Below are 288,358 nucleotides of genomic sequence, written 5' to 3' on the forward strand. Positions count from 1 at the left end.
TGATGTATCTGACCCCAGGAATGTGTCAATAAAGTTTCCCCTTCCTGGGACAATGAATTCACGGTGTTCTTATTTCATTTTCCAGGAGTTTATAATCAATCTGAAACTTCTGGTGTCCCCAGGTCTCTACTGTAAACTTCAACTAAACAATAAAAAATTAAACATTTGCAAATATAAAGGAAAATTGGATTAATTTGCAGGTTGGCTTTTGTCACTGTCCCATTAATCATTAATATCATCCGATTTGATGAGTATCTTTCTACTAAACTCCGTCCGAACAGGCCTTGTTAGGTCCAACGGTACCGACCGACCGCCGTGTCAGCCTCAGACCACAGACGCCACTGGATGCAGAGATGGAAGGGCATGTGGTCAGCGCACCGCTCTCCCGGGCGTATGTCAGTTTACGAGACCAGAGACGCTGCTTCTCAATCAAGTAGCTCTTCAGTTTGCCTCACAAGGGCTGAGTGCCTCCCGCTTGCCAACAGCGCTCGGCAGACCGTATGGTCACCCATCCAACTGCTAGCCCAGCCCGACAGCGCTGAACTTCGGTGCTCTGTCGGGAACCGGTGTTACCACTGCGGCAAGGCTGCTGGCATGATTATCTTTCATCAAACATATTATTATAAAATCATTTTTAAATACCGTGGCCTACATTACACGACAGATCAGCTTCCAGCCTTTTCAAAGTGAATACATTCCCAGACTGTCTAACACACACTGTTACTCTCTTCAAGAAATAACCTCTCTGACCAACATCTGTGGTCTGAAGAACAGACTTACAAAGGATATGGTTGTATCAATACTACAGAGGTTGAGTACATTTATCAAATTCGCAACTTCATTCACATTTGAGGGCAAAACTTCTTGAAAATCGTCGTGGCATATAACAGTGTCCCCTTTCAGCGCTAATAACAACGCAAATGCTGAATCGCACAGTCTGAACGTCGTACCTACACACTGAGATGATAAAAGTAATGAGATATCTTCTAATATCGTGTCGGACCTTCTTTTTCCCGGCATAATGTAGCACCTCGACGTGGGTTGGGCTCAACAAGTCGTTGGAAGCTCCTGCAGAAATATTGTACCATGCTGCTTCTACAGCCATCCATAATGGTGAAAGTGTTGCCGGTGCAGTATTTTGTGCACGAACTGACCTCCTTGTTATGTCCCACAAATGTTCGATTGGATTCTGGATGGCCAAATCATTCGATCGAACTGTCCAGAATGTTCCCCAAAACAGTCGCGGACAACTGTGGCCCAGTCACATGGCGCATTATCCATAAAGGAATCCATCGTTGTTCGGTAACGTGAGGTCCATGAATGGACGCATATGGTCTCCCAGTAGCCGAATGTAACCATCTCCGGTCAATGATCGATTCAATTCCATGCAAACACAATCCACAGCATTATGGAGCCATCACCAGATTGCACAGTGCCCTGTTGACAACTTTGTGGGGTCTTAGAACCCTACCATCAGTTACAACCAACTGAAATCGGGGCTCATTGACCAGGCCACGGTTTTCCAGTCGGCTAGGATCCATCCGATATGGTCACAATACCAGGAGAGGCACCGTAGGCGATGTCGTGCTGTTAGCAAAGGCACTCATATTGGTCGTCTGCTGCATTTCGTCGCACTGACCTAACGGATACGTTCGTCCAAGGCCTCACAATAATTTCTGCCGTTATTTCGCGTAGTGTTGCGTGTATGTTAGCACTGACACTTGTACGCAAACGGCGCTGCTCTCGGTCGTTAAGCGAAGGCCGTCGGCTACTGCGTTGTCCATGGTGAGACGTAATGTGTGAAATCTGGTATCCTCGGCACACTCTTGCCCCTGTGGATCTCGGAATATTGAATACCTTGACGATTTCTGAAACGGAACATCCCATGAATGTAGCTCCAACTACCATCCCGCTTTCAAAGCCTGTTAATTCTCGTCGAGCAGCCATGATCACGTCGGCAACCTTTTCTCATGAATCAGGTGAGTACAGATGACAGACCCGCCAATGCACTGCCTTTTACACCTTGTATTCGCGATACTACCGCCGTCTGTACATGTTCATTTCGCTATCCCATGTTTTCTATCACTTCACCGTAAAGTTGTTTATTCGTACGGTAAATGCTTTTCCCTCTACACTGGCTCAAAGTGACAAAAGTTTAAATATAACCTTTCTGTACGCATCACAAGCAAAATTCCAGTTTTCATTGAAAATATAAGTTCTTCGTTATCGACGTTTTTAAAAGATGGTTAACAAATATTTTATTTAAAAAATACAAATTAATTTTTTAAAGCTTTGTGTGCTTGATATTTCACGTAAACGGTCATACTCACGCTCCTTCGTTTCAAAACTTACTTCGGACCAGAATCGAACCCAGGTCACCCATGCGGCAGGTGAGCATTCCATCAAAGAGATACGTGGTCCGTCTAAACATTGCCCTTGCGGTAGTAAACTAAATGCTCTCAGAAGGCTTGAACGTCGATTTTCTCGATAATGTTTGAAAGTTGCATTGACCTGCTGTGGCGGACTGATATTTGAGTTCTGAATTTCATGTACTATAAATTAAAAAAAGTTATAAAAACCCATCGTCGTGTGGTCTACTTGAGGGGTCTGATTGTTGTCAACAAACATTCGAAGAGACCAAATGTACTGTGAAGGCTGTTATCAGTATGCCCAACTGATTTAAAAGGGATCCAAAAGAGATGCTAGTCGGGCGCTAATGACCATAGCAGTTTTGCGCCCTAAAACCAAAACAAAAAAAAAAAGAGATACTAGAATAGACTCCATTGTTAGATGCTTCTGTCCGACAGACACTTTCTTCTCCAAGGATGAGATGTCCTATAATATGACGCTACAACTCATTGAAGAATAAAAATAGGAAAAGTAAGTAAAATTTTTGATACTGTCATCTTCAAAATCTGATCTTACCGTAAGCCAACTGTTACAGAGCTAGGACGTTGAAAATGATCTGCAGGTTTTATACGTATTAACACCAAGATTTTATTGATTTACCTTCGTGAATTATTTCTAAATTTGTGGTCAGGCCTTTTATAGTACAGAAATGTGTTTGAGAAATGCGTGTGTTGTATTTTTTACGTTCAGTGAGACCCATTAGCAGGGACTTCAAGAAAATTTTATTCACATTGAAATCTGACTTGTATAGAGAGTACTTTGCTACGTTCGTATTTCAAACAAATGAAATTAACTTGCTGAATCATTTATGTAGAATAATTTTTGTAAGTTACTGCCATGAAGTGAACTGAAATTCAGCTCCTGGCTCTTATAGACAAAAATCATTTAATGCCTGTAGTTTAGAACCTAATCTGGTTTAAACCGAACGAATATGAATGCACTGGGCTTATTCCTTGAAAAGATTTATCTCTAACCTTAATGTGAATTTACCGATTGAAATAAGCCCTGAAAGTGAGATCTTTCAAGCCTGACTTGAAATTATATGCAACGGATATTCTCTGCATACCTGTCCCGCATCTCTTGGTCTCGTACAGCGACAAATTTACCTCGTGCGCTGAAAGAAAACACATTTGCATATCTCTGTGTGCAATGGGTATAGCTCAGTCTGTTGCAAATAAGGAGAGACTGTGACCGTGGAAAATATAGACTGAAGGTTACGGAAAGTTATGCTCGGGGTGTGTAAAATCAGTAACAAGAATTTGAAATAAATCTATGTTGAGATGGAAATTGCATAGACAATGGGATTCCAACGACAGACACTGTAAGTCTACACACGGCCAAATACTAAAGGCACACAATGCTTGACCGTGTGTTACTGAAAATACAAGCCTCGCAAACTTACACATTAATTATAATTACAAAAGACACCGAAAGACGCAATTAGAAGGAGAATAAAAAGCTACCAAGAAAGGATATAGGAAGCAAGAACCTACACGTGGTCCGGAACATAGGCTGAATTAACAGTTGGCTGTTACGCACGTCAAGATGAAAGCCAACTCATCGGGATTCCACGACCATAATACACTCAGAATATAAGTTTAATTTTCACTGACAACTAACACAAATAAGCATGATCAAAGGAGATAATGGACCTGTGAAAGGTACAATTGATCAACGACATAGCCCCGTGTGTTTGCAAAACGTTGCTTACGACAAGACTATAACGATAATAAGTGTGAAGTATGTCATGATTACCACCAATAGCTGCTGATAAACTTTCATTACTTAATAATTTTTTTCGGTCCCGTGACAAACGTCATATTAGACGATATGAAATCATTGAGGTCTGTTAATGAAAGCCATTTATTTTCACAGCACAGCACATCGAAGCACTTGTTTTCTCACAGCCGGTTTTAAAATAAAACCTGTACATTGTTGTTGAAATACATATACACCCCATGTCCGTCTGAATATTTGTTAGAGCATCGTGTTAAAATTTGAAGTAAATTATTCAAGAACTTTTCATGATTTTTGGAAACAGTGTTAAACACCATTTTGACTATATTTATTAGTATAAAACAAAGAAGCACCGTCCGCACAGGCCTTAAACGCCCAATGGAACCGACGGGCCCCCGTGTCAGATACGGAGGGGCATGTGGCCAGCACACCACTCTCCTGGCCATTGTCAGTTTCCTGACCGGTGGCGCTACTCCTCAATAAAGCAACTCCTCACTTGGCCTCACAAGGGTTAAGTGAACCCCAGTTGCGTACAGCACTCAGCAGACCCAGACAGTGACCCATCCAGATGCTAGCCAAGCACGACAGCGCTTAACTTCGGTGATCAGACGGGAACCGATGCGACCCACCACTGCGGCAAGGCCGTTGGCATATATTAGTACAGGCAGATATATGTATTCATGTATTAAAAATTTGTATCCTATGTCTGTCTGTTTATTAGAGTCCCACATAGCAATTCCAAGTAAACTGGTCAAAAATTTTTCGAGATTTTTGTAAATAACTTTTCCCTCAATATATATTAAATATATATCAATATATTACACAAATTTAAAAAAAAAATAGCCTTTATCCACCCGAATATTTATTAGAGTATCATGTAAAAATTTTACGTAAATTGGTCAAGAACTTTTCGAGATTTTTAGTAACAGTCTTGTCCTTATATGGTGGTATAGATAAATTCGTAAATAAGAGTTGGATCAAAGGCCCTATGAAACATGTCTACAAATAATGAAGGTTTTCATTATCAACTCAACTGCTTGCAACGTCCTAAGTGGGTCCTCTCGGCCTAAAAATGGTTCAAATGGTTCTGAGCACTATGGGACTTAATTTCTGAGGACATCAGTCGCCTAGAACTCAGAACTACTCAAATCTAACTTAACCAAAGGACATCACAAACATCCATGCCCGAGACAGGATTCGAACCTGCGACCGTAGCGGTCGCGCGGTTCCAGACTGTAGCGCCTAGAACCGCTCGGCCACTCCGGCCGGCTTCTCGGCCGCACACTCACTAGGCAAGTGTGTGCTTACATAAAGGCTATACCTACGTTTCTGGTAGCTTTTGTTGACGTGACATTCCCTCACCAACTTCATCGAAGAGCCGTGCATTTAGTGCTTCAGGCATATAGACAGTGTCAGGGTGTCTTTGTTTCAACGAATATTTCGTCTGCTGAAAGCTGTGATGCAAGTCCTTGGTCACATTCTACAATTTTTATCGCCTCACCGTTCCTTCTATTATAAAACTGACCATTCTTTGATGTTTTAAGATGTGTCCTATCAGCCAGACTCCTCTGTTAGTCGTTTTGTGCTATAAATTTCTTGCTCTTTTCTGCTCAATTCTGCTCAGTCATTACTCATTCGTTATTCAATCTACGTATCTAATCTCCAGTATTCATCTATACCACCACATATCAAAAGCTTCTATTCTCTTGTTGTGTGAGTTGCCTATCGTCCTTGTTTCACTTCCATACAACGTTACACGCCAGACAAATACCTTCACAAGAGACTTCATAAAACTGATACTTATTTTAGAGTTTAAAAATTTCCTCTTTCTCACATACGCTTATTTTGCTATTGCCAATCTGCTCTTGATATCTTCACTGCTTCGGCAAACGTCAGATAATTTGCAGCTCAGATAGCAAAACTCATCTACTACTTTTAGTGTCAATCTAATTCGCTCAGAATTGCCAACTTCGTTTAAAAATATTTACACTACTGGCCATTAAAATTGCTACACCACGAAGATGACGTGCTACAGACGCGAAATTTAACCGACAGTGATATGCAAATGATTAGCTTTTCAGAGGATTCACACAAGGTTGGCGCCGGTGGCGACACCTACAACGTGCTGACACGAGGAAAGTTTCCAACCGATTTCTTATACACAAACAGCAGTTGACCGGCGTTGCCTGGTGAAAAAATCGCGTTTCCGACTTTGATAAAGGTGGGATTGTAGCCTATCGCGATTGCTGTTTATCGTATCGCGACATTGCTGCTCGCGTTGGTCGAGATCCAATGACTGTTAGCAGAATATGGTTCAAGAGGGTAATACGGAACGCCGTGCAGGATCCCAACGGCCTCGTATCACTAGCAGTCGAGATGACAGGTATCTAATCCGCATGGCTCTAACGCATCGTGCAGCCACGTCTCGATCCCTGAGTCAACAGATGGGGACGTTTGCGAGACAACTACCATCTGCACGAACAGTTCGACGATGTTTGCAGCAGCATGGACTATCAGCTCGGAGACCATGGCTGCGGTTATCCCTGACGCTGCATCACAGACAGGAGCGCCTGCGATGGTGTACTCAACGACGAACTTGGGTGCACGAATGGCAAAACGTCATTTTTTCGGTTGAATCCAGGTTCTGTTTACAGCATCATGATGGTCGCATCCGTGTTTGGCGACATCGCGGTGAACGCACACTGGAAGCGTGTATTCGTCATCGCCATACTGGCGTATCACCCGGCGTGATGGTATGGGGTGCCATTGGTTACACGTCTCGGTCACCTCTTGTTCGCATTGACGGCACTTTGAACAGTGGACGTTCCATTTCAGATGTGTTACGACCCGTGACTCTACCCTTCATTCGATCCCTGCGAAAACATACATTTCAGCAGGATAATGCACGATCGCACGTCGCAGGGCCTGTACGGACCTTTCGACTGCTGCCCTGGCCAGCACGTTCTCCAGATCTCTCAGCAATTGAAAACGTCTGGTCAATGGTGGCCGAGCAACTGATTCGTCACAATACGCCACTCTTGATGAACCTGTGGTATCGTGTTGAAGTTGCATGGGCAGCTGTACCTGTAAACGCCAGCCAAGCTCTGTTTGACTCAATGCCAAGGCGTATCAAGGCCGTTATTACGGCCAGAGATTGTTGTTCTGGGTATTGGTTTCTCAGGATCTATACACCTAAATTGTATGAAAATATAATCACATTTCAGTTCTAGTATAATATATTTGTCCAATGAATACCCTTTTATCATCTGCATTTCTTCTTCGTGTAGCAATTTTAATGGCCAGTTGTGTATTACTTTCTTGATTTGTGAGAGTTATTACTGGTGTACAGTTAAATTTTTTTAAATTTATTCAGCAAAAAGAAAGTATTTTCCAAGTATGCTACGCCTTTGACACACTTGGTTACCCATGTGGGTACTCTAGTTGATTTCTCCCCCAGTTCTCACGCAGATTTGTTGCTCAAGTCGTGTTGTAGTTCACTGTGCGTGACAGCAGGTGGCTGGGGAAACGTATCGGCTCAAATAACAAAAGCTTTACTGCGCCGAGTTGTGGCGGCTATTAGTGCGGACGGTTTGGGTGATTTGCCGTCGGCCACCGCGAGTGTGGCCAGTTGGAAAGTCTGGCCAATTAGGAGACGCGTCAAAGGGCACGGCGGCAGGCGGCCGGTGAAAGGCACCCCCGCGAGTGGCGTAGCGCACCGCGGCCGGGCCCCGCCGGTGACCCGGCCCGCGTCTGCCGTGTCGCATCGCTTTCACGCTCCCGTGCGCTTTGCCGCTCTGCGCTGCGCCGCGGGACGCGTCTATCCGGGACACGCGGTCGTCGACTCATCCCGCTGTACGACGCCGACGCGCGCCAACATCACTCAGCAGGTTTTCAGACGCACCATACGTACCAAGTGCGACGCTGACATAAAAATACTGATTTTGTGTGAATTGGGAGAAATATCGTGTGTTAGAGTTTTGGCGTTTGTTACTTCTTGCGTTTCTAAGATACTGCATGTTTTTAGGTTTAGGACATACACCGAAGCTCCAAAGGCACTGGTTTAGGCATGCGTATTCAAATAGAGACATAAGTAAACAGGCAAAATACGGCGCTGCGGTCGGCAACGCCTATACCGGGTGGTCCATTGATAGTGACCGGGTCAAATATCTCACGAAATAAGCGTCAAACGAAAAAACTACAAAGAACGAAACTAGTCTCGCTTGAAGGGGTAAACAAGATGGCTCTATGGTTGGCCCGCTAGATGGCGCTGCCGTAGGTCAAACGGATATCAACTGCGTTTTTTAAAAATAGGAGCCCCCATTTTTATTACATATTCGTGTAGTTCGTAAAGAAATATGAATGTTTTAGTTGGACCACTTTTTTCGCTTTGTGATAGATGGCGCTGTAATAGTCACAAACATATGGCTCACAATTTTAGACGAACAGTTGGTAACAGGTAGGTTTTTTAAATTAAAATACAGAACGTAGGTACGTTTGAACATTTTATTTCGGAAGTTCCAATGTGATCCTTTGTGAACTTATCATTTCTGAGAACGCATGCTGATAGAGCGTGATTACCTGTAAATACCACATTAATGCAATAAATGCTCGAAATGATGTCCGTCAACCTCAATGCATTTCTCAACAGCAAGTAGCTCGCCTTCGCTAATGTTCGCACATGCATTGACAATGCGCTGACGCATGTTGTCAGGCGTTGTCGGTGGATCACGATAGCAAATATGCTTAAACTTTCCCCACAGAAAGAAATCCGGGGACGTCAGATCCGGTGAACGTGCGGGCCATGGTATGGTGCTTCGACGACCAATCCATCTGTCATGAAATATGCTATTCAGTAGCGCTTTAACTGCACACGAGCTATGTGCCGGACATCCATCATGCTGGAAGTACATCGCCATTTTGTCATGCAGAAAAACATCTTGTAGCAACATCGGTAGAACATTACGTAGGAAATCCGCATACATTGCACCATTTAGATTGCCATCGATAAAATCGGGGCCAATTATCCTTCCTCCCATAATGCCGCACCATATATTTACTCGCCAAGGTCGCTGATGTTCCACTTGTCGCAGTCATCGTGTATTTTCCGTTCCCCAATAGTGCACATTATGCCGGTTTACGTTACCGCTGTTGGTGAATGACGTTTCGTCGCTAAATAGAACGCGTGCAAAAAATCTTTCATCGTCCCGTAATTTTTCTTGTGCCCAGTGGCAGAACTGTACACGTCGTTGAAAGTCGTTGCCATGCTATTCCTGGTGCATAGCCGGCCGCGGTGGTCTCGCGGTTCAAGGCGCGCAGTCCGGAACCGCGCGACTGCTACGGTCGCAGGTTCGAGTCCTGCCTCGGGCATGGATGTGTGTGATGTCCTTAGGTTATTTAGGTTTAACTAGTTCTAAGTTCTAGGGGACTGATGACCTAAGATGTTAAGTCCCATAGTGCTCAGAGCCATTTGAACCTGGTGCATAGAAATATGGTACGGGTGTAATCGATGTTGATGTAGCATTCTCAACATCGACGTTTTTGAGATTCCCAATTCTCGCCCAATTTGTCTGGTACTGATGTGCGGATTAGCCGCGACATCAGCTAAAACACCTACTTGGGCATCATCATTCGTTGCACGTCGTGGTTGACGTTTCACATGTGGTTGAACTCTTCCTCTTTCCTTCAATAACGTAACTATCCGGCGAACGGTCCGGACTGTCGTCCAGGATACCGAGCAGCATACATAGCACACGCCCGTTGGGCATTTTGATCACAATAGCCATACATCAACACGATATCGACTTTTGCCGCAATTGGTAAACGGTCAATTTTAACACGGGTAATGTATCACGAAGCAATTACCGTCCGCAATGGCGGAATGTTACATGATGTCACGTACTTATACGTTTGTCACTATTACAGCGTCATCTATCACAAAGCGAAAAAAGTGGTCCAACAAAAACATTCATATTTCCTTACGTACTACATGAATATGTAACAAAAAATGGGGGTTCCTATTTAAAAAAAACTCAGTTGACGTCCGTTTGACCCATGGCAGCGCCATCTAGCGAGACAACCATAGCGCATTCTGGTTTCCCCTTCAAGCTAGACGAGTTTCGTTCTTTGTAGTTTTTTCGTTTGATGCTTATTTCGTGAGATATTTAGCCCGGTCACTATCAGTGGACCACCCTGTATAATACAACAAGTGCCTGGCGCAGTTGTCTGATCGGTTACTGCTGTTGCAATGGCAGGTTATCAAGATTTAAGTCAGTTTGAACGTGGTGTTACAGTCGGCGCACGAGCAATGGGACACAGCGTCTTCGAGGTAGCAATGAAGTGGGCATTTTCCTGTACGACAATTTCACGAGTGTACCTTGAATATCAGGAATCCGGTAAAACATCAAATCTCCGACATCGCTGCGGCCGGAAAAAGATCCTGCAAGAGCGGGACCAATGACGGCTGAAGAGAATCGTTCATCGAGAGAGAAGGGCAAGCCTTCCGCAGATTGCTGCAGATTTCAATGCTCGGCCTTCAACAAGTGCGAACCATTCAACGAAACATAATCGATTTGGGCTTTCGGAGCTGAAGACCCACTCATGTACTCTTGATGACTGCACAACACAAAGTTTCACACCTCGCCTAGGCCCGTCAACACCGACATTGGACTGCTGATAACTGGAATCATGTTACTTGGTCGGACGAGTCTCGTTTCAAATTGTATTGAGTGGATGGACGTGTTCGGGCATGGAGACAACCTCATGAATCCATGGATCCTGCATATTAGCAGGGGACCGTTCAAGATTGTGGAGGCTCTGTAATTGTGGGGGGCGTGTGCAGTTGCAGTGATATGGGACCCCTGATGCGTCTAGATACGACTCCGACAGGTGACACGTACGTAAGGATCCTGTATGATCACCTGCATCCATTCGTGTACATTGTGCATTCCTTCGGACTTGGGCAATTCCAGCAGGACAATGCGAAACCCACACGTCCAGAATTGCTACAGAGTGGCTCCAGGAACACTCTGAGTTTAAACACTTCCGATGGCCACCAAACTCCCCAGAGACGAACATTATTGAACATGTCTGGGATGCATTGCAATGTGGTTTCAGAAGAGAGATGTCCACCCCATCGTACTCTTGCGGATTTATGGACAGCCCTGCAGGATTCAGTGTGTCATTTGCCTCCGGCACTACTTCAGACATTAGTTGAGTCCATGCCACGTCGTGTTGCGGTGCTTATGCGTGCTCGAGGGGGCGCTACACGATATTAGGCAGACGTACCAGTTTCTTTGGCTCTTCAGTGTATTAGCGAGAAAGGGAAAGTACCTTGTTACTGTGTATTCTTGGTTCTTAACTGTTATTTTGTTTGTTTGCTTTCTTTGAATTTTCAGCTAATTTGTCTGTTATATACGTCTGCATCTGCATATACACACTCTACAAACCACTGTGAAGTGCATAGCATAGGGTACTTGGGGTGGTACGACAAGTTTCTTCCGGTCCTAGTAGGGCACGGAGCACGGGGAAAGTGACTGTTTCCACGCTGTAATCGGTCTACTTTTGTCCTCAAGGAAACGATGCAAAGGGTACAGAAAAATATGTCAAGATTTTTCGCTTAATATTTTTTCTTGAAATTTTGTAAGTAGGCATCGCGGGATAGTTTGCGTCTATTTTCGACAGTCTGCAGTTTCTTGTTTTTCAACATTTCCGTGACGCTCTGCGAGGGTCAAACAAACCAGTGATGGCGATTCGTGCTTCCATTCACTCCATACGCTCAATATCCCCTCTTAGTTGGGTCCCACACACTTGAGTAGTATTCTAGGAAGGGACGCACGAGTGATTTGCAAGTATCCTCCTTTGTAGATTGCATTGTTCCGTACCCTGCCAGTAAACGGAAGTATGTCACCTGTATTACCTACCACAGAGCCTATGCAGTCATTTCAATGCATAGTCCTACAAATTGACCCAAGTATTTGTACGAGTTGGGTGATTCCAGTGGTGAATCACTGGTTTGTAGTCATAGGCTACTACGTTTTCTTTTTCGTTTTTTGAAGCGCATCATTTTACATTTCTGTATATTTAAAGCAAGTAGGAAACCTCTGTACCACTTCGAAACCTTATCTACATATGACTGTATATTTTGCAGCATTTTTTCAGACAAATATTCATTACAGATAGCTGCATGATGTTTCACAATTTTGAGGGTGCTGTTAATATCGTTTCTCAGGTCGTTAATATACGATGTGCTATCTAAAAGTTCCCGGAAAGAATGTATGGCTGGTGAAGCCTAGTCAGTACGACGAAACGTCGCCATACTTTTAGATTTAGTGGCTCAAGGGATTTCATGATATGTGGTCGTGTTGAAGTTTTATGCGCATTTCCTCATTTTCGTGTGTTGCATGTCTTGCGAAACTGACGATGGCGAGTGTCTGAGAACAATGTGTGTCCATAAACTTTTGTTTCAGACGCGGAAAGATCGCTACATAAACACTTGGCATGTTGAAGCAAGCGTTTGGGGAAGATGCTTCAGGTAACAGTCAAACTTTCGACTATTTAAACGTTTTCAAGATGGCAGAGCATCGTTTCACGTTGATCCCCATTCATAAAGGCCGCCAGCCACCAGTACTCCTGAAAATGTCACTGCTGTTGAGAATATGGTGTCGGAAGATCGCTGGCAGACCTTTCATGACGTATGCAATGTTGTTGGGTTGCCTTATGGGACGTGTCAGAGGATTTTTTCGGACGAAAGTGACATACGAGCGATTGGTTTCTCCATCACGACAGTGCGAGGTCACACACACTGCCCTGGTCACCCTTGAATTTCTGGCGAAAAACAAAATCACAGTTGTTCCTCACAGCGACCTTCACCCCAATCTGGCACCGAGTGATTTTTTTTATTCCCCAGAATGAAATTTAGATTAAAAAGCCGAAGATGTCACACAACTGAGGAGATTTAAACAGAACCGCAAGTGGTACTCCACAGGCTCACGAAAAATCCTTTTCAAGGAGCTTACAGTTTATGAAAAAAGTTGGAATTCATATGACCGATGTTTTCGGAATCCACACTGACTACGGCTGGTCCCGGCGGGGGTTAGAGTCCTCCCTCGGGCATGGGTGTGTGTGTGTGTGTGTGTGTGTCCTTAGGATAATTTAGGTTAAGTAGTGTGTAAGCTTAGGGACTGATGACCTTAGCAGTTAAGTCCCATAAGATTTCACACACACACTGACTAGATTGGGGGAAGTGATTCTTTTCGATAGTCACCCTTAACCCTCCACCCCCCCCCCCCGCCCCGCTTCCCCGCCGAGGGGACTACTTTGGAGGAGATGATGATAAATAAGATCCACGTAAACTAAAATTTTATTTACTACTAGACTTCATCGACCCATGACTTTCTAGACGTCATGTTCAAAAAAGCAGCAAGTTAGTATTCACAAGACCGATGTTTTCGGAGTCCACACTGACTGGATTAGGGGAAGTGATTCTTTTCTATATACCTCATCACGTTTTACCTTTTTACAGGGTTCTACAACAGATACGCATCAGTTGCACGGTACTTTTGTGGATAATTTCTGTTGCCCTTCTCGTAGACGGGTGACACTTGTGCTTTTTTTTATTCACTGGGGTTCGTTTTTGTTCAACCGATGGTTAAAATGAGAGCTAAAAATGGTTCAAATGGCTCTGAGCACTATGGGACTTAACATCTGAGGTCCTCAGTCCGCTAGAACTTAGAACTACTTAAACCTAATTAACCTAAGGACATCACACATATCCATGCCCGAGGCAGGATTCGAACCTGCGACCGAATCGATCACGCGGCTCCAGAGTGAAGCGCCTAGAACCGCACGGCCACACCGGCCGGCAAAATGAGAGCTAACTCGGCTATAAATACTTTACAGAAGTAAGCATATGCATACTTTAATTGAAAATAATAAAAATGTTTATGATTGTAAGCTCTTGGTCCTGCAATTTTTAAAGCGCTGTAAATAATAGATCATTGACATAAAACTGTGTATCTTTTCGGACGTGTGAAGAAAGCACTCGGCGTGATTCTGATTCAGTAAAGCATTGTCTAATGTATGCTATTTATCTTTGCGAACTAATGCAACAATATAAAGTACACTGACGAGAGAGATTATTTACATTTTCATTGATAACAAAGCCTACTTGAAAGTAATTTGTTGGTAAGCCCTCCCACCAGTCCATGTAGACCGAAACCTTCGGAGAACCTGAGTACTCCCAAAGTATAACACCTATTCGTTTGAATTAATTTTGATTATAACTGTTGTTTTTGCAATCTTATTTTATGTTCCTTTCACTAATTGTGAGTTTAGTCACAGTATAAGTTTACAATATATTTGCCTGTCACGCATCAACGCATTTAGCTGAATGTCTGAGGCATGCTGTAGTCTTTAATCAATTAAGAAACGGTACTATTCTCATTATTTCTTGCCAGACGTTGCAGAGGCATGTTTCCCCCTTCCACCACGAAGCATAACATAAATCAGGCTTTCTCAACCGATTTTCACGAATTTTTTTCTGTCTATAGATCTAAGCTTTATAAGTTTATAATAAGATCTGTTTTATTTTTTACAATCAGCAATAATAATTTATAATCAGTTTCGAGGCGGTCTGCACGAGCTAGCGCCTACAACGATGTGTAACTCTCACGTCTGTTTGCTGTTAACTCAAGGTACGGTAAAAGTACACTGATATCGAAAATTAAAACAAAATTTTACAAGGTTTCGTTTTTGTTTTGCCACAAAACTGTATAATCAGGTGGTAGTAAAGTAAGAACAATACAAAGAATACACGACTTAAACAACTGCAACATGCATAGCGGTAGACAAAAATGTTCTTGGATTTTTGCAACTTAACGAATTTGCAAACACATTCCAACAACTGGTTACTGCGCTGAGTATAGCGTGTGACTACCTGTGGCTGCAATACAGGCCTGACATGGTGTGGATGATGCTGTCCCTCTCATCTTCAGGCCATTCTCCCTGCAGTGCTGCTCGCAAGTCTTTGAGAGTGGTTGGCGAATGTTGACGTGATGCAACCCGTGTCCCCAGAGCATCCCAGACATGCTCTATGAGATTCAAAAAGGGAGAGCGAGAAGGCAACGCCATCCGTACAGTATCTTCCGTTTCTAAGAAAACATCAACCATGTGTGCTCTATGAAGTCGAGCATTGTCGTTCAGCAATACGAAGTCTGGGCCCACAGCACCTCGCTACAAACGCACAGGAGGTTCCAAGATCTCGTCACGATACATGACGGCTGTTAAACATTGGAGATTCAACGGGACAATTTCATGAAGAGGTTTTTGGATGGACAACATAATTCCTTCCCACACCATTAGGGATCATCCTCGATAAAAGTCTCTTTCGACAATGGTTGGGTTCAAAAAAATGGCTCTGAGCACTATGGGACTTAACATCTGAGGTCGTCAGTCCCCTAGAACTTAGAACTACTTAAACCTAACTAACCTAAGGACATCACACACACCAATGCCCGAGGCAGGGTTCGAACCTGCGACCGTAGCGGTAGCGCGGTTCGAGACTGAAGCGCCTAGAACCGCTCAGCCACTTCGGCCGGCAATGGTTGGGTCCCGAAATCGTGTTCCACGTTCCCTCGAGATGTGAATCCGTCGAGAATCACTGCCCAGGCCAAATCAGGATTATATGTGAAAAGAACGTTGGCCCACTGTTCTAACATCCAGGTGGCATGTTGACGGTTCCACTCTATACGTTCCCTTCTGTGAAGACGCGTCTGAGGTACACATAAAGCAGGTCTCCGAAAATAAAGGCCACACTGCCGAAGCTTTCTGTACACCGTTTCCCTCAGGTCCAGTGGATGCTGAGAGGTCAGATGCCAATTGCCGTGCAGTACTAAGGCGGTTCAGCCGTGCCCTTACAGCCAAATAACGGTTCTCTCTTTCTGATGTTGCACGTGGTCGCCCGTGCCTTGGTCTTCGGGTTGTTTTGATCTCTGTAAACTGTTGCCACATCCGAAAAGCAACAGAACGATTCACATTAAGCCACCGGGACTCATCAGTTTGCGACTGTCCCTTTCCGTGGTTCTCCACCACAGAGAGCCTGATAGGCGTCTTCTCTGTGCCATACTGCACCGTCTGTGACTGCGTATACAGCGATTGTGGATGTGAGACTACCCGGAAAACACTATCCCGTTTGATAGGTGTTCTGACTTCATCGTTAAGGTGGTTTTCCGTTGACTAGAATGCCGTTTTCCCTGCAGAACACGATCGTATGGACGCCTGCCGTCAGTTTGTATGACTACATAGTGAATTAGACACAGGATGGGGAAACAGTGGTTTGTTGCTTTGATTTTGGATACCAGTGTATTTGACAGAGATGGAAAACAAGAGTACGAGCTCCCTGCTAACTTGCTCAGTTTTAATGTAAGCAGTATTGATTGTGCAGCTGAGATGATAGTTCAAAACTCAGTGTTCATGACATCATCAGTTAGTGCTTAATGTAGTGAAATAAAATTTTACTATACGTTACCTTATCACCATCATCTTCTTCTTCTTCTTCTTTTCATTAGCGTTCAACCCGTGTAGACAGGCTCTGTTGTACTTGATTTTTGCCAATTTTATTTAAATTTGCGGTGCAGATGCCCTTAGTATCTGTGAATTATGTAAACTTTGCTCTGTTTGTGGCTGTATGTTAAATGTTTGTGTGACATATGCTCGTAGGCGGAAAGTGAGATCCTTGCAGTTCAGTGCTACAGGTCACGCACTGTCTTCGTGGTTTCAAAAATTTGGTGTGATGTGTTATTAATCTTCTAGCGACACCCTCAGCAAAAATCTCCACTTTGATTCAGTATCTGCATGAAAGGCATAAACCTGGAGGTTATGACCGAACGGATGTCTTGATAAACTTCTTCTTTCGCAGTGGTAATTTGCCACGTGCTGTGTCCAGCATGTTAATTTGCGGAACATTAAGTGTACGATATTTACCAGCTGGTCTAGTTGTTACGTTTCATAAGAGTAGAGCATTCTGTGGTCATGTTCGTGATTAAGGGCAACTTCGTATTTTTTTTCTTTTTTGCATGTTCCTGGTGGACAGTTACGTTGTTACTGCCTATATTAGCATTTATATCGGGAAAATTTCACTTTTTTTACCCTAAGTTTGATCTCTGAGTAAAACAGTACTTCATAGTAAATATGTTTGTCTGAACTGAAATTATGGAGACAACATAAAACACTTTTGAGACAGCAGTGTATTTTTTATTTTATTTGTAGACCTGAAATAGCACTGACGTCGTTTAGTATGCTTTTTCATCACGGAGTCTAAGATCGATGGAAGCTACCGAAGACATGCACAGATTTCACAGAAGAATGTCTTTCGAACACAAGACACAACAGCAGGTTCGTTGGCATACTGCGTTCCGTAATGTGTGTTTAAGTCTGCTCCTATAAAATGAGAATAGAAACCTGTAATCTGTATTTTTGCAGGTGTGCTCGCAAAAATCGTATCTTGTATGTTACAAATTTTAAATTGAGAAAAGTAAGCACACGTAAACTTTCATTAGTTCTTTTAATGTTCCTAATGGCAGCATGTTAACGACACTAGAGATACTGACTTGAGTGAAGCATTGGAGTTAAAGGATTCGCAAAGCTCATCCGATCAATTACATATTCTTCCCTTACTTGTTGATGATGCTTATACAGGTGAAGATTTTCCAGTAGTAGAGCAAGGCGAATGTATTTTGAGTCTCTGTTAATTTTCATGAAATTTCATGTGTCTTTTGTTTTCTAAGTTTCATTTATCATTCTCTTAGACAAGCTGTGAATCATTTCTCTGCAGGCAGCTACGTCTGGTCGAGTACAGTAATGCAGATGGACCTGCACAATAAACTTTCACACTTACCTTTGCAAATGAATCAGCGTTGCTGCCAGAAATTGAAGTATCACACCTACCTCTCATAGCCTATATGTGAATGTTTAAAATCTGTACATCGCAGTTTTTCCCTACCTGTTATTATACAAAATTTCACTATTTTACTTAGACATAAATTATAGTAGCCCATCGAAAGAACTCTGGGAGTATGTATTTTTGTGTTGTGGTTCTAACACATAAAATAAAACACAGATGTTCAAATGAAAGAACTCTGTGAAACGTGGACTGGAGACAGAATCAGAGATTTTATTGTTCAATCTTTTGTTACCTCCTGGAAAACTGTCTAGGAATTACCTCAGAATATAAGCAGAAATTTAAAGTTGAAGTAAGAATCATGTGGACTGCAAATGTTCAATGTACAGTTTATTTGGTGACTGAATATCACAATTTTAATATAGATAAAAAGCGAAACAACAATAAACAATTTACTGCGTCAAAGTAGAACTTATTCTACAAACAATATTTACAATACAATAACATTATTTGTTGCTAAATATCATGAACAAGCAGGTATAATTGTCAGATAGTCTTTAGACTAAACTCAAACAATAACAGCAAAAATATTTACTCAGACTGGCCATAAGTCCCATAGTAACTTTCTTCACATAATTAAATCTTTTCACCAGATTTGTGACATTAATTAACTTTGACTATAACAAAACCCAGAAGTGTTTCACTTACGGCATTCCGCTGTCATAGAAATCAACAACATGATATCACAAAATTTCACCAACCTCAGACATACGACAATGAGATCATTCCTTCATTGATTTTATTTGAAATGTTGGTCAGGTTCAGCTGTTTGAAAAAAAAATAGTTTATAATATTTCGACCTGTTAGATAAGTTATGAATTAGACCTTCCACTAGCAGTGCTCAGAGACTAAAATGAAGCACTGAAAAATGAGACTGACTCGGACAGTGTTTACTGTGACACGGGAAACATAAGAGGGTTGGGTTATAAACAGAAATTCCAGTTGATATCTTAGTGAATTTCACTTATTAGTGCGGCGGAACCACCGTAAAACGAAACAAAAGGTTACATGCTTGTCTTCAGCTGTCTTCCCACAGGTAAAACAGTTCATTGGTGTCTTGCTTGAGGCGTACAATTCAGTTTTCAACGATTTGTAACTTTTTGTAATTGACCGGCATGTAACAGCTGTGAGCAGAAGAACGCTGTTATGAGCAACATTTCTCGATGTACGATTCCGTAAATTTTAAAGATAAAGAATGTTAAACGAACCATACCATAATTAATTCGTGGGAAAGGTTACTGAATAATGACACTTGTTTTCTTCATTTTCTTCAATGGACAAATTGTATGGAAGTAAACATAGCTGAAAGGTTAAAATACATACGAGATTTGTGAAACATTAATCACGACTACGCATTTTATTGTAACTAGCAATATTCTTATGCTCAAAATATCGATCAACTGTGACAGTCAACGCTTAATTCCAAGTTCTGTACACTCTTTTGATGTTTCGATTTATAGTCAGTGAGTGTAAAATAAAAGTCTAAACAGCGAATTAGGTTGTGGGATCGACATGTTACAACGTAGTTATGTAATTCATCACTCAGTCCGTGTCTGCAGCTTCCAAGGGACAAAACATGCTATAATTTTCTACAGAACTGCACTGTTTATTTCTGAGCTGTTTATCGCCACAACTAAGTGTACAGATTTCCTATTCCTAAAGACGTACAAGTACATTTGTGTACAGGATGTAGGGAGGTAAGTGTCGAAAAGAGGAATGATCTCATATCCTGGCTGTCTGCATCTGCTTTCGATTGAAACACGGTGTATAGAACACCTGAAGAGATGATCTGCGATTTACTTGATGTTCATTATCGATAGTGACAGCGACGCTTCCGTGGCTTTTTCAGCAAAGCCAATTCTAGGACGGGAAGTTTCGTTTACGTTACGTATTCCGAAGTGCGACATCAAAAGACGTCTTCGTGTCGTCTGTTAGCTACAATGAGCAACAGTGACTCCGTTCCAACTTGGAAGTGGCAATTACCAGTGAATCTGAACAGACGATACGTTTTCAAGCATGAATTGAGAAATTAAAAATAATTGTCTTTGCAAGAGGTGGAAAGATAGTTTGTGACACTAGTCCCTTGGCTTTAGATAATGTTTGCATATGAGGTCATACAGGAATTCACGAACTATTAGAGTGTGTCGATAACTCGAATCGTCTTTGGACATGAAGCTACTTTGTTTTCAGTGACAAGCAGCTGTATACAAAGGCATCTGAGACTGTGTACAGCCGTGGTACACAAACACCTAAGGCAGGTTGTTCGGGGCTGTGCCGCGTCACGCTTTGGTCGTGAGATCGATGGGCGTGGCACGGTGCGCCAGCGAGGCGTGGCCCTCCGCGTCGTCGACGTCTGCGCCGCAGCCGTGCGACAGCCCCGAGTCGGAGCGGTGGCCGTCGGCGTCGCCGTCTCCGTCGGCGTCGCCTTCGTCGTCCTCGTCGGCGCCGTCTCCGCCACTTCCCTTGCTGCCGCTGAACCCTCCCGGCGACAGCGACCGCCGCTCTTCGGCTCGTATGCGGCAGCCCTTCATCGACAAGTCCATCGGGTTCTCCTGCTCCTGATCGGAGAGCAGCAGCGAAGGAGAGTGGTGCGACGACGAGCCGTCATCTTCGTTGGCGTCGTCGTCGGCGTCGACGTCACTGCCCGTGGCGCCTCTCGGCGTAGACGGCGGGGAGACCCTCTGGGACTGCAGGATGGCGTCCAGGAAGAACCTCTTGCCGGCCGCGGCGTCGATGGTGTTATTGTTGAGAGTGGAGGCGTGCGTCGTCGGCATTTTGGGCATTCCGGCGTGGTGGCCGTGCTGCTTGTGCTGGCCCGCCGGAGGGTAGACGTATCCGCCGTGCGTCGGGAACAGGAAGGGCGCGCCTGCCGCTCCCGCACCGGCGAACGCCGACGGCTGCAAGAAGGCGGCGGCTGCCGCGGCGGCAGCGTGCGGGAACACCGAAGGCGCCAGAGACGCCAACGTCGCGAACGGCAGCGGAACGAACATTCCGTCCTTGTGCGCTGCCGGGGACGCCGACTCCTTGAAGAGGCTCGCTGTCCGCGAAGCCAGCCGCTGGTCGCTCACCTCCACCGACGAATCGGAGTTGTGTGACTCCGGGGAACTGATGGACGGCGACGTCGAATTCTTGTACTCGTCCAGACCCAGAAGCATGAGGTCTTCCTTGGCCCGCTGGTGGTGGTGGTGCGACATGGCTGCAGCCAGCTGGTGGTGTAATCGCGGGTCAAAATGAGGGTGGTTGCCGGGCTGGGCTTGATGGTGGCCGAGTATCCCCAACGCAGATGGATGCGGGGGCGACCTCTGCTGCCTCCCCACCTGCTGCTGGTGGAGGTGGTTCTGCTGCTGCTGCTGCTGTTGTTGTTGCTGCTGCTGTTCTTGCAGTAGGCAGTGTATCTTGAACCAATTGGAGCGCCGGCCGTAGCGGGAGCCGCTCTTGGACATGCCCACTAGCAGGCACTTGCGCAGGCGACACGCCTTGCAGGATGTGCGGTTCTTCTTGTTGATCACGCACTCCCCGTTGTTCTTGCACTCGGAGATAGAGCCGAGGTTATTGTATGACCGTCCGAAGAAAGACTGAAAAGAGAAATATCGAAATTAAAACTAAAGGAATAACTCAAAAGAAACAAATAGTAAATAGTGGTAAACTGAACTTGTTAAAACTGCAATCAGCAATTAACTGATGATTTATTCACAGTACTGGCTGGACTGCGTTAAACTAGCGTCTTCAGGTGATATATAACGTCACATAGGTTAGCACAAGGAGACACCTCCAACATTCGTAACCCCATGAAAAGGGTAAGTAGTCAGCAAATAATAAACGGCAGGTTCAAATGGTTCAAATGGCTCTGAGCACTATGGGACTCAACTTCTGAGGTCATCAGTCCCCTAGAACTTAGAACTACATAAACCTAACTAACCTAAGGACATCACACACATACATGTCCGAGGCAGGATACGAACCTGCGACCGCAGCGGTCGCGCGGTTCCAGACTGTAGCGCCTAGAACCGCTTGGCCACTCCGGCCGGCTTAACGGCAAGTCATTGGCGCAAATAGTGCAGGGGTGAGGCACAATAACAAACTATTCGGGACGCAGGAATGAGCATATCAAATAGCAGGAGACCCGATTTATAACGACAAACGCTCTATTTGATTGTCGCGAGGGTAAAGCAGTGACGGCAGTGTGCAGTATACTGGCGGGGATCGCCTTAAGACCGGAGGCGCTTGTGAACACCGATCACAGTGAAACTCGTGGTCTGAATAAATTGTCAGTTAACAGCTGTTTTCGGTTTTATTCAAGTTCAGTTTAACATAAATGTCATCGTATGTGGCTGACCATGCTGTAGAACTGTATGTAAAATAGTGAATAACGCATCTTACTAAATATCAAAAGCATAAGCAATAACATATTAACAAGTGGAAATTATAATCAAGATTAACAGTATCTAGTTACATAAAAGCCTATTAGTAAGTCTGTGAAAGATTTCAGAATTTCGCTAGGCATAAAGAGTACTCTCGAAGATTTAATAACGTTCACTATTGTTAGTGTAGCTGACTCTCTTTGCCCCTAAGAAACAACAGCAGTCAATACGGCCTTCAGTAAATGTGTCAAGCAGTTAACAGTTCTGGAATAGCTAAGAACTTCGTCGGTTGTGAGCGTGTAGCCTCAGTTTCGAGCAGAATTCCGGTAGAGAACACCTGTTTTCAATAATATAAAATTACAACACGTAGGCTGTTTGTATATAACTACACGGCTGAGTTATGGTGTACTGTGGTGGCAGTCTTTATTAAAACGAGGCTTGGAGACATTTGGATGACTTCAAATGGGGAAGAATTTTCGGGAACTGGATGAAGGACGAAATTTGACGGGTGTAACCCAGGAGTTTGGTATTGCTGACAGCATTGTTTCAAATGCATTGGGAGCATTCCGAACCAAAGTCACTACTGCTCGAAGGAGAGGGGGCAGTCGAACACGGCCAACACCAGCACGTGACCGCAGCACTGTGCAATAGGCAAGAAGGGACCCAGGTCAAACGGCCGTAGCAGTTGCAACAATATTTAACAGGACTGCAAGGCGCACAGCCTCACACTCTACAGTGGCACGGCGACTGCATCGTAGTGTCCTCTTTGTCTGGCGATCACTACACGGTCTTCCGTTGACATCCGTACATCGGCGGCACCGATTCCAATGGTACCAAGAGCATAGGAACCGGACCAACGAGGAGTGAATGCGCGTGCTCTTCTAGGATGAGAGCAGATTCAGTCTGAGAAGTGATTCTGGACGTGCCCTCACATGACGAGAGGTGAGATCGCGTAATGTACGCAGAGACATTGTCCAACTTGATCGTTTTGGTGGTCCAGGTGTTATGGTCTGAGCAGGCATAATCTTACAAGGGCGTACTGACCTCCAAATCTTTCAACACGACACACACACACCAGCCGACGTTGTTGTGACGCTGTGCTCCTTCCCCAAATGCGTCTTTTCAGGGTCACATTCGGTCCTTACTTCATTTAAATGGATGACAATGCCCGACTGCATCAAAAAATGTGGATGGAGGAGCTCTTGGAACGAGACGATATTCGGCGAATGGACTGTCCTCTCCGCTCCCTGACTTAAATCTCATCAAGCACATGAAACATTCATTCGATAGAGGTCTAGCCGCACGTTTACATGTTCCAATGACGATCGAGCAGTTGTGAAACATACCTGTGGAGGGGTGGAACACTCTACATCAATAATAAATACAAGTGTTATTTATGTTCGTATCACTGCATACTTCTTTCAGTTACCTTCTGTACTGTACTGTACTATACTGTAGCAATTCTTTCCATGTATGGTCCAAGTTTCATCGAGTCACGTTCCTTGCGAAAATTACTTTCGTTCTTAAGTTTAGTAACTAGTCTCAAAAACACATGTCCTGACAGAGTGAATTAATGTAACACAGACTGATGGAGAACATATTGAATAGCGAAACACAACGAAACTGAATAGGACTCAAGCAGCCATTTACGATATAAGATGCAACTAATCGCAAAGTAACATTTACGTCATCCCGTCTGATGGGTTGCGTATGAAACAAACATAAAAAGGTAGAATCTCTCTGTGCTTACTAGCTGAATTGTTGAAGAACATGCGTTAGATAAAAGACAGAAACAAAACATCAGAGAACAGTTTTCATTGTACATAGAACAGACTGGAAAAGCGTAGGGGAATTGAAAATAAGCACAGAGGATAAAAATTAGTCAGACATCACGCTTACACCGTCTAACACCGACTCTATCCTAGCTAATGGCCTCACCTCGGTGAGGAAGAGACTCCAGAAGTTTCTTCACCTACCAATGGACGGAATGTAAAGTGATGGTTTCATCTGTTGTTCCAAATATCTGTAGATAGCTTTCCTGAGTTAAATAATTAAATAGTCGTATAACGTGACTGTCTGGGAGTTCCTCAAGAGGGATGTCCAGCTGCCTAGTAGAAGTCTTTCAATTGGTCCCTACTTCAGTGCTTTGCATACACTATGTGATCAAAAGCACCGGGACACCTGGCTGAAAATAACTTACAAGTTCGTGGCGCCCTCCACTGTTAATGCTGGTATCCAGTACGGTGTTGGCCCACCCTTAGCCTTGATGACAGCTTCCATTCTCGCAGGCATATGTTCAATCAGGCGCTGGAAGGTTTCTTAGGGAATGGCAACCCATTCTTCACAGAGTGTTGCACTGAGGAGAGGTATCGATGTCGGTCGGTGAGGCCTGCCACGAAGTTGCCGTTTCAAAAAATCCCAAAGGTTTTCTGTAAGTTTCAGGTCAAGACTCTGTGCAGGCCAGTCCATTACAGGGATGTTATTGTCGTGTTACCACTCCGCCACTGGCCCTGCGTTATGAACAGGTGCTCGATCGTATTGGAATATCTCCATTCCCGAACTGCTCTTCAACAGTGGAAAGCAAGAAGGTGCTTAAAACATCAATGTAGGCCTGTGCTGTGATAGTGCCTCTCCATAACACCACCGCCTCCGAATTTTACTGTTGGCACTACACACGCTGGCAGATGACGTTCACCGGGCTTTCGCCATACCCACACCCTGCCATTGGATCGCCACATTGTGTACCGTGATTCGTCGCGCCACACAACGTTTCTCCACTGTTCAATCGTCCAATGTTTACGCTTCTTACACCAAGTGAGGCGTTGTTTGGAATTTACCGGTGTGACGTGTGGCTTGTGAACAGCCGCTCGACCATGAAATCCAAGTTTTATCACTTCATACATAACTGTCATAGTACTTGCAGTGGATCCTGATGCAGTTTGGAATCCCAGTGTGATGGTATGGATAGATGTCTGCCTATTACACATTACGACCCTCTTCAACTGTCGGCGGTCTCTTGTCAGTCAACAGACGAGGTCGGCCTGTACGGCCGGCCGAAGTGGCCGTGCGGTTAAAGGCGCTGCAGTCTGGAACCGCAAGACCGTTACGGTCGCAGGTTCGAATCCTGCCTCGGGCATGGATGTTTGTGATGTCCTTAGGTTAGTTAGGTTTAACTAGTTCTAAGTTCTAGGGGACTAATAACCTCAGCAGTTGAGTCCCATAGTGCTCAGAGCCATTTGAACCATTTTTTTCGGCCTGTACGCTTTTGTGCTGTACGTATCCCTCGACGTTTCCACTTCACTCTCACATCGGAAACAGTGTACTTAGGGATGTTTAGGAGTGTGGAAATCTCGTGTACAGACGTATGGCACAAGTGACACCCAATCACCTGACCACGTTCGAAGCCCGTGAGTTCCACGGAGCGCCCCATTCTGTTCTCTCACAATATCTGATGACTACTGAGCTCTCTGATATGGACTACCTGGCAGTAGGTGGCAACACAATCCACATAATATAAAAAACGTATGTTTTGTGGGTGTCCGGATACTTTTGTTCACGAAGTGTATATCTAACCCACCCCAGTAATCCTAGTAGGTAAAGTAGACCTACAACTTAACGTGGAATCTGAATTACGTATTGTTCCCGATCCTGGAATTTGTCCACATCATTGAGAGCTGAAGACTAGGTAAATTCAAGCAGATTATCAAGGTGAGTTGTGGCGCAGTAACTATCTTATTACATCTGATGTCAGGTTACACATCCGGTGCCACTTGAACAATTAATATTAAAGGTCATCCCCACTCTCCTCCCCCTGGGGAACCACTTGATAAAGGTCACTCAAAGGAACGCTCCCCACAAACAACTTAGGCAACCGTGCGAGTTATGTCAAGGCCATGATGTAACTCGATACTGGTCACATGATATAAAATTGGCGGGAAACATTTCCCTCTCTCTCTTAGCCAATGGAAGCACAATAATACGGGGGACCACTATCGAGTTACATGATAGACTTGAATAAAACTCGCACTATTACTTAAGATGTGTGAAGAGTTTCTCCGGGTGACCTTGTTCAATTCCCAGTGGTTGCCTGGGGTGAGGTGAGTGGAGTTTGGCTTAGAATAAAAGTCGCCCAAGTGGGTACCCTAGCCCTGGATGTGTAACCTGACACCTTATGTGATAAGATCGTCATCTGCACCAGAACTCATCTTGATAACATACAAGTGTAGAGTGAAGAATTTCGACCTCTGGCAGGAATTCAGCCCATCGACCTGAACGAAGCAGTCGAAGCGTGATGGGTGCTTGAGTGTCTGTCATACCAGAAACATAGGGTGTAGCCTATTGTACACGGAAGTTAACATTTCGGAAGACGAAAACGTCCACAGCGTAATTATGAATGTGTGGAAGGAACGAGGCCACTTGGTCATGAAGAATACTGAGATCTTTCTCATGATTAAGGAACCTGAAGCAGCGAGAGCAACTCATACTACAAATCGCTCATAACACCTTACACATAGTGTAAGTTAAAACCTTCATGCGACCGTCGCTGCACTATACGCTTTGCGCTTTTTGAAAATGGCCTGTGTTGCTACATGTTGGGTCGCTCTACACACTTCCAGTCAGCTACTGTCAGTGTCGTTTACCCCACCGAAGAAGTTCAGTTTTGTAAGCTACTGTGAACAAAGGCCTTTTACGATGTACCCACCCCGGATGTCCATCGAAAGCTTTTCCCTTGACAGAGTTTGCGCGGAAACAGGATTAGTCACTGATAGCAGCAACGTATAACGAATCAGAAAGCGATAATCTCTGCTGATTAGGATCTTTACTACAACCACTATTCGCACGCCGTGTTACATAACTGCCAGTGGTGCAACACTCGTTTTAGACACGTTCTTAATGTACACAATAAATATCAATTGTAAATCGTCTCAAAAGGAAAGCTTCTGGGGAAAAAAGTTTCGCGGTTCAGAACTTCTAGAAAATACAGGATGTTTATAGATGAATATCGGGGTTTTAACGCTTTATAAGATTTATTACATTAAACTTACAGTTATAAATGATACGTCCACTTTCATACACCAACAAAGCGGACAACTTTATTCTCTGTGTGATCATAGTCAGGACCAGACACGATGGCTCCTATCAGCCAGTCTGACACGTCTCCACGTCGAGCAGTCTTGTTGCACTGAACCCAAAACTTCACTGCCACAATTTAAGTCGACTTAAGTGGGTCCCATGGCTGGATGGTACCACTTACATAGCACTCACAACGCTTGGAGTGACCACTGTGCTCTTTTAAAGATCGTACAAATATTACGTCCGGTCAGCTCAGCTTACTAAAGATATTCCCGGAAGCTCCCATTTGAAGCCCTGTGGTAAGAGGAAGACCAGGTTGCGACAAGGAGGGGGCCCGTGCGTGCCGCTGCAGCGGTAGAAAGCTACCGCTGGAGCAAGCAGCGCCTGCTTCGATGGGATGGGCTGGGCTGGGCTGCGTCTCACAGACCGGCCGCGTCTTTCGCAACGCCCGAGACAATACGGTAAGCCACGCGCCGGAAACGGCGCATCGCCGCTACGGCTTTTGTTCTGCGGCCCTTGCCCACTTTCGCGGGTCTGTAGCGATCTTAGCCCATAGTCGAGTTGTCCTCATTCTCAAAACTCCGCGGTAACTGTGCCCGTAAAGGGTCATCAGATTTCATATCTGCTTTGTGAAGAACGTCGAAGGGCTCTGTATAAAAGTATACTGTTTCATATTCATACACGTTGGCCAGTCACCACCTGTCAATAGCCTGAATAACCGCACATTTTTGCAGTGCAGACCGCTGTGAGATGTACAGGAAGAGAGTCACTGTGGTGCTGTGAGGTACCGACAGTGATGTGGAGCCATGTGGACTCCTGTGCTGTGGCCAGCTGCGCTATGTTTCTCGGTTGAGGATCCATGGCGCGAACAGACCGATCGAGGTGGTCCAACAGACTGAGTCTGGGTAGTTTGTTGACCAGGGGATACGGTAAACTGATCCTGTTTTCTTGAATAGAATCACTCGGGGCCCCAAGTTAGACGCCATCATTCGATGGTTGAATCGAATCCTTACTTTGTCATGATTTAACTCCATAATATATTACGGAGACTTCTGAATTTTATCTCAGAACATTTGTTCAAATGGCTCTGAGCACTATGGGACTTAACAACTGAGGTCATCAGTCCCCTAGAACTTAGAACTGCTTAAACCTAACTAACTTAAGGACATCACACACATTCGTGCCCGAGGCAGGATTCGAACCAACGACCGCAGCGGTTGCGCGGTTCCAGAGTGAAGCGCCTAGAACCGCTCGGCCACAGTGGCCGGCTAGAAAATTGGTGCGTGCTCTCGTGTTCGGGAAATGTTTTCTGTTTGGTCTTCTCCTCCTCTCGGATAAATCCTACCTTAGGACCGATGCCACCCTGATAACATGAATTTAGACACGAAGAAGTGTTATTTGGCATAAAATCTGTTGTTTCTTATTACTTCTCAAATTCGTGTTTTCCGCTCTGTGTACACTACCGCACATCTTCTTAATTTATGAGTGAAATTGTTCCTTAGCACCCTGAATTTCAGTATACCAAATTACTTAGATATAAATGTTTACTTTTTAGTGCATCGGAGATTTTTCAGCAATTTCGTTTCTTAGGCATCGATTCAACAACTGAGCCATCAGGTAAAATTCCATACTGGCGCACATTTGTTGAAACTTGTAAGGTGAGTAACTGAACTTTACGTCTTATGTTTCGGACGGCCGCTCAGAGACGGTTCCATCGTCATAGAGCATGTATAATCATGTGATACTACTGGAACTCGACCCACACAGCCACTCTCACTTGATGCCGTGAAGCATCGGTTCATTCGTGTTAAGATTCATTACCGTGACGCATCACAATTGTCCTTAATAGGCCTGCTTTAACCCACTAAGGTAACTGGTTTCGTCAGATATAACTAGCAACTTCGCCACTTTCTGTAGACCGTGGAAAAATTGATATTACGTAGTAAAGTGTACTTGACACTTGTACTGAATGAGAAATATCGAGTGGCTCCCAGTCTAGTGCAAGTACGAGGGCGTGCTGGAAAATAATGCCTCCCATTTTTCTCTGAAAATTCTTAACGCTTTTTGAAAAAATCAAACGCTATTAACATTCTACATCTTTATTCTTCATCTATACAAATTTCCAGCCCTCTACCGCTAGAGGGCTCCGAATTCTAGCACGTAGCATGGCAGTGTGTGACGTGACTGTGTCGGTGCGTGAGGAGCAGCAGGCTGTAATCGAGCTTCTAATTCGGAGAGTTCGCCCGGACGTGGAGGAGCCTGTCCTTCAGCGCGACAGGAACCAGAACAAACACGAGCGCTGCGACATCTGCAACCATCCGCCGCCTTGGGTTCCTTGGGTTCTCCACCACATAGTCCCGACTCGGCGCCAACTGATTTTTATCTGTTTTCAAAACTTAAAGAACAGCTTCGATGATTATGAAGCGGTGCAAGCAGAAGTGAGGTTATTTCTCCGTCAAAAATATCAATCATTCTACAGTGACGGTATCAACAAAGCGCTCTCTCGTTGGGAGAAATGTGCTCTTAGCCAGGGTGACTATCTTGAGAAATAATTGTGTAGACAGGAAGAATAAAAATGTGGAAGGTTAATAAAGTTTGTTTTATTTAAAAAGTTTGAAGAGCTATCCACAAAGAAATCGGAGGCATTACTTTTCAGCACGCTCTCTAGTTCGATTTGATACCAATTCGGCAGCTTGCGTTTTACTGTCGCTTCTTATTTACAAAATATCATTTAACAGCATGAAGCCGAGCGGACCATGTTACAAGTCTTGCATGACTCAATACGGTCATTGTTGACTGAACCCAGGACCTTCGTGTCAGGAACCTGTAGCTCACGGATCCAAGCCATGTGATAGACTGGTAATCGAACTTGGCCAAGTTCCACTGAACAGATGTATTTTCTAGAAGTTCTGAACCGCGAAGCTTTTTTCCCCCCAGAAGCTTTCCTTTTGAGACGATTTACAATTGGTGTTCATTGTGTATACTAAGAACGCGACACTCGAAACAGATATGGTGACATCGCAGCGGGATTTGAGAATATTTGTGAGTTATGGATAGGGTATCATGAAACAGACGCCATGTACGACTTGCGTATAGCGTTCGTGTGCTGACTGGCAGGCACATTTGACAGCCGTTCGTTAGCGGCTTTCACGCGAGCTGATCGAACGACAGGCTATTCTGCTGTACTGACGGGCAGTCGCATTGCTTTCCGTTGTTATACGAGAATATTTGTAAGAAAACGTACCTTCTCTTTTGGTTTTATAGCGTAATTCGTTAGTGGTTAACAGCTTTGAGGGTGTATATTTCCATGTTCTGTTTACTCGTGTGGAAGGATACGTATGCTATGGCCAGCTGTAGGAATTAGAAGTACTTCCACTACGCACAGGGAACTTATCGACTGAAAGAATACGGGAGTGTTTTCGCTGTAAGGCGAACTCAGGTACAAACTGCTTTTGAGAACTTGGCGTTGTATCCTGAGTCGTGTTCTATGTTATATCTGTCATCCATTCCACAGTCAATTAGGTTCCCTGAAATTTCGTTGTGGACTACTTGCCCGATCTTTCTATGACATGAATAAGTTGTTCTCTCTTGCTTGTCTGCACTATTATCAATCGGACAACAACGAAGGAGTAAAAATCTTCAATAAGGCCGTAGAAAAATTTTAGAGAATTAAGTTTTTTTCACTCTTAAACATTTCTGCGCATTTCCTTCTTCCAAAAAAAGCCTCGGAAACTGTCCGACATTGAGATCATTATTATTGGTAGATTTTGTTAAGATATAGGAACAACACGTAACACTGCCGTGTTCTGTAAACAGTTTTCTGTATAAGGAATTGCACTATGGAACAATCTTCCTCAAAAAATCAGAGAATTAAATTCCTTCGAAACTTCAAAAGCCAGTTAATGGCCCATCTTTTATCGCAATAGCCATATCTCCCATATACTAGTCTACAACTCACTCTCGGCGGCGATCCCCCTTTCCCCACATTTTTTCCCTGCTCCATGTTAGCAGAGTTCTTCATTTAAATTCTGTTCTTTCCTGACAGCCACAGTTGCTGTCATTTCAGTTTTCTCTTCTTTTTTTATCTCTTCAGCTTTATAATGCTAAACAAGTACTCAAATGTGCTGTTCTAATGTATATCGTTCTTAATGCCCTTCACGATTGTTATCATTATTATTATTATCAGTGTCAACTATTATTTTCATTATCATTATTATTATTATTATTGTTGTCAATTAATGTTGTCATTATTAATGTCAGTTATTATTCTTGTATTCTTCTTCTTGTTCTTGTTCTTATTATTATTATTACTATTATTAGTATTTCTGTGAATGTTTTTGTAATGTCTCAGGTATGTGTTGTCCTTGATCAGGTGTAAGACAGGGCTATAGGCTCTAATCTGATTGGGCTAAATAAGCAGTAAATAAAAAAATAAAATAGAATGTAGTTATATTAAGGACACAACTGGCAGTAAAGAGGTGAATCGTACTGAAAAGTGTACTATACTATAACATTTATCAACATCAATACAGTAATCTGACATCCACAGTTGGGCAAAATCTCCCTACAGACTTCAGTTACGGGCTTCCATGGGTATCTCCATGTTTCCTTCCGCTATACAGCAATATTATCGTCTAATAACATCAAATTAGACGCACTGTCCTATAGTATTCGTATTATTTTCAAATATTTTAACTTAGCGATGTGCTGTGGAGAGCATTAGAGAAGAACAGGGTACAAATTTCCGTCCGCTATTCAGCTTTAAGTTTACTATCGTTGCAGGCAGATCTCACGATGATTCTTTCAATGAGGCGACAGCCGATTCTTCTTCCGGTCTTCTCTCATCTGAGACCATAGTACTCCAACACAACATACCTGTCACATGGCGCAGCCTACATCTAGGGCCCAGGAAATCGTTTCTTGCTCCTGACGTGCAGGCTGCCCTGGAAAGCAGGTTGATTTAGTACGCCGATACAGTTTCCACACAATATGACTGATCGTTTCTTGCGCCTGACCTTTAGGCTGCCCTGCAAAGCAGGTTGATTTGGTAGGCCGATGCAGTTCCCACACAATGTAACAGACGTGCGGGGGAACCTATACGCAAGGGGCTGAAAAACACATTTTTTCACATCTCGGCTCTGTTGAAACTAGAAGATTTTGGCCCTCGCATTGCTGATACTCTTGAGGCTTTTGTTTCTGTGGCAAATTTAGTTGAAATCGATAGAGAGGTGGCATTATATAAGGAAGGGCAGGGGCATGGAGAAAATTACAATTGAAAATTGGCTCACGAATACTGACAGCTTGGAAAATGCCACACTATTGGAAAAGCATGTAATCAGGTCACCTGCGGAGTGGAAATATAGATATGGATCTAAATGCATGCCGGTTGAAGGTGTGCGTCAGAGCCCAGAAGGGCCTCCTCCCACCGTGTGTATGTCTCCCAATGCCTCAGAACACAGGGCCAGCGTGCACTCTGCGTTGTAGCACCGAAACCTCATGTCCAGAGTTATCGTTTCAGCTCACACACGATTTTGACGCGTAACAGGGACTCGCAAAGCAGACATGTGTGCCTCCACATACGACGTGGGGTGGGACGCAGTGTCGCTCCGGTGGTTGCTGACGCGTGGCGCGGCTCTCTCCGGCTGAATGGCGCGCCGTATTCTCGGGGATTTCTCCGGCCACGGGGTAAGGTCAGCCCCGCCAGAGAAACCAATCTGGCCGCCGAGCCGCGCAGCCTGTCGCAACGCGGGCGCTGAGTCACGCTCTTCCTTCCGGGAGCAGCAAGGTGCCACCCGCACCTCCGATCCGCTGTGAGCGCCGCACTGCCCTCAGCTTGCGTAAGGCCCTCCCTTTCCGTAAGTTCACTGAGCGTGTGACGGTCCGATGTATTCCCAGTGTGCGAGGGTAGTCAAAAAGCTAGTCTGGAAACATCCCCAAGGCTGTGGCTAAGCCATGTCACCGCAATATCCTTTCTTCCAGGAGTGCTAGTTCTGCGAGGTATGCAGAAGAGCTTCTGTGAAGTTTGGAAGGTAGGAGACGAGGTAATGGCAGAATTGAAGCTGTGAGGACAAGTCGTGAGTCGTGCTTGGTTAGCTCAGATGGTAGAGCACTTGCCCGCGAAAGGCAAAGGTCTCGAGTTCGAGTGTCGGTCCGGCAGACAGTTTTAATTTGCCAGGAAGTTTCATATCAGCGCACACTTCTCTGCAGAGTGAAAATCTCATATCTGAACATACTCTTAAAAAGCTTTCGACACTTTCTACTAGATAGTTTGTATACCAGTTCATTGGCAACCGTAACGGTCCTGTCATACTTCCTTTGGGTACTCTACATCTACATCTACATCCATACTCCGCAAGCCTCCTGACAGTGTGTGGCGGAGGGTACCCTGAGTACCTCTATCGGTTCTCCCTTATATTCCAGTCTCGTATTGTTCGTGGAAAGAAGGATTGTCGGTATGCTTCTGTGTGGGCTCTAATCTCTCTGATTTTATCCTCATGGTCTCTTCGCGAGATATACGTAGGAGTATTCCATACGTTATATTTACATCCGTCGATATTGTGCAGTTAAGAGGGACGTATTGAGTGCTATCTGCATGTCTTGAATCCAGTCGCAAATCTGGTTCTATATTCGGTAAGCGCAGTGCGGGTTGGTGTCAAATGCCTTCATGAAGTCAAATAAAAGTGCTCTAACTGTAAGGAGAGAGTTTGTCCGACTTGGTAAACTTCTGTAAGCTGATGCACTTAGTGACTAGACATGTTTCCTTCCTTTTTCTCGTATTACGTGTTCACGGGTATCGAAGTTTTTATTTATGTATACCACAGACATGACTAGCATACGGACAAGGAAGGAAACGCGCGTTTTAATAGAGTTAACGTAGGAATTTTACGTGTGTCCATTTTCGAGAACGAACTGTATGGTTTAAGAGCCAAAATAAAGCCGACAAATGCCGCTGCAGAGCGCTGAGAATCCAAAATCACCTTAACCAGCTCGTCCCGTGTGCCGACGGCTTAACCAAAACAAAGCGTCTCAGTCCCATAGATAAAGTGAAGTATCGCGCAGTAAATGTCTGCTGTATTCGAAAGGGAACAATGCTGCAAAATTCCACGCTTTGGTAGCTGTGTCCGGCAATAATGCCCAGAGTTCTCAAACAAACCTGAAAGACAGAGGACAAAATGACAGACCATCTCTCTGTGAAGACCCGGGAATCGCTAGGGGAGATCTTGATGCTCGAAGATCGGCGTTTCAGAATGGAGGCTATAACGTGAAAAGTGAAAATCAGTCGCGGATCAGTTTTCAACATCTAACACGACTTTCTTTTAACGTGGAGTAGGTCGACATCAACTGGATTCCGCTATTTTCGTCGTCCCCGTTCATCCTGTACGGATTGAGCAAGATGGTACAGTGGTTAGCTCAGTGGGCTCACATTCGGGAGGTCGACGGTTAAATTCCGCGTTCGGCCATTCAGATTTAGGCTTCCAATGATTTCCCTAAATCGCTCCACTGCAAGGGCACCCTTAATTGGCTGCCCCATTCCTCAATCAGTGCGAGTTTATGCTCCGTCTCTGATGACCTCGATGTCGGCGGGACATTATCGTATTTTGCCTCATCGCTCCTTATTGTCTTGACAGGCCATTCACTGATCTATTCCTCTTTCCTTGGACGAAGAAACAGTTGCTGGGCAACCGTTTCCAGAGCAAAGGTGATATGTTTTTCGAGGTGAAATGTTCCCTGGACAGACGAAGGGCAGGTATCTTATACCACGGTCTCCGCTACAGACACGGTTGGGAAAAATTGCGTGAAGAATGCTTAGAGAAGAACTGAATCCATTACCTAGTTCCAGAGTCACTGTCTGATTTTATTATTGGTGATAATTAAAACTTTGACTACCTAGTATAAAAGATCTGGAGCCCTCTAAAGGATCTGGACTTCTTCACACAAACATCACTGATATAGATGATACAGTATCTATATCTACATCTACATCCAATTGATTACTCTGTAACTCACAATAATGTGCCTGGAGAGGGTTCGTCGAACCACCTCAAGCTATTTGTCCACCGTTCCAATTCTCGAACAGCGCACAGGAAAAACGAACTTTTAAGTCGTTCCTGCGAGCTCTGATTTCTCTTATTTTATTGTGATCATAATTTCTCCCTATGTAGGTAGGCGACAATAAACTATTTTCGCATTCGGCAGAGTAATTTGGAGATTGGAATTTCACAAGAAGATGCTGCCGCAACTAAAAATGCCTTTGTTTTATTGATTCGCATACCAATTTATGTATCTTATGCATGGCACTCTCTCCCTTGTTTCGCGATAGTTCAAAACTATCTGCCCTTCTCTGAATTTTTTTCGATCTCTTTCGTCAATCCTAATTGATGTGGATACGATATCGTGCAGCAATACTCCAGAAGAGGACGGGCAAGGGTAGTGCAGGCAGTATCTTTAGTAGACATGTTACATTTTCTAAATGTTCTGCCAATAAATGGCAATCTGTGGTTAGCTTTCCCCACAACATTACCTATCTGACCGTTCCAATTTAGCCGGCCGGGGTGGCCGAGCGGTTCTAGGCTCTACGGTATGGAGCCGCGACACCGTTACGGTCGCAGGTTCGAATCCTGCCTCGGGCATGGATGTGTGTGATGTCCTTAGGTTAGTTAGGTTTAAGTGGTTCTAAGTTCTAGGGGACTGATGACCTTAGAAGTTAAGTCCCATAGTGCTCAGAGCCATTTGAACCATTTTTTCGTTCCAATTTAAGTTATTCGTCATTGTAATCCCTAAGTATTTAGTTGAATTCCTGCTTTCAGATTTGTATGATTTATCGTGTAACCGAAATTTAATGGACTGCTTTTAGGATTCATGTGTATTTCTTCACTGACAAGTTTCGTAACGTACATATATCTTGTCTAAGTCATTTTGCAACTGGTTTTGATCATCTGATGACTTAACAAGACGACAAATGACAGTATCATCTGCAAATAATCTAAGAGAGCTGCTCAGATTGTTTCCTAAATCTTTTACGTAGATCAGGAACAACAGAGGACCTATAACACTTTCTTGGGGAACGCCAAATATCATTTCTGTTTTACTGGATAGCTTCCCGTCAGTTATTATGAACTGTGAACTTTATGACAGGAAGTCGCAAGTCCAGTCGCACAACCGAGACGATATTCCGTAGCCACATAATTTGATTAGAAGCCCCTTATGAGGAACGGTGTCGAAAGCTTTCTGGAAATCTAAAACTTTGGAATCAGTTTGACATTCCCGGTCGGTAGCACTCATTACTTCGTGAGAATAAAGTGCTATTATTTTTAATTTACTAATTTATTTAACCTGATTAGGGCCATCAAGTCCTCTCTTATATCGGACCGGTGTTTCACACATACAGCATAATTTCCATCATACTTACCTAACAAATAACAATTTTAATATGACAAACAGTGCTGTGAATGTATGCAGTGACAATGTGAATAAATAACACTGACTATGAACTAATAAAGTTAATACTAGTAGTACTTGTGATTCTGCAGCAGTTGCTACTAATGGTAATTACAGTAATAATTGAAATTGATAATAATAATGGCAGTAATGACAGTAACGATGGTGTCACATATAAGAAGAATTTATAGGTATACAAAATAGATTTTTTCTGAAGCAGTCAGTTCTGGGGAACGGAAATTTAAGGAGACTGCATCAGCTATGAAAGCTGGTAAACGAGAAAGATCTGGTTGGAAAGAAGGTTGTACACAGGTAACGTGTGCGTAAAGGGGATTGTTACTTTAGTAGTTGTGCCATGAACTGCCTTCTGAAGCTGGAAATATTATTCAGTTCCCTAATTTAATGCGGAAGGTTATTCCAGAGTCGGGTTCCTGCTACTGGGAAGGACTTCGAGAAAGTGGCTGAACGATGAATAAGAGACAGAAAGGATTTTGCTCTGATGGAAACGGATGTTTCTGCCATGTTGTTCAGACAAGAGCTTTAAGGTCGAGAAGAGATGTGAGGAACAGTGTATGTTGATAAGACAATACAGAAGACAAAGGGTATGGAAATCTCTGCTCTTGTATGCAAGCATCTAAGATAACCGTGCATATGAACGTGAAATATGGTCAAAGAGTCGAACATCGCAGATATAACGAACACAGGCATTCATAACTAGTTCCAGGCGCGGCGAGCTTTGCTGAGAAAGACCTTGCAGGACAACATCGCTGTAATCAGTAACTGGAAGTATAAGTATTTGTACAAGTTTCTTTCTCAGATCAAGAGGGAAGAGCTGTTTATATTTTTCTGGGTCATGAAGAGATGCTGATGTCTTCTTGCTTAGTCCGATTTATAATGGGTGGGAGACAGGAAAAATGCCCGTTATTTAGTGACTCAGAACGGAGACATCTGAGTGTTCTGATTTACTATCGAGAGCAGGGCAGCTAATTCAGTCCAGAAAGAACCAAAGAATAAAGATATTGTTTAAAATCAGAACAGCTATTTAATTAGTACTAAAGAGTGCATTTTCCCCCTAGAGTCTTGCGTTTGGCGAGCTGTTGACAGATCTGACTATACATAAGCTGATTACACTATCCAGAAATGAACACGCTCCAGAAACTTCTTTCTCATTTCTTCCTATCCCGAAGAAGTGCCCATAGTAAGAATTGAGAACTGCCAACAGCTGCGTTCATCTTTACCGTGAGATACCTACCACGATTATAGCGCGGAGATAACATACAATAACCCCATTGTATTCTACAGAATGAGAACAAAAGATACAGAGGGTCGTAATGTTTGGCCTTCAGTCACAAAATTACTAATGGGCGTCTTATCGTCGAAAGCATCTTCTCCACTTTACCGGTGCAAACTGCTTATATATAAAGTGGCCAGTTGTTAGTAGCAATAGTGCACTTACGATTCCGAGCAAACTTCATTCCGTATATAGACAGTTCATGGATTCTGGGAATCGAGATCTCAACGATTTTTGCCTGTTATTGCGCCCCCAAGGGGCTGAAGACCTTAGTATGTGACAAATTTCAACTTGATACATCTACCTATCCCCGAGAAAGAAGGGTCTTAACAGACAGACGGACAAATAGTCTACCGAAAAATGACATGAAAGTTTGATAACAAATGACAATTTTTTCGTGTGATATAATTACAAATTAACAATTTCCGCACTTTTCCTTCGTTTGTGTTGCGAAATAGTGCTTCTCGCCAAACCATGATTCTAGGTTAACGCGAAGTACCCTATAGGTTTTGATGAGTGAGTTAGCGAATATCAAAATATGTGACATAAATGGCCGTATCTTTCGACTGGACTGACTTAGAAGCTTACAATTATTGCGCAGTCAAAGATTCATAAACCTTCGTATGTGCCATAAATTTTAGCTTGACATGTCGATCCTTTCCGTAGAAAAAAGGGGCTAAACAGACGAACAACACAGTCATCTTCTAAGGCTTCTGTTCTTATTGAGGTACGTCACCTTAAAAAGACATGAGCGAACGGACAAAGCATAAGGCTTAATGCCGAATTAGTTAATAGAAGCTATAAAAATAAAATAAAATTATCGGAAATATGTGGAGAAGTAGAGACCATATTTTCAAATGTTATAGTTACAATTTATTTCAGCTGCCGTATTACAGGTAGAGTAAACGGCGGGACGCACAAGTTTTACTTTCTTCTTCTCCGTAATTAGTTTTAATTTATGCGTGGCAGTATTGATATCGTGAAACTCACCTTGCAACCCTCGCAGGTGAAGGCGCCGAAGTGGAAACCAGCCGCAGGCTCGCCGCACACCTTGCACTGCTGGTTCATCTGCAACAACACAGATGGCTCTGCGTTACACTCCGCGCAACAGCTGCCCTCTGCAGGCGGTCGGTGCTTGTAGGCACCAATCAAATGTCGGAAACACACACCTGCCCTCGTAGTTTTCGTTCCTTTTGCAAACGGCGCGTCTTTTATTTCGCACTTGCTGATGACTACAGAAAGCACCATTTCGAGGAAGCATGTCGCTAGAGTTACAACTCAAGACGCTGCAGATTGCGAGGCATCCTCAACTCTTCCTCGTAGTTCGAGTTTTCCGTGACTGTGGTACAAACATATAGGACATAGGTTCACCTTGAATATAAAGCTCTTTTTTATTCCTGTCTGTCACTGATGTTTTTCCGCAATGACCTACGACCCGTATCTTCTGCAAGCGTAAACATGTCAGTCTCGAGCAGAATATACGCTTCCAACGCAATGAGAAACAATACGGACTTGGATGACAGAGGTGACAAGCACGAAGGCGTAGCTCTAGAAGAAAATCATAGCACTGGAAGTGGCTAATATTCTGAATAATAGCTGAATTCTTTTCCGTCGAAACAGTACATCAAGGTTTTCTCGTTTACGAATAGTACATTAATTGTACTTCCTACAATTCCGTTTCGCGCGTTTACAGCAGAACTACATATTTTCTGTAAAAGAATTGGAAGGAGGGAAGAAAATTTAAGTTCCCGCCGACTGCGACGTCAGCAGAGACGCAGCACAATCTCGGATTGGGAAACGAAAGTAAATCGACCGTGTTCTCTCTGAAGGAACCATGTGTGGCACTTGCCTCGCACGGTTTTAGGGGGGCTATGATTATCGGCATGGCTGGACGGGGATATGAATCTCTGTCCTCCCAAATGCGAATCTAGTGTCTTTATCACTGCGCCATCCGATTCGATCATTTGGCGATGGAGCAAAATGATTGATGTGATGTGTGACTGTCTAATAATATCATTTGTGCAATCACGAGAGATACATTGGAAGCAGATGTTAGTAAATATAGAAGAGGATTCTAGACACCAGTGTTCGGATGAAACGTCCAGGAATTTGGAAACAAACTTCTTATTTATCAAAGAACTCTAGCAACGACTGAATGGGATTCTACTAAAGCGCAGAGTGCCGAGGTCGACGGGAAATGCTGCTTCTTCAGCAACCTCTATACGACTTGGGTTTGGTTGGCAGGCTGCTCATGGGACATTATGCCTCTTCTTTGGCAGCAAGGCAGTTTCGTTGCTACACTGTAGCCAAGGCGGATAAGAAGATTGACAGAGCATTCGCAAAATCTATTCAGTGTCCCTTCTTCGTACTGCTTTCAAACTTAGTTTTATTGATTTTATTAAGGGTTTTCTCAGTCGTTCTCTTTTTCTGTTTGATATTTTTAAGATTCAGTGTCTAGTACAATTATTAATTCAGGAACTAAACAATTTTCCTGACTACTTCATGTACTCTCAGACTTATTACCGAATGAGTTTTATCTTAAATGGCAATTTCAGAATCGCCGCTCTCACATTAAGTTCTGTAGATGCCCATGGTATGGTTAGTGATGCCGTAGGAGGAACGTCGGTGGAAGTTCAGTCTAACAAGAAAGACGAAAATGGATTTTCTATTGCTCTCACCTTAGACCACATCAGTATGAGCTTTCATGTTACTGAGTGAATTTTTACTTGCTTTTAGGGTGCCCAGAGAGCATCGTGTAGATGGTAATTATAAGGTGCGGTAAAACGTTTCTGTTTGAGGGCGATGCTGCTAGCGTCTTCAGGTGATATACAGAGGGGTCCAAAAAAACGTATCCACTGTTTAAAAGTCCATAACTGGCAAACTAATTGTCGGAGTTGTCTCATCTTTGGTAGTGTAATAGTTTGTAGTTCCGGCAATCGCCACACAAGCGGTGTATTGCGTTGTTTTGTTTCTTTCAGATGATAGTCGCCAGTTAGTGTTTTGTTCTTAGTTGCACCTAGTTAGTCGAGTAAACATGGCTAGCGCAAGGCTTACATTCGAGGAAAGGAAGTCAGTTTTGAAGTGGTACTTTAAGTACGAAAACATTAATGAGGTTCAACGGTAATGGCGAAATGAGTATCAAACAGAGCCACCGACGCGTTTAACGATTCGTCGCATTCGAGACAAATTTGAAGCCGACGGCTGTGATAAAGATGTACACAAACAACAACAGTGTGCCCATGAAACTGGAGTGAGTCGCTCAAGTGTTCGGTGAATTTTGAAGACAGCAAAGTGGAAGTGCTACATCCCACGATTGCTACACGCAATGAACGAGGACGACCCAGATCGAAGAATGGAGTACTGCGAGTGGTTTACTAACATGGTGCGCAACAATGAAGAGTCTGCAGAGATTATTGTGTGGTCTGATGAGGCACAGTTCAAACTCAATGGTACAGTAAATCGTCACAACTGCATCTACTGGGCCGCCGAAAATCCGAACGTCCATGTAGACAAAGCCGTGAATCTGCCAGGAGTAAATGTGTGGAGTGGGTTGTCTTATCGGGGCTTGATTGGGCCATTCTTCTTTGACGGCACAGTTACCGGTGAGGTGTACTTTCAGAAGCTTGAGACATCCATTTTACCTACTATGCGATACTTGTATGGAGACGGAAGAGAACAAGATGGTGCCCCAGCCCACTACGAAAATCGTGTTAGGGCGTATCTCGACGAAAATCTACCAGGAAGATGGATAGGCCATAGAGGTGCTGTGGAGTATCCACCACGTTCCCCAGACCCAGCTCCTCTGGACCTTTACCTGTGGGGAACACTAAAGGACGTCGTTTATCGACAAAAGCCACGCACATTGGACGAACTTCGAGAATCCATCGTACATTCATGTGCAAATATCGAACTGAACACGTTGCAGTCAGTAGTTCGTGCTGCAGTTCGGCGGCATCGTTTGTGCGTGGATGTTAATGGTGACCATTTCGAACACCTACAGTGATATCTTTAAGTTGGACTTTAAGCTACATTTTCACCAAAAATGATACAATTCCGTCAAATAGTTTGCAAGTTATGGATTTTTAAACTGTGGATACATTTTTTTTACCCCTCTGTATATGCAACGTAACGCGACTCTGTTGGGGGTATACAAGCGCCGACATGTAGGCAAAAGATTCGTGTGTGATTCGTGCCCTTCCAGCGTGCGTGCGGTAAATGCGGGAACGTGAACTATGGCAACGTTATTACCAAATGCTTCCACACACAGCCAACGTGCTGTTATTCTTTCGTGGCTGCCGAAGGACAAAGAAATCCGTCGCAGAATAAAGAATATGTATGGGGCAGTATGTCAGTCTAAAAACACCATTGTGAAATGGGTGCTGCTGCTTCGTGATAACGCGCGTCCCCATATCGCAAATGTCTTAATGCAAAAGTTACGCCGATTCAAGTGGGAGGCACTCGAGCACCCGTCCTATAACCTTGATCTCTCCCCATGCGATTTTATCACGCTTTAAGTCCCTTAAAGAACACCTTGGCTCTGAGCACTTTTACTATGAGGGTATCTTCAGGCGGGTGTATCGGTGGGATGATTGTGTGTTCACGGCGATTTCGCCTGATTGGCATACCGATTCGAGACCGCACTGCCTACAAACGGGAACTTTTTGATCGCCCCTATATGAAGTCATGAATAAATACACATTTTGGCCGGCCGTTGTGGCCGAGCGGTTCTAGGCGCTTCAGTCTGGAACCGCGAGACCGCTACGGTCGCACGTTCGAATCCTGCCTCGGGCATGGATGTGTGTGATGTCCTTAGGTTAGTTAGGTTTAAGTACTAAGTTCTACGGGACTGATGACCTCAGGTGTTAAGTCCCATAGTGCTCAGAGCCATTTGAACCACTTTTTTGAAATACGCATTTTGATGTGTAGTGCGATACAGACACGAGTAGCTGCTGACGCAAATACATAGGCTTGAAGATGATACGGGGATATCTAAATCAGTCACACTGTAAAAATGTACAACTGTGATTTGAAAACGAACGGTATACAAGAATTTTATAAACATAAAAACAATTTATGTTCTGTGGCAAGACATACACAGAGAGTATAGTATTCATGTAGCAAATTACACATTCATTGCATCTTTTCTTTCAATGGTGGTCCGCGTCTTGTTCCACTATTTCGACTGTGGTCAGCTTTGCGGGCTGTCACCTAATTAGGGGATTGATTACAAAAGTAAAAACTGTCAGGTTATAATACTTGGAAGCAATATGATATGGAACGAAAACGTGATGGCAGAGGTTATGAAGCTGAATTGAATAATAGGTTTAATAGGTGGGTACCGGGATAGTGCAGTGCATATGTTAAGGAGAAGACATTTGAGCCGCCAGCTAGAATACTACTTCAGTATGTAGGGTACATAACAAGAAAGCTTGACATTAGTCAAAGAAGTTCTTCTGTGATGCATTACTACGATCGATATTCCTCATACAGGTGTAAAAGATGTACTCGGAGAAATTAAATAGTAATCGCTGGAAAATGAACAGATGTTAGCAGGAAGCCTTGTTGGGTAAATGTTCAAATGTGTGTGAATTCCTAAGGGACCAAACTGCTGAGGTCATCGGTCCCTAGACTTACACACTATTTAAACTAACTTATGCTAAGAACAACACACACACCCATGCCCGAGGGAGGATTCGAACCTGTGGCGAGAGCGGCTGCGCAGTCCGCGACAGGGCGCCTCAAACCTCGCGGCCAATCCGCGCGGCTTGTTGGCTAAATTTAGAGGACTGGTATTCGAAGTAGACAGTGCAACAGTTCCACTGCCTCTGTCGTATCGGAAGCACTAGGACGTGGAAAGAGCGACTGGCGCGCATACCGAGACATTGTTCCTTGTGTCCCTGTGCGCGAATGAAATAGAACCGCAAATGACTCGTGGTGGTGGACAGTACCCCTGCCGCCTGCGCAGCCTCGTGGTTAGCGTTTCTCACTCGTATCCTAGGAGTCTCCATTCCATTCCCCTGAGTTTTCTCTGCGAATGGCAGGGGACAAGGCGAGCAGTTGTTGTCTCCGGTCACGTTACTCTGTTATTTGCAACTGTGGAGCAGGTTAAATAAATAAGTTCTGACATCAAGATTCTTGTCGCCAAAGAAGCGTCCGGTTGAAATCACTCACTGCGGTGTTACTCGAAGAAGATAATTCCCATGCTCTATTTCTCTCTGAACTTGGAGGTTCAGTTTTCCATGTGGGTCGGTGACAACCCTGTGTCCGTGGGTGTTGCGTTCACCTCGGTCGTCACGTGAGTGCGTTCCTCTGTTGACGCAACGCACGAGACCAAAGAGGAAGTTTCTCAGCCTAGCAGTGAAAGAAAGTGTTTGTTGTTCTTAAAAAGATACTTAATTCTCAACGTATTAACTTTTCATGTGTTTGAATACAGTCCGGTGTTTCTTCAGTGAGTTATTTTCATCAATGATGAGTGATTTTATCATGTACAGAAAATGGGTGTCTAAGGACCCCCTAACTTATTAACAGGACAAAGCAAATTCCTGCCAAAAGTTTCCTTAGTCGTGCGAATGGCTCTGAGCACTATGGGACTTAACTTCTAAGGTCATCAGTCCGCTAGAACTTAGAACTACTTAAACCTAACTAACCTAAGGACATCACACACATCCATGCCCGAGGCAGGATTCGAACCTGCTACCGTAGCGGTCACGTGGTTCCAGACTGTAGCGCCTTTAACCGCTTGGCCACACCGGCCGGCAGTCGTGCGAATAACTGAAAGCGTGGAGGCGTCATATTTGCTGTACAGGAAGGAAATTTGAACAGTTAAAAAATTTTGTCGTAGTTCATTATCCGGGGAAATGTACAGGTATATTAATCTTTGTTCCCATGGCTATTTGGAGATATGGCTGAAGGTTCTACGTCAGAAGCCACACCTATTGTGTCTGTTGGCCAGTTTGGGAACGACATCTTAAATAGTTTTTAGCAGCCTTGTCCCTGGATGCCGTCACTATTCCGCACAGATGGCCAACGCGCTTCAAAACCTGGGCAAAATAGAAATGGAAAAAGATTGGTGTTACGACTTCAGTCGCGCGAAATCTTATGTAGATAGCACTAGTCCACAGTTGTCCAATGCTGAGGTGGCATTTCAGCAACAAGTGGAAATGATACGTGCCGTGACAGCTGCGGGTAAACAGTAGAGCGGACAGCGACACATTTTTTTAGATACTTTTCGTGTGGCCTGTTTAATATGTGGTAATGGTCCTTCCCAGGTGTCAAGGTAAATATAAATTGTCAGCACTCCTGAAGGTATGTTTACGACATTTTTAACAGGTGTAATCACGTGTTACTACTTAAAACTAAACTACTACCAATATTATCCGAAATTTTTGGCTACAAAATTTCCTCTGCGTGGCTCCACTGTTATAAGTGTCTCTTCTGCTACCTTCGTAGTATAACCAACGAGTATAAATGCATCATCTGTGAGCGAATGTTTGCACATTTATAGTGGACGGTCAATTTATTCCATGCGGCGGTGCCACACAGTAAAAATGGGTCCCACATATTACAGTTATCTCATAAATCATTATTTGTACAAAAAAATCATTATGGTTTTCTGGAGAACTCTTGGGGAGCTATTCAGAACAGCCCCCTCCCTTTTTTTTTAAGGCATTGAAATTTTCCCGAGTACTATGCAGCAAATGTGTCAAGAACTCTGAAAAAAATGTATGTTTCTCGAAAGTCGGGTGTCTTCGTGACCGAGTTCACAATATTCTGAAGTATCGCCAATACCGACATCAGCCCCCATAGTTTTGGTGCACGGAACTGTCGCAATCGAAGCTGCACCGTTGCCGATTGGTCGGTCATCTGAAGATGTGGAAGAAGCTCGGGATGAGGAGATCCGGCGCCTCCCATTCCCGTGAGGAAACGATGCATGACCCATCTTTGGATTCAACCCATCTTTGGATTCACTTATCTCGAGATCCCACAAAATGAGAATTAAAGATACGTATATAGACGCCACCTAAGGTAAAAGATCTGCTTTTCGAACCATATCCCAGTGGACAGACCGACAGTGACCCTTGTGATAGAGATAATGACACAAGCGACGAATGTGTCTACTGTTTCGATTGAAAAATGTGATATGTCGAATAAAACGTTTCAGTGTGGCAATTTCGACTTTTAACTCGTCATGAGCGACCCCGCAATACTGTATACCCGACGTTTTAAGGCGTGTACGCAGTAGGCCAACGAGAGCGAGCTGGATATTCGGCCGAACGTTGGTCGCCAATGTATTGCCGTTAGGCTTCTCGTCCACACGAAACGACGGGCTTGCGTAGAAGGCATTGGGTCTTGTGAAATCACGCTGGCTCTGATAACTTGCCGACGCCGCCTCACGCCGCCTCCTTTTGTTATTGTCATGAAGTAGCATTTTAATTAGAATTTCACCGGCCGATATTATGAGGGAGGAAGAGGATTTAGCAGTCGTCACACGTGCAGCGTTTATTTTACTCCTTGCAGACCTGATCGTCAAAGAAATGAGATGAAGAAACGACGCCGGTGGACGGCCTCTCATTAATAAAGTTTGGACCACTGTGGTGGGACAAAATTAATATCTATATTGAAGCTGAACTGGAATATGGGCTGTTTCATAACTTTTTTCCTAATGAATTTAGAATTGTTACTGAATTGTGGAGGCCCTAAAATTTCCACTTTTCCTAGAGCTGGACCAACAGCAGAAAGTTAATAATCATTCCCAATTTTGTTTTTTTCTCTTTGTGGTTCAAGGCGAAAAGACGTCAATAAAGACACCAATTCCTTTGCCGTATCGTGGATATCACTTTCTAGTAACTACATTATTCCCCGCCAAGCATCTGGTCTTTCCACTTTGTTTTTATAACCACAGTACCTAGGGGCCCATAGATATTCCCCTTCACGATAAAACTCTTTTGCTTTAATGCTGTCTCCATGTTCCACTCTATACCCCAGTGTAGTGACAGGAGGCATTGCCTGCAGAAGAAACAACGACTGCTGAAATTAAGTTTATCAGGACTGCCACAGTCAGTATGTTTTGCTGACTGGTTTTTCTCTTTAATTTAAAAGGGATCTACTGTACTTTAAACTATAAATTCTAGAGTTTCTGATGATGCTCTTGTTAAATTAAAGAGCGGAAGCGATCAAGCAAACGTAATAAGTGCGACTTGTGCCTGTCCTGGAAGACTTAAATGCAGACCCATGCTACACACAACAAATCGCTATTGAATCAACGAACATTCGAGCTGGCGTCCAACGATTTGATGTTACCGCCAATAGACCGAACCGCAACGAAGGCGAACTGTTTCGTTGGGACGGCCGGGGTGGCCTAGCGGTTCTAGGCGCTACAGTCTGGAACCGCGTGACCACTATGGTCGCAGGTTCGAATCCTGCCTCGGGCATGGATGTGTGTGATATCCTTAGCTTAGTTAGGTTTAAGTAGTTCTAAGTTCTAAGGGACTGATGACCTTAGGAGTTAAGTCCCATAGTGCTCAGAGCCATTTGATCCATTTTGTTTCGTTGGTTGCGATTTGCCTCCTGTACGCATCTTCACACACGAAGCAAGTCTCGGCCGTCGAAACAGTTGGCTGCGGTTCGTTGGCCTATAGCGAACGCGCCATAACTCGAATCCGGGAAACTTAAAATTTTTGATCCGCCATGTTCGAGCCGCCATTTTCAATTTTATAATTCTGGCACTGGATTCGTAATCAGCGACCTCAATGATCTTAATAGTACACAGTTTCATAATACATCATGTTGATTTTTCTGTTACGTCCAGGTTTTGAAGCGAGTTGGCCCATTGTGCACAGGCCCTAACAATTTTCACATGCTCTCGAGCACACACACAGTAAGCAGTGGAACGTCGATAGCCGCGTAGCCTGCTAACTGTGCCGGGTCACTACTAGAACCACCACCGCCTCCACGCAGGCTGTCGCGCGCCGCGCGTCCGTAACTAGACCAGGGGTGTCCAACTCGTGGTCCGAGAGCTGCATGCGGCCTAAGGCAAGTATCAGGGCGGCCCAAGAAGTGAGCATCTATCACACGATAGGGTAAAAAAAAAATCCATAAAATTCCGTTTATGAAACTTCCTGGCAGATTAAATCTGTGTGCCGGACCGATACTCGTACTCGGGACCTTTGCCTTTCGCGGGCAAGTGCTCTACCAACTGAGCTACCCAAGCACGACTCACGCCCCGTCCTCACAGCTTTAATTCCGCCAGTGCCTCGTCTCATACCTTCCAAACTTCAGAGAAGCTCTCCTGCGAACCTTGCAGAACTAGCACTCCTGAAAGAAAGGATATTGCGGAGACATGACCTAACCACAGCCTGGGGGATGTTTCCAGAATGAGATTTCCACTCTGCAGCGGTGTGTGCGCTGATATGAAACTTCCTGGCAGATTAAAACTGTGTGCCGGACCGAGTCTCGAACTCGGGACCTTTGCCTTTCGCGGGGACGTGCTCTACCAACTGAGTTCTGCAAGGTTCGCAGGAGAGCTTCTGTAAAGCTTGGAAGGTAGGAGACGAGATACTGACAGAAGTAAGGCTGCGAGGACGGGGCGTGAGGCGTGCTTGCGTAGCTCAGTTGGTAGAGCACTTGCCCACGAAAGGCGAAGCTCCCGAGTTCGGGTCTCGCTCCGGCACACAGTATTAATCTGCCAGGAAGTTTCATATCAGCGCACACTCCGCTACAGTGTGGAAATCTCATTCTGGAAATTCCGTTTACGTAAAGTTACGATAAATTGAATACTTTCAGATCTGAAAATCCCGTCACACGATGCTGTTCTCTCATGTTCTTTCACTGTTGCCCAGGTGAACTAAAAGTTTGGGAACCCCCAAAGTAGACTGTGCGACCCGGAGTTGGCGAACTTCTGCTGCTGCGCCTGCTCTGTGAGAACACGCGAAAACGCCGCGCCGGCCGCCCACGAAGCCGCGGCCGCCTCGCCTCGGTCATTGTTGTTATATAGTCCGCCCTGGCTGCCAGAACAGAGGACAGCAATTTCGCGGTTTCGTAACCGGCCACGGACGACGAGACAGCGGCGGCCGCCTTCTTCCCACGGTAATAGCGATGTGATTTACGTAACGCGGCGTCTGGTGCTCAGCATCAGCGCGCATCATAAGCCGGTGAAAGCATTTAAATGTATTTTCTTGCGCATCCCCCCCGCGCTTCCCCCTCCGCCGCCCTCGACAGTCACCATTACGACCGTGCCGGGTAATGTGGTTTATAATTCCAGGCGGTGCGGCGCGGGCGGCGCGCGGCCAGGCCTCTGCGGCGCGTCGGATTATTTGAACGGGCTCGCGAGGTACCAGTTTTTGTGCTCGCGCCCGTAACATATTCGCTCGGCCGCTCTCCTGGGTTAGTCACAGCTAATCTTCACTCGCCGGACGCCGCGCATAAAAACAATTGAGGCTCACGGCGCCTCGCCGCGTGTTTATCCGGCGGGTGAGATATGGCAGGCGGCGGCGGAATTTATTCTCCGCTCTTCTCTCTCTCTCCCTCTCTTTTTCTCTGTCTCCCCTCCCTCGCCTCTGCTCACCTCACGCTCCTTATGCATGTAAAAATTATTCACGGGCGGCAACGAGCGCTCTTTAAAAATTATTTTTTGGGGACTCGTCGGTCGTAATGTCGTCGCGTTTATACTGCGTTTCTGTTCTCTCCGCCGGCGCAGTCGTCTCGCCGCCTCATTACGTATGCCAACGCTGGTATGCGCGCCCCGGCTCGAGATTAATGAATTCGAGCGGTCAGCGCGTGTACGACAGGGGCTGCCGAGGAGCACTCTCGCAGAAATAAGCTGAACTTGTACGTAATTGCTATCAGCATCCGTAACTTGTCCGAGCTTCCGGAATCTAAAAATTTGTTAAACGTATGTTAGTAGTCACTGCTGGAACCTACATTATAAGACGAGACTCCGCACTTATTAAAATACATATTTAAATTTCCCCTAACAGGCTTGTTACGGCTTAAATTCCAAAGCAAACAGTAGCCTGAATAATGGAATTGTACAAGCAGCAGCTTTAATGACTGCTGGTCTGCTCTTCGCTTTACTATAATGTGTAAACATAGCGGCGCGGGCGAAGCTTGCAATTTCTTAATATGGGGCGAAAGAGCACTGCTGGACTGACTCGTTTTCACGTCGCTGTGGGTTCTCGCTCTTGGAATCTAAAGAGGGTTCTGAAAAATTATGTGTGTGTGCGTTTACAACATTTGCGGCCGAGAGAGCTGGAATATTCTATGCTTGCACATCAATCGCTATGAATCTTATTTTATCCATAATGATTTCAGAACACGACAGCCGCACCGTGAATATCACTCAAGGAAAAACTGCAATCTGCCACACTTTTTCAATTAATGATCTATTTCATCGTACCTAATTTCGGGTCTGGAGCCATCTTTAGACTGCAGCGAGGATTTTTCAAACAAATTTCACACTATTTGGTCTAACTCACGGTCAACATGTCACCTATGAATGATGTGGAGTCCTATGCTGTAATGTATGAAGCAAAATTCCTCGATATAAAAAAGTAATATTTGTGCGAGAAATCTGACGATGGGACCAGGCCCGAGTTACGGGAAATAAATAATTCATTCCAAAAGAGTGGCTGGCTGCAGGTTTTTCTTCTGTAAAATCTTTGATTGTGCTGATTTTGTCATGTCAAAGGTGTACATATTAGGGCAGATGGTTATAAAAGATGTACATATGAAAGATGTACATATCACGTCAAATACAGATTGCTTGCTTTATATTTGACAATTTGTTTGAAACGTTTAGCACTATGAACATCTTTGTGTGGCTGAACAAATGAGTGATACTTCTTCTTTGGCTACCAGAGGTCGTAGTATTATTGAGTAGAGCTTGGGCGAGCAAGGAAGTCGGAAGCAGTTGTCGACCGGAGAGGAAGAGAGAGTGTTGTGTCATTGGACAGTGAGGAGCTCGAATGGTGGACGAACCGTACAGAGAACGGAGATGCTACCTGACGGATAACTAGGACAGAGAATGATTTAAGAGGCATTTAGAGAGAGACGGCATATTTGGAATAAAGGTAATTTACTTTCAATTTATTGTGCTAAAAGCGTTAGCCGAGTAGTTATTGTAACATGAAGATTTCATTGCATCTAGCAATACATATATATTGGTATCCAGGCCGACCGCTGTGACCGAGCGGTTCTAGGCGCTTCAGTCTGGAACCGCGCGAACGCTACGGTCGCAGGTTTGAATCCTGCCTTGGGCATGGATGTGTGTGATGTCCTTAGATTAGTTAGGTTTAAGTAGTTCTAAGTTCTGTGGGACTGCTGACCTCAGATGTTATGTCCCATAGTACTCAGAGCCATTTGTTGGTATCCAGGGCGAATTATCAGTAATATGTTCAGTATTATAAGTAGCTTTCTCTCTCTATTGTTAGTTAAAGTACTTCTTTAAAAGGATTCAGTATAATTTCGACATATTTTCCTATTCATTTGTAAATAAAAATGGTTCAAATGGCTCTGAGCACTATGGGACTTAACTTCTAAGGTCATCAGTCCCCTAGAACGTAGATCTACCTAAACCTAACTAACCTAAGGACATCAGACACATCCATGTCCGAGGCAGGATTCGAACCTGAGACCGTACCGGTCGCGCGGTTCCAGACTGTAGCGCCTAGAACCGCTCGGCCACCCCTGCGGGCCATTTGTAAATATTTCATGAATCTATTAAGTAAGAGATGTAGGCCTATACACTGTGCTTGGCAAAATGGTGCTATCCAAAACCGTTGCCAAGGCAACTTTGATGCCCCACGGGCCGTAGATGACATGGATGAGCGACGACTGCAAGGATGAGTACGGGCGAACAGAACTGTTGAGTAACTGAGCAACCAGATGAACCACGGGGCTACGAACAGTGTCTCGTCAACGACCGTTCAGCCAACGTCGCTGCGTACGGGCCTTAGCAACAGGCACCTGGTTCGTTGTGCACCGATGCAGACTGCTGTTCATCGGCGAAGAAGGCTGGACTTTGCGCGCTAATTCCGTAACTAGAGGTCCACTGAGCGGCAACAGGTGGTGCTTCCAGTAAGAAATTTGGAGTTTTATGGGGTTGTTTGGTTAAGGAGACAAGACAGCGAGGTCGTCGGTCTCGTCGGATTAGGGAAGGACGGGGAAGGAAGTCGGCCGTGCCCTTTCAAAGGAACCATCCCGGCATTTGCCTGGAGCGATTTAGGGAAATCACGGAAACCCTAAATCAGAATGGCGGGACGCGGGATTGAACCGTCGTCCTCCCGACTGCGAGTCCAGTGTCCGAGCCACTGTGGGAATTTTATGGTAAGTTCCTATGGGAACAAATAGCTAAGGCCATCAGTCCCTAGACTTACACACTACTTAATGTAATTTAAACTAACTTACGCTAAGGACAACACCCACATCCATGCCCGAGGGGAGACTCGAATCTCCGACGTGGGGGCCGCGTGAACCGTGACAAGGAGCCCGAGACCGTGCGGCTACCCCGCGCGGCGGGGTTCCAGATTAATAACTTTTTGTGCTCCATTGGACAGATGTCCATTAACGTGTACGGTCTGAAAGCAAACACGCTACAATAATCGTCGAAAGTGTCCAGGCCGGAGGATGGAGCGTTACGGATCTGGTAGGCACAATGGATCAACACAAGCATGCATCTATGCTTCGGGACCACGCGGTTAGTTTTTCCTTGTCACGATGGCATCTACTGGCAGGAAATAGCAACGTGTCACACAGCTCCCAGTACACATACATAGTCCGAAAGGCCCCAGGATGAGTTTACTTACTCCCCTGGCTACTAAACTCACCAGGCTGGAACCCAGTCGAGTATGCGTGGGACCGCCTTGATCGGGCTGTTCGAGCCATGAAACCTCAACAGATAAACCTAGCGCAGCTTGCCACGGCATTGGTGTGGCTCCACCGTCCGTGTCGGTATCTTCCGGAAGCTCACTGACTCTCTTCCTGTATTCTCCACAGCGGTGCTCCAAAAGATGGTTATTCAGATTTTTGACAGGTGGTCACAGTAGTGGGACTGTGCAGTGTAGCTATGGTGATGTACTGATGTGTAGCGTAGTTCTACTTATATGTTAAGTTAAAAAGTGACAGTTTGTCATTTGGCGAATCCAATGGATTGGATGTCATGAAAATGAAATTAATTTTGCTACAGCGCGTATTCTACATTTGTAATGTCAATGCGTGGTTTATGTCTACCATTTCGATGCTCAACTTGAGTCAAAGCAGACGGGTAATATCAATAGGTTCAATATCTCCAGTGCTTATTTCACAATTTTAATGAAATTAATTTCAGAATTGACTGGGAATTAAACGGCGGCGCTCCAGACACGTGGAAAGGTAGCGCGTTGCAGAAGCCGGCCTGTTTCCAAATGACAGCGTCGAAGTCGGTCTGTTTCCAAATGACGGCGTCGAAGGCCGGGAAACTGGAGCGTGAGGCGCCGGCGGAACGCCCGAGGCTGCCGTCGCAACCGGCGTTGCGCAAAGGGCGCAGGGCTGGCCCCGGCAGGCTGCCGCCTACCTGCTCATCACGACGTGTGCGCCACGGGGCGCGGGACCGTTCCTCGGTGGACCCCACGGGACTGCAGTCTTAAGCCGTCGGCACACGGACCGTGCATCCGAACGTTGAGCGTTGAGCGTGCCGAGTTTCTGACGCCATTGCGTTGAATGGCACGTTCAGGAGTCTTTCCCAACGTGCAGAGCAATATCTAGCATGTCAGGTATCCCGAGCGTGCGTCTGAGCTTTGACCAATCAGATGGTACAACGCCACCTACGTCACACGCACACCTTCTCCCTTCAGCACAGAACTGTAAGGCGCCATTTTGGCATTCGGTTCAAGCCTACACGTATATATGTCGTTTCTGAGAACCAGCAAATTGAGAATCAATCGAAAACCTATTGTTAACTGCGTGATTCGTTGCAATAAAATGATGAGAGACATCATATTCGTGGCAAAAGAATTATTGTAACTTGCGTATTATCAGAGTATATCATTTGAAGGTAGCGACACACTGAGGATCCACGAAAAAACACATTGTTCTTGGTACAATTTGTTATAATTAAATTTCAGTTAGTAACCTAGTTACGATTAAAGCTTTTAGCAAGTGGTAAGATCTTATAAGAGGGGGCTGAAGCAATTGTTCTCACTGTAGCGTAGTGAGTAGCGTTGATGAATCAAGATCTGATGATTGTTCGCATCTCGCTAAATCTAAGTATTTTTTTCATAATATTCGCTTATATAATAGGTTCTGATGCTTTATTGTTAGTTTAATGTAAGTATATACTACAATTATTGATGTTATGAAAATATAAGATCACCTTTTTTTGAGGAGTAAGTTCGTTCGATTGGCTTAATCTACAGGACAGCTTGCGCTACTTGTATAAATATATTTTGTTCCTTTTTCGTTTGAGTTTCGTGATTTACATATTGTAAAGTTTCCGCTACTGGGTAGGAACAGTGATCAACTAAGAATGACTTTAGGGTTTTACTAAAATGTGGGGAAGATAAAATAGTGTTTATCTTATGTGGATAAATATTGCAAATTTGTGACCCACTGTTTGTAATGGAACTTTTATGCGCCTGTGTTCTCATTGATTGGAGATGGTACTTTCCTTTTTGTCTTAAAACATGTACATCGATATTGAAGTTTTAATTTGTGTATATTGCATATAGAACAACGTGACTAGGATATGAACAATGGAGGGAATGTGTGCTTTAATAGAGCTAACGTGGGAATTTTATGCAGCCTGTTGAGTAAACAGTGTGATTTACGAACTAGAAACATCCCACAATTGCCGCTGGAGTGCGTTGCGATCGCGTATACCACGTTGGGGCCCACGTACCGTATGCACAAGTCGCATCATCCCTGAAAGTTCAGCAGCACGTTGAACTTGGCACACACAACGTTAACGTTCTACAGCACGGTTCGTGTGCCGACGGCTTTACTGTACAGCACAAGACGCGAACGCGGGCGTGGACGTGGTTTCCAACGCGGTTGGTGAGCGCGGTACGTTCTTGGCTAAGCGATCTGTGACCGAAGCGCTCTCCGCCGGCACCTGTCGACCACCTGTGACGTACCACACACTCAGATTTTGTTTCCGAAATATATGCCTCAACTTCATTAGCTAACGTCGAAGAGGGACAGAGAAAACATTGTGAAGGCGTCAACGGATTTAAAGGCGCTTGGCTTGTTGAAAACAGAGCTTTGACAAAAATCCCATTTCTTACGAGAAATTTTTTCTGGGGCAAAGATTTTCGAACTTTTACGAGGATTTAAAATCTGACGCGGAATCAAAATCAGGCCTGAAAATTTCAGGAACAGACTCAGCAACATTATCGAAGTTTGTAGTTCTAACTTACTTGGCTCTGTCATCTTAGGAGTTTTATCTCAAATTGATGAGTGTAGATGCACGCATTTATTGATCGAATAATACGTCTGGAGAGATGATTTTCGAACTTTTACGAGAATTTAAAATCTGACAAGGAATCAAAATCAGGCCTGTAAATTTCAAGAACAGACTCAGCAACATTATCGAAGTTTGTAGTTCTAACCTACCTGGCTCTGTCATCTTAGGGATTTTATCTCAAATTTTCGCTTATAACTGATGAGTGGAGCTGCACGCATTTATTGATCGAATAATACGTCTGCAGAGATTTGAATTCTTATTTATATCTTTGCGCTTACAGACATGGCAGGACGCCTAATCACGGGCGTAGTATTTTCTTGTTATTATTGCTGATCGTATCAAAAACGAAGCCGTTTTATTCTTTTTTTAATAAGAGTTTTGGTTTGACGATACCTTGAAAAGTCAGTTTTGTAGCACGCAATCTCTTTCTTTCTCCCCCCCCCCCCCCCCCCCCCGCCCTCCAGAACTGTTGAGTAACTCCAGCGTGTACTCCTACGTGATCCCCTTTTTCAAGATTATTTATGGTCGGATGCCCTTTCTGACGTCGCAGTCGTCAACGCAGCCTTAGGGAGGGAAGTCGTGTGTACTGGCAAATTGTTGATGAGGTGGAGGAAGACAATAGCAAACCAGACTCACAAGGACCGTGTAGAAAGAATAGTATGGTTTGGTCCCACGTTGTTCAAACGCTTTGGTACTTGTGCAGCGTGTACTCCTACGTGATCCCCCTTTTTCAAGATTATTTATGGTCGGATGCCCTTTCTGACGTCGCAGTCGTCAACGCAACCTTAGGGAGGGAAGTCGTGTGTACTGGCAAATTGTTGATGAGGTGGAGGAAGACAATAGCAAACCAGACTCACAAGGACCGTGTAGAAAGAATAGTATGGTTTGGTCCCACGTTGTTCAAACGCTTTGGTACTTGTGCAATAATTGAGACACTACTGGGAAGATGGCAATGTGGCTTATAAAGTTTTCTACATGTGTTCTCCTATAGCGAATTTTAGTGAAATTAAAGAACTTGAGCCTTAGAACTTGTTCGTACGAATAATACTCTATTTTGAAAGAAACACATGTGTACTCAAAGTTCTTGCAAGAAGGACGACAGAGCAGTGCATTGGAAGGGAAGTGTTTACAGGGTAAACAATTATACTGACAGATTTCCAGAGGTTGTTCAGGGACAGTTTCGGAGTATTTTTGTTACAGAAAATTTGATCTCATTACCGAGTAATATTGTAATTATCTTTTATTCGGTTTGTTGCTGTGTTAACACCTTCACAACACTGGTAAAAGCATGTCATGTTCAATCATCGAAATTTGCAACACAAAGCACAGAGTAAAGCAACGATCCACAGGCGTAAATGTACTGTGATGTGGCTGCCGTCGCTGAAGGAGTATTGTTATCCTGCTGTTCCACTGCACTCAGTGAACACATACATGAGGTTCACATCGGCCGGCCAGTTCTTCGTCAGTACAGTGTTCACCTATCCACAGTGCTGTATATCACTGTTAACATAAAACCTACACTAAGAGGAAAACGAACGCGAGAAGTACCGAAGGCAAACTTGAGGTCGAAGAGTGGACTGGACATTTCTATTGTCAACAGCAAGATATGCGACTGAACAGAGTAAGTTTGTTTCCATCGACATTTGCATTGTTGTATAGATATTTTTAGGTCTGTATGAAGATAATTGGGGGATAATAAATCATACAAAATGCAGTTCCTCTGTAAATAAACAATGGAGGCGGCGAGTCCCTTGTACAAAAATGTTCAGAAAATATCCCTCAACAACAGTTAAAATTTTATCAGAGTCTGGGTACATCATGTATCCTATAGTGCAAAATCTAGTATTCTAAAATAATTAATGGTAGGTGCAACCGGCATGCCACTAGCATCGCATATCACAAGTAGGGTAAATTTCATAGATGTCTGTGTCTCATTAGACAGACATATTAAGATGCGGCTGATGTTATTTAAAGATCAAAATTGCGCTTGATCAGGCAACGCAATACCCGCGTATCTGCCAAGGGATATTTCCATGGATCTCGTGTCACACATTCAGCGCTCGCAACGTCTTTTGGGAAACACAGGAAACGCGAAATGCATACGCCATGAAACAAACCGAGGAGAGAGATTCTCCTGGTGCTGTACGAAACCGGCATCAGACAATGGCTGGCGCAATTAAGTCGGGTTTGCGCCACCGATCACCGCGGAGGGGAAGCCTTCTTTATTATTTTTGCTCTTGCTCGCCAATAGGGGGAATAAGCAGCAGCAGCAGCGGCGGGGCTGGCGGAGTCTTCCTTCCTGCGTTGCGTAAATAGGCGGACTGGCTAGCGGCTGCGCAACTGCGGCACTGTGGTCGGACGTGCTCCGACGCACACTCAGTCCGCTCCTGTGGCTGAGTGACAAGTGACAGACACCCTGCCCGAAAACCTACGAGGAGGGGGGCATTGTCAAATTCGACATAATCTCTTCCGCCTGGGTAAAATTCACGGGAATGGTTGTCACATCCGAAGATCTCAGCAAGTGACAACAGACTGGCCGTGAAATGATAATCGGTGCAGGACCCACGGGCCGTGTCATAACGAACATTGCGCATGAATTCGGTTGTCAACTATATGCAGCATCGTAGGTACACTGTTTGCATACGCACATAGGACGACCGCAAGTGTCTGACGAAGCGCAGTTCACGTGGCCACCGCTTACAGGGCGATCGACGGACTATTGAGAGTCTGATCGTCGTCGATTTGAATGTGAGGCGTCAGAAACCGATTCCTACAAGAGTTGTACGGAGGAACATACAGAGCATAGAATTCAGTGCCTGCCGTTAACTTTTGGCCATTTGGAGTATTTCCAGCATCCGAAGACCTGCATCTACGTCAATACTCCGCAAGCCATCTGATGGCGTGTGGCGGAGGGTACCTCTGATACATCTAACTGGCCCCAACACTCTCCATGTTCCATTTGCTAATGGCACGTGGGAAAAATGATTGTCGATAAGTCTCTGTATTTGCTCTAATTTCTCGAATTTTCTTGTTGTGGTCATTTCGCGGGACGTTTATGGGAGGAAATAGTATACTGTCATTCGGGAGGACGACGGTTCAATACCACGTCCGGCCATCCTGATTTAGGTTTTCCGTGATTTCCCTAAATGCCGGGATGGTTCCTTTCAAAGGGTACGGCCGACTTCCTTCCCCGTCCTTCCCTAACCCGATGAGACCGATGATCTCGCTGTCTGGTCTCCTTCCCCAAACAACCCAACCCCAAGTATGCTGTCCGACTCTTCCGGAAAGTACGCTCTCGAAAATTTCAATAATAAACCTCTCGGTGATGCACAACGCCTCTCTTGTAGCGTGTGCACTGGAGTTTGTTGAGCATCTCCGTAACGCTCTCTCGTCCATTAAACGGTCTCTTCTTTCCCTTCTTCCTACCTCGTAAGGTTCACACAGTGAAGAACAGTACCCAAGGATCGGTCGAACAAGCGAATTATGGATGACTGAAAAATAAAGGCTCCGCATTTTTTATTCTGGTCTCAAGACCAGTGTTACATGACGTGCTTATTATTCTATCGCCTTCCGCGCTTCACTGACACAAGCTGCAACCCTCTTCTGCTAGAGGGCTCCTAGTTGTAGCTTGTAACATGGCGATGAGTCGGTAACTACGTCGGTGTAGTGCGAGACTCCCACAAAACTGAAAGCACGAATTCGAAGCGTTCGTCCGCACATGGAGCACCCTCTCATTGAGCATGACAATGCCAGACCACACACGAGCGCTGCGATGTCTCCAACAATCCGACGGCCCTGGTTCACTATCAACAATCATCCTCCATAGAGTCCGACTTGACCACGTCGGATTTTCATCTGTTCCCAAAACTTAAGGAACACCTTCTAGGACCTCATTTAATAGTGATGAATCGGTGCAGGCAGAGATGAGGTTGTGGGTCGGTCAAAAAAGTCAAACATTCTACAGTGGTGGTATCAACAAATTGGTCACTCGCTGGGAGAAATGTGTTCGTCGGTGTGTTTCTTGACAGGGTGATTATGTTGAGAAATAATTATGTACGCACGAAGAATAAAGATTTAGGATGTCAATACAGTCAGTACAGGGAGGCCTCCGAAATTTTTTTTTTAAATAAAACTGTATTGACATCCTAAATCTTTATTGGTTCAAATGGCTCTGAGCACTATGGGATTTAACATCTGAGGTCATCAGTCTCCTCGAACCTAGAACTACTTAAACCTAACTAACCTAAGGACATCACACACATCCATGCCCGAGGCAGAATTCGAACCTGCGACCGTAGCGGTCTCACGGTTCCAGACTGTAGCGCCTAGAACCGCTCAGCCACTTCAGCTGGCTAAATCTTTATTATTCGTGCGTAGATAATTATTTTTCAACATAATTCTACTAATGAATCTAGGTCTGGCAACTGCTTTTCCTACTGTTTATGTGCTCATTCCGCTTAAGGTCGTAATTTATGTAATAGTACTTTATTACGTCCAATATCTCCTAAAAATACAATATTCACGTTACCGGTTCCAGCACTTGATTGCAGTCTGCAGCTCTGATTAATTCGCAAACAGTTTCGTCGTGGTTATAACAAACTTGTTATCGAATTAACAACATCTGATGATGGCAATCAAGTGCTGAAGGCGGCAATGCGAACGTATTTTTAAGCGATATTGGACGTAATAAATCATCCCATCGACATTTTAAATGTCACATACCTCCGTTTAGCAAAATGTTAACTTTTAAACAGCTTTATTACTATTCTACCGATCGCATGAAAGGTTTAGCCTCACATCGTCTTCGACTTTTCCTATACAGCAACAGATCTCTATAAATCAGAAAACGAAGCCTAACTATTCAATCTCACTAAAACTTTCGCGGGTCCGTCTCCCTCTATTCATATTTTACAGATGGCGAACGTTTCGTACAGTCGTGCGAGTGGCTATCACAGTTGAGTACTTAAATGCATCATCATGCCATAGTGGCCGAGCGGTTCTAGGCGCTTCAGTCTGGAACCGCGCTACCGCTACGGTCGCAGGTTCGAATCCTGCCTCGGGCATGGATGTGTGTGATGTCCTTAGGTTAGTTAGGTTTAAGTAGTTCTAAGTTCTATTGGACTGATGACCTCAGATGTTAAGTCCCATAGTGTTCAGAGCCATTTGAACCATTTGAACTTAAATGCATCATACCGATGAAATCCAACTATCGGTAGTAGGTCTATATAACAAAATGAGGGCAATATCATATACCCGGAAAAGATTTACTCAGAATTTCTAATTGTACATCAGCCTGCAATACTTAAAAGTAGCGCTATACATATGCATAGAATCATTTTAATGAATTTGAGGTAGAAGTTACAAGACAAATTAATAACTATAGCTACAAACTTTAGGTAAATGATTCATGTCAACGTTTTGTGAAGATATTTAGTAATGTTTCTTCACAATCCGATTTAAAAACAATCATTTATTTTTCTATTCCTTTAGCTCATGAAATTGTAGTCATGAAAGGTCGAATCTGGTCATGACTCTAAATATGAAATCAAGAAATGAATAAAGTATTATGAAAGACTTCATTACTTATTGATCTTCCTATGTCTCAGTCACTATTGCGAACGCGACAAATTGTTGCCAGGTCTGTAGGTAAGCAAAATGGATTGGTTCTCATCGGGTCATAATCTACAGTAAAGTTGTCTTCCAGAAGTGCAAGAATAAACAGTTTATTAGTCAATCAGCGGTATCGTGGATATCGACAGATGGCCAATAATGACCTAAAGTGGCCATAGTAAGGGCTGACCAATGAATGCCGCAATACTAGCTAGCATAATGATAACCAGTTCAACGCCAAAATATTTTTTTCTCAAAATAGGGTTTTTATAGCTAATCATAGTGAACGATAGATATTGAATATTTCCATTATACAGGATCTGTGGGAACCGGAACTAGCTGCTGTAATGTCGAGACAATTCCGACTTAGTTGCTCTCATTATAAATGCAAAAATGCAGAGTAGTTAACAGTGCTCAACGTAGCGAAATCGAGGTTTATTAAGTTTCACTGGTTGTCCCACCTTAAACGTGTGTTCGATTTTATTAATACGCCCTTTGTCGTGGTAGTGTTCTTTTTTGCTTCGTAGTGCGAACTACAAAGGATACAGTGCTTTCAATCTATGCTTAAACACAGTGAGGTCACACAAATCTCTCACCATTTTTCAGTCCTAATACATACAAGCACCGCGTCTTTTCCAGACCTAATAATTATGGACTGTATATGTGCTACAGAATGTTAACAGTGATGACAACAGCACGTATGCAGGACGCTCTTTTAATATTTTTTGATGCATTGTGTTCAAAATGGGCATACAATGCTAAAGGAAATAGCAGCCGACTCAATTACAAAATACTTTATACTAACACTGTGGTAATTAGCAGCTAATAATATAAGAAAAATATCTATGTTCGTCTACCTTCAGGTGCCATAGGGTCTAAATATGTTGTTGTTGTTGTGGTCTTCAGTCCTGAGACTGGTTTGATGCAGCTCTCCATGCTACTCTATCCTGTGCAAGCTTCTTCATCTCCCAGTACCTACTGCAACCTACATCCTTCTGAATCTGCTTGGTGTATTCATCTCTGGGTCTCCCTCTACGATTATTACCCTCCACGCTGCCCTCCAATACTAAATTGGTGATCCCTTGATGCCTCAGAACATGTCCTACCAACCGATCCCTTCTTCTGGTCAAGTTGTGACACAAACTTCTCTTCTCCCCTATCCTATTCAATACTTCCTCATTAGTTATGTGATCTATCCATCTAATCTTCAGCATTCTTCTGTAGCACCACATTTCGAAAGCTTCTATTCTCTTCTTGTCCAAACTATTTATCGTCCATGTTTCACTTCCATACATGGATACACTCCATACAAATACTTTCAGAAATACTCAGAATACTCGATGTTAACAAATTTCTCTTCTTCAGAAACGCTTACCTTCCCATTGCCAGTCTACATTTTATATCCTCTCTACTTCGACCATCATCAGTTATTTTGCTCCCCAAATAGCAAAACTCATTTACTACTTTAAGTGTCTCATTTCCTAATCTAATACCCTCAACATCACCCGACTTAATTCGACTACATTCCATTATCCTCGTTTTGCTTTTGTTTAAAATGGCTCTGAGCACTATGGGACTTAACTTCCAAGGTCACCAGTCCCCTAGAACTTAGAACTACTTAAACCTAACTAACCTAAGGACATCACTCACACCCATGCCCGAGGCAGGATTCGAACCTGCGACCGTAGCGGTCGCGCGGTTCCAGACTATAGCGCTTAGAACCGCTCGGCCACTCCGGCCGGTTTTGCTTTTGTTGATGTTCATCTTATATCCTCCCTTCAAGACACCATCCATTCCGTTCAACAGCTCTTCCAAGTCCTTTTCTGTCTCTGACAGAATTACAATGTCATCGGCGATCCTCAAAGTTTTTATTTCTTCTCCGTGGATTTTAATACCTACTCCGAATTTTTCTTTTGTTTCCTTCACTGCTTGCTCAATATACAGATTGAATAACACCAGGGAGAGGCTACAACCCTGTCTCACTCCCTTCCCATCCACTGCTTCCCTTTCATGCCCTTCAACTCTTATAACTGCCATTTGGTTTCTATACAAATTGTAAATAGCCTTTCGCTCCCTATATTTTACCCCTGCCACCTTCAGAATTTGAAAGAGAGTATTCCAATCAACATTGTCAAAAGCTTTCTCTAAGTCTACAAATGCTAGAAACGTAGGTTTGCCTTTCCTTAATCTAGCTTCTAAGATAAGTCGAAGGGTCAGTATTGCCTCACGTGTTCCAACATTTCTACGGAATCCAAACTGATCTTCCCCAAGGTCGGCTTCTACCAGTTTTTCCATTCGTCTGAAAGGAATTCGCGTTAGTATTTTGCAGCCGTGACTTGTTAAACTGATAGTTCGGTAATTTTCACATCTGTCAACACCTGCTGTCTTTGGGATTGGGATTATTATATTCTTCTTGAAGTCTGAGGGTATTTTGCCTGTCTCATACATCTTGCTCACCAGATGGTAGAGGTTTGACAGGACTGGCTCTCCCAAGGCCGTCAGTAGTTCTAATGGAATGTTGTCTACTCCCGGAGCCTTGTTTCGACTCAGGTCTTTCAGTGCTGTGTCAAACTCTTTACGCAGTATCATATCTCCCATTTCATCTTCATCCATTTCCATAATATTGTCCTCAAGTACATCGCCCTTGTATAGACCCTCTATATACTCCTTCCACCTTTCTGCTTTCCCTTCTTTGCTTAGAACTGGGTTTCCGTCTGAGATCTTGATATTCATGCAAGTGGTTCTCTTTTCTCCAAAGGTCTCATTAATTTTCCTGTAGGCAGTATATATCTTACCCCTAGTGAGATAAGCCTCTACATCCTTACATTTGTCCTCTAGCCATCCCTGCTTAGCCATTTTGCAATTCCTGTCGATCTCATTTTTGAGACGTTTGTATTCCTTTTTGCGTGCTTCATTTACTGCATTTTTATATTTTCTCCTTTCATCAATTAAATTCAGTATTTCTTCTGTTACTCAAGGATTTCTACTAGCCCTCGTCTTTTTACCTACTTGATCCTCTGCTGCCTTCACTACTTCGTCCCTCAAAGCTACCCATTCTTCTTCTACTGTATTTCTTTCCCCCATTCCTGCCATTTGTTCCCTTACGCTCTCCCTGAAACTCTGTACAACCTCTGGTTTAGTCAGTTTATCCAGGTCCCATCTCCTTAAATTCCCACCTTTTTGCAGTTTCTTCAGTTTTAATCTACATTTCATAACCAATAGATTGTGGTCAGAGTCCACATCTGCCCCTGTAAATGTCTTACAATTTAAAACCTGGTTCCTATAATCTATCTGATACCTTTTAGTATCTCCAGGGTTCTTCCATGTATACAACCTTCTTTCATGATTCTTGAACCAAGTGTTAGCTCTGATTAAGTTATGCTCTGCACAAAATTCTACCAGGCGGCTTCCTCTTTCATTTCTTACCGCCAATCCATATTCACCTACTACGTATCCTTCTCTCCCTTTTCCTACTACCGAATTCCAGTCACCCATAACTATTAAAATTTCGTCTCCCTTCACTATCTGAATAATTTCTTTTATTTCGTCATACATTTCTTCAATTTCTTCGTCATGTGCAGAGCTAGTTGGCATATAAACTTGTACTACTGTAGTAGGCGTGGGCTTCGTGTCTATCTTGGCCAAAGTAATGCGTTCACTATGCTGTTTGTAGTAGCTTACCCGCATTCCTACTTTTTTTATTCATTATTAAACCTACTCCTGCATTACCCCTATTTGACTTTGTATTTATAACCCTGTATTCGCCTGACCAAAAGTCTTGTTGCTCCTGCCACCAAACTTCACTAATTCCCACTATATCTAACTTTAACCTATCCATTTCCCTTTTAAAATTTTCTATCCTACCTGCCCGATTAAGGGATCTGACATTCCACGCTCTGATCCGTAGAACGCCAGTTTTCTTTCTCCTGATAGCTACGTCCTCTTGAGTAGTCCCCGCCCGGAGATCCGATGGTTCAAATGGCTCTGAGCACTATGGGACTCAACTGCTGTGGTCATCAGTCCCCTAGAACTTAGAACTACTTAAACCTAACTAACCTAAGGACATCACACACAGCCATGCCCGAGGCAGGATTCGAACCTGCGACCGTAGCAGTCGCACGGTTCCGGACTGCGCGCCTAGAACCGCGAGACCACCGCGGCCGGCTCCGGAGATCCGAATGGGGGACTATTTTACTTCCGGAATATTTTACCCAAGAGGACGCCATCATCATTAACCATACAGTAAAGCTGCATGCCCTCGGGAAAAATTACGGCCGTAGTTTCCCCTTGCTTTCAACCGTTCGCAGTACCAGCACAGCAAGGCCGTTTTGGTTAGTGTGACAAGGCCAGATCAGTCAATCATCCAGACTGTTGCCCCTGCAACTACTGAAAAGGCTGCTGCCCCTCTTCAGGAACCACGCGTTTGTCTGGCCTCTCAACAGATACCCCTCCGTTGTGGCTGCACCTACGGTACGGCTATCTGTTCGCTGAGGCACGCAAGCCTCCCCACCAACGGCAAGGTCCATGGCTCATGGAGGGGGGTCTAAATATAGCCTCCCTTTTATCTTTACCTCCATTGGTTTTCTAGCTTTTTCCACTGATTTTACAGCCTCTGTTTTGTACTTCAGTCTTCAACGTCACTTTACTTTCCTCTTATTCATTTATTTCTCCAAAGTGTGTTTTCAATCTCTTGTTACCAAAAATGTACGGTGACTTTGCCTTTCTTTACGTATCGTCATACTTTTCCTTTACCTTTTCTGTCACATAACTGTCATTTCTCGGGCTGAAGAAAAAACTTTTAATTTCCTGAAGTTCATTATTTTTCTCCCCTGTTGTATCTATATGTCGTGTATCACTTGGTCGTGTCTCTGTGAGTAGCCAGGTTTCGATTCTTACCAGTATAACAACTAGCACTTGACAGAGAAACAGTAAGGAATCTGCATTCGGTGTAAGCGTTTGACATGACTTACTGAGGAAGTGTTTTTTAAGAACACTCGCATTGCACACTTCAGAATGTACCGCTGTATTTGCTGTTTTTTTTTTTATAAAAGAAACACTAAAACCATAAAAAAATGAGAATTCGGTTTAAGCGTGGCAAAATGCCACCACAAGTTACTCACTGCCATAATACAAACACACATGAATCTACATTTGTTTTGCGCCCTGTAACACGCATCCTACAGCCTGCTCATTCTCCGTTGGTCAATGGACCGCCTCCCTTCAGGCGCTGGACATCAAAACTACGCTGCTAGGCGGTCAGCGCCAAAGACGCAGCACCTCTGAGGCGAAAGATAATGGAAGCCAGCCGAGTAAGCTGCACTGCGCCACGTATTGCGGGATTATCGAATCACCATTCTTCAGGCGTGCCCTAGGCTTCACGCAGGATCCGCTCCGACGGCATCTCTGGATTAAGCCGTTTACTGTACTTACCGCTACATGCGGACTTCTCCGTAACAGTACAGCAACAAGCAATGGAAGTCTTACTCGGATTGTGGCTGAGTCAACGCAGTTAACGTTTTCGCATAAACGAAGCAACAGATAGTGACAAGTGAAACATAACATTATTAAAGAAGTGATGCCTTCCCTATGGTTTTTTAAGAGGTACAAAGCTCCGAAAGTAACCGAATGAATTGTTAACTCAAAGAAATGTAATGTAAACAATCAATGTTCTTTATTTTCTTTGCTTTCAGTTGCAGAAAAAGTTTTATTTGAGTGAAAATCCATAGAGTGTTCACGTAAGTAATATCTCGCTTACTAGCGAGCATCTAACGATTGCGTTATTTTCTGATGATTACAGGGACGGTGTTTCCACTCCTTTATCTTTGCTGTCATAATTCGTCCTGATTTGCTATTCTTCGCTTATGGTTTTAAGCTGATGGCACTGATGAAAACTACCATTTTCATGTTAAAATGCAATGTTAAAAATTAAGTCTGCCTACGAACAGACTTCCGCTCTGTTACGTGCCTTTTGCGTCGATAGACGGTAAGATTAGAGGGACATACGATTAACATACCTATCTGAAGGTCGTCAAACCGAAGACACTGTTTCTCCTCCTCGGTTGTTCTCAGCGGCTACGTTTCACCCTCTCACCAAGCAATATTCCTGTGGATCCAGCATGGATCTTTGTATGACAATCACACGCTGAAGAAGGGAGGGAAGAAGATAAGTGTTTAACACGCCGACGACGACGAGGTCATTAGAAACGAAGCACAAACTCGGATTAGGAAAGAGTAGGAAAGGAAATCGGCCGCCCTCTTTCGAAGGAATAGTCTCGTCATTTGTCTTGCGCGATTTAGGAAATTAAAGGAAAACCTAAATCTGGATGGCATCCTCCTCCCAAATGCGAGTCCAGTGTGCTAAGTACAGCACCATCTCGCACGATCATACAGGACTGTACGCTGTTGCAATAGTTCGTAGCGTTTTTCCATGAATTTAATAAATACAACAGATACACAAAACAGAGATTTAGTCATCAGTAATGTGTTCTCCTTCACTATTTACAACAGTCTGCCAACGCCTGTGTAACTTTTAGATTCCGCGATTGTGCAAATTAGGTGGTTATGTGGCGAAGAAATCGTGGAGGCATTTTCGGAGCGCATTTTCATTCGGAAAGGAAGATCGTTGAAGGTTGTTCGACAGAGAGCAGAAAAGGTGAAAATTTGAGGACACAAGGTCAGGTGAATAAGGTGGGTGCGGAATGACTTCCCAACCCATCTCCCGTATAGTGTTTTATGTCAGTGTAGCAGAATGTGGGCGGGCTTTATCGTGGAGTAGCATCACTTCACGTAGTCTTTCTGGTCGCTATTCATGGATTGTTCTTGCAGAATATCTCAGTTTCTGACAATAAATGTCAGTACTGATGCTTAAACCTCGGAGAAGCAATTCGTAGTACGCCACGCCGTCGCTGTTCCACCAGATGCGCAATATTATCTTTTCTGGATGCGCGTGGGTCGTTGTACGGGAGTTGTTTTTCTTGGGCTCAACCATTGCTTTCTTTACCTTACGTCACCAGTAACGATACAGGATGGAATTGTCGCTGTTGTTCACGATCCAATTGATGATGAGCAAGCAGGTACCCTCGTATAGCCGGACGATGGTTTTTGTGATTTTTGGCTTAGAGGATGCGGAACTCATACACCCGATTTTTGAACCTTCCCCATTGCATGTAATGTCGCACGATGGTGGAATAATCCCAATTCATCACATTTGCCAGTTCGCGTGTACAATGACGTGGATCATTATGGATTAATGCGTTTAAATGATCTTCATCAAACACCCAAGATTTTCCTGAACGTGGGGAGACACAAATGTCAAAACGATCCTCCTCAAAACGGGCAAACCATTTTCTGTCGTCCAATGTTAATATTCCCATACACAGCGCAAATCTTTCTGGCTGCCTCCGCTGGTGCCACAACTCTATTGAACTCAGTCAGAAGAATACGTTGGAAACGTTCTGATTTCTCCACATTGCTTTGTTTTATTGCTCACCTGAAATTACGTTATCTCTGATAGTGGATTTGTTCAAGTCGGATTGCATGTACACCTTTTTATGGTTATACAGCAAGTGACCTGCAAAGTATTCGCAATAATTTGCTTAGAGAGTTATTAATTTTGGAAACAATTTTCTGAGAGTAGTAGTGGCGTGCGATCTGTACTTGCGTTTTCCATCCTGTCATGAAATAGTGGTGTGTTTTGTTGTTGCTCGATTCTAATTATATACAGCTATTTGTCTCGCCTTTGCACTTCGTCCTCACCTGGTGTCATAAATTTTCACACACAGAACGAAGTTTGGGAGGAAACTTAATGTCGCCATACTCATCGAGAGTCGCTGTGCTGTTGTCGCCGCTGTCTTGTTTTCTTGTTTTGTTTTTGTCCAGTACTGTGCTAATTTTGAATGTTTTCGTGAAGCGTCTACTAGGAGAGAAATTTATTTGATTGTATGTATGTGTGTGTGCGTGTGTGTGTGTGTGTGTGTGTGTGTGTGTGTGTGTGTGTGTGTGTGTGTGTGTATCTATGTAAGTATGTATGAGTGTTTTTGGGAGAGAGAGACAGAGAAGGACAGAGAGAGAGAGAGAGATAGTTGAGGGGAGGAGAAAGTTGATAAGATGATGTGTGGCGTGTATGAATAAACGAAGATGTTTGATGCACTATTTTTTCTTTGAGGTAGTGTCTTTGTGTAATTAATTAAGTGTTGCAAACGGTGTTTTTGCTGCATAGTATTATGTATTCGTTCAGAACTTTCTTTCCTTGTATTACTGTTTTTGTATGTCTTACTTCTCCTCTATTGTATGCACATAGTACAGATTTTTGATTTCTCTGAGAACCTTGAGATCAATTTCTATATTACTTGGCTGATGGATTTTCTCTGTGAGATAATATGCAAAAGTGGAGTGCGTACGTCAGTTCTTAAAACTCTGCGGTGCTTGGAATACATAGTTTTTAAGTTCTTTCTTGATCACCAAACGTATGATATATGAACATTGAAACAGATAGAATGAATTTTTAATCTGCAGCGGAGCGTGCGCTAATATGAAGCTCCGTGTCAGATTAAAACTGTGTGCCGGACTGGGACTTGAAACCATGACCTTTACATTCAACGGGGATCTACTCTACCAGTTGAGATACCCAAACACGACTCACGACCCGTCGACAGCGCTTTACTTTCGCCAGTAGCTTATCACCTACCTTCCCAACTAAACAAAAGTTAAAAAATTTATTAGTAGTTGCGGATTCTTTTGACGTCAGTTGTGTTATGTATCGTAATATTACCTATTGGTGACACGGGTTTCCCGCCTATTGCGGGCAGTCCCCTTAAACATCTGGGCTTCCCGTGCACGCTTCCCGGTTCGACTGAAAACTCCGTATGCCGCACTGTCTACGTTCCTACTACTCGTAACGTTATTTAGATTCCCGCAAAAAGGTTAATGAGACAATCGTGTTCAATGTTAGTGTTATTATCGTCGTTTAACATAAATTCTCGTGAAACTTCCTGGCAGATTAAAACTGTGTGCCGGACCGAGACTCGAACTCGGGACCTTTGCCTTTCGCGGGCAAGTGCTCTACCAGGTAGAGCACTTGCCCGCGAAAGGCAAAGGTCCCGAGTTATAGTCTTGGTCCGGCACACAGTTTTAATCTGCCAGGAAGTTTCATATCAGCGCACACTCCGCTGCAGAGTGAAAATCTCATTCTATAAATACTCGTGTATACCTTGCGGGACTAGCATTGCTGGAAGGAAGGATATTGCGGAGACATGGCTTAGCCACAGCCTGGGGATGGTTTCTACAATTAATTTTCAGTCCGCACCGGAGACTGCGCGGATATGAAACTTCCTGGCTGAGTAAAACTGTGTGCCAGACTGGGACTCGAACCTGGGACGTAGGAGATGAGGTCTTGTTGGAAGTAAAGCTGTGAGTACGGGTTGTGAATCTTGCTTCGGTAGCTTAGTCGGCACAGCACTTGCCTGCAAGAAGCAAAGGTTCCAGGTTCGACTCCCGCCTTGGCACCCAGTATTATCCTGCTAGGATAAAAATGACGTTGTCATTAAAAACAGATAGGTAACATCGATCAGAAGACCTTTCGACATCCAGTTTTCTGTATAAGTACAAGCCGCGATATGAGTCAGAACTGACAGCGGAATAATCGAATCGTTCTCCCACGTCCGGCTGGTGGTTCACGATTTCGGAATCGGTGCAAAGTGGACCGCAACGCGCTGCCGTAATGCTCGCGCTTTCGAAAATTTTCCGGAGCGCCGTCGAGGTGACAGCCGAGTTCGTCCCGTTATGCGCGCGCCGCGAAAGCCAGCCACTCAGCCTCCATGGCGTCTCCCGCATGATTGAATCGACCGCAGGCAGCGCCGTATGGCAGGCGGCCGCCCGACCTCACGCCGCGAGGGGGCAAAAACCGGGAGGAAAGCCGGCGGGAAACAATACCGGCCGCTAACAGTCCTTTCTCCCCGCGGCCGGCCGCTAAATTGTGTGCCCACCGAGGCTCGGTGCGCTCACCCAGTGTCAAAGCTCGCCTCGCTCTAAAGTGGCGGTGATGCGGTTGCGGCCTGCGGCACCATTCCAGTTCCTGCTCGCGGTGGTCCTCCCACGCGCACGCGCGCGGACTCCGAGGGATTTTACGAAATTGCGCGGTGGCCGACTCGGTTGTAAGTGCGCGCGCTTCCCGGGTATTTCCCTTTAACGACACACTGCGCCCGCGTTGTAACCGCAGCACTCGGCTTAACGCAATACAAGCACCGCATTAGGCGCGCAGGCGATGGTGCCATTAGCTGATACACTTGGACGGGCGCCGCTAACAACCGGCCAGCGCGGGAAAGGTTAATTTAAGGTCTCGCGAGTCCGGCCCGGCGCCGCGCTACGCCTCGGCCTTATCCTATTAATATATTCCACCACAAGAGCTCGTAAGTGCGTAATCTGATTCGCCGCCCGACGTACGTGCCCGCGCACTTGCAAGTTATCGAAATTAAAAGGATTCGTGCTCGAACCGTTTCCGTCACAAGTGGTCGTGCGGCTCTGTCTAACGCGTTAATGGTGACCTCGACTCAGGTAACTGAACACAAGAATCGCTTGTGTTTTATACTGTAACACAGTATCATGACACTGAGAATTTCGAAAGTTACTAACAATTTTAGGGGATTGGCGCTCTGATCACGTGGAAAGTTTATCGTGCGTCTCTCGTCCAGCGCAGAGTCCCAAGCGACTGGACAAAAAGCGGGTGACTCCTGCATGCAACAAGTGCAAAAGAGCTGACCAGTAAAACTACAGACCAATATCCTTAACATCGGTTTGCTGCAAAATTCTCGAACACAGTTCCCTTTCGAATACAATAACTCTCCTTGAGACAGAAAAGCTTCTTCAGTTGAAACTTCCGGGCTGAGAGGCTGTGGTCGATGTATAAAATTTCCACCTAACTTTTCGTCTTCATCTGAGGGAGACATCTTCTGAGGTCATCCGGCTACTGCAGTTTCAACTGAAGTCAATACCGGCCGTGAAAGCCTACATTGTATGAGAAAAGCTTCTGTCCACAAATCGGCGCGGATTCAAAAAACATCGTTCCTGCGAAACTCAGCTTGCCCTCTACTCGCACGATATCCTCTGAAACATGGATGAAGCGCAGCAGGCAGATACAGTATCCTTAGATTTCCGAAAAGCGTTTGACACAGTGCTATACTGCAAGCATACGAAATGAATTCCCAGATACGTGAGTGGCTCGAATACTTCTTAAGTAACAGAGCTCAGCACATTGTCCTCGACAGCGAGTTTTCATCGGAGATCAGGGTATCGTCTGGAGTACTCCTGGGAAGTGTGATAGGACTGCTGTTATATTCTGTGCACATAAATCATCTGGCTGACAAGGTGAGCGGCAATCAGCGACTGTTTGCTGGTGACGCCGAGCTGTACGGGAAGCTATCGTCGTTGACTGGCTGTAGGAGGATACAAGATGATTTAGACAAAATTTCTGTTGATATTGTGAATGCCAGCTAGCTCTAATCATAACGTAAGTTAACGCACATGTCTAGGCGAAACAAATCTGTAATTTTCGGGTACAGAATTAATGGTGTGCTGTTTGACACAGTCACTTCGATTAAATATCTAACGTTTCAGAGCGATATGAAATGCAACGAACATGTAAGGATTGTAGTAGGGAAGGCGAATGGTCTACTTCGGTTTGTTGGGAGAATTTTAGGAAAGTGTGGGTCATCTGTAAAGGAGGCCGCATATACGACACTAGTGCGACCCATTCTTGAGTACTGCTCGTTTGTTTGTAATGCGCACCAGTTCGGCTTATAGGAAGACATCGAATATTTCAGAAGCGGGCTGCTAGATTACTTATCGGTAGGTTCGAGCAACACGCAGATATTATGGAGATGCCTCGAAATCTCAAACGGGAATTCCTAGAGGGAAGACGACATCCTTTTCGAAGAACGCTAATGAAAAAAAAAATTGAGAACTGGCAAGTGAAGCTGAACGCAGAACGATTCCACTGTCGCAAACGTACGTTTCGCTTAAGGATCACGAAGATAAGAGAAATTAAGACTCATACGGAGATACACAGAAAGTCTTTTTACCCTCGCGCTGTTTGCGAATGGAACAGTAAAGTAAATGACTAGTAGTGGTACAGGGTACCCTCCGCCATGCACTATTCGGTGGCTTGCAGAAAGTACAGACAGCTCGGGAATCTAGTTCCTATAGCTCAAAGGCTTAATTGCAAGTTGCACGATAGTGACATCTTTAAATAGGACGCTACGCAAGGCGGAAGCTTTACTTCGCCTTCTGAGGCTCCAATTGAAAGCATGATACCATGAAAGAATAGCTACGATGACATACGTACCGCCACTATGATACAGTCCGAAAACTCTGTATCATTGTTTCGTACCGAATAATGGATTAGAAGAAGGTATCCAGTTTTAAGGATGTACACACTGTGTCAAGCGTGAAGCAATTTTAGAAATGTGAAAGATGTAAATGACTTCACCATGTGACGACATCCACCCTACGGGACTTGGGTCGATGATAATAAAGACTAAAATGCTATTCATTTGTCGGGTCTAGAGATTTTGTTGTTCTGTTTAATTCATGGTGGTTGCTGAGAATGTGGCTGTTGAGAATGAAGTCGTTTCCATGCCCTGGGGTAGTATAATTAGTCTCATGTCGACGCGATGTTTACAGCCAAGTTAATAGTCCGCAGGCCGCCTTACGGGCTGTGCCGGAGGGGACTTCGTATACCACTTGTCACTTTCTCCTTTTCCTCTTCCAGGAAGACTACTGGTAAGACACTGTATGAGCTAGTAGCTCGCTAGTTTTGCCTTAGTGATATTTTTGCGACATTTATACAGGGAAAGGAATATATTGGTTGACTTTACCAGGAGTGCGCGTCCTCGGCCGTTTATCAGTAAAGCACGCCTTTCTTATAGCATCTGCCACTGGCGTTGGCCACTTTCTCGTTTCCTAAACGAACCCTTTTCGAATCCCACTGCTTTCTTCAGTTCTTCTCAAGACAACATTACACCAAATAGTAGACTTGTCCATACAGAGACGACTGGAAGTTGTTTTGAATGCCAACGGATTCCCCACATCGTGTTAGTGGTGGTGTTTCCGTATTTTTGTCCAACCCCTGTACAGATCAGGTGCTTTTTGACCCGCTGAAGGCGTACAGCTTTATGTGGTGTTGTGAGCTACGGTCTCATGAGGGCAAGTTCCCTTCATAATGTTCACTCGGAAACTGGTTGAGACGGACCTGCGTTCAATGACAACAGCAGTCCTGTCAGATTTCAAATCGAGTGTCATTGGCAGAGCGTGGCATGCGTCTCAGTACAAGTAGACACGTTGGACATCAACAAATCAGGCAAGTTCATTCACGGTGTGGCCATGGACAAGTCTAAACATGATAATTCCTTTCTGACATTCTGTCACGGCTCCACATCAACTCATCTCACTGCGCTGATTTCCATACAACTGGGACGTTCACACCGCTTCACTGCCGTGGCTTACGTCAGCGTTATAGGATCGCGTGGCCACCTAGCATCTACAGCGCTCCAAAACGACCATAGGCCCCTTTTTTTATCAAACGAGGGTAAGTCATCTGTTTTCATACTTGAAGACGTGACGTCTACGGGCATCGTGACCACTTTTAATGTACTGAAGAAGGAGAACACTATTTGCGTCACTTAGCATGTTTATTCTGGCAACTGGCACGACCATTTTGCAGATCATCTTCAGAACCTCAAACTGCTGACGAACTGCGATTCGTAGTAATTAGATACGAGTGGATCAACCCCACAACTTATAGATCACGATTTAAAGATATTTATTTATTTATTTAGTACACAGTATTATACGGATGAGCCAGAAGTCGCGATCGGAAATGTTTAATGTTACTGCATTGAAATAAGAAGCAACATGAAAGATAAACAGGAACATAAACGACTCCCTAGCTCTAGTAGAAACTGTACTTAACAGAAAAAGGTACACGCAGAAAAGGAATAACAAAGAAACGAACGTTCTTACATACGTCTTACAAATTTCAAACTCACTCTGCATGCTGACCATCACTTAATCCATTGATGCTACCGGCTCGAAGTGAATGGTAATCTTTCTTCAACTAAATACGCATCGAGCTTCTGGGAATGTTCATCTCCGTCGACCGCTTCCCTGTCTATATTTCTGGTGAACGAAGAACTGACGTATTTAAGCGTTCAGGTACCTCATTATCGTTGTTATATTTCCTGGGTCTTCCACTGCGTGGTGCATCTGTCACAGACCCAGTTGCAAAAGCATTTCTTTCCAGTTCAAGCCTCCTCTGGAACTTCTTCCTTGAAATGATATTTTAGAAAAGTTTTCTCTAATTTCATCATATGTCTCACCCCTTCGTTTCTTTTCATGCAACCATACGGTAAGAAGAAGAGATTCTTCTGTTCGGAATTTGCTTGTATTCAACATTATAACACAATTGATTGCAATAGTATCAACTCGTTAACAAAACAGATAGCGACCGCATGCTGTAGTAATTGCCAGAGCCGCGCGGAGTGGCCGCGCGGTTTGAGGCGCCATGTCACGGACTGCGCGGCCCCTCCCGCCGGAGGTTCGAGTCCTCTCTCGGGCATGGGTGTATGTGTTGTTCTTAGCATAAGTTAAAGTAGTGTGTAAGACCAGGGACCGATGACCTAAGCAGTTTGGTCCCTTAGGCATTCACCCCCACCCCCCACCCACACACACATATGCCAGAACCACAAGTAAAAAAACACGATCATATGTGATTTTTTCATGGCGTGACGTTTCCATATTGATGTATGTGGTGTCACTGCCAGACACCACACTTGCTAGGTGGTAGCTTAAATCGGCCGCGGTCCATTAGTACATGTCGGACCCGCGTGTCGCCACTGTGTGATCGCAGACCGAGCGCCACCACACGGCAGGTCTCGAGAGACGTACGAGAACTCGACCCAGTTGTACGACGACGTTGCTAGCGACTATACGGCCGAAGCCTTTGCTCTCATTTGCCGAGAGACAGTTAGAATAGCCTTCAGCTAAGTTAATGGCTACGATTTAGCAAGGCGCCAATTGTAACAGTGCATGTATCTTACGAGTCTCATTTGTATAGTCAAGAGAGATGTACCACAAGGAGTGATTAAAAGTTAAGTATATTCCAAGGCTACGTATTTTCTTTATAGCAATCATAAAGTATCCTGTTCCAGACTTGACGCCAGTCGGCGTGTGTGTACGCGTGCCTTTCGGCTTCCTTCTCAGTGTGGCGTAGCGAGCTTGTTACGCCACAACAATGTAACCAAGAAACTGTATGTTAAATTACTTTAAAACTTTCCGACCATGGTTTCTGGCCCACCCTGTACATGCAGATAGGGTTACAGACTCAATAAACAGAAAGAACGTAAAAGTATTAAAGAACTTCCAATTTTCACAAGCAATACAGATATAAAAGAAACTATATATGTCGGCGTCAAGGGATCCAACACGTTCCAGCGCCGGTGCAGATGCCTCCGGAACGTCAGTCAATTTTCCGTTACAAGAACGCAAAGGATACTTGCTGCGATAATGCTGTCCGCATTGCCTCGGTGCGGCCCAGTCACAGCTCGGAGATGTTACTTTTATGTCACGCCCAATGCGCATCCGGTTCAGAGCCGCATACTGGGTTCGATTTAATTCAGTTGCCGAAGTGTTGGGGGTTGTAGCTCTGGAACCATTATCAACAGCGCAAATTATAAAATAGTCTCTTGGCCGTCTTACACGCCACTGCACAAAATTACCAGCACTTTTCACAAACAACAGCCTTCTAGAAGACGCCTTCTACCCGATCATGATGGTTAGCCATCGGAACGCCTAGTGGATAAAACAAATTTTCGTGACAGACGCAGAATTATTTGTTTTGTCATTTAAGTGACAGTCGCAGTCCTCAGACCGTAATGTGGTTAAATTTCCTCGCTGCACTATGTATTCCGAGTGAGAAGGTTCTGTAAAATTTGAGAAGGTTATGTAAAATTAAATATTGGCATAAATATGCACTTGTATAGCTTTTATATACAGGGTGATTCAAAAAGAATACCACAACTTTAGGAATTTAAAACTCTGCAACGACAAAAGGCAGAGCTAAGCACTATCTGTCGGCGAATTAAGGGAGCTATAAAGTTTCATTTAGTTGTACATTTGTTCGCTTGAGGCGCTGTTGACTAGGCGTCAGCGTCAGTTGATGCTAAGATGGCGACCGCTCAACAGAAAGCTTTTTGTGTTATTGAGTACGGCAGAAGTGAATCGACGACAGTTGTTCAGCGTGCATTTCGAACGAAGTATGGTGTTAAACCTCCTGATCGGTGGTGTATTAAACGTTGGTATAAACAGTTTACAGAGAATGGGTGTTTGTGCAAAGGGAAAAGTTCTGGACGGCCGAGAACGAGTGATGAAAATGTAGCACGCATCCAGCAAGCATTTGTTTGCAGCCCAGGAAAATCGACTCGCAGAGCTAGCAGAGAGCTGCAAATTCCACAATCAGCTGTATGGAGAGTCCTACGAAAAAGGTTAGTTATGAAACCTTATCGAGGCGATGGATCGGCCGCCAGGCAGCCCGTGACAGAGCACTTCACCACTGGCCTCCAAGAAGCCCTGATCTTACCCCCTGCGATTTTTTCTTATGGGGGTATGTTAAGGATATGGTGTTTCGGCCACCTCTCCCAGCCACCATTGATGATTTGAAACGAGAAATAACAGCAGCTATCCAAACTGTTACGCCTGATATGCTACAGAGAGTGTGGAACGAGTTGGAGTATCGGGTTGATATTGCTCGTGTGCCTGGAGGGGGCCATATTGAACATCTCTGAACTTGTTTTTGAGTGAAAAAAAACCTTTTTAAATACTCTTTGTAATGATGTATAACAGAAGGTTATATTATGTTTCTTTCATTAAATACACATTTTTAAAGTTGTGGTATTCTTTTTCAATCACCCTGTATATTATCGTTTTCAACAACTGACAAGCGTCGAAGGATTGCTATGTATGTAGACATTCCAGGTTCCACGAGATGCATTTTACCTGTGCATGTTTTTACTTGTGACTAACCTGTTTGTAGTTTTATTTTTGCCGCGCGGGATTAGCCGAGCGGTCTAAGGCGCTGTTGTCATGGACTGTGCGGCTGATTATGGCGGAGATTCGAGTCCTCCCTCGGGCATGGGTGTGTGTGTTTGACCTTAGGATAATTTAGGTTAAGTAGTGTGTAAGCTTAGGGACTGATGACCTTAGCAGTTAAGTCCCATATGATTTCACACACATTTGAGCATTTTTCTTTTTGACATACCTGTGTGGAATGTGCAATTTACTCCCCACTAAAATGTTAACATTACATGAATAATAAACGCACAATAGAACGTGACATACAACCAAAAACGTTTTTAAAGATCTTAAGATGACAGTCTTACCTGTCGAAACCGGTCAATACAAAACAGTTTCGAACGCGATCTTGACTATAAAAAATTTCTTTAATTAGTAATGAATGTAATAGGTATTTGTACGGTCGTATCACTTTCTCTTCTTTCATTACGAGTGGCGTTCAGTAAGTAATGCTATACATTTTTTCTCCAAATTTAGGTTGAAAAAATGCGGAATTCATTGTGGAACATCGTGGGATATTGAAAATAAACAATTTTTTTCAGCCTTCAGTTGCAAGGTAATTTTTACTCGTTTATGCATTTCAGTGAGTAATATATGTCCGTATGTGGTTTAATTTATAGGTTCTGAAGAAGATTCCATTACTGGAATCGAAACCTAGGTAAACGAGTAAAAATTACCTTGCAACTGAAGGCTGAAAAAAATTGTTTATTTTCTATACACATACGGTTGCTGACGCGCTGCATTATGTTAAAGATTCGTGGAATATTCCCGATTCGTCCGTATAGTTTCATGAAATTCCGATAGGTGGCAACGCTACAAGTATCCCTCAAAATGGCGTCTGTAACGGAGATGCATTCCAAGCACTGAGTTTCTTTTGGTCGAAAACCAGAGCATTGCAGATATTCAGTGGTGCTTGCTGAATGTCTAAGGAGACCCAACAGTGAACGAAAGCTCGATAAGTCGTTGGACGAGACGTCTGCCATCGTTGCGACAAAGCCGCTCAAACCTGCCCGATCTCTCGGCCAGCCACATGCAGCTGTGACTCCTGCAATCTTGGAACGTACGGACACTCTCATTCGAGGTGATCGACAGATCACAATCAAATACCTCGCTGCGCAACTGGATGTCACTCTTGGTAGTGCTGACACACCCGTCCACCATTTGGGGTGCTCACAGGTGCGTGCCTGCTGCATTCCTCGCCTTCTAACAGAAGACCATAAAGAGCAACGAAAGACCATCTGTGTGGAATTGCTTGCGCATTACGAGGCTCGTCGTGACAATTTTTTGTCGGTTATCGCCACAAGCGACGAAAAATGGATTCATCACTTCGAACAGGAAACAAAGCAGAAATCCATGGAGTGGCATCACACCACCTCTCCTCCGAAGAAGAAGTTAAGAGCCGCACACTCAGCCGGCAAAGTCATGGCGGCCGTCTTCTGAGACTCTGAAGGGATTATTCTGTTCGATGTCCCCTTAAGGTGCAACGATCAACTGAGGCGCCGGCCGCAGTGACCGAGCGGTTCTAGGCGCTTCAGTCCGGAACCGCGCGACCGCTACGGTCGCAGGTTCGAATCCTGCCTCGGGCATGGATGTGTGTGATGGCCTTAGGTTAGTTAGGTTTAAGTAGTTCTAAGTTCTAGGGGACTGATGACCACAGATGTTAAGTCCCATAGTGCTCAGAGCCATTTTTGACCAACTGAGGTGTATTGTGCTATCATTAGGAAATTGAAGAAACGACTCCAGCGTATTAGTCACCACAATAAATTCAAACGCATTTCTCCTTCCCAATGACAACGCAATGCCTCACTTAAGTCTGTGCATCCCAATAGAGCTCACAATATTTCAGTGGATAGTTTTTTCTCATCCACCCTACATCCTGGATCTGGCGCCTTACGACTTTCACCTGTTTGGCCCAGTAAAGAATGCATTCCGCGGGAAGCGGTACGTGGGTGATGGGGAAATCATCGATGCAGCAAGACGTTGGCAGCGACGTCGACCGGTAGAATGGTACCATGCGGACATACAGGCCCTCACAGTAAGGTGGCGCAGGGGCGTCGCACTGCACGGAGATTATGTTGAAAAACAGGGTTTTGTGGCGAGAAGAGTGATGAATAGTATGGTGTGTTGAATAAAACAACCTGATTTCAGGAAAAAATGTGTAACGTTACTTACTGAACGCCTGTCGTACGTATCGGTCTGAGAATGACCTGTAACCAAGGTAAAGGCAAAGATAAATAAAGATAAACTGAAATTTCCTGGCAAATTAAAACTGTGTGCCGGACCGAGGTTCGAAATTGGGACCTTTGCCTTTCGCGGGCAAGTGCTCTACCACCTGAGCTACCCAACCACGACTCACGCCCCGTCCTCACAGCCGTACTTCTGCGAGTACCTCGTCTCCTACCTTCCAAACGTTACATCCCGCAGGCTGTGGCTAAGCCATGTCTCTGCAGTATCCTTTCTTTCAGGAATGCTAGTTCTGCAAGGTTCGCAGGAGAGCTTCTCTGAAGTTTGGAAGGTAGGAGACGAGGTACTGGCAGAAGTACGGCTGTGAGGACGGGGCGCGAGTCGTGCTTGGGTAGCTCAGTTCGTAGAGCACTTGCCCGCGAAAGGCAAAGGTCCCGAGTTCGAGTCTCGGTCCGGCACACAGTTTTAATCTGCCAGGAAGTTTCATATCAGCGCACACTCCACTGCAGAGTGAAAATCTCATTCTGGAAAGATAAACTGTGACCCACACGAAATTTGCCTTTATTCAGCATGGGCCAAAGTTTCCCCAAATTACAGAGCCGACATCATCTTAAAATCTTAAATGTAGAGTAGCCTGCAGGATGTTTAGTGCCCATCCCGTTAACTTTCTCGCGGCGACTATGTTTGCATGGAAGGAACATTTACACGCATGAGCAACATAGCGACTGCAAAACTGAGAACAATCGCCGGCAGTCATACGAGAGAGTTCGTTGGTTTCGCAAGAGGGGCAAAGAGGGCAGGGGGGGAGGAGAGGGGGGGCGGAGGCAAAACGATGTAGAGGACAAGTTGCGATACAGCTGTCTCATCGTAAGGGGCGAGCGAGCAGCGCGCTGGCCGGCCCCTCGACCCGGCGGCGCCTATCCCGCGGCGTAATAAAGGCGCTAATTGTTGCGGAGGCTGCGCCGTTGTTTGCAGTAGGCGCGGGACGGGCGGGCGCTCGCCACCTGCGCCCCTTGTGCAACGCAACGCGCGAGCCCAAATGTCGCAGCCGCCGGGGCACGGAATGTCATCGGGGCCGGGCAGACGCATCGCTGTCTCCGTGAAAGGCGGGCCGTGAGATACCGGCTATTAGCGCCCGCCGTGACTCTCGGCTTTCACTCTCCTGCTCCCGCAGCGTGCACGCTGCCGTTTGCTTTGACACGCCTCGCTTCTCCTACAAATGTGAGCATCCGCCTGTATCAAAGCAGTCGGGTCGGCAGGGAGCACAGGAACGGCGTGCCACCAGACGGGGATCCGCCGCCTTTCGAATCTTCCAGGTCGCGCTCTGATTACTGTAACCTTCCTCCTCGCTGCAAGGGGAACTACGGCCGCTTCGCGTGGCGCGTGTCTGTCGCAATGGGACTCCACCGTACGTCGAGCAGCGGAGTTAGGACCTCCTCGTCCACCACATCTGCTCAGATGTGTGTCCGGTAGGCATTAATACACTGACGGAAGAATATCGCAACACCAACAAGGAGTTGTGCGACCCTCCGCCACACACCGTCAGGTGGCTTGCGGAGTATGGACGTAGATGTAAAAGAAAGTTGGTACGCGTATTTCCATATGTGAAAGATGGTGTCTATTCCAAGTTCGTGCCAGCTACTTGCGCCACTATGGAGACGCAAATCAGGTTTGCTTTAAATACGCGCTATAACAAAAGAAAAAAAAATGGATCAAATGGCTCTGAGCACTATGGGACTTAAAATCTGTGGTCATCAGTCCCCTAGAACTTAGAACTACTTAAACCTAACTAACCTAAGGACATCACACACATCCATGCCCGAGGCAGGATTCGAACCTGCGACCGTAGAGATCACGCGGTTCGGGACTGAAACGCCTAGAACCGCACGGCCACACCGGCCGGCCGCGCTATAACAATCATGTGCTTTAGTTACCTTTGAGATTGGACCCGCCAGGGGAGCCGAGAGCGCTAATGCGCTGCTTCCTGCACTCGGGTAGGCGCGCCGGCCCCGGATCGAATCCGCCCGGCGGATTAACGACGAGGGCCGGTATGCCGGCCAGCCTCGATGTGGTTTTTAGGTGGTTTTCCACATCCCGCTAGGTGAATACCGGGTTGTTCCCCAAGTTCCGCCTCAGTTACACGACTCACAGACATTTGAAAACGTTCGCACTATTTCATGACTTACACTAGATGTAGACAGCTGGGGTACACTACTTCTGTCCCGGGGGGTTCGAGGTGGCGTCAGGAAGGGCATCCGGCCATCCTCTGCAATTAACACTGCCAAATCCGTCATAACAAAGCCGACCCCGCGTTGGAGCGGGACAAAGGTCCCGAGAAAGAAAAAACAAGTTACCTTTGAGATTGAACTGGTGAGTTGATGATAACTGTTCTGATAAAAGCTGGTTCTGCTTCAGTGCCAGTGATGGCCCTGTGTTAGTTAGAAGAAGGCCAGTTGAGGGTTTGCAACCAACCCGTTTGCGTGCTAAATACACTGGACGTGGAGTTATTGTCTGGTGTGCGATTTCGTATGAAAGAGGAGCACCCTCGTGCTTAACCCATGCACCCTGACTGCCAGATTGTACGTCAATCTGGTAATACGATCTGTTGTGCTGTCGTTCATGAACAGAATTCCAGGGAGTGTTTTCCAACTGGATAATGCTCGTCCAATACCGCTGTTGTAACCCAACATGCCCTACAAAGAGTCGACACGTTGCCTTGGCCTCCTCGATCACGAGATCTGTCTCCAGTGGAGCACATATAGGACGTCATCGGACCACAACTCCAACGCCATCCACAACCAGCATTAACCGCCCCTGCGGCGACTGGCCAAAACTGACATCTGGCACCTGTGTAACACAATGTATGCATGTTTGCATCCTTGCATTCAACATTCTGGCGGCTACATCGGTTATTAATGTACCAGCATTCCACATGTGTAATGGCTACGATCCTACAATGTTAACCACTTAAATATGTTACGTAGACAAATAAATCCCCGGAATTTCATTACTCTGCATTAATTATTTGTTTGGTGTTGTGATTTTTTTCCGTTAGTGTATGAGGTATGTCCACACTCCGCCTTTATGGCGGATTTAACTCTTCTGGGTTACTTTCTGTGAGGTGTCTGAATGTCTGTGGAGGAATGACAGCCAGTTCTTCAAAAGAGCCGAAACCAGAGAAGGTAGTGGTGCTGGACACTGGTCTCTGGAGTGAAGTCTACGTTCTAACTCATCCCAAAGGTGTTCCACTGTGTTCAGGCCAGCGGTCAGGCCAGCCCATTTGAGGAGTGTTATTGTCCACAAAGCACAGCCTGCTTTATTACAGGGCGTACTGTTATGTTGATACAAACTACCATTGTTCCCGAACTGCTCCTCCATTGTAGGCAGTACGGAATTATGGAAATATGTTCGTATCAGTCTATATTTAGCGCTATAAGAGGACCACGCCATAACGACGAAAAACACTCCCATACTGTAACAAACCTCCTCCGTACTTCTCTATTGGCCCTACATATAATGACAGGTAACGTTGTCTTGGAATTCACCAAATCCAAGCCCTTCCATTGGAATCCCACAGGGTAGCACGTTACATCTCATTCACCTGTTAAAATAAAATGACAGGCCGAAGCGGGGATACATGAGATTGGTAGCTGCCGCCTTATTACAAGATTTTTTAGTGGAAGACTAAAACGAAGTGTTAAACAGAAACAGGACTATCACAGTGTAATAAACTACCATGATATGTGGTTCCATAGAAACATCAGTCATTGTGTTGCAGCTAAGACCTGTAACAAGTGCTGGAACGAATTGCGAAAATTAAAAAATTAAAAATATTACTAAGATTGCATGCAGAGCTGAGAAGCTCTGGCACAAGTATCACAGCCGACGCTGGTAAATGACTTTGGCCAGATTTATTGATAAGTGTGGAATTCCTCGCCGATCGCGACGTTATTAGTAGCAGGAAAGAATGCAGTTAGAAAGGAAGATAAAACAAAGCATCAATTTTATATGAAGCCTTTGAATACATCTTATAAGTGGTTTTATTGGTTACATGCGTTCAGAGAACTTCTTCTCATATGCAGTAATGTAATTTTTCCAGACAAGACGTCGGTTATTCTGTAAGTCCCCGTCTTTAACGCCGTTTTCTGGAGCATGAAATCGAACCGAGTCAAGGTACGGCTCTCTTTGTTAAGGAAACCTGCGGTTTACGGTTGAAGGGTCTGGAAGGCTTTCACACGCTTCTGGTCAGTATTGTTCTGAAATTATTTATTAAATGTCCGGGCAGCAAAGCATTGTATGAAATCAGGAAGAGTAGATGAAAACACGTTGCAGACATCTGAAGTGGATATATGAATATCGATGTATGTGGATGCGACATCTGTTGAGGCATCGAGGACTTAGTACTCGGCAAGAGAGCTTTTAGAAGTTTTCTACGCTTGTTTGGTTGTTTTCTTTTTTAATCACAACGGACACATGAACAATCATTAATTAAATACTAAATTAGAATATATTCTTAGCTGTGGCTGCAAGGAAAATTAGCAACATGTGTTGTAACTAATGATAAATATGAATTGAAAATAGTATGTAATATGAGCTTTCTGTTTATAATTCTCGTGTTATTTAATCCAATCTCTGTCTTGACATTTATTTTATTTACGACGATAGCAAACAGTTGATACATGATAACATGCTAAGAAACAGAAAACTACTTCATAAACAAATTAAAAATTGTTGGGAAACAGAATAAAGCCTTATGTCGTTTCTAATTGTCTTCAAACATGTTTCTAAGCAATGTGTAGGAACGAAGGTGTGACAATGTAATTAAAAAGAAAAATTTCTTTGAAGAGCTGGTTCGTCGTTTTATAAATAGGTAGTAGGTGATCAGATGATCTACAAGGAAGTAAACACTATGCTATTGCTGAAATTTGACAGATGACAACAATGAGAATATTACTGGCTTTTTAAGAGTGCATCTGCAAAGATCACACATGGGTATGAGGCACTGATAAAGAGTGGTGGTCGTATTTTGGAGGATACAGGTAATATAGATTTCCCTTCTCTTTGGTGTTGTAGAGGCCAGTCCCCAAATCTTTGCTATATCGTCAGTATAGGCCAAGCGAAAAACAGCTCTACCTGTAATGACAGTAATTCGATATTTGAGAATACTGCTTTGTTCTATCAGAACAGAATCTACAGAAAAGAAAGAGTAAGCCATGGCTGCAATTTTAGGACAGACGACACTAACCAGAAAACTGAAAACTTCAGCAGGGTATATCATCTGGAAAGAATGTCACACATGAACATTAGTGGTTTTTAAAAGAAAGGAAAAAATCCTAACGCTGTCTGAAGTGCAATTGTGAGGTAAGGCAAGTATAACGTCAAACATACAAGCGGATAGGAAGTAGGTAGGCATATGTATGAGGCTTTAATCACTGCTTAAGATGTAGCTGGGCTAGAATGTCTAGGAAAGCTTTCAAAACTTTTACAACTAACGAAAAACAGCTTTTACAGCAGCATTTTTAAACAGTTCGATCTGTTATTATGTTTGCTTTCCTTATGAAGCGTTGAAGCAATACGAAGTACCCAGGTCTTCACTTGGCAAAACGACAGTAAAAATAGTAAAAAACACTGAACCTGCAACGAGGTCATGCTGGTGTTTAAAATGGCTATATGCCATGAAAAAACAGCAATTAATTCCAGAAGTTTTAATCACCGAGTCAACAGAGAATGGTCATAATTTTAGGTTGCGAGCGGAGTAACACGGTAACGCGTAAAAGGCCAACGAAGATTCGCGAGGTCCCCGATGTCGTCTTATGCTTTAGCAGAGGCAACAACTCTTTTTCGTTTCACCCAGACCGCAAATCTGAATTTCTTCCGTGAGTATATGCGACCTGCTTCCATAAAGTCCCGACCTTTCGCCGCTCACTGAAATTAATTTGTGGAAATGTCATAGTTTACAGCCGCATAGGTAGAAAGTGGGAAACTACTCCAAAGCGAAACATTACAAGCCGCGGAACAGGTTCCCAGTAACTAATGGATATTATAGTAGTCACGTCGTGTCCGGACAATATGTCGGTGATTTACCGCCTGGGATTCCCTGTGCGACTCGTCGGCGCGGGGGCAGATCAAAGTCTGGCAGTCTGCGTAAGCCACACGTGGCTCGAGAAATCCAGGTCCGCCTGGCATTTTTACATTCGTGTGGACGTTGAGTCTCTTCCCTGCTGTAAGCACACACGCCTCATTCGTGTGCTGTGCACTAGCTTGTGACTTTTGAGCAGGAGAAAAGGGGGAGGCCGTTTCTACAGGCACTCAGATGTCATTTCAAAATCCAGTGAGGAACTAGTGTACTAATTATGTGCGCATTTACGAGGGGTAGTCAATCCGAAAAAATAAAGTTACGTGATTAATGTGTTGTTTGTCTGTAGGTAGATGTCAGCTGTCTAGGCACACTTTGAAATCTCGCCACAGCCCGATGCAGGTGCCAAATCAAAATGAGCCAACCCATCTCCGATTTCTCGCTTGGCCGTGCCATTTTATTTTGCTTCATACAGCGATGTGCTATATGTGTGGCGCGCGAATTTTAATGTGTACCAAGACTGGAAATATGTAGCCGTAGATAAACAAATAAATAATTACATAAACTCATTTTTCCAGACGATAACTGATACTCTATTACTACCGCTCGTATACCTCAAATGACAAAGGAAGTATTTCATTTTACAATACGAAGTAGTGCACTGATTATCATTTGAATGAGGAGATGTTCAGGGGCAAATTATTCTCTTCAAAATTCATCCCTAAAGAGCGATATCGTCTCACACTTTTCAATTGGAATGAGTTCGTTTTGTCGCAGATTGCATACTGTATCTTCGACATTAGTCCTCCAGCGATATACAGTCAATCTAATCACGGGCTATAACACAAGAGCGTGCTAAAAAGTAATGCCACCGAAATTTTTATGTGAAAACTGTCAATTACTTTTAAATAAAAAATCGCTATTAATATCCTGCATCTTTATTCTTCACGTCTACGTATTTGCAGCCGTCTGACGCTAAAGAGCTCCGAACAAGCGTGTAACATGGCGGTGTGTAAAATACATATGGCGGTACGTGACAAATAGTCTGCTGTAATCGAGTTTTTTATTCGAAGAGTTCGTCCAAACAAGGAGCATCCTCTCCTTCAGCATGACAGCTCCAGCCCACACACAACAACATGACACATGCGACAGTCCAACAGTCCGACTTACCACATGGAAGGAAAATCTGTAACGCAACCGTCTGTGTGTGGCCTGTTTATAATTACGTATTATTTATATTTTAGGAAAATTAATCTGTAAAAAACACACAACATGTCATAAAGAAAGCGTGTAAACCGTCTGAGGATGAATCACAACGATTCGAAACCGGTAACGGTGCCCTTTGAATAAAGGAACTAAATTTGTGGCTGGTTGCTGTCCTAACACCATTATTTGTCTTCAAACAACAGCCACGGTCTCCATCATGTCATCATGTGACAAAATTGCGTTATAGAGAACGAAAAGCAGAAAATAAGGTGACAATTACAATGATACAGGAATACTTCAGCGCATATCGAGCAAATCATCGACATCACTCTTTGACACACATGCCAACATTTTGACAGTGACAACGTTGATTAACAACGAACTAATATAGTTACGATCATTCTGTTCCGACCAAAGTTGCTTCCCTTCGCTGTGAAGTAAATGTCGGATCTGCAAGACCTGTGTATGTTCTGAACTGTATGTAGTACCATTCTACAAACCCACATACATTTACAATACTCATTAGATATATAACGTATTTTAGAATTATTGACATGTGGTATAAATCATTTTTGAAAAAAAAATAAAGAAAAAGAAACTGATGTCTGCCTGACTATGACATACTGTCTAAACTAGTTTTTAGCAGGTTTGTGGTGTTTGTACTTAAAAATGTCTTTTCTAGTTTTGCTTCATACGTCTGGTTTGATACTGACCTCCATCTCTTGCAATCTTAAATAGTTCTGTTCTTCTCCGCATGTCTTCTACAGCAATTCGTTCAGCATATACTATTTTTCTCCACCTGGCACATGGCGGAGGTCTGTGAAGCTTGCCTGAGAGGGGGTGCACAAGTAATACGCAGCTTCTTCGATCCTTGTGACGCTACAAATTTTCATCGCTGTCGGAGGAGAGCTGGATACACATGCGAAAGTTCCTAATAGGTGAGCACCTTCACTTGGACCTTGGCCTGCACGGCAGTGCGTGATTCCTACATCTGCTTCCATCGCTGCTTTCCATAATAAAAGACTAAGTTAGCATTTTGCTGCCTCAACGGTTACCTTCACGGTAGCCTCTAGCAGCAGCACTGAGACAGGTGGCGGGGTGGAGTACGGCGATTCAAATCCCTGTCCAGACATCCAAATTTAGGTTTTCGTGATCTTCCTCAGTTACTTAAAGCGAATGCAGGCATGACTTATTTGATGTGTCACGTACGATTTCTTCGCCGATCCTTCCCCAATACGAGCTTGTGCTCCACCTGAATGACACTGTCGTCAGCGGTATGTAATCTTCCTTCTTCCACTGGCGCCGGCCTGACTCATCCTAGATGCCACAACAAATCCCTTAAACCTAAGCGTTTCCTACAATATTCTTTCGTCACCTGTTCTTCCCTTCACACAAGCTTCTGTCTACAAATCAGCACCGACTTAGGAAGCATCGTTCGTACGAAACGCAATCTGCTCTTTTCTCGGACGATATCTTACGAATCACGGATGGGGAACCACCAGCAGATTCCACATTCCTAGATTTCCGGAAGGTGTTTGACCCGGTGCTTAGCTGCAGACTGTTAACAAAGGTCAGAGTGTACGGAATAGGTTCCCAGGTATGCGAGTGTTTGAAGACTTGTTAACATAGCCCAGTATCGTGTTCTGGACGGCTAGTGCTCATCAGGCACGAGGATATAGTCAGAACCGCACCAAGGAAGTGTGGCAGGACCGTTACTGCTCTCACTGATCGAGACGGGGCAGTAGACTCGTATTCGGGAGGGCGGCTGTTCATATACCCGGCTGATCATCCAGGTTAAGATTTTCCGTGGTTTCCTTCGTTCGCTCCAGGCAAATGCCGAGGTGGTTCCTTTGAAAAGGCACGGCCTGTTTCATTCTCCATCCTTTCGTAATCCGAGCTTGTTTTTAACGGCTGCGCTGTCGGTGGGACGTATTCTTCATTCCGTTTTTTCGCCGTTGTTTTCTATGTACATGATTGATCGGCAGTCTGCGACCGTTAGCTGATGACTCAGACTTTCTACAGTATTTCGTGTGATGATTGACACCTTGCTCCAAGTACAGAAAAATGTAAGATGGGTAGCTTACAAAACACTCGTTTGATCAAAAATTGAATATTTCTCGTCAGTCTGGGATCCACACCAGACAGGATTGATAAAGGAAATAAAGAAGACCCAAAGAAGTGCAGTACGTTCCTCCTGTTAAAGATTCATTTGGTAAGTGCGGAAGCGTCACGGAGATACTCTGCTAACTCCAGTGGTAGACGCTGTAGGAGAGGCGTTCTGCATCACTGTATGGTCAACCGTTAAAATTCCGAGACTGTACGTTCCTAGAAGTGTCAGCCAGTGTATTGATTCTTCCTGCGTGTATCTTGCGAAAAGACCATGAACATAAAATTGTAGAGGTTCGAGCCCACACAGGGGGTTAGCAGCAACTGTTCTACCCGTCAGCCATTCACAACCGAAGCGGAAGAGATGAGGGGGGGGGGGGGGAGGGGAAGTGACAGTAGACTACAAAGATCATTCGCCACAAACCGAAAGGTGGCTTTGTCCGGCCACGTAACTTTTAACTCCTTTCTGTAGCACTTTTTGCGGTTTCCTATGTCCATTTCAATGCAACAGGTGCGGCCTTTATCCTAAACGCTGATGTTATGATTGAAATTCTGTTTGTATCATTCAGCTTGGGTGAAACACTGCTTTCAAAGGGCGTGACTAAAGATCCCCTATTAAACATAATGTTTCTGGCTAAAAATACGATACTGTTGTCATGCATGTATATCTAAGTAATGTTAACTTTCCGTTGCTGCACGGAGTCCATCCGAAAAACTAAAAGTTCGAATTCCAAGGAACGAACAAATGCCCTAGATTGTTACCGTCCATTTTAATTTTGAATTCGTTTTAAAACATTACGTAACATTTTATACAGTACAATAAAATAACAAATTGACGTAGATGTTTAAAATGTTCTCGAGCTTCCAGCCGCGTCAGGTGGTTAAGTACCCTGGGCCATTTTCAAGTGGTGAGTGTAATGCGGTTGTTGCTGCGGTACTTAGATAACCGCCTGTGACGTCATTGGTGCCCACTGCTACAGTACCATAAATGGTAAGTTTTCGTTGCGTACTTACCACGCCCGCTTCAACCTTCCGGTGGCCGGGTCCCAAGCTGCGCTTAGACACATATCGCCCGTCTTTATTGACGGTGTTGATTGAAAAAAATATCAGTCGCTTCTTTTAAAGCGCTATCCCAGAAGCCATTCGTCCTTTTAATAATAGATGTTTCGTCGAATGCAACACGGTGTCCGTTTTCCAGAGAATTTTATGCTACTGTAGGCGTAAACACCTAATTACACAATGGTCGAGGAGCATTCGGTCGGAAGCTTGTGGGTGTTCAACCACTTGGCGTGGATGGAAGCTCGTGACAATGTTAGAAGTATATACAGGGTGTTAGGGGTACGGATATTGTGATCATTGGTACCTTAATATGTTCCCACTCCAGTGTGTTAATTATTTCTTCTCTGCGTGTAACCGTCTTCCCACAAATAGGTCATATAATTTACTGTCTGATGTTTTATGCATGATTGTAATTGCGGCATTATGTGGACTACATCTGTCAGTAGAGACCAATCGTTTTGTACCCATGTGTCCACACTTCAACACCAGTTCTCATGACCAGGGGAAAATAAGTATTAATAGGTTGCTCTTGCCACAGCTACTTGGAGGTACGAATCAATCTAAAAACATACTAGCCCTAAAATCTATAATTATTAGTCTTCAAAAGAAGTAAATGCTGTTGTAATGTTGTTCAGTACACGGTCCTCGGTCACCAATGAAAAACATCTGCACTTATACCGCTAACCCTGCATATCGCCTTGAAACCATGGATTCTTACATGAATTAGACTTGACTTTCTATATATTAATTTAATACCTAAGGGGAAATTTAATAAATAGGTTGATTTAGCTGTATCGTTACTGCATTGGAAAAACGTCGTTCTTCTTCTCATCCTTATCCCACGGCTCGCATTTGACTGGCCTACAGTATTTGGGAGCAAGCATCAGGTACGCGCTGCTGCGGACGCCATGTTGCTGGAGAGGCAGAGTAGAGCAGAGTAGAACGGCCCAGCCTCCAGACTCCAGCTTCCAGCCACGTGGGCGGTTCCCGCAAATATTTGCGCCGCCACTTTGCGTGCGGCGCGTGGGCACCGGGCGAGCAAACAGCGCGCACCCCTGCCTAATGTATTTCCCTGCCCAGTAACGGGCCTTTCCGTTCCGCGCATTTCTTCCTCGTTACACGCTTACTTGCGGTGGGTGTGCCCGTGTGGATTTTTGTGTGAATTCTGTGCCTGTCCCGGGAATTGAGACATCGTGCGCGTCGAGCGTGATCGGTGTTATCGTATAACGTGCGCGTCGAGCGTGTTCGGTGTTATCGTATAACGTGCCGCAGGACTACGGGACTAGAATATGCACGAAGGGTTCTGTTCCGTATCTAGAAATTGTTCCGCTATTCGGTACACGAGGCACTTAGTCTAGATACCTGGCTCGATTCTCACTTGCTAAAGTAGTTTTCTCAGCATTTTCTTTTCGGTAACTGGGAAGAAATGTGAAGTTCTGAATTTAAAAAATCTTTTATCGATTCATTGTCCGCCTGCTTAGCTGGGTGGTAAAGTGCTTGCCTCCCATGCACTGGGTCCGGTTTCGATTCCCGGCCGTGTCGGAGATTTTCTGCGCTCGGGCACTGGTTGTTGTGTTGTCCTCATCATCATTTCATCCTCCTCACCGGCCTCAAGTCGCCCAAAGTGGCACCGACTGAAATAAGACTTCCGCTTGGCGGCCAAACTCGACTGGGACATCTCGGCCAACAATGTCGTACTATCATTTCATTTATTATTTCATCAATTCATTGGCCTTCGGGACATGCACATACAGCCATCTCGATGCAACATCCAGTCCCCGACCGGAGAAAATCTCCAACCCCTTCGGTTAGTATGTCGTAGTGCAACTCTCGAGGTGGACGAATAAGGTTATTTCAGCGTTCTGTGAAGGGACCTTTTGATGTTCAACTGTCCAGTAGAGGGAAACGCTGAGACTGACGACGCAAATAACGCTATTCGAGAGAAGTTGACTATGAGCTACCATTGCGTTTCAACGTTTCCCTTCCGTGCTCACCAGAATAAATCCAATGAAGTGGCAGTATGACAGTAGCGCAGGAAGAAAATCTTATTTCCTATCTGACTTTTTTTCTTTTTCTTTTTTTTTTTTTTTACTTCTCGGTGTCACTTTCTGTTTATAGCACATACAGCGTATGAAGCATTCCAAAAATTTCCATTTGACAGCGTCTCTGCAGCGTATATGCAACCCAGCACGACTGCAATGCGGGTACACAAGTACTGACATGTAGGCGAGGAGTGTGAGCCGTGGCGACTGAAGCTGGTTGTACTCCACTTGCGTCGCTGATATCGACGCTCGTTTGGTCTTGTATCTCTGACTGTTCCGTCTTTGGTTTTCCGGCTTGGCTTGTGGCCGGGGTCTCTCTCCGGTTGGCGTTCAACGAGGTAACATGTTTTGAAGGCAGGCCCTCGTCTCGATCCGCTGTGCCTGGGCCTGGCCGTCCTCGCCATTTTGCCGCGGGCTGGGTGTACGGTGCTGATTAGTCGACGCGTTTGCGTGCGAAACGGTGGCGGGTCCGTCATATCATGCTGGACATCTTCTCATCATGTAACTGGAAGTATGAAACGTATGAGTCATATTCTGCTGTTAACCTGTGAAGATTTGTGAAACTTATGGTAGCATGTCGTATCTACTGGAGATCAGTTAAGGATGGTTTTGAATAAGAGAGTGTTATACGGAACTTACGAAGTCCAAGGCTTCGAAGTGTTGTTTCCGCGGAGCGGAGTATAATTATTTCGGCAAATGAAAAGGGAAATTTGATGTAGTATGTTAATTACTGTGCTCTTCGCCCAGTTTTGGTTTTAGACTTTCTTTTAATATGAAGGGCAGAGCTTTTGTTAAGTCAGTGTAATTTTAATTGTTCTTTTAGTCGGTAAATGTCTCAATTTGGTTTTCAGTTATGTTACAGACAGTCACGTAGTTAGTAAGCCTTGTATGGTCTTGGAAAAGGTGAATCACGAGTTGAATATGTCTGCAGCGTGTATTATTTGCTATTGCAGAAATGGTCTGGTATGTGGGTAAGATGGGGTTTGTCGCCTTGGCGGGCGGGCTGAGATCATGTGTGTGTTCGGCGTGTTTTCTGCGCTGGCTTGCAGCATGATCATCTTAGAAATTGCTTGGCGGTTGCTTTCTACTCGTTTGTTCCGAGTACCACCGTGTATAAGCTGCGCTTCCATCCCGCCTGTCCTCCGGGACGGAGGAGATCTTTTCATAAATAACTCAAGCTTAATCATTAGTGTTGTGTAAATTTTGGTTACGTAAGCAATGAACTCGATAGTGTGCTTATGGTGGTGACTGTCTCTGATCCTTTTGCAATCAGATCTAATTATTATCTTTAAAATACTGTTTGTTATATTAATTCATGAAGTTTGGAGAAGGACAAGCGTCCGAAAGTTAAAAACTTGATCTTTGGTAATTCCATGTGTATCTTTTTTTTTTTAAAGGGGGAGGCGGTTATCATTAGTTGTATATTTACTTAAGAGGACAAAGGTCCGAATTAAATTTTTATATTGTTATTCGGTTTCCGTAATTCTGTAATAATGAAATTTGTTCTTTAGTTGAAATTAAAATTATGTTCAAATGGCTCTGAGCACTATGGGACTTAACATCTATGGTCATCAGTCCCCTAGAACTTAGAACTACTTAAACCTAACTAACCTATGGACATCACACAACACCCAGTCATCACGAGGCAGAGAAAATCCCTGACCCCGCCGGGAATCGAACCCGGGAACCCGGGCGTGGGAAGCGCGAACGCTACCGCACGACCACGAGCTGCGGACTAAAATTATGTACCAACCACAAGTTTGTCCATCAGCAAAGACCCCTAGCTTCCTATCTCCTTTGAGTAGCTGTGGTTAAACTGGAATGTTGGTTTCTCTAGTGCGTAACTTGAGCAGTTCCACAGCTTTTTGATCGCCACTTATATTTACCTAGAAGTATGAGCTAATCGCTTCAATAGTGAGCGCCTTTGTCAGCTATTGAATGGTACTGTCTGGCTACAAACTAGTGTTAAGTGTTAAGGATAGTTAGCTTAACTAGCTAATATCAAGGGCAACTGACTCCCGTCTTGCAATCAAAACTGCCAAAAACTTAGCAGTTGCGCTTAAATTAAATACTGGAGCATGTTAAGTTCATCGCTATCTAATTTCGTTAAATGAGCCGATCGACAATGAAAAATAGTTTTACAGCACTGTGAGGAAGACTGCATTGGCGTACGAGAGTTCTGAAAGGAATTATTTGTGAATGACCCCCCCCCCCCAGACGATGTATCTATCGCATTTCTAGCAATTTCACGTTGTTTGTTACTGTTAACAGAAAGTAAATTGCAGCAGGGAAATTACATCCAATAAAGATGTCTTGTTCAGGGATCTATTCCGGAATTCCCCTACATAGATGAGCTACGAGACGGCTAGAAATTTTCATCCGGTGGAATATCAGATAACGGTGGTAAGTCTACCCTTACATTAAGTCCGTCGCCTGTCAACGATGTTGCCAATTGTGCAACAGAAAATACAGTCCGGCCATTAACTTCAGCGTCCTACGAGAATTTTAAGTGCCAGATTTAGTTTAGAATCCTCCTAATATAAGTCCAGTCTCTCTAGAGACAATCCCGAACTGAGGATGTCTGGCACTAAACGCTTTCTTGTAAGCAAAGTACCGTTTTATTTCTCTTCTTCCAGTTATCGCCTTTTACTTCGTTACACTGATGAGTAGGCACGCGGTAACCACTCGTAGCGAACTGGGTCTTCTTACTGATACAGTACCCCTCTTTAACCATTCCTATCATATCTACCATAGTCTCCTCTCGTTATGTTGTATGTTGCACCGACCATTCATAATAAGATGGAATAGATGGCAACAGTGCAAAGAAGGAAGCTAAATTCTTACATGGATAGACTTCTTCGAAGGATTTGGGAAAATCAGTTCGCGATATCTAGAGTATCTGCTGGGTTGGCCCAAGTTGGCAACGGCTTTCACTGAGGTACCATCGAGGCAATCGACTCGCATGAGTGAAGCAACATGACAACAAACCAGGCATTTAAACCCCGCTTCCGTTGAACATGTCCCCCGCGTCTTAATTACCACGCCGTCTCGCTTTTGCGGTAGACGTAGTGGATGTTTCGGCTGCAATTTGCACCAGATTTGACGTGGTTTCAACGCCATCACCAAAGGAAATTTGTATGTCGATAATGTTTTGAGTCCGATGAACAGGTTATAGCAACGGTGGCTATTTTCTAGGTATCCCTGAACTTACCTAATGTGAAACGCTGCATGAAGCGTATACTGTATATTGCTAAATAGCTAATGGTGCATGCTTTCATTTGCTGGTTGTCTATGTAACGGCTTACAGGGGCAATGAATTTTAATTTTCTGTACTTCGTATGATTATTGACGGATTTACAAATTTAAAATGCTACCATCGTATTCTCATTAAGATGTGTAATCTTTTGTTAAAGCTTTACCACAGCAAGACAAGTATTATAGTTAGAACCTGTTTGTATGTTTTGAGCAGCGTAACTGACGGCGCGCAGATTCATCCAGTAAGTGATGACGAGAGCACCTAGCACCTTCCAGCAAACTGTACGCACAATTTCGGACCTGTTGGAAATATTTTCTCACTGACGCCCCCACAAAACGATGAAAAGAAAAAAGTTTATACATTTTCGTTGCTACATTTTCACTCTGCATGCGGTTAACCTTCAGCATCAGGCATGACGTTTTAATTTATTACTTCTTTACCACCAACACTACTCGCAACACATTATGCAGACAGTATCTACATGAATCACTGAATATACCTGCAAAATTACATCCCTGTACGAAACATAGTAGAGAGATACGACGTTTTATATATGGGATTTTGATTATTTACTGCCACGAACTTAAATGAAAACTATGCAAAAAAATTAATGTACTTTGTACCTATGAAAAGCGCAGTCTGCCTCTGTCAGACCGAGAGGTTTTCACCTTGTCATCGCAACAATAGTACTGTGCGATAGCCGACACAGAAAGCCGAACGCTTTCGTTCCATATAACGCTGAACCACTTTTACGTAAGATTTCTCTCTCGACGTATTTTCCCATAACCGAGATATATTCTCGCAGCCACGTTGCGTAACAGCAAGTCAGCGGAACGGCCGGGAGCCACGCGGGGGAAAACAGCTGAGCGCGTATTTCCGGACACGCGGCCGCAGCGATACGTGCGGTGACGGAGGGGGGTAGGTGGGGAAGATGTGGGGTGGGGAGGGGGTGCATGCTCTACTGCCTTCTGCTCCCCTCCGTGTGCTATCAGACCCCGGCAATCCCAAAAATACAAAGAGCCGAATGAGATATCCTAATTAACGCACAAGAAGCCGAAAGCTCTTAAGTCGACCATAATGGATACTTCGAGCCGCTAAAGAAAGAGGAGACTGCAGACAGTGAACAAAGAAATAAGTGTCATGTGAAAATATGAATGTGTCAAGTAAGCGGATTCAGAGGGCGATCTCTCAACAGTTTAGAGACCAAGTCCGGGCATAGGTCGGGTCATAACTTTGTTCTAAAAAGACCGCGCACGAGTATAGGTGGGCCCACGATTTTCTTGACACGTGAGCCACCTGTCGTTCGAAAACTGGACAGATTTCGTATGGGAACAATTTATGGACGTCACACGACGTGCTCCTTGACTGGTGCTGCCTTCTGTTGTAAGTTTCTAGAATTATTTATAAAAAAAGCATTAGTGAAGGTAAGTGAATGGAAGTGAAATCAGGACTTTTAAATCTTAAGTTCTTCATTTCTTCAAATGTGCCCCGCCTCAGCCTGTCAGGCTCACTGGACATGCACCCTTATGCACCAGAAAAACCCAATCGGTACTTTGAAGGGCCGAGTAAAATCTCCAGGCTGTTGTTTGGTGTGCAGTGTCTTAATACGACTCTTTTGCCAAACTGTTAATGCTAACCATTATGTTCAGAAACTGTTTTATGCATATGTGGACCAACTCATAGAAGAGGAATGACTGTATAGATATTTTCGGCAAGACGGAGCGTCAACACATAGCGCTTTGACAATTTTGTCAGAGTGCAAGAAGTGTTCGGTGAGAAGAGAATAATCAGCAGACGCAGCGCAATCTGCTGGCCACCTGGATCACCCAATCTTTCTCCCTGTGACTTTTAGCCATGGGACAACTTCAAACGACTCTCATCCACTGGAAGAGCTGCAGCCGGCTGGAGTGGCCGTGCGGTTCTAGGCGCTACAGTCTGGTGCCGAGCGACCGCTACGGTCGCAGGTTCGAATCCTGCCTCGGGCATGGATGTGTGTGATGTCCTTAGGTTAGTTAGGTTTAATTAGTTCTAAGTTCTAGGCGACTGATGACCTCAGGAGTTAAGTCGCATAGTGCTCAGAGTCATTTTTTTGAAGAGCTGCAGCAGAACACTGAAAACATTATTGCTGCTGCCCCTGTGGCAGAATTGCTACACATGCCTCACAGTCTGATAAATCGAGTACAGCACTTCATCTAGGTCAACGGTGACCATTTCCAGCCGCGCGGTCTCAGGCGTCTTGTGGCGGTCTGCGCGGCTCCCCCCGTCGGAGGTTCGAGTCCTCCCTCGGGCATGGGTGTGTGTGTTGTCCTTAGCGTAAGTTAGTTTAAGTTAGACTAAGTAGTGCGTAAGCTTAGTGACCGATGACCTCAGCAGTTTGGTCCCGTAAGACCTTACCACAAATTTCCAATTCGACCATTTCCAGCACCTTTCGTGCTGCCCATTAACACAGATCAATCCCACCTCGCCTTATCGTAAATATTTCAAGGGCCGGTTTTGTTTTGCACAACCTTTGCGTTGTTGTATCCCGTTGACTTAACCCGTTCCGTGTCCACGGCAGCGTGCGACCGTCCCCCACTGGCTTGCAGCTAAGACGGTAAACAAGTGTTTGGAACAGGATGAAGTGAAACGAACGATTTTTTCAGCAGCTGTCACCTGAGCGCAAGTTGTGGCAGGAAACAGCATTATCTCTTTAATCGACGTACTCTGAGCGGTCGATGTGACTGCGCTTGGCTGTGATATACGCTGGTCATCTCGTCAACTGAGCAGGTTCGTGAAGAACGAATGCCGACATGCAACAGCGCTACAAGGGCATTTATGGTACCACGAGTTTCTCTAAAAGAAGCACCCACGTTAATATTCAATAACATTATTCGTAGTCTCGCGTAAACAACCTGTTGCGACGACTCTCCACGAGTTTGAACTTTGCCCTCTGGACGAACGGCAGTATTTGTCACAAGCACTGGGCACCGCACTCACGATGAAGAGACTGGAATATGCTAATACGCGATAATCATGATTATGCGAAATACACACAGGCTTACGTGTGGAGTCCCATACAAGTAAATGCACTTCTGAAGCTATATGAAAGTGGAAGGGGTGTACCGCTATTCCTTAACAACATCTTACTGTGCAGTTGGAGAAGATGTACCTTGTACGCTCTATGCGACATTTATGTGCTGTATTTAAGTGAAATATGGACATTAAACCGGTGTGGAATTCGGTCATGCGTTGCGTTACAGCGGTTGCGTGCAGTAATAGGAGGAGTATTTTGTGACACTTGCTCGATTTGTTGTAATAAGATTTCCTCCTCAATCGTAGAGCTACTGCGCGTTTTCGTCCACCCATAATTCTCCCGATACCAGCCTGACTGAAGTGCGTCACAGGTGAACAGTGACCATCGAAGATTCATGTTGTACAACCTACTCCAAACTTCTGAACATTAGGGTCGTGTATAAAGCCTTCTATCTCTCTAGAGATACCTTAGAATTCAGAAGCACGGTAGTGCTAACTGGCGGTTTCTTTTTAATGCGACCACCTACGATAAATGTCAAACTCGGGTGCACCACAATTATGTTCCTCGGCGTTCTGTAGAGTGACAATTACACTGTGCCGAATTTTTCAGCAGCTGGTTAGTGATACTGATATTCTTTTTAGATTTCGATTATGTGTCTGAAACTTGTGATGCCACATCGAGTGAAAAAGTCGTGTTGTGGGATTAACCTTGAAGTCATTCGCGATTGACTTGTTGTATAAACCGGTCGGTCTGTTTTTCGCGTCAGTGCACGATAAAATCCGATCTTCCGACAATATCCACGTCAAGAAGGCAGCTGACTGTTGAAAAAGTAATGCAATCACACTTTCGTAACTGATGTATTGAGCACCACTACTTTTTTTTTAATGAAACTGCCGCCATTTGAGTAAGTTCTTTATTATTCACCTGTTTCTCGCTATTGCGATTTGGGCTTTATATCCATTATCAGGTGCCAAGGTGAAAAACAGTAATTAAATATCCGACATGTCTGATAGTTAATGGCTTTTTCACCTTTGCATTGGGTGATGCCTATAAAGACAGAATCGAGATAGTGTGAAATAAACGAATAATAAAATAACTTAGAGTAAAATAGCGGCAACTTCATTAAAAAAATACACTGTGACTTTGGTCGCCATCGAAAGAGAAATCATTAACTACTATTTCGTCATTCCTCCGGCATTTAATTACTTCCCTGACGAATGTAATGGTCGATATTATCGAAAGCTCAAATTTTCGTAGGGCATTAATGCGATAGGTACACCGAGTGGTTTATATAATATTTTTTGGTATTGCTAACTTCAACGGACAGTTATTTTTGTAAAAACTAAATCCCACGATTGAGTTGACGAGCTAAAATAAATTAATCAAACTAAATTTAAAAATTGTGGCAAACATAAGAACTCTATCGACGGAAGGAAATTCGAGGCTAGTAAGACAGTCGTATCTCTTTGTACTCTTTGGAACTAATTTGTTAAGAATGACGAAGCCGACATTGTGACACCAACCGTTAGAGGATTTTCACCACAGTGGACAAGGGCGTTAGCCCAACCGTTCATACAGAGTCCAGTTGCTAGAAGCATTTACCATTCTCGGCCCCACTTGGAATGGATGACCTCATCGGCAGCTGACCGCACTCTGCTGTCTTGACGACCGGTTATGCCGCGGGCCACAACAGAAGGACTTGAACTACGTGGTTATCCAACATGTCAACACGGAGTAATGATGGTATTGCGGTTTTTTCGGCCGCTCATTGTAACATATTACAACTAAAAGCCATCAGTACAACTGTATAAAATGTACTCGGTGCACGTTTCGAGTTAAACCTCAGTGAAAATCGGAGCATTCGATTCTTCTGGCAGCAGTTACGTGTGTCAAACTATTCGAACCATTTCCCACAACTGTACCGAACATCGTGGCATATAAAGTACAGAAATCTAGAAAAATCTTGTGTTGCTGAAGACAGCCTAAGTAAAAGCACAAAATATTGTATGAACAGACTGGGATTCCAGCACTCACTTATGACTTCAAGCATCAGTTATAAAAGGGGCTGGAGGAATTAGAATGTGGATAAAGAATTTTAACAGAGGTACGGAATTCGGACTCCGATGCATGTGAGAGTACCTTCTTGTGTATCTTTCTTTCTCAATTCTTCAGGAGCAGGGTGAGTCACTTCAGAACTTCGTCTTTTCTTTTTCAGCCAAATATCTCAGCAGGCTGGGAGTGGGGCAGAGTAGATCCCAACTGCCAAAACTTGCGAGAAAATTTTCAGTCATGCAGTCGCCTTAAGGCCCAAGGGATGCCTTCCGAAATCCTCTATTAGCCTGGAAGACTGGAACTATTTTAATTTACTTATCTCAGGTACCATACACAGGAGAACCATATACGTCGTGATGGAAACAAAGACTCTACGAGTGACGTTTTGTCGTTGGCGCCAATGTAATCTCTGGTAGGGTGGCACTACTACATCAGTCAAATCTCTTTGATTCCTTTACTTCTTCGACAGTTAATTGCTTTCCTGGTTCTGACAATGGTGGATACTGTCGGAATCTCAGATTTTCATCGAGAATTAAAGCAACAGACGCAACAGGAACTTTTAATACAACAAACCCGTCGCCAAAGACTTTGCACACGATGAAGCGCTGCACCGCTACGATACAAATAAAGTTGGTGATTTTAGTGATGGAAAAAGAGCTACATCTGGTAAAACCCATAACGTGACTATGGTATATCTACTTCTATCCACCTAGGAGGGGATGAGGTTCTCCTTAAGGCGTCCTCTCACGCGACGTGAAAACGCACTTGGACGAGAAGCTGGTGACGTCACAGCGTGGAATTCCTCGTTCAGCTACACTGTGGAGCGTAAAATAAAGAATCTGGCATGCCAAATTTTTGCCTCGTGGAGAGGAACGTGGCCAATGAGATGCGACATAGTTCTACGTCACAAGTGGAACTTACGAGCCGCCATATTGCATTGACTTAAATTACGTTTTTTTTTTGGGTTTTATCTATCGTAGAGTACGTGGTATGAATATCAGCTGTTTCAAAGCAACAGAAAATTGTGGATCTCTCGAAAACATGTCATTATAGCTACGATTTGTTATAATAAAATGAGAGGAAACTACATATCGGCAGGTAAACGCTCCCTATATTTGTCGTTCTTACTGTTATAAAATACGGTACACCAGACTTACCAGATTTTTGAGAAAATATTAACAACAAAAATTTAACTTCTTTATCAGATGAGGGAGCATCTTGTCACACTTCGTTATCATGTAAGTAAAAGTTCCGCGAGCAATGGTCGTTACGTAGTCGGTTCAGGTATAATACGAATTGTATACGCCTGTAGTCGAAACTTGGAGGATACATTTCGTGTGACAGGTGACACGTAACGTGTACCATGATGCCTTGTAACAGCAGTTCCAACTGTTTATGCTCTTCTCGCTCGTATTTCCACACAATAGCGCCTGCGAACTGAATACCGATCGTTTTGATGTCTTCGAGTCGTAGCATGCTGTTTTGTGCTTATTTATTTCAGTAAACAGAAAGTGTCCATTACGTTATAGAAACTTTTTTTTGATAATCCTGTGAGACGATATCAATGCTCAGTGTCCCTCTCTTCTTTCACCCGTCAGTCCTTTTCTCCCTCCAGAAAAAAAAAAAAACAAAAGTACCACAGCACTGGGGTTCAGTTGGGGGAGACGAAAGTGAATCTGCATATTTTTCGTCACGTCTAAATATCCTTCATTTTTTTAAAAACTGGAAGTGGTTTACAGTTAACCAAAAAGCGGATCTATCAGTAAAACACAAAGAACAAAAGAAATACTAATTCATTAGTGTTAGTTGTTCTGATAAAAATATTTGTAGTCGACATGAATCTTTCTACTTGAACACGGAATGTGAGTGGATATTACTAACGTAGTCGCACATAAATGTACCTCGAGGTTGTTTGCGGATGACGCTGTTGTGTGTAGAGATGTCGGAAAGCTAGAAAATTGTAACAAAATGCAGGAAGACCTGAACAGAATCGATGCTTCGTGTTGGGATTGGCAGTTAACCTTAAATATAAACTAAAGTAACGAATTTAGCATAAAAAGACTGCAAGATCCTTTATGATTGATTAGATGATTGTCAACCACTGGACACTGACCATTCCATTAGATGTCTGAGCGTATGTGCGCGGAGAAATTTAAAGGGAACGACTGCAAATTAGTAGGGGAGCAAGATGCCAGATTGAGGTTAAACGGCAGAACCCTCTGAAGTGTAGTCCATTCGCTCTGGAGGCAGCCTGCAAACCTCTTAGTCCGACCCACATCTTAGTGTATCTCCTCTGTCTAGGATCTTTACTAGATACGATCATCAAAGGTACTAGAGAAACGTTTGTCGTCAACAGTTCGTGTAGTAATCACGAAAGCGTCACGAAAATACTGAGCCATTTCCAGAGCCTTTGAGGATAATGGTCTTATTTATTGATGAAAATCCGACAGCATACGTTTCTAGAATAGTTAAAATATATCGCGGCGGTCTTTTCGCGCACCACTTATGGTTGTAATAGGTGAGGGGGAAGTATCCGCCACACAACGTGAGATGACTTGCGCAGTGTAAATGTAGATTCAGATACTGTGCGCTACACAATATACGTTAACTCTTTAATGAAAATGAACAGAAGGACAACAAATTGAATAGCGAGCCACAGCTAACACGTCATCGTATGGATGATTCCTGAAAGCGACAGCTACCCATTTCGGATCCAGGATTTCGAGTTCGTCTGCTACCGACGTAAGATAGGCTGAGCATTGTGATAGCATCTGGAAGAACAGCAGAGACATGCTGAGTAATCTCATAGCACCAGGCTCACAGTCTGCCTACATAGTTGGAATTTAGTAGACAGAATTCTCTTCGTAACTTTCTTCCTTTCCCTTGGTTTCACGAACTTTCACGTTTTTGATGAAGCAACTATCAACTTTACTGAACTTTTCCATATGAAATATTCCAATAAATAAGTACGGTTTAAACAAAACAAAGAATTATTAATTGTTGGTAGAACAAGACTGCGAGAGGCTTGTCTACAACCCCTGTATCAAAATAGATGACACTTCTGCTATTGGCTTCATTCCTAAACTAAACGTTATTTCACTAATTTTGTGCATTTACTAGTGTTTCATGATTTTCATGTGAAACTAAAACTATTTAACATGGACAACTATGCTATTATTACAAAATGTGTCTGACAGAAGCACATAAACCGGTCACAAACTTTACTGTGGGTGCTTAGAAAGAGTTTCCATCTGTTTCGGAGTTTTTAAATTCAAATTCTTGTTCTTATACGTATTAAAGAATCGCTTTGCTGACTGTTAATGTAGAAATCAGCATTTAGATTACCAGGATATAATTTGCGTGTAGATTTCACTTGGGCGTCGTTTCAGTATGTAATCTTAGAATAATCTGCAATTCAGGACATCATTAGTGACCATATTTTTTATTATTTTTATTTATTGATCTGATTATTTTGCCAGAATTAGGCACATCTAGCCCTCTCTGACACCTGTTTCGGCATTGTACATATTTTACATGTTTCCACAATGACATATAATTAAGTTATAAAAAGACACTGTGAAATATACCGGTCGGGGTTATACTCTCTAATAAAAGTAATGGTACAGTCACTAATACTTCAGTTAGGCCTCTAAGTACGTGTCAGCAAACCTGGCATTTTTTCCGGACATTTATACAACTGGCGGGATTGGTGTTGTGGTGTTTTTCTTAAGTTTTGTTCTTTCAGGTGCGTATATGTGTAGCCTACTAATTTGGCCCCAGTCTTCCATTCCGATCCTCCATTTTCTTTGTAACTAGATGTTAGATTAGGAAGAGATAAGTGTCTCTTTTTAGATCCCGTACCTCAGTCGATAAAAACGGGACCCTTACGGGGTCGCATTGTTGTCCATTTGTCTGTCTCTCTGTTAAGAGCCCTTTTTCTCAGGAACGGTAGAGGTATCGAGTTGAAATGTATGTCAAATACTGAGCTCTACGGCGTAAAAAATTTAAGTATTGAAGCGAATGCAATCAAAAGATTTGGCCATCTATGTCACATTTTCATACTCGCAAGCTCATTCATCAAAACGTACAGACGAGCTGTTTATAATCATAATTAAGTTTGTACGGAACACGCATGGCGCGTGTCCTACTCACGCTTGTCTCTCTCTCTCTCTCTTTTTTTTTTTTTTTTTTTTTTTTTTTTTTTTTTTACAATTGAAACTGCGTAATACAATAGTGACTGTATGGTAATTGTCCTTAATCTTGTAGTTTAATATTTAAAAAAATCACACGTTTATGATCCGGTTTGGATTACTCACTGATCATGTAGGTGCAGGAAATATATGAATCAATAAATAAGATTCATTGGTAACTATTGTACAATTCATCTCAATTTCTTTTCATTTTAATTAACATATTTTTCAAGTTTCATTATAACGAACACCAAATTTTCTTGTCGTCTTAGAACTATATCTCTAGAACTGGGATTTCTCTCCTACCGCTCTGCGCAATAAACACACGTTGTTTAATTCGAGTACATGCCGATGGTTACAGGGTTTCTCTGGTAGTTGTGACTTGATCAGTTCACCAGGAGTCTTGAATAGAAAAGTGAAAAGCGTGTAGACTGCTTGCAAAATAATAGGCGAGAATAATAAAGTAGGCGACAAATAATAATTATTCCGTGCTAAAAATTTAGCATCTGGTGCCAACTTCTCTTCCATTGGCATGGAAGCAAGAATACGCAAAACAGTTTTACTTAAGACGCGACATTGACACTTTGCGTGGCAACGGTGGTGTGTAGTGTCTTTGAATGTGAGAAACGTGTCCAATTCGGCGCTTGAACTCATGATGTATATCTCTCCTTCCTGTCGTTATCACGTCATAACGTGTCCGCTGCTTTTACAGATTTAACAAATTTATTTTGTTTTATGCCCGAGAGTACTTTTTCTACGCCACAGTCACCAATCATCGCAAGGGAGGGAAGTCGTGTGCGCCGTCTGATAATGTTTGTGTAACATGTGTTCTAAGGCGGACATTGGGGAGCTTCGCAGAATTTGTCTAAATGAACGGTGATAACCACCTAAAAGATGGACTCTGGTGTTGGCTGGCGTACTAGACCAAAGGCCATTGGTCCACCGTGCAGATTCGCTTCGGGGCTGGTTCTTCTCTCTGTTTTGGGACCTAACGAGCTGCGCGTTACGCTATACGAGCAGGTCAGTCTTCCAGAGCCTATTGTAACAACATTGTATTGAATTAAGGACCGATCGATCATATAATGAGTCAGATGAGTCTCTTATCAAAATATTTACAGGTAGACAAATTTTTAGATTTATATACAGGATGTTTCAGAATTACACCGACAAACTTCGAGGAGATGTAGAAGGTGTGTTAAGGAACAAGATGAGGATATGCACCTGTTTCCAGAAACGCGATCCAACGACGCTACAGAATATCAAAGTTACAGACACCGGCGCCTGTATATGTATGTGTATAAACGGTGATTCCGTGATGAAGTTACACACTTTCAGGGATGATGGAGAAGCAAAGTGTATCAATTTGAGGAAAGCGACCATGGTGCGGAAACGAACTAGTCGAAAGTTATAAGAAAAAACGTTCTGCCACACCTGGCAATGGAATACATTTGCCGGTACTGTTGTTGCTAAGACTGTTGTTGCTAAGACTGTAGGGTAGGCAACTTTCAGAGCTGGTAGTGTGGACCACAATAAGAAAAAAAATCCAGTAAACATGGGGTCTAAAATACATATCTGAGGAGCCATGAGCAGTGGGTCATCTTCGCTACTGTGAAGCATCTCCTCTATTGCGCAAATGCCCATAGCTCTTAAGGTATACATTTTGGAGCCCGTGTTTACTGGCCACTTTTTCTTGTTTTAGTCCGCACTACCACGTCTGAAAGTTGCCTATCCTACAGTCTTAACAATAACAATACCGTTACATGTATTCCAGGGTGAGACGTATCAGAGCGAAATGGTTCAAATGGCTCTGAGCACTATGGGACTTAACTTCTGAGGTCATCAGTCCCCTAGAACTTAGAACTACTTAAACCTAACTAACGTAAGGACATCACACGCATCCATGCTCGAGGCAGGATTCGAACCTGCGACCGGAGCGGTCACGCGGTTCCACACTGTAGCGCCTAGAACCGCTCGGTCACCTCGGCAAGCTATCAGAGCGATATTCGTTTACAATATTCGACTCGTTCTTTTCCGGACCAGGGTCCCTTACCTCAAATTGATACATTTATACTTCTCTATCTTCCCTGAAAGTTAGTAACATCATCACAGAGTCACCCTATATATATACACATATCTACAGGCGCTGCTGCCTATTTCTGTGACACGCTGTAGATTCAGTGGATGACGTTGCCGGGCACGGGTTCCTATTCTTTGTTCCCGATGACACATTCTACATCTCCGCGAAGTTTTTACGTGTGATTTTGAAACATCCTGTATAGGTGCGTTATCAGATGGGGCTATGGATATAGGTTACGTTTAGTTTTTATGAAGCGGAAACGCAGTAGAAAAAAGAACCCATGCTAACCACTGGGTGAAAGAAATACTCTAGCGACCAAATGGCTTGGCACTCACTGATGGTATGTATGTATTCAAGTAACACATACAGAACTCGGAACGTTTACGAAACTGTTTGCAGTGTTTGGTGTGACGAGTACGTGTTAGTTGGGAAGGAGGCAAAGCAAATACCGCGCAGAACACATTTCCGCGTTCGCTTCGCGATGTCCGCCGTCGGAACCAGAAATTCGTTTAGCGACCCTCCTTGGCAGCGGTGAGCGCCTTATCTATTGACTGGCTGTAAACAAACGCCGCGGGGGGAAATGAGGTTAAAAATGCAATTAAAGTTGTTGGCGCGTCAACAAAAGGCTTCTGCCGTGTGAGTTATGGCGCGTTTAATATTCGCGTGCCCTTATCGACGGACTGATTTATAGAGGGGAGCGTATTTTAATGCTTCGGACGGCATCGTAAAATCGACGGCACTAAAGTGCGGGTCCAGGCCGCGGAGCGGCGGCCGGCGAGAAGGGGGGAACAGTTTTTCAGCCGTCTTCTAAAAGTCGAATTATTGTCAGAACGTCTGTTTCGACATTTCGACGTCGTATATTACCGCGTTTCGTAAGGGCTCAAAGGGGAAACAGCCGGGAGAGGACTATCGCTACGTCGACGTTACCCATTCCACACACACACACACACACATCACACACATAGACACACACACACCTCGCAACCCAATTTTCGCAGAATATCGACCGCTGTGCGAGGCACTATTCCAGTAATATACGACACGGCGGTTCACTCACACCCCGTCTCCCCTCATTGTTCTCCCTATGCTTTTTTTTTGCGACTGTCTTAAGCCTCCTCTCTCTCTCTCTCTCTCTCCCTCTTTCTTTCTTACAGGTATACGCCTTGTCCTGCCACTTACGCGTTAGGAGATTGTATCGTATGCTTTACGCTTTCTTCGCCATCAAATTGATTCGGAGCACCATGGCGGGGCGAGGAAACGCTTCGATCTTCACGAGTCGGCACCCCTCCTCCGTCCCCTCGCACCACTCCTCGCTGCCCCTGCCGCCTCACTCCCCCCTCCCCCTCCCCCTCTCCCCCCTCCTGCTCCGCCGCCCCCGCAAATGCCGGCGCCTTGCTCTCTGAGATGAGATCTGTCTCGCTGCTCTATTGTGCAGATAATCGGTTGGCGCTCCCCGAACGATTACGAGATACGCGTGCAACAGTTCCCGGTACGATAATGGGTTGAAACCCGGCCGCGCGGCGCGCGGCTGCGCCTCGCCGCCGTGAAGTGAACTGTAACTGCTGCCTTTTGTTTCTTTAAATATGTACCGCTGTCCGGACCGCCGGACCGCCCGCCCGCCGGCCGTGGGAATGGGTCGCGGAAGTGAGGTGAGGTGTGCGGAGCGCGCGCGCCACTGACCCGAGGCCGAGCGCCCCCCGCGTGCGCCGACACGGCGCCGCTTCGATCCTCGGCGGCCGTTAAGTGACTGCCACACCGGGAGCACCTCTCGCTCCCGAGGCGTGCGTTCCAGACTCGCCGAGACACGGAGCTTCACACGCGAAGCACTAAACAGTCGATACTACACCGAAGCGCCGAAGAAAGTGGTATAGGCATGCCTATTCAAATAGAGAGGCGTCCGCAGCTCGTGGTCTCGCGGTAGCGTTCTCGCTTCCCGAGCACGGGGTCCCGGGTTCGATTCCCGGCGCTGTCAGGGATTTTTCCTGCCTCGTTATGACTGGGTGTTGTTGTGTCGTCTTCATCATCATCATTCATCCACATTACGGTCGGAGGAAAGCAATGGCAAACCACCTCCACTAGGACCTTGCCTAGTAAGGCGGCGCGGGTCTCCCACGTCGCTCCCCTACGCTCATCATCATAAGAGGCAGAAAATGGCGCTGCCTGCGAAGCATTCAACGAAACATCAACGATATGGGCTTTAGAAACCGAAGGCCCACTCGTGTACCCTTCATGACTGAACTGCGACGAAGCTTTACGTCTCGCCTGGGCCCGTCAACACCGACATTGGACTGTTGATGACCGGAAACATGTTGCCTGGACGGGCGAGTCTCGTTTCAAATTGTATCGAGCAGATGGACGTGTACGAGTATGGAGACAACCTCAAGAATCCATGGACCCTGCATGTCAGTCTGGTGAAGGCTCTGTAATGCTGTGCTGCGTGTGCTTTTGGAGTGATATGGGACCCCTGATACGTCTTGATACGACTCTCACAGGTGACACGTACGTAATCATCCTGTCTGGTCACCTGCGTCCATTCATGTCCATTGTGCATACCGACGGACTTGCAAAATTCCAGCAGAACAGTATGAATCTCACACGCCCAGAATTGCTACCAATCCAGAAAGCCTATAGATAATGTATAAACTGATAGCAATAGGGACAGAAATTCGCATAAAACCCTTAAAACCCACATGTGTGTGTGTGTGGGGGGGGGGGGATAATTCTTCAGTTGTAATGGACATTGCATTGGCGTTAAGAAAAGAGCCACCAGAATGCTCGATAGAAATAATTCCTTGAAACGATACTACTGGAGTATACACATTATTTTAACAGCAATGAAACACTGCACAGCCGGCCTGTGTGGCCGAGAGGTTCTAGGCGCTTCAGTCTGGAACCGAGCGACCGCTACGGTCGCAGGTTTGAATCTTGCCTCGGACATGAATGTATGTGATGTCCTTAGGTTAGCTAGGTTTAAGTAGTTGTAAGTTCTAGGGGACTGATGACCTCAGATGTTAAGTCCCATAGTGATCAGAGCCATTTGAACCACACACTGCACAGCAGAACTACGACGTAGGAAGTGAAATGGCGAAGGAGAAAATGAAAAGATATAGCAAAAATTGCATGAAGCAGAAGAGTTTGCATAAAGCCATAGAATGAAACTAACAATTTCCTGTGATATGCTGGTGATAAATATCTATGAAAAATGATGCAGCGTCTCGTCGACATCAGAGACAGTTTAGAGATTGGATCAGACAAGGGTGAGCAGAAATACTGCATCGGTCTTCTGCAAGAAATCATTTCGTAACCACATCGGTTAGGATTCGAACGCAACTCCTTTCAAATAATAACACAGAATTTAACAACTGCTTCACTGTTTACGATGTATGTCTATAGCTGTATTTCAACAACTCTTACATTATAAACACATTCATTCCACGAATTTCAGCCGCGCGGGATTAGCCGAGCGGTCTAAGGGCGCTGCAGTCATGGACTGTGTGGCTGGTCCCGGCGGAGGTTCGAGTCCTCCCTCGGACATGGGTGTGTGTGTGTTCGTCCTTAGGATACTTTAGGATAAGTAGTGTGTAAGCTTAGGGACTGATGAACTTACAAGGGAACCTCCCCATCGCACCCCCCTCAGATTTAGTTATAAGTTGGCACAGTGGATAGGCCTTGAAAAACTGAACACAGATCAATCGAGAAAACAGGAAGAATCTGTGTGGAACTATGAAAAAATAAGAAAAATATACAAACAGAGTAGTCCATGTGCAACATAGGAAACATCTAGGATAATGTGAGCTCAGCAGCGCCGTGGTCACGTGGTTAGCGTGAGCAGCTGCGGAACGAGAGGTCGTTGGTTCAAGTCTTCCCTCGAGTGAAAAGTTTAATTTTTCATTTTTAGTTTATGTGACAAACTCTTGTGTTTTGATCACTTTTTTGAGAGTGATTATCACATCCACAAGAAAACCTAAATCGGACAAGGTAGAAGAATCTTTTTACCCATTCGCCAAGTGTGCAAGTTAGGTGTGTCGACAACATATTCCTGTCATGTGACGCACATGCTGTCACCAGTGTCGTATAGAATATATCAGACGTGTTTTCCTGTGGAGGAATCGGTTGACCTGTGACCTTGCGATCAAATGTTTTCGGTTCCCATTGGAGAGGCTCGTCCTTTCGTCTACTAATCGCACGGTTTGGCGGTGCGGTCGCAAAACACAGACACTAAACTTATTACAGTGAACAGAGACGTCAATGAACGAACGGACAGATCATAATTTTGCGAAAATAAAATTTTACTTCAGGGAAGACTTGAACCAAGGAGCTCTCGTTCCAGAGGTGCTCACGCTAACCATGGGACCACGGCGCTCTTGTACTCACATTGTCTTGATGTTTCATATCTTGCGCATGGAGTACTCGGTTTGTATATTTTGCTTATTTTTTCATAGTTCCACACAACTTCTTCCTGTTTTCTCGATTGATCTGTATTCAGTTTTTCAAGGCCTATCCACTGCGCCAACTTATAACTAAATCTGAGGGGGGTGCTATGGGGAGGTTCCCTTGTTAGCAGTTCAGTCCCATAATATTTCACACACATTTGAACATTTTGAACGCATTTCATAGTTGTAGGAACTCGAAATTTGAACTCTGTATATGCATATCCTGGACCAAAAGCAAATACAGAATCGAAAACTTTACTTATTTTGTACTTTATGTGAAATTAAGCTGTTACAATTACTACTAGCCTCAATGGAAACTATCTTCTAACGAAATGTCAAGTGTTCGTGAAATGGTAACGGTGACAGGAGAGTGCCGATGCCAACTCAAAGGACACATATCTTTTTTTTTAGTTTTACATGTGATTGTATGACCATAAGTAGTATAAACAGGTGTTAAGATTAATAATTTTGTTCAATAATTACAGTGATTCCATATTCCCTTTTTTTCTAAACATTAAGTGATGAACGCGAGAAAAGTGTTAGACTTAATTATATATAATATTTCGGGAACGTAACAGCCATCTCTAAGGTCGCTTGTTTCCTTTTTCTAAAGAGCCAACTTGCTCACTAGTTCGTAAAGCAATGCATTTCGGAATTCCCTCTGAAAACGCAGTATTTAGTCACCTTCCGCTGGTCAGAATTTGCTTTGCGTTGCTTGCGGTATTCGTTCTGACAGATGACGCCATCACAAACACTCGACTGACTTGGCTGTTGGGAGACGACTCAGTGTCACGTCCGTGACTGATCACTTGCTCGTGCCATTCTGCGTGCAGAGACGCAAGGGATGAATTCCACCTCACGACGACACTAATAATTTGTTCCTATTATTAAATTACTCAGTGTTTTACATCTACATCTACACCTCTACATCTACATGGTTACTCCGCAATTCACACATAAGTGCCTGGCAGAGGGTTCATCGAACCATTTTCATACTACTTCTCTACCATTCCACTCTCGAATGGCGCGTGGGAAAAAGGAACACCTAAATCTTTCCGCTAAAGCTCTGATTTCTCTTGTTTTATTATGATGATCATTTCTCTCTGCGTAGGTGACTGTCAACAAAATATTTACGCATTCGGAAGAGAAAGTTGGTGATTGAAATTTCGTAAATAGATCTCGCTGCAAAGAAAGCCGCCTTTGTTTCAGTGACTGCCACCCCAACTCGCGTATCATATCAGTGACACTCTCACCCCTATTGCGCGATAACACGAAACGAACTGCCCTTCTTTGCACTTTTTCTATGTCCTCCGTCAATCCTACCTGGTAAGGATCCAATACGGAGCAGCAATATTCCAGCATAGGACGGACGAGTTGATGGTCTGTGAGGTTGCACCTGTTGGACATTCTTCTTTTTGTTAGATGGCGGCGTTTCATTATTTCATTATTGTAGCACTTTAACTGTTGGAGCTTGTATGTGAAGCAACAGAACGTATAGTAAACTTGCTTTATTTTCCCGGGACATTAGTGGTCAACACGCATAACACAAAAATTGGCTAACAGGTGAAAATACTCCAGCGACACACTATAGCTGCCGATTCTGTTGCAGTTGTCATTATGGATAGCACTTACGCAACCACAGATTTCTATTAAGTCAATTCAGAAAGAGCGATTGGAAAAAGTACGGATACTGCATAAACGTCAATATTCCCCTCCCAAACTAAAATCGAATTCCGTACTATTTGATAGTCAAGCTGGAAAAACCTGCAGAAAATATACACGAACGAAAGCCTACAACTGTGGATGATGTGGAAATTAAGAATTAGAAGCAGTGGAATTGAGCGTACGGCATTGTCGGCCGGGAGTCCCCCATTCGGGGAAGTTCGGCCACCGAGGGCAAGTACTTACTGCATTTGAAGCCACATTGAGCGACTTGCGCGTCGGAGATGGGGATGAAATGATGATAACACAACACCCAGTAACTGAGCGGAGAAAATCTCCTGCCCGAGCCGGCAATCGAACCCAGGCCCCTTAGCGGCATTCCGCCGCGTTGACGACTCAGCTAATGGGGGCAGACATAAGCAGCAATAATTAATGTTAAACTAAGTCCAGCACTTTCTGTTTCCTTACAGCCAACTAATTATTCAACGCTTCATTCCCGACCTCGCGATGTGTTATGATGTCATTAGCCACAAATAGGTAACGTCATCTGTTTTCTTGCAGGAAATGTCCAATGCAAACATTTCCTTATTAACAGGGTGTTGGAAATTTTGCTTTCTTTTAAATATGAACACATCAGCAATGCTGCATGGTAAAGCACTTCATCAGGAGTTTCCGTGGAGTAGGTAAGTTAACGAGCAACCTAAAATCTAAACTTAATTGTATCACTAAAAGTGCTTCGGAAATACGATACTCAGTAGCTCTTGCTGGTACTTAATGTAATAGCAGAACAATTTCTACATGAGGTCGGAAATTACTTGATGAAAACACCCGTCTTCTGAAGAAACTGTCTTTGCATAACATCCCAAGACACACATCGCCCTGTTGGATAACCAGTTTTTGTTAATATGACTGCAACATTGTCCGAGAAGGTAATGTGTAATTGCAGAACGAATAACACAATTATTTAAAAATACTCATGTGAAGCATATGGCGGTAACAAAGCTGAAAATTAAGACTACATCCGAACTGAAAGGGAGCTGTATGTGTCTGCGTAAGTAAGACGACAAGTAGCAAGTGAAAAGCACCGCATGCTGTTAATAACTTACCATTGTTTTTCATCGAAAAAGTTTCTATAGTATAAATATTTTTATATATTAATGCTCATTATGAAATATTATATTTAACACTATATACAGGGTGTTTAAAAAATGACCGGTATATCTGAAACGGCAATAAAAACTAAACGAGCAGCGATAGAAATACACCGTTTGTTGCAATATGCTTGGGACAACAGTACATTTTCAGGCAGACAAACTTTCGAAATTACAGTAGTTACAATTTTCAACAACAGATGGCGCTGCGGTCTGGGAAACTCTATAGTACGATATTTTCCACATATCCACCATGCGTAGCAATAATATGGCGTAGTCTCTGAATGAAATTACCCGAAACTTTTGACAACGTGTCTGGCGGAATGGCTTCACATGCAGATGAGATGTACTGCTTCAGCTGTTCAATTGTTTCTGGATTCTGGCGGTACACCTGGTCTTTCAAGTGCCCCCACAGAAAGAAGTCACAGGGGTTCATGTCTGGCGAATAGGGAGGCCAATCCACGCCGCCTCCTATATGTTTCGGATAGCCCAAAGCAATCACACGATCATCGAAATATTCATTCAGGAAATTAAAGACGTCGGCCGTGCGATGTGGCCGGGCACCATCTTGCATAAACCACGAGGTGTTCGCAGTGTCGTCTAAGGCAGTTTGTACCGCCACAAATCCACGAAGAATGTCCAGATAGCGTGATGCAGTAATCGTTTCGGATCTGAAAAATGGGCCAATGAGTCCTTTGGAAGAAATGGCGGCCCAGACCAGTACTTTTTGAGGATGCAGGGACGATGGGACTGCAACATGGGGCTTTTCGGTTCCCCATATGCGCCAGTTCTGTTTATTGACGAAGCCGTCCAGGTAAAAATAAGCTTCGTCAGTAAACCAAATGCTGCCCACATGCATATCGCCGTCATCAATCCTGTGCACTATATCGTTAGCGAATGTCTCTCGTGCAGCAATGGTAGCGGCGCTGAGGGGTTGCCGCGTTTGAATTTTGTATGGATAGAGGTGTAAACTCTGGCGCATGAGACGATACGTGGACGTTGGCGTCATTTGGACCGCAGCTGCAAAACGGCGAACGGAAACCCGAGGCCGCTGTTGGATCACCTGCTGCTCTAGCTGCGCGTTGCCCTCTGTGGTTGCCGTACGCGGTCGCCCTACCTTTCCAGCACGTTCATCCGTCACGTTCCCAGCCCGTTGAAATTTTTCAAACAGATCCTTTATTGTATCGCTTTTCGGTCCTTTGGTTACATTAAACCTCCGTTGAAAACTTCGTCTTGTTGCAACAACACTGTGTTCTAGGCGGTGGAATTCCAACACCAGAAAAATCCTCTGTTCTAAGGAATAAACCATGTTGTCTACAGCACACTTGCACGTTGTGAACAGCACACGCTTACAGCAGAAAGACGACGTACAGAATGGCGCACCCACAGACTGCGTTGTCTTCTATATCTTTCACATCACTTGCAGCGCCATCTGTTGTTGAAAATTGTAACTACTGTAATTTCGAAAGTTTGTCTGCCTGAAAATGTACTGTTGTCCCAAGCATATTGCAACAAACGGTGTATTTCTATCGCTGCTCATTTAGTTTTTATTGCCGTTTCAAATATACCGGTCATTTTTGAAACACCCTGTAAATCTTCCGTGTTTAATAGCGTTTAGGAAAATACAATCGGTGGAACATTTTTGTGGTTGTGGATTGTTCATTTTATCTCACGTATTGGACACCAAATATTACATTTATGTTCGGAGCACAGCTAACGAACACTGTTAAGAGATTCGCATAGGAGGGGAGATGTTTCAGAAGAAAAATACATTTAACTTAGTGAGGGACGTACGACATAGCAATTTTATTTACGAGCTTCAAGTATTTAGCATGCGATCAGTTATTTACGAGCTTCAAGTATTTAGCATGCGATCAGTTAGATTTGGAAGAATTGTTGCAAGAGTTCATCAGCAATATAGGACATGGCAAGGAGACCGCACTGGCTTCTTGGAATATAAGGTGCCTTATAAAAAGAGATGAAGGTTTTTGTTTAGATTCTGCGGCGAATCGTGCTCTCTCCGTTGTCGAAACCGAGGGACAGAGTTAATGCTACCTTACCCTTGGTTATTAATTTTCACTGTCGGTAACTTCTGACGTAGGACATCTTTGGTTGTGTGGTGGCGCGAGTGTTTAGTGTGTGTGTGTTTGTGTGTGTGTGTGTGTGTCTGTGTCTATGTCTGTATCTTTTAGGAACTACACCGCAAACCGAGGTTATATATAGCCTTGCACAGTGTTTACTTGCAGTTTTTCCTTGATGTCAGGGTGTGCATCTGTCGAAATATCAGCTGTGGTCGACGACATCACCCGACAGCAATCCCCGTAAGTTATTCGAAGACGAATTTGTTCTACATCCGAAAAAATGGAAGCTATCTGTTCAGTCCGATAAAGACGACTTCGTCTTTCTTGCTGCAGGACTACTGCATTTGCTCAAATTTCGTTCTGGCCTGATATTGGTGGACGTACATTTCATCCACAACAACGCATCAGCGTACAATGTTATTAGGATTTTTTTCCAGATCAGTCCAAATGGCTGAGAAAGTAGTTTTCGCGAGTACTTCCGCTCAACGTTCCACAAACACGACATGCGCCTTGAGCAAAACTTACTCGTAGTTAATTCTTCGAATGCTTCAGCTACTTCTTTCAGATTTATCGCCTATCGAAAAATACCGTATTTTGCACTCTCTAGACGTTTAGCTTAGTGGTTGCACTTTCCGTATGTCTTTAACCCGAACCAGATTTAAGAGAAGTGGCTTACTTTGCAACTCAGCCGTCCATGTCTTAAATATTGAAAATAAAGAAGCAGACTCCTTACAATTCTCCACCAACATTGCAAGAGTTTTCGTTAGGGATAAATTGCCCAAAACAATGAATTTTATAACGGTACCATATTCTATTTTATATATTTCAACAAAAAATGTTCAATGTGTATATTTTAGGAACAGGCTTTACAATAACAGCTATAAGTCACAAATTCGTTGTTAACTAGCATAAATTATTTTAATACAGGAACTTGTTTCGAGGTATAACTTTCTCACTGGGGAAAAGTGGCAGTACACCTAACTATCAAAGTGGTATTTTCTATCTCGGGAACCGTGGTGCTGATTACATTAAACATAGTGGCGTAATTTTTCACGATTTTGGAAACAGAGGACAACAAAAACAGAGACAGCCACAGATATGCAAGAAGCAGAACGCTGCTCAAGGAGATAGCCGAATTTGATTCTAGAACAACGCACAACACCTGAGTGCATTAAGATACTTCTATAAAATCTTCTCTTTTTACAAGCTGCTTCACTTCGAACAAGACACTCGAGCTTCCGATAACTGTTACCGTCATCGTCATCAGGAGTTAAAATCATTGAGTGCCAAGCGTGACCCTGTGTTTTGGTTATATAGATGCAATGGCAGCGTCTGGAACCTTCCAGAGTCGGTCGGAGTGACGCATTCACGTTAGCTCGAGTGTTTTAATCGAAGTGACGCGGCTTATAAACCGAGAAGATTTATTGAAGTGTGCCACCGCAAAAGACTCCTAGGACACATTATGACGCAGGGTGTCAAATCAGACACCATTCAGCCAACTTATTTCATTTGGCTACCAGTTTCGGGGATTTACTATGCCATCTTCAGGCCCCTGATTCCACCTCGGTTCTGGTCAAAACAGAGGCCAGCAATACTAGTATTAGTAGATTTCTGCTTGGTATAGCAATCTCTTCAACCATCATCCAGTATTGCAGCCCCTTGAGGTGGAATCTTCACACACGGCGATCAGGGGCCTGAAGATGGCGTAGTAAATCGCCGAAACTGGTAGCCATATAAAATAAGTTTGGAAACTAGACGGCTTAAAGGTGTCTGCTTTGACATCCTGTATCGAACAACCCGAGTCCCGTAACCATCTCTGAATAGATGGACTTTTACAGAGACATTATGATACTGTTAAATGTTTTTGTATTGCCATATTTTGTGCGGTGATGAGATCGTACCTCGAATAATTTGAACAAGTGGACGCCAGAAGTCAGTAAATGTCATTGGTATTAGCGACACATCCGTACCAGAGCGACAACTTTTCATCTCTGGTACGCGGCCGAGCGCGCTCGTGGTGTAACCTGCACCGATCGGCGGAGCAGGTGATCGGCTCCAGCCGCGTGCGGCTGGTGGTCCACTGCGTTACGTCAGGGCGGCCGGCCGGCGCCCCTCGCCTGTGACAAGGGAGACCGCACTGCATTCGTCAGGCTTTTCTTTTGCGGCCTGGCCGCCCGCCCTGAGTGCCCCCGGTAATTGTCTGGAAAGTGCCTCCCGCGGAAACAGGATCGGCGCTGTGATCTCTGACTCCCGTTACAGACAGCTCACGCCGCTGTGGGCCTTCCGTGACGCCGCCGCCGCCGCCGCCGCTGCTCCTGCTCGCCAAGTTGTTCACGGAAACGCTCAGCAGCCGACACGCACCAGTGGCACTCGGTTGTCGTATATTATCAATACTGTGCTGTCCTAAGTGAAGGCAAAAAATGAGTTCCGGGACAGAAAGAAGGCCGGCATTGGTCGTCTTTTCTATTGCAGAACTAGGTGTCAGCTAACAGCGCAGTTACCGTCAGTGCCTTATAGGTAGTCATGTAGACTCGACATATTGTAACAGCACACATTCCAATATAATTCAGGGGTGAACAATCATGTATGGTGCACCAATGTTTGTACATATTGGAATAAGTGCTGTTACAGGCAATGTCCTGACTCACTGACTCATCATTTGCCCAGCCTAAGCCGCTAAGGATAAAAACTTGAAATCTGGGCAAAGGTAGGGCTCGTTTAAGAAGGGATTTCTCGAAATTCCGACCCTAAGATGCCAAAATAGCAGATGAAGTGTTTCTTTGAAAAATGTCGCTATTAAGGAAATCTTGAAGCTAGACCTACAAAAAGTGGTATTTGGTTTCTCGGTCAGAAATGAAGAAATACGTGTTTCAGCAATTTTGGAAATTTAACAGTATGGTGATGAAATAGTGGATCAAAGCTTTTTTTTTGAAACTATATCATTACTAAAAAACTACTAAAGTATTTTTAAAGCTAAATTTATGAACATTGGTATTTGACTTCTTGGATAGTGTTCATTGTTTTTGGAAAGTGCATCCCGTAGGGGGTGAAATTGGGGATGAGACATTTTATGAAAACATTTTATTATAAAATCAGTTTCAAAGCTAAATCTATAAAATATACATTTGGTTTCTCAGAAATAAAAAAGAAATGTGTAACTGTTTTTGGTAATTCAACCCCTATGTGTGTGAAACGAGGGATGAAAGTTTTTGTGCAAATATTTCATTGTGCAAGCATTTTTTGAAGCTAAATGTACCAGAATTTGCATTTGGCTTACTTGTTAGAAATAAAACATACACATGTCACTGTTTTTGGAAACTCTACCACGAAGCGGAAGAAATAGGGTTAGACTGATTCACTGACTCGACATCGCTCAGCCCAAACTACTAAGGATAGAAACTTGAAATTTGGAGAGGGTGTGGTTATTATGCTACAGGCATCGTTTAAGAAGGGACTGTCCGAAATTTCACTCTTAAGGGGGTGAAATAAGGGATGAAAGGCTTTTTTAAAGCATGTCGCTAGTAAGGGAATTTTGAAGCTAGAACTACGAAAAGTGATATTTGGTTTGCCGGTCAGAATAAAAAAAATTACATGTTTCAGTATTTTCGGAAATTCAACCACTAAGGCGGTAAAATAATGGGTGACAGTTTTTTTAAAAATACGTAGCTGCTAAAGAACTACTAAAGGATATTTAAGGCTACATCTATGATAACTAGTATTTGACTTCTCCGTTAGAAATAAAAAACTACGTGCCTCAGTGTTTCTGGAAATTCAACCTCTAAGGGAGTGCAATAGTGGATGAGCATTTTAAAGAAAGTATTTCATTACACTAAAGGAATTTTTAAAGCTTAATTTGTGAAAATGGTGTTTCACTTCTCGGTCAGACACAAAGAAATATTCGACAGGGAATGAAACTTGCTATGGAAACATCTCCACAAGAAGGCAAAAGGGATGATTAACAAAAACTTTGCACTCCAAAAGACCATGCTTAAATGACCTTAATTAGTGAAAAACTTAAAAGGTGTTGCAACTTGTGATCAACATAGAAATTCGATTAAATAAAAAAAAATCTCTGTATGCCATGCAGTCCGCGCGAGCGAAGCAGCGGATGCTAAGATAGTTACATATATAAAATGTAAACTAGCAACGGAAAAAAAAATCTGAAGAAAAGTAATTTGTTAACATGGAATATCGATTTGAGTGTTAGAAAGTCTTTTCTGAAAGTATCTGAATACAATGTAGCCATATATGTAAGTAAAAGAAGGACGGTAAACAGTTTAGACAAGGAGAGAATGAAACCTTTTGAAATGTGGCGCTGCAAAAGAATGCTAAAGATTAGATGGATAAATCACGTAACTAATGAGGAAGTACTGATCAGAAACGGGGAGAAAATAAATTTGTGGCACAATCTGATTACAAGAAGGCATCGGTTGATAGGACACATTCTGAGATATGAAGGGATCATCAATTTAGTACCGGAGGGAAGTGTTGGAGGTAAGCCGGCCGCTGGTGGCCGAGCGGTTCTGGCGTTACAGTCTGGAACCGCGCGACCGCTACGGTCGCAGGTTCGAATCCTGCCTCGGGCATGGATGTGTGTGTTGTCCTTAGGTTAGTTAGGTTTACGTAGTTCTAAGTTCTAGGGGACTTCTGACCTCAGCAGTTGAGTCCCATAGTGCTCAGAGCCATTTGAACCATTTTTTGTTGGAGGTAAAAATTATAGAGGGAGAGCAAGAGATGAATACAGTGAGCAGATTCAGAAAGGTGTAAGTTGCAGTAGTCATTCTGAGACTTACACAGGTTAGAGTAGCACTGAGAGTTGCATCAAACCAGTCTTCGGACTGAAGACAGCAACAACAACATAATTACGTTAAGTCTACATGACTACCTCTGACTCACTAATCATAGCTGCACTGTTAGCTGAAATCTTGATCTGCAATAACAAAGACAGATGATATTAAGACCAATGATAACCTTCTCTCTGTCCTGGATCACATTACAGTCGTGGTGCACAATGACTCTCATGGAATCGAACATGAAGGAAATGTCTTCTCAAGGAACTCCAGCAGGAATCTGTCGCTAGGACGTAGCGTCGTTACCCCTCAAAAACGGAGCTCGCCTATGCGACTCCCGTCTCGGACATAAGCGTGGTTTTTAAAAGCTGCCATATTGGATGTTTTCCGTTTTTTGTTTTATCTGCTTTTAATGCTTTACATTCTTAGGTAGAGCCGGCTCGTGGAGTAATGACAAATGCAGAGTCAGGGAGTTTTCAGCCAAATGCCAGGCTAATTGGGGCGGACGGAGTCACAAATGAGAAAGGTTTGCCAGTTTCATCGTCAGCCTTACAAGCAAGGAAAATGTCTTCATAACCTTGATTGGAACTACGGAATCAGAACTATTTCTAATTTCATTCTGGACCTATACCCCAGATAAAAATCTGATTGCCTACCTTAAATGTAAGGGATATATGTGGATATTAAATAAAGTCAAGCTGCTAGATATGTGCAGTGTATTTTTGCGGCCATTAAATGCGTCCTGGCCGTATGTATGCGTGTGTGTTCTACATCTCCTCCTAAACCACTGGACCAATTTCAACCAAACTTGGCACGCATTTCCCTTAATGTCAGGATAAGAACTACCTACCTATCATAGTTCAGGAGATGTCATAAAGACTGAGATGCGTGAAAAACTGCCGCTTCACGCCTGACGTTTAAAATTATTTCTTCTTTGCTACTAATTTTATTCACAACATATTTCGCATACAGTATGCCGCTGAATGTACCTGCACAAATATATCGTTTTACGACACATACTTCAAACGATATGATGTCATAAAATTGAGATGCACAACATGCTTTAATTTTAATATATTTATTCTTTACTACTAAGCCACTCCTATAGTCAAGTCAACTTAAGTAAGTCCCTGACAGCAGGCAGCACTTTTGGCAGCTTTCAACAGTAAAGTGCAAACGGCTGTAGGCGAAAACAAAAGCCGTTTGTAGGGCTGTGAATCGGCGTTGCCATCGAGGACTTTACAAAAGCGGGTTGTAGGCACTTGTAGTAGATGAGCCCAGCGTACAGAATCTGTCCGGGATACTATAATTATACATTGGTACATTAAGCATATTTCTTTGTACGACTGTTTCATAATTTCAAAGATGTTTTCACCAATACATGTAAATGACTTTTGTTCGATATTAAAATACAAACGCAGTTCATTTTTTTTCCTTTTAATAGAAAATTGGCAAAATGAATACCCGGGCAACGCTGGGTCTGTCAGCTAGTATAATATGAGAGAAACCACTACATACGTCTGCTTGAGAAAATATAATATTTACTTTCGGAATTTGGGATTTGACCACAGTAAGAACTGGAGTCTGGTTATAGAAAGGAAGACTAAATTCTTTGGGATTTGGTGTTACAGTTGTATCCAGTAGATCAAATAGCCTGTCCGCAGCTCGTGGTCGTGCGGTAGCGTTCTCGCTTCCCGCGCCCGGGTTCCCGGGTTCGATTCCCGGCGGGGTCAGGGATTTTCTCTGCCTCGTGATGACTGGGTGTTGTGTGATGTCCTTAGGTTAGTTAGATTTAAGTAGTTCCAGGTTCTAGGGGACTGGTGACCATAGCTGTTAAGTCCCATAGTGCTCAGAGCCATTTGAACAATTTTTTTCAAATAGCCTGATAAGGTCACGAAATGACAAAGATCTTAAAAGAGTGGTACAAGAGTTTACGGGACTCTATTGTAAAAAAAAAAGCTCCGATCATTCGTCCCCTTTTGAGAATCGAGGCGCTCTTACAAAAAATACTAGACGGAAACGCCAACGGAAAAAGAACTGGAGAAAGAGCACGACTGAAATACTTCAAATTATGAAAGATGTCGAGAATGGAATTTTTATTCCGTAGCGGAGTGCGCGCTGATTTGAGACTGGGCAGCTCAGTCAATACAGTATTTGTCCGCGTGAGGCAAAGATCATGGTGCGGTTTTAGGCGCTACAGTCTGGAACCGCAAGACCGCTGCGGTCGCAGGTTCGAATCCTGCCTCGGGCATGGATGTGTGTGTTGTCCTTAGGTTAGTTAGATTTAAGTAGTTCCAAGTTCTAGGGGACTGATGACCTCAGAAGTTGAGTCCCATAATGCTCAGAACCATTTGAACCATTTTTTTTTTTGCGGAGATCATGGGCTCGAGTTTCGGCCCGGAGCACTGTTCTAACCTGCCATAAAGTTATAAACTGTGTTGAACTGTAGCTCCTGCATAGAAATGAAGAAGGAGGCGACAAAGACGTGAAGACTGGTGATAAGTCAGCTGCCAACCAGTATTCGGATTCAGGACTAAAGTTGGAGAGATTTCAAAGCAAGGGAGGAAGGCAGATAGAGGTTTAAGATACTGTCGATGAAATAGTTACAGATGGAGTACTTGTTTTGTAAGGAAACCATATCCGCGTCCAGTGAGCCTGCCACTCTGCCAACTCGCTCGGTAAATTTTCGAAATAGATGATGTGACTGCCGCGTGGTGTCGAGCTTATTGCAAATAGCAAAGAATAGGAAGACAAACAGACCACTCAGATAGCGTCTTCTCCAATCCTGTCTTAATCTTCCCAGATTTCCTCGATCTGCTATGAGGACCCCTTCAGCCTTTATATTTGTTTCCTTTGTTTGTTTACACCAAATTCAAGGTTGATTCGGCTTATTATTATATCAATATCGAGGCATGTAGAGAATAACAACTAGTTCATTTGGACAAAAGTTTAGCTTAGCTGCCACATAATTTACAATATGTGGTGCACTGAGCTGGTTTTAATGTCAGAACAGTAAGGCGAATTTTCGGAAGATGAACGGAGTCAGTTTTTCTTTCTCGGAACTCTGCCAAAGCTTCGAGTAGATGGTAAGTTCCATGTAAAGAAAAATTCGTGATCGCAGTGCGATTTAGATTCCACTGGGTCATATCAACATCACTGAGGCAGTTCGCTAACGGATCCGAGGAAGATGAGGCAATACGACCATCACTAGGTTCATGGAAATTTATCCAAGGGAGGTGAATTAAAGGTTATCTTCCAGACGGCATCGACATCATTGTCGACAAAATTCAATTGGAGAGGAACGGGACAAATGAGACTGCCAGAGCCAATGAAGGTACAATTTCTACACACTTCTGAAGTGAATCCAAAATCTGCTTAGCTGGATTGTGATCTCAATGAGATTTGGGAATCTGTATCCACATTAACCAGCACCTGTGCGCGAGTTAGGTGAGTGGGGTGTAACTCAGTATGACTGAATATTAAAGTTGACTACGGAAACGTGTTTTAACCAGCAACCATTGAGTTATGGTGACAAGTTACAATATATTTTCCAGGTCCTCACACGCGGGTATTGAAATCGATTACCGGAGAAGACGTTTCTTGCAGTTTATCATTGCACTACGTCGCGCATTGTTTTCTTGTAAAAGCATGCTTCGTTGCCCACTAGTATTTGACATAAACAGTGTGCGGTACATGGTATCTTGTTGGATAAATTACACTACAAACAGAATAAAACAGAAAACTTCTGGAAGGCACAAAATGTTGGCGTTCGCCTTAATAAAAGTAGATAGATACGATTAAGTAACTAAGAAGCCATTGCCGGCCAGTTTAGTAGTGACTTTAAACGGGAAAAATCAACAGAATTTTTTATGAATAAGATAACAGACAGCTATTGTAGTTAGTACCGTTACTGTGGGGAATATTACAATCTACGGCCTCGTAGTTATTGAATAAACGGAACGTAGCGATACCAAGTCGGATAAGAACTGTGAATAAATCGGCAGACAATTTCTCGAAGTCATCACATAAGCAGATGACGAATGAAAACAGCGGAAAATGTAGATCAAGGTAGCTTGGAGGGAGCTTGAACTAAAATAGCATGCAGTAACCATACGGTGTCTTAATCTCTGAGCCACCTCGGTCAGTTAAAATAAGCATATGAATAAAAAATGAAAACGGACACAAGCACCAGAAATAACATGCACAAATGAGAAGAAAACGCTGTTAAAGCCTTGTCTGGTTGACTGAAACACAAGCGTAACTCGAATCTAATAAATTCAGTTTGAGGCTGTCCTGCATAGAGTCGTGCTTTTACCATCATTACTGATGTCTTCATCTAGCGCTTATTAATAAAATACTTAGTGGTGTGTAGCTTTGCGCTAGATATAAGGGAAAGTCAGACGTTGCGAAAGTGTGCATTCGAAATGAGATCTGCCGAAGACTATTCCAGAACGAGCCAACTTGCGCACAGCTTGTAATGTGCATTCGCCTCACTCACAAAAACGACGCCACGGCTTCGGCGAACTGCTCGTCTTGCCCTTGCCTTTTCTGGCTGTTAGTGCACGCGAATACTGTCCTAGATCTCCTTTACTGTTCATGTTACATGTCGCAGCAGCTCTTAATCATGTGCATAATTCATTTAATGTCTTCTGAAATTAATTTTTTTTTTCTGTCTTGCTACGAATTGTTTAGAATTGTGTTTTGATTGTTTCGTGGAACAGGGCATGTCTTGCAAGCTAATCGATAATATTGCCTTTGAACACATGCGGTTTGGTTTATTCACGGATCTTCAATAGTTATTCATACAGTGATCGTTGGGGATATTCTCACAGATCACGGAAATGCGGATGTCGATAAAAACTAAACAGCTAGATTCCGAGGGACATCCTGCTGAACAGTTTATACTCTGTAGTAGCCGTTTGTGTTAATCTCGATACTACAGAATCCTAGACTCTATGCATGAGATGTGGCCAGTTATATGCTCATAGTTTAATTAGACTGAAAAAATATTTTCTTTGTTTTATATGTTAATGTAACGGAAGAGAGGCATTTAGCAATACGTGAATACATATCACAGACTTAGTTCTACACCCCCTCTATCAGATCGTATACGGATTTTAGACCAATAACACTCTCCATTTGGAAATAGCTCACAAGAAAAGGAAAAAAGAATAGCGTCCTAAACCATCCTACTAGCATTAGACACCAACAGGGTTCGTAAATTAATTACTTAGAAACTCCTGCTATCAGCTTCTTTTAAATTATGTCTATAATCGAATCGGAAACGAAGACTAATTACGCTTTTCTAGGAGATTTTGGATTTCTAATTGAACTGCTGTCCTTCCATGAATCATTTACTTCCTCAAACGGAGTTCATGCAGCGCCGTAATATTTAATGAAATAATCAGTAATATTACCAAATTCTCTGAAATAGTGACACCGAGGGTTATCTCCAGAGCGGGTCACAAACGGTCGTTATGTTGTGTGAAGATGAGCACTTGCATCCGGCGCGGTACCCTTATGTATGTACATGTTGTTTATTTTAAATTTGATATACTGATAACAAGTCATTTCATGATCTTCACATGCATATTCGTGATGTGACAAGATACATAGCACAGATGGAGAAGGTTAAGTGGATCTGTAGAGCATAAGATCCGAAATGGTAACGTAGTCTTACCGAAACTAGTTATCGAAATTAGTGCTTTATCAGCGATCTTGGCTTTTTGAAGTTTTGCTTCTTAGTTAATTACATAGCAAATCACCTCCATTCTGGCACGTTAGGAATATATACCAATGGAACTAATTTATAAAGAAACAAATTACTGTTTGATATAGCTCTGCACAGATACTTTCGCATTAACGCAATACATGTAGCTTTTCAAATACCTTCCCTTGCAAATACTTATTTTCATTAAGAAGAGGTTCTAGTTTCTTTCTTGCAATGTCATTTTAAAATATAAGTGTTTGTGGGTGTAGTTGATTTATATTTCTACAGCAATGTTAATTTCATACGTATCTCTCTAATTTTCTCATGAGTGCCATACAGCATAGAATCTGCCGCTTCTTTCTTGTCATCACTGAGTTTCAAGTGTAGAAAATTGAATACTTTTGATTCGAAACTGTTTATTAAGTGTATGTTTTGCCTATGATATGCAAATCGATACACGCAGTCGATATACCGTTATGGACGAATGGATTCGAAAGTATAAATACAACCTCTAAAATATTAGCGCAGCGCTTAAGTGTTCAAACACGTCACGCTTCTTTCCCTCTCGGGCTCGCGTACCGCGACGCGCTATTTGGATCGGAACAAGTGTAACTAGAGCGACATCGGCTGACGACTCCTGTAAGTAAGCAACCTGCGTTCGCTTCTGATGAATTGTAATACCACAACGAATTAAGGACCCTGAGTTCGGTGGGAGTAAAAGTCTATTGGAGGAAACCCTTCTTGCTATGAAACTATTATAGATCTTTTCGTTACCTCATAATTAACGGTTCATAGATCATAAATGTTCCAGAAATGATACATTAACGTTTCACGACAATCACAGATGTTACAAAAAACGTACCTTTCTCCGTATGGGGGTGTAAAATACGTAACACAGCTCTTGGAGGGTGGAAGAAGATATGAATGACCAACCTCGTGATAGAGTAATCACTCACACTGGACAGATCATCTTCACGCTGGCGTTGCGTGAATATTATGGCAAGTTTTTAACACGAGTTCAGTATGCGAACGACGTGCCCCTTCTGACCACCTACTTCATTTGTAGCGTAGCAACTAACGTACAAGACACCCTCTTCTGGTGTAACGTTCTTGATGGAAAATTATCTGAGCATTATTTCTTATCTTTTTGATTTTTTTCCTCTTTTGTGACAGAGAGAACGTTCAAAGGTTAATGGCGCATGAGAGAGCCTTGCACCACGGGTTTCCGTTACTAGTATTTATGGACGAAGAGATTTAAAGGAACCGTTTACCTGCTCGTAGTGTCAGAGCCACTTCCTGTGTGAGATACGCATCCACACTGCATTATCTTCCTCCCCCAACGATATATACAGCTCCCACTCAGAGGTCGGGGCCACCACGGATGTTTTGACTTCCACCATATTCACCCGTACGTAATTTATTGCGCGGCATTCCACGGGATAAGAAAGTATTGAGTCTCTATTAGGTCCTCGGCGTCAGTAACTCAGCCGTGAATGGAAGTGGACGGTGGTCGGCTTGCATTTCACGAATGCAGCAATCCCGCTCCGGCGTTACTTCTGACTTCCTACGGCTCGGATATTATAACGACGATAAATGCGAGAATAAATTTTAGACACTGAATACAATAAAGAGGACAACAATGGGGACATTTATTGCTGCTGATACAGTAATAACAACCTCTATTGTTATTGTAATGTTCACTTACCAATAAATAACTTGAGCGTGTAACTACAGATTTACAAGTTGACCTCAGAGCCCATTGTGATGCCGCGCAACGCTCTTATTCCGAACCCCCGTTCCCCCCGTTTCTCTGCTCTTCGTCTCGGAACGAGAGATGGAGTTGACACGGTGTGACAATGGAGTACTTGTCAAAGATAATAACTGGTGTTTGTCCAAAAGCGAGAGCGCAGGTCGAGCAGAGTGTTTAATGAAAGGTGCGAACTGACGACGCCGGTGCGGCTGTCACTGCGGCAGTCGGCAGATCGACAGCTAAAGGCGAAGAGGAAGGGTAAACAACGAATCTAGATAAGAAAAAAAATACTTTTCGGCTAACTGCAGTTTACTCGCCCTGAAGAGTACCACAGCAAAGACGGCTTTAATAGTGGTTTTAATTCCAAAATAATGCTGCCTAGTGTGCAATAGGACTTTATTCACATTGCCTCTCACCGTGGAAGTCTTCACACTTTTAAGAAATCCAGACATTCGCAAATTGTCACCAAGTAGAAATACGTACAGGTGTTTCAAAAGGAGGAGGAAATACGTCATAAGGAGATAGTACTGACCAGTCTAAAGTGAAAATACGACACAAACATACGCTCTGTTCTCAACGGATTTCGAGTACCAGCTTTTTGTAATGCATGGTCTCAACTAATTACTGTTTGTGGTGTTGATTATGAGTTAGGAGGCCAAATAGTACAAACAGAAAGTACAGTTATTTGGAAGTACCTTAAACAACACAGTAAACACAATCACAGGTTAACAACAGAGCGGTCGCAAACACTAGTTCATCTACATCTAGATCTACATCTACATTTATACTCCGCAAGCCACCCAACTGTGTGTGGCGGAGGGCACATTACGTGCCACTGTCACTACCTCCATTTCCTGTTCCAGTCGCGTATGGTTCGCGGGAAGAACGACTGCCGGAAAGCCTCCGTGCGCGCTCGAATCTCTCTAATTTTACATTCGTGATCTCCTCGGGAGGTATAAGTAGGGGAAAGCAATATATTCGATACCTCATCCAAAAACGCACCCTCTCGAAACCTGGCGAGCAAGCTACACCGCGATGCAGAGCGCATCTCTTGCAGAGTCTGCCACTTGAGTTTGCTAAACATCTCCGTAACGCTATCACGCTTACCAATAAATGGTCAGTGAAATTTTTGGACTTTACTAGTGTTTATTCCGTCGTACGAGAATCTGCTGTTTTCATCATTTTTATTTTTTCGTTTTACCTCGTTGCAGGATGCCCTTCGTTGTGTAAGAGTCGTCATTTAACTTAAGGGATGAAAGTCGTGTGCTACATCTGTCTGCGATTCGTGTAAACTTTGTTGTGTACGTTATCGTAAATGAACTGTTTATGCATCGTAGGCGGAGGCATCCAGCGCATGGCTAAACGAGTGCGGAAAACAGTCTCATTACACCCAATGTCCGGTGTGAAAGACCATCTGTCGTTAATGCGCTGCATGGATTCGCTGCAGGTCTGTCTCACCTCCCGACCAGTAAAACTAGGGCTTAGAAAAAGGTAAAAGAATTTTTTGTACGGTAATGGCTTGTATAATAAATTGACAATAAAGCACAACAGTTATTGAGCTATTAATTTACTGTCACGTGGATCGTCGCTATTCCTAACGGTTTAACATTGCTGTATTCTGTATCGTGTAAATGACTCTAGAAATTCTAGATACCAGTAGGGCGACATAATTTTGCATACGTCTGCAAATTTTTTAAAGTTATTCCATGAAATCTCACTACTGAGAGTAGAGAATATGTTTAAACGATGTTTTCTCATTAGAATGGTCCACTGTGTCATCTCTTCAGATATATTCTTCTGAAAAAAATGTCTGAATGCAGAGGAAGATCTGTAATAGCAGATAGGACAAATATATTCGTCTGAAAAAAAAAATCATGCCTGAATGCAAAGGAAGATCTGTAATAGTAGGTAGGTCAGAATTTAACGCCGTATTCACGTCGAGATAATTGAAGACGGATCTCCAGTTCAGTTGAGCCAAGACGAGGGAGGTTTTCAGCCATAGCAATAGTAATTTCGCCATCATGTGAAGCGAAAACAGCTTCGGTATATGTGCACCTGGGTGGCTAGACAGGGATTTTGCGTTCAGCGCCTTAACCGGTGCATCTATCGTTTGGTAATCTCTCTCCTTTTCGTTCCAATTACAGGGCATTACGGCTCAGGCAATTGCGGGATCATTAGAATCGGATTACACGCAAATATTAAGACAACATAAGAATAGGGTTAAAGGTGATGACCCTGTAGGAAGGGAAATTTGTTAATCCCTAGATCTCAACAACCACCGAAAGCTGTTTTGAATTACAGATACGGAGGCAGCAACAGAAGTTAATGCTGATAACAATTCGTGCATGGTTTCAACAACAGATAAAAATACCGCTTGTGGTTTCTGGATAGTTTCATTAGAATGTGGAAGAGTTTCTTAACAAAGCAAGTGTGTCATCGGTATTTCTTGCATGTCAACAATGCCTAAACGGGTTCGTCCTATGTGCAGGACGCAGTGTTTGAAGTGCAAATATTTATCTGGTGTACACATTTACGAAGGACAATGGGTCTTAACAGAGAATTAGAAACGAAGACTGGCACGAATGCGTGTAAGGGTGCAATGGTAAGACTCCTAAAGCTGCAAATTTCTTCCTGTTACGTGAGGAAAGAGAAATTCTATTATTTTTCGTCCATTAGTCGTTCATAATAAAATGAATGTAGATTAGGAAGGTTGTTTTATATTTCATGCGTGATGTATGCTGTTCATGGGAGTGTTGTTACAAGCATAAGTCCGTAGTAGGAAGGAAGAGGAACGGGAAGAAAAAACGACATTTCAGGTATCCATAAAAAAGACGCACATTAGCGTTAACGGTTTCTGTCATGTGTAAATCACTCGAGGAATTCGTGATACTCGTCGGACGGCATACTTGTCTGTGTGGTTACAAAATCCTTAAAGTTATTCCGTGAACTCTCATTATTTATTATTATGTCACCTTTCAAGCGGCACACAGCCGCCCATCAGAAAGAAAAAGAAGAGAAGAGGTTAGCACGTATAATAGAGACATTTTTGGGCAATGCGTCCTACGCACGGCGCCGCATCGGGACGGCCCCTGCGTCTTGGCAATACGTGTGGCAGAGATATGCCAGGACCGCGGGAAATGCCTAGCGTTCTTCCCTCGCTCTTGCTCTGGACATCCTCTGATTAATGTTTAGACTCGGACAAAAATTTCTTGTTGCTGGGACACCCACAAGTACGTGGTCTGTGGCAGCGAACAAATCTACTGATCCCCAGCGAGTGCGATCGCAATTTGAAATTCAAGCTCCACAGGGATGTGCGTCGCCATACCTCATACGGTGATTCCGTCGCTGGAAAAGTCTTGGCATTCTACGCAGTCACAAACTAAAATGTTTTTAGTGTGGTTCTCTCTAAAGCATTACACACATCTTTGTATACGGTAAAGATTTGATTCCTTAGTTGTTTTTTCTGCTACCAATCACTTTTATGTGTTTTATGTTTGCTTTAACATATTGAAAAGTGTTTCGTGCACATTCTGCTAATTTTCAGGAGTCTGTAAATACACAAAATTCTTGCTTAAAAATGAAATGTCTTCAAACTAAATGTACGTAGGACTTTTTATTTATTGTTCGGTGCTGGTGCGGCTATTGGGGTATTTTGGGTATTTGGAGGGAGGAGGGAGGCAGTAGTTGGCCAGAAACTGACGTCACAGTGGCATCACTGGACATCAGTTTCTGGCCAACCATTGCCCCCACCCCCTCCGTCCATATACTCTAAAACCCACACATCCCTAGAGAACAATTAACAAAAAGTTTAATTTAGTTTAAAACATTTTATTTTTAAGTAACACTTTTCTGTACGTGTAAACGCCTGAAGATGAGCATAAAATGCACGAAACGCGTTTCAATATATTAAATTAAACATAAAACAAATAAAAGCGACTGGTAGCAGAAAATACAAATAAGTAATTATTCCAAAGAATCACAGTTCCCAAACGCAGTCAGTATGGCAACAAGTAATTATGGTAAAGGTTAATTTTTAGAGCTGTTATTATTTTACTCGGACTAGTACGTTTTCTTAGGGACATTATGCACTACTTTCGCAGGTGAGGCTGTGTAACTAAAACTATACCATGATCTCTCGTTTTCTCGGCGCGATTGAGTAATAATGTGTTCTGCCAAGTTGTTGTTTCCGTTTTACGAATAATATTTCGAGGACCAACCCAGCTGTCTTCTTCAGGTGCTACGAGTTTTGCTGTTATAGTACTCGCTGCCTGGACCCCAACAGCTGCGCTGCTCGTCAAATATTGTGCTAAAACGGAAATAACAACTCGGCAGAACACGCGGAAGCACGCGGAAGCACGCTGTCAATAAAATATACTGTTATTTCGGTACAAGTGGTTCGATCATTTTTCTTTGAGTTTTTCCAATTATTCTCAAGCAAAGCATTGTAATTCGTAGAATACATATTTCAAAAGTCTAAGAGCAATACAAATGGAAACTATAAAAAAATGACGATGTTTCGAATCACACGTTAGTTGTGCGTCTTCTTATTTTTGCTGCCACAGGTGGGTGGAAGCATAGATTTCTCGTGGAGTTGTACATAACCGATTTTCAAATTCACACTTAATCGACCCTCCATGTTACATTTTACGCATATAAGGGTAAATCTACATCTCATCATTAGTATACAGTAATACTAATTTGTCGACATTCTCCGGACCTTGGCATACATCATCAGCAAAAAATTCATTATCAAATTTTGCTCATCGCGACAACCCCACGATAATTTTGTCATAATTTTCAACAGGAAGATAAATGTACTAGAATAGCTCTAAATATTCACGATGTTGTGAGTCTGCTGCTAAGGGCCAGGCCACATACGTGTATCCTTTAATTGTAAAAGACTGTGGATTAAGCGGTTTTTGCAAATAACTGAACAATTAAATTCTCAAACGCAAACGATCTCCTATTTGTGATAAACAACGCATTTCGTTTGACTACAAGATATGACTTACTGTTTGACTGAACATTTATCATCTGACATTCAGTGTAACTGTAAAATATAATATGTTATCTACACTACATGTACCATGGAAAAAATTCTTTGAAGAATGCTATCATGGGCTGTTGAAGAATTCCATTTGCATTACGCTTTACCAAAACAAATTGTGTACCCATTTCGAATTTTCGAAATGGTGAGAACCGTAGATTCCAAGAAATCTTCATGATCACCAAACTGAATTTTCCCGTCTGCGTGATAATTTTATCCATTTTCTACGCTCAAAATGTTCCTTTTCGAATCGGGGAATTACTGAATTTCTGAATGTGCAATAATGGCTGCCAGTGTGCACGTCAAATGTTGACTTTGGAAGCTCGGTCATGCCGCCCAACAACTCAGCACGTTAGGGATGACGTGTCGTTATTTCCGATAAAATTTGTTCTAATTTCAGTTAACCGGGGGGGGGGGGGATTTTCCGTTAGCAGATTATTTCTTCATTGTTGTGTAACGGGTAGCGTTGCATGAGACTCGGCGCGATGCGCTGCCCAATCAGAAGACGCTCAAGCGAAGCTAGTTCCTCCCTCGGCCGACAGCTGTCGCGGGTGGTTCTGTTAGCTTTGTATGGCTCTAGAAGAATAAAATTGCCACGAGTTTGCATTTTTCGCGTGGGTCGCGCCCCCTGTGTGTTCAACATTGTCGGCTTCACAGGAACGAGTTATGCTAAATAAACGTGCTCGTTAATTTGTACTTTATAATAAAATCGCCAAGCGCATTGTATAAAGGTCGTATCTAATTAAAAAGTAAATATCGCTCAACAGAATACTATTGCACCTAGTCGAAACTGGATATTCTAGAACGAATTGACTATATTCTTGCCATACAACTTTCTCAGTTGAATTATGACACGGGATTATTTGAAATTTTCGAAGCAGCACTCAGGAAAACCACTTTATTAAAAATTTTTTTTTTTTTTTTAAAGTGTAAGTGTCTAGCATCCAAGAACCAATATTACCCCTCAATGGGGCCCCATGTAGTCGAACTGTGTAGACTTACTCCACCATCAAAAATATTATTGGCATGGCTAATACCTCAGGACAATTTTAAACAGTGTCTAGAGAGTTGCATTTTTCTTTGGAGTCTGTGAAGTGTTTGTTGACAATCTGAAGGGATGAAAGACAGCACAATGCAAACAAAATATTACATCAGTTCTCTGCGATTTTCATATAATAGAAACTACAGACTTGCTTACACGTTCAGAGTGTCACTGCGAGTCGTATGTATAATCCAAGAATTGTTCAACTACACTAACATCGAATAGCTGTTTTTGATGTGAGCTTGCGGAAAATACGGATGAAATGAGTGACGATGAAGACGTACTGCTGTAGCTGTTCAGTGGAAGTAAGAGCGCACGCTGACTCGTATTCGAGAGGACGTCGGTTCAAATTCGCATGCGGCCATCCTGATTTACGTTATCTGTAATTGCCCTAAATCGCTTAAGGCAAATGGCGGGATGGTTGCTTTGAAAGGACACGGTCGATTTCGTTCTCCATCCATCCTTAATTCGAGCTTTACCCTGTCTCGAATGCCCTCTATGCTAATGGGACGTTAAACACTATTCTTCCGTCCCTCTTTCCTCTTCAAAAGGATTACATTACCCATTTATGTTTTAATTTAGCAAAACCGAAAGTATGGTTTTGCTTCAAATGAACTGCTAGTGAATTACGTCTATGATCTAAAAAGTCCTATTGAATTTTTGCAGATATTGTGCTATGATGATCAACACTAAAACCAAGCTTAACGCACTTTTAAACGGTTTTTCTCTCCTGGTTTGTAGTTACTGATAATTATAGTTATTGGAAACATTTTTCTTGCCGGCCGCGGTGGTCTAGCGGTTCTAGGCGCTCAGTCCGGAACCGCGGGACTGCTACGGTCGCAGGTTCGAATCCTGCCTCGGGAATGGATGTGTGTGATGTCCTTAGGTTAGTTAGGTTTAAGTAGTTCTAAGTTCTAGGGGACTGATGACCACAGATGTTAAGTCCCATAGTGCTCAGAGCCATTTTGAACATTTTTCTTTATTTGTCAAGAATTATGAGTCTAATTTTCAGTAGGCTATCGGTTCTCTCCATCCTGTCCCCACATGTTCTTCTCACAAGTCTTCAGCACCGCCAACGCCACATAGTCCAATCTTGGCTTTACCCTACGATTTTTTTAATGGAAGCATCTCCGAAGATAAATGGCAAATAACACCCAAGAATAATCTTGAAAATAGACTCACATATCTCATGAACAGCTTTCAAGTAGTCTTGGCGAATATCTTTCCTCGACTAGTCTATAAAATACCGTATTTTAAATTTTTACAGTTTTTTTTCCTATGATCGTTTCGCTTATACACAATTCTGGGCTTTAAATGGCGTTTCTGACACTCTTCGTTGCTTTTATGTCAATGCTGACCTGCAGTTTCTCTGTTTTTCAGGAAGCTATATTCGATGCCGATATTCTTTCTCTTACATTTTGTTCCTTTCCAGACTTCTAAATTTTGTATCTCCTATGCCTTACGAGATGACTTGTTTGCACCAGAAAGAAATGTGCAAGACGCCACCCAGTAAAATTATAGTCTTAAGAACTGTGAATGGACGCTTCTCTTCGTCATCCTGCTTAACTTCCTGGGCTGCTCATCGGATCTCTTCACGCTTCTATTTTTAGTGCAACCCAAAATTTTGATGGTTATTTTTTTCAGATCTGCTAATCGAAATTCTAGAAGTTCTTGGTGTGGTTTCCGATGATATTTTCTTCAACTCCTAGTTCATGAATGTTACTTAATGAATTCCTTTGTCTCTAACAACTTTTTTGCATTAATTTTAATTGTGGCCAGGGGAAGCTAGTTGAAATTTCTTTGTAGAGCAAGGAGAGTCTCTGTTGGGAATCTTTGCGAAGGGATTTCCAGCTGCAGAATTTGTTTTACAACCAGAGGAAATCTCCCGGAATTATTGGTCGGAGGGGGAGGATTAGAGTTATTTTCATTTGTTTCTGGGGTGATTTATTCCAGACGACAATATGAAGAGCTTATGTGTACATATACTATTAATTCTGAATAGAGTGTAAGAGCGTGATGCCTTTCTATACATGTATTTAAGTTTTTTGATATCTTTCAACCTCCACCCAGTCGGGTGGATCGAGCTGTTCGAGGCTCTACCCATTATAGACTCAAATCTTTCGAGCTAAATATCAGAAGAGCTGATAGTGGGGCAGAAATAATTCGAAATAGAAATATTTGGGAGAGTATTTGTGGTTCAGATAGTATTTATGATTCTGATATTTACGTTGCTACCAATAGAAACTTTTCGAAAATCTCGGGCGACAGTGTGGCGTTGGAACTAATTGTATTATTGGGACAACACGTCCCAGCGAAACATAAGCAGATCTAGTCCGTGTTTGTGTATCTCCTGGTGGGTGTAAAAGAATAAAGTCGACGACTTGTTCGAGTTGCATAGTATACCTACCTGTTCGATCGATGAATGACATTTTAAACCGTTAGGTTTATCCATATAATTGTATTTTGTAATCATATTAAAGTGCGAACTAGTTAGACACCCATGCCACTCAACATCAATGTATTTTACGAAAATAGTGTGGCCAGCGTTAGTATACAGTAATTTATTTGGCCAACTAGATGCGTCAAGAATACAGCTCCCACTTTTCTTACGATGTGCATCGACATCTCAGTATTCAGTAAACTGCAAGGTGTCATATGGTCCCTATATCAATTATTAAACGTGGATGGCCCCTCTTATTTTTCTCAGCAGCATTCAGCCGAACATAATTTTCACAGAACTTCTAATCAGTCGTAGAGAAGCGTGTGGAGTCTTTCTGTTAAACATGTGTCGTTTCCTTGTGTGCACTATTCAGTGTTACTACGTCACATACTGGCGTTTTTCTCTGTACTTCTTCTATGATCACCAGAAACTGTGACTCTTCGGTTAAACCCCGAACGAAGGAAGTGTTTATGAGGAAATAATTTATTTTTCCTTAAAGTTATTTCCTCCTCCTCATGTAGGTGCGGTTAAAATCGAGTGGATCTGTCGTTTCCTGTTTTTATGTCGGCTAGAAGTTATGATTTTCGCAGTACATAGCACTGAAGCTGCTGCTTAAGCAGTCCAGATATTATATGAGACGTATCAATCACCTAAAATATATAAAGTAAAATCTTCAAAAACATGTGGGATAAATAATCACCATGACCGTCGAAACGTTAATTTCTTTCAGCTGTAAAAGGACGAGTTGTTGTTTGTTTGTACTCTGCTTCCACAATCTCACTGGCTGCTATTCTTGGCGCTTCATACCCGTCAATGTACTGCGAGAAGCCCTAATTTTTGGAGCTGTTCAAGTAAAAACTTTAGCCATTTGGCCACCAATGCGTCAATTTAAATTTAGAAGTCTTTTTCATAATCGCATTTTCCTTTAAAAAATGGCAGCCGATATTTCACTGTTTGCCGCCTCGTCGTTCATACTTGTAATTAATAAATACGAATTTCTTGGAGGGAGGCCACGCTCGTTCTCGTAGGTAGGGAAGCAATAGCGTCATGCTACGACGCAGAATCACAGCGAAAGGTAATGTGCAGGAAATGAATAATTTTCTCAGTTGATGTAGACCTTCCACTTTCAAAGATGGTTACGTCGTTCTTTCTCCACCGGGGGCAGAATGACCTGAGCATAGCGAGTGAATTACAACTCCAGTTTATGCTGCGAGCACAAAAGATGATTCCTTTTCTAGAATTCAGCATTATAGTTTTAAAAGTAGCGTAAACCGTTGAAAATGTCGTTGTAGTTATTATAATTTTTGTGGTACTACAGCGAGAAAAAATATTTCTTTACAATAAAAGATGTGTATGATTTTAACCAAAGCAATTAACATACTATTCGCTATGCGACTAGAATTTTTGCCACATGTTTATGTATGCCAGAGAGTTAAATGTGAGTTAGTACCAGGTTTTAGAGGCCGTTAAACGTGTTTTAGCGCAGTTAATTAACAACACAATGCCTTTAGAATGATGGTTAACTCAGTTTTCGATTACTAGGCTTAGGAACTACGTACAGTACGGTACCAGATACGTGCAATTCACGTTCCGTTATCTTTAAAAAAGTGTTTAAAAGATATTTCTATTATAGACGCGTAGTTGTTGGCGCGATTTGTCACTGCTGTTGGCATTTATTCAGCACAAACGGGAATGATAGTTTCAGTCCTTAAAATGTACCTCCACTTTTCATCTCATTTGTAAAGTACGAAGACAACAAGATAAAAAGAAAGAAAACGTCACTTTTTGTTGATTTAATATATTTTTAGACCAGTTTCATTTTTAAAAAATCAGCTGAGTTATGTTTAAGTCAAGTTTTCTGTTGAGATCAGATTCCGTATTAACGTAGATTTCTATGCGTGTGTCATCAGAATGCTGTTGTAGCTTCTTATTATTTTCTCTGTCGTACGTTGTATGATAATGTACCACATGGATATACCAATCTCTGTCTGGCCACATTTTAATGTCTTCGCTATTTTTATGGTTTCCTTCGAAGAAATTAGTTTCACTTCCCACTGTGTAACCTCTTTGAGGGCTTGATGTCCAACGTATTAGGCAAATGAGGGGAAATTTGTCTGTCAAAAAAAAAAAAAATAATAATAATTTCATAACTACAGTGGAAACGAACGTAAGACGACAGCAATATCCGTTACATATTGTCAATATGTTTCTGAGGAATACAGTATTGTCATCTAGCGATTTAGAAATACAAAACAGTGAAACATTTCGCAATTACAATTTGCGTAATGCTTTTAAATGAGTGTTAATAATGCGTTGAGTAATTGAGAGGCCTGAGGAAATTACGGCAGGAGGCAATGTACCGTAGCGACTTTGTTTATCTGTGCTAAGTTAATATGCCGTAGTTGCTACGTATGCCGAAATGAGATAACGGGTAACAGCGCGAAACTGCATACATTACCGGTCATTTAATATTGAATACGATTACTGTTAGGAGATCTACAAAAATGTCCCGGAAATGGCTTCCGTACTTTAGACGGCTACTCACAGACGAGCAGTGTTATTTAATTGTGCTATATTGAGGATGTCTCATTGAAACTGGAATTCTTTCGCTTAAAACGTAACACACTCATTTCGCATTCGCATGACAGCTGCCGTCACTGGAAATACTTGCATGAACTATGTAACAAATAGAATAAAATTCTCATCAGCAAACACAACATGATAATACTGAAGCGGAGGAAGTTTTGCGCAACATATCTTTTATTTTATTTTTAATACTGGAACATGCGTTATAAAATATTCATTAAATAGTAATACAGGACAAAAACAGGGGGAAGGCCGACTGTAAACATTTTTAGGTTACGTAAGTGTAATAATGTTTTTATCAGTTCTGTAGCTGTTGTTACCTTCCTGAGAGGCCGAGAGCGTCTGTCACTCTGAAGGAAAGTTATGCTCAAACAATTGTCAGTTTCACTTGTCCTGTTAAGAGAGTCGGTCATCATAGGTAGATTCCCGTAACAAAGGCCTTACATACAGAGGATAAATACCAACAGTAAGTTCGTGGCAGTAATTAGCAATGAGTGGAATACAAAAAAAAAAAAGAATATTTAGTGTACATGATATTATCTAAAAAGATTTTGTTTCTGTTCGACAAACTAGACCTACTGGTGAGGTAAGTCGTACCGCGCCACCCCAAGCCACTCATAGTGTCAACAACCATTATGAGTGCAGTATTTACGTATTTTTGGTTTTGCTATCAGGTTTGACAGCACTGATAAGGCAACAAAAACACCGTGTAATTAATGTAATTACGCTACCAAGTGTAGCTGACGAGCTGACAAGTGATATGCGCCTGAAGGTGTTTGAAACGCATTGTGATTAATGTAAAGTTTAGTCGCTAGAAATAGAGAATTTTACTGATTCAGCTGTTTATTTAATCTCTGTGGGACAAGTTAGCAAATACGGTTCCGGCGGCAATTAGACGCACCATATTGCGTTTTTGAGGTGCGAAAACTCAAGATTTACTTAAAAAAGACAGAAAGTGATGTGGAACAAGCGAGTTGATTTGAAGGCTCCTAGACAGAGAAGCGCGTTTAAAGGCGACCCGCCGAGCAGCGGCGGCGCCAGCGGCCGAATTCCGAGCACGCGCCTCGCCTCGCGGACTCTGCTTCCGAGGAGGCGCGCCGCCTCGGCCCTGACTCACGGTGCTGCGAATTCTTGCCAGCAGGACGGCCTGCGGTTTCGGAAGCGTGACTGACGTGCCGCATCCCCCGCAATTCGCGGGACAGCAGTCGGCAAACTTCTGAGTAACGCGGAATTAGGGCAAAGTTGGCTAGTCGCACATGGTCGTAAATTACAGACAATTTTTAAAAGAAACGATAAATGTCTCCCGGTTGTGTGATCGCGCCATAATGTAAAAGGTCTGTCATTTCGGCCACTACTTCAACTGGTTTACAGAAAGTTGTCGGCATCACACTGACGTGATCCAAGAGTTTTTTTTTCCGAAATTTCACAACGGACGCGGAGGTCTACGCTCCTAAAATTGACAAAAAAAAGTTTACAGAAAGTTGTCGGCATCACACTGACGTGATCCAAGAGTTTTTTTTTTCCGAAATTTCACAACGGACGCGGAGGTCTACGCTCCTAAAATTGACAAAAAAAATTATCTATTGCTTTTAAAGTTTGTTATTTCGGTATGTAGGTCTGTAATTAAATATCCCATCGGCTGACGTCGGAACAGCTGCAACGTATTTAGATACTTTACTCCGGGTGTGGCAGACACGGCTACTGTTGCAGCATCAAACTGTTATAATAATGCCTGATGGAATGAAAAACTGGCGTCAGAGTGCAATGGAGGACTACAGCAATTTGAATCAAAACTCGTTCCAAGAAAACCCTAGTCGCATCGTTTTCAACGGTGCCGATGCAATCCCATCTCGTCTACAACACTGTAGAAATTGTAGGACGCTTACTTCTAATTGAAATGTTAATGGTGTGCATGATACTGAGATGTTTAAAGCCAAAAACTAATAGAGTCACAACAATAAATGGCCCTTTTGGAGTTTGGGTGACTGTACGAATTTAGAACGGGATAGTTCTGTAGCCCAAGGATAAGAGCCGAAGCACAGTACATAAATGAAGATTTTTGAGAGGAATGACACGTTGTAGCGAGCTTGACCGCTTCCGCGATGACGAAAAAACAATGTGTTCGAAAATTTTTATCACAAATGAAAAAAAAAACAAAACAACGGAATGGGCGATAAAGAGTTTATATTCGTTTTACAACCTAAAAAGCCTCTTTCTTGCTGCAGTATAATATTTATTTATGTTCCAGACACGTTTCGCTATTTGTATTAAAGTCATCTTCAGTGGATTTTTTTTTTTTGTAAATTGTACACTCTTGTTTTTACTTATGCTAATTGTTGTCTTCGGTCCGAAGACTGGTTTGATGCAACTCCCCATGCTGCTCTGTACCGCGCAAGCCTCTTCGTCCCCGAATAAGTACTGCAAACTACATTCCTCAGAATCCGATTACTGTATTCATCTCTTGGTCTCCCTCCACGCTTTTTACCCCCAACACTTCTCTCTAGTACTAAACGGTTGATCCTTTGATGCCTCAGAATGTGCCCTGTCAACTGATCCCTTCTTCTAGTCAGGTTGTGCCACAAATTTCGTTTTGCCCCCAATTCCGTTCAGTATCTTCTCAGTAGTGACGTGAGCTACCCATCACATCTTCACAATTCTTCTATAACACCACATTTCAAAAGCTTCTATTCTCTTCTTGTCTAAACTATTTATCGTCCGTGTTTCACTTTCATACGTCGCTACACTCCATGCAAATACTTTCAGAAAAAACTACCTGACACTTAAATCTACATTCGATATTAACAAATTTTTCTTCTTCAGTAACGCTTTTCTTGACGTTGTCAGTCCACATTTTATATCCTCCCTACTTCGGCCATCATCAGTTATTTTGGTGCCCAAATAACAAACCTCCCCTACTAGTTTCTGTGTCTCATTTCCTAGTGTGATTCCATCAGCATCAGTTGATTTAATTCCACTAGATTCCATTTTTTATGCTTATAGATTCGGAATATTTCACACCATAATATTTTTATATAGTAAGTATTCACTTTATAAGTATTCCCTGACGATGGCTTCATTGAAAAGAAAGGTGAAACAAGTCTGGAACGTAAATATTATTTTACAACGAGAGTAGTGCGTTTCGTGTTATAAAACAAATATTTAGGGAATTGCTGCGGAAAACGTCCACACCGACAAACTTGTAACAGAATATTGACTGAAAGGACGACCACGGAGGAAGTTAGGTAAGATATTAATGCGAGCATGCCACGACAGTACAATACACGTGGAGCTTTGCTTACCTTGTGGTGCTCTCCCGACGGATCGCCCGGGCGTAACACGCGAATCGCCGCCGTCTTGGAGGCCGTGAGTACCTCCGTCAGTTTCAATATCCCACGGACATCAGTCGACCACTGCACTGTGGACTTTCGAGAGTACGCGTGACCCAGTCTTCGCACACGGAACCGTCTACGTATCCTTTATTTGTTTTATTCCCTCCTCGTCCCTAGCTAAACTCGCGCAGAGCACAACAGGTGCCACTAGGTACGTCACACGGGAGGCGGTGGCGCAGAGAGGGAGAGAGACAGACTGCCGACGGCCAGGGAGCTCTGGTGCGTGCCTCGCTGGCTGTGTCGCGCCGTGGGCGTCGGTCGGCAGGTGGCGCGCGCGCGTCGACACGGCGGGGTTTTCGCGAGGCGCAGCGCGGCGGGTCCCTGCTGGAGCGGGAATGATGCGGCGCAGGCCGCGAGCGGGGCACCCTCTCCAGCTCCAGGCCGCGGGCGCGCACCGCGCCGCAGCGCGCCGACTGTGGAGGGGCGGCGCGACGGGCCATTGGCGCGCGGCCCCGCCGGCAGCCGCTATATTAAGAAAGAAGAAGACACCGCGCGAGCGGGGGGCGCGGGGAGGCGGCGGCGGCGGCGGAGGGGGAGGAACAGCAGGAGGAGGAGGTGCTGCTGGCAGAGGAGACACTACTGGCGAGCAGTAAAATGATTACACAAGTCTGCCCTGTCTTAGCACTCGGGGGCATCCCGCTCGGTCACTCTGCGTGACTTCGCGGAGAGCTCGCTGCTGCGCGCTGCAGAAATCTTCTCCCTTGTAGCATGCGGAAGACGAACACGAGAAAGAAGAAGAGTGCGCTCGGGATAACCTGACGAGAGAGAGAGAGAAGGGTCAGAAGGGAGAGAGAAAGATACAGTGATGACAATGAGGCAAGGACGCTTGTGTTTGTCGAGGCGCACAAAAAAAGGAATACCGGCGAGGACCTTCCGCCTTCCTGGCTTCTTGTTTTGGGTAACAGCTGACCAAATACCGGTTCTTTCCCGACTGCTCGGGGCTACCTCCATCGCGGGTGGCTTCGGTTGGAAACTGCGTCACTGTTATACTGGTCCGCGCCCTCCCCACTGCCGGTTATGGCCGCTTAAACCGATTCCATTTCGTTGTAACGTGCCTTAAATTATTTCATTTAATTATTAGAGTAGGCAGGCGTAAACGTCACGGAGGCCCCATAATAAGCGGGAGCAGTTGTTTATTTCGACATGGCTTCAGCGTGTGGGCAAGTTGTTGAGGGGAAAGGGAGTGGCTGGGAAACGTAAGGTTTACGAGGGAGGATGAAATATTGCTAAGGAATTAGCCATTACTTTTATTACGAGCTCAAAGTACAAACGAAACTTTCGTTAATTGATGTATGCTTTATGATATCGGTCAACTAATAAATTAGTTTTATTTATCTGTGTCTGAAATTATGTTAATGTGTTTGTAATTTTAGAACGTTATTGATATAGAAGCGTCTGTGAAATCAGTAGACATAATGTCAGAAGTTATATTGCAAATCTTAGTTGAACTCAGAAAGCTGTGTCGGGGAGATTTCGATGCAAGGTCAGAACTGTAACATGGAACAACACTGAAACAAATTTTGCTGCTGTACTTATAGTATATACTATATATAAGTTTTAAAGTGACGTCGGAAGCATAACTGAAACACGTTGCATAATATCAATCTCTCTGAGTAATATAATGGACAAAACTTTCTGTGGAATAATACACCTCTACGGAGACTTCAGTAGCTGGATAAGAGACGAACACTTTACAGCGATGCCAGTAAGTCCTTTGACAATAACCACGAATTTCTTTGAGGACGTCATATAGACCTGAAAGAAGATATTCCTTGCGACTAAATGAATTTTATTTCTCACTTCAGTGTCGAAAGCGGCCATTCAAAATGAGATTCGGAACTTGCACGACAAAGCTCTTTTCTTGCAGTATATTGTGTGTTCTGTAGCGTAAAATAGTTGTGTCTTCAATTTTGTAACTTTTCTCTGTGGACAGTATTATCAGTAAAACCTAATCAGAGTGTTCGGGTTTTGCCCGATGAAGGCCTGTGAGCAATGCACGCTACCGAGAATCAACGACTGTGGCACATCTGGTTACTACTTCGGTCAACAGATGGCGTGTGTGCCGTTATACCGCCGCTGGCCGCTCGCTGCTGCGCGGTGACGCGCCTTGCTCAGCACTACACGAGCTAATGTAATGAAATGATAATTTCCTTTCGATGTGTGCTGACAGTATCGAATCGCAAAAAAATTAAGCAAACGGTGAAATCATCTTCCGACTGAAGGAGTTGTATGCGTCTCCAAGAGCTTGCAACACCGGCAATACAGCGACGAGATGAGTATTTCAGGACGATATGTGTCCTTTTCCTGAAACATAGAAATTTTAAAGATGTTATAACGTAGGTTTTGCAGTTCTTCTGATGTGACGAGACATAATGTGAGGAATAAGTTACTTCACTTATAGTTATATATAGTCTGCCACAAACGTTTATGTCAAAACTATGCAGATTCTAGCGGATCCAAATTTTCAATACAAGGATTTTATGATCGGAAATAAATATTTAGCTTTCCTATTGTCATTAAAAGATACATCTTACAACTGAAGGCCATAACAATTGTTCTAAGCGACATCTTCCAGATGAATTATAATCTCTTTGATCCTATTCCTTGTACCAGTTATTTGCACTTGAACCGTCACTCTCCACACTGCATTTATCGGCGCGTGCATTTGACGGATGCTTATTGTTGGCTATTAAGTCACACGATCCAACATCATATCCTGAAATATTACCGTGCGAAAAATTCTTTGCAGAGAACTTCAGTCAGGTCTGTACGGCAACTTTTATGTTGTAAGTTTTTATTAACTGCGATAATTTTTATTTCCGTTGTGGATGACACCTGTTACGATACTTTCCTCTGTACGTAAGTCTGGTTTTCGCGCACTAATTCCTCCTGCACGTCAGCATATTCCTGTAACGAGTAATGCTCCATCTCCGACAATCATTCATGAACTGCGAACAGTGTCAAACTCAACCATGGACACATCAAAGATGACTGAGAACTATTTTTAAAATTAGTACCATCGACGTCGATGCGAGAGACAGTTTTACATTGTGAAACATATGCAGTTCAGAAATACGTCACTCACACACAGCGCCCTGCCAAGGCATCGCACAGTTTCCAACCACTGGTTCCTGTTCTCATAATACACAATTCAGGATACTCTCTGACATGTGGCTGGCTTTGCTTCTAAAGGTTGCTGACTGACTGTAGAATACACTTGAGACGAAATGTTTAGTTACATTATTCCTTAGAATACAAAGCACAGTCATGGCTGTCTAAGCACGGGTTGGAGATCAACAGTGCTGTTGCAAATCCACACATCCATCAAACAGTTGCTCAGTTACCTTTAAATTTAACAAACATTATGGATTACTTAATTCAGAATTTTTTCATAACAATTTAGACATGCTAAAAGCACGGAAGATTATTGGCATTAGTGAAGTCTGCACTCTTCTGTAGCTACTGAAATAAAAGAACCGAGACGTGTACCAAATAAGAACTAAAAGGTTAAAAACAATATGATAAAGAATTAGTGTTTCATCTTAGATAGTGAAAAAATTTCTCAAAATTGATGATAGAGACGTTGAGGCCATGGACGCTTTTTTAAGGAGTAAAATGGTTCTTATATAGAAAAAAAGAAAGTATCTTTGTTCAGTAAAGACCGTGGAGGAAGCAGCGTACTACAAGTGCGACAGAATGCTGATAAATTGAAGGTGTTGCAGGTATGGTAGTAAAACAATGGCCCAAGTGCTCACTGTACGTTGTTTTTATTGTCGTCTAAGAGACGCCCTTCACAAATTTCAAGTAAATTTTGTGAATTTTGGCAAATTTTTAAAATACTTCGTTCTAATGTCTGTTAAATAAGTAACTTTATTGCTTGATCTGTACCAATCTACAGCGCAACAAGAAGCAGTTTCGAACAGAAAATCGAAGTTACAGTTTCAAAACAAAGATGGCTAAACGATTTCGTATTTTTTCTGCTGATAAGTGTTTTAGCAGAACTTCGGTGAACATGGGTGAAAAAATGAAGCGTTGCCGCAGCTTTGGATCTTGGATACTGCTGCGAGCGAGAATTGTTTGCGTCAAGGTAAGAGATGCATTTTTTTTGGCTAGTTCTTTCCTATCTATCGGAATGTCACGGAACAAATAACATTAGCGATGTAGAAACTCACTGTGGCATCCTATACTTAAGAACATGAAACTAGGAAGTGATGAATTTGTTGCAATGTTTTGATCATTATTGAGGGATGATCAGATATTCTGAAGCCAGCGGTGAGGAAGCAGCAACACAAGCCTCTCATACCATATTTGCTTTGGTATCAGGGGAAGAAAAGTAATGAGACTAAGTTGTACTAGAAGTTATTCTGAAGTGTCTGAGTCAGTAACGATGTTTAGCTATTGATGCAGTTGTACCTCTGGATTCACACTCAACCCATGGTGTAAACGATAACTGTTTACAACGTACCACAGTGGTGTAAGGAATATCGAGACGAACAGTTTGATACAGGGCACTTGGGACTTATCAAGCCGGGAAACAACCTCAAAGTCGCCTTCAAAAGCCACCTAAGCTATAGCGCACGCGCACCGCAAGGTATTAAAAATACCCTTTCGCACTGTTACGCTACCGGTTTAGTCGCTCTGGCTTTTTCTATTACGTCAATATTATTAATTTAAAGTCCCCGTGAGGGTAATGAAAGAAATAAGGCTTTTGTAAAAATTATGCAGAAAATAAGTTCGTTCAGAAGTATAGACCTAAGCTCAACCCTCACAAGCACCGAAGTCTCGTAGTAAGAAGACCAGTGAAATACAAAGATTTAATTGTTAATTTTAGGCATTTAAAATTAACGAAACATTTAGATAAGATAAAATTTGCATAACACCAATTTTACGACTTGTTAGAGCAAAAACCGGGTGTATTGAATATTCTAAATCTTCATTTGACCGAGGACAAAAAATGAGTAGGTGTTGTTTCCCGGCTTGATAGACCGCAAGTTTTCTGTAACAAATTGGTCATCTCGATTTCCCCTACACCACTGTGGTACCCTGTAAATATTTATCGTTTACACTCTTTATAGTCGTAGTTCAAATCCTGGCACGCAGACGGATCGTAAAGTTGATGGACAGCACAAAAATGGTTACGGGGAATGTAATTATCATTCCAATTTAGCGGACAAACACGGATTATTGTTGGTAGCTATTTTAGAACAGAGCGGCTTGACGAAGTTTTAGGAGAAGCCTAGCATCCGAACTGTGTTTTTCTTTTTTCACCATCTTCTTCTATGTCTTCTAGTAAATGACCTGAAGAGACTTTTTTTATGACTACTATTCCAACAGAATACTACGAAAAGGGTTGTGAAAGTTTTGTCATGTGAAGACCTATTCCTGGCGACAAGCTGAAAACACAGCATTGGTTTACCAATCCGAAAGAATCAGATCTCACAAATGAAAACACTAGTTTGTCTAGTGACTGGAAATGGAACATTTATTATCAAGCCCTCTGAAAATTAAAAGAGTGCAGACGAATTAAAACAGTACGTCCCGAAATGTTCAATATCGGTTTTTCAAGAAAATTTCATTTACTCACCAGTTATTTAAGCGATGAAAAAATAATAGAGATAACAATGGAGCTTATTGTAATTCGAATAAGTAACATTTTGGATCTTTTCATTCATTGCATTATCGTCATGGATTTGCAATTAGCGTCGAGCATTTCGTTCTTGGTCGTCCACTCTTATTCCCTCTTGGGTCTTGTACATATTGTATATTAGCCATCTCTCCCTATAGCTTATCCCCGTTTTGCTCAGAATTTCGAACATCTTACACTATTTTACATTATCAAACGCTTTTTCCAGGTTTACAAATCCTATGACGGTGTTTTGATTTTTCTTTAGTCTTTCTTCCATTATCAACCGCAACGTCAGAATTGCCTATCTGGTGCCTTTTCCCTTTCTAAAGCCAAATTTACCATTGTCTAACACATCCTCAATTTTCTTTTCCATTTCTCTATACACACACATAAAAAAAAGTTCTGCATCACCTCGGTTCTGAGAGTTCCGGAACATGTAAAGAAAACTGGGATAGAGATCAATATAAACATCATTTCCGCCCTTTTTATTGCTCATGAAAACTACACATTGCATGTTGTACCGCCATATAGCGAGAACTTCAGTGGTGGTGGTCCAGATGGCTGTACACTCCGGTTTCTCTAATACCCTGTAGCACGTCCTCTTGCATAGCTGCATGTCTGTATTCGTCGTGGCATACTATCCACAAGTTCATCAAGGCACTGTAAGTTCAGATTGTCCCACTCCTCAACGACGATTCGGTGTAGATCCCTCAGTGTTGTTGGTGGGTCACTTTGTTCATAAACAGCCCTTTTCAATATACTCCAGGCATGTGCGATAGGGTTCATGTCTGGGGACATGCTGGCCACTCTAGTCGAGCGACGTCGTTGTCCTGAAGGAAGTCATTCACAAGATGTGCACGATGGTGGCTCGAATTGTCGTACATGAAGAGGAATGCCTCGCCAGTATGCTGCCGATATGGTTGCACTATCGGTAGGAGGATGACATTCACGTATCGTACAGCCCTTATGGCGCCTTCCATGACCACCAGTGGCGTACGTCGGTACAACATAATGCCACCGCAAAACAGCAGGGAACCTCCACTTTGCTTCACTCGCTGGACAGTGTGTCTAAGGCGTTCAGCCTGACCGGGTTGCCTAGAAACACGTCTCCGACGATTGTGTGGTTGAAGGCATATGCGACACTCATCGGTGAAGAGAACGTGATGCCAATCCTGAGCAGTCCATTCGGCATGTTGTTGGGCCCATCTGTACCGCGCTGCATGGTGTCTTGGTTGCAAAGATGGACCTCGTCATGGACGTCGGGAGTGAAGTTGCGCATCATGCAGCCTATTGCGCACAGTTTGAGTCGTAAAACGACGTCCTGTGGCTGGACGAAATGCATTATTCAACATGGAGGCGTCGCTGTCAGGGTTACTCCGAGTTATATTCCGTAGGTAACGGTCATCCACTGCAGTAGTAGGCCTTAGGCGGCCTAAGCGAGGCATGTCATCGACGGTTCCTGTCTCTCTGTATCTCCTCCATGTCCAAGAGGCCTGGACACTTTTCTTGTTGAGAGCCCTTCCTGGCACAACGTAACAATGCGGACGAGATGGAACCGCAGTATTGGCAGTCTAGGCATGGTTGAACTATAGACGACAGGAGCTGTGTACCTCCTTCTCGGTGGAATGACTGGAACTAATCGGCTGTCTGAACCCCTCCTTCTAATAGGCGCTACTCATGCATGGTTGTTTACCCTTTGGGCGGGTTTAGTGACATCTGTGAACAGTCAAAGGGACTTTCCAGAATGAGATTTTCACTCTGCAGCAGAGTGTGCGCTGATACGAAACTTCCTGGTGGATTAATACTGTGTGCCGGACCGAAACTCGAAGTCGGGACCTTTGCCTTTCGCGGGCAAGTGCTGTACCATCTTAGCTACCCAAGCATGACTCACGGCCCATCGAGCGGCCATAATCACGTCGGAAATCGTTCCACATGGATCACCTGAGTACAAATGACAGTTGTTCCAATGCACTGCCCTTTTATACATTGCCTACGCGATACTTGCACCATCTGTATGCGTACATATCGCTGTCCCAAGACTTTTGACACCTTATTGTGTGTCGTTAGTATCATCTGGTGTACCACCGTCTCTTTCAAAATCAGTGACGAAACTTACTTTCGGAACGTCTCTCGTGGTAACGGAATACGAGATTTTACTTCTTTTTCTAAAATACGCAGTCAGGTGCCTTTCTGTGTTGTCTCTGCTTGAGATAAGGGAAAAAATTGAAACATACGTCTCGAAAGCGGCGGACGCTATTCTGTGATTTACGACTTGCCTGCTTCGTACAGATCTCCGCCTCACAACGCAGTTTCGCCGTCGACCAAGGCGAGGAGAACGAAATGAAAGAGCTGGCTGGAGTGGAGGAGTTTTGCAGAGAGTCGTCACCCTCGGAGAGAAATGAAAGGCGGCCCGGCGGCCGAGATCGCGCACAGTGGATGCCAGGCTGCGGGCCGGCGGCGAGATGACGCGGCGCCGTTTGCCGTTTCGGTTCCCACCAGGCCCGCTAATACTCCCCCACCGCCGCCGCCGCGCCGGCCCGTGACCCAGTGCGTGGCGTGGCAGGCGCGAGGTCGCCCGCCGCTGCCCCTGTCACAGGCAACCCTTCACCACTGGCTACGGTCCCCGCAATTTGTGGCTCACCGAGCGCTGCCGACGTTTCGCTCATTATCGTGGTCACCTCATCCCATTACTTGTTTTCTTCATTTCTGTTCCTCTCACGGTTCCGTCTCCCCCTCTCTATACTCGTTCTCAGTCGAGCGAAATTCCCTCTAAAACCACACAGTTTTTTTTAAGTACACTGCTTGTCAGAGCAACTGAACACCAGAAATGATAGCAAATATCAAAACTTCACTTCTGCACCTACATCCATTCTCTGCAAGCCATATTATGGCGTGTGACTGTGGGTACTCTGCCAATCTTTTCCCCTTCCATTTTCGAACGGTTTGCAGGAAGAACGATTGCCGGCCGGGGTAGCCGAGCGGTTCTAGGCGCTACAGTCTGGAACCGCGCGACCGCTATGGTCGCAGGTTCGAATCCTGCCTCGGGCATTGATGTGTGTGATGTCCTTACGTTAGTTAGGTTTAAGTAGTTCTAAGTTCTAGGGGACTGATGACCTCAGAAGTTAAGTCCCATAGTGCTCAGAGCCATTTGAACCAATTTTTTTGAAGAACGATTGTCGATAACCCACACGTTAGCTGGAATATCTCTAATTTTACCTTCATTGTCTTTTCGCGAGACATACGTAAGAGGAAGCATTATATTTGCTACTTCTTTTAGAAATGTACGCTCTCTCAATTTTATCAGTGTACATCACTGCGATTTACAATGCTTCTCTTGTAGCGTCTGCCACTAAACTTGACTATCGCCGTGACGCTTTTGCTCTTATTAAATGAACCTGTGAAGAAATGTGCTGATCTTGTTTGGATGTTTGGTATTTTCTCTGTCACTCCAATCTGTTACCTATCGCAGGCTGACGAACAATATTCGAGTATTGACCGAACAGAGTCGGTAAGCCACCGTCTTTGTGGGTGGACTACACTTCCTGAGGATTCCTCCAGCGAATATCACTTTGGTATCCGCTTTACCTTTAATTAGTTTTATGTAGTCATTCTACTTCAAATCGCCACGTACGCTTACTCTTAAATATGGATGTGACTGCTAACCACTTATTGTTCTGTAAGCGTGTAATCAGACAATTATGGATCTTTCTGTGTATTTAACAACAACGCGCTACTTTTGTTTAACCTGAAGGTCACGTACCGACCCCTGTACCAAGCACCGATTCTCTGCAGATTTTCCTGTTTTTCGCTACAATTTTCTGGCGTTTCAACTTCTCTGCATACTGTAGCGTCATCCACAAAAACCTTCATGGAACTGCCGATATCATGCACTAAGTCATTTATGTAGGGTGGTAACAAGAGTCTGAAAAGCTTCTAAGGGCCTTGCAGGGTAGGTTGTGCTGAGAAATAATTGATAAGAAAAAGATTCGATACGTTGCACCGTTTCCTAGTCAATTAGCATTGAAGTTAGCCAATCAGGCCGTTGAGAGGGCAAATTCAGGGGTCTCTCTAGAGACGTCATCGGCAGACTTGTTCTTCGTTTGGTTTCCTAAAACCAAACAAAAGGGCGATACAAAAATTGGTCATCGGACAGCAGTAAGGATCTAACCCGAGGCGAAGGCTGAGAAGTCTTGTGCTCTATCATCTACGGTACAGGAGCAATTGACACTAATTGCATATGGTGGGACGCTTGAATCTGCGTGTGCAACGGCCTGGTTGGCTACCATCAATCTAAATGAACATTTAAATCTTCCAGTGCGAGCTCTGATTTCTTTTATTTTCTTATGATGATTATTTCTTCCAACGTTGGTGAGCGCCAACAAAATATTTTCTCAGTCAGAGGAGAAAGTTGATAACTAAAATTTCATGAAAAGGTCCTGCAGGAACGTTAAACGTTATTGCTTTAACAATTGCCACCCCAACTCGCGTATCGTATCCCTGGTACTCTCCCCTATTTCGTGATAGTACAAACGCGATGCCCTTCTTTGAACTTTTTCAATATCCTCCGTCAATCCTATCTTATAAGGATCCTATACCGCACAGTAGTACTCTAGCAGGGGATGGGACAAGTGTAGCATAGGGAACCTCTTTAGATAGACCTGTTGCATTTTAGGTTCAAATGGTTCAAATGGCTCTGAGCACTATGGGACTCAACTGCTGTGGTCATAAGTCCCCTAGAACTTAGAACTACTTAAACCTAACAAACCTAAAGACATCACACACATCCATGCCCGAGGCAGGATTCGAACCTGCGACCGTAGCGGTCGTGCGGTTCCAGACTGTAGCGCCTTTAACCGCTCGGCCGGCTTGCATTTTAGGTGTTCTGCCAATAAATCGCAGTCTTTGGCGTGCCTTCCCCACGACTTTATCTATGTAAGCGTTCCATTTTAAGTTATTCGCAATTATAAACCCTAAGTATTTATTTTAATTTACAGCATTTCGATTTGTCTGATTTATCATGTAACAGAAATTTAGCGGATTCCTTTTAGTACTGATGCAGATGATATCATACTTTTCATCACTTACGATCAGTTTCAAGTATTCGCAACATACGTATATCTTGTCTGAACCATTTTGCGATTGATTTTGGTCATCTGATGAATGTAATAGACGGTAATCGACAGCACCGTGTGAAAACACTCTAAGTGGACTGCTCAGATCGTCTCCTAAATCATTTATAGAGATTAGGAACGGAGAGGAACCCTAAGTATAGGAACAGCAGAGACCTTCCTTGGGTAACGCCAGATATCACTTCTGTTTTACTCTATGACTTTCCGTCGGGCACTGCGAAATGTGATCTTTCTGACAGGAAATAACGTATCCACTCAGACAACCAAGACGACATTCCGTAGGCAAACAATTTGATTTTACTAGAATGAGATTTTCACTCTGCAGCGGAGTGTGCGCTGATATGAAACTTCCTGACAGATTAAAACTGTATGCCGGACCGAGACTCGAACTCGGGACCTTTTTCTCATTCTGGAAACATCCCCTAGGCTGTGGCAAAGCCATGTCTCTGCAATATCCTTTCTTCCAGGAGTGCTAGTTCTGCAAGGTTCGCAGAAGAGCTTCCGTGAGGTTTGGAAGGTAGGAGACGAGGTACTGGCAGAATTGAAGTTGTGAGGACGGGTCGTCAGCTGTGCTTGGGTTGCTCAGACGGTAGAGCACTTGCCCGTGAAAGGCAAAGGTCCCGAGTTCGAGTCTCGGTCCGGCACACAGTTTTAATCTGTCAGGAAGTTTAAATTTGATTTTAAGTCGTTGTTGAGGAACTGTGTCGAAAGCTTTCTGAAAGTCTGGAATGTTTGACATTCCCGGCCGATAGCTCTCATTACTTCGTGAGAATAATGAGCTAGTTGTGTTTCACAAAAATGATATTTTCTGAATCCGTGTTGACTTTTTGTCAATAAATCGTTTGCTTCGAAATAATGGATGAATTTGGAGCACCGTATACTTTCTAAAGTCCTACTGCAAATCGACGTTAGTGATATGGGTCTCTTTATTCATTGGATTACTCCTATTTCCTTTCTTTGGTACTGGGTGCCCTGTGAAACTTTCTAGTCGTTAGGTACGCTTCTTTCGATGAGGAGCCATTGTATGTGATTGCTAAGTAACGAACTATTGTATCAGCATGCTGTGAAAGGAACGTGATTGGTATATAATCTGGATCGGAGGTCTTGTCGTTATTAAGTGATTTAAACTGCTTCGCTTCATCGAGGATATTTACTACTTACTCAAAACGGTGATCTTCCCAGATATTCGAGTAGTCAATAGACTCCATAAGATATATGAAAAAAACAGCTACGAGACGCTTTTTGTGAGTATAACCGAGGGGCCGGTATCGGACATCATGTGCCATGTAGTCCCAGGACATATCAGGGGAAATTGCACCCGACGAGCCCTTTGGGGATGCGGTGTAGGATGCTGGCACAGCAACTCTCTGAGGGTATATTGACACCGTTATGTTATCAGAAGAACTATGTCGATGACACTGTGGTCATCTCATGTTCAAAGAAAGAAAAAAAATCGCTTGAGAAAGTCTTCCAGTGGAATGTTTAATGGAACACAGTGCAGAGTAAATCATTATAGTCTCATTATAGGAATTGTGTGTGTAGTTACGTTTTGGTTTTCTTGAGTAGTTAAGTATGGATTCTGAGCGTCTCAGAGCACTAGTGACTCCAGCGTAACAGATCATAACATCAATATAAAGTGGAGAGTCTACTTAAAATGTCATAACAAAATACTGATATTTGGTTTTAAGAGGTTAGGTGTTGTGTTCTTCCGATAGAGTATTCTGGCTGTAGTAGGTGTGCCCAACATTGTACAATAATATTCTGAATGCCTTGCTTTAATATTTGTCACAATTGCAATTTGTATTACACAACCTGCCGTGGGTATGAGCAATAAGTAAATAATTACATCTCATTCGCCAAGCGTAAAACAGGCTACAGTTACGATTTAAAAGATTTTACTTATTTTTCAAATAAGTAAATAGTTGCTACATATTGTATAAACGGTTTTTCGCATGTGTCGTCTCTATACAGTTTCACCATTTATTTCAGTATGAAACGTCATGATTGTTAAATAATTAATATATGTTCTGCAACTGTAACACAGTCCACCCCCGGTAGCTGAGTGGCCAGCGCGTCAGAATGTCAATCCTACGGGCCCGGGTTCGATTCCCGGCTGGGTCGGAGATTTTCTCCGCTCAGAGACTGGGGTGTTGTGTTGTCCTAATCATCATCCTTTCATCCCCATCGACGCACAAGTCACCGAAGTAGCGTCAAATCGAAAGACTTGCACCCGGCGCACTGTCTATCTGACGTGAGGCCCTAGTCACACGACATTTACATTTCCACTGTAACACATACCTTCATTATCAATTTAAACCAGTGACAAGAATAGAGGATGTGTTGCGAGAATAGAAGTTGTTGTTACTTGTGAAATGGAATTTTTAAGTAAAAGGGTTGTTTAATGATTACGTAGCGTTACGTTTTCTAAAGATGTTATCTACGGCGGTAGTCTACGCCTTTGCATGCTAAGAATAGCATTTCTCTGAAATCCCTTACAGAAGCGTCATCTCAGGGCACATTGCACTAGGGCGGGGGGGGGGGGGGGAGGTGCGGGAGGGATGACAGTAGGGGGTTGCATTTTTAGTACCGGAATTACGTCCTGCAGTAAGGTCGTAGGCTCTGGCGGTCTGCGGCATGGCGCCGGCTTGTCGACTGTCCGCCTGCCCACGTAAAGCCAGTTCTCCTGTTTTCCTTCTGTCACAAGTTCACTGCTCAGCTTGCGAAAGGACTTGGCCGCCAGCGCCTATAGCGGTGCCTCGCTCCCTAGCGCGCGCCCGCGCCGGCCCCAAACGGCACAGTGTCCACCGCTACACGAATTCCCAACAGAAAAGAAAAGGCACAGAGTGTCAGTACCGGCCCTGCAACCACCGGAGTCTCACTCCTTACCATTCTAATTGTTTATGTCCCGTTGCTGTTGTCGCCTTCAGCCCAAAAACTGGTTTGAAGCAGCACTCCACGCTACCCTTTCCTGTGCAAGCTTTTTCACCTCCGAATAACTGCTGCGGCCTACATTCTTCTGAATCAGCTTACTGTACTCATCTCTCGTCCTCCATTTACTTGGTTTTAACCCCCCCCCCCCCCCCCCACGTTTCCCTCCAGTACTAAATTCGTGATCCCTTGATGCTTCAGAATGAGACCTACCAATCAGTTCCTTCTATTAGTCACGTTGTGCCACAAATTTCTCTTCTCCCCAATTCTATTCAGTACCTCCTCATTAGTTACATGATCCACCCATATAATCTTGAGTATTTTTCTGTAGCACCACATTTCAAATGGTCCCATTCTCTTCTTGTCTAAACTGTTTATCGTCCATGTTTCACTTCCACACGCTCCATACAAATACTTTCAGAAACGACTTCCTGACACTTAAATCTATACTCGATGTTAACAAATTTCTCTTCTTTACAAACGCTTTTCTTGTCATTGCCAGTCTACATTTTACATCCTCCATACTTCGATCATCATCAGTTATTTTGCTTCCCAAACAGCAAAAGTCATCTACTACTTTAAGTGTCTCGTTCCCTAATCTGATTCTCTCATCATCATCTGAGCTTCCCAAATAGCAAAAATCATCTACTACTTTAAGTGTCTCGTTCCCTAATCTGACTCTCTCAGCATTATTTGATTTAATTCCAATACATTCCATTATATTCGTTTTGATTTTGTTGATGTTCATCTTACATCATCTTTTCAAGACACTGTCCATTTCGTTCAGCTGCTCTTTCAAGTCCTTGGCTGTCTGTGACATAATTACAATGTCATCAGCAAACATCAAAATTTTTATTTTTTCTCCCTGGACTTCAATTCCTGCTGCAAATATTTCTTTTGATTCCTTTACTGCTTGCTCAATACGCAGAGTGAATGACAGCAGGGACAGGCTACAACCCTCTCTCACTCCCTTCCCAACCGCTGCTTCTCTTTTGTGCGCCTCGACTCTTATAACTGCCATCTGGTTTCTGTACAAATTGTAAATAGTCCTTCGCTCCCTGTATTTTATCCATGCCACATTTAGAATTTGCAAGAGAGTATTCCAGTCAACATTGTCAAAAGGTTTCTATAAGTCTACAAATGGTAGAAATGTAGGTCTGCCTTTCCTTAATCTATCTTCTATGAGAAGGTGTAGGGTCAGTATTGCCTCATGTGTTCGTAAATTTCTCCTGAATCCGAACTGATCTTCCCCGAGGCCGGCTTCTACCAGTTTCTCCATTCGTCTCTAAAGAATCCGTAGCCGTGGCTTATTAAATTGATAGTTCGGTAATTTTCACATCTATCAATATCTGTTTCCTTTGGAATTGAAATTATTAAATTCTTCGTGAAGTTTGAGGGCATTTCGCCTGTCTCATACATCTTGCTCATCAGATGGAAGAGTTTTGTCATGGCTGGTTCTCCCAAAGCTACTAGTAGCTCTAACGGAATCTTGTCCACTCCCGGGGCCTTGTTTCGACTTAGGTCTTTCAGTGCTTTGTTCAATTCTTCACGCAGTATCATATCTCCCTTTTCATCTTCATTTACGTCATCTTCCATTTCCATAATACTGCCCTCAAGTATATCTCCCTTGCATGGACCTCTATATATTTCTTCCATCTTCCTGCTTTCCCTTCTCTGTTTGGGACTGGTTTTCCATCTGAGCTCTTGCTATTCATACAAGTGGCTCTCTTTTCTCCAAAGGTCTCTTTAATTATCCCGTAGGCAGCATCTATCATACTCCTAGTGATATATGCCTCTACATCCTTAAATTTGTCCTCTAGCCATCCCTGCTTAGCTATTTTGCACTTCCTATCGATCTCATTTTTTAAACGTTTACATTCCCTTTCGCCTGCTTCATTTACTGCATTTTTATATTTTCTCCTTTCATCGATTAAATTCAATATTTTTTGTGTTATGCAAGGATTGCTACTGGCCCTCTTCTTTTTAGCTGCTTGATCCTCTGCTGCCTTCACCATTTCATCCCTCAAAGCTACCCATTCTTCTTCAACTGTACTCGTTTTCTCTGTCCTTGTCAATCGTTCCATAATGCTCCCTCTGAAACTCTCTACAAACTCTGGTTCTTTCTTTTATCCAGGTTCCATCTCCTTAAAGTCCTGCCTTGTTGCAGTTTCTTCAGTTTTAATTTGCAGATCAGAACCAATTGTGGTCAGAGTTCACATCTGTCCCTGGAATTGTCTTACAATTTAAAACTTGCTTCAGAAATATCTGTCTTACCATTATATAATCAATCTGAAATCTTCCGGTGCCTCCAGATCTCTTCCACGTATATAACCTTCTTTCATGATTTCTTAAACCAAGTATTAGTTATGTTTAAATTACACTCTGTGCTAAATTCCTATCCCGTTATAAATGCAGTACTGTACTCCATTTCCCCTTACGTAGATGAAATGTGGTTAGCAGGAAACTATCATGCATCTAACTTTTAATGATGTTTGACTCTATGCATAGTTAAATTTTATTGCCACATTCAGTTAAGTTCAGTGACTTTAAAACTGCAAATTTGGCCTGGGTTATTACTTGTCCCATAAGTAAATAGGCCTGTGGAACACGATGTCACGAACAATGAGAGTTTTATTCATGAAAACTTAATACACTGGCTGATGTGGTGTTGAGTTAAAAGGACCCTGATAATCTAATTAATTCTCTAATATTTACAACCTGTGCTTATTACTACACAAAAAGTCACAACTAGTCCTACATGGCACTGTCACTTCTCCATCTGCTAAAAGAAAACAAACTTTTCACCTTTTCAGGCGTTTGCCTTCTACTCTGCATTAAAATCTCCCACTCTCACGCTACAAAATATTCTTCAAATTATAATCTACCACTGAGTCACCGATTTAGAATCAAAACATCCTTCTTTTACTGTCTTCCAGCGTATTAAAATAACGTATAGAATATTACGCGTGACTGTTCCATTGGCTGGTTCAGACTGCATACACTCGATGAAACGTACATAGACCATTTACTACGGGCAAAGGAGCGGCACTTCGACTCGGCCGTTTCGTCTCTGAGTCAGGGTGTTGGCGCCCGGCAGCTCTGCGGTGACACATCTCTCTCTCTCTCTGCACCTCTTTCTCAACCGACGTACGACACATGCAACGCAACAATTACAACTAATATTAATGTACAACATGAGATGTTAATTTATGCTCTTTCTAAAAAACACTGTTTAAGGAGCGGCTTTACATTCTAATTAGTAGAAATGTGTAAAAAATTATTGATAGCAGTAGAACAAATCAGATATCAGATCGCTCCTACACTAAATCGCTAAGATTACGACATATGAATACCGTATTATCACAACTGGTAGATAAATTACAAATACTGGAAGAGAAACACAGCTAAATTAAGATGAAGAAAAACCCATCAAAATCTTATTCTTGCAGGACTCAGTGGATTTGGAATTTAGACTTTAAGTCTCAGCAGTCAGCTAGTAGTCCAATCTTCCAGAACAATGCAATGAAGGCGTCAAGAAAATACATGCACCTTTCAGTAAAAATACGAATTGTGTAAATGAAACAATACTAAATCGACACTAATCACCTACGAATTACAAAGCTACCCCAGTTTATACAAGCATCCAAAGACTTCTCGCGCTAAGAAATACGGTTAGAAAAATGATTTAGTAAGAGCCCACTGTCTTTGACGTACGTGCTGGATCATTTTCAAAGAGGATCATTTTCAAAGATCTAGCGTTCTAGCTTCTTTTATGCGGTACACATGATCCTGTACAGTTCTTCACGCGAAGCTGTAGGATGCAGGGGAACTTGACAGCACAGCTCGTTCTTTCAGAGAGCTTGAGAATGTTGATGAAGGTAAATACAGCGTTCTAGATGGTAATGTGATGGTAAATCATCTTGTTGGAAACAAAATTCCTTATTCTCATTCAGTTGGCCAGATATGTAGGTAGCACTGTCAGAATGACCTTGCCTCTACATTACCTTCACGAAAGAATGGATCAGTTAGACCTGTAATACTGGATAGTCACGAGACAGTAATCCTTGGTAAACTGAAGTTCATCATTTACAAAATTTGGATTGTCGTTTACGGTTACGCACACAACCGGGTAATTTTCTGTTTCATTGGACTCAAAATGTGACCCATTTGACCAGACAATTTTTCCCACGAATCTTTATTCCAAACTATAATTCGCAAACAGCCTCTCGGAATTTCGATGTTATGTACCAGACTATAGACAGTCCGATCAAAAGTATTCGGACGCCCCTATGTAATACGCAAATGGCGACTAGATGTCACGAAGACAGTGCAAAAGGAAGGCAGGTAGTACCGTGTAGACAGCGGAGAATCAGTAACGGCACAGTGGGCTGGTCAGGCAGTGACTCCGTACTTGGACTAGTCGTCGGATATCACCCGAGCAACAAATCCTCCAGGGACATTTACACATCTAAAGCTGCCTAACTCGACTGTTTGTGATGTGACTGTGAAGTGGAAACGTAAAGTAACAACCACAGCTAAACCAAAAGACCAGGCAGACTTCATGTCAGGAATAGTCGAGCATTGCGGAGATTGGTCGTAAAAATTCGCATGAGGTCCAAAAGCTACGATCACTCCGTTAGCATAATATGTTTAGGGAGTGAAAAGAATGCCGTCCAGTGGTCGAGGAGCTCCTCGTAAGCCAGATATTTCTGTAGTCAATGTTAAGCGACGCTTTAAGTGTTGTTCAGAGCGACGTCATTGGACAATGGGTGACAGGAAACGAGTGATTTGGAGTCACGAAGCACGCTACGTCTTTTGCAACTGGATGGAAGGATATGTGCCTGGGAAACGTTACCGACCATCACGTGTACTTCCATCAGTTAAGTACGGAGGAGATGGTGTCATGGTATGGGGTTGTTTCTCGTCGTTGTAGTGCAGTTCCTGTATTGTGCTTACAGTAACGCTAAATACGGGAAGATATGAACAAATTTTACAGCATTATGTACCGCATACGGCTTAGATTAGATTAGATTAGTTTTGCGTTCCATAGATCCGCGCTGAGGAGATCCTCGTGGATGTGGAACATGTCCTTTTTTTTTTAAGCTGAAATAACAGTACTAATAGTATGAATATATACAATACATCATTTGTTTCTATTAAAAAAATCGTCAATGCAGTAGAAGGAGTTGGCCACTATTAAGTCTTTCAGGCTCCTTTTAAACTGATCTTTATTTGCAACTACATTTTTTATGTTTGCTGGAAAATTATTGAAGATGAGTGTTCCTGAGTAGTGGATCACTTTTTGAACTAAAGTAAGTGCTTTTAAGTCCTTGTGCAGATTATTTTTGTTCCTGGTATTGTATGTATGAACTGAGCTGTTTGTTGGGAAAAGAGATATATTATTTAGGACAACTTTCATTAAGGAGTACAGCTGGAGAACAGTACGTAAACGATGACTGTTCGGCTTGACAATATATATTGTCATAGAGTAGCATCTGTGATGCAATGTTTTGTGAACAGTACCATTCCTGAAATGGACTTATCTGTCCAGTGTCCCAAATGAACCCAATGGAACAACTTTAGTGGGATTTGGTAAGTAAGAGCAGTAAGAGACAGCATCCTGATTGTGTTCTTCACCAGAAAAGTGTCTTCAACCAAAACTTTTATTACGAAATCTTTGAAGAGTTATTTCCTGACATTTGTGTTTCTAGTGGGAAGTGTTATGCTGCACCGTTGAAGGCGTGCAGAGAACTGTAGTGCCTCCGTCAACTAAAGAGCTGTGGACGCACGGCAGTGTGTCACTCCATGTAAGAACGTCAGCTATCTTGAGTAGTATAACAAGAACTGTAGCGATGAAATGAAATGAAATGATCGTATGGCATTGTTGGCCGGGAGGCCCCATGCGGGGAAGTTCGGCCGCCGTATTGCAAGTCCTTTTTAGTTGACGCCACTTCGGCGACTTGCGAGTCAATGATGATGAAATGATGATGAACACACAACACCCAGTCATCACGAGGCAGAGAAAAATCCCTGACCCCGCCGGGAATCGAACCCGGGACCCCGTGCGCGAGAAGCGAGAACGCTACCGCAAGACCACGAGCTGCGGACTGTAGCGATGATATAGTAACATGCAACTACGAGTAACTGCGCTACATTGCGACGACCACTGCTTTTCACTACCGTCTTACTATAAATTGTGCTATTTGTTACTTATTTGATTGAAATACTTTCGTAATATTTAACTCTTTTCGTTACTTCACGTACATTGTTTTTTCTCGTTTATTGCTTACTGTCCTAATCAAAAATATAAACTGGACTATGATAAACACGACAATATAATTTTCTAGAAGTTCATTATTTTTCTTTTATATCACTAATTGTAGAGCCCTTACATTGTGTGCAGTTTTAGAATGGTTTTTGTAACACATTTTTATTGTTAATTTTTTTTGAACATATTGTTAAATTATGGCCTGTTTCAGACTGTCAAAAGACCTTTTCTATATGGTTACATATTTTTAAAAAGTCTTGATTTCTTGTAGACTATTGAGAATAATTTAAAGCTGCACTTTCAAATGAAAATCCTTTTAATTACTTTGTACGCTTATTTGTACGTTATACATGGCAGTTTTGAGTCGTTTTACTTTGACATGTTTTAATTTTAATCAAATGAAATTATATGGTTCCAGAGTTCTTTTGAAGTGTAAACATTTATGAAGTATATCTTAGTACTGAACCGACGAATGAAAATTTGCATATATACATCATGTTATAACTTGTCGCAGTGCAGTAGAATGAGAGGTATAGTGTGTTTTTTACATAACTTCCGAAATTTCTTTTTAATCTCTTAATGTAGTAACTAGTAATGTACTTTATTTTACTTCTGTAGAGTCTGGAGATGGCTATTCTATAGCCGAAACCAACAATTATGTTCAAAATGCTGTGCAATCAAGACAATTAAATAGAAAAATTATTTGATAAAGTTAGTGCCTCATACGCTCAGTTACGACGGTTGCTGTATCCACTTCATCGGCTCCTTAGTGTACATGCACCTCACTACCCTATATCAGAGTCAAGTAGCTGTCAGCTCATCATAATTTATACAGAAGCTCTCAGCTACCCATTATTTTCTTTGCGCCTGTGTATTAAACAAAAACATTCGCAAACTGCTTCTACACTGATCAGCCAGAATATTATGACCACCTACCTAACAGCCCGTATGTTCGCCTTTGGCACAGATAACAGCGCCGACGCATCGTGGCATGGGAAAAACGAGGCCTTGGTAGTTCGCCGGAGCGAGATGGCACCACATCGACACACGCAAGTCACTTAATTCCCGTAAATTCGGGGGAAGGGTCGATGAGCTCTGACGCCGTGTTCAATAACACCCCAGATGGCATCTATCATTTTCGGATGTGGCGGATTGGGGGGCCAGCACATCAACTGGAGCTCGGCACTGTGTTCCTCGGTCCATTCCATCACACTCCTGGCCTTGTGACATGGCGCATTGTCTTGATAAAAAATGCACCAATCTCTGGTGCTACTTCTGCCACAGTTCGCCGCCAGTCAGCCCAGCCTTCGACATCCGACATCTCTAATGAGGGGTGGCCACCTAACCCCCACATCGTCTGGCATGGTTTTGCCTTGGTTTCGCGACATTGACCACAGGATCCTCGAATAACTGACGAGTCCTGCAGTTTTCGGAATGTTCGTGCCGAGCCTCCGGACTACCGCTATCTGCCCTCGGAAAATGTTCAAATGTGTGTGAAATCTTATGGGACTTAACTGCTAAGGTCATCAGTCCCTAAGCTTACACATTACTTAACCTAAATTATCCTAAGGACAAACACACACACCCATGCCCGAGGGAGGACTCGAACCTCCGCCCGGACCAGCCGTACAGTACATGACTGCAGCGCCTTAGATCGCTGTATGCCCTCGGTCAAACTCAAATAGAGTACGCGCCTTCCCCATTCTACATACGGACAGCACGCTCAGTGATACCACATGCACGGTGCGAGTGTCTGACTAGCAGTCACTCCTCGCCTGGTGAAGCTGCTATCGTCTGGACGGGCTCATATCGACAGTAGGTCGGTGGTCGGAATGTTCTGGCTGATCAGTGTATTTTGTTGATGTCCATTTTTGGAACAGGCTACACTCTGGACACATTGCCCTGTCGTATTTAAGAAAATGTTGAAGCACTTCCGTCTGTAAAAATTATAACTTACCCTAAAGCTTAAAACATATGGCTAGTATACTCTCTGCTAAAAATTAAAGGGAAAACGTCCATCTTCTTCCAGTTATGCTTCTTTTTTCTTTTCGTTTCTCAACCACGGCAGTTACTTTCTCTCTTTCTTCATTACTTGTGTTTTACCATCTTCGTTGATCTCACTCTTCCCGCCTTTCCTCCTTCCCCCCCTCCCCCCCCCCCCCCCCCGCCCCCAATAGCTGCCAGTGATCTGACTTTAAGTCCACCTAATTGTAATCTGTCTTTGCTGCTCTACTTCCCATGAACTAACTCTGTAGGTACTACTGTTTCCCATCTGTTGTCTTGTAGCTAATTTTAAGCGTTGTATGCCACATTAAAATTGTCTTTTTTATAACTTTTGTGTTGTCCCGTGAACATAATGTGAAATATATTGAATGCCTGGTTAAATGGGAGGCAGGGCCTGATGACACCGATCTTGCCACTATAAATAAATAAATAAAAGTAAACAGATAAATAAAATTAGTGTAAAACTATGTTTAACGAAAGATTAGTGCAAAGTTACATGTATTATCTTATGTTTCGCCCGTCGGTCATTTAGCGGTTGTAAATATGAAGTGGTGACGAAACGTCCCAGACAAAAGCCGGACTCAGCTCGGATCTTTTCTATAGCCCCAGGGCTTGCGTAATTAGTGGCCCGTCAACGCAGCAGTCTGGAAGACCTTCCATGAGACCACTAAACTTTTCCACCAATCGCCTGCTTCTACCACAAATGAAAATATTGTGTCGACAAGGAAATGGGTTTGAGTCCCGAGGCTATGACGCGCTGACGACGCTGGTACTCACGTAGTTTCACAATAGGCCCGTGTCGTGGTATCGAGATACGAGCACACTGTTTCCTGTAAACACCTTCGTCTCCTGATATCAAGTAATTCGTTCGTTTCCGAGGTTCCCATTAACAGCAACACGATAAAGTTCGCTGTTTTCGACCGTATAGTCGATTGTATCCAAGTGATGAAATCGTTACATATTGTAGACATGTTCCATGACAACGGAGCAGCAATAACCGTGCGTAGAGCAACGGAAAATTCGACTACTAGTTACAAGGTACAACAAGAAAAGCATCGGAACCGTGATGTGCTCGACTGATTTCTGTTGTTTTACTTTAGATATTATTGAGGAATGCATTTTTTCGTAACATTTGACGTGCTTGGATACATGAATAGCAAGTTATTCAGTCTGCATTGTGAATGTTTCGGGGCAATCGACGAGGATTAGTTGTTTATTGAGCGCATGTACCATTACAGCATTCAGATTGTAGTTTGTATTATATAAATATTTATATGTGATTTTGTTTTTGGACAAGATATGTATTAAAATGAAAATCTTTTCCCATGCTTCTGTTTATTATATGTGGGAAACATGGCATGCTTTATTGTCTCAAAATCAGTACTTGCTAGTTATTTTTTCTGCTGCAGACAAGAGAAAATTGTTAAAACAAGTCTAGGATGATATGCACCGTCATTTTATTCTACTTCTATCAAAATTATTACTTCAAATAATATGTAGACTAACTTCACAGAATGAGTTAAACGCACGGAAGAGTGAATTTAAGTTAACCCCAAATTTTATGGTGTGTCGTAGATTTGTTTGGAACAACGGATTGATCCTTCTGAAACCTCATAAAGACGATGAAACAGACAACTGCATATGGAAGTCTCTATAGGATGTAAAAAAAAGTATGTTTGTAGGTACGTTCAATATCTCTTGCTAAATTCAACATCTCTTGCTAAACTACTGGATCGATTTCATCCAGAAATGGTACACGTATTACTTGCTATCTGAAATGTGAGAAAGTAAGCACTACCTACCTCTCAAAGGGATGGTGGTGAGGGTCAAAAACGTAACAAATACCCAGACTATATTCATCCAGAATTTGAGAACGTGAGCATTTAGAAAAAAAATAAAATAAATGGCTCTGAGCACTATGGGACTTAACATCTGAGGTCATCAATCCCCTAGAACTTAGAACTAGTTAAACCTAACTAACCTAAGGACATCACACACATCCATGCCCCAGGCAGGATTCGAACCTGCGACCGTAGTGGTCGCGCGGTTCCGAACTAAAGTGCCTAGAACCGCTCGGCCACAAGGCCGACGAGCATTTAGAGATTTGCAAGAAACTGTACACATAATTTCTAACTTTTACGAAACTTTTTCTGGTTGACAACCCCAATAAATGGTGAAAGGAAAAAAACTTATCGCTTAGTACATTTCGCTGTTCATGCAGTAAAACTGCCGCATCAGGTTTGATGTTTGAATTTATTAATTTTCTACTGCTGAATCTATTTCTGAAAGATTTTACTGACAGTATCCACGTACACCACTGAGTATACCCTGCGCAGTTATATCATTGTATAACAGCTCAGGAGATATGACGTCATAAACACTGAGCTGCGGGTAAAATTATGTTTTATTAAAACGAAGCGCTAATTACGCGGCCTGTACTCACTCAGTGTTTGGTAATGAGAGCACTTAACTACTTCCAATAACCTTTAAACATAGTTTCAAGAGCCGGCCGCGGTAGCCGAGCGGTTCTAGGCGCTCAGTCCGGAACCGCGCGACTGCTACGGTCGCAGGTTCGAATCCTGCCTCGGGCATGGATGTGTATGATGTCTTAGGTTAGTTAGGTTTAAGTAGTTCTAAGTTCTATGGGACTGATGACCTCCGCAGTTAAGTCCCATAGTGCTCAGAGCCATTTGAACCATAGTTTCAAGACTTTTCTCAACTTTCTCTCGCTTACATGATTAACGTCAAATATCACATTAACTCAGTTATCAAATAATCACGAGTCTGAAGCTGTTTTTATACACGGAAGTTCGATTCTTTAAACAATCGTGGGTTTACTGGTTACTTACTATTTGAAAAGAAGCGCTATGAGAACCACCCACAACCCATAGGGATGGGAGGAATTTCTACCAAATTTTCTAGATACTTTAATTACTTTTTGTATAAAAACAGTGGGGTGTGTGAATGAGAAGTGGTGACGTAAAAATGTTCGAAAACGACCTGATACTATTTATTTCCTGTGCTTAATTGACCTGGAAATTTTGAAAAATATGTGCTGTTCACTGTGTCAACCGGGTCGCGAGAATTAGCACTGCCACGACCCAATAATTTTGTCAATTTTTTTTTCGGAACCTAAATTCAAGCTAAGTAACTGAATACCAAAGATAAGTTTAATCACCTCTCTGAAGTTGCACGGTGTAAAACAGCAGAGAAATGAACATATACGTGTGCAATATAACATAGGGCTACGATATGTAAGTCCTGATCGATTTCAATGAAATTTGGTTCACTTACTACTTAATATCTGCAAAGAAATTCTGTGGGTGTAAAAACCAGCAACCTCTCATTGGGGTGGCGTGGGGGTGATAATTAAGGGAGAAGGAGGGGGAGGTGGGCAAGAGGGGGGGATGGGGAGATGGACAAACAGAGGAGGAGATGGCCAGAGAGAGGGGGGAGGGGGAGGAGGAGGAGTTGGATAGATAAGGGGGAGGAGATGAACGACAGAGGGGTGGAGGGGAAGGACAGAGAGGAGGAGATGGGCAGAAAGAGGGGAAGAAGACGTGGAAAGAGACAGGGACACGTGTGTGTGTGTGTGTGTGTGTGTGTGTGTGTGTGTATGTGTGTGTGTAAAGCTAGTGTGAATACCGCTTTCTGTTATGTGTTTCTAGGTTCCACGCCCCAATCCGCTATAGTCGAGAGATTGCCTTTCTCTTATTTTAAATAAAGAAACAGGCGGGATAGACAGAGAGGGGTCGAGGACGAGATTGATGGAGAGAGGGGGAAGGAAGAGATGGAGTGGGGAGGTGAATATAGAGAGAGTATAGCAGATGGACAGAAAGTGCTGTCAATAGATGGACGTAGGGAGGTGGAGCAAGAGATGGACAGAGAGAGGGAGGAGGAGGAGATGGGCAGAGAAATGAGGGAGGAAAAGATGCTGATTCCCTGAAAGTATTTTATAAACACTTCGGAAACCGTGAAAAGCTATTCGACAAGAAAAAATACACGTGAGACAGTATTTCTCTGCATATTCAATGCTCTCAACTTTCAGTTATAATCTGATCACACGTTTATGCACGACATTTTTCCATGTTATATGGTACAAACACGTTTATACATACACAAATTTCAATGAATATACAAAAAAATTAATACTAAGAACAATACACAAAGCAAATCCGCAGTGTATTCATCTCTTGATGTCATATAATTTTAACATTTTCTGACGAAAGATTTCTATATCAAAATGCTCCGTGTGTTATGCTTATTTATGTTATGGGTTAGTAGTCTGTAGTCTAACGATGCAATAACTGTTATTGTGGTCACCTGAAACTATACTCATATTAGCAGTAAATAAAGCATGGTTACAATCGCGCTAGAAAAAAAATTTCTCCAAGGTCGTAGAATCATATGTTGACAGAAAACAATCATTTTCGTATCGAACACGTCACATCGAAAATTACTAAGTACACTTTGATTCACCATATGCATATGGTTTTGGAGCTAAACCAGTGACCTGCTCTCTGTTTTGTGGGAGCGTATTCTCGTGCAAAGCTCCAAAATACTTGTCAAGGGAACTGAAAAAGCCACAATACAGACGAATGAAAACTTATTCGGCCGCATTGTCAACATCACCAACTAATGCCTTTCTTGTAGAAGGAAAAGAATGTCACTTTACTTTCAACGACAGATACCATATAGGAAAATGTTATTACGTAAACACAAGAACAACCAGTAACGCGACAGCCAGTAAGATCTGGCAGTCATATCAGCTATGCCAGCACAAAAGGAGAAATCATATAGAACTCCGAACAATGCTACCATTAATGCTACTAGAAAACGGTGTGGTACAATAACACCATCCCTAAGAGATTTGGAAAGACTCTTACACACCCTCGGTGACAAACAATGCAAAGGGCAATCATTTTATTACGTCGAGATCTACACAGATAGTTCTAAGATGCTTAAAGGAATAACATATCCTTCTTACTAACTAAGGCTGTAGAAAGATACATTTTGCTGGAGGAAGTAACGAATTCTTCAGCTAAATGGCTTCAAATGGCTCTGAGGGCTGTGGGACTTAATTTCTGAGGTCATCAGTCCCCTAGAACGTAGAACTACTTAAACCTAACTAACCTAAGGACATTACACACATCCATGCCCGGGGCAGGATTCGAACCTGCGAGCGTAGCTGTCGCGCGGTTCCAGACTGTAGCGCCTAGAACCACTCGGCCACTCCGGCCGATTGTTCAGCTATAGTATTAGAAATTTGCGAAGGGGGCTTCTTTCGGCGTAATGAGTTGTTCCCAAAGTATACTCAAAAAATTATCTGCAGACGACATAAGCTAATCGGAAATAGACCATCCATGATATACATTGCCGTAACAAAATAGGAGCACCTTGAAAGACGATGTCGATTTTGATCAGATGGCCGGCTGTTGTGGCCGAGCGGTTCTAGTCGCTTTAGTCTGTAACCGTGCGACCGCTACGGTCGCTAGTTCGAATCCTGCCTCGGGCATGGATGTGTGTGATGTCCTTAGATTAGTTAGGTTTAAGTAGTTCTAAGTCCTAAGGGACTGATGACCTCAGATGTTAAATACCACAGTGCTGAGAGCCATTTGAACCATTTGATCAGATGGCATAATATACCACTTGGTTCGTGGCAGATGTATTGATAATGGTTTCAAGGTCATCCTCCAGCAGATGGTGTAGTAAATAGCTATCAAAATGCTATTTGCGTCCAATCTTTAAAAATGAATATGGGAATGTCTTTGTTTATGCTGCTCAGTGCGGTGTGGACATATGGAACAAAAATGCACCGTGCGACGAAGATGCACTCTAGCTTCGTACAGCCAATTTAATGACTTTGAAAGGGGTCAAATTGTGTTCTTTCAAGCTGCAGGATGGTCGTTTCAGAGAATTGTCAGACAAGTTAGGCGTGCCACATCATATGTGCAGCGATGATGGCAACAGTGGCCACGTGAGCATTCTCATACTCGTAGGCAAGGTTCTGGATATCCACAAATCACAGTCTCCTGCTGATACCGTCGTATTGTAAGGTCAACAGTGGCAAATTTTACAATTTCTATAGCCCATATAAGAGGGAACTGTGATCCAACAAGTATCAATACTTGCCACTAGCAGTGAGACTACAACCCACACATCTCTAGCTCGTCTTCCACTCACACCGTAGCATCGACGTCAATGGTTCGACTGGTACCGTCAGAAGATCGGCTGTATGATGGAATAGCGCGCCATGGTCTTCGATGTTGAAAAGCAGATTCTGACTGCGCTTGTGGATCGCTGTCTTGAACAGCACATTCGTCCAAGGCACACTGGTCCTACGCTAGACTGAACTGTCTGGAGTGCGATAAACTACAACTCTCGTTCACGTTTGGTCCAAGTGGAAAGAACGTTGGCCAGCGCTCGATACGTGCATATGTTCTTCTACCAGTTGCAGTTGTTCTGTCTTTCTTGCAGCAAGAGGGTGATATGCTGTTCCAACAGGATAACGCCCGCTGCACACTGCCCGTAAGAACCGTGCTCTGGAAGACTTGCAGCAGCTTCCCTGACCAGCACGGTCTTCGGATTCGTCTCCAGTCGAACACGTATCGGACATAATGGGACGACAAGTGGCTTATGTGACGAGTCCACCCACAACTCTTACAGCAAAATGAGAACGGATCGCGTAGGTGTGGAATAACGTATCCGAAGACACTATTCGTCACCTTTACTATCGGCTACATACCAGAGTCAGTGCATGCTTTGCTACCCCTGGAGGACAGAGTACGTGCTAATGTCCACCTGCTTAGCTGAGTGGTAACGTGTTTGCCTACCATGCAGGGGGCCTGGGTTCGATTCCCAGTCAGTTTGAAGATTTTCACAGCTTATGGACTGGGCATTGTGTTACCATCAATCATCATCAACGATACTCAAGCCACCCAATGTGGCGTCACCTGAAATAAAACTTGCAAACCGGCGACCGAATTTCCCTAAATGGGGCCTCCCCGCCATCAGTGCCACACGATCATTTCATTTATTTGTGTCTGTGCTAATATGGCTGTTTCAGAGTGCGTCCGTACCTGGTACCTCAGAACCGCTTGATATATTGATCTATACGTATAGTCATTCCACATTTCATGTTTCAAAGCGCCGCACATAAAAACGACATTTTTCCGGGACTTGCGTCTAGTGTTCTATTGGTACTACAAGGATAGCGTCAAGTTTTTGGTGAGCCCTTGGCTTAGAGGCCGTTTGTACAGCCAACAGAAGGATCTTCTTACTGTAAGTTGGGTTGGGTTGTTTTGGGGGAAGAGACCAAACTGCGAGGTAATCGGTCTCATCGGATTAGGGAAGGATTGGGTTGGGTTGTTTGGGGGAAGATACCAAACAGCGAGGTCATCGGTCTCATCGGATCAAGGAAGAACGGAGAAGGAAGTCGGCCGTGCCCTTTCAAAGGAACCATCCCGGCATTTGCCTGGAGCGATTTAGGGAAATCACAGAAAATCTAAATCAGGATAGTTGGAGGCGGAATTGAACCGTCGTCCTCCCGAATGTGAGTCTAGTGTGCTAGCCACTGCGCCACCTCACTCGGTTTACTGTAAGTATTGTAACTCTAGTACAGTATCAATCTTTCCAGCTTAGGCAAAACAGAACAAATCGGTTGGTTCTTTTTGCCTTATTCTGTATATGGTCTATGGTACTCCTTAAGAGACTTTGGAGGCACCATTTGGTTCATAGACGGCTCCTGAGAAAACCGGATAACTGTCGTTTTTGGGTACCAAACCCGAGCCACGACACCACTACGCACAGCAAATGGCTGTAATTCTTACATTATATGTCTAAGTTCCTGATCTCAAACAACCTTGAAAATTTTCTTGATATCTTTATCCGTTTGCGAGTAACAGAAGTTCAAAGTTACCTTTGTTGTAAACATAAAGTACGCACGTAATATCCGGTGTAAGATGAAAACGTAGTTTCTAAAGTGACGCAGCACGGAGGAATATGCTGTAAAGTGCCTGCATTATCATTAGAAGGGCTCTGAGATCCCATGTTGTAGCACTGAAGCACATACAAAATTTTTGTGCATGTAAAATCCTGCGTGAGGTGTAAAATTAGTTTTGCGTTGTTTCAATTTCACGTAAGCAAACAATCAAAATTTTACTGACCCATAAAGTTCTTTTTATATGAATGACATGCCTTACTGTTGCAGGGAAAAGAAGGGAACTAGTGGAAATATCCTATCGGACCACCGAAGTACTTAATACGCTCCTGTTTTAAAATACTGACTGAAACGTGGGGTACCAAATTCTCAACCTCCCTCAGCACCTTTCAAAATTGTCCCATAAATTGCGGCATGCGAATATATTCTCACTTTTTGTGCTGAGGGAGAAGGAGATAGTTGCAGTGGGAAAGAAGCGGAAAAGTAAAACCCGGTGAAAGACAGTAGGCAGTGGATGTGGTATAGACAGAGCAAATGATACAATGGAATAGTAAGAGAAAGAGAAGTACGCAGTGGCAGGGGGACAGTTGATAGTGACAGAATAGTGCTAGGAAAAGAGTGAAGGAGACAGTGGCGGTGAGAGAGCAATAAGGAGAAGAAGAATGTGGATGTGGGTGAGAGCCCGTAATAATTAGAACAGAGTCTATGACAATGACAACGAGGAAGAGAGTGATTTTGACAGTGAGAAGAGCAGCAGTGGGAAGGAGTGAATGCGATAGAAGCAGTAAGCTGATGGCGCTTCTACTCGCTCAAGCAGCTCATCATAAGGCATCACGAGACTGAGTGCTACCCGTTCCATTCTTCCCATCAAGCAAAAATCGCTGGCGGTACCGGGAATCGAACCCGGGTCATCCGCATGGAAATCAGCTTTGCTGAACACTCATTTACGGAGGCGGGCGTATACCTCCGCTCAAGTTCTAATTTATGTTATTTAGTCTTCTCGGTCCTTACGAGAAGTTTACGTTAGCGGCAGAAGAATGGTTCTGCAGTCAACTGCGAACTCCAGTTCATTAGTGTTTTGCGAAAAGACCATCATTTTTGCTGTAGGGATTTATATTTGAGTTCATGAACCATCTCGGTAACACTCAGTGTTGATCGAATCTACCGGAAACAAATGGAGCAGTACTCCTCTGGGTTGCTTCGATGCCAAAGAAAGGGCATAAGTGTATTCTTTAAGTAAACTGAAATCGAACTTTCGCCTTCTGTACTACTGTCGTAGCGGTCGTTTCATCTCAAGTCGAGTCACAGCTTTGCGCCTAGCTATTTAATCGATTTAACTCTGTCAAGCATCACACCACTAACCCTGTGTTTGAAAATTACGTGACTGTTTTTCCTAGTCATCTACTTAACTTACACGTTTCTACATTTAGAGCAAGCTGCTGTTAATCACACAAAACAGAAATTCTGTCTAAGACATTATGTATCCTTCTACAACTACTCAGTAGACACTCGCAGGATGCTGCTCGCCCTATCTATCAGATCATTTATGTATACAGGTAATAAAAACGGTATTGTTACATTCTCTGGGGCACTCCTGACGATACCCCTGTCTATGGTGAACACTCACCGTCTAGGATAACTTGAAATCTTCTAGCCACTCACTTATCTGGGAACCTATTCGTTATGCTTGGATCTTCGTTAATAGTCTGCAGTGGGACACTGCGTCGATTGCTTTCGGAAATCTAGGAACCTGTCGGTTATCCTCCATCCACGGCTCGCAGCATATCATGCGGCGAAAAAGCAAGTTGAGTTTCGCACGAGCGATGCTTTCGAAATCTGTGCTGATTTGTGAACAGGAGCTTTCCTGCCTCAAGAAAATTTATTTATGTATATGCTCAAGAAACGATGGATAATACGGATACTGGTCTGTAATTTTGCGGGTGTATTCTTTTACCCTTCTTATACAGCGTATATCGTGATTTACGAGGTAAGCGCATGTAACTGAAAGTACACGGTACTAGAAGCAAAATGGTCTAGTAAACATGGGCTGTAAAATGCATGTCTGAATAGCTAAGGGCACTTCTTCATCTTCGATAAAGTGGAACAAATCTCTTCTTCTGCAAGCTCTTTGCTTTCTATATTTTGAGGAGTGGTAATATGGATCAAAACAAGGAAAAAATCTCCAGCAAACATGGCCTCTAAAGTGCATAACTCAAGGGGTATGAGCACTTGATCACCTTCACTGCAGTGAAACACATTTCTTCTGTTAAACAAGTGCGCATATAGAGCCTATTTTTACTACACAGCTTTTCTTGTTTGGATCCATACTCCCATCTCTGAAATTATGGAAAACAAAGAGCTTGCAGTAGAAGAGATTGATTTCACAGTATCGAAGATGAATTGCCCCTTGCTCTTCGGAAATGCATTTCAGAGCCCATGTTTATCAGACTTTTTTGCTCCTAGTATCGTGTACTTCTAGCTGTATGTGATTACGCCATTAGTTATGATATACGCTGTATACACGAGTCGGCTCCTCTTTTCCCCCAGCTGCTTGGGACTTCGCGCTGGGCGAGAGTTCCGCGGTAAATGCCAGCTAAGTGAAGGGTCATTGCCATAGAATACTCTTTGTAAAACGGAATTGGTATTCTATACGGACCTGGTGACTTATCTGTTGTGAACACTTCCAGCTGCTTTTTCACGCCAGGGTTGCCTATTACTATGTACTCCATACGGGAGTCTGTGCGTCGGTCAAACGACGGTATGCCTGTACGGTCCTCCTTTGTGAATGAGCCCATGTTTATCAGACTTTTTTGCTCCTAATATCGTGAACTTCCAATCTCAGCTTTTCCTTTGCTGTCCTCTGTTGCCACACCAGACTGGTCGACTAGTGACTGGACAGAAGCTTTCGACCAGCTTAGCGATATTTCGTCAGCATTCGACAAGATCTGTCGCTAAGGTATGACGGCAGGAGTTGTACGATTCGCCCACCGATCTTTTTATACAAGCATGATTTTTTACAGATTTTCGTCCATCGACATTTCCACGTTTTTTCTTTGAACCGAAAATGCAACAATGTGAGAACGCATTTTACGAATTTTGTTACTCAACGACGATGGGTCTTTTCCGTCCGTAGCTCACGTACTCGGCACATACTTTGTAAGTGGACTGCTTCTGTGTTTGCAGCGCTGTGTAGCGCTTTGCATTGGATCTCTGACTGCGCTTTCTTTCTAAGAGTCTTTGTGGCTGGTCGGACTCGTTGCTGGAGGTTAATCACCGGTACTGTTGGACAGTTGGAAGTTAGTCGCCAGCAGTGATGGAAGAACTGTTAGGCAGTTGGAGGAGAACAGCCAGCAGTGATGGATGTTAGATGTGAGAAGTTAGCTTTGATGCGGGGTAGAGGTCTGAAGTGTTTGCCTTGGCTAACGATCTGTACACGTTTGACTTTGAGATTGAATATTATTCATGATTATATTCCTTTGTACTATATGTCAATGACGATTTATTCGTGTTTGAACCTGATGTCACATTATTAAGGTAAAAAATCCATTATTTGGTTTGCAACAAAATATTTCCTTTGCCTATTAGTGGTTAGTGCCTTTAGTAGTTAGAATCTTATTTAGCTGGTAGTATTGACGCTCGCTGTGTTGCAGTAATTCTCGTAATGAAGATTTTTGTGAGGTAAGTGCTTAATGAAATGTATAGGTTATTGTAAAGATTTCTTGTTAGCCAGGGCCATTCTTTTGAATTAATTATCTGAAGTCAGGTTGCAATCTTTGAGATTGAATATTATTCATGATTATATTCCTTTGTACTATATGTCAATGACGATTTATTCGTGTTTGAACCTGATGTCACATTATTAAGGTAAAAAATACATTATTTGGTTTGCAACAAAATATTTCCTTTGCCTATTAGTGGTTAGTGCCTTTAGTAGTTAGAATCTTATTTAGCTGGTAGTATTGATGCTCGCTGTGTTGCAGTAATTCTCGTAATGAAGATTTTTGTGAGGTAAGTGCTTAATGAAATGTATAGGTTATTGTAAAGATTTCTTGTTAGCCAGGGCCATTCTTTTGAATTAATTATCTGAAGTCAGGTTGCAATCTTTGAGATTGAATATTATTCATGATTATATTCCTTTGTACTATATGTCAATGACGATTTATTCGTGTTTGAACCTGATGTCACATTATTAAGGTAAAAAATACATTATTTGGTTTGCAACAAAATATTTCCTTTGCCTATTAGTGGTTAGTGCCTTTAGTAGTTAGAATCTTATTTAGCTGGTAGTATTGATGCTCGCTGTGTTGCAGTAATTCTCGTAATGAAGATTTTTGTGAGGTAAGTGCTTAATGAAATGTATAGGTTATTGTAAAGATTTCTTGTTAGCCAGGGCCATTCTTTTGAATTAATTATCTGAAGTCAGGTTGCAATCTTTGAGATTGAATATTATTCATGATTATATTCCTTTGTACTATATGTCAATGACGATTTATTCGTGTTTGAACCTGATGTCACATTATTAAGGTAAAAAATACATTATTTGGTTTGCAACAAAATATTTCCTTTGCCTATTAGTGGTTAGTGCCTTTAGTAGTTAGAATCTTATTTAGCTGGTAGTATTGATGCTCGCTGTGTTGCAGTAATTCTCGTAATGAAGATTTTTGTGAGGTAAGTGCTTAATGAAATGTATAGGTTATTGTAAAGATTTCTTGTTAGCCAGGGCCATTCTTTTGAATTAATTATCTGAAGTCAGGTTGCAATCTTTGAGATTGAATATTATTCATGATTATATTCCTTTGTACTATATGTCAATGACGATTTATTCGTGTTTGAACCTGATGTCACATTATTAAGGTAAAAAATACATTATTTGGTTTGCAACAAAATATTTCCTTTGCCTATTAGTGGTTAGTGCCTTTAGTAGTTAGAATCTTATTTAGCTGGTAGTATTGATGCTCGCTGTGTTGCAGTAATTCTCGTAATGAAGATTTTTGTGAGGTAAGTGCTTAATGAAATGTATAGGTTATTGTAAAGATTTCTTGTTAGCCAGGGCCATTCTTTTGAATTAATTATCTGAAGTCAGGTTGCAATCTTTGAGATTGAATATTATTCATGATTATATTCCTTTGTACTATATGTCAATGACGATTTATTCGTGTTTGAACCTGATGTCACATTATTAAGGTAAAAAATACATTATTTGGTTTGCAACAAAATATTTCCTTTGCCTATTAGTGGTTAGTGCCTTTAGTAGTTAGAATCTTATTTAGCTGGTAGTATTGATGCTCGCTGTGTTGCAGTAATTCTCGTAATGAAGATTTTTGTGAGGTAAGTGCTTAATGAAATGTATAGGTTATTGTAAAGATTTCTTGTTAGCCAGGGCCATTCTTTTGAATTAATTATCTGAAGTCAGGTTGCAATCTTTGAGATTGAATATTATTCATGATTATATTCCTTTGTACTATATGTCAATGACGATTTATTCGTGTTTGAACCTGATGTCACATTATTAAGGTAAAAAATACATTATTTGGTTTGCAACAAAATATTTCCTTTGCCTATTAGTGGTTAGTGCCTTTAGTAGTTAGAATCTTATTTAGCTGGTAGTATTGATGCTCGCTGTGTTGCAGTAATTCTCGTAATGAAGATTTTTGTGAGGTAAGTGCTTAATGAAATGTATAGGTTATTGTAAAGATTTCTTGTTAGCCAGGGCCATTCTTTTGAATTAATTATCTGAAGTCAGGTTGCAATCTTTGAGATTGAATATTATTCATGATTATATTCCTTTGTACTATATGTCAATGACGATTTATTCGTGTTTGAACCTGATGTCACATTATTAAGGTAAAAAATACATTATTTGGTTTGCAACAAAATATTTCCTTTGCCTATTAGTGGTTAGTGCCTTTAGTAGTTAGAATCTTATTTAGCTGGTAGTATTGATGCTCGCTGTGTTGCAGTAATTCTCGTAATGAAGATTTTTGTGAGGTAAGTGCTTAATGAAATGTATAGGTTATTGTAAAGATTTCTTGTTAGCCAGGGCCATTCTTTTGAATTAATTATCTGAAGTCAGGTTGCAATCTTTGAGATTGAATATTATTCATGATTATATTCCTTTGTACTATATGTCAATGACGATTTATTCGTGTTTGAACCTGATGTCACATTATTAAGGTAAAAAATACATTATTTGGTTTGCAACAAAATATTTCCTTTGCCTATTAGTGGTTAGTGCCTTTAGTAGTTAGAATCTTATTTAGCTGGTAGTATTGATGCTCGCTGTGTTGCAGTAATTCTCGTAATGAAGATTTTTGTGAGGTAAGTGCTTAATGAAATGTATAGGTTATTGTAAAGATTTCTTGTTAGCCAGGGCCATTCTTTTGAATTAATTATCTGAAGTCAGGTTGCAATCTTTGAGATTGAATATTATTCATGATTATATTCCTTTGTACTATATGTCAATGACGATTTATTCGTGTTTGAACCTGATGTCACATTATTAAGGTAAAAAATACATTATTTGGTTTGCAACAAAATATTTCCTTTGCCTATTAGTGGTTAGTGCCTTTAGTAGTTAGAATCTTATTTAGCTGGTAGTATTGATGCTCGCTGTGTTGCAGTAATTCTCGTAATGAAGATTTTTGTGAGGTAAGTGCTTAATGAAATGTATAGGTTATTGTAAAGATTTCTTGTTAGCCAGGGCCATTCTTTTGAATTAATTATCTGAAGTCAGGTTGCAATCTTTGAGATTGAATATTATTCATGATTATATTCCTTTGTACTATATGTCAATGACGATTTATTCGTGTTTGAACCTGATGTCACATTATTAAGGTAAAAAATACATTATTTGGTTTGCAACAAAATATTTCCTTTGCCTATTAGTGGTTAGTGCCTTTAGTAGTTAGTATCTTATTTAGCTGGTAGTACTGATGCTCGCTGTGTTGCAGTAATTCTCGTAATGAAGATTTTTGTGAGGTAAGTGCTTAATGAAATGTATAGGTTATTGTAAAGATTTCTTGTTAGCCAGGGCCATTCTTTTGAATTAATTATCTGAAGTCAGGTTGCAATTTTTTTGAGCAGTCAGATTATGTTGGGCTAGAATATTGTGGGTCAGTGTTGACATGATAAGAAAAAGTAAAGAGAAAGTAGGCTCAGTACGTTCAGTTCTATTCAGCTGTTTCAGAATCAAATAATGTAGAAGTTTCCTCTTCTCAGTCACTCTGCAATTTAAATAAAGAAGTGTCAACTTCACCACAGCGCGATTTACGATCAGCTTTAACTTCGCCTGTAATTGCTCTGCGTCCATCATACTGGTATTAAACGATGTCCATTAAGTGCCTAAGTAGGATGCTAATAACTGCTTATCTGCTCTTTCCAGCATGAATACTCTCCGAGGTTTCTTGACCGATTTATTCACTTTACTAACCTCATGATCATTAATCGCTGTCTCTATACTGACAATGTCTATAAGTCAGGCCTGTTAGTAGCTCCAAGGTCTAACATTTTTCCATTGCGTGTGGCTTGTCGAACTAGCTTCTCGAGACAGTTTTCGGAAAACGTGTTCAGATCTACTTCACAAGATTTTCTGTCTGTACCACCGGCAATGAGACCTCTGTATTTTCCGCAGTATGTGCTCTGAATTCAACTAATAACGTAAGAAATATCAACACTGACGTAATCAATCTAGTGTTGATTAAGGGATGTAAGGGTATCACAGACAATGAAATAAATACCGTAATTGCTAAAGAGAGCATTGCAGAAGACAGATTCAGAGGAATTGGACTTCCATGTGGGAAGCTTATTCCAAAAATACACAAGTAGGCACAGGAAGACTGGAAAATGGAATGAACCATATAAGAAAGTAGAAAGGGAGACCACCTCGACATCTACTAAGGAAAGCGTGTTTGACGGAGCCAAAATGACCTAACAGCACCGGTAGTCGCTAACACGAGTCAAGTTAGAACATGCATGCTAGCCTGGTATTTTATGCGATATTTAAGTTTTAGAGTTCCGCATGTGTGGTCATAACAGTGGAGAAGTAACATACGAGTTTATTGAACGAAACTCCGAACTCTTTTTTTTAATATTATATTCGCAGTAATATGTTACGAAAGAAGAATATGTTACGAAAAAATTGTGCGTAAACTTAGGCCGAAGTGAAATTAAGTGAAATTTACACTGCAATCGGGATGAAACTGCGCTGTGCTAACATACGCAATCCTTTTTATTTTTGTTACACCAACCGGTTTTTACGTAAAATATTTCCATCTAATTATCGAAATGCGTTATACGCATGGACTCCTCATTTCATAATCTACCGACGGACCTCCAAATGTACACCGTTCTGTTTAAAAACGTTTCTACCCTAGTATCTTTTTCGATAAAATAACAGGAGATTAAACGTAGAGCAAAACATTCGACCTATCACGTACTATCACTTTTCGAAAACTTTAACCGCTTACGAAATTTTTGGCGTGTTTATGTTACATGCAGCACACTATACGTTCCGCATTGTGAACCAAGTATCATCGTAAAGTTACGAGAATAGAAGTGAAAGTCAACACTTTTGCCTACACTAATAATTTATTGCCTACATCGTCAATTTAACTTTTACTGCCGGTGAAAATGATATTCCCCTTCACTGCAACGGCTTCTTTTACTTGGACTCCGTTAAATTGCACTCACAACAGCATGTACTCGCGTCAGTACAGGATTACCGGTTGTTAATTTGCTGTCGTGTATCTTAGAGTAAGGAAGTCTGTACAGTATCCCTGTACAGTATCTGCTGTCAAACAGCGGTATTTATACATGTGCTTGTTGCAGTCATTCACGGAAGAAAGCACCCACCGAAATAAGGGATTACTAACTTATTTTAGGGTTGTGTATGTATGTGTTTCTTCCTGAAATGAACACCACGCTTCATTCAAAATGTTCAAATACGTGTGAATTCCTAAGGGACCAAACTGCTAAGGTCATCGCTCTCTAGGCTTACAAATTAATTAAACTAACTTACGCTAAGAACAACACACACACCCATGCCCGAGGGAGGACTCGAACCTCCGGCGGGAGTGACCGCGCAGTTAGAGACATGGCGCCTCTAACCGCGCGGCCACTCCGCGCGGCACGCTTAATTCACTTACACATCTTTCGTGGTAATCAAATTACCTTCACGAGTTTAATTTTATCAGTTAGGGAATTCACAACAACATTTATAAAGTTCATCCATTAATATCAATCGAAGGATCATGGCATTCTACAAATTCCTGTGATGGTGAGATGTACTATCACGTTATTTTCCTGAACATGTGGAAGATGTGATTTAAGCAATATATTCAGTTACAATGTGACTGGAATGTCTCTGCAGGTTACCTTTCTTAATCGCTGATTTAGTATACGATGTTCATTTTTTATCGGAATCTTTTATAGAAGCATTAATAAAACGTCATTTGATATGGATGGTGTGATGAGGAGAGTCGAGTAAAATTCACTCGTTAACTGCAGTGTTGTGAGTTATTTAAAGGTATACTATCATGGCAAGTTTAGCCAATAGAAAGACAGAATAATTTTAGAGTCCACAATATTTTACATATTCTATACCGTTTTCACAGTACATGTATCTCAGAACGCAGGATGCGACACTGACAATGGCTACGAACAAGTTCACTGCGCGAGAATTTTGTTGTCGCCTTCGAATTCCAGTCGACTGAAAAAATAGTCCACAAATGTCACAATGACGTGTGTTGGTGCCCGAGCTTATTCTGCTCGAATCCCTGTACTTTACACTTCTTTCTTTTCGTAGCTATCCAGCATTGTAAAATCTTTTCGCTTCGACTACTGTCTCTGTTTTTCATGTCTTTCACCCTTACTTTTTTCTAGGCTTGCTTTCTCTAGTGGGTGTCAATAGTATCCATCCGTAAAGCCGTCTCCAGGACATATAAGGGTCTTAACTGCTTCTATTTTCCTTGAACTCATTACTATCGCTGTTTTAGGTTAAGACTGTTATATGAAAAGAGACCTTTGGAGAAAAGAGGACCACTTGCATGAATATCAAGAGCTCAGATGGAAACCCAGTTCTAAGCAAAGAAAGGAAAGCAGAAAGGTGGAAGGAGTAGTATGTTGAGGGTCTACACAGGGGCGATGTTCTTGAGGACAATATTATGGAAATGGAAGAGGAGGTAGATGAAGATGAAAAGGGAGATATGATACTCCGTGAAGAGTTTGACAGAGCACTGAAAGACCTGAGTCGAAAAAAGGCCCCGGGAGTAGACAACATTCTATTAGAACTACTGACGGCCTTGGGAGAGCCAGACCTGACAAAACTCTACCATCTGGTGAGCAATATGTATGAGACAGGCGAAATTCCCTCAGACTTCAAGAAGAATATATTAATTCCAATCCCAAAGAAAGCAGGTGATGACAGATGTGAAAATTACCGAACTATCAGTTTAATAAGTCACAGCTGCAAAATACTAACGCGAATTCTTTACAGACGAATGGAAAAACTGGTAGAAGCCAACCTCGGGGAAGATCAGTTTGGATTCCGTAGAAATGTTGGAACACATGAGGAAATACTGACCCTACGGTTTATCTTAGAAGAAAGATTAAGGAAAGGCAAACCTACGTTTCTAGCATTTGTAGATTTAGAGAAAGCTTTTGACAAAGTTGACTGGAATACTCTCTTTCAAATTCTGAAGGTGGCAGGGGTAGAATACAGGGAGAAAAAGGCTATTTACAATTTCTACAGAAACCAGATGGCAGTTATAAGAGTCAAGGGACATGAAAAGGAAGAAGTGGTGGAGAAGGGAGTGAGACAGGGTTGTAGCCTCTCCCCGATGTTATTCAATCTGTATATTGAGGAAGCAGTAAAGGAAACAAAAGAAAAGTTCGGAGTAGGTATTAAAATCCATGGAGAAGAAATAAAAACTTTGAAGTTTGCCGATCACACTGTAATTCTGTCAGAGACAGCAAAGGACTTGGAAGAGCAGTTGAATGGAATGGACAGTGTCTTGAAAGGAGGGTATAAGATGAACATCAACAAAAGCAAATCGAGGATAATGAAATGTAGTCGAATTAAGTCGGGTGATGCTGAGGGAATTAGATTAGGAAATGAGACACTTAAAGTAGTAAAGGAGTTTTGCTATTTGTGGAGCTAAATAACTGATGATGGTCGAAGTAGAGAGGGTATAAAATGTAGACTGGAAATGGCAAGGAAAGCGTTTCTGAAGAAGAGAAATTTGTTAACATCGAGTATAGATTTAAGTGTCAGGAAGTCGTTTTTGAAAGTATTTGTATGGAGTGTAGCCATGTATGGAAGTGAAACATGGACGATAAATAGTTTGGACAAGAAGAGAATAGAAGCTTTCGAAATGCGGTGTTACAGAAGAATGCTGAAGATTAGATGGGTAGATCACATAGCTAACGAGGAGGTATTGAACAGAATTGGGAGGAGTTTGTGGCACAACTTGACTAGAAGAAGGGATCGGTTGGTAGGACATGTTCTGAGGCATGAAGGGATCACCAATTTATCATTGGAGGGCAGCGTGGAGGGTAAAAATCGTAGAGGGAGAACAAGAGATGAATACACTAAACAGATTCAGAAGGATGTAGGTTGCAGTAGGTACTGGGAGATAAAGAAGTTTGCACAGGTTAGAGTAGCATGGAGAGCTGCATCAAACCAGTCTCAGGAGTGAAGACCACAACAACATGAAAAGTTAATATTGCTATAAACCAGCTACGCATTCTATTCTACGGAGACCTGCAGGCAAACAAACATATGTCATTTCTCTTCACTTCAACTCGTTTGACAGAGTTCGCGAACACAAAACACAAATACCACACACAAAATGAACACATATAAGTTATTGATACAATTAGATAAATGATATGCTAATACTTGAGAGTAGGCCCTAAGTGTCGATGTGATAATAAATGTCCCTGGGAATGTAGGCAGGCAGTGCTCCAAAGTACTAATGAAGCGAGGAAGCAGTCTACCTCCAATTACTTTGTAAAAACTATTCTTTACATTTCAGTTTTGTAATATATGCAGAGTAATAAAGTAGCAAAACTAGTATTTTCCATGTAAAATCGCTATATGAACGTGCTTTGTACATGTTACGGAGGCATAACACAGCTCACGATCTTTTTTCGAATGTGAATTACACTCATATATCTGATTCTGTATACCCCGGGATGATTTTTGGCTTAGCTGTTCAAAGTATGTAGTGTCGTCTTCTATGATGAATCTTCCCCAATCTCTTCTCTCTTCAAAATCTTCTTTCTTCTGCTTATTCCTTCTCTTACGTTCTTCTCCCCTTTTGTCTTATTATTGGTTATTACAAGCCACAGAATAAAGATATCGGAAATACAAATGTCGCTTTATCTCTCAGTAACACTGTCTTCGTCTTATATCTTCAACAAACCATATTGATCAAAGTCCTCCCTTCTTCTCTTACCGATAAACAGTTTTCTTCTCAGTAAAATTGGTAACCTTTTTCCATAATATAATTTCGTCCTAATCCTTGGTTGAGCTTCCCTACACCGCCCTTCAACTGCCTCTCTCTTTCTCTCACTGCGTTATTAACATTTAGCACTGATATTAATTTACCTATCGAGCCGAGGTGCAGACTCACAATGAAATCACATATACATGTAAAATATTCAGATATGCAGTACACAAAATCATCACAACACAAAAAATACATAATTTAAAGAAAAAACACAGTACAGAAATGATGAAAATTTAAAAAGAAGCAATATAGGGGCACACACAAAGCCTGCGTCAAACGAGCTCTTCAAAAAGACTTGCTTATTATATTCAATTGGACCTCTAGTATCACCGATACAGTGTCACAGAATGCGCCATAATGCAGAAAAATTTTGAAGAAAAGTATCACAATAATGAAATCTTAAAAAGTGAATTTCCAGAATGGGGACCACAGTGAAAACACTCCATCTTATAATAATGACAATGCAGATGATAATAAATTTACTGCATAAAGAGTCACGGAATTTTATGTATCTCAATGACCGAAAAAAGCGAAAGATGTCGGCTATGGTAAATTAGTCAAAATATATCGTATTTCGTCTCTTTTCTTAAACGTAGGTTTTAAGGTTTGGAAAAATTAAATAGGTTTATCCACTAGGTCTGAATAAAATGTTTGAAAATGTAATTTCACACATGAGGCGCTTTGATAATTGCCTTTTTCTAAGCGAGGGGATAAATCCATTTTGAAGTATTCATTTGCATGCTGGCAGCACATCTTTTGCTCAACCATACTGAAAATATGTGCTTCCAAAATTAACTGATTGTGTCACTGACTAACCATCGCCGTCCTCCACCAAATACAGAAACGCAGTCATCGGTTTCAATACTAACGCTTTGCTGCATCTAAAGGGGTGACCTGTGACAAGTTGATTCGAGGAACTTCATTGTCTGAATTTTGCCTGAGTTAGCTCTTTACTTCGTGGGTGCCTTCTGATTCCAAAACAGAACTCCTGCTCACATTTCAGCAGCTTGTGAAAATTGAAGCATTAATTGCTACAAAAAATGCAAGTTTACATTTTAAGTTGTTTTGGTCACATTATTAAGCTAAATGATAACAGGAATATTACACTCCTGGAAATGGAAAAAAGAACACATTGACACCGGTGTGTCAGACCCACCATACTTGCTCCGGACACTGCGGGAGGGCTGTACAAGCAATGATCACACGCACGGCACAGCGGACACACCAGGAACCGCGGTGTTGGCCGTCGAATGGCGCTAGCTGCGCAGCATTTGTGCACCGCCGCCGTCAGTGTCAGCCAGTTTGCCGTGGCATACGGAGCTCCATCGCAGTCTTTAACACTGGTAGCATGCCGCGACAGCGTGGACGTGAACCGTATGTGCAGTTGACGGACTTTGAGCGAGGGCGTATAGTGGGCATGCGGGAGGCCGGGTGGACGTACCGCCGAATTGCTCAACACGTGGGGCGTGAGGTCTCCACAGTACATCGATGTTGTCGCCAGTGGTCGGCGGAAGGTGCACGTGCCCGTCGACCTGGGACCGGACCGCAACGACGCACGGATGCACGCCAAGACCGTAGGATCCTACGCAGTGCCGTAGGGGACCGCACCGCCACTTCCCAGCAAATTAGGGACACTGTTGCTCCTGGGGTATCGGCGAGGACCATTCGCAACCGTCTCCATGAAGCTGGGCTACGGTCCCGCACACCGTTAGGCCGTCTTCCGCTCACGCCCCAACATCGTGCAGCCCCCCTCCAGTGGTGTCGCGACAGGCGTGAATGGAGGGACGAGTGGAGACGTGTCGTCTTCAGCGATGAGAGTCGCTTCTGCCTTGGTGCCAATGATGGTCGTATGCGTGTTTGGCGCCGTGCAGGTGAGCGCCACAATCAGGACTGCATACGACCGAGGCACACAGGGCCAACACCCGGCATCATGGTGTGGGGAGCGATCTCCTACACTGGCCGTACACCACTGGTGATCGTCGAGGGGACACTGAATAGTGCACGGTACATCCAAACCGTCATCGAACCCATCGTTCTACCATTCCTAGACCGGCAAGGGAACTTGCTGTTCCAACAGGACAATGCACGTCCGCATGTATCCCGTGCCACCCAACGTGCTCTAGAAGGTGTAAGTCAACTACCCTGGCCAGCAAGATCTCCGGATCTGTCCCCCATTGAGCATGTTTGGGACTGGATGAAGCGTCGTCTCACGCGGTCTGCACGTCCAGCACGAACGCTGGTCCAACTGAGGCGCCAGGTGGAAATGGCATGGCAAGCCGTTCCACAGGACTACATCCAGCATCTCTACGATCGTCTCCATGGGAGAATAGCAGCCTGCATTGCTGCGAAAGGTGGATATACACTGTACTAGTGCCGACATTGTGCATGCTCTGTTGCCTGTGTCTATGTGCCTGTGGTTCTGTCAGTGTGATCATGTGATGTATCTGACCCCAGGAATGTGTCAATAAAGTTTCCCCTTCCTGGGACAATGAATTCACGGTGTTCTTATTTCAATTTCCAGGAGTGTATTTCAATCAGTGGTATTTGTTTTAGCTGTCACATCATATCATGACAATATTTTCGGAAGTAAATTCACGTACATTTTTGCTTGTTATTAGCTAAAGGAAAATCATCAATTCAAACACAGGACTCACGCTTCCGCAGCCCCAGCTTCATCTTTTCAGTACAACGTCCCCATGTCATCCTTCTTCATCCTACTGGCCCCTTCTGGCGGCAAGCCACTGTATTACTGTGTAACTTCCTTCTGTTTCAGATTCTTCTTCTTATAACCTCGCAACACCATGAATTGTCATACACCCTTTCCAGTTGTAATCTTGTACGGTTTTCGGTCGCAATGAATCCTTCCCGCTAAGTGGTTAACACTTTTTATGACGGAATGTATCGGTTATGCGTATGATTAAATACAACAAGTCAAAACGATGTTCTGGTCCGTAACTAGAATCTAATTACATGTCTTTCGTGAATACTGTTTTAAGTGTTGCACTTTCTGGGCAACAGGTAATCAGACACAGACTGTTGGTTCGTTATTTCTAGTGACCAGCGATGTATAGGTTACTTTGTTGACTTACCGACTGTATCGTCGCAGCGACGGTATTGGACGTACACTATGTGATCAAAAGTATCCGGACACCACCCAAAACAAACGCTTTTCATAGTAGGTGCATTGTGCTGCCACCTACTGCCAGGTACTCCATATCAGCGACCACAGTAGTCATTAGACATCGTGAGAGAGCAGAATGGGGTGCTCTGCGAAACTCACGGACTTCGAACGAGGTCAGGTGATTGGGTGTCACATGTGTCATACGTTTGTACGCGAGATTTCCACACTCCTAAACATCTATAGGTCCACAGTTTCCGATGTGAAGTGGAAATGTGAAGGGACATGTACAGCACAAAAGCGTACAGGCCGACCTCGTCTGTTGACTGACGAAGGCCGCCGACAGTTCAAGACGGTCGCAATGTGTAATAGACAGACATCTATCCAGACCACCACAGAGGAATTCCAAACTGCATCAGGATCCACTGTAATTACTATGACAGTTAGGCGGGAGGTGATAAAACTTGGATTTCATGGTCGAGTGGTTACTCATAAGCCCCGCATCACGCCAGTAAATGCCAAACGACGCCTCGCTTGGTGTAAGGAGCGTAAACATTGGACGATTTAACAGTGGAAAAATGTTGTGTGGAGTGTCGAATCACGGTTCACAATGTGGCGATCCGATGGCAGGGTGTGGGTATGGTGAATGCCCGGTGAACGTCATCTGCCAGCGTGTGTAGTGCCAACAGTAAGATTCGTAGGCGGTGGTGTTACGGTGTGGTCATGTTTTTCATGGATGGGGCTTGCACCCCTTGTTGTTTTGCGTGGCACTATCACAGAACGGGTCTACATTGATATTTTAAGCATCTTGTTGCTTCCCACTGTTGAAGAGCAATTCGGGGATGGTGATTGCATCTTTCAACACGATGGAGCACCTGTTCATAATGCACGACCTATGGAGGAGTGGTTACTCGACAACAACATTCCTGTAATGGACTGGCGTGCGCAGAGTCCTAACCTGAATCATATAGAACACCTCTGGGTTGTTTTGGAACGCCAACTTCGTGCCAGGCCTCGCCGACCGACATCGATACCTCTCCTCAGTGCAGCAGCCCGTGAAGAATGGGCTGTCGTTATCCAAGGAACCGACCAGCACCTGATTGAACGTATGCTTGCGAGAGTGGAAGCTGTCATCAAGGATAAGGATGGGCTAACAGCATACTGAATTCCAGCGTTACCGATGGAGGGCGCCACGAACTCATAAGTCATTTCCAGCCAGGTTCGGGTTACTTTTTTGATCACAGAGTGTATGTGAGTTCAAAACTTGATGAAATGTTGTTCATCATTCAAGCGTTACATTACTGTAAACAAATACACTGATCAGCCAGAATATTATGGCCACCGACCTAGTATCGATATAAACCCGTCCAGGTGATACCAGCGTCAGCTGGCTACGAATGACTGCTAGTTAGACGCAGGCACGGTGCATGTAGGGTCAGTGAGCGTGCTGTCCGTGTGTAGAATGGGAAAGGTGTGCTATCTATCTTTGACCGAGGACAGGGTGACGGCCAGGATGCTCGGTACGAGCATTTCGAGCACTGCACGGTTATCGGGTTTTCGAGGAGTGTTGTGGTGAGTGTCTTCAACACTTGGCGAAGACAAGGTGAAACCACGTCCAGAAGTCGTGAGATTGGGCGGCCTCCCCTCGTTACAGATATCGGACGTCGTAGGGTGGGCAGACTGGTTAAACAGGTCAGGAGGCGAACTGTGGCGGAAATAACATCGGACTTTAATGTTGGGCAGAGTCTAACTGTATCTGAACACACAGAGCAGCGTTATTAAGCGTGTGGTCATAACGTTTCGGCTCATCAGTGTACCTCTGTTTGGCCGGACGGGGATGAGGAACTTGCTCGTCGCTATCGCAAATCCGTTCCTTAAGCATTGCCTAGCCTTGACCACTGGGAAGTGTCGGACATATCCCTCGCCATCTGGATCGGCTCACTGGACGTGACGTGTGGTCTGTCCCTGCGGTGTTGGCCAACAGTGGTGCAGCGACGTGACACGGATAGTGCCGGCTGGCAACAGGTGCCTGGGTTCAATAGATCAGCCGCTCGCGCGTCGCCTTATCGGAATATGCGCGCGGAATTAATGTCGGCCGGCGCACGGTCATCGGCGTTTTCACTTTCCCAGAGTCCCGCGCCGGCGAGCCGATTTGCATACAGAGTCTGTCCCAGCACGGCCCCCCTCTGCGCCCGTAAACTACGGGGCGGTAGCGCGCTCTCCCTGCACTCGTACCGTGCTCAGCTGCGTCGCCAGTCAAGCTTAACGTCGTAGACGCCGCCACCAGAGCCGCCACCGACCACCCCTGGCTGTCCTGAACTAGTGCTCCCCGGCGTTGCTTGGACTGCGTTACATACCTACCACTGTAGTACTGCACGTGGACGTGCCAGGTTCAGTTTGTCGCACTTCGATCCCCTGCCACCTCTGTGTACTCTCCTAATGCACGCGTGCTCCCAAGCACTGTTCTCACCTCCTCTTCTTTCTATTCTCTACACTGCCGATATGTCCACACCATTTCCACAGGTCCACCTCCTTCAGTACGCCGATGATACACTTTTCCTAGCCTCTCTACTCTACACCAGAGATTCCGACGGTCCATCAAAATCCACATCCTCAGTTTATCTCCTGGTATAACCAATAACATTCATTAATGTATACTTATCCTAAATTCAGGCAATACTTATAGAACGAACCACCTGCAGCTATCGCCTCCATCACTTGTACCTCACCATTTTACGAGGGCTATTCCGAAAGTAAGGTCCGATAGGTCGCGAAATGGAAACCACGGTAAAAATCAAAAATGTTTTATTTGCAACAGTTAGATACACCTTGCAGCTACTTATCTCCATAGCCGCCGACCCGACTTAGACGTGTATCGTAGCGTTGTACCAACTTTCCCATACCCTCGCTATAGAAGGCAGCCGCCAGTGCTCTCCGCCAATTCTCTACGCTGGCCTACGGCTCGTTGTCTTGTGCCGAAATGTTGTCTTCATAACCAGCGGTTCATGTGACCAGAGCTGAAACTCAGAGGGAGACAATTACGGGCTGTATTGTGGGTAATCTCACATTTCCATTTGAAAACGATGCAGGAGCATCTTCATTGCCCCTGCAGAATGCGGCTGAGAATTGTCTTGAAGACGAAACAGCACGACAGTTATGTAATGTTAGCTGCATAGCTTCAGGGGAAATTTCTCACCAGGCCCCCGTACTTGGCGGCAGACACTATTTTCTAGACATCTTTACGCACTCACTGCGAGCTCAGAAATGAGAAGAGCGACGTGATGCTAACTGGGGTTATACTAGAGACACTACCCAACACATCTGTGCAAAGCTTTATCGGATTTTCATAGTCGTTTCCATTTCGTGACCGATCGGACCTTACTTTCGGAATAGCCCTCGTATTATGGTCCTATCCAGTTAATCAGTACGATAAAATATTTGGGACCAAATTTCGACTGGCAGCTACCACCAAGCAGAAAGTGCACAAAGACTAAAACTACAAACTGGGAGAACTTTAAGGTTACACTCCTCCACCATCTCCCATAGCTAAAAAACATGGATCTGGGGTACTCTCTACTACGGAAATGTTGCATGTATATCCGCTCGGTCCGTCTACAGACCGATTAAAATTACTTGACAGTTGACGCCTGTCACTTGCCGCTACAGTGTCGTTACATCCGCTGTCGGCCTCCGCTCGGTTGTAGGCAACTCTCAAACACGGCGGTTCACTTCGCAAATGCCGTTAAAGTGTAGCATTGTTGGAAGCGGCCTCCGGGACTCAAATGGTAGATTATCTCTAGACAACTGATTTTAAGTGACCACAATATATATAAATGACCTAGTAGATAGTGTCGGGAAGTTCCATGCGGCTTTTCGCGGATGATGCTGTAGTATACAGAGAAGTTGCAGCATTAGAAAATTGTAGCGAAATGCAGGAAGATCTGCAGCCGATAGGCACTTGGTGCAGGGAGTGGCAACTGTCCCTTAACATAGACAAATGTAATGTATTGCGAATACACAGAAAGAAGGATCCTTTATTGTATGATTATATGATAGCTGAACAAACACTGGTAGCAGTTACTTCTGTAAAATATCTGGGAGTATGCGTGCGGAACGATTTGAAGTGGAATGATCATATAAAATTAATTGTTGGTAAGGCGGGTACCAGGTTGAGATTCATTGGGAGAATGCTTAGAAAATGTAGTCCATCAACAAAGGAGGTGGCTTACAAAACACTCGTTCGACCTATACTTGAGTATTGCTCATCAGTGTGGGATCCGTACCAGATCGGGTTGACGGAGGAGGTAGAGAAGATCCAAAGAAGAGCGGCGCGTTTCGTCACAGGGTTATTTGGTAACCGTGATAGCGTTACGGAGATGTTTAATAAACTCAAGTGGCAGACTCTGCAAGAGAGGCGCTCTGCATCGCGGTGTAGCTTGCTCGCCAGGTTTCGAGAGGGTGCGTTTCTGGATGAGGTATCGAATATATTGCTTCCCCCTACTTATACCTCCCGAGGAGATCACGAATGTAAAATTAGAGAGATTAGAGCGCGCACGGAGGCTTTCAGACAGTCGTTCTTCCCGCGAACCATACGCGACTGGAACAGGAAAGGGAGGTAATGACAGTGGCACGTAAAGTGCCCTCCGCCACACACCGTTGGGTGGCTTACGGAGTATAAATGTAGATGTAGATGTAGTGAATGAACTGCGGCAGACGACAGGTTTTGTGGACCTGAATTTAAACTCACGTCCTAACCTAACCACAACCTCGTGATGTGCAATGTATCCGAGAAAACGGCGATCGACAATCTGCAGCGGAACTAAAATCACATTTACGTAGTTCACAGCTTTTGAGCGTAGCCGCTACGAGTAAAATCAAGACAGAAAAATTTCATGATATGTTTGTTTGCATAGCCGTCTACTGCAGCCAAATTTCGGTTGACGGTAAAAAAAAAAGGAACTCTAATTGGTTTCCAGAAACTATCCTCATGTTGGCTACATGGGATGCTGCGTTAATAACCGATGAGCAGTCCCGGTTGGCACCTGGTTGCAGATTATAAGCGGCACAAGCGGATTCCAAACGAAAACAAAACGACAGGGGAAAAATAAGGGTCAATAAAAAAGTCAATACGATATTAAAAACGTCGTGGCAAAGTATTACAAATAAAAATATACATTTAAACCAAAAATTGAACAGAAATGGTAACCAGTCATCCGATTAGATTTATAAAAATAACAAGATCCGGCGCATTTGACGAGATTCGTCAGCCGTGTCGGCTAGTTTTCCGAGCTGTTATATGAGTTAAGACTCACCGGCCATTTGACCATCTTCTTCTGTGCGGATGCATAAACAGTGCCCGAACTCTTAACGGGAATTGGCAAAAAGCCGCGAGTAATGAGTATAATGGTTAGGAGCCCTATGAATATAGTGCGGGACAGTAAGTTGCGAATGTGGGTCTCACGGGCATACTAGAGCTAAGTCCCTGCAGTCACCTTACCCTCTATTTCCTCGGTGGCTCAGATAGATGGAGCGTCTGCCATGTAAGCAGGAGATCCCGGGTTCGACTCCCGGTCGGGGCACACATTTTCAATTGTCCCTGTTGGCTTATATCAACACCTGTATGCAGCTAAGGGTATTCATTTCATTGTAATGTTATATGTTTGCTTATGGGCGCAGTTCATTTTCCTGTTACGCCACCGGTTGACGCTTCGGGCTTCTTGTGGTTGGCTCTTTGGTTATAGGGAGTTGAAGCAGGTTGTTGACAGACGGAGGAGCAGTGAGAGAGAGAAGGGCCGGCTATTTGTACAGGGCCGGCTATTTGTACAGTGACGTGTTGGTGTGGAGTGTTGGGCTCTACGCTGTTGCGCCCGATTAACTATCTAGGTTCGGGAGTGACTGTCTGCTGATGTGCGCACCGTGATGGCGTTGATTTTCTCTGGTAACCGCCCTCCCTACCTTAATTTTGAGTAAGGTACTTCTGTTTATGGATTTTGGCACATGTGCTCCTGTGTTGAACTAGCTCCCATTAAGTTGGTTTTCCAGCTGTTCGCCATCACTCCGTACTCAAGCTATTAAATTCACCCCCCTTCTCTGCGTGAAGGGTATTTAAACTATGTTTTCCTTTTCATAGCAATTTGTTCAGCGTTTCGGTGATCTTCGTCATTATTTCTTGGGTGTGAAATTAATTTGCTGTAATATGTTGTGTGGTATTAGTGACCACCGACGTCAAATATCGAGCTTCATCCTTAAGGCGGCAAGCTCTCACTTGCTCGACTTGTGCATGAATTGTAACATCGGGCATGGTCGTGGTAAGCAAAGGCCAGCGGACTGATGAGTGTTGGCTCGTTTCCTGTATTCACGTTGGAAAGTCTTGGTGAGATCCAGCACGTCTCTTAAAAGAAGGAGTTGATTGTTTACTGTTGTATATTTTATCACTACTGTGATTTCATGTTGAGGTATTAGCACTCAAGCGTTTCTTGCTACTTCTTAAGTTTACTTAAGTAAATTTTCTTTGGGGGTTTTTGTTAACAGTCGGCTGCTTAATCAAATTAATTGTTATGTTTGATCAGTACTGTTAAACGATTAACAAGTTATCACCTTTGTTTCAATCACGCAGTCACTGTAACACTTCAATTTTGGTCGGTGTCTGGGGGGGGGGGGGGGTTTCATTTGGTATTTCTGTGTCGGGCCTTGGGAATTTACTTACTTTTGATGCTCAGTCTTACATGAGCTATATGGCTGTTTCTTTGCCCTCGGCTGCTTGAGTTGTTCGTAGCGTTGGAGCCGTTGGCTCTGGTGTGTTATCCGCTATCCGCCGATTCACCGGGCGTGGCTAGTCCACGTCGGCTGAGTACCTGTGTGCGGCGTGGTGTCCCGCCTCCTGTCTTGCCCGTAGCCACCGAGGCGGCGCGGCCTCCTCGCTTGCTAATATGTATGGCATTCGGACTTTTAGTTTAAAACAAAGTGTCCGCTACCATCAGCCACCCTAGCCAAGACTTTCCTCCGCCAGCCCGGCCTTATTACTGCTGCCTTAAAAATTGCTTTGATTTGAAGACCTTTCAATCCGGTAATTGTGGATTGATTGCTGAACCCGTAAATTTTCAAATCGTTTGTACCTTCCTTTTCCAAAATTTCGGAATCTTTTTCTCCTAATCCTCAACCTTTAGATTTTAAAATACTGTTACCTTTCCTGTTTGAAAAACTGCTTGTAACAAAGACACTCCAGATTGGTGAAATATTGAACAACAATTAAACAATTTTTTTCAGCCTTCAGTTGCAAGGTAATTTTATTCGTTTACCTAGGTTTCGATTCCAGTAATGGAATCTTCTTCAGAACCTATAAATTAAACCACATACAGACATATGTTACTACTACAATGCATTATCAGTCTAATGTTGAATATTAAAGAAATTGGGATACTTACAAAAATTAAATTATTTTGTGAGCCAAACTCTGGCCATGTCACAGATTAAAAATTAACATTAACGACGCATAATCATAAGATTATGTCAGTCAAAATTAACACCATTGAGGCGAACGTGGACGCTACGCCGGCCAGAAATAAGGACCACACGTAAGCGGCTCGAAAACTAGGCGTTGTGAGCCGTTACGCGGCGAGGCTGGCCGCGGCCAAGCGCATGCGCAAGCGCAGGGGCGAGAGACAAACTGTCTCAAAATTACTTAGAGCAACTATACATATAAACAAAATGTGACTGAAAGCCGTCCTAAATTGGACAAACCTATCTATTAGTATAGCAACATTAAACAATTTTTTTTTTAAAATATTATAGTAACTAAAAATTAGTGTCGAAAACATTCGTGCTAAGCATAATATCTTTAACATAAAAAATGCCTTAGCAACTACGTGTCATTACCAAGCATATAACGAAGTACAAAGATACACATGTACAATTGCATTATAATAAAGGGACGAAGCAGATGGAGAAAAGATGTTAAAAGATGTTAAAGATTTGTAAATATTGAACATGTGTATCTTAAAAATTTTGTTACCGTTCCCGTCTGAGAAAGTGTTAATGCCTAACGGGCTTCAGATTGTCAAATGTTGAACTTGAAAATATTTGAATATTGCTACCTTCGTGTTTGAAAAGTTCCTAACGTCAAAGAGCTCCTCCTGTCTTGTGAAATGCTGAATATGTAAAAAAAGAAAGGAAAAGATTAACCTTCTGTCTCTAAGCTGCTAGCACCAAAGGAGCCTCAAGTTACGGTATATTGATAATTTTTACTTGTGGACCGTCTGACAGCAACTGAATAAAACACAATTTTAGTGCCATACGCGTTTCGCCTTTATTTTCTGCAAGGCATCATCAGTGCCCTAGAATATGTACATATGTTAGCTATTTAATTTACATTTTTGTCACTGTGCATATAGGTTATAAACAGTTCTGGTGGTGCACAGTGACAAAAATGTAAATTAAATAGCTGATATATGTACATATTCCAGGCCACTGATGATGCCTTGCAGAAAATAAAGGTGAAATGCGTAGGCACTAAAATTGTGTTTTATTCAGTTGCTGTCAGACGGTCCACAAGTAAAAATTATCAATATACCGTAATATTACACGCAACTGAGGAAGACAGGAGTAAAAAAGTTGAAGAGCTTCAAGTTGTTTGTAATCGTAACACTGTACTTATAAAATTTTAATAAAAAGGGCCAGCTTCCTTGTTTTAAGTTGACTATGTAACGAGTCGTTCTAAAATTGTTATCATAATGCGCTTTTTGTTATTGTAGAAAAGTCATATTTGCCTGGTTGAAATTTTACGAGTGCCCAAAGGGCTCTCGAGTTGTATTTTTACCAATGTTGAACTTGGTATTCTAAAGAGGTATTACTTTTCCTGTAAAAAAAAAAATGCATCTGCTAAAACAGGTATTTAAACCACCTTGGGTAACTTGTGTTAACTTGCCTTAAACTTCTGTTCTGTCAGGGCTACTTTATTTCAAGTTTGTTACTTCTGATTTGTCACCCTGAAATCAAACTTATAACAGTTACTATTGATTTGTATGTTACTAATGTAAGGAGATGGGAAACGGATAAACTGACAAATCCAGAGGTTGTAGAGAATTTCAGGAAGAGCATAAGGGAACGATTGACAAGAATGGGGGAAAGAAATACAGTAGAAGAGGATTGGGTAGCTTTGAGAGATGAAATAGTGAAAGCAGCAGAGGATCAAGTAGGTAAAAAGACGAGGGCTAATAGAAATCCTTGGGTGACAGAAGAAATATTGAAGTTAATTGATAAAAGAAGAAAATATAAAAATCCAGTAAACGAAGCAGGCAAAAAGAATACAAAGTCTCAAAAATGAGATCGACAGGAAGTGCAAAATGGCTAAGCAGGCATGGCTAGAGGACAAATGTAAGGATGTAGAGGCTTATCTCACGAGGGGTAAGATAGATACTGCGTACAGGAAAATTAAAGAGACCTTTGGAGAAAAGAGAACCACTTGCATGAATATCAAGAGCTTTGATGGCAACCCAGTTCTAAGCAAAGAAGGGAAAGCAGAAAGATGGAAGGAGTATATAGAGGGTCTATACAAGGGCGATGTACTTGAGGACAATATTACGGAAAGGAAAGAGGATGTAGCTGAATATGAAATGGGAGATATGATACTGCGTGAAGAGTTTGACAGAGCACTGAAAGACCTAAGTCGAAACAAGGCCCCGGGAATAGACAAGGTTCCATTAGAACTACTGACAGCCAGTCCTGACAAAACTGTACCATCTGGTGAGCAAAATGTATGAGACAGGAGAAATACCCTCAGACTTAAAGAAGAATATAATAATTCCATTCCCAAAGAAAGCAGGTGTTGACAGATGTGAAAATTACCGAACTATCAGTTTAATAACTCACGGCTAGGTAGACCCGTGGTCTAGGAGTAGCGTCTTTGATTCATAATCAAAAACGTCTTCGGTCCCGCGTTCGATCCCCGCCACTGCCTAAATTTTGATAAATAATCAGCATTGGTGGCCAAAGACTTCCGGCATAAGAAGTCAGCCTCATTCTGCCAACGGCCTTGTCAAAGAGGGCGGAGGAGCGGATAGAGGTTCAGGGCACTGTATTGTCCTAGGGGTGGGAAATTGCCCCTAAAGGCGGAAGAATCAGCAATGATCAACGACATGAGGATGCAGAAGGCAATGGAAACCACTGCATTAAAGACACGTAACGTGTATCCACAGGACATGTGGCCTGTAATTGAAGAAGTGTCATGATGATCTCTCCATTGGCAAAAGATTCCGGAATAGTCCCCCATTCGGATCTCCGGGAGGGGACTGCCAAGGGGGAGGTTACCATGAGAAAAAGATTGAATAATCAACGAAAGGATAACGTTCTACGAGTCGGGGCGTGGAATGTCAGAAGCTTGAACGTGGTAGGGAAACTAGAAAATCTAAAAAGGGAAATGCAAAGGTTCAATCTAGATATAGTAGGGGTCAGTGAAGTGAAGTGGAAGGAAGACAAGGATTTCTGGTCAGATGAGTATCGGGTAATATCAACAGCAGCAGAAAATGGTATAACAGGTGTAGGATTCGTCATGAATAGGAACGTAGGGCAGAGTGTGTGTTACTGTGAACAGTTCAGTGACCGGGTTGTTCTAATCAGAATCGACAGCAGACCAACACCGACAACGATAGTTCAGGTATACATGCCGACGTCGCAAGCTGAAGATGAACAGATAGAGAAAGTGTATGAGGATATTGAAAGGGTAATGCAGTATGTAAAGGGGGACGAAAATCTAATAGTCATGGGCGACTGGAATGCAGTTGTAGGGGAAGGAGTAGAAGAAAAGGTTACAGGAGAATATGGGCTTGGGACAAGGAATGAAAGAGGAGAAAGACTAATTGAGTTCTGTAACAAGTTTCAGCTAGTAATAGCGAATACCCTGTTCAAGTATCACAAGAGGAGGAGGTATACTTGGAAAAGGCCGGGAGATACGGGAAGATTTCAATTAGATTACATCATGGTCATTCCGAAATCAGATACTGGACTGTAAGGCGTACCCAGGAGCAGATATAGACTCTGATCACAATATAGTAGTGATGAAGAGTAGGCTGAAGTTCAAGACATTAGTCAGGAAGAATCAATACGCAAAGAAGTGGGATACGGAAGTACTAAGGAATGACGAGATACGTTTGAAGTTCTCTAACGCTATAGATACAGCAGTAAGGAATAGCGCAGTAGGCAGTACAGTTGAAGAGGAATGGACATCTCTAAAAAGGGCCATCACAGAAGTTGGGATGGAAAACATAGGTACAAAGAAGGTAGCTGCGAAGAAACCATGAGTAACAGAAGAAATACTTCATTTTATTGAAGAAAGGAGGAAGTACAAACATGTTCCGGGAAAATCAGGAATACAGAAATACAAGTCGCTGAGGAATGAAATAAATAGAAAGTGCAGGGAAGCTAAGACGAAATGGCTGCAGGAAAAATGTGAAGACATCAAAAAAGATATGATTGTCGGAAGGACAGACTCAGCATACAGGAAAGTCAAAACAACCTTTGGTGACATTAAAAGCAACGGTGGTAACATTAAGAGTGCAACGGGAATTCCACTGTTAAATGCAGAGGAGAGAGCAGACAGGTGGAAAGAATACATTGAAAGCCTCTATGAGGGTGAAGATTTGTCTGATGTGATAGAAGAAGAAACAGGAGTCGATTTAGAAGAGATCGGGGATCCAGTATTAGAATCGGAATTTAAAAGAGCTTTGGAGGACTTACGGTCAAATAAGGCAGAAGGGATAGATAACATTCCATCAGAATTTCTAAAATCATTGGGGGAAGTGGCAACAAAACGACTATTCACGTTGGTGTGTAGAATATATGAGTCTGGCGACATACCATCTGACTTTCGGAAAAGCATCATCCACACAATTCCGAAGACGGCAAGAGCTGACAAGTGCGAGAATTATCGTACAATCAGTTTAACAGCTCATGCATCGAAGCTGCTTACAAGAATAACATACAGAAGAATGGAAAAGAAAATTGAGAATGCGCTAGGTGACGATCAGTTTGGCTTTAGGAACAGTAAAGGGACGAGAGAGGCAATTCTGACGTTACGGCTAATAATGGAAGCAAGGCTAAAGAAAAATCAAGACACTTTCATAGGATTTGTCGACCTGGAAAAAGCGTTCGACAATATAAAATGGTGCAAGCTGTTCGAGATTCTGAAAAAATTAGTGGTAAGCTATAGGAAGAGACGGGTCATATACCCAATGTACAACAACCAAGAGGGAATAATAAGAGTGGACGATCAAGAACGAAGTGCTCGTATTAAGAAGGGTGTAAGACAAGGCTGTAGCCTTTCGCCCCTACTCTTCAATCTGTACATCGAGGAAGCAATGATGGAAATAAAAGAAAGGTTCAGGAGTGGAATTAAAATACAAGGTGAAAGGATATCAATGATACGATTCGCTGATGACATTGCTATCCTGAGTGAAAGTGAAGAAGAATTAAATGATCTGCTGAACGGAATGAAGAGTCTAATGAGTACACAGTATGGTTTGAGAGTAAATCGGAGAAAGACGAAGGTCATGAGAAGTAGTAGAAATGAGAACAGCGAGAAACTGAACATCAGGATTGATGGTCACGAAGTCAATGAAGTTACGGAATTCTGCTACCTAGGCAGTAAAATAACCAATGACGGATGGAGCAAGGAGGACATCAAAAGCAGACTTGCTATGGCAAAAAAGGCATTTCTGGCCCAGAGAAGTCTACTAATATCAAATACCGGCCTTGATTTGAGGAAGAAATTTCTGAGGATATACTCGTACGTCTGGAGTACTGCATTGTATGGTAGTGAAACATGGACTGTGGGAAAACCGGAACAGAAGAGAATCGAAGCGTTTGAGAGGTGGTGCTATAGACGAATGTTGAAAATTAGGTGGACTGATAAGGTAAGGAATGTGGAGGTTTTACGCAGAATCGGAGAGGAAAGGAATATGTGGAAAACACTGATAAGGAGAAGGGACAGGATGATAGGACATCTGCTAAGACATGAGGGAATGACTTCCATGGTACTAGAGGGAGCTGTAGAGGGCAAAAACTGTAGAGGAAGACAGAGATTGGAATACGTCAAGCTAATAATTGAGGACGTAGATTGCAAGTGCTACTCTGAGATGAAGAGGTTAGCACAGGAAAGGAATTCGTGGCGGGCCGCATCAAACCAGTCAGTAGACTGATGACCAAAAAAAAAAAGAAAAAGTCACGGCTAGAAGATGCTAACAAGAATTCTTTATAGACGAATGGAAAAACTGGTAGAAGCCAACTTCGGGGAAGATCAGTTTGGATTCCGCAGAAATATCGGAACACGTGAGGCAATACTGAATGTACGACTTATCTTAGGAGCTAGATTAAGAAACGGCAAACCTACATTTGTAGCATTTGTAGACTTAGAGAAAGCTTTTGACAATGTTGTCTGGAATACTCTCTTTCATATTCTGAAGGTGGCAGGGGTAAAATACAGAGAGCGAAAGGCTATTTACAATTTGTAGAGAAACCAGATGGCAGTTATAAGAGTCGAGGGACATGAAAGGCAAGCAGTGGTTGGGAAGGGAGTGAGACAGGGTTGTAGACTCTCCCCAATGTTATTCAATCTGTATATTGAGCAAGCAATAAAGGAAACAAAAGAAAATTTCGGAGTAGGTATTAAAATCCATAAGAAAGAAATAAAAAGTTTAAGGTTCGCCGATGATATTGTAATTCTTTCAGAGACAGCAAAGGAGTTGGGAGAGCAGTTGAACGGAATGGACAGTGTCTTGAAAGGAGGATATAAGATGGACATCAACAAAAGCAAAACGAGGATAATAGAATGTAGTCGAGTTAACTCGGATGATGCTGAGGGAATTAGATTAGGGTATGAGACACTTAAAGTAATAAAGGAGTTTTGATATTTGGGGAGCAAAACAACTGATGATGGTCGAAATAGAGAAGGTATAAAGTGTAGACTGGCAATTGCAAAGAAAGCGTTCCTGAAGAAGAGAAATTTGTTAACATCGACTATAATTTAAGTGTCAGGAAGTTGTTTCTGAGAGTATTTGTATGGAGTGTAGCCATGTATGGAAGTGAAACATGGACGATAAATATTTCGGACAAGAAGAGAATAGAAGCTTTCGAAATGTGGTTCTACAGAAGAATGCTGAAGATTAGATGGGTAGATCACATAACTAATGAGGAGGTATTGAATAGAATTGAGAAGAAGAGGAGTTTGTGGCACAACTTGACTAGAAGAAGGGATCGGTTGGTAGGACATGTTCTGAGGCATCAAGGGATCAATTTAGTATTGGAGGGCAGCGTGGATGGTAATAATCGTAAGGGAAACCAAGAGATGAATACATTAAGCAGACTCAGAAGGATGTAGGCTGCAGTACATACTGGGAGATGAAGCAGCTTGCACAGGATAGAGTAGCACGGGGAGCTGCATCAAATCAGTCTCAGGACTGTAGACCACAACAACAACAACAACAATGTTTTAAGCATATCTTGTTAAGTAAATGATTACCAACTATTGTGAAGCAACAAATGGCTTTCTGTAAACTCATCCTTCATTTTCCACTGGCCCATTAAGTTGTTGTCATATCCTTGGCCGTCCACTGAGATCTCAATTCGAATCTTTGACCTCCAACACGTGATGTTTTTATCCTAACCACTGCGATAGGCCATTGTGTTGCAAACTACTGTTGTGTTTATAATCGTGGTGACTCAGTTACAACGACTGACAGCCTTCAAAAATTCACACAGTGTCATGTGAAGCTAATCTAATGTAAGCCCATCTCTATGGTTATAATAACTATAAATGACGCTGAATCGCATCTTGTGCTGAAGGATACAGTATTATTCGGCTAGTGCTTTGTATTTCTTTAGCGTCGTGCGTGTGTTGTCACCAGACTGACGTACAGTTTTGCAGTGAGGGTGTGTGGGATGGCTACGAGAGTGCTCCTGCTTTCATACGAACTGCAACACAGACCACAACTCCAGGTGTAGGTCCTGTGTGTCCAGCACGCAGACAGGTCGGCTGCAGGTTCTCAGCTGGCCTCCTCCTATCCAGCACACGACCGTCACCACGAGCCAGAACCAGCTTCCATCAGAAAACACAACAGGCCTCCACCCTGCCCTCCAATGAGCTCTCACTTGCCACCTCGAAAGAAGCAAATGGCGGTGATTTGGAGTTAGTGGAATACACGCTACAGTTCGTCTGGATCGGAGCTGTCTTTCAAGCAACCAATTTGTAACAGTTCGTTATGTCACTCTGGTGACAACTGCTGCTCAAATTGCTATTGCACATGCAGTCCGATGCGCCGGAGCCATACGCCGAACAGATGGTCTTCCCTCTCGGTGGTGCGACGTGGACGTCCGGCACCGTACATTCCCGGGACCACTGCTGCCAGCAGTCATTAACCGTGGCCACATTCCTGCCAGGTTTTCCTGCAGTGTCGCACAAGGGACATCCAGCTACTGAAGAATTATGAAGTTCTTGGAGAAGAAAGGTTCCCTCTATAAAAATCATCTTGGATTCCTCAAACAGAGATCCTGCGGAACTCAGCTCGCTCTGTTGCTCCATGAGATCCACAGTGCAGTAGACAATGGCGCTCGGGTAGATGCTGTGTTCCTTTACTTCAGGAAGGCATTTGACACCGTCTCGCACTGCAGTTTAGTGAAAAAAATACGAGCTTATCGAGTATCTGAGCAGATTTGCGTCTGAATTCAAGACTTCCTTGCAGACAGAACTCAACACGTCGCTTTTAGCGGAACAAAATCGACAGATGTAATTTCCGGTGTACCCCAAGGGCGTATGATAGAACCGTTACTGTTTACAACACAGGGTGATTCAAAAAGAATACCACAACTTTAGGAATTTAAAACTCTGCAACGACAAAAGGCAGAGCTAAGCACTATCTGTCGGCGAATTAAGGGAGCTATAAAGTTTCATTTAGTTGTACATTTGTTCGCTTGAGGCGCTGTTGACTAGGCGTCAGCGTCAGTTGATGCTAAGATGGCGACCGCTCAACAGAAAGCTTTTTGTGTTATTGAGTACGGCAGAAGTGAATCGACGACAGTTGTTCAGCGTGCATTTCGAACGAAGTATGGTGTTAAACCTCCTGATAGGTGGTGTATTAAACGTTGGGATAAACAGTTTACAGAGAATGGGTGTTTGTGCAAAGGGAAAAGTTCTGGACGGCCGAGAACGAGTGATGAAAATGTAGCACGCATCCAGCAAGCATTTGTTCACAGCCCAGGAAAATCGACTCGCAGAGCTAGCAGAGAGCTGCAAATTCCACAATCAACTGTATGGAGAGTCCTACGAAAAAGGTTAGTTATGAAACGTTATCGTCAACTACCCGAGACGATGGATCGGCCGCCAGGCAGCCCGTGACAGAGCACTTCATCACTGGCCTCCAAGAAGCCCTGATCTTACCCCCTGCGATTTTTTCTTATGGGGGTATGTTAAGGATATGGTGTTTCGGCCACCTCTCCCAGCCACCATTGATGATTTGAAACGAGAAATAACAGCAGCTATCCAAACTGTTACGCCTGATATGCTACAGAGAGTGTGGAACGAGTTGGAGTATCGGGTTGATATTGCTCGAGTGTCTGGAGGGGGCCATATTGAACATCTCTGAACTTGTTTTTGAGTGAAAAAAAAAACCTTTTTAAATACTCTTTGTAATGATGTATAACAGAAGGTTATATTATGTTTCTTTCATTAAATACACATTTTTAAAGTTGTGGTATTCTTTTTGAATCACCCTGTATATATAAATCATAAAGAAGAAAGCGTCGGATGCTCTCTAAGGCTCTTCGCAAATGATGCGGTTCTCTGTAACAAAGTAGCAACTCCAGAAGATAATAACGATTTGCAAAATGACCTGCAGAGAACTGATGAAAGGTGCAGGCTCTGGCATTTGACACTGAACGTAAATAAATGTAACACATTGCGCATACATGGGAAAATATAACCACTAGTGTACAGCTACGCTATTAGTTACAAACCTCTGGAGACAGTACGTGCCGTAAAATATCTAGGAAAAAGTATCCGGAGCGGCCTTAAGTGGAATGAGAATACAAAACAAATAGTGGGAAAAGCAGTGCTAGACTCATATTCATAGGAAGAATCTCAAGGAAATGTGACTCACCACTAACGAAGTGGCTTATAACACGCTTTTTCGAGCCGTTTTGAGTATTGTCCATCTGTCTGAGGTCCCTACCAGATAAGACTGATAGAAGATATAGAGAAGATCCAACGAAGACCGGCACGTTTCCTCGCGGGACCGTTTAGTTAGCACGAGAGCGTTACGGAAGTGCTCAACAAAATCCATTGACAGACGTTATAATAGAGGCGTTGTGCATCACTGAGATATTGGTACTGAAACTTCGAGAGAGCACTTTCCAGGAAGAGTCGGGTCACATATTACTTCCCCCTACATACGTCTCGCGTAATTATCATGAGGAGAAAATTAGAGAAATTAGAGCCAAGACGGAGGCTTACCGACAATCATTCTTCCCATGCGCTATTCGCTAGTGGAACATCGTTGGAGGGTTCAGTTAGTGATACAAAAAGCACGCTCCGCCACGCACTGTTAGGTGGTTTGCGGAGAATGATGTAGATGTAGACGCAGATGTCGTAGCTCTATTATACGACCTCGTTCAAACTTAGTGAAGTTTCGATAACGGCATCTTTGTCGTCTTAAAGGCATTCTGACTAACAGCCTACCACGTCAAATGTCAAAGATAACTAACGTTCACGAACGTTATAGCCTGTATTTACAGCAAACCTTATACTACTGGCGCGAAATGTGAACAGACATCATCTTCCACATGTAGGAACACGCCTAACAGCTTTCGTTTATGTCGCACAACTCGTTCTTGGTGTTGCGATTTTTTTCTCCATCAGAATATTTCAACTAATAAATAATGTTCTGATATGCTGTATGTTAAAATTTTCTGCACTGGCAGTGGTACTATTGCTGTCGAAGCATAACGCCGGCGTTTTCTAAATGGTCTAGTTCCGTTCCGACGCACCACGTCTTGAAAACTGTGGATTCCTGAACTGCATATTTAATCCAAACAAAGGGATCAACGAAATGTGCTGGAACAATGCCAAGTCATGAACATCGTTCAGCACAGTGGCGGCTAGCGAGTGTACACTCTGGATGTCCGCAAATTTTTAGATTCAGAAAAACTTGAGAGTGTTAAATTAATAGCATCAACTGTATGGCAGTTATCAACAAATTTATACAACTACAGCCACTGCCAATAATAATAAGAACAGTAATAATAATAAGATGCATAACTTGTCTGACAAAAGAAAGATTTGTTTTTGTGGAATTTTGTTGTTTTGTACATAACTAAGTACAGTTTAGGACAATAACGAAATAATGTGGAAGATTTCGCAATTCTCAATTGCGCATTTTTGTGTAAGTGGGAGTTTTCGTGCTTCTCATTTTTGCTGACAATTGTACAAAATCCCTAACATATGTGTTAGTTCGCGAAGTTACTTCCGGGCTGAAAATCAGATATTCTTACACTGCACCCACACAACAGCTTGTGCCAACTGTACACTTCCTTGTTAAATGTTCGCTTGTAGTCACGCTTATTTGATTTCGTCACCCTCTCAATCATAGGATCTGCTCTCGGAGGTCTTGGTTCCTTTGCGGTTCAAATGGTTCAAATGGCTCTCAGCACTATGCGACTGAACTGCTGAGGTCATCAGTCGCCTAGAACTTAGAACTAATTAAACCTAACTAACCTAAGGACATCACACACATCCATGCCCGAAGCAGGATTCGAACCTGCGACCGTAGCGGTCACGCGGTTCCAGACTGAAGCGCCTAGAACCGCACGGCCACACTGGCCGGCTGCCTTTGCGGCTAACTTTTTCTTCCCAGAATGAGATTTTTCACTCTGCAGCGAAGTGTGCGCTGATATGAAACTCCGTGGCAGATTAAAGCTGTGTGCTGGACCGAGACTCGAAGTCTGGACTTTTGCCTTTCGTGGGCAACTTCTCTACCGACTGAGCTATCCAAGCACGACTCACGATCCGTCCTCACAGCTTTACTTTACTGTTAGCGTGGAAAATAGATTTAATATCGTTCGTGTTTACACTGCACACGAAAGCCGATTCCTGCACTAAACACTACCAACTCTAAACATAAAGTGCTGCATGTGGGAATAATTAAATTCAAGTAGTAATGTCTACCAACATGGTCACTTCACTAGAGTACAAATTAGGCGCTGAGATCCACACGGTCCTAAAGCACACGGCTGTCGATCCCAGGTTTGAGTGTATATCAGAAAAACCTGTGACACAGATTTCCGTGAATTTTCATATACAGAATGTGGGCCTACAGCACACATAAATCTGACTCATCATGAGATCAACAGATTTCAGAAGCATGAATAAATACTACAATCTCACAATTGATGCTGATGTGTTTTAGCCCCTTATGATTCTCACAAGGGAATCTACCCATTGCAGCCCGCTCAGATTTCGTGGTAAGAGAGCCCAGTGGATAGCCTGTCAGAAATTGAACACAGATCAAGCATGAAAACAGGAAGAAGTTGCATTCAACAGTGAAAAAGAAAGCAAAATAGAAACAGTGAGCGGTCCAAGCTAGAGAACTACAAGACTGAGCAGAGACGAAAAGCAAAACAGCTTCGTGGTTCAGCGGTGACGGAGTTGGACAACAAAGCGGACGAGCCAGTGTTCTAAGCTCCATCGCGCCAGTTTTCTTTTTTTCTCACAAAATCATGAACTTTCCTCCGGGGCTTTGACGTTTCCGTTCGCTGTATTCAAATTTATGTCTGTGTCGTGGTGTAACGTCCGTTTGCAATGGCGAGGTGTAAGGAAGAGACCTATGATGACAACTGATTCTGCATAACTACTTTATTAGCTGCCGAGAGGAAGTGGCTTTCGAATGGGAACCGCAAACATTTGATGACAAGGCGACAAGTCAACTGAATCCTCCACCGGAACACACGTCTGGTGTGTCACACACGGCATTAGCGACAGTATGTGTTTCATATGGTGGGAATCTCTTATCGACGCACCTAACTTGCACCCCTGACGAGTTATTTAGTTATTCATGTGAATGTGATCATTCCCAAATAAATGACGAAAATATAATAGTTTATCACATAAGCTGCAACAAATGAGCGCAGCAGTTTAGTAATCACACAGTTTTCCCTGTGCTCTATCGAAACATATGGTTTTAATGTTATTGAAGTTGCGTTCCGTTTTGGAAGTTTTGACTCTTGAATTCTTTTGTTGTAATATTGTTCACACTCGTTTATTTGTTTTTTGCATTTCTGTGAGATGTGCCTGCTCTCATTATTAATCACATATACTTGCGAAGTAATGTATTCTTACCACGTGACTCATATTCTACAACCAATGTGTAGAATGACAAATGCCAAAACTACAGAAAGAGAACAAACATTTCAATGACCGAACGAGCAGTTGATAAAAAACGAGCAGTTTTGTGCAAAAAATTAATACAAAACAAGGTATGAGAGAGGTCTGAACACAGCTCATCCACTTCGCAGTCCAACACCGTCATCACTTAACCACGACGACGTTTCTAGGGATGTACGCTCGCAGTTGTACTTGGACTTTTCGCTGTTTCTATTTTGCTTTAGTTTTCACAGTTCAGTGCAACTTCTTCTTGTTTTCAGTTTTTGACGGGCTACCTGCTAGACCATCTTACCAATAAATCTGAGGGTGTGTGTGAAGTGGAGTTTCCCGTGTCAGCGCCTGAAATGGATTACTGTATGGTAAACTTCTAACTTAAAATACTATAAGTCATCCAGAAACGCACAAAATAGGTTTACTCTCACTACAACTTTAACATATACTGACATCCGGTCTAATTTTACTACAGTATATGGTGGGTGAATTAGCATTTTTTGAGGAGTGTGCTATCATCTAACAGGATCTATGCAGAGTGAACGGGGTAAAAGTTTGCTGCAGTGTGCTACCACCTGATGGCACTGACGTAAACTTCTAATTTATGGCAGGGGCTAGCTGTACACATCGTGAGCTTGCACTTTGTTTATCAACTCGGTTTGTATTTGGCCTGTAAGACAGCTATGTCACGCGAGTTGCGCATCCGCAAAAGCTCCTTAAAACGTGCACAACTGAAGGTGTGCTCGCGACCCTGATGCCACATTTCACAGAGTCTAGAGGAGCAGTAGCGCAGTAGATTTTAGTGGCGTCCACTGGTTCGGCATAATCGTAAGGATACTGTCCGTTAGTTATCTGCATGTCTCGATATGTATACATAAAAAAGCTTGTATCCTTCTCACCTTTGGTGTGTGTAATATTTTCGCATTGAACATAGCAGAACTGTGCCCTTCTTTTTATTTTGCTTCCTTACAAATGAGCCGCTATTTGTCTTTGCTTCGGTGACAAAATTGCATTCACAACGCACATATTAAATTTCATGCAGTTACACAAACACGAAATCGATTAAATTTTTGTGCTATTACTGCCTTCAAAATTTTTGTCATAAACATACAGTCAGCTGCCAGGTTATTAACAGTTTTGGACAATTGTGGATTTTCACATTTTAAACACATTCTTCATTGTATCACTAGGTAAATATAAAAACTGTTCAGGCAATTTTTCCTGCGAGAATGCTTCTAAAATGATTTCTTTCACTAAATATGAAAGGGAAGCCTTTACTCTGTAAACTGGTTCAAAATACAGAGTGCCCATAACTAAAGTTCATGTTTTAAAACGCTGTAGAAAGAGAACCACTGCTTACAGTGACGTAAAATGGGAACAGCATATTATTAACGCCGGGAGAAACGTCATGAAAGAACAAAAAGAAATCACTAACAAACTCGTGGCACACACTTGTTCCTCAGTTTGCGTCCGAGAAGCTCAACATGACTGTCTCCATGAAGGAAAACGTGCTGCTGGTAAACCTCTTTTACAAGGACGGTGACTATGCTCCAGTGGCCCTGCAGAAGATCTGGACACTCAAGGGTGTGCTAAGAGTCTGGAAAAAAATGATTTAAAAGTTCAACAAGACAGGTTCTTTTGAAGTGCAGTGTGGCAGAGGAAGGAAAGCAATTGATCCGATGTCTATCGAACAAGTGACCACAGCATTGCAGGAGTGATCGAGCGGTGGTGTGCAACCATGCAAGTGCACAGGGAATTGCCCGAACGTTGGACATACCTTAGAGCACGGAGCACGAAATCCCGCTAAACATTCTGACACGCTGCATTGCTATCCATATAGAGTCACTCAAATGGTTCAAATGGCTCTGAGCACAATGGGACTTAACATCTACGGTCATCAGTCCCCTAGAACTTAGAACTAAAACCTAACTAACCTAAGGACATCACACAACACCCAGTCATCACGAGGCAGAGGAAATCCCTGACCCCACCGGGAATCGAACCCGGGAACCCGGGCGTGGGAAGCGAGAACGCTACCGCACGACCACGAGCTGCGGACAGAATCACACATGTGCAGGAATTGTTTCCTGCTGACCCGCCGGCAAGGCGAATAACGAAGAAAGTAAATGGCCATGGAACATTCTATGGGCAAACGAAGCCCATTTTCATCTCCAAAGAATTGCAGAATATAGCAAACGGAATATCCACACGCACATCAACCTGTATCACTCCATTCTGCAAAGGTACGGACTGACGGCACCGTTTGTTGTAGGGCCGTATTTTTTCGAAGAGATGAGTCTTGAGGGTCCTGTTACCTATACCGTCACTGAACTTACAACAGCGTGGAAATGTGGGTAGGATCATTTTTATGCAAGATGGCGCTCCTCTGCACATTGCTCAGCCAGTGACACGGCTGCTGTAGAGGCATTTCGGAAATGTCTGAATTATCAGCTGTCATTTCAAATGCCGTCATTTCTCTACAACCTGGCTGGCCAGATCATCTGATCTAAATCCGTGCGACTTCTAGCTGTGGGGTTATCTGAAAGATGTTGTGTACAATACTCCGGTTATGAACATAGGTAAATTGAAGGCACGCACTGCGCAACGCATTCTGAACTTGACCGCTCCCCCCCCCCCCCCCTCCCACAAGACAAAAAATAGTTCAGATTGCTCCGAGCACTATGGGACTTAACTTCTGAGGTCATCAGTCCCCTAGAACTTAGAACTACTTAAACCTAACTAACCTCAGGACATCAGACACGTCCATGCCCGAGGCAGGGTTCGAACCTGCGACCGTAGCGGTCGCGCGGCTCCAGACTGTAGCGCCTAGAACCGCTCAGCCACTATGGCCGGCTCCCCCAAGACACTCCGATCTGTTGTGGAACGTGCTGTTTCTCTCCATTTCAAGTTAGGATAGAAAATGACTGGAAAGCGTATTGAACTTGTCTTGCGCCAGTTTCTCGACAATTCTAAACCGATTTTTTTTGTGCATTTTATACGGTTTTTGGCCCCAGGACAGTTAAAAGCTGATGTAATTTTGATTTTAATACGTTTTTTGACCCCAGGAGAATTGTAAACCGATGTAATTTCGCTTTTTATACAGTTTTTGACCCCGGAGAATTGTAAACCGAAGTAATTTTCGCTTTTTATGCGAGTTTTGGCCTCAAGACAGTTAAAAACCGATTTTTCCCACCCGGCGTGGTACAGTCCTACTGTGGCGGAGGAGCTTACCTAACTAACAGTGCCACAACTGTTGACTCAAAATTTTGCAGTCTTGCACAGTGAGCAGTACTAATGATGGTATGTGCATTACAATTCATCTGTCATGCCGACTTCATTTACGTAAAGACATTTCGAAGTAGTTCAACACACGTTCGAGCTCCAACAGTCGCACTCATTTTACACCACTTTCCACATCGATGATTTAATTATTAACGTTCTTTGCTATAAAGTAGTGTGTCCCTCGCACATCCTGCCAACAACCAGACCATTACTTCCTCCTCCTCAAGTCTCATTGTCTCTGTGTGCTCTGATTTTACACACGTTTAAATTTCACTGAGCAAAGTACTTTTGTACTTACACAATAGAAATATGCATGTGTAGTATTTTATTTGTAAGTTTACTTACGTTCCATAAAATAGAGGGCGTAGGTCAAAGAAAGAACGAAAGAAAGAAATAATTAAGGAAAGAAAATTTCGTCACAACAATACTGTGCGGCTTAAATTTTGTCAGTGATTGAATGTCAGTCGTAATGTGGTTTTCTTAATATTGTTTACTAAATGAAAGACGCGTATGGGAAATTATATCAATAGCTTTTTCATAATAGTCTCTGTTATTATTTAAAAACGGAATTTTATTTGTAGTTCTACAGCTGACGAAGTATTTATGTGCAAATATTACGTTTTCTTTTTGTGGTTTTAGGGCGCACAACTACAATGGTCATTAGCGCCCAATGCAAATATTACGTTAGTGCTTAAGTTCGAAGCGTTTCTCCATAAGTTCAATGAATACAACAGACACACATAACAGACCTTAGTCAATAACAATATAATCGTCTTCACAATTTGCAACAGCGTGCCAACGTTGGGGTAACTTTTCGATGCCGTGACTGCAGAAATCACGTGGTTTTAGGCGAAGAAATCGTCGAGCTATATTAGGAGCGAATTTTCGTATCGAAAGAAGTTCCTTCAAAGTTGTTCGATAGAGAGCAGAAAAGGTGAGAATCTGAGGGCGCAAGATGGGATGGATCCGTTGAGGGCGAAATAACTTCATAACCCGCCTCCTGTATAGCGGCTTCTGTCAGTCTAGCAGAATGCGATATTGTGGAACAGCATCATGCTGTCTTGGGAAGCAATTCGTAGTACACCACACCGTCGCTGTTCCACCAGATGCAAAATACTCGTATTATCTTTTGTAGATGCACCCAGGTCTTTATACAGGGAGTTACTGCTTTGTTTGAGCTCAACCACTCCTTTCTTTTCCTTATGTTAGCATAAAGACACCATACAGGACAGGAACGGTCGGTGTTGTTTACGAGCCATCTGACGACGAGGAAGCAAAGATGCAAATGCGGACAATCGCTTATTTGTTTGAGTTTGGCTCAGAACCTGCGGTAACCATACGCTCCATTTTTGAACCTTCCGAATATCATGCAGATATCGCACTATGATTGAATTATCACAATTCATCACATCTGCCAGTTTCTCGAGTACAATGACGTGAATCATTGTGGATTAATCCGTTTAAACAGCCTTCATCAAGCCCCGAAGGTCTTCTTGAATTTGGAGAGTCACTACTGTAAAAACGATCCACCTTAAAACGAGAAAACCATTTTCTGGCAGTACTGTATTGTTCCCATACACGGCGCAAATGTTTCTGGCTGCTTCCGTTGCTGTCACACCTCTATTGAACACAAACAGAAGAAAAAAATGGTTCAAATGGCTCTGAGCACTATGGGACTCAACATCTGTGGTCATAAGTCCCCTAGAACTTAGAACTACTTAAACCTAACTAACCTAAGGACATCACACACATCCATGCCCGAGGCAGGATTCGAACCTGCGACCGTAGCAGTCGCGCGGTTCCTGACTGAGCGCCTAGAACCGCTAGACCACCGCGGCCGGCTACAAACAGAAGAATAAGATGGAAACGTTCCAATTTCTCAATTTCTTCACTTGGCACTCCATTTTCTAGCGTCCACAGCTCTAGTCACTATCCCCAAATGACAAAATAACAACATGTGAACTCAAATACGAACATTGAACTACAAATAAAAAATGACCAACGGTAAATATAGTCATAGCAATCGGAAACCAAGATGCGAAACAAAAACGCCAGGAACTTGTGCACCAACCTAATAGTAGTTCAATAACTAAGCTTCAGTATTTTTTTTATTTTATTAATTTATATTTCATTCTTTGCGACCAATATCAAGGTCGCAGCCGCAATGTGAAACGCTCCAGTAATCGGCCAGTCTGGAACATCGTCTATCTAAGAACAAATGGAAGACACATGACAAACGATATGCCGTAGTGCAAGCAGTTCTTTTCTCAGTAAGAGTGCACAGACGCATTACCGAGTTGGATGACATGAACATGTGTTCATCGTGTTCATCGTGTGTGAAACCGACTGTCATTGAAAAAACGTGACCGATTGACAATCGTCCGCGTTCCCTGCCAGTTATGGTCGTTTTATGAGTGCTGCCCTCAAGCCGTGTTACATGGCTGCTATTGTTACACCATTCCTTACAACACACAGTACCATAAACGCTATGACGCGTCCAAACAAGATAGCTCTTTCTAACATGTGTCACAACTCCACGACGACTAATTGTACTGGTGCTTGCCAATTTACTCCCGTGAATTACGTCAGCGGTGGGGAGCCAGGTGGCCGTCTGGGACTAGTTCTTCACCATCTGCGGCGCCCCAAAGTGACACCGTCTTCTTGTAACTGGGTAACTAATAGTCTATCTGGTAAGCTTACTTGCCGTTTCAGTATACATCCAACGTGGTGCAGCTCCTGCACGTCTTATCAGACGTGTAAGGCCACATCGCAATTACACTTTCCCTAAACTATGGATCTGGACGTAACAATACCATCCAACCTTCTGGACATCTTCAAAATAACACCATTTAGATGGTTGATTGCAGGATTGCATTAAAACAGAAGTATTTAGAAGCCAGATGAATAGCTGAGACGAAACCTGTTCAGGGTGCAGCCGGGCTCTCCACTGGAGAATCGCGAGATGTCACAATGGTGGAGGTTTCTCTAATTGAACTGAAATGCACTCATCTTAAAGCCTGCAGGATCTGGTTTACGACGAGGTCATACACCCTCATGACCACAGCCGTTCCATCCGACAGTACATGTGTGCCGCCAGCAGTCCTGGTGTGTTCTCGCACTGCGCGGACCAACCGAACTGCCACACTCACACGACATGGAAAAGAAAACCAACGACGTCGCCCCGAAGATAGGGCAACAGTACTACGTATCGATAGCCGCCACTGCTGTCACTACAGGACAGGCAACGCTTGCGAAACGAGTGTCGCCATTCAAGACGAGAAGAAGACAAACAACCACAACCACTCCATCCTCCAACAGAGGGCAGAAACCTACAAACAGCACCAACGCGAGCCGCAGCACGGCTCAACCTCCCCTCTCAAGGAGAAACCTGCGGGGTGTGTAAGGAGACCCACCTAGCGGCCTAACGAAACTTAATTTGATTAAGGTCGACCCAGTATTGCTTACTGGTACGGTTGTCCTTAACCAGAAGATTAACTGGGCCTAAAATCCGTATAATCGTGCACGGGCCCAGAAAACGGGGAGTAAACTAACCAGGGTTGGCAACACGCACTCCCTCCCGGGAAGATTACGGACATACATCTGATCTCCCGGCTTACCCCTGAAGGTTCACTGTTATAACGACCATCTTGTCTATTGTGGGCCCTGAGAATATTGCACCCCGCACGCTTCCAGTTTTCTTTGACGACCTGAGAGGTTATCTCCGCAGGAATTAGATTCTGAATCCCCCATAAGGTCGAAAGGGGGGAATTATCGGGGTAAGAAAACATCAAGGAAACCGGAGTAACCTCTCAAAGGCTCATGACTGGCGGTATTGAAGGCAAAGCTAAGCCAAGGCAGACTAGAATCCCACTTACTGGGAGACTTCTGATGAAGGATAATCAGTGCGGATTTAAGGTTATGATTGACCCTTTCTGCAAAGGATCCCTGCGGATAATGCGGAGTGGTAGTTACATGCTTAACACCGCTTTCAAAAAAGAAGGCCTTGAAGGGAACTGAAAGAAAGACCGTCGCATTATCACTAACGATTTGCTGAGGAGGCCCAAAAACACTAAATACGTTAGTTAAATGCGCAATGGTAGTGGCAGCAGTGGCATAACGACTCGGAAGAAGCCAAGTGAACCTTGAAAACACGTCAATGATAAATAATACAAACCGATGGCCTCTCTTGGTGCGAGGTAAGGGGCCCACATAATGAATATAGAGTTTGTCCATGGGGGAAGATTCAATCTCAGAACTAAGGAACCCCTGCTGAAGAGCGTTATTCGGTTTGGCCACACGACACAACTGACACTGAGAAACCATTTCTCTAACGTCTCTGCAAGCTCTTATAGGTTCCTAAATGCCCGCTAATCAACGAGTTTTGAAAATAATGGAAAACAGGACGCACTGGGGTGCCTGGTAGACAGATCTTAATCTCCTTGGTACGTCCCACCCTTTTGCACAAAATGCCTTTCCTGATAATGTATTCATTCAAACGCTCCCCCGCCGAAAGCCGTTTCTTAATGGGTCCCCTAGTTGGGTCCTGATCCTGATGGTCGGCAATGTCATTAAACAAATGAGGAATATCGCCTAACCAGACACAACTAAGACTGTCTTCCGAAACTTCTTGGGCGCCCTTACTAGATGGTTGTTCAGTAAACATACGGCTGAGGACATACGGATAGTTTTACGCGGTCTGGCTAGCACCCAGCTTAAGGCTTGATTGTCAGTCTCTAGCTGAAACACTCTATGTTCGAGATAAAACCGGTATTTATCCAGAGCGAACAAGATGGCCAATGCCTCACATTCGCCGGCCGGAGTGGCCGAGCGTTTCTAGGCGCTACAGTCTGGAACCGCGCGACCGCTACGATCGCAGGTTCGAATCCTGTCTCGGGCATGGATGTGTGTGATGTCCTTAGGTTAAGTAGTTCGAAGTTCTAGGGGACTGATGACCTCAGAAGTTAAGTCCCATAGTGGTCAGAGCCATTTGAACCATTTGAGCCTCACATTCGTAAACAGAATATTTAAGCACGTCGCTGGTTAACTGACGAGACGGATATGCTAATGGTTGCCTTTGAACCTCGAACTCCTGGAGGAGGGCTGCCGAAATTCCTACATTAGATGCTTCGGTTTGGACAATAAATTTCTTATTAAAATCAGACACTCCGAGAACCGGAGGATTGGCTATAGTTGCCTTAATGTGCTCAAACGCGGCCTCTTGAGCAGGTCCCCACTCAAAATGCACCCCTTTTTGGCGCAGTTCGTTTAAAGGAGCCGCCAACTGAGCAAAAGTAGGGACAAAACGCCTAAAGTAATTCGCCATCCCTATGAACGTGGCAGTCCCTCGCTTGTCAGTGGGCGGCGGCAGGGCTGTCAAGGCCTTAGTCCGCTCCTGATCGATGCGAGTACTCTTGCCTGGTACCAGGAGACCTAAGAAGGATACCTGCTGCCTGGCTAATGTCACCTTATTGGGTTTAACAGTCGAAGTGGCCCCCTGAAACCTAGCAAAAACTTGCTGGATATGTTCCAAATGCTCTGTAAACAAACAACTATAAATTACCAAATCGTCCAGGTAATTGTAAACACAGACTAATTTCAAGTCTCCAAGAATATTATCCAACAAACGAATAAGGACTGCTTCGCCAGGAGCCAAAACGAAGGGGACCCTATTAACCTCAAACAGATTCCAATCAGTGCAAAATGCTGTAATGTATTTACATATTTCGGCTAAGCGAATCTGACTTAAGGCTTGATTCAGGTCGAGCACAGTAAACCAATTAGCCCCGGCAAACCAAATAAAAGAGTTATGAAGATCAGGTAAATGAGCCGATTAGAGGACAACCTTCTTATTTAAGCAATGGTAGTCAACAACTTGCCGAAAGTCCCGCCCCTGATCCTTAGGAATGAGGAATGTAGGGGAGACATAAGCGTACGTAGAAGGTCTAATGACTCCCTGCTCAAGCATTTTGGAGATCTTTCCCCTTAGTATCTTCATCTTAGGCGGTGAGAGACGATATGGGGACTGCCTGACTGGAATACGGTCAGACAGACGAATATGGTAGTCAAGAACCCCAGTCTATCACAGAAAAGCTCTGCGAACCTCTCCAACAAACCCTCTAGTTTAGAGGCCTGCTGGAAAGAAAGATGGGTGAGATCAAACTCACAAACCTTAGCATCAACAGCCATCATTCCTGTTTCTCGGTGCACCTTACGTTTAGTACACTCACAGAACCCATATTTCTGACCAGAAGCAAACTTAAAGAAAAACGTGTACCCCGAATAATGCAAGACAAGACCAGTTTTACCGATAAAATCACATCGCAAAATCAGATCGACCGGCAGCTCCTTAACCAAGGGCAAAGACAATGGGCACGGGAAATCCCCAACCGAGATACTCCCTCGGTCCCAGCCATGCAGAGGCAACACCTGCCCATTGGCAATCAGACATCTCTGCACCGAAGAAGGAACTGGCCTAAGTCTTGCAAGATGATCGAATTCAAGAAACCATTCTAAGCTCAACAATGAAAAGGAGCTACCAGAATACAACACGGTACAAATAGGTTCGCCACCTACTCGACAACAAATATAAGGCAGTGGGGGTGATGATCGAGCAACGACACGGGCACACCAGGGTTTAAAGTCTCGACTCCAGGGTCGCTGCCCAGCTGGTCGGCATTTATTGACTCTGGGTATCCGCGGCTGAATGAAAGTACGAACTAAATACCCTGTTCGACTTCACCTGAAACAACACCGCGATTCCCCTTCAGCAGACTCAGCTGATGTTGGTAATCCAGAGTTCCCATCGGCGACGCCCACAGGCTGAACTTCAACCTCACGTTGTCTATCATCCGAGAACGGCAACGCGGATATCGCTACAACGGCGACACGAAGTTCTTCCCTATTGGAGGGACGACCACGAAAAACAAAATGTGACTTATTCACTGCTCGCATTCCCCTCAGGACATTTGAAACTAACTCCCATTCTGGCAAGTCGACTAATAAGGCCAAAGAGGCCATCTTAATTCTTTGCACGTACTGATGCAACTCCTCCATGTCTTGCAGCATTTGGCAAATATAGAGACATTCGAGCTGTTTACGAACTCCCGTGGTCAATTTTTCGCTGATCAGAAGCTCCCTCAACAGCTGCAATGAAAACCCTTCTGCCATGGCCCTGGATACCAGAGTCCTCAATTCGCCTCAAGTTAAAGGATACAATAGAGACAAAATTACCTGATGCGAAACACCAACGCATCAGCGTGTTGCTCTAAGCGAACCAACAACCATAACAATCTTCCAATTTGCTCTAGTCGGTCTATAGCTAATGAACTGATTATGTACACCTGAGGATGCAGCTATAAGCCGAGAAACTGGTGATTTTAATAAAGGAATATTTAACAGCTGTTGCCGTTTTTCATTTATGAAGAAAAAAGAGATGTTTCATGTCATTGTTATTTCTTTTTAATATAACAGACTTGAAAATTAAAGTTGCCTCGAAACTCATTAATGAGCCACAATGAAGCTATGCATCTCCGCATAACATGACATTATCGGTCGTAGAATTAAGACTCGTTGCAAAGCTATCTTGTTCTGATCTTTCCCTCCCGTAACTTCCTCTCACCACCCCTTTCCCCACCGTATGTCACCGTGAAGCAGCCGGTTGCTCACAGCTGTGGCGTAAGCGTGAGCCATCTCACACGAGCAGATCGGCGAACAGGCCTGCCCGAGACGATCACTGCTGCACTAATAATGATACGCGGGATCGCACTAAAATAAGCAACGCCGCGCACATACCTTCCAGAGAGTGCAACGGTGCTTTGATATTTGCGATGGAATGTTTGAGAACTTATTGTGAACTGCATGAAATTCTTTGTGGATGGCCGAAAAAGTATGGCTTATTCCACATTCGTAGTGAACTGAAAATGAATCTTGAGCGCTTGCAAAACTGTAACCTTAGAATAAAAGACAGCAATTTTCACGTAAGAATAAATAACGAAAAGATACAATTTTTTCATCATCGTATTCAATTTTGCCTTAGGCATCCTTGTCTGTTCCACTTTCAAGTAGAACGCAGCTGACCTTTTCAGCTTTTCTCAGGACACTCAACAGCTCTTTTCCCTTGAGATTTGTATTTGTATACAACTAGAGTTGCGTGCTACCAAAATTACAGTTCGGTAGTTCTGGTACACTATATAAATGATGTAGTAAGTGGGGTTACCGGTAGTTCTGGCAACGCTGGTAAGGAAAGAAACATAAATGAATGTGTAAGAGACAAACTGGGAACCGACGACTTCTCTTTGTTCAGTTGTTCCTTCCGCTGTCTGTTTTTCACATAATAAGATCCGCACATCATTCTGTGATAGTAGTTCACTATGTATTTTATGTCATTACAGAATATAAATTTTTACAAGTAATGAAAATTAGACGTGGAATTTCTGCTCATTTATGTTATCAGAGCCACTACTTTGATGCATGTACAGTTTATATGCGTAAACATAAAGTACATATACATTGACGCGCCAGAGAAACTGGTATAGGCATGCGTATTCAAATACAGATATATATATATATATATATATATATATATATATATATATATATACTGTATTAACAGACAGAACACGGCGCTGCGGTCGGCAACGCCTATAGAAGACAACAAGTGCCTCGCGCAGTTGTTAGAACGGTTACTGCCGCTACAATGGCAGGTTATCAAGACTTAAGTGAGTTTGAACGTGGTGTTATAGTCGGCAGACGAGCTATAGGACATAGCACCTCCGAGGTAAAGATGAGTATACCGTGAATATCAGGAATCCGGTAAAACATCACATCTCTGAAATATCTGCGGCCGGAAAAAGATGAATGGGACCAACGACGACTGAAGAGAATCGTACGACGTGACAAATTTCTGCAGATTTCATTGCTGGGCCGTCAACGACAGCGTGCGAACCATTCAACGGAGCATAAACGGTATGGGCTTTCGGACCCTAAGGCCCACTCGTGTACCGTTGATAATTGCACGACACAAAGCTTTACGCCTCGCCTGGGCCCGTCAACACCGACAGTGGACTGTTGCCTGGTCGGACGAGTCTCGTTTCAAGTTGCATCGATCGGATGGACGTGCACGGATATGGAAACGACTTTATGAATCCATGGACTCTGCATGTCAGTAGGGGACTGCTCAAGCTGGTGGAGGTTCTGTAATGGTGTGGGGAGTGTGCAGTTGGAGTGATATGAGACCCCTGATTGTCTAGATAGACTCTAACAGGTGACACGTACGTAAGCATCCTGTCTGATCACCTCCATCCATTCATGTTCATTGTGCATCCAGACAGACTTGGGAAATTCCTGCAAGACAATGCGACACCCCACATGACCAGAATTGCTAAAGAGTGACTCCAGGAACACTTCTGAGTTTAAACACTTCCGCTGGCCACCAAGCTCCCTATCCATGAACATTATTGAGTATGTCTATGGTGCCTTGCAACGTCCTGTTCAGAAGAGATCTCCACCCCCTCGACTCTTACGGACTTATGGACAGCCCCGTAGGATTCACGGTGTCAGTTCCTTGCAGCACCACTTCAGACACTATTAGAGCCGATGGTAAGTCGTGTTGCGACATTTCTGCGTGCTCTCGGGGGCCCTACATGATATTAGGCAAGTGTACGAGTTTCTTTGGGTCTTCAGCGTATAACTATTTTTGTTGTTTTGTACTCAGTAGAGCGTTTTTCATCATGAACAAGGCAAGAGTTTCCCTTTAACACTGATAGATACAAAAGTTGTTAATGAATAGCAGGTAACTGTTTTATATAAGATCGACGAAGTATTGATGCGATGTTTGTTATAGTTTTGTATTGTGTTTTTTTAATTTTCCTTTTTTTGGTTCAGAAAATAGCGTTTTCTAGCGCTAAATGATAAATCTGTATTGTAATCTTTATTTTTGGCTATCAACTCCCTGTTTCACATTGTTGTTGTTGTGGTCTAAAGTCCAGAAACTGGTTTGATGCAGCTCTCGGTGATACTCTATCCTGAAAAAGTTTCTTCATCTCCAAGTAACTACTGCAACCTACATCCTTCTGGATCTGCTCACAGTATTTATCTCTTGGTTTCCCTTTACGATTTTTACCTTCCACGCTGCCCTCCAACACTAAATTGGTGATCCCTTGATGCTTCAGAACATGTCCTACCAATCGATCCCTTCTTCTATTCAAGTTGTGCCACAAACTCTTCTTCTCCCCAATTCTTTTCAATACCTCCTCATTAGTTACGTGATCTACCCATCGAATCTTCAGTATTCTTCTGTAGCACCACATTTCGAAAGCTTCTATTCTCTTCTTGACTAACTATTTATCGTCGATGTTTCACTTCCATACATAGCTGCACTCCATACAAATACTTACACAAAAGATTTTCTGACATTTAAATCTACACTCGATGTTAAAAAATTTCTCTTATTCAGAAACGCTTTCCTTCCCATTGCCAGTTTACATTTTATATCCTCTCTACATCGACCAGTATCAGTTAAATTTCTTCCCAAATAGCAAAGCTCATCTACTAATTTAAGTGTCTTTTCCTAATCTAATTCCCTCAGCATCACCTGATTTAATTCGACTACATTCCATTATCCTCGTTTTGCTTTTGTTGACGTTCATCTTACATCCCCCTTTAAAGACATTGTCCATTCAGTTCAACTGCTCTTCCAGGTCCTTTGCTGTTTCTGACAGAATAACAATTTCTTCTCCATCGATTTTAATTCCTACTCCAAATTTTTCTTTTGTTTCCTTTACTGCTTGCTCAGTATACAGATTGATTAACATCGGGGATAGGTTGCCGCCGTATATCACTCGCTTCCCAACCACTGCTTCCCTTTCATGCCCCTCGACTCTTATAATTGTCATCTGGTTTCTGTACAAATTGTAAATAGCCTTTCGCTCCCTGTTTTTTACTCCTGTCACCTTCAGAATTTGAAAGGGAGTGTTCCAGTCAACATTGTCATAAGCTTTCTCTAAGTCAACAAATGCTATAAACGTAGGTTTGCCTTTCCTTAATCTATCTTTTAAGATTAGTCGTAGGGTGTTCCAACATTTCTACGGAATCCAAACTGATCTTCCCCGCGGTCGGCTTCTACCCGTTTCTCCATTCGTCTGCAAAGAATTCGTGTTACTATTTTACAGCCGTGACTTACTGAACTGATAGTTCGGTAATTTTCACACCTGCCAACGCCTGCTTTCTTTGGGATTGGAATTATTGCATTCTTCTAGAAGTTTGAGGGTATTTGGCCTGTCTCATACGTCTTGCTCACCAGACGGTAGAATTTTGTCAGGGCGGGCTCTCCAAAGGCTATCAGTAGCTCTAACGGAATGTTGTCTACTCCCGGGGCCTTGTTTCGACTTAGGTCTTTAAGTGCTCTGTGAAATTCGTCACGCAGTATCTTATCTCCCAAGTCATCTTCATCTACGTCCTTTTTCATTTCCATAATATTGTCCTCCAGTACATCGCCCTTATGTAGTCCCTCTATAGTCTCCATCCACCTTTCTGCTTTCTCTTCTTTGCTTACAAGTGGTTTTCCACCTGAGCTATTGATTTTCGTAGAAGTGGTTCTCTTTTCTACAAATGTTTCACATTACCGATCAACAATTTTCGAATATAACCTGATTTAAACATTGAAAGTTTCAGGTTTGCTATAAATACTGTTTTTTCTTTAGTAACAGACAGGATGATAACTATGAAAAACTAAAATGTTCATTAGGCTACCCTGTCCTTTATACATCGTCACTAAGTTCATTGCTGCCCATTTTTAAAGGGATCTAGTAAGAGACTGATCGCACCCATATGAGGTAACGCCTGATAGATATGCAACACAGGTAATGTGCGTAAGACTTTAACTGGTGAAAGCTGTTAGGAAATTTTGAACTTTATAGTAAGGTCATATGGGACCAAACTGCTGAGTCCATCGGCCCCTAAGCTTACACACTACTTAATCTAATATAAACTAACTTACGCTAAGGACGACATACACACCCATGCCCGAGGGAGGACTCGAACCTCCGACGAAGGAAAGATGTTAGGAAAGCTACCGTAGTTTTCGCTTACTTAAAATTGGGGGTGGGGTGTGTGTACAAGGTAATGTAATTTCTACTGTTGGAGAGATAACTGAAGCAAATTTTAGACATGTTTTCTTTATGTTATTAGCTACAGTCTGGATTTTTTTTTCAATTTTTTGGTCACATAATTTCATCAGGCCGTTGCTGGATACTTTTAGAACACATACTATCACATGAGGAAAATTTTCTCAAAGATAACTCTATTTATCACTTTCCAAACGTAGGAGGTAGTTCTTAGTAATTAGATAAAGAAATTTTTGTACCAAGTTTTTAATACTAATCTTAGAACTCTCACAACAATTTCGTTAACTTATATGTATGATACGCAGCAATTTTTATTTCACAAAAATTTAAATAAATATGACAGTAATACACTTTGAGAAATTTTTTGCCACAGGAAGTTGGGGTATGGTATGTACAAAATCAGTAGCAACTGCAGAGGTTCAGCAGCAAATGTTCATAGACCGAAAAATGAAAGTTGCAGAAAAAAGATTTTGCTGGCACTTCTATCGGAAAAAAGTATCTTTATGTTGATCATAACCACAGATTTGGTCTTTTGGTTTTCACATAGCTCTTTTCTTCTAGTCTGATGCTTCTGTCGTGCCCTTCTGGCAATATCCTTCATGACATTTCAGAACTAGCAATAAACACATCATCAGTCTTCTTCAATAGCTTTTCAATGAAGCAACTGGCGGCAAATATAGTCTCATAATGATACTGATTCTTCCTGTGTTACCATTATTGAACCACACACAAGCACCATAAGAGCAAATTTAAAAAAATAGCATATGAGCAATATGATTTTTTTGGGTGTCACTTTTAAATAAGGTTATTAAAGCTTCTGTTTGGGCTCAAAATGGCTCTGAGCACTATGCGACTTAACTTCTGAGGTCATCAGTCGCCTAGAACTTAGAACTAATTAAACCTAACTAACCTAAGGACATCACACACATCCATGCCCGAGGCAGGATTCGAACCTGCGACCGTAGCGGTCACGCGGTTCCAGACTGAAGCGCCTTTAACCGCACGGCCACAACGGCCGGCTTCTGTTTGGGTTTTATGTTCGACCATGTGTGCATTTCTTTAATAAATTGTCATTAATCGCATAGTAAATGGACACATTGCCCTCTATACTCCACATATGTCTTCTCTGATGGTAGGAAATAATAAACTACTGCAAACAACAAGAGAGTCACCTAGAAAAGGGGCTCGGCGCTATACTTTTGTTGAAACAAGGTGGCTTTGTAGCACGAATTAAAGTGTGAAAATTGTAGACCGTATTTCTAAAATGCTACAGAACTATCAGATGTCAAAAAATATGTCAACATTTTTGACCAATTTTGCGTACATCACCCCTTAAGGAAGCATACTTTAGACTACGGTAGTTTTAAAATTTTACAGGGTATTCAGAAATTCCCGTTACAGACTTCTAGGACTTTTAGAGGGGAGTGAGTTTGTACTATTCTGAATTGGAACCAATGGTCTACAACGTACCGTTTCCGTGCTACAGCCGTTTGAAAGCATGTTGGTAATGCGACCACATTTACAGGTAATTTATTAGGCATGACACAGTACATCACTTGAGTTACCATTCCTCTCATTAATAACAAAAGAAACACGCGTACTTGCTCGTGTACTCGTTGACTAATTCTCTTCAACGCGATGCAGTGCGGCCCCTTCAAATTCAGGCGTGCGGCATCTCCTTAGAGCACCGCAGTCACGCCAGCTGTCGTTGAAGGTACTCCTGTCTAGAAGCTGTTCCAAAATTACGGACAAACAGTATGCTATGGAGTCGGATGTTGTGGATAACGATATTGATAAAGGTGTGAGCTTCGGCATACAGAAGGATCATGTCGATGTATTCTTCAAACGTGTACTCAGCCACGTTGCTCTAACACGTGAAAGACGCTTGAACCAGTCAGAGAGGGAGGACAGACGTCAAATGACAACAGCCGATACTACGTAAGGATCCCCTGCCATGACTACAGTGTGCAGATCTACACTACTGACCTTTAAAATTGCTACACCAAGAAGATATCCAGATGATAAACGGGTATTCATTGGACAAATGCATTAGACTCGAACTGACATGTGATTACATTTTCACGCAATTTGGGTGCATAGATCCTGAGAAATCAGTACCCAGGACAACCATCTCTGGTCGTAATAACGGCCTTGATACGCCTGGGTATTGAGTCATACAGAGCTTGGATGCCGGGTACAGGTACAGCTGCCCATGCAGCTTCAACACGATACCACAGTTCAAGAGTAGTGACTGGCGTATTGTGACGAGCCAATTGCTCGGCCACCACTGACCAGACGTTTTCCATTGGTAAGAGATGTGGAGAATGTGCTGGCCAGGGCATCAGTTGAACATTTTCTGTATCCAAAGAGGCCCGTACAGGACCTGCAACATGCGCTCGTGCATTATCCTGCTGAAATGTAGGGTTTCGCAGGGAACGAATGAAGGGTAGAGCCACGGGTCGTAACACATCTGAAATGTAGCGTCCACTGTTCAAAGTGCCGTCAATACGAACAAGAGGTGACCGAGACGCGTAACCAATGGCACCCCATACCATCAAGCCGGGTGATACGGCAGTATGGCGATGACGAATACTCGCTTCCAATGTGCGTTCACCGCGATGTCGCCAAACACGGATGCGACCATAATGATGCTGTAAACAGAACCGGGATTCATCCGAAAAAATGACGTTTTGCCATTCGCGCACCCAGGTTCGTCGTTGAGTACACCATCGCAGGCGCTCCTGTCTGTGATGCAGCATCAAGGGTAACCGCAGCCATGGTTTCCGAGCTGATAGTCCATGCCGCTGCAAACGTCGTAGAACTGTTCGTGCAGATGGTTGTTTTCTTGCAAACTTCCCCATCTGTTGACTCAGTGATCGACAAGTGGCTGCACGATTCGTTACAACCATGCATATAAGATGCCTGTAATCTCGACTGCTAGTGATACGAGGCCGTTGGGATCCAGTACGGCGTTCCGTATTAGCCTCCTGAACATAGCGATTCCATATTCTGCTAACAGTCATTGGATCTCAACCAACGCGAGCAGCAATGTCGCGATACGATAAACCGCAATCGCGATAGGCTACAATCTGACCTTTATCAAAGTCGGAAACGTGATGGTACGCATATCTCCTCCTTACGCGAGGCATCACAACAACGTTTCAGCAGGCAACGCCGGTCAACTGCTGTTTGTGTATGAGAAATCGGTTGGAAACTTTCCTCATATCAGCAGGTTGTAGGGTCGCCACCGGCGCCAACCTTGTGTGAATGCTCTGAAAAGCTAATCATTTGCATATCACAGCATCTTCTTCCTGTCGGTTAAATTTCGCGTCATCTTCGTGGTGCAGCAATTTTAATGGCCAGTAGTGTACCTGTTAAATATGTTTTCAAACGGCTGTAACAAGGAAACGGTACATTCCCTGACATGAGTTCCAATTCAAAATATTGTGTACTCACTCCCCTAGTGAAGTCCTAGAAGTTTGTAACTGGAATTTCCGAACACCCTGTATATACAAATTGATACTGATTATAGACATCTTTGTTCGTCTACTTCCAGAATAATTTTTTGTATTTTTTCATTATTCGCCCTCGGGTAAGGTAGGAACCATTCTGCACCGGGGGCATTCCTTCCTGTAAGTGTCCACATAGCTTTCCTTTAATGATGGAGAGTTATGCGGCTCCAGAAGCTCAAAATATGTGTCAGGCTATTCGCTGGCGCGGGGCATACGTCTCCTTATTTTTCTCACCTCCAGAGAAAAGACTCGGCATTTTACTGCCTCCGTAATAAAATCCTTTCAGACGGAGGAACTTTCCCCTGCCTTCGGTTAAAATTCCGTTTCGTAGATATAAATCCTTTTCTCGTCGTCGCGAAATGGCTCGTAAAGCAAGTGCCGAGCACAGTTAGGCAAGATCGGCCGAGCTCGCGCACAGTTACGCCGGACCAATTACGTGCGGCTTCTGCGCGGCAGCTGGCGGGCGCAGTGAGAGGAAGCAGGGGCGTGCCGCGTCGCACTGCGTCGCACGCCGCACCCCTCAGAAGCCGGCACCACTGCGGCCGTATCACGGACATCGTCTGTGGGGGCGTCTGGACGGCCGCTAATCTGGCGACTGCCATCTGCGAGCGTCCCTCCCCCCCCCCCTCCACACCCCCAGCAGATACCATCGACACTCACATCCGCAGTAGAGCACTGCGTGCGGGGTCAACGGCTGAGGGCCCGCCCCCGCAGCCGCCGCCTCCGCCGCCGCCGCTCCCGCCGCCGCCTATAGCGCAGTTCCTTCACGTTAGCGCGCATCCGGCCGTTTCGGGCGCACTTCTCTCCCCGGCGGCTCATCCATATTTTATTTCACGTGCCGGGCAGGACAAGGATATTTGAGGCTCTGAGAGCGCCGCTGGAATGCGCCGCGCCGAGAGGGGGCACTTGCGATTTTGGCGCGGTCCTCATGACGTACTGTACTGTCCGAGCGGCAATTTCTGCGCTGTCTGATCCAGCGTGTGTGCTTCACCACGACATAAATGGAAAAGACTCGTCTCACTTGTGTGGCGGTTCGCTGTTCTAGGGAATTATAAGAGGCGACAAAAACTTTCCTTTGAGGGCGTCGCTGGAGATTATCTACAGCGTCCCCTTACTCCCCTGTCTCGAATGGTAATTGATTTGTTTTAGCGTATTAAGTCCCCAGCATATCGGTATGTTTCCCATCATGCTGTACACACATTTCCATGAAACGTCCCCTTAGGAAAATTATACATGACTGTGCTTAAACTGACACACAATATTTTTAGCGCAACGCAATCTGACTTTCAATAATCCCTACAAAAGAATGACCCTGACTAACATGAACCTATACCGTTCACAAATCACTTACCTCACAAAAAACTTCTTTACTCGAACTACTGCAATACAGCGAGCGCCACTACTTCCAGCTGAATAAAAGATTCAAACTACTGAAGGCACTAACTACTGATAGGCATAGTTAGCAAATGAAAGATTTTGATAGAGAACAGACAATGTATTTACCTTAATAGTGTTCAAAAGTCATAATATATATAGCAGTTCATGACATCCATTCTTACAAATGTAATGTTTCTGATGGACACACGTGCAGATCATCCTCTCTCAAAAATCCGCCATTTCTCTCCCCATATCCACCACTGCTGGCGGCTCACCTCCAATTGCGCAACGCTACGCCCGGTTAACAGCCAATTGCCCAACGCTACAATAGCGACTATTGCAACAATGCCGACCAGCCTCAGACTGCACACAGCACAGCCAGTGATTTACATACAGACTGCTACGTGGCGTTACCAATAAAAAAAACCTAAACAGCCTACTTACATCCATACACCTTCAAGTTTTTCTTGACATATTTTTGAGCATGTCCGGTGTTACAGCGCCAGGAAACTGAATTGCTTCGATCTTTTCCACTGAACTACAATAAAAAAATAAATAAATAAAAAAAATTGCGCAGGTCTCGGAAGCTGATTCAAATCTGAATCAGCTTCCGAGACCTGCGCAATTTTTTTTTATTTATTTTGCTAAAACACATTCGCACTTCTTGGCCTTGTTCCTTGCATAACATTAATAACTCTGTACTGCGACGATACTTTGCACGTCGGCCTAGCCTCGCTGTACAGAAAGGTGTGGTTCTTGTTCAAAATGACAATGGACAGCCGCGTGTGTTGATCCTAAAGCTTTGCCAAAAGAAGTGTTGCAGTTACTGGGGGACTGGGACGCTGTACTTGACAGGGTATGGTCGCCCAAACAGAACAGATCTACATCTACATCCATACTCCGCAAGCCACCTGACGGTGTGTGGTGGAGGGTACTTCGAGTAAATCTATCGGTCCTCCTTTCTATTCCAGTCTCGTATTGTTCGTTGAAAGAAATATTGTCGGTATGCCTCTGTGTGGGCTCTAATCTCTCTGATTTTATCCTCATGGTCTCTTTGCGAGATATACGTAGGAGGGAGCAATATACTGCTTGACTCCTCGGTGAAGGTATTTTCTCGAAACTTCAACAAAACTCTGTACCGAGCTACTGAACGTCTCTCCTGCAGAGTCTTCCACTGGAGTTTATCTATCATCTCCGTAGCGCTTTCGCGATTACTAAATGATCCTGTAATTAAGCGCGCTGCTCTCCGTTGGATCCTCTCAATCTCTTCTATCAACCCTATCTGGTACGGATCCCACACTGCTGAGCAGTATGCAAGCAGTGGGCGAACAAGTGTACTGTAACCTGCTTCCTTTGTTTTCGGATTGCATTTCCTTACGATTCTTCCAATGAATCTCAGTCTGGCATCCGCTTTACCGACGATTAATTTTATATGGTCATTCCATTTTAAATCACTCCTAATGCCTACTCTCAGATGATTTATAGAATTAACTGCTTCCCGTTGCTGACCTGCTATATTGTAGCTAAATGATAAAGGATCTTTCTTTCTATGAATTCGCAGCACATTACACTTGTCTACATTGAGATTCAATTGACATTCCCTGCACCATGCGTTAATTCGTTCCAGATCCTCCTGCATTTCAGTACAATTTTCCATTGTTAGAACCTCACGATATACTACAGCATCATCCGCAAAAAGCCTCAGTGAACTTCCGATGTTATCCACAAGGTCATTTATATATATTGTGAATAGCAACGGTCCTACGACACTCCCCTGCGGCACACCTGAAATCACTCTTACTTCGGAAGACTTCCGTCCATTGAGAATGACATGCTGCGTTCTGTTGTCTAGGAACTCTTCAATTCAATCACACAATTGGTCTGATAGTCCATATGCTCTTACTTTGTTCATTAAAAGACTGTGGGCAACTGTATTAAACGCCTTGAGGAAGTCAAGAAACACGGCATCTACCTGGGAACCATTGGTGGCCATTCCGAAGTAGCTGGTGTTGCTGATGAACCATGACCAATCCACCGTACTGGAAAATGTTAATTCAGGAACTTCCGCACTCCAAGAGCGTAGTGAAGAAGCTCTCCGTCTTGCTGCAACCATACGCATTCTGTGAGGCCCATTTCCTGAGGCTCAGGTATTAACCATGTTCGTAATTTTTACAAATAATTTGCGCTGTTCACAGTCTCTTCAAAAAAGTAGGTCCAAGCAGATGTTACGATGTCATCGCTGCTAAATCACTTGTGAGGCCCGTTTCTTCCTAAATCGACGGTGTAATGAGGATTCCGTTTGGCCCAGACGACAATATTTCGTGAATGTGAGCTGCGATAAATGGCACATTTATCTGAAAACGTTATCTTGGTACGGTTCACTGCATTTGGAATTCGAGTTAACAAAGTACGGCATGGTAAAACGCGTTGATTTAGGTCTGTATCCGACAGCTCGTTTACGAACGCCGGTCGAAATAGTCTGACCAAAGGTCTTATACCATGTGGTCTCGCATTGTTGCCGTCGGTGTACCGTTGTTCCGAAGCTAGTTTACGTGACGACTTTATAGGATATTGTTCAATCGAAGCACGGTACACAGTACATGTGTCTTCTTGCGTCTTCTTTCTTTCACTCCGTGATCTGTCTTTAACACTACCAAACAAAAGCACGTCTTTCGCGGTCCAGAAGTGTTGCCTTTCCGGATGGAGTTTTTTAAATCTTTCCAGGAATGCTCGTATAATATGTCTCATTGCCTGCCTGTGTGTTGTCGTCCGTGCACCTACCACTTGTCACTAAGCGCTCCTCAATACTGTAATTACGATCGCTCAGATCTGCCATAGGTACAAAATTAAAACTCGACTGAGACCGTGGATACATGAAAACGTGAATTCCAACACTTGATAAGAAGGAACATAGATACCAACCTGCACAATAACATTTGATACTAAACCGGGGTTACAGGAGTACAAGGACTGCTCGTCCACATTCTACAACGTAGCATGACTTCGATGCCGGTATATAAGCACCGACGACCGTACGGTAAATGCGAAAACGTGAACTATGGCGAAGTTATTCCAAACGCGTCCAAACAGGAACAACGTGCTGTTATTCTTTTCTTGGCTGCCGAAGGACAAACACCGGTGGACATCCATCGTTTCCTGTCGGACGAGGATATGCAGAACACGGTGTTTTACCAAATGGTGTCTTAGACCTGGTGCGTCCGTGGGTTGGTCGCCTCAATGCTCACGTGATTTTGCCTGGCGGCACACCCATTCTGGACTGTACAGCCTTCGAACGAAAGCTTTTTGATCATCCGTTGTTGATAAGGAGTGAAAGTGATTGGCTCTCGAGTTCTAAAGTTCAAGTGTTTATAGTTTGTCTCGGGTGATTCGCCGCTGTAAGAGCCACTGGAAATATTAATTTACCAGTATAAAATTCGTGACTGGGGCTCTAGAATATGACCTCACTACTGAAATTAAACTTTAATAAATGTATCAAAGTAATTGCAGAAAGGACATGAGAGGTGCAGCATGAACTTATCGGGATCAATGAAGTGAACTACAGACTCATGACTACAAGAACATACCACTGCACTCTCTTCGCGTCAACAATATATTTGGCCCTCAGCGCATCGGGTTTGTATCGCAGATAATACCATAGTGGTAAGGGGCTTACAAAACACTCGTTCGACCTATACTTGAGTATTGCTCATCAGTGTGGGATCCGTACCAGGTCGGGTTGACAGAGGAGATAGAGAAGATCCAAAGAAGAGCGGCGCGTTTCGTCACAGGGGTAATTGGTAAGCGTGATAGCGTTACGCAGATGTTTAGCAAACTCAAGTGGCAGACTCTGCAAGAGAGGCACTCTGCACCGCGGTGTAGCTTGCTGTCCAGGTTTCGAGAGGGTGCGTTTCTGGATGAGGTATCGAATATATGGCTTCCCCTACTTATACCTCCCGAGGAGATCACGAATGTAACATTAGACAGATTCGAGCATGCACGGAGGCTTTCCGGCAGTCGTTCTTCCCGCGAATAATACGCGACTGGAACAGGAAATGGAGGTAGTGACAGTGGCACGTAAAGTGCCCTCCGCCACACACCGTTGGGTGGCTTGCGGAGTATAAATGTAGATGTAGATGAGGGTGCCCCTGCAGCTATCAGAAGCTTATGGTACCAAGTAGGTGGAGACTGTATGCATGGTGCTCGGTATATATCCGGTAGACATAACTACGAAGTATCGCGCGGTAACACACAGTCTGAAAACGGGCAGACCAGACACTGTGAGAGATCTCTTACGGAAGGAGAGCTTAAATCGCGGAGACTCCTAGGGTATACGCATTCTTCCTCAAAGTTAGGGAACGATTGAGAATTAAACATGCCAATCCCAGCTGGGGCATGGTTCATTTCTTAGCCGGCCGTTTACTGCGGACAGGAGACTGGTTGTGATCGTGGAAAGAGAGAGAGGGACTCCAGAACGTGAACTTCTCTACTGTGACCTTTGCTTCGCAGCAGAGATGACTACCACATTCACAGGGCGACTTAACACAAATACGTAGAGACCATGATAGAGGGCTGTAGATAATTAAATGGGCATTTCTCTAGCATCTGTATGTTATGAACGCGTAAGTGCCTTTGTACAGTTTGAAATTATATGCGCGCAGTATCATCAGAGTGCTGTGTCGCCTGGAAGCTTACTTGGAGCATCTCTGCTTGGCAGGATGCGGGGGAAACGATGCGCACTGTCAATCCCGAGATGGGGAGACTCAGCAGTCGGTAAGGTGTGTCATGGTTACTACTAGTACGGTGTAGACCGAGTGGTACAGTTGCTGTAAGGTTCTGAGGAAGTGGAACATGTTGGTTTACTGATTAATTATTTGAGATGAGAAAAAAGATTGAAGCATTTTGAAAAGAACATTTTATTAGGATTATTTTGATTAGATAATAGAAGAGGATTTAATTTAAGGCCATTTAATTTAGATTTTGTACTTTATTGGGGGCATGTTGTAGTTACGCCTTCTTGGTTTAGACAGCCAGAGACTTGAGTTTAGCGAATGATAAACAGCCACACATTATTTTCAATTTGATTTTGGGGTAGGAATCACTGCTGAATATTTAATGTCATTTTTACGAGACGAATTTTTTAAATGATCTCATTTGTATTTAAGGTTTTTGAAGCAGAGAAAGAGATAATTTTTCAGTACAGAACTTTTCTCATCACAAAACTAATTGTATTTGATGTTATAATTTATACCAAGTCATTGTCCGCATCTACAGTCCATGACAGAATAGGAGTTATCATTTTTACTTATTCAGATTTGTTATCAAACAATTATACATTGCCTTTTTTGTTAAAAAAAAAGACTCATTTCACCAGGTGCTTCTCAGTGGTTAGTTGTAGCTCAGCAAATGCGACGTGCTTTCGAGACAAGAGCAGTGCCGAGGTGTTTCCATTGTTCAACAGGTAAACCAAAACTAAATAATAAAAAAAGTGGACATCGACTTTTCCCAGGACCAATTTATCAGTTTAAAAGTTTAATGATTCACAGCGTTAATATCCGACGAAAGTTTCTTTAAACAGCGAACCAGACTGGCATTTTCAAGTTACTTTCTCGTAGTCGAATTCTTATGTTCAAAGTTTGCGAATTCCTACATCAAAAATTTGCGTAAGCTTACAGATGCCTTACTGCCACCGAAGCAAACCTTTTGGTACCTAACAGAATCATAATATTTTTATCGAGATAACTTTCAACCAGACCTCGTGCACCGATCTCAAGGACTGTATATTCAGAATATCTAGAGCGCTGCATAAACAGTATTTGCTGCGAGGAGAGTATAGACGGAGACGAGCACAGGCAACAAACGACTCAAACAGACAATACTAGCGAGACAGATGACACTCTTAGCGATAGCATATCTGACAACAGCGGCACAGGCGAAGACAGACACACAGACAGACAGGCAGACAGACAGAACGTTTAGTCCCTGACGTTCCAGGCAAAAATGTGTTCATAAGGTAGTAATATTCGAATGTATGAGAAAGGTAGACGTGAAGGACAGCATTCATCGCCTTATGAGAATAACCTGATGTAAGATCACGCCAACCGATGGTGAAAAGCTCAGAAGTATTACTGTGGTCTTGGCTCTCGGATGGCAAGTGGTAGCAGATCGGCACGTGGCTGTTCGGTAGCGAGAGGCTCAGTGTCTTTCCTAGCTACACACTCCTGCACAGGATCGACGGTGGCATTCTGCAAATTTAAACTCTTCTCTAACCTCCTATTTTCCTACCTTATTAATACATAAATTGTTGATTTCAAGCATTTCTGTTTCCTAATTAGATTTAAGTTTACAAGTATCTAAAGCTGTAACATTGTTAAACTTTGTTACAATAATAATAAATAGATAATTTTCATGTTACGTTTATGAACAAATTAGTATTGTCTATCTTTGTAACTAGGTCGCAGTTTATTTGAAAGTAGCAGGAGATAGTGTTGTGCCGCTGTGGAACTTGCTAAGCTCCAAAGAATACTAAACAGCAAAACTAAGAGTAACCAACCGTCTCAACTCTACACGGTCAGTAATAACAACTGCACACTCTGATAACTGACTGATAATATAATGCAGCAATATCACTTGCACTACATTTGATTTCGTAAAGGAAACGACAAATTACGGAGATCAAGTTGGAACATATTCTTTAAATCGGAGTTAAACTTGCTAACAGTCGTTAAATAAATGTCTATAAAATATCTGATCAAAAGTATACGGATACGGAATTGACCACTAGATGTACAGAGTGAAGTGGCGCAGTGGTTTGCACACTGCACTCGCATTTGGGAGGACGACGGTTCAAACCCTCGTCCCGCCATCCTGATTTAGGTTTTCCGTGATTTCCTCAAATCGCTTCAGGCAAATGCCGGGATGGTTCCATTGAAAGGGCACGGTCCACTTCTTTCCCGATCCTTCCCTCATGCGACGGGGCGGATGACATCGCTCTTTGGTCCCCTCCCCCGAACCAACCAACCAACCAACCACTAGATGTCAAGAGAGCGGAACTACCAGTACAAAAAGGGGCGGGGAATATAGAGTTGTCAGCAGGGAAGCAGTAACAGCAAAATGAGTCGTTCAGGAGAGCTCAGCGACTTCTCGTTGGATCTCATCTGAGTCGTAAATCCATCATTGACATTTCAACCCCTGCAAGTCGTCCGTTGGTGTTGCTGTGAACTGGTAACACGAAGGAAGAAAACAGCTAAGAGCAGGCAAACCTCATACCCACAGGAACTATCGAGCAATCCAATGGAAGGCTTTGGGTTTAGGGAATCCATGGGAAACGTTACCTGCCATCATCTACAGTGCCAACTGCAAAGTGCAGAGGAGTCGTGTTAAGATATGAGCCCCTCATTGTGCTTAAGAAAAGGTGGAAAGATCAAATTTTATAGCATTACGAGGTGCATTCAAGTTCTAAGGCCTCCGATTTTTTTTCTCCGGACTAGAGAGAGATAGAGACATGCGTATTGTTTTAAAATGAGGCCGTGTTCATTGTCAATACGTCCCAGAGATGGCAGCACCGTACGGCAGATGGAATTTTACCGCCAGCGGCGAGAATGAGAACTGTTTTAAATACTTAAAATGGCGACGTTTTCCTTACTTGAACAGCGTGCAATCTTTCGTTTTCTGAATTTGCGTGGTGTGAAACCATTGAAATTCGTCGACAGTTGAAGGCGACATGTGGTGATGGAGTTATGCATGTGTTGAAAGTGCGTTCGTGGGTGCGACAGTTTAATGAAGGCAGAACATCGTGTGACAACAAACCGAAACAACCTCAGGCTCGCACAAGCCGGTCTGACGACATGATCGAGAAAGTGGAGAGAATTGTTTTGGGGGATCGCCGAATGACTGTTGAACAGATCGCCTCCAGAGTTGGCATTTCTGTGGGTTCTGTGCACACAATCCTGCATGACGACATGAAAATGCGAAAAGTGTCATCCAGGTGGGTGCCACGAATGCTGACGGACGACCACATGGCTGCCCGTGTGGCATGTTGCCAAGCAATGTTGACGCGCAACGACAGCATGAATGGGACTTTCTTTTCGTCGGTTGTGACAATCGATGAGACGTGGATGCCATTTTTCAATCCAGAAACAAAGCGCCAGTCAGCTCAATGGAAGCACACAGATTCACCGCCACCAAAAAAATTTCGGGTGACCGCCAGTGCTGAAAAAATGATGGTGTCCATGTTCTGGGACAGCGAGGGCGTAATCCTTACCCATTGCGTTCCAAAGGGCACTACGGTAACAGGTGCATCCTACGCAAATGTTTTGAAGAACAAATTCCTTCCTGCACTGCAACAAAAACGTCCAGGAGGGGCTGCGCGTGTGCTGTTTCACAAAGACAACGCACCCGCACATCGAGCTAACGTTACGCAACAGTTTCTTCGTGATAACAACTTTGAAGTGATTCCTCATGCTTCCTACTCACCTGACCTGGCTCCTAGTGACTTTTGGCTTTTTCCAACAATGAAAGACACTCTCCGTGGCCGCACATTCACCAGCCGTGCTGCTATTGCCTCAGCGATTTTCCAGTGGCCAAAACAGACTGCTAAAGAAGCCTTCGCCGCTACAATGGAATCATGGCGTCAGCGTTGTGAAAAATGTGTACGTCTGCAGGGCGATTACGTCGAGAAGTAAAGCCAGTTTCATCGATTTCGAGTGAGTAGTTAATTAGAAAAACAATCGGAGGCCTTAGAAGAACTTGAATGCACCTCGTATGTGTTACTCAACAGCGTTATTATTCTGCTTGTCCACTATCGCAAATGCGAGGTGCCGTTTCAGTAAACAAGCACAGATATGACTACAGAAGGGCAGAGCACTGGCGGAGGTGTCGTTTGTACTCAGGTGAATCATGTGAAAAGTTTTCCAGCGTTATTATGACCGCACGACGGGAATCAGCAGACTTTGAACGCGGAACGGTAGTTGGGGCCAAACGCATGAGGCATTCCATAGGGAATTCAATATTTCAAGATCAGCAGTGTCAAGAGTGTGCCGAGAATACCACATTTCAGGCATTATCTTTCACCACGGATAATGCAGTGGCAGACGGCCTTCACTTGACGACCTACAGCAGCTGCGTCTGCGTAGAGTCATCAGTGCTAACAGACAAGAAACATGTGTGAAATAAACACAGGGATCAATGTGAGACGTACGGCGAACGTATCCGTTAGGACAGTGCGGCAAAATTTGGCATTAACAACTTATGGGAGCAGAAAAAATGGAAATAAGCTTATCGCATCGTTGGCCGGGAGGCCCCATCCCGGGGAAGTTCATCCGCCAAGTGCAAGTCTTATTTTAGTCGACGCCACATTGGGCGACTTGCGGTCCGGTGATGAGGATGAAAGGATGATGAGGGCAACACAACACCCAGTCCCCGAGCGGAGGAAATCTCCAACCAGGTCGGGAATCGAACACGAGCCCACTTGCATGGGAAGCGAGCACGTTACCACCCAGCGAAGAAGGCGGACTGTGGGAGCAGACAACCGACGCTAGTGCCATTGTTAACAGCACGAGATCTCGTGCAGCTCGTAGCCATATCAGTTAGACCCTAGACTACTTGAAAACCGTGGTCTGATAAAATGAGTCCTGATTTCCGTTGGTAGGAGATCTTCCAAACAGAAACAAGACAACAGTGATGCAACATTTAAAATACATTCTTTTCAAGAATATAGTATCCGGTCACTATATCAGAAAAGACTTTACGAATACATAATTTTAAACATTAAAAGCGGATAACATCAATCAGGTATGGAATTATATAAATGAACTGCTAATTATAACAGCAACAGAAGCACTTGGCACAAGAAAGAAAAGTTTTTTGAAAAGGGACCTGGGATGCTGGCTGATGAAATACACTGAATGCGCAAAGAAAATTGTACATCTGCCTAATATCGTGTAGTGCCACTGCGAGCACGAGAAATGCCGCAACGTTGCGTGGCATGGACTAGACTAATGTCTGAAGTAGAGTTGTGGGAAACTGATACCATGAATCCCACAGGGCTGTCCATAAATCCGTAAGAATACGAGGGGGTGGAGATCTCTTCTGAACAGGCACCATATATACACTCAATAATGTTCATGTTTAGGGAGCTTGGTGGCCAGCGGAAGTGTTTAAACTCAGAAATGTTTCTGGAGCCTGTCTGTAGCAATTCTGGTCATGTGGGATGTCGCATCGTCCTGCTGGAGTGTCCCAAGTCCGTCGGAATGCACAATGGACATGAATGGATGCAGGTGATCAGACAGGATGCGTACGTACGTGTCATCTGTCCGAGTCGTATCTTGACGTATCAGGGATCCCATATCACTTCAACTCACACGCCCCATACCATTACAGAGCCTCCACCAGCTTGAACAGTCCCCTGCTGACATGCAAGCTCCATGGATTCATGAGGTTGTCTCACTACCCGTACACGTCCATCCGCTCGATACAATTAGAAACCAGAGTCGTGCGACAGGCAACATGTTTCCAGTCATCAACAGTCCAGTGTTGGAACTGACGGGCACAGGCGAGGCGTAAAGGTTTGTGTCGTACTCTAACGCGCTGCAGTGATGAACTGTGCGGCTGGTCCCGGCGGAGGTTCGAGTCCTTCCTCGGGCGTGGGTGTGTGTGTCTGTCCTTAGGATAATTTAGGTTAAGTAGTGTGTAAGCTTATTGACTGATGATCTTAGCAGTTAAGTCCCATAAGATTTCACACACATTAGAACATTTTGTGTCGTGCAGTCATCGAGGGTATACGAGTTGGCCTTTGGCTCCAAAAGCCTAACTCGATGATGTTTCAGTGAATGGTTCGCAGGCTGAAATTTGATGTCCCAGCAGTGAAATCTGCAGGAATTTGCGGAAGGGTTGCATATCTCTGTAGTGGTCGTTGGTCCCGTTCTTGCAGGATCTTTTTCCTGCCACTGTGTTATCGGAGATCTTATGTTTTACCCGATTTCTGATTTCCACGGTACTCTCGTGAAACAGTTGTATGGGAAAATCCCCACTTCTTCGCTACCTCGGAGATGCTGTGTCCCATCGCTCGTGCGCCGACTATAACACTACGTTCAAACTCACTTATGTCTTGATTACCTGCGATTGCAGCAGCAGTAATCAATCTAACAACTGCAACAATCACTTGTCTTATACAGGCGTTGCCGACCGCAACACCGTATTCTACCTGCTTGCATATCTCCGTGTTTGAATACGCATGCCTACATCAGTTTCTTTGGTGCTTCAGTGTACGTAGTCTAATTAAGATAAGAAACACGCCTACTTAAAAATGTTGAATTATCCAGAGATAAAGGTCTGGAACTAGATCATAAAAGGAAGTCAGCTATAGTCAAAAGGAAATACGGGCAAGTTAAAACCTTAGTTGGAAAAAATATATTGTAGATACTGATAATGATGTAAGAGGAAGGCAGTACTGAGAATACAAAATAATGAAACAGTTAAAAGAGAAGGTAAGGACAATCTGCAAATAAACACAACATCTGATTATAATTGGCTGCAATACTATAAAACATTCTGGACGGATGGACGAAATGCACAAGTGTTCTGTTTGAACCAGGCAGGATAGTAGACTTAATAAAGTTGGAGGAGCTACACGAAGCAATAACATCTAGCAAGAGCAAGAAAACTCCAGGGTGTGACAAAATTAATATAGAAGGGATAAAATATGCATCAAATATTTCAGAAATAAGAATACTCGATTTTATGAATATGTGCTGGCATCGTGGTTATATATCGGAAGAGCGGGATATAGCCTAGCTATGCCCAGTTTATAAGAAAGGAAATAGACATAAAGGTCAGAGTTGCAGAAGGATTAGCCTTCTGAATTCTTGTTGTAAATTGTGTGCTAGAATTTTAACACTGCGACTATCACCAGTCGCTGAAACAGTACTATCTGATGCCCAACATGGATTTCGAGAAAGCAAATCATGCACGGACTGAATCTTCACCATCACACAATTAATAGGTAAACATCGTGAATTCAGTTTATCAACCTTTCTTGCCTTCATTGACTACGAAAAGAAGTAAATCGAAACAAACTGTGCAAATTTTCAGAAACGGAGAGACGCCATCTCATCTTATAAGAGCTGTACACGGTTTGTGAATGAATAACAAAATAGAAATAAAAATAGCAGGCAGCAGACATAATATGGCTGACATAAACCAAGGAGTTAGACAAGAGTGTCCCCTCTCACCCACTCTTTTTAATATATATGTCGAAGATGTAACCAGAACTTGGTCACAGACAATAAAACATAAGATTAACGATGTGGATGTTAGTACACTACTTTTTCCTGACGACTAAGTAATTATCAGTCAGAATGAAAATGACTTTCAAGAAGCTGTCTTTAACTTAAGTAAAACAACCAGAGAATACAAAATGAACGTCTCAATCACAAAGTCAAAATCAATGGCTTTTTAGGACAACAGCCAATGCAAGTTAAGATTGAAATTGACAAGGACATAACAGAGCTTTTAAATATTTTGGGTGCAATATTAGATACAGGATAAACAATGAAATACAAAATAAGTTAGACCTGTTTAACTATTTCTGTGGAACTTTACGCAGAACATTGCGAAAGAAAGTACACGGGGATACTCTACTAAAGTTCTATAAGTTTATGGCTATACCAGCACTGCTCTATAGATGCGAAAACTGGGCTCTTAAGAGGAGAGATGAACAGAGCATAGGAGCATGTGAAATGAATTTCCTTACATACTTGGCTGGATATATTTTGATGGACTAAAAAGAGAAGTGATGACATCTGAGCTGAACTGAATACGCAAAACGTGATTCACATAATAAGACGATGTTGGTTAAGATGTAAAGAACATACAGACCGCATGCCAGATGCAAGAATAGCTAAAGCCATAGAATAATATAAACTGACAAGAGGCAAGAGATCTTTAGGAAGGCCAGTGAAGAGATGGCTTGACCAATTTTGAAGGAGACGGAACGGATGGTTCAAATGGTTCGAATGGCTCTGAGCACTATGGGACTTAAAATCTGAGGTCATCAGTCCCCTAGAACTTAGAACTACTTAAACCTAACTAACCTAAGGACATCACACACATCCATGCCCGAGGCAGGATTCGAACTTGCGACCGTAGCGGTCGCGCGGTTCCAGACTGAAGCGTCTAGAACGGCTCGGGCACACCGGCCGGCAGACTGAACGGACGAAAGGGTCTAATCCTTGATATAGATGATGATGATGATAATGGATTGGGTCCTCTGGCCAAACTGAACCGATAGTTAACTGAAAATGGTTGTTCAAATGGCTCTGAGCACTATGGGACTTAACTGCTGTGGTCATCAGTCCCCTAGAACCTAGAACTACATAAACCTAACTAGCCTAAGGACATCACACACATCCATACTCGAGGCAGGATTCGAACCTGCAACCGTAGTGGTCACGCGGTGCCAGACTGTAGCGCCTAGAACCGCACGGCCACTATGGCCGGCGAAAATGGTTGTGTTCGGTTACTTGGAGACCGTTTGCAGCGCATGGGCTGCATCTTGCCAAACAACGATGGAATTTTTATGAATGACAATGCACGATGGCACTGGGCCACATTTTTTTGCAACTAATGTAAAAGAACATTTCGGACAATTTGGGCGAATCATTTGCCCATCCGGGTCACCCGACACTAACCGCATCGAGCATTTATAGGACGTAATCGAGAGGTATGTTCGTGTACTAGATGCTGCACCGACAACACTTTCGCAATTACGGACGGCTGTAGAGGCAGTATGGCTCAAATTTCTGCAGTGCACTTGCAACGACTTGTGGAGTTCACGCAACGTCGAATTGCTGCACTACACTGGGAAAAAGAGGGTTCGACACGAAATTAGGAGGTATCCCATGACTTTTGTCACATCAGAGTATTCAAGAGTTTAGAGAGGCATTCGTGTCCTTCCGACTTGCGTGCGATAAATGCGGAAACTGGTCTACGGCGACGTTGTTACCAAATGCGTACAAACGGGACCAACGTAGTGTATTTCTTTTCTTGTCTGCTGAAGGTCAAACACGGTAGACATCCATCGGAGAAAGAAGAAAGTCTATGGCGCTGCATGCTTGTCGACAACTACCGTTGTCGAATGTGTGCCAAGGGGTGCGGCTGCTTCATGATAACGCACATCTCCACATCGCAAATGTCGTAACGCGGAAGTAACACCAACTCAGTGGGAGACACTCGTAGCCGCCCTGTAATCCCGATTTCTCCCTACGCGATCATCACGCTTTCGGTCACCTAAGAATGCCTTGAAGGGCCGATAATTTCCGTCGGACGAGGACGTGCGGCTGACAGTTACAGACTTCTTGACGAAATAAGACACGGTGTTTTACCAAATGGATACCTTCGACCTGGTGCTTCGGTCGGGTAATTGTCTCACTGCTCACAGTGATTTCGCCTGTTTGGCATGCCTGTTGTGGACTACACGGTCTGCGAATGGAAACTGTTTTGATCGCCCCTCATACTGTCAATCCAGATTACATGCTGACTCACGAGCTGACCGAAAAGCCCACACTCCGAGGTGCAATAATATTGTGGTCGATTATAGTTGAATTCTTTTATCTTGGCGGTTCGCGCATGCCCACCCAGACGCAGGAGATTGCTGCGTTGCCAGTTGTACGCGCCAAGAGAAGCAGCGCCATAGGACAGTTCACAAACTTACGTTTAGGGGAGAGCGCGCAGTTTATGAAGTAAAGCCACCACGGCCGCATTAACCCTTTCACTGCTACCGAGACTTGCTCCCTGCATTCCGCGATGTGCGCGATTTTGTCATCATTGCACTGCTCGCCTGTGCAGACACATGGTTCAAAAATGGAAACTGAAGGGGTTAATTCTGCAACGATCAACTGTTCAAATGGTTCAAATGGCTCTGAGCACTATGGGACTCAACTACTGAGGTCATTAGTCCCCTAGAACTTAGAACTAGTTAAACCTAAGTAACCTAAGGACATCACAAACATCCATGCCCGAGGCAGGATTCGAACCTGCGACCGTAGCGGTCTTGCGGTTCCAGACTGCAGCGCCTTTAACCGCACGGCCACTTCGGCCGGCAGACACATGGTGTTTCGACTGCTTTGACACACTTTATGATTCGATTTCACAAAAACTATTTGGCCCAAAAGTTTGATTTTTAAACATCTTCTTGACTGATACCTTCCCCCCATAAATGACATAATTTTGCTTCGATGTTCAACGCAGTTATTGTGCAGCATTAGATGCAATAAACCATTGCACGAAATATTGAAGAGTTTGCAGAGGTAAAAGGCCATAGTGTATTCTTTCCGTATGGTCGATTTTAGTTGCCACTTGAAATTTAAAAAAATTACATTCAAACGGATAAAATTCATGAAGTAAGACACTTCGATATTGTTTTTAAATAAAGAAAATATTAAGCCCTGATCAAGGTTTGAACTCATAATCTTTCACTTAGCAGCCATACAGTTTAACCATTACGCTAACGCAGCTCGTCATTCTAAATATCTCCTGGAGGACTTCAAAATGTCACGCAAAATACTGACAAACACTGTTGGTATCACTATGAATTACTCACGTTTCGTCGAAGTACAATAGGAAATAAACAATTACCGCTGTTCTTTATTGCGAGAAAGCGGTTAGTGAGAGTGATACGAACACCTTTCCTTGCTATAGCCTGAATTAAGAGGCTTATTGCTTGTTTGGTTTAATTAATTAATAGAATATGAAGCAATTGGTATAAAGAATGCTTTTTACAAACTTTCTATAAAAGAAAGTCTGCTATCAAGACATTGCTTTTGTTGAACTACTTTATTTATGACTGAACGTTTCTAAAACTGAAGACACTCGTCCATGCTCTGCACTGCAGTCGAGCTGTGGCAACGTCGTTCTCTGTTCATTGGCTGGCTGTGTTTTGTGACGTCAGATGCGCAGAACGAACCTAAACTCGGCCGCCGTCATAAATGACGCGCACTTTAGTACTGCGTACATTGGAGTAACAGTTCTTTGACAGTGACTGACTACATTAGCATGATAGTGCACCCCATCATAAAACAACAGTTATGAGGCAGTTTTTTGTGGACAATAACATTCCTAAAATGAAGTTGCCTGCGCACGGTCTTGACTGAACCCAGAGGAACACTTTTGGGATAAGTCAGAACGCAGCCTTCTCTCTAGGCCCTACAGTTTCGGCTCCTGAGGAAGAATAGGCTGCCATTGCTATGTAGACATTCAGACATATCATTCATAGTGCCACCATTATAGTTCAAGCTGTCATAAAGGGGAAAGGTGGAGATACCTCATATAGTTGTTGTTTTCATGTTTCTTTGTTCCGCATCGGTGTATGGTCCTCATGGTTATTAACGGAGTTGGCATGGTTAAATTAAAGGGTGGCCCTGTGCGCTGCCTCGTGATGGCTGGGTGTTGTGTGCTGTCCTTAGGTTAGTTAGGTTTAAGTAGTTCTAAGTTCTAGGGGACTGATGACCATAGATGTTAAGTCCCATAGTGCTCAGAGCCTTTTTTTTTTTTTTTTTTTTTTTTTTTTTTTTGCCCTGTGCGCTTCCTGTCACCATCTGGTTACCCTCCGGACTATGTAGTCTGTGTGTAGTGTTATCCATGTGAAAGTGAACGAAAGTGTTACAATTTTTTGTCTTTTTGTCGGATTTCGGTACCAGCCCAGTGTTAACTTAGTCGTATGTGGGAAACCACCTAAAAACCACATCCAGGCCGACCGGCGTACCGACCATTGTTAATCCGCCAGGCAGATTACATCCAGCACCGGCTCACCTACTCATGGAGAAGTGGCGCTTTAACACGCACCTCTGTACGGACGGGTGTAGACACACCTCATATTAATGTCTATAATAGGTGTCGAGATGATTTTCATCAGATAGTGTAATTGCAGCAGTCGTTGCTTGCCGCATATACGGACACATCAGACTAGACTCGACACAAAGCAAACACTGATAAACACGCACAGGTGCCGCGGTTATAAGTAGCCCGCCTCCCCTTCGAATGCGAATGCGATAATTCGACTTCTGAAATGGAGTAAACAGCCACAACAGTAGAAAGTTTTGTGCAGTCGTCGGTTGTTAGCGTTTTTCTGTCGGCATTTCATTTCATTTGATAAATGAATTTAGACGTTTCTCTTTGGGGTTTGCAAAATGACTTCACCTATAGAAGAAAGAACTGAAATGTTTAAAGATTATTTGAAAACAGGTTCGATTAAGGAAACTTGCGAAATTTTCGGGGTCAAGTATCCGGATAGAGGACTATCAGTAAAGAGGGCAATACAGAGTCTGCATAAAAATTGGCGTACCAACGGATCTGTGCAAAATGTAAAACGACAAGGAAATACTTCTGTTCGCACACAACAAGTTGTTGCACAGCATTCGCCGATGAATTATTCAAAGCCCAAAGAAGTCTACACGTAAACCGGCCCAGCAAGCACATGTAAGTAGGAGGAGTTGCCAGCGGATATTGAAAAGTCTTCATTTGAAGCCACGTCGTATGACGGTTGTGCAACACTTACGCGAGGATGACAGTCGGTAACATTTAGATTACTGCTGACGGCTTCTGAATAACATCAACGACGGTTTGTTAGACCCCTTCCATTACACCATGGTTTCGTCTTTCCGCTCGTGTGAACTCGCTGAACACGAGGCACTGGACAACGGAGAACCCTGGTATTGTGTGTCAGCAACCATTCCTTCATGAAAAAATCGCCGTTTGGTGCGGTGTAACAGCAACGCGCATCATCGGACCGATATTCTTTGAAACTACCCTAAACACGGTTGCGTGTACGGAAATTTTCGATACATTTTGTACTCAAGTCACTGAATATGAAAGTCAGTATCGCGTCTTCCAGCGAGATGGGGCAACATGCCACACGTCTAAGGTCTCTCTAGAACGAGTCCATGATGTCTTCACTGAGGAACGAACTGACAGCAAATACTTACTGACACCACGTTCGCCAGCTCTAAAAACGAGTGATTTTTCCCTTTGGAGACACTTAAAGAGCAAGGTCTATGAAACAAGTCCACATACAATATGGGAACTGAAGGACAACATGAGCTGTCAAGCTGCCGCCATCGATATCCGACATTTACGCCGGGTGTATCTGAAAATGCTTAGAGGTGCACAGCTGTGTATTGATGTTACAGCGGACCACTTTCAACATCTTCAATGCATGTATTTTTCAGTGAAAATATCTGGTGAGTCCATTTCAGCTCTCCGTTTCTGTAATTGCACTGAATTCCCTTTACACTTTATACGGGCTACTTTAATCTGCGCCACCCAATGGTTTAATTAGCTTTCTTTTACTCATGTCAGTGGCGGGGTTTTGATGCCGTGTCTCCTAGGTGACTGGTCGATATCTCTATCTCGTACACATCAGCTCTGTGGGTACTGGACTCCCTCGAGCTCCAAGCCTGGTGGTGGCTCGGAAGTACTTTGTCCATGATATGTAATAATTTTTTTCACAAATTATTAAATTTAAAACAATCTTTCCCCACTTTTCGCCGTTCTCCCATCACTCAGAGAAAATTTGAAATTAAAATTTTGCTAACTTAAGAGAACTCTTGAAACTAGCTTAGCGCCCGCTGCTTTACTCACGTTTTCGGAGTAATTACAACAAAAATAATTTTGTAAACACATATTAGGCCTTCAGAAAAATTACTATATTAAAGAACCGTATCTTTTCCTTTGCAGTTCTGACAAAGCCAGTTCGTCATGCTGACTGTGGAACATCGTCTTTTGTTTTAGTTCACAAATTGCAAGACTTTCTAAACTTTTCACGTTAATGAAAGCCACAGAAGCGTTCTCTTCTCCGAACGTGCTTTTGTCCAAAAAGCGATTCTGGCAACTGGGTCAGCTTTTTTTTTTTAAATCCTGCCTTTTGAGTCCTTGCGATGACATTTCCGTAGAAACTCTCTTCAACTAACACATATTTCTTTATTTCTAACCGAGAAGCCAAATACAAATTTCCATACATTTAGCTTCAAAAATGTTTTCGTAATGAAATTTTTCACCCCCTTAGGGGCTGAATTTACAAAAATACTGAAACAAGCATACTTTTTATTTTCAACAGAGAAGCAAATATAAATTTTCAGAGATGTAGCTTTAAAGTTGCTTTAGTAGTTCTTTAATAATTATTTTGAAAACAAAGTTCATCCACTATTTTATCTCCTTAGAGGTTGAATTTCCAAAAATGCTGAAATATGTATTGTTGTATTTCTGATCAAGAAACCGAATACCAATTTTCATAGTTCTAGCTTCATAATTGTCTTAATAACGACATATTTTCAAACAACATTTCGTTCCGTGTTTCACCTGCTTATGGGTTGGAATTTCGTACAATCCCTTCTTAAACTATGCCCACAGTATAAGATCAACATCCAGTCCAAATTTCGAGTTTCATCCTTTAGCTGTTTGGGCTGGGCGCTGATGGATGAATCAGTCAGGGCATTTCCTCTTAAATATAAATATTAATGTTTCAGCGGGGATTAAGAGAAAGGTATGCAAGCTAACCGTTAAAAATGTAAGCTGTTGCGCTCAAACGAATTATTTCAACTTTGAATGGGAGTGTTGTATATTGTTGTCATAACTAGTAGGTTCTCATTATACATAAACGATCGAAATATCAGTAGCACAGACAGTTCACTGTCGATGATGTCGTTGGACAGTGGTAAGGAAATGCAGTAGGACTTGCAGAACATTTCTAGTTGACGTTTTCTTTATATGTGGATAAATCCAACATAATGTTTGAAGGTGAAGAAGCCTGTAGTATCCGATTACAAGATTAGAGGTGAACATTTCGAGCACGTCACATCGTACAAGTGTTTAGGGTTAGTTATAAGAAGCGATACGAGACGACACTATAATGTAGAATCAACATCGCACTAACGAAACAGATGTGTGTGACATGTTGAAAGGGTTCTGGGAAAGTGCAGTGCACGTTTTAAGGAATTCATGTCCAAGATGCTAGTGTGAATAACTCTATTGTTCAGCGTTTTGATTCTATGTCCAGTATGCTTGACGATGGACACTGAACGAATTTAGAGATGCGCTACTACGATCGTCACTGGTCAGTGTAGCCCATAGGAGGCTGCGACAAAAGTTCGGGAAACTACGTGACAATTCTTCGAAGAAAGAAGTTTTGGTAAAATACGGTTGCCCGTATTTAGGGAAGCTGTATTCGAAAAAGACTCTGCGACAGATCTGACGCAACAATCGTATATCTTGCACATGAGTCATGAGAATGAGACTAAAGACATTAGCTTGCGTTAAAGAGGCGCATAAAATTTCATTTTCCTATCGCTTAACAGGGAAATGGAATGAGACAGAAATAGCAGAATAGCAGGACAGCATATTTTGACATATGACGATCGTAATTGGGTCCATAAAAGCGAAAATTGCCTCTTCCGTACTTCTAGGTGTAGTTCATGAAACAACCGTCCCATTCGTTGTGAAACTCACTGATGAGTCAAAAAATTATGACCACCTGCTAGATAGCTTGTTCGTCCGTCTTTGTAACGAAATACATCACTGATTCTGCATATCACCGATGCTACAGTTCGTTGGTAGGTTTGTGGAGGTATGTGGCATTACATGTCTACGCACAGGTCGTGTAATTTGCGTAAATAACGGGCCGCTGATTTATGTACGTGGTGATGGTGTCCGATAGAACCCAAATGGATTCCACGTGCGAATTTGGTCGCCGATCAAAGTTTTCTAAATGTTTGTGAATCGTATAAATGAGATGGAACTTGGGTGCCGACTCGGTATTCACTTAGTGGGATATGCGAAACTGCCTCAAAACCCCATCCAGGATGGTCGGCACATGACGCTTTAAGATGCACTGCTGTTCGGGCAGGTAGTTTATGTAAATGAGATAAAAAATTGAAAACGCCCCCATTATGTTTCTTCTAACATACAAGCACTTTTTATCTCATGTCTTAGAGTCACTATTTCCAACCGATGTTTACTGTTCTTTTTTAGCTCTGGTGAAGAGTGTTTCCCCCACATTCACAAAAATGGTTCAAATGGCTCTGAGCACTATGGGACTTAACTTCTGAGGTCATCAGTCCCATAGAACTTAGAACTACTTAAACCTAACTAACCTAAGGACGTGGCACACATCCATGCCCGAGGCAGGATTCGAACCTGCGACCGTAGCGCCTAGAACCGCTCGGCCACTTCGGCCGGCCCCACATTCACATGAGTAACATTACCCATGGACAGTCTTAAATAACCATGCCAAAACCATTAATAACCATGCAGATATTGCGCCGATGCGGGAGAAATGTACAAAAAAAAAAAAAAAAAAGATTTTACATGAACTGTATTTTAGTTCTGACGATGATTGCTTAGCAGCTGTAAACGGTCAACCTTGTCTAATACAAATATTTATAATAAAACATGATAAGGTCAATCAAATGAAGAAAAAATAGATAGTCGGAGAAATGATGGAAGCGATTAGGCTTCCAGTGTTTTTACCTTCACAAAGACCTCTTCTTAGTAAGAGAGCCACTCGTAAGGATTCGTGTGGAAAAAACTGGGCAGTGGGTTTGGACACAGTGATTGTTTTCTCAGTATAAAACTTGAAACGCTTGCCATGTGAATGAAAAGGTATCGTGTCTCGTTGGGAACGTTCGCTGTGTCCGTGCAGAGCAAGTGGTTAGGGAAGTGGTCGGCGGCGCGGCGGCGGTCTGGGCCCCGCCTGGTGGCGCGCTCGCCCACCTCGGGCGGTGTTAGCTGCTGCCTACCTGCCACGCTGAGGAACGGCCCGGAATGTCCGCGCGCCGATACCATCGACACGGCAGCGGCGACTGCGGTGGCACACGATGCAGCGGCCACGGTGACTCTCTGGGACGCGAACCGGGAACTCCGGCTGCTGGGCGGATGCCACGCTGCTCCTCACGAACTGGGACGGAGCCGCTTGAGCACCTGCAGCACAACAACCCATGTTGCCGGTGCTGATGAGGAAGGACCTTGTGGGCAGCGCACAGTATTTCGTCACGGACCCTGTAACACGAAACACATGACGGGGTGTTACGTGAGACCATGCGAAAGAAAACGAAGCAGATCGGTAAGAGATCGTGACAGAAAATGGTTCAAATGGCTCTGAGCACTATGGGACTCAACTGCTGTGGTCATCAGTCCCCTAGAACTTAGAACAACTTAAACCTAACTAACCTAAGGACATCACACACATCCATGCCCGAGGCAGGATTCGAACCTGCGACCGTAGCAGTCGCACGGTTCCGACTGCGCGCCTAGAACCGCGAGACCACCGCGGCCGGCGATCGTGACAGAAATGCAAGACTTGGACGTCAGGATTGCTGACTAAAGGCGAACACAAGATACATCTACATTTACATTTACACTCCGCAAGCCACCCATCGGTGTGTGGTGGAGGGCACTTTACGTGCCACTTCATTACCTCCCTTTCCTGTTCCAGTCGCCTATGGTTTGCGGGAAGAACGACTGCCGGAAAGCCTCCGTGCGCGCTCGAATCTCTCTAACTTTACATTCGTGATCTCCTCGGGAGGTATAAGTAGGGGGTTCAAATGGTTCAAATGGCTCTGAGCACTATGCGACTTAACTTCTGAGGTCATCAGTCGCCTAGAACTTAGAACTAATTAAACCTAACTAACCTAAGGACATCACACACATCCATGCCCGAGGCAGGATTCGAACCTGCAACCGTAGCGGTCGCTCGGCTCCAGAGTGTAGCGCCCAGAACCGCACGGCCACTCCGGCCTCTCTTGCAGAGTCTGCCACTTCAGTTTGCTAAACATCTCTGTAACGCTATCGCGCTTACCTAATAACCCTGTGAAGAAACGCGCCGCTCTTCTTTGGATCTTCTCTAGCTCCATCTCGTGGTCGTGCGGTAGCGTTCTCGCTTCCCACGCACGGGTTCCCGGGTTCGATTCCCGGCGGGGTCGGGGATTTTCTCTGCCTCGTGATGGCTGGGTGTTGTGTGCTGTCCTTAGGTTAGTTAGGTTTAAGTAGTTCTGAGTTCTAGGGGACTGATGACCATAGATGTTAAGTCCCATAGTGTTCAGAGCCATTTTTCTCTAGCTCCTCTGTCAACCCGACCTGGTATGGATCCCACACTGATGAGCAATACTCAAGTATAGGTCAAACGAGTATTTTGTAAGCCACCTCCTTTGTTGATGGACAACGTTTTCTAAGGACTCTCCCCATGAATCACAACCTGGCACCCGCCTTACCAACAATTAATTTTATATGATCATTCCACTTTAAATCGTTCCGTACGCATACTCCCAGATACTTTACAGAAGTAGCTGCTACCAGTGCTTGTTCCGCTATCATATAATCATACAATAAAGGATCCTTCTTTCTATGTACTCGCAATACATTACATTTGTCTATGTTAAGGGCCAGTTGCCACTCACTGCACCAGGTGCCTAACCGCTGCAGATCTTCCTGCATTTCGCTGCAATTTTCTAATGCTGCAACTTCTCTGTATACTACAGCATCATCCGCGAAAAGCCGCATGGAACTTCCGACACTATCTACTAGGTCATTTATATACACTCCTGGAAATTGAAATAAGAACACCGTGAATTCATTGTCCCAGGAAGGGGAAACTTTATTGACACATTCCTGGGGTCAGATACATCACATGATCACACTGACAGAACCACAGGCACATAGACACAGGCAACAGAGCATGCACAATGTCGGCACTAGTACAGTGTATATCCACCTTTCGCAGCAATGCAGGCTGCTATTCTCCCATGGAGACGATCGTAGAGATGCTGGATGTAGTCCTGTGGAACGGCTTGCCATGCCATTTCCACCTGGCGCCTCAGTTGGACCAGCGTTCGTGCTGGACGTGCAGACCGCGTGAGACGACGCTTCATCCAGTCCCAAACATGCTCAATGGGGGACAGATCCGGAGATCTTGCTGGCCAGGGTAGTTGACTTACACCTTGTAGAGCACGTTGGGTGGCACGGGATACATGCGGACGTGCATTGTCCTGTTGGAACAGCAAGTTCCCTTGCCGGTCTAGGAATGGTAGAACGATGGGTTCGATGACGGTTTTGATGTACCGTGCACTATTCAGTGTCCCCTCGACGATCACCAGTGGTGTACGGCCAGTGTAGGAGATCGCTCCCCACACCATGATGCCGGGTGTTGGCCCTGTGTGCCTCGGTCGTATGCAGTCCTGATTGTGGCGCTCACCTGCACGGCGCCAAACACGCATACGACCATCATTGGCACCAAGGCAGAAGCGACTCTCATCGCTGAAGACGACACGTCTCCATTCGTCCCTCCATTCACGCCTGTCGCGACACCACTGGAGGCGGGCTGCACGATGTTGGGGCGTGAGTGGAAGACGGCCTAACGGTGTGCGGGACCGTAGCCCAGCTTCATGGAGACGGTTGCGAATGGTCCTCGCCGATACCCCAGGAGCAACAGTGTCCCTAATTTGCTGGGAAGTGGCGGTGCGGTTCCCTACGGCACTGCGTAGGATCCTACGGTCTTGGCGTGCATCCGTGCGTCGCTGCGGTCCGGTCCCAGGTCGACGGGCACGTGCACCTTCCGCCGACCACTGGCGACAATATCGATGTACTGTGGAGACCTCACGCCCCACGTGTTGAGCAATTCGGCGGTACGTCCACCCGGCCTCCCGCATGCCCACTATACGCCCTCGCTCAAAGTCCGTCAACTGCACATACGGTTCACGTCCACGCTGTCGCGTCATGCTACCAGTGTTAAAGACTGCGATGGAGCTCCGTATGCAACGGCAAACTGGCTGACACTGACGGCGGCGGTGCACAAATGCTGCGCAGCTAACGCCATTCGACGGCCAACACCGCGGTTCCTGGTGTGTCCGCTGTGCCGTGCGTGTGATCATTGCTTGTACAGCCTTCTCGTAGTGTCCGGAGCAAGTATGGTGGGTCTGACACACCGGTGTCAATGTGTTCTTTTTTCCATTTCCAGGAGTGTATATTGTGAAAAGCAATGGTCCCATAACACTCTCCTATGGCACGCCAGAGGTTACTTTAGCGTCTGTAGACGACTCTCCATTGAGAACAACATGCTGTATTCTGTTTGCTAAAAAATCTTCAATCCAGCCACACAGCTGTTCTGATATTCTGTAGACTCTTTGTTTATCAGGCGACAGTGCGGAACTGTATCGAACGCCTTCCGGAAGTCAAGGAAAATGGCAGCTACCTGGGAGCCTGTATGTAATATTTTCTGGGTCTCATGAACAAATAAAGCGAGGGGCCTTCAGTAAGAAATGAGGCACATTTTATTTCTCGGCCAAATTCAGTTGAAAAAAATGCGGATTTGTTGTGGAACATCGTGGAATATTCGCACTTCAACCCCTACAGTTTTATGAAGTTGGCAGTGCTATAACAGCTTTCAAAATAGCGTCTGTAACAGAGGCGTATCCCAAGCAGAGAGGTGTCCTTGTGCTTCTTTTGACGGAAAACCAAAGCATCGAAAAGGCGATTGCAGAATGTCTACGAAGACCTGGCAGCGCTCGAAACCACGCTGAGTCGTTGGGCGAGTCGTCTGTCATCATCGCAAGATAGCGCAAACCTCTCCGGTCTTCCGCGTGCCAGCCGGCCGCACACAGTGTCGGAACGTGCGGACACTCTCAATGGAGACGATCGACGGTTCAAAGACTCCTCGCTGCACAACTGTACGTCTCTGTTGATAGTGCTAACACTCTCGTCTACCAACTGAGGTACGTAAAGGTGTGAACCCGTTTGGTCCTCGGAGCCTAACAGACGACCATCAAGAGCAATAAAGGACCAGTTGCGCGCAATTTCTTGCTCGCTACGAGGCTGATCGTGATAGCTTTTTATCGGACATCATCATAGGTGATGAAACATGGGTTAATCACTTCGAACTGGAAACAAAACGGCAATCCAAGGAATGGCGCCACACCACCTCTCCTTCGAAGAAAAAGTTCAAACCCGCACCATCAGCCGATAAAGTTACGGAAACGGTCTTCTGGGACACTGAAGGGGTTAATTCTGCAACGATCAACTGTTCAAATGGCTCTGAGCACTATGGGACTTAACATCTGAGGTCATCAGTCCCTTAGAACTTAGAACTACTTAAACTTAACTAACCTAAGGACATCACACACATCCATGCCCGAGGCAGGATTCGAACCTGCGACCGTAGCGGTCGCGCGGTTCCAGACTGAACCGCTTAGAACCGCTCGGCCACACCGGCCGGCATCAACTGTGAAGTGTGTTGTGCTACCACCAGGCAACCGGAGAAACGACTTAAGCGTCTTGGTCGCCACAAAAATGCATACGAACGCATGACCCAAGACAAGTCTGGACACCCGAGAGGAACTCAGAAACTTCATTTGACTGTTCTTCGTCATCCACCCACAGCCCGGATCAAGCAACTGTGGCCCAATGAAGAATGCACTTCGCGCGAAGCAGTACGTGGATGATGGGGAGATTATTGATGCAGCAACACGTTGGCAGCAACGTCGGGTATTAGAATGGTACCATGCGGACATATACGCGCTCTCAGGAAGGTAACGTAAGGCCGTCGCATTGAAAGGAGGTAGCTGTAAAATAGAGTTTTGTAACCAAAAGAGGTGGAATTCTGTATGAAACCAACCTGGTTTCAGAAAAAAAAATGTTGCATTACTTATTGAACGTCCCGCGTATAAAACAAATACTTATAGTAACTGATCAAAAGTATGCCGACGCCCCTATGTAATGCGGAAATAACCACTAGAGGTCACGAGAGACAGGTAGAAACGTCCCCATAGAAAAATTAATGAATTTACTGTGCAGATAAACCTTTTACATTATTTGATTTTCAAACAGCTGAGCAAAACTGAACGTACTCAGACATTCACTAAAGTGACACACAATATTTTTAGCGCAACCCAATCTGACTTTCAACAATCCCTAGAAAAGAATGGCCCTGACTAACATTAACCTATACCTTTCATGAATCACTTACCTCACACAAATCTTCGTTACTCGAACTACTGCAATACAGCGAGCGCCAATACTGTCAGCTAAATAAAAGATTCTAACTACTGAAGGCACTAACTACTGATAGGCATAGTTAGCAAATGAAAGATTTTGATAGAGAACAAACAATGTATTTACCTTAATAATGTTCAAAAGTCATAATATATTTATCAGTTCATGACATCCAGTCTTACAAATTTACTCTCTCTAATGGACACACGTCCAGATCATCAGCTCTCAAAACTCCGCCATCTCACTCCCCACATCCACCACTGCTAGCGGCTAACCTCCAACTGCTCAAAGCTACGCGCTGTTCACATCCAACTGCCCAACACTAGAATATTCCAACAATGCAAACCAGCCACAGACTGCCTTCAGCACAGTCAATGATTTCCATACAGAGTGCTCCGTGGTGTTACCAACATAAAAACCTAAACAGCCTAGTTACAAGGTCCGCCAGTATAACGGGAGGTGGAGCGTATTGTGTCGTCGGTTCAGACTCTACCCGTAGGATCTCACCTGAATAAACAATACGTCAATGACGATTTCAACCTTTCTAGCTGCCCAAGTCGATTGTTGGTGATGTGATTGTGAAATGGAAACACGGAGGAACAGCCACAGCTAAACCAAGACTAGAATAGACACTACTGTGAGAGTAGTTGTAAAAAATTGCATGAAATCAGCGGAGGGCTCGTGAGTTCCATAGTGCTACCAGCAGACCAGCTAGAGCAATGACTGTGCGTAGTAAATCAAAAACAATGAGGTACAATGGTCGAGCAACTCCTCATTCACTGCAATCCGTGCTCAGCGACACTTGAGGTGGTGTAAACAGTGACACCACTGGACCGTGGATGACTCGAAACAAATGATTTAGGGTGATGAATCACGCTATATATTGTGGAAATCCAATAGAAGAGTTTGGTGGATGCCTGGAGGACTTCACCTGCCATATTGTGTAGCGTGAACAGTGAAGTACAATTGCGCAAGAGGGCGTTACAGCATGGGGGAGTTTTTTGTGGTTAGAGGTGGTCTCCTTATTGCACTAAGGAAAATGGTAAATACGCAAGTATAAGAACTCATTTTACAGCTTTGTCTACTGCGAACAATAGAGGAGTAGTTCGGAGACAATGATTATATCAGTATGACAATGTGCCCTGTCATAAAGCAGCATCTGTGAGCAATGGATTGCGGACAGTAACACTTCTCAAATGACTTGTCGTCAGGTCAGAACGTTTGAATACAACCACTAAGTCCAAGAAATCCTACTTCATAACAAGTCGATTCCCAGGTAGGATAATGATGTTATAGACATGGCTGGCTCAGGTGAAAATGATAGTGAAAAACTCCCGTTATTCTGTCGCCGTTTCGGCATCGACAGAGACAATTGCGCCACACTTAGCTGAAGTAGGAACAAGAGCTGTTGAATAAAGCAACTAGACTTTCTTAACTCATGAACAGACAAATACATTGGAAGGCGCTGCATGTGACGTTAGTCAAATCATCGGTTGCTGAAGCTTATGCAGTAGCTGCATAGTCCTGGTGGGAATATGATGAACTGGCGATCCAAATTCAGATCGACGGCGATATGACAGTCAGTAGCACATTGATCGTACTGTATTGCTGTGCGGAAGGAAAAGGAAGGAAGATCTTCATGTAACGCCCCGTCGACATCGAGATCACGGGAAATGGTACACAAGCTCTGATTGTTTCAAGGATGGGGATAGATATCGGCCGTGCCCTTCCAGGGAACCGTTCCGGATGTGCCTTGAGCGATTTAGAGAAATCACGAAAAACCTAAATCCAGATGACGTTACGCGAATTTGAAGCGTCGAACTCCCAAATGTGAGTCCAGTGTGCTACTCAGATGCGCTGCCTCGTTCGGAGGGATCGGCGGGAGCGACTTGACGCTCATTTGTGAAACACTACTCTCAAGCTGATTATGCGTGTTGAAATATTTTCATCGTGTAGCCACTGTCGAGCTTTTATATTAGAATTCTTGTATAATTTTCGATATGCTGTAACCTCTTACATCGGTTATCACCCCACGTTAAAAATCGGTTAACGCCCGACGTGCTGGCATGTTCTCTACACACCTGTCTATAACAGACTCCTCAGGAACCGCATCTACACTAGCGCCGTAGCCAACATCTAGCCTAAAATTCGGACATGAGGGTAAAACGCTTCTGTAGGCTTTTGGCCCCTCATTTTATTCTATATGTTGCTGTAAGAAAACTGTTAACAAAAGCCTTTGCAAATATGCAGACTGATGAAGGGATTTGGTGCTAAACAGTTCGATATCGGAAATATAATAAATGTAATTAACGATAATAAATTGTATGACTGCTACAAGCAGATTTTTTTGAAAGCCACACCAAGAACAACTTTACATGAGAAAACCGGCAATTGTGATTCGATGCCCAGCTCAGTAATTAGATAAAAGACTATCACAGTTTTTCACAAACATAGACGTAGGGTGCAGTCATAGCTAAAGTCAGTCTGGAAAAGTCAGTGCAGCAGTGAACGAATAGGTGTTTGTGCAATACGTCTACAGTCAGAAAAGGAACCACAAATTACAAAAAAGAGGCCACCGCAGCATTCAAAATGTAGTCGATGAGAAAGTTATACTGGCAATTATGTAATGTTTGACGGCTGTTGAAGATGGGTGAAAGCCCGAAAAGCAACAATGTATAAAGAATAGCTAAAGAAAAAAGTGGCTGGTTGCTGTATTTCTCCAAATCACTCAGCACATGAGCACGGAACTCAAACACCATTAACATGACTAAATTCATATAAAAACTAGTGTTTGAAATTATCGACATTTGGCGCAATAACTGTCAGATTCTTTAAACTATTTGTTTCTGTCAAACAACACACCATCTTCAAGCATAAAAAACCGTACTAGCAGTGCATGCATCCAATGCTTTATGCCTGAGGATGGTCTGTTGTTTATCGAAGCGGGTAGTTTCAACAAAGTGACGTACAGGTTCTGTGATAAATCGCAAGTATTCAAAATTATTTAAAAGCAGTAAGTCATCATCAGAATGAAAGAACAGGTAGAAAAAGTCGACGTCGGGAAAAATCAGTTTGGGTCCCGAAGAAATGTAGGAATACGCGAGCAGTACCGAACTTACGGCTTATCTAAGGAGATAGGCTAAAGAAAGGTTAACCTACGTTTATAGACTTGTAGATTTAGAGAAAGCTTTCGACACTGTTGACTGAAATAACCTTCTTGAAACTTTGAATACGCTAGGGATAAAATACAGGGCAAGAAAGGTTAACTTCAGCTTGTTCAAACTGGACTGCAATTACAAGATCCGAAGAACGTTGAAGGCAGCAGCGATTGCGACACAGAATATATCATACGTTATTCGGTGAACACATGGTGTGTCGTGGGGCGATCACTCTGATTTAAAATAATTGAAAAGCCACGATCGCTCCAATCGTTTACTAGATGACCGGTTTCAGCACTCTGAAGGTGCCATCATCAGGTCTGAAACGTGGATTAACATTTATAAAACCATGTATGCCATGATGTCCATATGGTTTTATAAATGTTAATCCAAATTTCAGATCTGATGATGGCACCTTCAGAGTGCTGAAACCGGTCGTCTAATAAACGATTGAAGCGATCGTGGCTTTTCAATTATTTTAAATATGTTATTCAGTCTATACAATGAACAAGCGGAAATGAAACCAAGCTGAAATTTGGAAGGGAATTATAGTTCAGGAAGAAGAGGTTAGCTGATGCCATCGAAATTCTTTCAGAAACTGCAAAGGATTTGGTCAGTCATCTGAACGGAATATATAGTGTCTTGAAAATAACTTAAAAGATGAAGAATAGCAAAAGTGAAGCAACGGTAATGGAATGTAGTGGAATTACATCCAGTCGTAAGTAGCCAGTTATGTTTGTATGTTGGCAGCAGGCTAGATTGCATTAATATCACTGACAGCGCTGTGCGCCCTCTGTAAGAGACTCTGTGGCTGGTCGGACTCGCAGTAGGCAGTTAATAGTTAGCAGTGTTCGAGGTTGACAGTATTAGCGTGAGCGGACGCTTTGGGGGTTTAGTGTTGGTTGGAAATGGATTCTGAAATGATGATTGATGTATCTGCTAATGTTTGGGAAATGGAATTATTGATTATATAATTTTGGAACTGGATATCACATGATTAAGATAAACTCTGCTAAATAAATTGTTTGCTCTGTAACAAAATCTTTCCGTTACTGACCATATGCCTCCTAGTAGTTAGAGCCTACAGCAGTTAGAATCTTTTATTTAGCTGGCTGTAGTTGCTGCTTGCTGTATTTGCTGTAGTTCGTGTCATGAAGATTTTCTGTGAGTTAAGTGACTTATGAAATGTGTGGGTTATTGTTAGGAATTCTTCTGACACAGGGTCATTTTTCTGTTAGTTATTAGCAGTAAGATTGCATTGCGCTTGTATATTGTGGGTAGTAAATGAATTGAATAAGTTTGAGCTGTATTTGGCAGGGAAAATTCTGCAGTTCAGTGAAATGAACTGATAAAAGCAAGTAAAGCATTCAGCAGTTTAAGCAGGTTCAGTTTCACTCAGAAGTTTAAGTAGAATCTCCGAAGTTTCACCAGTTGAATTCAGCTGCTTCAGAATTTAAAACACACAAGTTTGACCTGTTGACCCTTAGCGATGATACCCCACGGGAATCTTCTGCTTTCCTGGTAGTGTGAATAATTTGTGCATGATTACAAATAAGTTATTGTTTTCTGCTAGCTCTTAATTGTATATGGCATTTCCTTTGTGGTTGTAGTTTCTTATTGTAGTACTGTATTGTAATGAGCAAAACAGTTGAGGCATGCATGTTGATTTGCATTGCATATCTCGCAGTCGCTTTTGCAACTTATTAGATATTTATAATTTATAGTGCTATTTTAGCATGTCTTAGTTTTTGCTTTTCAAATTGTTTTTTGTGTGTTATCGTGTGCAATAGTGTGATAATCATGGCGTGTGATAAGTGTAGCAGTAGGCTGATAGGAACTTGAGAAATGACAGTGACGAGCGTAGCTTGTTAGCACCACTTAGTGACAAAGTGATAAATATTCAAGACAAAAATTTGGTAACTGTGCATAGGGACTGGATCAGGGAGTAAATAACGGCGTAGAAATGGAAACAAACAGTGAACAGGAAACTATTCTCGATCGATGAAAAAATGGTTCAAATGGCTCTGAGCACTATGGGACTGAAGTCATCAGTCCCCTAGAACTTAGAACTACTTAAACCTAACTAACCTAAGGACATCACACACATCCATGCCCCAGGCAGGATTCGAACCTGCGACCGTAGCGGTCACGCGGTTCCAGACTGAAGCGCCTAGAACCGCACGGCCCCACCGGCCGGCGTCGATCGATCGGTCGGTAACTATTCGCCTCAGGAATCCGAAATAACAGAACAAAATCTTGCAAATACCGTAGATTTACGTTTTGCGTCATTACCCTTTTCTCAATTTAGTCAAGAAATACTTTCTGCTTTTCGAAATATGAGTACTGCCGGTGCGAATGCAATGCCGAAAAGCATAATGGAACATGTTTCAGTCACTCATGCATTGTTAGTGTATTTAATTAAAAAAATTGATCAAAATCAGAAACAAATACAGCAACAAATGGAACAAAATCAGAAACAAATACTGAAACAACTTCAGAAGTTAGACACGATTGAACAAACACCTCAAGATTTAACCGCTGAGACACCCGAAAGAATCGAAATATCAAAAGGTTTCTGAAGATGTAAAAACACAAATTTGTGAGCATTTTCAGCCTATTTTTTCGCGACATGAAAACGCATTACAGAATCATGAAGCAGCCGTGAAAGTACTGCAGGTTATTGTGCATGAAAATCACGACACCTTGCAGGCTATTGTTTACCTAGTTGCATCTACCGATACGGCTACGCAACTTGTAAAAAATTGGGAAAAACTTAAGGAAACAGTAGATACGATTATGACAATAAAGTCACACGGCAATAATACATGGTATTTCGGAGATCTTGAAGGGAGTCGGCAGGGTGTGCCGAACTTTGAGATGGAACCGCCGACACGATGAAAGAATGACCGATTTGCGACTCGGCGTCATGTTGACTTTGACTATAAGCTCTTCATCACAATGCGTAAATTTAAAACACTCAAGAATTCTAGTAATAACATACATACACAGTCTTGACTTCATCAATTTCCTTATTGCTTTCCTCCTAATTGGTCATTAGAGTACAAGATTATACCACATTTCTATTATACCACATTTCTCGTGTGAAACCGTTTCTTGAGAAATAATTCGCTTTCTGGTTTAGTCGTTGCTATTAGATTTTTCACTTCACGTTACTCTTACGCTTTGTCACATTTAGCATCCAGCGATGTTTTGATGTTAACTATCTAGTCAAGAACCTTTGGAACATTTTAAGACAGTAATTTGACGAGTTCACTTTTACGGGGAACGGACGACACAAGTCTTATTGTGTGTACATTTTTGCTTGTTAGTAGCACGATTACGTCACGAATATAGGGTTCACATTCTTAGAGCATATATGGATAATGAGGTTTTACTGCAACATTTTGGTTTACTCAAAAGAAACACTTTTTATTTAAAGTACTTTCTGAGAAGTCACAGATGTCACAGTGTTTGGTTTGTTTGGCAGCTACGTGATTGTACTGCGATGCTACTTATGAGTGACACAATTTTCATTATTGCTTTTACGCTGTATCTGTTTTATGTCTGCACAGTTATTCTACGTTCTTCTGAAAAGCAAAACATGTTTTGGTAATGACTTTCGTGGCATAGCTATAATGAGACAGCTATTTTCATAACACAACAATACGTTACATAATAGTACTTTCAAGATCATATCAATGAACGTAGTAACTACGACATCAGTACGCATAGCACTTTACTTCTGTATATGACATGGTAAGTACATTGGAGAACTTGACTTATGAAAGTCGATAACAACGAGACTTGTCACATTTTTACCGTTAAACGATGACAGAAATTATCTTACAGCAAGAAGTATAGTTTAGCGATGTACGACACGCATCTGAGTGATTACTTTTTATACTTGGAACATTTTTAGAAATATTTTTGATCTACAATGATACAGAGAAGTTTTTTGGTGATACATTTCATTCTGCAGTTTTAATCTGTAACATCTGAGGTATAATTACATTATCCCTCATGGGGGCATGCCTACTTTGTGTATCACGTGTGCGGCAAGTGCAAGGAGCCCTAGCTAATATGGTATTTGCTTATACAGTTTTATATATTGGTACCATATTTCTCTAACACAGAATTATACAGCTGTCTGGTCATTTAAAAGACAGAAATAAACATTTCACTATGTCATTGACATATGTCTAGATAATTACACAGTTGGATTACTTGACATTTACAAAATTGTACTTTGTCTGCATTTTTTGAACTGTGCACATATATTTTCGAGACCATTGTAATACTACGAGAGCTTTGACTGAGGTATATTGCATGGGATCATGACTTCTGAAGTACATTTGAGGTAGATGACACTACGGAAACGAGCAGAGAGCATTTGAGATTATTGGAGGAGTACGATAATTCTGTAGCTCAGTGTTGAAATGATAAAAACAAGCAAAGAGACTGTTGGTTCAGTTACATTCAGCAGTTTCAGAATTAAACGTAGAAGTTCCACAGTGTTGCTCAGGGAAGTAAATTAGGAAGTGAGATACTACAAGTAGTAGACAAATTTTGCTGTTGTGTTGTAACATTTTAGCTTTACTTTTGGTATGCAAACGGTGCTACTAGCCAATGAAAGCGGGTTGAAAGCCGTGAGCTGTCTGGGGAGGTTAACCGTGCGTTTACTGGGCAACTGTTTCAGCAGGTAATTAGTCTAGGTTTACCACATTACCAATCAGACTAACATTGATTATAATCTTTTACAGTCATACAACAACCGGTAATATATCTATATATAAAAAAGGAGAATTTAAATAAAAAGAAAGAAATCAGTTTATATTTGCAAATTTATTTTAAGATTGATCATTGAAATTTCAGCATATTATACGTGAGTTATAACTGAGCTGGTGCCTTATTTACGATTGTGAAAATGTGAGATTGGAATCTTACGGAACACATAAAATATGGAGCCAAGATTGGGAGACTGGATACAACACTGGATTCATAAAACAACTCACAAAGAACATTGAAACACATGCAAGAGAAAGTTAACCACAACCAACAGATTCAAATTTTTACCCAAAGAAATTACATTCGTAGCACAATCCTGTCCGTCATGTAAATACCACACACTGGTATACTAAATTTATATTAACTCTTTGTGAAATCTTCGCGAAAAGAATAGCTGAGGGCTACTTTGATGATTACACCACATGCTTCACGTGGTCAACTTGGTTTACACAAAGCGTATAACTCCACAATAATTTTGATAATTAAAATAAATTAGATAAAAAGCAATTTCCAAAAGAAAAACCTCGAACTGGTTATTAACGTCTTACTGTTAACCTGACGGGTCAAACAGTTATCTAAGCACGTGGTACTGGTCTGGCAAAGTACACCCCACGTGGGTTGAACATAAAGAAAAGTTGCTATATTAAAAATATTGTTAAGACGAGACGTTATAATCACACAAGCATTCGCATTTAAGATTGATCTTAGTTAGAGTTACTGACCAACACGTGGTTCCACTTTACTCATAAAGTAGTGACAAAGCAACTACCGGAAAATAATATGAACTTCACACGAGAATTACACTACGCTGCAATTTAAGATAACCTTAGATATTTTAGGGCTAACCCGAAATAAAGGTGATTAAATTCTCAGTTAGGCTGAACTTAACAAATCCATTGTCCTACGGACTTAGCAGACACGCGCTTAGCCAGAGATCTTACCATTTCAGACGCTCGCCACCGCCAGACTGCAACTGCCTACTGCCAGACTGCAACTCTGCTACTACCCAGCATGCTTCCTGAGGGTCGCTCACAAAGACAAACGGAAGGGGCCAGAGGGGCAGCTTCCTATACCAACATGACAAGGGACGGACCGGACCATACTAAGAATAGAAACCTCTCTGCTTTTAGGAACCGTAGCTACCTGTTCCGACGTTGGTCCTACTGTTCTCTAGCAGACAGCCTTGTCTGCTACCCTCAAGCATGCAACTACAAACACATTTGATCATTCATCCTCTCACACAGAAGGGAAGGGGGATGACAGTATCTTATCATATACAGTATATAAAAGAAAGCGGATGTAGGTTCTGTATGAGACTGTGTGACATGAATTACATATAAACTGTGTTTTAATGTGTAGTAGTGTGACAGATCGTTCTTGTTTACGTGTAAAAGTAACACGTTCCACTACTCAGTCTCCTCCCAGATAGTCAGAAAAGCCACAGTAAATTTAGAAGAGGAATTTATTCCATAAAAGACAACAAATTTGAGAAATTAAACATGAAAGGAATCCAACAGAGACCTTTCATAACCCCAACGCTCCGGGAAAAGACTGTGCAGGGAATTTTCTGGGCATGCTAGGACATTCCCAAGCAGGCTTCTCACACCCTACTTAAACTAAAAGTGTAAAGAAAAGGCAAAAGGTCACCAGCTACTTGCTAAAACACAATAATTTCAAACATCTTTACAATCTACCAATTTCAAAGAGAGAAAAAAAACACACAATCTGTGACACCTATTTAAAAGATCGTGTAGACCTAATTCGGTCAGCAAGTAAAAACAATGGTTCCTGTGTCATTAATATGAAAACAATTTCTGGTTGTTACCCTTATGGAGTTCACCAGTATTTGCTCATTGCAAGAGCCACTTGATCACAGGCAAATTTATGACTGTTTATTAACAAGCAAAATTTATGAAAATAGCAAAGGTGCCACAGCAATTAAAAAAAAACGTGAAATAACATCAGTATTATAAAGCAGAACATTACAATGCACAATCCGGAAAAGCAAAAAAAAAATATAAGAGAAAAAACATGTTTTACAAAGCGGTTATCGCAAAAAAATTCTATATCTTATAAAACTAATAATCTGTAGAATTAACCTAACTATGTGGCACTAATTTAATCACTCTACAATATTTCAGTTAGTTAGCAAACAATGATCACTGTGTCGTTATACTGAAACTACAATAATTGTGTGATTGTTACCCTTAAGGGGTTCCTCACAATAAATATGCCCCATGCAAAGGCTAATCGATCACAGTCCAATGAGAATGAATAGCAATCTGACTGATAAACGAAGCAATGCCACTGCAATGAGTTTACGAAACAAAATATCACAAATCTAATACAGAATACAAGAACAAACATTGATCAATAAAACAGTACAATAGTCAACATCTAAAACAAAACACCAATAAATAAAACACCTGCAAAATACAAGAGTCAAAGTTAAAAAAAAAAAATAGAACACCTGCAAAATACAAGAGTCAAAGTTTAAAAAAAATATAGAACACCTGCAAAATACAAGAGTCAGAGTTTAATAAACACCAATAAATCGAGTCCCTGCAAAACACACGAGTCAAAGTTTCTGTGACAGAATCACACATATATGCATTGAACTAAGAACCGTATAATCACTGTTCACTGATACACTCACTAGTTCCACTGTTCCGAGGCACAATATAAGGGGAGGGGGAGGGGGTTCGTCGCTGCAGCTGTCAGTAGGGATTTGTGTCCATCTGTTGCGTGCAATCCCGCCGTCTCTGCCCTCTCATGAAGTTTCTCTTGGTGGTCTGTGTCACGTACATCTCGATTTGGCTCCATGTTTGTGTTGTCAAATTCGTGTAGTATCTTCGATTGACACGCCAGGTTGATATTCTTGGGCAAGGATGACACTTCAATGGCTCTTCTTTTGTGCCACCCTTAGCGACCAGAGAACATCGAACCATGATTTACTGTTGCTTGACAGTAGGCATCCTTCAGGAAATGTCGATAGGCGTCATTGACGTCTGCAAGTTTCTCTGGACAGTACCTGTCAAAAGGCTCCACGCCCCTTGTTTTGTTTCACCGCGGCCGTCTCGTCACGGTCGCGTGCGTGTGGTGCGTTGCCAGCAGATGGATTTCCGCACGGTGGACCGCTCGCCCATCTCAGGTCAACGCCTTCACGAAGGGTCGCACGGGGCGGCCGCCCATTAGCTCCAGGTACAAGGGAAACTGTTTGCCGGAGCCCTTCTTTTGTTGTCGGCCGCGCTCCCGAAGTGGCCTGGCTGACAGCGTGTCCTGCTGGGAAACCCGCCAGTTTACAACTAGTCCGGCTGCTCCCGCTGTCTCTTAAGAGTTTTGCCGGTTCGCTTTCACGTTCTCAACTGCATTCACAGAAATTTTTCATCGTTCTTATGTGATTACACAATGTCATACATAATACCACTTAGTATTGTCTTTCACAATTTTTAAGAACAAAGTGAAACTTAATTAAATTTTTTTATAGAAATAATTAGATGAATCGACAATATAAAATAAAATTTAAATGACTTGACCATGTAAAAAAAATAAAAGTGAAATGACTTGAAAATGTAAAAAAATTAAAATTAAATGAACTGACAATATAATATTTAAATCCACATCACTAATGTGGTTCACTTACGTTTTAATAAATCAAGTGCTACTTATTAATTCACTAAAATGAATAGGATTATCCCTTGTGCAAGTATAGGTCAGGACAGCATAGGGTTCACATGTTATTTACACACACACATGCACACCTGTTGTCTATTCTACAAACTAACCACCCATAAACATGCATTACTCATAATTCTACTTCTATCCACTCCTAGTTAAGCCCACAAGCTACTCCAATTCTATTTCAACACCGTGTATATACCACTACAGCAATGTTCTAATTCGCCCTCTTCTTGACGATCGCGGCATACGTCTTGTCATATAATGAATATGGAGACTTTCCTTAAACATACACATTAAAAAGAACAATGGTTATTTGCACACCAAAACATTTATACCAGTACACACACCTGAAAAGAGACTCGCAATTATACATTTATCATACTCATATATTCATACATAAAACAGTAAGAAAATTTCATCTAAAATTACGTTATCACAAGAATTAATCACACAGATGGCTCTGAGAAGGTTAAAATGTCTGCACTATACAAGTTATACTACATTTTCTTACCCATTTTGCTGCGATTTCGTTCCTTCTTTAAGTTACCTTTCGCTTCCAAATCAGTTATTTCGCCTGTGGTGGTTATTCTGGATTCATTTCTCATGAATGGCAAAATTGTGGTCACCTCTATTCTGTAAAACAGTATCATCTTAACATATTGAACTTACAACAGACACAAAAGATTCGAATCCTCCTGCAATTTAAATGACAAATGTTTTACTTCATCCTTATTACCTTAAACCAAGCTTTCCTTCGTTCCCATAATCAAAATTATTTAATCATCCTCTACCTTCAAGAGGGAAATTTCCTCAGTACAAATCATATAGGCTGCAGTGCATCCCGCACCAGCGAAAACAGTAGGCTGTAATGCTCACAGCATCAGCAAAACACATAAACGTCGCTTTTCTGGGACAAGTATTAACGCAGAATAAGTTTTCCAGGCTTTGGCTCAACATCAATCAAGACTACAAAAAGGATCCATATTTCCGTTCCATTCTCCATTTGCTGAAAAACTGCTCGTATTTGACTACAACAATAATATTTCAGAGCCACGTAAATTACACAAACCACAATTCTTCTATCACCTTGAAGGGAATCAATATACTTACGAAATCCACAGACAGCACTTTACGTACTCAGCTATAAAGAACAAAAAAAGACATATATCATCAATATTAACATATCATCGCATATTGGGAAGCCAATGGTTAAACAATCGTATTATCGCATCCTGTTTTCAAGAATCTAAACTTACTCATTCCTTTCTCAGAGTTCTCCTATTTTAAAATATTCATACAGCACGCATACTATAGTAAGAGATCCTCATTTATACTGACAGATATAGAATAGTAATAGATAGATAGTAGCACTGAAAACAGAAAATCGGAAACACGGCTACTAACAGCTGGGGACCTGGGTTTGCCAGACCCATAATACCCACAGATCGGATATTCCCCTGAGTTTTTGCACTAATTCAGCAACGATCTTGCTTCTCTCAGGAGCGACTCTTTTCAATTGACACAAAAAAAACATAAACAGCATTTTACTCGTTCACAAAGAAACCTTTTATCTTCACGTTTGAATCAAACTAAATCCTAATTGCACAAGGAAAAAAAAATTAAAACATCACTTCAAACAATCACATAGAAACATCTTTATCATTAATTTTTACCAACCTATTATTCAAAATGCATATGCCACAAATTTAAACTAATCAATTCATTCTCCTCTGTATAAATCCTATGTACTCATTTGCCATGTCGCTCATTTGTTCCGATTTGTCGCCTTCTGGGCTGATCATTTGTCATTGCCGGTTTCGTTCATTTCCATTTACTGGATTATGTCTAGGGTTGGCCGGCCGTATTTGAACATCATGTGGGGCTCCGCCTACAATCCTACTCCCACCGTGTTCATCGTAGTAACGATGCTGGTTGCCGTACCTGTTGCGTTCATGATCTTGTCCACGTCCTCGATCATTTCTGTTGTTCCACCTGTGCTCGCGAGTGTTACCCCTGTTTCTATACGGCCGGTCCCGCTTATTGTTCCGTTCGCGTCGCAACGACCAGTCACGCTGTTGATTAGTACTACGGCCACGACTGCAATCGCGCTGCTGTGCCCCGTAATAACTTTGTGCCTGATTAGGCGGACATTCTGCTGTATTATATTCCAACTCTTGGGGAAGTGTTTTAAACGTTTTCACGTCCTCTTTGCATCGTCCCGCAAGAATGACGTGGCGCAAGTGCATCTGCAATTTGGTGATGCATATCCTAATTAGTTCTGCAGGCCCGTATGGGTCGTATACAAATTGATTTTCCTGCAGCATGTGATCGAATAGGCGTGCAGGGCTGCCGAAACCAGGCTGGTTCAGCTCGTGAATCGCTAAACTGTTGTCCGCTATTGTGTTGCTAACGGACATGGGACAATGCGTTTCCGCCTCCTGGACCCTCGAGAGTACCTGCTGGCGTTCTCTTTGGCATTCTTCTCTCAGCGGTTGGAAATTCCTAAGTAGCCGTTCTTCGCTTTCTTTAGATTCGGCCTCGCGACTCAGCTTGCTCTGTTCTACGGCTTGCAGACGGTCATCGATTTGTTCAAATGTACGGCCTAATTCTTGGATCGATTTTTCTGATTTCTGCGTCATTTGTTCGTCCAGCTCTCGGATCGATTTTTCTGATTTATGCGTCATTTGTTCGCCTAGCTCGCGGATCGATTTTTCAAATGTATGCGTCATTTGTTCGCCTAGCTCGCGGATCGATTATTCAAATGATTCTTTATTTTCTCGGAACGATTTTTCTGATGCTTCTTTTTGTTCTCGGAACGATTTTTCTAATTTCTCTGCGTTTTCTTTATTTTGTTGCAATAAAGCTTTCATGAGTTCTGCCAAATCCATTTGGTTAGTTGGAGGCAAATTAATTTGTGGCTCTGATGTGAGCCCGTTCGTGCTGTTTTGCATTTCGTCTGAAGTATTCTCCATTGCATTTTCGGAACCGCCCGACGCGTTAATATTGGAAATCAAATTATCCCCTTGGTCCATGTTGCTTAAGTTGTCGGACCGCTTACTTTTAGCTTGGTTACGTGTCAGCATTAGTGCAATTTACACCCAGTACGCAACACACTAATCACAATAAATGTGTCCCCCAAAAATTACGACAGTCACACGAAAGATACTCAACCTAGTACGCACTTTTTCACACGTGAAACAAATTTTTCTCTTTGATCGAAACAGTGGAATTTACAAGCGAGAGAAAAAAAACCACACACACACACATATAAAACACACAAATATAGAAAACACACAAATATAGAAAACAAAACAAGACAAACAACGCAACGCCGATCAACAACGCCGTGAATCTTTTGAAAGTCTGCTCAGAAAAACGTAGAAGTTGTTTGAGCGCTGTAGGGAAAAAAAATTAAGATTATACAACGCTCGCAATCTAACGTATCAGAGAATCCAGCGTCTAGCGGAATCACAGAACAGGGTCGCCATGTGTAATGTTGCTACATGAATTTGGTATGGTGGCTATCGGTGCTAATATACAATGAAACCGAGTTGAAGCCGTGAGCTGTCTGGGGAAGTTAATCTTGCATTACTAAGCAACTGTTTCTGCTGGTAACTAGTCTAGGTTTACCACATTACCAATCAGACTAACATTGATTATAATCTTTTACAGTCATACAACAACCGGTAATATATATATATATATATATATATATATATATATATATATATATATATATAAAGGAGAATTTAAATAAAAAGAAAGAAATCAGTTTATATTTGCAAATTTATTTTAAGATTGATCATTGAAATTTCAGCATATTATACGTGAGTTATAACTGAGCTGGTGCCTTATTTACGATTGTGAAAATGTGAGATTGGAATCTTACGGAACACATAAAATATGGAGCCAAGATTGGGAGACTGGATACAACACTGGATTCATAAAACAACTCACAAAGAACATTGAAACACATGCAAGAGAAAGTTAACCACAACCAACAGATTCAAATTTTTACCCAAAGAAATTACATTCGTAGCACAATCCTGTCCGTCATGTAAATACCACACACTGGTATACTAAATTTATATTAACTCTTTGTGAAATCTTCGCGAAAAGAATAGCTGAGGGCTACTTTGATGATTACACCACATGCTTCACGTGGTCAACTTGGTTTACACAAAGCGTATAACTCCACAATAATTTTGATAATTAAAATAAATTAGATAAAAAGCAATTTCCAAAAGAAAAACCTCGAACTGGTTATTAACGTCTTACTGTTAACCTGACGGGTCAAACAGTTATCTAAGCACGTGGTACTGGTCTGGCAAAGTACACCCCACGTGGGTTGAACATAAAGAAAAGTTGCTATATTAAAAATATTGTTAAGACGAGACGTTATAATCACACAAGCATTCGCATTTAAGATTGATCTTAGTTAGAGTTACTGACCAACACGTGGTTCCACTTTACTCATAAAGTAGTGACAAAGCAACTACCGGAAAATAATATGAACTTCACACGAGAATTACACTACGCTGCAATTTAAGATAACCTTAGATATTTTAGGACTAACCCGAAATAAAGGTGATTAAATTCTCAGTTAGGCTGAACTTAACAAATCCATTGTCCTACGGACTTAGCAGACACGCGCTTAGCCGGAGATCTTATCATTTCAGACGCTCGCCACCGCCAGACTGCAACTGCCTACTGCCAGACTGCAACTCTGCTACTACCCAGCGTGCTTCCTGAGGGTCGCTCACAAAGACAAACGGAAGGGGCCAGAGGGGCAGCTTCCTATACCAACATGACAAGGGACGGACCGGACCATACTAAGAATAGAAACCTCTCTGCTTTTAGGAACCGTAGCTACCTGTTCCGACGTTGGTTCTACTGTTCTCTAGCAGACAGCCTTGTCTGCTACCCTCAAGCATGCAACTACAAACACATTTGATCATTCATCCTCTCACACAGAAGGGAAGGGGGATGACAGTATCTTATCATATACAGTATATAAAAGAAAGCGGATGTAGGTTCTGTATGAGACTGTGTGACATGAATTACATATAAACTGTGTTTTAAAGTGTAGTAGTGTGACAGATCGTTCTTGTTTACGTGTAAAAGTAACACGTTCCACTACTCAGTCTCCTCCCAGATAGTCAGAAACGCCACAGTAAATTTAGAAGAGGAATTTATTCCATAAAAGACAACAAATTTGAGAAATTAAACATGAAAGGAATCCAACAGAGACCTTTCAGTGTGGACAGAGTGAGGGGGCAGGAGGAGATGGGCAGGAATAGGAGGATGAAGAGATGGACTGAGAGAGCGTGAAGGAGGAGACTGGCCAGTAGAAGATTGGTTACAAATACATATCTGGTCAACGTTGGGTATTCGGCTGGGCTAACATAAATTGATGTGTCAGAAACCCTTTTCTGCAGGTATTTGTATGGAGGGTAACGTTGTAGAGATGTGAAACGAGGGCGAAAAACAGTTCAGATAAGAGTAGACTAAAAGCTTTTTAAATATGATGCTACAGAAGTATACTGAAGATTAGAAAGGTAAATAGAGTAATCAACGGGGAGGAACTGAATCGAACAAGGGAAAAAAGAAATTTATGGCCCAACTTGACTAACAGAAGGGATTGGTTAATAGGACGCATTCTGATGCATCAAGGGATAGTTAGTTTGGTAATAGAGGGAAATGTGGGGAGGGGGGCTAAAAACTGTAGAGTGAGACAAGTGGATGACTACAGTATGCAGGTTGCAATAGTTATCGACAGCTAAAGAGACTTTGCAAGATAGATCAGCGTGATGAGCTGTGTCAAACCAGTCTTCAGACTGAAGAACTAACAACAAGAATAACTAATCGCCCCATTAAACTTAAAAACACGGCAACACACACACACACACACACACACACACACACACACACACACACACACACGCAAACCCACACAAACAGATACAAGTGCGCGTTTCAAATCAGAGAACGCTTGGGTTGGAGAGGAAGAGCATATGTGTTTTCGTGCTCCCCTTGCCGACCAGGGGCTTGAACTTCGTGCGCGGTTTGTCTGATACACGTGGCGAGTTATGGGAGCGGGATAGGTGTCGTTAGTTGTAGGCGGCAGAACGTGCGGATTCGCCGGCACTGGCCGCGATCGGCCGGCGCCGATCATTACCGGTCGGCGGGCTTATTTATCCGGCGCGGCGCCGCGTCGCGCCGTCGCCGGCCGTCGCTCGGCTCGCGTTTATCTGCTCGGCGCTGCGCGGCGCGGCGCGGCTACCGGCCGTGTTTATCGGTGATTTACTCGCGCGCGGCCGAGTGCAGAGCGGCCGGGCTGTCCGCCTGGGGCGCGCGCGGCTACCGTTCACCGGCGGGCCCTGAGCTATCGCGCGCTGTAATACTCGCCCGCCTGACAAATAACACGCCCTATAAATTCTGGCCGAGGCGTTGTCGGACGCCGGCGATCGGCCGCCGCTCGACGAGAGCCAGCGTGGGCAGTCTCCGCCCGCACCGGCACGTCTCTCGTTCGATTAGCGCCGCGACAAGGTTAACGCCCACGCAGCGCGCACATATCAGCGAGATGCGTACATTTCACGCTCACACTCATTTCGAGGGGAAAACATTTTTAACGTACGAGAGTAGATCTTTTTCTCTGCAGGCTATTGTGCGCAATTTTGAGTCTTTCACAAGCTGCGATATGGCTGCTGATTAAAACAGTGATCCAGGAAGTTTAGAATAATTGGTTTTATTTCCGTCAGTAACCACGAAACTTTTGGTCCTTAGACTACCAGTTCCGGTCAGCAATGATCATCTTCAGATCTGCAAGAAAAATGGGAAATGAAGTACAACTAGTGAACAAATGGCTCTGAGCACTATGGGAATTAACTGCTGAGATTATCAGTCGCCCAGAACTTAGAACTACTTAAACCTAACTAACCTAAGGACGTCACACACATCTGTGCCCGCGGCAGGATTCGAACCTGCGACCGTAGCGGTCGTACGGTTCTAGACTGTAGCGCCTAGAACCGCTCGGCCACCCCTTCCGGCAACAACTAGTGGACAGATTACATCTTAAAAACAATAAAATGCGCCATAACGAAAAATTATTATGTGGAAACATTCGCAGAAAACATGACGAGGCACGCTGCTTTATAGCATGCCGTAGTATAATAAAGCCTTAGTGCGCTCGTTACAATATGGAAATTTGTGGTAAGGTCTTATGGGACTTAACTGCTGAGGTCATCGGTCCCTAAGCTTACGAACTACTTCATCTAACTGAAACAAACTTACGCTAAGAACAACACACACACACCCATGCCTGAGGGAGGGCTCGAACCTCCAACGGAGGGAGCTGCCCGGACCGTGACAAGGCTCCTGAGACCACGCGGCTACACAGCGCGGCTGGCATCGTTACAAAATATAGACAAAATCAGCTTAGCATTGTCACACACATTTAAAATATAGGTGCAAACTAGGTCACAGTGCAGGCAGAGTCGCACTGTCAACAGCGCTACTGCTCGTAACAAACTACAGCACAGTAGCCACAACACATGTTTGTGCCGTAAGCTCTTTAGATGTTGCTGCTGCAAGTTCACACATATTTGTCTATTATAAAATTGTAAGGAACGCAATAAAAGAAGAATACAATAGGTAAAGTCTCTAGTAGTCTTGCCAAATATTAAAGTTACTCCAGGGATCAAATGTAATAATTAAAATCAAGAGTAAAGTTAGATTTAAAATTTAGAATTTTGAGGTTTTCTGGAAGACTGAAGGCTGTGCGTCGGACCGCGCCTCGATCGTGCCCGCTGTAAGTAATTTTTTATTTTTTGTTCTTCTTCTTGCGAATTATATACGGTTGACATCACTTTCCGCACCTGGTCGCCATATTCTTTTGTCTTGACTTTTCTCAACTTTCATATTCCTTGCTTCCGTTGCCTCCTCCACATCGTTTCGCCAGTTGCGTCTTGGTCGATCCCTTTTCTTCCGCCGGGATGGTATCCATCGTAGTGTCCTATTTGGTATGCTCTCTTTATTCATCCCAATCACTTGGCCAAACCACGTCAGCTGTTTTTGTTGAATTTCGTCACATATACTCCTATCCATTTGCATCCTCTATTGGTTTACTTCATTTCTTATCCTATCAATCCTATTACAGCCTAAGCTTCGTCTTAAGTAATCCACCCCAGTCCCGGGCTTCTGCTCCATAAAAATCTGCACTCTGTACTGCAGTCTTATAATTTTCTCTTTCGTTGTTCTTCCTATATGTCTGTTCCTCAGAACAGAGTTCTGAGTGATAAGTCGTACGATAATACTACAAAGCCTCATTTAAGGTAACCGGACGAATTATTTATAATCCGCTTAAAAAATCACACTGGTAGTTCTGTAGATGGTGTCGTACTGTTACCAGGCGTTCGTGTGAACCTGAACCCGCCCATGTAAGTCGCGGTGGTGAAATGGTATGTACATCACAATAACATTACTGAAAAGTCTGCACAATTTCCACAATCCAGTTTACTCCATCTATTGTAAGTGGGCGACACCCAGGCATCCTTCCACTGATCTGGTACAGCAGCACCCAGCGCCGTTCAATAACTTATTTATACACGAGCTCAGAGCTTCCTGTTCCACACTTGATGGGTACTGCGCATATTCCTTCTCGACCTATAGCTCCGTCATTTTCTCGTTGAATCGGTAGTTTGAAGACGGGGAAAAGCGCCAAAAAATTGATTTTTGTTTTCTTTTTCACTAAACGTGCAGATTGTGAGCCTCTCAACCGCCAGCTTAATCAGACTAGGAAACATTCGTTAATTTGAAGAAGGGAACATATCGCAGTTCCGATTTCGTTCCCCCACAATGCTTTGGTCGCTCTAACAGCTGGTGTTCCTATTTTCTGTTCAGTTGCGTAAAACCTCATGTTTTCAGTGCAAGTATTTCTGTGTGTTCGATGTCTGACGTCTCAGTTAAGATAGTCATCGTTAAGGATGAATAATAATTGTTATTCATGTTTAGCGACAACGAAGTCCCTGTAAGTGTTCTCATATTAGATTTCCAAGTACAGATATTTTGAATACTTCTTATCTTAAAGTATTTAACCGCAAGTGAGTTCACTGATGGTGTGCTGAAGAACATTTTCTTGCTGCAAAAGAACAACATCGCCCCACATTCCAACAAAAATGGCGCACAACGGAAGAGTTCCAGCACAAGATAAGAAGATCAAGGATGTACGCAAAGAAGATAATTACATACATTCCATATGAGTATAGACCATTTTATGAGCAAATGCTGATGAGACCGACAACAGCTACTGTAAAGGATGACGAAAATGATGGAAAGTAATGCTTTTCAAAGTAAATTCCGTAGATAATACTTTCAAAACATTTGAGTAGTATAGAAGTTTCGTGATTACGTTCTATTATGAATTTTTTCTGCACATATAACTACTACTGCTCTTGTAATAAGAAGTTTTAATGTCTAATTAACAATCAGTTTGAAGAAGGGAACAAATCCTCAGTGTTTAATATTGTGATGTGTCCTTCAGGATAAGCCAGTTCATCTTCCCACTGTAAAGAATCTCATATAGAAGTTTGATTGAAACAAAATTAAAAGTGAAAACAGGAAACAATTTCTATATTTCCCCACGAAAGGAAGTTTTAAATTCCCTTCTTCAAGCTACCGATTCAATTTATGTAAAACGGTCTCAGATGTGGAAAAGTCAGTATTTGTCTTTTCGTCTTCGATTAATACATCTGTCTGTGAAATGGTTTTAGATTCACCCCTGTTTTGTCTCAGTAATTCCTCGCAGCGGCCCACCAACTGTTTTGTTGATTATTAATTGTATACTGGTGTGTTCCTTCTCCTTTGTCTTGCTTCTTAACAAATGTCCATCGCTCTGAACATCTTGCTCCTCGTAAACGAGTTTTAATCTCAGTGCACTATCCATTCCACATTCGTACTTGCCTTGCCATTCTTTTAAATTTCAAGTAGTTTCCTTTACCTTCCTCTGTTTTACTAGCTAGCCATTTTTCATACTATATCTTTCTTTCACTGACTGATACTTCTTTTCACTATTTCACTATAGATACTTACTTCAACCGTTTGTGCCAGGAGCTCCCTCTGGCGCCATTTGAACACTACTTACTATGTTTTGGTACACTTCAACAACATATTTTTCTACCCTATCAGCTACAAGCCTGCCGATGTTGCATGACTTATATGTAATTTCTGCTGTTTCTTTCTGTGTTCGTATACTTTGCTACTCTGGATGCTTGTAAGGAAATGCTGTTTCAGGTTTAACGAAGTAGTGGTCTGAGCCAGATGTAACAACTCTTTTCGGTTTAGCATAATTAACCTGCATGCATGGGACGTGTTTAGTTCTTACGTGACCAACGACGCATTTCAGACTTCTTGTGAGTTGCATCCATGTGGAAGTGAGAATTACTTTGTGTGTATAGTAACCATTAAGTATTTTAAGGTAATGACTTCGACAAATTTGATGTTCTGTGTATATATAAAGTCGATTATATGCGATCAACGCAGTAAGATGGTTCGATGTGGAGAAGTGGTATAATTGTGTTATGACCTCCCAACTGTCATACCGCAAATGAAATTGGCCGTATTGTTAATGTATCAACGCAGATTGTCCAATGAGTTTCCAAAGAAATTGTGGCACACGCATTAAGGTAACAAGGGATTAGAACAGCGGTCATAGAAGATCCAAACTGAAAGGGACTGGAGACTAATTTCATCCCCACGACCGAAAATTAAGAAATAAATAGCACGCATTGGTCGTCTGGAGTCGGACACCTCGCTTAAGTCCAGTATTCATAGTGGTACATAACACAGAAAGTGGGCAGCAAGTGATTGCCTGAGAGCTCTGTGGTCCGACGAGTCACGATTTACCCTCTCTTAAAATGATGCAAAATATTGAGGTCAGCGGAGACATAATGAGTTTAGTCCGCAGTGTGTGGAGGGTGCCCCCAGCTTTGTCTCTGTGGTTTCTGGATGTATTTGTCGTACCATGACTTGGGAGTACTCTTTCAGTTTACAGTGAACATGAACCAGGATATTTATTTCAACATTACTGATGACTAAGTGTTGTCCTTTCATCAAGTTCTTTGTGATGCATAAGCTGTGGACACTCCTATCTGTTATCAAGACGATATCAGCTTTCATCACGGGGCTGTAGGTATACGTTTGTGGCCTTACGAATACTGAGACACCCTATCACTCCCCGAATGGCCAGCTACTACGCCCGATCATAATCCTATAGAAAACGTTGGGAGCTACACTGAAGCGCCAAAGACACTGTCACACCGTCGTAATATCGTATAGGGCGCCCGCGAGCACGCAGAAGTGCCGCAACACGACGTGGCATGGCATGAAATAGTGCTGGAAACACTGACATGAATCCTGTAGGGCTGTCCATAAACCCTAAGAGTACGAGGGGTGGAGATCTCTTCTGAACAGCACGTTGAACGGCATGCCTGGGATATCCTCAATAATGTTCATGTCCGGGAAGTTTGGTGACCAGCGGAAGTGTTTAAACAGAAGAGTATTCCTGGAGCCACTCTCTAGCACGTCGCACTGTCCTGTTGGAATTGCACAAGTCCGTCGGAATGCACAATGGACACGATCAGACAAGATGCTTACGTACGTGTCACCTGTCAGAGTAGTATCTGGGCGTATCAAGGGTCCCATATCACTCCTACTGCACACTCCCCACACCATTACAGAGCCTACGAGCTTGAACAGTCCCCTGCTGACATGCAGGGTCCATGGATTCATGAAGTTGTCTCCATACCCGAACAAGTAAATCCGCTCGATCATAATTTGGAACGACACTCGTCCGACCAGGCAACTTGTTTCCAGTCGTTAACAGTCCAATGTCGGTGTTGACGGACCCAATCGAGGCGTAAAGCTTTGTGTCGTGCAGCCATCAAGAGTACACGAGTGGGTCTTCTGCTCCGAAAGCCCGTATCGATGATGTTTCGTTGAATGGTTCGCACGCTGACACTTTTGATGGCCCAGCACTGAAACCTGCAGAAATCTGGGGAAGTGTTGCACTTCTGTCACGTTGAACGATTCTCTTCAGTCGTCGTTGGTCCTGTTCTTCCAGGTTCTTTTTCCGGCCGCAGCGATGTCGGAGATTTTATGTTTTACCGGATTCCTGATATTCACGGTACACTCGTGAAACTGTGGTACGGGAAAATCCCCACTTCATCTCTACCTCGAAGATGCTGTGTCCCATTGCTCATGCGCCGACTGTAACACCACGTTCAAACTGACTTAAACCTTGATAACCTGCCATTGTAGCAGCAGTAACCGATTTAACAGCTGCGTCAGACACTTGTTGTCTTATATAGGTATTGGCGACCGCAGTGACGTGTTCTGCCTGTCTACATATCTCTGTGTTTGAATACGCATGGCTATACCAGTTTCTTTGGCGCTTCAGTGTATATAGAACACTTGATAAAACATAACACTCATTTGGTAGCTCTACAATACCTAATCTACAAAGAGTACTTTTAGCAGGATATGGCGTATCGGAAGTTGCTTGTGCACATCTTCTTCGCTGAAATGAATCCATTCCCTGGTTTCCATGTTCACTTCACATGTTGCTTATCAAATACATCTGGAACATGGTTTGTTGTCAAAATGCCACGGCATACCAGCTACCAGTGCCGTTAGTTGGCAGGTTCGCTTACAAACTGAATGGGAATATGATTCCTTAGCAGTGCATGCAAGCTATCTTCGATCGCATTTCGCAACGATTTCATCATGAATACAGAGACAGCGGCCCAAGGGCCGCATGTATGCCGGGCATTGATTTGATGCCGGCTCACCTCTCACCGTTCGATTTTGTAATTTTTTTTACTTATCCTTCATTTCGTAGAACATGCAAGTATAGGTAGCACTGCAACAAGGGGATCCAAACACTGAATGATAAGTTGTGTCACGGCACTCCAGTTTTGAGCCTGCACATCGATGCAATCGTGGCAATAAGAGCTGCATGTGAGCCTGAGGGAAAGGACATGTTTCTGTAAACATGTATTGTTATATTTGTTAAACAAAACGAATATTTGTGACTCCTACTATTGTTTAAAAACCCGCGAAGAGACATAGATAACGGTGACATAAGTAATTTAACGTAATACACTTGGGGCCGCAAATGTCGGGAAATACCGCAAAAGTGGATGACAGACGTTGAATATGTGATGTCAGCAGATGACGTACCTAACCGCACGTTTAGTGGCTGACGCTACAGGTGTGTCGCATCTTACCATAGCAACGCTAGTCAAACATTCACATCGTTGTGACTTCGCGCCTACGCGCCTGGCTTCCGTGTGAGGCTTAGTATTCGAGACTTGCCTCTTGAAGTCAGTATTTTTTTGCATTGCGTTAGCCAATTATATGTTTACATTAGATTTATTTACCGGTCTCGCTGTCTCTGCTGGTTTACTGCACAGTTGCAAAGTGAAGTACAACAAAAACCTGCCTGTTGTGTCACAGGTAAACCGCTATAAGCTTCCGAAATGCATGAATACCAGTAAATAACCCATGTTTTCTTTCCTAAATAAAGTTCGCGAACAAAGAAAGAAGGGAGAAATGAAAAGAAACACAAAATATTGCGAGGACAATTTAGTAACTTGTGCGTTTACAACAAATCGCATTTAGAAAAGGTGTTCGAAATTTGCATGCTCAATCACCCCTTCAAGCACACAATTGAAAATACACTCCATATTTGGAATTTCCGCTGCACCTGCGGTGACATAGTCATCTGATGACGTCACATTTTCAACCTATGACATCTACTTTTGGGGTATTTCCCGACAATTGCGACCCAAGGTGTCTCACATTAAATTGCTTTTCTCATCTTCATTCTTGTCGCTTCGGGGTTTTTTAAACGTAACAAAACGTTACAAAAATCTCTCTATCTCCCTCTCTCGATATATATTACACCGAAGCGCCAAAAAAACTGGTGTAAGTATGCGTATTCAAATATAGAGATATGCAAGCAAGTACAACACGGCGCTACGGTCGGCAACGACTATGTAAGACAACACTATTCGGTTACTGCCGCTACAATAGCAGTTTATCAACTTTTAAGTGAATTTGAATTTAGTGTTATAGTCGGCGTACGAGCTGTGGGACATAGCATCTCCGAGGTAGCGACGAGGTGGGGATTTTCACATACTACCATTTCGCGAGTGTACCGTGAATATCAGGAATCCGGCAAAACATAAAAGCTCTGACATCGCTGCGGCCGGAAAAAGTTGCTGCAAGAACGAGACCAACGACGACTGAAGAGAATCGTTAAACGTGACAGAAGTGCGACCTTCCGAAAATTGCTGCAGATTTCAATGCTGGGCCATCAAAAGTGTCAGTGTGCGAACCATTCAACGAAACATCATCGATACGGGCTTTCGGAGCTGATGGCTACTCGTGTACTTTGATGAATGCACGACAAAAGATTTATGCCTCACCTGGACCTGTCAACACCGACATCGGACCGTTGATGACTGGAAACATGTTACCTGGTCGGACGAGTCTCGTTTCAAATTGTATTGAGCGGGTGGACGTGTTGCGGGTATGGAGACAACGTCATGAATCCATGGACTCTGCATGTCAGCAGGGGACTGTTCAAGCTGGTGGAGGCTCTGTAATGGTGCTGGACGTGTGCAGTTGAAGTGATACGGAACCTCTGATACGACTAGATACGACTCTGATAGGTGACACATACGCAAGTATCCTGTCTGATCATCTGCATCCATTCATGTCCATTATGCATTACGACTGAGTTGGAAAAATTCCAGCAGGGCAATGCGACATCCCACACGATGAGAATTGCTATACGGTGGCTCCAGGAACACTCTTCTGCGTTTAAACGTTTCCGCTGGCCACTGGACTCCCCAGATATCAACGTCTGAGTATATATGGGTGCCTTGCAACGTGCTGTTCAGAAGAGATCTCCGCCCACTTGTACTCTTACGGATTTGTGGACAGCCTTGCAGGATTCATGGTGTCAACTCCTTCCAGCACTACTTCAGACATTAGTGGAGTCCATGCCACGTCGTGTTGCGGCAATTCTGCGTACTCGCGGGGGCCCTACACGAGATTAGGCAGGTGTTACCAGTTTCTGTCGTTTCTCAGAGCGGTGAAGCGCGACACGTAGTTAGTAGGGTCGAACACTAGTGGAGTAAAAATCTCCATCGGTACTATTTGGCTGGAAATCGGAGTAGAGTTCTCCTTCAGATTTTGAGCCTATGTTCTGGATCAAATTAAAAATTGTCCTCAATGTTAGGGTATGCGGCACTGCTGATGGTTGGAAGAAGCTCGGCTGTCCCCATGGTGCTACGAGAGAAGTAGGCTACGAGCCGTTACCTGGCTTCACCCCCTCCCTTCTCTCATCATCATGCGACACAAACGTGACATCACTGTATACGCACATCCAACACAGTCTCCTACACTAAATAGATTCGCTTAAGGCCCAGCTCTCACACACAACGAAGAAAGAGGCCATTGTGCTCGGAGCAAGAAAACCCTCTCCCATCACTCAACTGAACTTGCGAATCGGCTTGCCCAGTCAACACTGTCATATTGTCTTTCTTTTTTCTGACACAGTACTGAGTTGCAATGGAACTTTAGTTACGTGAAAGCATCAAATCAGGGCGCGCGTTGTGTAATTGTGATTACTGTCTGACGGGATCCAAGTCGAGTAATTTTTACAGACCTCTGTAATTCGATTCTTGGGTGATGTGAATCAGTCAGAAAGAGGCAATGCTACATGTAATCAACAAAGTACAATGGATAATTCATGATAAAAAAATTATGGTATAATGCAACTGTTGCAGCAGACAGGGATGACGTGATTCACCAGTACAGTAAGACAATTGACTCACTAAAATTAGACGATCTCCGACAAGTTTTAAGGGCCTCAGAAATCCTAAAGATTTCGGCTGACACGGAATAAACAGCGGCCTTGTTAATGGGAATTAGCTGTTACAGCAGAAATTTCTATTTTTAAGGATTAAGAAATATATGCGACAATTTAAGAGATATAAACTTTTTAATGGATTTTATAAAATTTACTGGAAAAATTAACTAATCGCTTGAGAGCAATGACAGATGTACTCCTGTGAGAAGAAAGAAGTTTATTGAGGAATAGACACCCGCTGAATAATATTTTGAGCATTAAAAGAATTTTAGGAAAACGACATGAATTATGCTTTCTTGACTTCGGGAATGCTTTTGACGGACAGGCTATGGACAATAATGGAAGAAAGAGGATATCCCATACATCTTGTACAGACAATGAAAAACTTATATATAGGTTCCAAAACAATGATAAACTTAGCTGGAAAACTGAAGAGATAATAATAAATCAAGCATCAGGCAGAGATGTAGCCTGTCGCCGACATTCTTTAATATCTACAATGAGGATCCTAAAGGAAACGAAAGAATGAAGTACATGAAGATACGTAAATGAAAAGAAGCTGTCATCTGAAAGCCATGCCATGTGCAAATAATGCATGTCTTAATAGAGAATAAGGAAACAAACTTACAACATTCAGTGTGTAGAGTATATGAACTTGGAAGGCAGGGCTACATTCAGAAAATATGCACCGCTAAGACTTACTCCTCATTATAGAAAACCTCCAGTCTGATCAAAAATTGTTGTTGAAGACAAGGCTCTGAAACAAGTCTCCAGTTTTAGATATTTAGGGCGTGATATTAACATTAATTACCGATAATAATGTAAAGAATAAGATCATTAAATTTCAGCATTTATGTGGAACTGTAAATAAACAGGGAACGACCTAAATTAATTTCTTATAAAGTAATGGTTGTGCCTGTCTTGCTCGGTGGCAACGAATTACTGATCGAAAAAAAAAAAAAGACAAAAGTGGCACATAACCGGCTGAATGAGACTTTTACGATCTGTCAGAAGTTGCTCAAAGAGAATAATCAGTACTTAATTTGAACGACAAAATAGAAGGATATAGAAAGACACGGATGCAACATCTTAATCGTATCGAAGAAGAATTCTAGTTATTTTAAACAAGTACAACCCGACAGGAGAAAGAGAGGTTGGAAGGCCGAGAAAAGATTGTCTGAAACATGTCTAGTCGTAACAGGAGTATTGCCTAAACCTTAAAGTGAATATGAAGAATAAGAAGAATGTGATGTAATTACGGCCGCTATGTCAAACGGCAACATGCTAGTCTTCTTTGTACGGTATTGATGTTGCAATGTAAATTGCTTTGTGAAAGGTATTTCGAGGTTCTAGCAAACGTGATGAGGCCTTTTCGTGTTCGAAGCGCTTAAAGACGGGCATGAACCTCTCTGCTAAAACTCAGTACAACTTGTCATTTACAGGATCTGTCATTGAAATGGCCTTATTAGTTATGTGAAAAGAAGTATAAGGCTGTCACGTCAGCAGTATCGAATGAGGAAGCACAATGTTTAAGGCGCTAAGTTTATATTCGAAAGGACTGAGGGTTTAATTTCCCGTCCGGTCATTCTGATTTATGTTTCTCCCCTTTCAAGAGGAGTTTTGCTTTAAGTGTGTAGTATTTTATTCTTGGCGGGACTTGTTCTGTAATCACGTGCAGTGCTAGCGCAGTCTCTTCTGCGTAGATATCGGATAAATCGCAAGCACTGGCTGTATGAGTTGTACTGACCCGACTTTCCTTTGCGAATGTGTTGAGAAAGGTCCCGAAAAACAGAATGAAGTGTGAAAGGCCACGGAGGTCAGTGCGTGCAACAGCCACGCTCGCTGTGTCCCTACCCGGAACGAACTACCTATGTGCGCCGTGTTTCATAATGCTTGACGCTGCTGTTAGCCGGTGAGAAAGTGCCACTTTAATGAGAAACAAAGGCCAATTTCCCTTGCGGAATTCGATTCGCGACCTCAGTGGGTTACGAAGTGGCGCTTCCACTTTCTACTTGCTGTCACAACGGCACGTCTTCACCAGTGGATATTTATACTCTGGTTATTTGCCGATGTGTAATTAGAAACGCACATGTAGCCAATCGTTCGTGCACTTTCTAGCTGACACTTGTAGGCAGTATGGCGTCCCTCACACCCCTGCAGTAGAAACATGGATGGCTATTTTTTTCCTGTAAGGGAGAGACTATGAAATGTGTGCTGTACAAACCACTTCCCGACTACCCTGTTGTCTCAGTGATATGTGTAACGGGGTGAATCTACGGTTCACTTATGTAGAACAAAACACCCCACAAAACGACAACCGAATTCTACCTTGGCAAAGTACTATGACTTCCCTGTGTTCAGTTATCTGAGTACGGGCAACGGGTGTTATGCACCGTATTTTCTGTTATCTGGTGCTTGTCAATGCTTGTTAACTGCGACGTGATTGATAGTGAAAAATGCACTAAAACAACAATTTTGGTTCCATTGTATCACCAAATTCAGTTCAAATGCATTGTAAATCAACAAATCGAGCATTTGTGATACAGTTATCGTGTATTCCTGTACACATTTATCTAAGGTTCAGATTGACTTTTATTGGTGCTCACATCAAATGCACATGAACTTCTTTGTGTTAATTAACATGATTCCTGCTTCAGTACAACTACTTTTCAGTAGCCGAATAATGCTGTCACTTGCCATCTTTGTTCTCGCATAATCCAATAGCTTCTCTTTAAAAACTGTGCTCGATATGGTAGATGGTTAGAAAGTATGTAAAGGAGGAAAGAAAACCTAGCGATTTGTGTCTCTTGCATTTCGAAAAGCTCGCGTCTAGATAACGGCAAGCACAAAAAGTGTTTGGAAAATGTCTTTCACTGGTAAAAAGCATCTTCTTCATTTTATAATCTATGAGACAATAAATAGAGGTTTATTCGACTCGTAAATGTTTGCGAATAAATACATACTTGTTAACAGTCGATAATTTATGTTTAGTTTTACTTTCATTTATAAACTGCAAATGTAGCCTCTTATTTCAATTCCAATATCGTAATGATTCAATCTGATGTATGTGACATTATCAAGTCATGAAATTAGAGTTTCTTGTAGTTGTTAATTAAAAAATACGTGTTATACCTTTCGCAATTTTTCTTTATTCCATTTCACTGTTTTAATCAAAATTTCCACAACTGATGACCTGAAAGGATTTAGCTCTCAGCGAAAACACGCTTTTCAAGTCGGCATGCATTTTCAAAGATATTCCGCCCAAGACTTCTGAGGAAGGGTAGTTGTCCATTTACCATGATAGCTACGTCTGTAATTTATTGGGAATCGTGAGGACTTGCAAGTAATCAAGCATACATAAATTGAAACATAAATTTAAAAGGGGCAGTAATCAAATAATTAGAGTAAAAGTATCGTATAAAAGCATCGCAAGGATCACTTCCAGGATGCGTATTTCTTCGGTTATTTGTCTTCCTTCCTCTGATTTCTCTACTGAATTTTTCCTACTTATCCTCGAGAGTTTTCAAATAATTTATGTAGAAATTTTTCACAGGAATTTTCATTGTTTCAATAGTTATTTCGGTCGTTTCTTGATGAGAAGTTTTCGGTTTTATACTTTTCCTTCAATGTTCAGAACAATACAACAATTAGTAAGACTTCCCTCACATCACTATGTGATGGAGATAAGCGATCTTAGGCATTAAGGGGATTTTTTAAAAAACTCATAAAATCTTTTGTCTTGATCGCAAAAAAATGCATTACTTTATGACTGATTACTAGTT

The 288,358-nt window shown here is 43.2% G+C and overlaps 1 protein-coding gene and 1 pseudogene across 1 annotated transcript; both read right to left on the reverse strand.

The window, feature by feature from the left end:
- Window positions 1–476: 476 nt before the first annotated feature.
- LOC126253777 (5S ribosomal RNA) lies at window positions 477–594 on the reverse strand (annotated as a pseudogene).
- Window positions 595–18,536: 17,942 nt separating this feature from the next.
- LOC126252909 (knirps-related protein-like) lies at window positions 18,537–144,085 on the reverse strand. The gene is made up of 3 exons (XM_049953889.1): window positions 143,678–144,085; window positions 39,254–39,331; window positions 18,537–21,675 (listed from the first exon to the last, which is right to left on the reverse strand). The coding sequence occupies exons 2-3, from the start codon at window positions 39,329–39,331 to the stop codon at window positions 20,380–20,382; spliced, it is 1,374 nt and encodes a 457-aa protein (XP_049809846.1). The 5' UTR covers window positions 143,678–144,085; the 3' UTR covers window positions 18,537–20,379.
- Window positions 144,086–288,358: the final 144,273 nt, after the last annotated feature.

The sequence above is a fragment of the Schistocerca nitens genome, chromosome 4 (genome assembly GCF_023898315.1).
Source record: "Schistocerca nitens isolate TAMUIC-IGC-003100 chromosome 4, iqSchNite1.1, whole genome shotgun sequence".
Classification (NCBI taxonomy): Eukaryota; Metazoa; Arthropoda; class Insecta; order Orthoptera; family Acrididae; genus Schistocerca; species Schistocerca nitens.

Excerpts from the sequence above, each read along its gene's own strand:
- LOC126252909 (XM_049953889.1), bottom strand. The coding sequence starts at position 39,331 with ATGAACCAGCAGTGCAAGGTGTGCGGCGAGCCTGCGGCTGGTTTCCAC. Across the intron at positions 21,676-39,253 it reads TCACCTGCGAGGGTTGCAAG|TCTTTCTTCGGACGGTCATA; the intron begins GTGAGTTTCACG and ends TTCTCTTTTCAG.